A 250190-nucleotide genomic window follows, 5' to 3' on the forward strand; every position below is an offset into this window, starting at 1 on the left:
ATATCAATCTTCTGTTATGTACTGTCCTGGCCTCTTGTATATCATCTGCCTCATACAACATCAAGCTAGAGTGTAAAATTCCCCACATCGCTACTCCCCATGAGAACAAGCAACCAACATTGACAGTTAGGAATAAAGAAAGAACTTTATTCCATACTTGTTGAGCCAAGCGACAAGACCAAAGGACATGCATGCTTAGTAGTCTCCGGCGTTGCATAGCAAAATCCACATTGCCTAAGATTATGTGCTACATTCCCTTTTAATGTTTGGCCAACTGATAATGCTGCATGCACTAGTAGCCATCTAAAAAGAATAAATTTAGAGGGCCCCTTGAAAGACCAGATCCATCTCCAATATGTTTTCAACTGCAACGTTGAAACACCCCAGTTAGTCCAATGTTTTTGTGCTACTGGCGCCATTACATTCATAGACCTGAGTAATGACCTTCCTAGCTTTACTGAATACTGAAAGAATGCAAAACTATCTGATGTTGTCAAGTTTAGGAAGTTAATGCTTCAAAGTACCATGAAAAGTAGCCCCATGTACCCAAACAAGGGGTTTGTGTCATATTTAAGATTTTGATAATATTTCTAAAGTATCATGGAAGGACACGAACCATATGAGCGCCACACCTTGAAGGGACATCATGCAACATTTATGTACCATAATGCCTTTGTGAGCAATACTTCATTAAATCCATGTGATCCAAAGTATATACACATTATATTGCACCTTGCATGGAAGCAAATTAATGCATTCTGCATTAGTAGTGCATAGGGCATTCTAGTGGGGGCAACAAAGGATGAATGCATTATCGAAGTATTTCTTCATGGGATGATGGATCCATCAAAATGTTGGCTTGAAAATAGAAATTTGAGGTGTGGGAGTCAAAATACTCATGTCTCTTTTCTTTTCTCAAGACAACATGAAATGAGTCTGCTTGTGAAATAATGACCATATGAGAGAGATGGCAAACAATGGTATTGGTATTGCAACAAGTTAGGGGTCACCATGCATTTTAATCTCCAAAAAGTGATATACAGATTTGGTTTATGTACGTGAAAGTTGTGAAAGTTACGAGCAATATTTTAGTGCCTCCTCCTCCACCACCATTGAGCACACGTCTCTTCTTCTTCTTGTTTCTGCTCATAGAAAAGAGCATGCATGCATGCACATACATCACATACACTACACACACACACACACACACACACACACACACACATACATACATACATACATACATACACATACAAGGGGGTGTTTTGAGAAATTCATGAAAACAAAGACGAGCATTTTTGATAGATTTATACACGCACACACGCACAAACACACCCCTATCCACCCGCACCAATATAAGGGGGTGTTTAGTGAAATTCATGAAAACAGAGGCGGCGTTTTTGGTAGGTTTCCGACATGATACATACATACATACATACATACATACATACATACATACATACATAATGATAAGTCTGTATGTATGTATCTATCATTATTATGGATGCACACGTGCTTCTAGTGGATATATATATGGATGGATATGCATATGCACACACACACACACACGTGATTGGAATGGGACAAAAGGGGATGAACAACTTTGAAACAGTCCTCCTTCTCTTCTTCTTGTTTTTATGGGACAGGAATTGGAGAGAGTGCATCCGCTTCTCTAAAAGCGCATGCAATAACACATTCATTCATTCATTCATTCATTTCAATACATACATATTGAAATTTGAGGAGATATAATGTATGTAGCTAAAAAAACGAGCAATCTGTGTGTGTATGTGTGTTTGGTGTGATATAATTTTACTCCAGCTTTCCATTACTCTGTTCCTTCACTCTCTCCCTACTTTCCTTTTTACTCTTCAGTTGACGAGTCTCTTGTGGGTCCAATCTCTCTCTCTCTCTCTCTCTCTCTCTGTGTGTCTGTCTTAAGTGCATCCCATCTGCTACCCCTACGCATATCATCCTCTTCATCCCCTTGCTTGCTTACTTCCTCCTTTGTATGCTCTGTCTCTCCCCTGTTTCTTTCTCCTTCTCCTCCTTCTGATCTGTCCTTATTTCTTCTTCTTCTTCTTCTTCTTCTTTTTTGTTCTATTTCCTGCTGCTCTGCTGCTCACAAACACCAACTCTTCCCTCTCCTTTTCAAGATTGAGGTAATCTTGTGCACAATATTTCATTTTTGGTTTGTGTGGGAGTGATAAAATCGTTCATTCTATTTGTTTGAGAGGCAGCGAAAGTTTTGTTTCAGTGAGAGCCAGAGAGAAGACTCTACTTAGGATACTGTTATTTGAGAGAGTGAGTGAGAATATTCTATTCAGGACACAAATATTGAAGAGCGTGTGTGTGTGAGAGAGATTCCTGTTTAGAATGCTAATGCTTGCTTGTTAGATCAATGGCGATTGCAACTTTAGATTATTAAAAAGAAAAGGTAAGTTTTTAACCTACTTATAACTTAGTTCAATTATGCCTTAGGATACTGGTCTCTATCTAAAAAATAGCATGGAGATCTTGATCCATTCCAACAGATCCATTAATTATTATACATAAAACAGCTCAATCCATGGTTGAGTTATCCACTTCTCACAATATTCAATCATTTGCATGATATTGAGATATAATTTATCCATCATCAATGGATATATATTTCCATTGATAATTCTGCATCTATTTAACTGAGCTAATTCTGCATCAAGGATGTTTATGCTTAGTCCTGGCTAACTTTTTTAATGAGCGTCTCTTTTCCTTCTCTGAATGTGAAAATTTGATTATCAGTGTAGATACTCTATATGATATAGAAAAGTAATTATCCCTATTAATGGATATAGATGAAATTCAATTTCATTGTTCTCCTTGGCCTAGACACATATGTCTATAGCCATTGAAATAATCAAATTGAGAATGAGGCATTTTTGGTAGGAATGTCTGTTTTAAAAGAAAGTTTGCCATAACTTATTTTAAATGCCATCATAAAAGATAAGTTTGCTATAGAAGCATCTAATTTCACATACTGGTAAAGGACAAGTTGGCATACTGGCGTATCTATTTCTACATGCTACCATAAGAAACAGTATTTGTATGATGATGATGATGGTGTTATGTGACTGACTAGATCCACGTGTGCAGTATCATATCTTGTGAATTGTGTATCTGTAGAGTTCTACACATCTTGTTTGGGTTGTTGATTGATCTATATCCCTGAAAATCTCTCTGCTATGCTTTGGTGCAGGTTGCATAAAAGCCGTGCAATATGGCAAGCACATTTGGGGAGTCTTGGCAAGTCAATGGAGCTTTGAATGACAAGCCACTCTTAAAGAACGGGGCCAACATATCACAAATTGAAGAGTTTTGCAAAGCTCTTGGTGGAAACAATCCGATTAACAGTATTCTCATTGCAAACAATGGCATGGCGGCAGTTAAGTTTATGCGTAGCATCCGATCATGGGCTTATGAGACGTTTGGAACTGAAAGAGCTATTCTGTTAGTTGCTATGGCCACACCAGAGGATATGCGTATCAATGCTGAACACATCCGCATTGCTGACCAGTTTGTTGAAGTTCCCGGGGGTACCAACAACAACAATTATGCAAATGTGCAACTTATCACTGAAGTATGCAAGCGTATCCCTCTCCAATGTGTATCAGTATGACATTGCTAACACAATATTTCTGGGCTTAAATGGTCTCTTTACTTGATATGTGATGAATAGGTTGCCGAAACCACAGGTGTTTCAGCTGTCTGGCCAGGATGGGGTCATGCTTCTGAGAACCCTGAGCTTCCTGATGCTCTAGAAGCTCGTGGGATAGCTTTCTTGGGCCCCCCTGCAGCTCCCATGGCTGCTCTTGGAGATAAAATTGGTTCCTCATTGATTGCTCAGGCTGCCGGTGTGCCCACACTTCCATGGAGTGGTTCTGATGTGAGCTTTATAAAATTTGATATTTCTTTCTCAATATTTATGCAAATGTGTATGTGTATATGTGTGTGTACATGTATCTTCTTTCATGTATGCGTGTGTGGGATTAGTGTGAACTGACAAGGCCTGCCATGTCATGCTCCTCAGGTAAAAGTCCCATTTGAGGTCTGCAAGGATTCTATTCCTGATGACCTTTATAAATCAGCATGCATCTTTAGCACAGAAGAAGCTATCAAGTCTTGTCAGGCAGTTGGATATCCTGTCATGATTAAAGCATCATGGGGAGGTGGTGGTAAAGGAATTAGAAAGGTGAGCCATTGTGCGCTTGATTTCTGAAGTTGTTTTCTTCTGTTTATGGGTGAATACTTTACATTTGACATGCTCTGGAACAGGTTCATAATGATGATGAAGTTAGAGCGTTATTTAAGCAAGTCCAGGGTGAAGTCCCTGGTTCACCAATATTCACTATGAAAGTTGCTTCTCAGGTATAATATCTTGGTCATTCCACCTCCTCCGAAAGACAAAAACAGAAACAAAAGCAAAGACTCACTATCATGTTTTGTATATAATCTCTCTGTAAATACTACTATTGAGGTTAATGCAAAAGTTTGATGCATAGTTTAACCCCGTCGATACCATTGCAAAGTTTAAGCCACTAATGAAGATTACATGGCACACATACATAAAAAATTCTATCACAAATGAGCATTGCCATGATATATCAATGAGGGAAGAGTAGGCCATTAAGATTCTCTATAATAAAACACGGGTTTCTGCTTTACTCATATGTTGGTTTATCTTATGTATTCATGATTCAACTTCATTTGCTGATGTTCCTATGTCTGTAAACTTAAAGTGACTAAATTCTCGAAGTTGATGCAAATTTTAAAGCCTTAACAAGTGTAAAAAAGCATTGTATATCTTGACAGTGAAACTACTTACAGAGAATATGCTGTCTGCAACCATCTTTTTCATAATATATTTTTGTTATTTGGGCAGAGTCGGCATTTGGAAGTTCAGCTTCTCTGTGATAAATATGGGAATGTTGCTGCGTTGCATAGTCGTGACTGTAGTATTCAAAGGCGGCATCAAAAGGTATTTCATACAAGGTCTTAAATACCTGGTTTTCTCAATCTATTTTGGCTTTCCTCATGGTGTCTTTGATGGGTGATGTAAATAGATCATCGAGGAAGGACCTATAACCATTGCATCTCCAGAGACTGTACACCAGCTGGAACAAGGGGCTCGTCGCCTAGCAAAGTGTGTTAATTATGTAGGAGCTGCAACAGTAGAGTATCTATACAGCATGGACACAGGAGAGTTCTATTTCCTGGAGCTCAACCCTCGTTTGCAGGTGGTTTCAAGTCTTTTGTGACATCAGAAAATAAAATGAAGGTTCCCCTTTTGAAGATTACTGGTCTGAAATTAAATTTTCTTTTGATCTTATTAGGTTGAGCATCCTGTCACAGAATGGATTGCTGAAGTGAACTTGCCAGCTGCACAATTATGTGTTGCCATGGGTATTCCCCTATGGAAAATCCCAGGTATTCTATGAACGTGCTGAGAATACGTTCTCTCAGATAATAAACAGACTACTGCAATTATGCAAGGCAAAAACACAATTATGCAAGAATCATATAACACACAAGTACTAGTTATCAGAAATAAATATAACTTTTGATATAATACATGTTTATGTGTTTATAATGGACCAGCTTTTCAGAATAAGATCTATCATCATCAGTTATGTATGCTAGTAGCAAGTAAAACCTTGGGATAATATTCTTATGGAAAATGGTTTACTAGAAAGTAACACATGATTCTTTAAACCATTCAGAGATACGCCGCTTTTATGGTAAGGATGCTGGAGGAAGCTATGATACATGGGCTACAAATGCTGTTAAAGCAACAGAATTTGACTTTGATGAAGCAGTGTCTGTAAAGCCCAAAGGACACTGTGTGGCTGTGCGTGTCACCAGTGAAGACCCTGATGATGGTTTTAAACCAACTAGTGGCAAAGTTCAAGTAGGATTTCTCTTCAACTTGTCATGATTCACAATTTTATGATTGTATGGCTGAAATTTTTTAATCTACACTGTTTTATTTCAGGAACTTAGCTTTAGGGGCAAGCCTAATGTTTGGGCATATTTCTCAGTGAAGGTAATGTAGATATGGTCATCTTTGAAGAGAGAGAGTAAAGAGTAAAAGGTAAAGATGTAATAATCTGAATTTCTGTATTTTATTGCAGTCTGGTGGCGGTATTCATGAATTCTCCGATTCACAATTTGGTGAGAGTGCATCTATTCTCACAACTTGCCATATATATTTATTTCTGGAAAACTTTAAACATTCTGTTACATTGAGGAAATCAGGTGCTAAATAGCAACATCTGCTGACTGTTTGCAGGACATGTGTTTGCGTTTGGAGAGAACAGAGGTCTTGCCATTGCCAACATGGTGCTTGGTTTGAAGGAGCTTCAAATTCGTGGTGAAATCCGGACAAATGTGGACTACACAGTTGATTTACTTCATGTAATTCGCTATTTGAATGATCCCTAACCAACATGATATTTGACTGATCTATCGGAAGTGGTTCATCTGAGTATAATCTTTGTCTCTTGGCAGGCACAAGAATATAGGGAAAACAAGATACACACTGGTTGGCTAGATAGCAGAATTGCGATGCGAATTCGGGCGGAAAGGCCTCCTTGGTATCTTTCTGTAATTGGAGGGGCTCTTTATGTAAGAAGGCACCTCTTTGTTTTCAGTTTCTCTGCAATTCTACTTTGTTTATTTGGGTAATTGACTGGAATGGATGGAATTTTCAGAAAGCTACAATGCTCGCATCAGGAAGAGTATCAGAATATGTAAGCTATCTTGAGAAGGGACAGATTCCTCCAAAGGTACGTGCTCTTTTATCAGATGCATTAATAACTCACTGTCATTGCCCTTTGAGATAGGATGAAGAAACAATCAGATATAGTCATTTTTGTTACTGCGTCTATGCTTAATAGTCTCGATTCAATTCATTGCAGAATCTCTCTTTGGTTACCATCCAAATAGCTTTGAACATCGAGGGAAGCAAGTATACTGTAGGTTCCATGACTTCTGAAGCTCTTCCATGTTTCTTTCGGTTCACCTATAACTATTGTTATAACTATTACCATTTCCATTGTGCTGTTGATATAGGTTGACATGGTTAGAGGTGGCCCTGGTAGTTATAAACTCAAGTTAAACAACTCAGTTGTTGAGGCTGACACTTTCATTCTCAGAGATGGAGGACTCTTAATCCAGGTTAGCCTTCTTTCTATTTCTTTAGAACAAAGTCTATGTTATTGCCTCTCAGTATTTATGAGGCTTCTTTGTGCAGTTGAATGGCAATAGCCATGTGGTTTATGCAGAAGAGGAAGCAGCTGGGACACGGCTTTTAATTAATGGACAGACATGCTTGCTTCAGGTTCTCTTTGGCATTTAAAACTCTTTTATTCTTCAGCATGACATCTTGGGAGGAAAGAAATAGTGATGCTCAATGTTTCATCAATATTGCTGATATGATTTGCAGCTGATGAATATTGGTAAACTTTTTCCCGCAGAATGATCATGATCCATCACGTCTTATAGCTGAAACTCCGTGCAAGCTACTCAGGTTCTTAGTATCAGATGGTAGTCATGTTGATGCAGATGCACCATATGCTGAAGTGGAAGTGATGAAGATGTGCATGCCATTGCTTTGCCCTGCATCTGGAAAGATAAATTTTAGAATGTCAGAGGGTCAAACAATGCTTGTATGTATCTTATGCAGATAGGTTGTAATGGTCTTATAGCGAGTTAGCTTCATAAGATTCTAATCTTTTTCAAAATTATCAAACAGGCTGGAGATTTGATCGCAGGTCTTGATTTGGATGATCCTTCAGCTGTACGGAAAGCTGTCCCATATGAAGGTGGGTTTCCTCCCCTTGGTCCACCAACTCCAGTAGCAGGGAAGGTGCATCAGCGATGTGCCTTCAGTATACAAGCTGCTCAAATGGTGCTTGCTGGCTATGCCCATGACATTGATGATGTGAGAATAGAAACTGTTCATATCCATAGTAGCGTATTTATTAACAAAGAAAATTATCAAGCATCATTTTGCTTTGATCTGTTTTGCATAGGTTGTAAAGACTCTATTGGGCTGCTTGGATGATCCACAGCTTCCTTTGCTCCAATGGCAAGAGTGCATGTCTGTTCTCGCAACACGTCTCCCAAAGGATCTCAAAGCTCAGGTTTGTTCCCATGAGATAGTTGGCTTGTTTAGCATCGGTAACTTGTCTCTATTATAGGTTCAATAATCATAAACAGATTTCTCAGTCCGGGCACTAAACATGCTTTGCATAACCAAACATGTTTACATAATACTAGAGCCATTGCTTGTGAAGCCTAATATAACACGTGCTTCCAGTTACTCATTGGAAAATTACTTCCCTCTTTCAGCTTGATGGAAAGTTCAAAGAATATGAATCTTCTTTTTCTTCACCACTTGGAAGTGTAGATTTCCCTGCAAAGGCGTTGCGTACAACTATTGAGGTTTGTAGAGTAGAACACATGCTATTGTGATTCGTAGCGGAATGCTTTTATGATTGATTTTATGAGTTTTATATGTTATCAGGCCTATGTTGGATCGGTTCCTGAGAAGGAAAAACAGGCTATCGAAAGATTGATAGAGCCATTAGCAACTCTCGCAAATTCTTATGAAGGAGGAAGAGAGGGTCATGCTTGCAATGTTGTTAAATCCCTTTTCAAGACATATTTGGATGTTGAAGAACCTTTTAATGAGAATCAGGAGGTGTGTTTCATGCTTATTTATTTCGTAGATCCTATGGTATTTTTAAGGAAACAATCATATTCTTTCATTGGTTCCCAATACACCTCATTATTAATTCCACCTGTTACAGGCGGATGTTATTGAAGCTCTGCGGCTGAAGTATAAGAAAGATCTCCTGAAAGTAGTTGACATTGTGCTGTCTCACCAGGTACATTTGTAACCAATGGCATGGTTATACTTGCTTTGCATACATTTTTTATACATAATTCACTTTTTCAAACAGGGTGTGAAAATGAAAAACAAACTTATTTTGCGGTTGTTGGATGCTCTTGTCTATGCCAACCCTGCGGCATACCGAGAGGAATTAATCCGTTTTGCTGCACTCAATGACACAAAACTTGCAGAGGTATTATCGACATGTGATAATGGAAAATGCTTTCTAAGTCAGCGTCAAGTTTATAAATTTGGGGCTAATTTATTTATCTTACCAGTTAGCTTTGCGAGCTAGTATATTGCTTGAACATACAAAGCTTAGTGAGCTTCGAGCTGGTATAGCACGAAGCTTATCTGAGCTAGAGATGTTCACAGAAGAAGGTACTGATAGTGTCTACACTCCACGAAGAAGAAGTGCCATTGAGCAAAGAATAGAGGATGTAGTGAATTCTGGTGAAGCGGTTGAGGATGCTCTAGTTTCCCTGTTTGATCACAGTGATCACACTTTGCAACGACGAGTCGTAGAGACATATATAAGACGAATTTATCAGGTACCTTCTTGTTATTCGACTTATCATAATTTGGTCTAGAGGCTTGGTCAGAAACATGTCGGAAATACCTTATGCTTTTTTTCCACAGCCTCATCTCATCAAAGGATCAACGAAGATGCAATGGCATCGGTCAGGTCTTCTTGCTTCCTGGCAATACTGGCAGGACACTGCTGTAGCGGCATTGGGTAATTCTTCTACAGCTAACCATGGAACCACAGAGGCCAAACATTCAGGGTCCATGGTTATTATTTCAAGTCTAAATGTTCTTTCGAGTGCTGTTAGTGCTGTCCTGAAAGAAGCAACAAGTCTCTCTTTAGAACCATCAGGAAATGCTTTGCATGTTGCACTTGTTGGTATCAACAATCCTATGACAAACTTACAAGACAGGTGCTCTTTTTACACCTGCACATGTTGGCATATGCATGATATTATGCAGTTACAGTTATATATCAATCTAATGTGGTTGCAGTGGGGATGAGGATCAAGCTCAGGAAAGGATTGAAAAGCTCGTGAAGACACTCAAAGAAGAACCACTTTCTTCGCTGTTGAAGTCGTCTGGTGTAGTAGTTGTCAGCTGTATCATTCAACGTGATGAAGGCAGAGTGCCTATACGACATTGCTTTCACTGGTCTGAGGAGGGACAAAACTTTGTGGAGGAGCCAATACTCCGTCATGTGGAGCCCCCTGTGGCTAACCTTCTGGAACTGGTAATCGCATAACCAAAAACTTTGAATAAAAAATAGATTATGATTCACTGTCGACTTGATAAGAATTGCATGGTATTGATGGCTATCATAACATGTTTTCTTTTATATAGAACAAGCTGAAGGGATATGCCAACACTCGATATGCACCTTCAAGGGACCGCTTGTGGCACATATATTCTGTGGTTGACAAGCCAGCTATTCGTAGAATGTTTCTAAGAGCCCTCTTAAGACAGCCAAACCCCAGCAACTCACTTGGCAGTGATACAGAGTCGTATACTACAGAAAGTGTTATGGTTGCAATACAAGGTGCACTTGAAGAGCTAGAGCTATCAGCTTATGATCTTAATGGTAGACCAGATCATGCACATATATTTTTGAGCATTGTGCGGCATCAAGAAATAAGGGATTTATGTGATCATAAGTGAGTTATCATCATCAATATATCTTGTTTGAAAGGTTTCCATGTTAGTTTAGTTCTAGTCCTTACAGCAGTGTGGTGGTGGTGTGTGTTGCCTTCAGTACAATAAAGGCGATTCGGAGCACAGAGTTGGGAGAAAGCACGGTGATACAGCTTTTAGAGGACCTGGCACACAAGATTCATAACAGGCTTGGGTTGCGCATGCACCGTCTTGCTGTAGCATCGTGGGAAATCCGATTGAAAGTGGACTTACTGGGAAAGATTGATGGTTCCTGGCGAGTGGTTGTGACAAATCCAACTGGTCATACTTGCATTGTGCAGGTGACATATCCATCATTGTGGGATGATTTTACTTTTAAGCATTGATGTGTTGCATGTAGCTTACAGTTCAGCTATGTTATCTTGAAATAGGTTTATTCGGAGGGTGTAGATTCGGCTAGTAGAACACTTGTTTACTCATCTCCTGAAGGTTATCCTAAGGGTCCGCTACATGGTTTGCGTCTTGATTCCCCTCTTAAACCCTTGGATACGGTAGAGAGGAAGAGATTAATTGCGAGACGAAACAATACTAGCTACTGCTATGATTTCCCTCTGGTAAAAAACAGTTTTGAAATAGGCATTTATGTTTTATGTCAACTGGGAGGTTCCCCACTTGATTCAACTAAATACTTTGGTTTGGATTGTAATTGATATACAGCTTTTTGAGACGGCATTACGACAGATCTGGGGTGACACAAAGAAGGTTGTGCTCAAGAGTTCTGAATTAGTCTTTGCAGATACGCCAAGTTGGGATGGATCCTTAGTAGAATCTGATCGTGTTCCAGCGTCTAATGACGTGGGCATGATTGGATGGAACTTTGAATTATTTACACCCGAGTTTCCTGCTGGGCGGAAAATTATGGTAGTTTCAAATGATGCGACACATGGTGCTGGAGCTTTTGGTCCAAAGGAGGATTACTTCTTCAAGGCTATGGCTGATCTGGCATGTGAAAAGAAGCTGCCTTTAATATATTTGGCAGCCAACTCAGGTGCCAGGATAGGAGTTGCCGATGAGGTGAGGGCCCGCTTTAAAGTAGAGTGGTCTGATGGACTTTCTCCTGAAAGGGGTTTCCAGTACTTATATTTAACAGAGGAGGACTATGCAAGCATAGGGACCTCAGTCAATGCACATGAACTGAAGCTTGATTCAGGAGAAAAACGATGGGTTATTGATGACATAATAGGAATGGAAGATGGAATTGGTGCAGAAAATCTTTCAGGCAGTGGAGCCATTGCAGGTGCTTTCTCACGAGCCTATAGGGAAACCTTCACCTTGACATATGTCTCCGGTCGCACGGTCGGTATTGGTGCTTACCTAGCTCGCTTGGGTATTCGATGCATACAAAGAGCGGATCAGCCTATCATACTAACGGGTTACTCTGCATTAAACAAATTGCTTGGTAGGGAAGTCTATAGCTCTCAGATGCAGCTAGGAGGACCCAAAATTATGGGGGTAAATGGTGTGACCCATCTCATTGTGGGTGACGATTTGGAAGGTGTTTCAGCAATTCTGAAATGGCTTAGCTATGTTCCACCATATGTTGGGGGACCCCTCCCTTCAATTGACCCCATAGATCCTCCAGAAAGGGCGGTGGAGTATAATCCAGAGCTGTCATGTGACCCACGCGCAGCAATTTGTGGTATTGAGAGTAGTGGAAAATGGCTCTCAGGAATATTTGATAAAGATAGTTTCACAGAGACTTTGGAGGGCTGGGCAAAGACTGTTGTGACAGGTCGTGCGAGATTGGGGGGTATACCTGTTGCCATTATAGCTGTGGAAACACAAACAGTTATGCAAACAATTCCAGCAGATCCTGGTCAGCTTGATTCACACGAGAGAGTAGTACCACAAGCAGGCCAAGTTTGGTTCCCTGATTCAGCATCCAAGACGGCACAAGCATTGATGGATTTCAACAAGGAGGGTCTTCCTGTTTTCATTATGGCTAACTGGAGAGGGTTCTCCGGAGGCCAGAGAGACCTTTTTGAAGGAATTCTTCAAGCCGGATCAAACATTGTGGAAAACCTTCGAACCTATGAGCACCCAGTCTTTGTGTATTTACCGAAAACAGGGGAGCTCCGGGGTGGGGCATGGGTTGTGGTGGACAGCAAGATCAACCCTGATGAAGTAGAAATGTATGCTGAACGAACTGCCAAAGGTGGTGTATTGGAGCCAGAAGGTCTTATTGAAATCAAGTTCCGGACAAAGGAGCTCCTTGAGTGCATGCATCGTCTCGACCCTCAGCTTATTGAGTTGAAGAAAGCGGTGCAAGCTGCTGCTGCTGAATCAGTAAATACCATCCAGAAGAAGATACAAGCTCGGGAAAAGCAGCTCCTTCCGACATACAAGCAAATTGCAATTCGTTTTGCTGAGCTTCATGACACATCGACAAGGCTCGAAGCGAAGGGTATCATTAAGAAGGTGGTTGATTGGGCGGATTCACGAGGATATTTTTACAAGCGTTTGAAAAGAAGAGTTGCAGAAGAACATCTCATAAAAGACGCAAGGGTTGCCGCAGGTGGGTTTCTAACACGACCTGCTGCTTCTGAGCTTGTTAAACAGTGGTTTTTGTCATCCAAACATCCTTCATCAGAGGAAGACAAGGAGGCTCTCTGGAAGGATGACAATTCGTTCTATGCTTGGTTGAATGATGTCAAAAACCTAGATGTACATTTTGAGAAATTAAAGTCAGATCGTGTCACAAAACAAATCCTGTCCTTCAGCACCTCAGTGGATCTCGAAGTATTGCCGCAAGCCTTTGAAACCTTGCTACAAAAAGTAAGCTTTGTTATTTATATATGCATGCATATTTTTTGACCTTGCTAGTTGTACAAGCATACATAAATTTTTTTTGTCTTCATAATGTTCTGTGCGTCTATGTTTAATTGTTATAATTTTGTTTGTCTTTTGTTTCAACAGGTTGATCCATCTCAGAAGAGCAAACTGGTCAAAGATCTTCTTGCAGTCTTACACAACTGTAATCCAGCTGTATAGATCGATATCCATGTAGAGGGGGAATGCAAATGCTAGACAAACATGTCTGGAAAGCTCTCTTTGAACACCGTCCACCCATGTATTCCCAAGTGTATTATCACGGCATTTATACAGTTACTATCTCTTTTGTAAAACACAGGTTCTTGTATCTGAATAAGCATAGACGAATGATGGCGGCATATGTACGGAAGTTTTATGCCCATTTCTTTGTCTTTTTCTGAAGCTGAGAGTAGGAATAATGTCCAGCTATATTTATAATGACTCGTTTTTTTCCTTGTTCTGAAATAACACAATCATTTTCATGATTTTGTTCTGTGTTGCCATTTTGTATTTGTGTGCTCAGGTATGTAGTGAATCCATGGAAATAAATGTGCACTAGTAAGTTAGTTTGAAGTATAGAGGTAGAGGCTAACTACTTCAGAGTAACGATAACATTTACAAATTTAGCATAAACCAATTAAGTACACACTTTTTGAGACGATTGTTCGCATACAACGATTGCATCTTCAAAACCTTCATTTAGCGTAAACCAATTAAGTACACACTTTTTGACACTTTTTGTTGTGTGAAATGTGAGTGACAATGTGCTAAAGGTTCTCCCCACTTCCATTAAAAAGTAGTAGTTCTGTAAGTTACTTGACTTGATAAACTCAATGTCAAGTAGGGCTCCTGTTGAAGCATAAAATATGCACACGAGGTACATTACCATAGAGAATATTGGCGTCTTGTTGTTATCTATGCCAATCTTGCATCCCTTATAAACGCTGAATACTGCTGTGCCTCATATGGCATTTCAACTATGGCAATAGATTTTGTCAAGGAAGATCACTACGCCCTTGTGAGTATTTATGCATTCAGAAGTGTTTTATGGGAGCTTAAATGACTTCCCCTAAGTAGGAACCATTTGTGTCTCACATTCTTTCTTAAATGATGCCACAAACATTTTTAGTTGGAGGTGAGGAATATTAAGCAAAGTATCATTTAAATTTGCAAAGCGTAAGCCAAGTACCACAACAGTAGGAGGGACCAAAGATAGTAAAGTAATGAGAAAAAGGAGTGTGTTTAAGAACTTAATATAGAACACAACCGAAAGAAGTTGTCCAATAATTGTATGAGAGAAAATAATAGAAATTTTCTTGCCCTCCTCCCCCCATTTTAATAATGTTAAGTTTGATTTCTAATGTCTAGGAATAAACAAAACAAGTTAATTAGTCAATCTTTGATTCTTTCTACTTAGTTCCTTAAAATTTCGGGTTTTTTCATAGTCTTCATAGTTATTTCCGTCAATCTAGTGAGAACAATAATATTTTGTCAAAGTATCTAGAACTTTGAAATGTTAAAACAATTCAATGTATACCTTAACTCTAGAACCATTAGTCAACAAATATAAATGTGAATCAGTTGTGACCATATCACTAGTTTAGAAAAATATTAGGAGCCAATAATTGGGAGGTTGGTTAGGGGTCATATACTTCTCGTGGTGGATTGAATTTTATACTGTGCTCACATTTTCTACATTGTAAAACTTAAGAAGTTAGTTCGTAAAGGTTTGCGTAAGAAAACATTAACTATTTGAAATCATCACCTTCGAGTAAGATTATTGTTTGAACCCCAACCCTTCAGTTGGGGAAAGTAATTTGTAAAGCCAAAATTTTAGGATCTAACTATCATCGCATATGGCCCAATTTGCAAATAACGAACTCCATTACTTTACAACATTACAAAACAAAAGCACGCCACAACACGATCATGCTTATATATAATGGCAATAAAAAATCGAAATACACAAAAAAAATTAGTTGGTAGGGATGTTTATGGCCTCCTATTGCAAACTTGCAATATCTTTCATAGGGTTGTGTAGTTATTAAAAGTAAATATTAAAAACGTTATTAAACTGCTAGTTTGGTGGGACAATTGAAGACGTTATTGCATACCACCCTATGTACAAATTGTTATGAATACAATTAGGTGAATGGGTGTGTTTTGTATTTATTACTTTACTAGTGTTTACCACCATGTAATTTTCAAGTTATTGTGTTCTTACTTTAGAATGACTAGTTTGCAATTTCATCTTGGGACACACAAAGTTGCAGTCTCATTTACGACCCCGTTTTGAAAATATCATTATTTGTATGTTGCAATTTCCACATTGACAAGGTTCAAAGTAGGAGTACACTTGGATTAGGGTATACTTCATCTATTTCGATGTTTTTCCATTAAAATTACAATGTAGCTTCTAATTTACCATGGTCATACTTTATGGAACATGTCATGTCATGTCATGTCATGTCATTTCATCTAGGGACAAGCATGAAATATATCATTGAGATATGGTTCATTTACATTCACTTACTATTGCATCTTGCATCTTGTGTGGTATTGGTAACAAATATCTCCATCAAAAATTTATAGCTAGCAATCTTCGACATATTGCTACATAATATTGAACATGAAGTGTGCATCCTCTCCAACACTTTAAATGTCATCTAAGGCAACAAAGCTACCAAACATGTCAATGTCGATAGACAACTCTCCCTCCAAACATATGCCATTATGTCTTGAAAGTACCGACTTGCCCTCCCCTATTGAATTCCCTATGAAAAGAGTGTGCAATTAGGGGGGGGGGGGGGGGGAATAAAGACCAAAGTTGATTGGGCAATAGAAACATAATACAATCAAAAAAATAATGAAAATTTACTATGATAAACCTTGGTAAGAAGGCGAAAATCAGTTTAAGAATAGTCTTCTCTCCCCATAAAGCTCCTCAACTTGCATGTGCAACTGGAATCGAGGTCAATAGATTAATTGGCTATGAATGTGATGCTAAACCAACCATCGAGGAATCATGATAATACTCATAAACGGTTAACCGAATATAATAGAAAATTAAAGAAGATTATATTATTTGATCAACATTATAGGCAATTTGTGCCTCATTAAGAATGGAGGCTTGAGAGATAAGTGCCCTTTTGGGAAACGAGACTGGGGTGGTATCCTCCCTAAAAATGAAGGAGGTAAGTGTCCTTTCAGGAGAAGTATATAATCTAGGAATCAAAACAACAACGATACATGATAATCCTAAGTGCTCCCTAAGGAGGAGGGAAAGTGTCATCGAATAATGAGAATCGACGTACAAAGGAAGGATAAGATTGCCTCCTATTGGCAAGGTGTGTTCTTTTATTTCGAGGCAAGTTGTTCGACCAACCTTAGAACATGATGGGAAAGTCTACTACATACGCAGGATTGTATCAATCGATAAGGGTGGGGTGTGTGTGTGTGAATAGGAACACGTAGTAGACGTGAGGCCCTCCCTCGATAATAACAGGCACGAGTACGAAAGATTCAATTTGGGGGGGGCGGGGAGGCTAGAAAGATACGAAAAGCGTAACGATCCGAGACAGTGACAATGGGCGGAGGGGTCTCTGAGGAGACACGGGAGGTGTGAGTAAAGCAAAGGGACATGGATGTGTAAAGTGCCCCGTCGGAGGTAATGACGAGGATTGGTTTGGGGGGGGAGCACATCACATGGAATATGAATGGCATGCTTTAATAAATAATGTGTGCCTGCCCCTGTTTCTATGTGGAAAGTATATATACATACATACATATATATATATATATATATGAAACCTCCTTTTAAAAGTCACAAAACAAAACAAAACAATTGAAATCTATCATATTTTTTTAAAACAAACAGAAAAAAACAAAAATATCAAGAAAAAGAAGTGAGAGAAAAACCAAGGGGGCCTACACGTGGTGTGTTTTTATTTTATTTGGGGGTGGGGCGGTTTTCTATTTTTCTCTCTCTTCGGCTGGCTTTTTTTTTGTTTTTTAATTTAAAAAAAGCCAAAATTATCTATCCAGGAAATTGGGAGGAAACTTCCTTTCCGTTGTGTTTGCTTTGTTTCTCCTTTTGTTCTGTTTCTCACCATCATCATCCATCCTCCATCATCCATCCATCATCATGGATCTCTTTTTCTTCTATATTTATCATTTCCCTCCCTCCATCTCCATTCCATTCATATGCAATTTCTCCTCCTCCTTTCTTCCCATATCCCAATCTTTCTTTGTTTCTTTTCTATCACATATATCTCTGAATCTCCTTCTTCTTCTTCTTCTTCTTCTAAATTCTCCATATCCTTCCCCATCTTTTGTTCTTTCAAACCATAAGCCCAAAACCTAAACTCCTCCCCCCCAACATGAAGCTCCGATTGAAGCTCTCCTCAAACCCTACCTCCCCGACCCGATCCCATCCTTCGGATTCCGAATCGTCCCCCTCCTCGAGAGAGCAATCCCCCATCTCCAAGAAGCTTCCCAACCCTACATCTCGATGCTTCCTCCACTTGCCGTCGTTGTCGCGGAATCGAAGCTCCAAACAAGGATCGGCAAGCACCTCCCCCAACACAACCACCAATTCCTTGGGCTCACCCCAAATTCCGAAGCCGAGCCCGGGATCTTCTCCTCCTCCTCCTCCTCCTAGGGCCTGGCACGGCCCCATGGCGGCCACATCTAGCCAAGCCTCGATCCAAGAGTACAAGCAAATCTTCGACCAATTCGATGCGAACCGAGACGGGAAGATCTCGGCTGAGGAGGTGAAGGCCATCCTCCAGTCGCTCGGGGACGAGAACATGACTCTCGAGGCGGCCGAGCGCATGGTCGAGGAGGCCGACTCGGACGGAGACGGCTTCATCGATCTCCAGGAGTTCATCGATCTTAACCGTCGGTGGGATGCCGAAGTCATGAGCACCGAGGAGCTCACCGATGTCTTCCACATCTTCGACCTCGACCGCAATGGCCACATCACGGCCGACGAGCTCCACACCGTCCTCACCAGGCTCGGCGACCATCGCACCACGTTCGAAGATTGCCGGAGAATGATCACTCGCGTCGACCATAAGGGCCTTGGCCATGTTGATTTCGATGACTTTAAGCTAATGATGAGGTTCTAGACACTAAAGTGTGTCCCCATTTTAACATGTTACCAACCCCCAAGGAGACTCAACCAAATTCTTTGTTGACCCACACATGACACCCTAACCGTACCGACGACGCGAAACTCGTATCACTATATTATCGTACATGTATATTCCATCAATCATTTGTAACATGACTTGACTTGAGGCTGGTAGAATTCCTTGGTAATGCTTATAAATTTATAGACCCGTCCCAAATGACTTAGGCTTAGGAATGCTTCAAATGAGTATAAAATATATATACATCATGGATGGATTCCTTCCCCCACTACGACGATGACTATTGTTTTCGCCAAATAGATGGATGGGCACAGCTTGTAGCTACAATTCTATTTTGTAAGTAATCTAAATTTGTGTTTCACCTTTGATGCTAGGTTTGAATGCCTTGCTTTGGAGGACCTTTGGTCCTATTCTATAGCTGTGTCTCAATGCCAAAAGGGTGGATGACACTAGTACAGCCCCTAATAAACAGAATCCCTTATTTTCATTCAATATCATTGTCAAATGACAAATTTTATGTTTCCCATGCATTCACACAGCTTCAAAAGTCTAGTTTCTCATGCATTCACACCTTTGAAAGTGACAAATCAATGAAGTTTTGTAGTTTCTCATGACAATCTTCACACTATGTAGGGCCTAGGCCTCCTGGTCTTTCCAAATATTATTATAAAATCCTTTAAATACCCTTTATCATAGTTATGCTCAAGTCTCAATCTACATAAGATTTCTAATTGATATATTAGATTGTCGAATTAAAACTATATAATATGTACATCTAGGATCATTACATTTACACATACATAATATGTACATCTAGGATCATTACAATTTCCATGTGATGTACGGTGCTTTTCATTGTGAATGCATTGTCTCGTGAGAATCGAGGGAATCCAAATAATTGATGCATCACTTTCTAATAACAAGCTTTTTAAAGTCCTCCAAAACAATCAAGTTAATAATATGGTACATATACGGCCAATGTGCTCCTATAATAAGATGATATACACGTAATTTCAATTGCAAAAGCAACGTCTAATTATAGCCTAGCTCCTTCTTAGCTGATGACATGGTTCAAGGATCCATCGATAAAATATTTCCAAAAGCTAACCAACAAAGGAGGATGTATAGGTACACTCAAGTGCGACTGGAATTTGCAAAGTTGAATACAAAGAACTATTTCATGATTAATGGTTTCAAACAAACTAAATGACTTGATAAATCTTTGTAAGTTCATGAAAAGGGAATTGTAAATCTTGGATAAACCCCTCTGGCCCCAATATAGCTCTACCTTAACCCAAACCAAAGGGAAATGTGTCGTACCCAAGTCGTGTGTCACCCTAAATATTTGAGTCTAGTGGAACCAACTAACCAAAATCTAAAAGTTCCATGGGAGTCCACACAATCACTAAATACTATAAATTAGCTTTTTATTAATCAAAGTACTCATGAGGACTAATGGATGTTGTTGACATATTTGGCCTAGCACAAAGTTCCTTCATAATATAAGATAGGGAAAAGTACCAGGATACCCCTTGAAGTTCATCTATTTACCAGAATGCCCTTGGAAGTTCCAAATTTACCAAACTACCCCTATGTCCAAAAAATTACACTTTATAAAGTAATTATACACTCAAATCGTTGGTAAATAGGGCTAGTTCGGGTCCATTTCTTCCATCTTTGGTAAATGGGGCTTGTAGATTTGAGTGTCTAATTACTCTATAAAGTGTAATTTTTTGGACATAGGGGTAGTTTGGTAAATTTGGAACTTCAAGGGGCATTCTGGTAAATAGACGAATTTCCAAGGGTATCCTGGTACTTTTCCCTATAAGATATCCTCTAACCTATACATGCATAAATATTTGATTAGATGGATACAACGTGATTGCCACTCTTGAAGTAGTCTTGCCCCAAGCGAAAATTTGCTTATACAATCACAAGGCATGTGTGGATTGTATTAGATTGCAAAATAGTAATAATGCACATCAACTATCCAAATTGCTTTAAGCTCAATGGTAGAAAAAGTAGTTCAGCTAAGACATTCACGTGAAAGGAAAATGTAATTTTGAAATATTTTTTATTTAAATATGAATATTCAGTTGATCCCACTAGGTCTTTTCCACTCCGTAGTTAGTGCGCTCAAGTATAAAACCAAGGATAAGCTTCATTGGAATATTGTTGGATGAAAATGACAAACCCATTTGGATAAGAGGGAATTTTCAAATAAGCAATGAAAGAGGTTATCCGATTGATAGTTGTTTTATTCAAATAAAGATAGATAGATGCTTTTTGTTAAGAAGATAAAAAGAAGTTATAATGACAAAGAGGTCATTTGGAGGGTATTAGAAAATCTGAGTCTGGATTACATCTTTCATTGTTTTGGAACACACTAAAAACAACTTATACATATTGTCATGTTCACAAGATTTTGCATATAAGCTTTATATTTGCTTTCATTTATGCCATGAGGTATGGAAATTCATTTTAGACATATGGATAACCAACTATGGTGGTGTTGATTATCATAACGATGGCTACAATATTTATTTATAGATGTTGTGGATTCATAACTCCTCTTCATGTTCAAGAGGCATGGTTTTAACCTGAAACGAAAATGGCAAATAATTTTACCAAAGAGAGTTAGTCATCTAAGAAAATAATTTGTTTTTTTTCATTTGTACTAAAAAACATCAGATTTCTGCATCCGAGCAGCCATTACAAAATCATTTCAAGATCAACAAGAGAGATTTCAAAAAACCTCCATTATCATTTCATTACTACTTTTTTTTTTTGGATAATGTTACTTTATTGATATTAGCGTAAAGAAGATTCCATTAGAAAGAAATAAAGAAAACAAACATGAAGAGCCATAAAAGAGTTGCAAAATGCCCTTTACCAAATCTTTATACTTCAATATGTAAAACATCTCGATGTATCGTCTGCTCTCTCGCCTTCCGAGCTTCGACACATACTTCCAAAATCCATAAACCCTAGATAACGTCATCAACCTTTTTGCATAGATCTGCCATGTATATCTGTGTTTTGATAATGTTAGTTAATTCAGTTTACTGGTGGGAAATCTTAATGTGAGGTAAAAACACACCAAATGTAGGCAGAAACTAACCAAAACAGGATATTCAACAAGAATTCAAGAAAACGGCATTTATATGCTCTTTGATATCATATGAAACATATGAAAGCATGCAAAGAATGTCTGAATGCACATAAATTAGAAGTTCTAAACTTACGAGAAGGGTAACCTATAAAAGTCCATGAGGTTGAACAAATTAGAAGAAGTTAAAACAAAAATAAATTGCAAAGAGCTTGATAAACTAACTTTTCATAGATTCGCTTTAGCCCTGCATTGGAGACTTGGACCCATCGGTCCGGATCCGCTTTGCATTGCTCAAAGAAGCTGATGAGCTTTTCAGTAGTTTCATCCCCTGTGTATGGATCTATGTGGAAACCCGACACACCGTCAACTATGATCTCTGCGGGTCCACCATTACATGTTGCAAAGGTAGGCAGCCCACAAGTCATAGCTTCAACTACAGTAAGACCAAATGCTTCGTACAAGGCCGGCTGCAAAGTATAATAATTCTTTCAGGAAAATCTACTTATGCCAGTTTTCATGTGCAGCATACATTCAATAAATGAATGTACTATCATGTCCACATAATGATATATATTAATGTCCACTATCATGTTAAAAGCATAGATCTATCCCCTGTTGTGTAAGATGCTCTGTAAGATCATAGAGACGAAATCTGTCCACAAGCTAACAGCCCTAGCTCTGCCTCATTGATTTGATTACTGTATGATTGCATGCATGTGCATAACAACTAACCTGAACAAATGCACCTTTTGTGTCAGCAATGTATCGATAAAGCTCCCCATTTCTGACCCTGTTCTTTTGTGCACGTATCCATCGGAATTGACCACTAAGCTTGTAATCCACAATGAGCTTATGCATTGTCTCGATCTCGGCGATCTCTTCCCTATCTTGAGATTTCTCCACACTGAAATCCCCTGCTACTACAACAAGGTTAACAAGCTCTCTTAGCTTTGGACTTTTTGCAAACCACTCGACCAGGCCAGTGATGTTTTTGACTCGATCCAAGCGTGCCATAGAGAAGATGATTGGCTTCTTTTTGTCTTCCAAATACCCTCTGCATAAAATAGAATTCAGGCCCAGTGGGGGTTAAACATATGCATAATAAATATTTAATTCAAGTGCCATGGTTTCAAATATTCATTCATTAAAACCAGTTTCTTAGCCCTTACGTGTGGTCTTCTGTGTCGTTGGGGTTGAAAAGTAGCTCCTCGATAGACCCATGAAGGGAGGTCAAACGCTTGGAGGCATCAGTGTATGGGAAGTAAATGCTCATATCTGCTCCAGGTGATACAATGTTGAACTTGGGATCAAAAACATCAATGCCATTAACAACTCGGTAGAGTCCTGGCATAGTGAAGGCAGCATGGCTTTCATACTGACCAACAGTTTGTAGACTGCAAAAAAAAAAAGCACAGGTAAAAAATGAATAATAAAAGAAGAAACGCCAACATGGTAAAGAGGAATAAAAGAACTTGTATTGAAACAAACCTGCCAGCTATCTCCTGGTAGGTACTAGTAACAATGAAATCGGCATGGTTCATCGCAATAAGATCTGCGGTGAATTGACATGAGAAATGGTATTTCTCCTCAAATTGTTTCCAATATATATCTGAACATGGATACTTCGTCTTCTCCAGGGCATGTGCTATGTTGCACTGATAACAAGGCCAAAATGAGAACAATTCTGACGAAGGAGATGCTTGCAATTAGATTAGAGGAATAAAAACAATGAGTGTATACCTGGGTTATTCCAAGCTTGTGAGAAATCAAAGATGCTACAAGATTTCCATCGCTGTAGTTACCTATGATTAGATCAGGTGGGCCTTGTAATTCTGCACAAATCTCATTTCCGACATCCTACCATCATGGGATTACCATTTAGAACAGCAAGATAACATCAAAAGTATTCTAACAAACGTCCAAGTTATACTATGACTACCACGAGATCATACCTCTGCAAAAACCTCCAGGTAAGGCCATACATCAAATCGGGAGATCCATTGTTGGAGAATTCCCTTTTCTGTTTTGAATGGAACTCTCAGAATTTTCGAGTGGAGTGTTCCACCTATCTTTTCAATACGCTGATTGCATGTTGTCCCTTTTGAATCTGGTATCAATCGAGTAACCTTCCATTGGACAAATATAAATCAGTTAGTCGTGATAAAAAACTACGAAACAAAGTTACAAAAACCAAAGCAGTCTGTACATGAATGAACCCATACATAACCTCCATCTCAACTCCTGTTTAAGGTTATGTGTATGCACATACCCAAACCATAGATTGATTGAGGTCTGCAAATATAGTGATGAGAACCTACCACGATGATTTGAGGAATGATTTGTAGCCCTTGATTGTTGATGTTCTCAATCATTTCCTTTTCTAAAGCCCTGACTTGATCAAGAATGTAGACAATCTGCACATAATTAATGTCCCCAGGTTTAAGCCCCTGAATCTGGTGTCCATCAAAGCAGCGCGGCAATGGCAGAGTAGTTTGAAAAGATTGTTATATAACGGAAAGTTCATACCTGACCACCTGTATCAGGCAATCCTAGAACATTGGCCTGGCCGAAATACCCATGTGGTGACATAATAACAATACTGAAAACCATTGGTATTCTTCCCAGAAACTTCTCTAAAGTGTCTGGGTCAGGGGCTTGTAAGATATCCAAAAGAAGATGTATCATTTCCAAGCTAAGCTCTGCATTATTACCCCATCCTTTCTCTAGACCTATTTCTTGGAGTCTGCATGAATATACTAGAAATGTTAGCAAACGGATTCACAAGAGGTGCGAAATAAGATATAAAATAAGATGAATATACTAACCTGATGGCAAATTCCTCATATGGAGTAGTGGATGGAAGTTTATGCAAATACTCTTCCGCTTTTAAAAGAGCACTGCGAAGCTTCTGAATATTTGGGATTCTATCGTTGAGCATAAGGGTCTGCCAGAAATATATACCGTCAGTTCAGAAGACATTATTAGGGATTTCCACCAAAATATTAACTTCGGGTTCTGCCATGACCCCTATTAAGAGCTTATCTAAATCTTTCAAAACTTACCTGACCCTGATACTTGTGCACCCTGAGAAAATCGAAGAGAGGCTGCATGCTGTCGGCATCTTGGAAAAGCTTTGACGACAAATGCCGATTAAGGAACTGAACTCCATTCCCAATAGAGGATGGCATGGAAAGGCGTGGAAAAGATGCATTGAATGGTTCAAAATCAAGCTCCAGAACAAAGGGGTCTGCCTTGCTCCTGTCATGTATGCACTTAATTAGGAAGGAAAAAAACTGAACCATAAACCCACACAATAACAATTTCCCCATATACAGTTCTGCATGCTTCCCATATATTGTTCAACATTAGCAGCTTTAGCATGCGAGGAGGAGCATACCCAGCTAAATCCCTGATGTTTCCCATCCCTTTCGGATGTAAGCAAGAAGCCTATTTTCCCCCTTATGTTTACATTGATCAGCATTCTGAGCTTTTGCATAAGAGGCGAAGCATAAGAGGTGGAAGAGGGTTTTTACCCATGGCCATCATGTTTTCTATTAGGGTAAATATCCCAGTTTCTATCATGTTCCCTATGTTAGAAAGACCCCACTTTTATTTCATGTTTGCCTGTGCCTTACGTCGTTTAACATTATCATTTTCTGTAGGAGACTCATTGGATGATGCCTGGCTATGCTCCACCTCGCATAACAGAAAGCCCATAATGTTGGTCCAATTCCAGAGATATATGGCTCACAATAAAACCCCCACCTAAAAACCTCTTCTTCTGAGCTTATTGCACCATCATCCTACTGTGTTTAGCTTAATCTTACTTGATAGCATCCTCGAGAGCAAGACGTTCCTTGAGTTCAAGATATTCGGCTGTCGAGAGATGCTCGATCAAGAGCTCATCCACATTGATCCGGACATATTCCCACAGGCCAGGCTTCGGCCGAACCGCAAAAGCGACCCAAGGGTTCACCACAATGGCTTCCTGATATTAACAAACAAAACGTTTGTGCAAAGATCAACACAAGATTAATACAAGAAAAAATTGAGTAACTTAATATAAGATTGTGTATAATTTCTAGGGAGAAACTCTCAATCCCTCTGCACTTTAAAGATATCTACCAGCATACCCCTAGGTTTTTGAAAAACAAAACTACTGCTGAGGGGTATTCTGGTGGATACCCAACCAAGTGGTGCTATAAAGAGGAGGAAATAAATCTTTGAATTACTTGAGTCCCTTGCAGTATGAGCTCAAATCCACTGTGTTGCAATGATTCCTTCTCCTCCACCAAATGATCAAATTCCGCTTTCAAATCATGTGGTTGAAGGATCTTCTTTCCAAGCCCAACAAATCTGCATCATCCAGTTCAAGAGAGGCAACCCATCTTTGATATTAGTAATATTGCAGCTGAAAGAAGACATTAATTGATCAAAGGGAAAAGCACAGTAGTATGATACAGCAGGGTGTCTCTGACGGTTATGTTAGTTAGTTTATGTACCGGGAGAGCAAGGAAAGAATGGAGTTGCGATGGCATTGGAGGGTTTCCTTGAGGCTATCCCCGACGCTCGAAGTAGTTCTGGTGAGCATTGCATTGGAGGCCATGGCGAAGAGAAAGTAAGGACACAAAACAAAGAAACAATGGAAAACTCCAAAAAATCGAAGAAGAGCGGAAACAGACACAGAGAAAGAGAGTGAGAGAGAGAGAGAGGGTTTTACAGTGCTTTTGAGGAGAAGCTCAAAAACATGAAGAAAATGAAGCAGAAAAAGAAGAAGAAGAAGAAGTGATGATGATGATGATGATGATGATGATTACGAACACGGCTTGTCTTCTCACAGGCCTCTGCCCCAATCACCTCTCGCCACGTAAGCGCCCCGATGCCAGCTCGGCCGAGGTACGACTTTATTTTGAAGGCGACACGTGTCCAGCCAACGGTAGCGTGCCACGTCACACGTCGCCGGAGGCGTTATGCCCGAAATGGGGGCTTGAGCATGTCAACCAATCACCACATGCCACGTCCGCAGCAAGCCAAAAATAAATAAAAGTAAAAAATGCCCATAAATAAATAAACCAAAAAAATGTGTCGACCAATCAGGATATGCCACGTGCAAGCCATTTCTCAAAGACTCTTTTGGAGTGTTTTTTGTTTTTTGTTTTTCAGGGAGGTCATACTTTGCAATGTGCATACTACTACATATTCTCTTCAGCTCCATAAGAAGAAGAAGAAGAAGAAGAAGACGCGCTAATAACCAACGATCTCATGGTACATGTTCGGTCTTCGGGCGCCAAAATCCAGTTGAAATCGGAAACATAAGATATTCTCGGCCTCTTTCTTCCGGGTCTTCCATTTTCTTTCCTTCCAAGCATTCCCAACTAATCACGTAACTAAACTCCCCCGTGATTCTCGCCATATGTGTTTGTGTGTGTGTGTCGGTTAATTCTTGTTGTAAACGAAGAACAAGGACAAGAATCAGCCCCTCCCACATGCGCGCACACTTCTCTCTTTTGGGAATTTGCCTCTCCCTTTTGAGTTCTGACAATGGCTACCAAAAGACATAGTCTTTGTGGGCCAAACCTCATAGAATGTCGAGGAGCGTGTGCATTGTCCAATGTTGTGATCTCTCCTAGTGTCGTGCTTTGTGAAAGAATGTCTATTTTATTTGGTTTTCCAAACTATAGATGATTTGATTAAGATAGCTTTTGACCTTTTGGCATAACATTTTGGACGGTTGAGTGCCTTGCCTTGAAAGTTTGGAACTGAAACTTTGAAACGAAAACTAAACCATTTTTATGTTGTCAATATTGTACATAAAAACTTTTTCTAAATACAAATCCCCACGCAGTTATTCACTTTGATTTAATGCCAATAGGACCTCACAAACCCCTTTTATTTAAGAAAAGCTAGTGGGTGCTTGTGTGTGTGTCTCTCAGTATGAGCATGTGGCAAGTCAAGTCTACAAACCTAAAAAGGATCATGCACTTTATCGAATTCAAGTAGCGCCCATTGTACACGTTGTACGAATTTCACACATATGTTGATAATGATTCGATTATACATACATTTTTCGTGTTTCCAATATGTATGTACTCGACCCCAGGTTTTTCCTTGATGCCCCATAAGCATGGTTTTACTGTATTGGTATACATTGTGCAACAAAACCCCTAGAATTCTAAAAAGTTGTAAATACATCATGAAAAAGAGATTTTGTTGTACGTTAACTCTCTTTTATAGACCTATTCTTTTTTATTGGTTGTCTCAAGCATATTTCTTTCGGTGAAGTTGACTAAGATAAACCTCCACTTCAACAAAAGGCTTCCATTATATTCAATATTTCATTTCTTATCATCTTGATCGAACACATCCTTACATCAATTTCAACATTGAATAATGAGATGTCTTCATTTCATGACACGACATTGTAACTTGTTGTTATCGAATGACCATTTGTCAGCATTCTTGAAACACCCCACTACTTGCATACTCCCATGAGTTTATTGGTGTACACTTAAAAAAGCTTTGCGTATTCTAGTTTGAGAAGTTATTGCCAAATCTATATTTCAATAGGACGCCTAGCTCTAAACAATATTACAAAGTTTATATTTCAAAGGAATCCTATATTTATTGGCTAGCCAATTTTGAAAAAATATTTTATAAATTCTAAAATTTTTCACAAGCCTAGTTTGAAACAATATTATAAACTTTATATTTCAAAGGAACCCTGTATTTTTTCGCTATCCCAAATTTGAGAAGTTATAGTAAATTCTATATTTCATATGTAAATTCTAAAGTTTTGCACAAGCCTAGTTTGAAACAATACATATTATAAAGTTTATATATCAAAGGAAGCCTATATTTTTTTGGGCTAGCCAAATTTGAAAAGTTATTGAAAATTCTATATTTCATTAATTTGTATAACTATTCATACTTTTTTTGTGCTAAATGATAACGGAGGTTCATAAATAATAATTTTCATTAGGCCTAAATGATAACCTGAGGTTTCTTCTTTGTCTTTGTAAATTTAAATTCCATGGCTAACAATGAAGTTTGGATCCCTCTATCAATCCACACTACCTACACTAACTTCTAACGAAGTTTGGATTTGTGTGGGTCCACATACTAAGAACTCACTCCTAGCATACAAATTGATTCAATGTTGAACATGATGACCTCGCACCTTACATACTTGTAGTTATTTGTGTGATAGAATCCTTAACAAACCCTTTTAACCTTGGAATGTATTTCTTGACCCCAACTTGTGAATCAAAAGCAAGGGCATTTCTCATACTACAATTGTTGCATGGCCCCCAATATGTTAATTCCTCCAAAATAACTTGGAAGTGGGGCACCACATATGCAAAACCCAAACGAATGGGGATTTCACTAATCTAATTGGAGACGTTCACATTGAATTAGTTACCTTCCAATCCCATTCATCTTGTTTTTGGACAAGAAACAAAACAATGTCTACTATTTTCCTCGTTGATTGTGCAAAAAAAAAACACATTCCATTAGCATTTCTTCTTATGCTTAAGGCGGCTCCACAAGGTAATCATAAATCCTCAAAATGAATACCTTAGGTGTCAACATTGGTGGAGATTGCCTACCCACGTAATCACATGATGCCACCAAGAGATAATGTTTGGAATCCCTACAACTTTGTTACTCTTTCCTCCATCTACATATGCCTCCCAATTATCTCATAATGAATACCATTTGTTGATATTTTGGCAAGAGTCCTCTTCTCAACAAATGTCCATGCAAGGTCTTGTGCTCCATTTAAATGTATTATTGGACCCTGTGATATCCGGAAACCTTGCAACTATTCCAAATAAACCTACACCCTCTCAGAATACCAAATGTGAACCTTGTTGTCCTAAACAACTTTCAATCATTTTTCTACGACCAAGCATGAACTTTTGTGTTGTAATCAACCTAAAGGAGCCATTTGGATTAATTTTGTTTTCCTTTTGATTACATGGTTGAGTAACAATACTTAATTTATATGGTCACACAATAGTTTGATCAACATGTCCAAAAACTTTGATAGTTAAATCATTTAGCGGCAACTTGGCAAAGTATGTTGACTTTTAAGAGTGACATCCTCTTAAAGAGAGGATGTGTGGTAATTGTTTAAATGGGGTTTTGGAAACATAGTTTGAGGTTTCTCTAGAAATATTTGAGTTTTTCATTAACATTGTGTTACCCCATTTTCCAAAATTTTGTGATTCCAAATATCTAAGAGCAACTTCTTTGAATGGTGAAAGAAAAAGATAGATAGCAAAACTAAAAGGGAACTTCAATTATCAATGTATGTATGTCATGTCCCTCTACTAATGATTTATTCTATTGGAAATTTCCTGTTAGTAATATATGCATTGGTAAAAGCAAATATCTCTTTTGAGTTTCTTTCCACAATTGTTTCATAATTTTGGTGCAAACTTTTGAGATAAGTACATTCTTAGTAATAATTGAAAATTTCACAGGTTTTGCATTCATTAGTATATTAAAAAGACTACATAAAATATAACATTTTGTCAAGATTTGCAATTATAAGATTTGGATTCATGTTAGGAGACTTGGACTCTTCTAAAGGTAAATGGCAAAACAAACAACCATACCTATTATGCATAATAATAGCTCTTTCGATTGAATCTAAACCATATCCAAAGACTTAGACCATGGGAAATGTTAATTGATAAGATGAAAGTTATAGGCATGGCATAGACCAAACCATTTACACTGTTAATTGATAAGATTTGAGCACTAAAGATACTTTAAATTGCAACTAAAGAAAACCCATGTGTAGTTAATAGTGAAAATTGTTAAAACATGTATGCCACAAGATGACCTTTGGTAGGTAGTTAGTAGTACGTATGTCACACAAGCATGGCGTTTTTTAAGGTGTTCACCAGAAATATAAGACTCAACATTGGCAAATATTTTTAACATGTTCAAGTATCATAACTTCAAACACAAGGCTATGGTATTCTGATAGGATTAGGAAAAAAACCTTCTATGTATGCATTATCGTTTTTGTAAATAGATCACATTCATTATAGGAGATTAAACAAGCACTTTGTAAGATTTCATGATTGATACATTCAACATATTATGACTGTTTTTATCTTATACGCATGGAGGAATAAAGAAAGATATATTAGAGTCTACAAGAGGAGAAAACCAGCATATGAGACAAATGTTAGTGCCTTTTGACACAGATAGAGAGAGAGTGAGAGAGAGATCACTCTTATCGATGTACAATCTTTCATACATAGTAGACTTTCCATCATGATTTAAGATCAGAGGAACAACTTGTCTCAGCAAAACAAAATCTTAACATTAGGAGGAAATCTAGCTCATAGTTCGCACATCAATTCTCTATTCGATGACACTTTCCCTGCTCAGAGATTCTCTTTTCAATGACACTTTCCCTGCTCAGACATTCCCTATTTGATGACACTTTCTCTCCCTCATTGAGAGAGAAAGAGAGAATAAATGCAATTAGAGATTTCTTATTACCCTTTACAATCGTGTGGCGGTAACATTATAATCATTCCATACTGCAACTAATACAATATCTTTTACACAAGTAGAAGGAAAAAGGTCACTGTGAAGGAAAAGTATTTCTCATTCTTTTGTTCGGAACAGTTTTTCCCTCACGAATGAATGATCAAGAATCACCACTATCTTGCAGTTTTAAGACTACACGAAGATTCTTAATATGATATGTACCTTAAATTAGTCAATCTCCGACTCCTTTGAAATATTGACTACATGAAGATTCATAATATGTTATGTACCTTAAATTAGTCAACCTTCAAGCCCTCTGACATATTTAGTCTATAAGCACATTACATATGGTATCCAATTGTCAAACTGGTTTCCTTGTGACTATGCCAGACTTTTGTGACATGGTGCATTCTTGAAACGGCACAGCTATGCTGAGTTCCTTAAATAGTTGATAAATCATCAACTTCGGAATGGAATATAAAGCTTGGGAAAGTAGTCGTGATATCCCTGTAATACAAGATAACACATTTACCCAGATAGCCTTCAGCAGTAAAATATATTAGACCACCACCCCTCTTCTTTTAAATCACCAAATCACCCCTCTAGTTTTACTGAGCTTAGTAAGTAAATAATTTGATTATAATGAGGAATTACTTTAGAGGGTAAGTTTGCCCATAATTTGCACTTAGTAGGCTGATAAATATTATTTATGTTACTGAATAGAACTAATCACACGATATTACAATCACTAATTAGGGGCACACATATTGATCATTAACTAAAACTATATAGTTCCCTAAACTATGTTTAAGTAAGCGCTGAAGAACCCCAACTTTTCCGAATATTTCTATTATCTTTACAGTTGAATAAAAAATTGACCAACTTAAAGTTTTTGAGCTATAGTATGGTTCTATCAACTTTCATGAATTAATGTTTTTCGATACCTGAGGTAAGGTAATGTCATCATCTTTATGAGGGCAGGATTGCAGGAAACGAATCTTCCCCACTCTTCTCTATCGATCTTGCCATCCTTGTTTAAATCTGCATCTGCAAAAGTCTAAAAAAATAGAGTTTCTACAGCAAAACTGATATTTACTATGACTTGTTCCTCTTATAAATGGCACAAACTAAATGCATACATATAATGTCCCCAAACACAAGTGCAAAGACAGTTGTGACATAATCACAAATTCCTTCACTATATATTACTTTTCTTAGACAACATCAAAAATCTCATCCACCCCCTCATATTTAAATATATTTGAATCGTTGCCCTTAGGAATAGCAAATGCATGCAGAGCAAAGGCATTAAGTCTGACGCCCAAGGTAAGGTTCCATATAAAACTTAGCATTCAATGACAAAGTTTCAAATTTGAGCATGGACCCTCAGACGTACTGCTAACTCTAAATTGATTAACATTGGGCATTCCTTTGAGTTTTATTTCTGCAATCTTTCATCAATTTTAGGTGCACCTTCAAGTTCAAAATTGACATCATAATGCAATATAGGCTTTGCAGCTGGGAGGTGATTTCTTATAGTTGTTCTAAACGAGTGCACAGATTTTCTCATGTGATATGTACTGCTTGAAGTTCAAAGGACGCTAGCAAATCAAGAGAAAAAAGGGCTGTGCTTGTATTCTGTCAAATACCTTGTCTAAGATTGTGGCAATCACATCATCAGACAGCTCCATATCAGACTCTGCCATCAGTGCAACCAACATCAATTTGACCTATATATTTATACATCAAGCATATGCATCAGTATCACAAATTACAGCCATCGATTGGAAACAAAATAAAGAATCAATAATCGTTTGTCTAAAGGATCACCTCTTCTCGTCCAATGTGCCCATTTTGCCTAAAGTCATATAGCTTGAATGCAACTGTTCCAACAAACCGAAGTGTTTGTCAAAAGTATAGCTTCATCATATAATAATGAACTGAATATCTAGAAAGTCAAAAAGACCTACATTCAATCTTTTCCCCATCAGTAGCATTTGGATGAAATACGCTGAGACCCATCACAAATTCCTTAAATTCCAGCAAACCCTTCCCTTCGACATCAAAAACATCAAACACCTGAAGATTCATAAGAGTCTGTTAGTGAATGCCCAGGCATTTCAATAAGCTCTAATCTTTTAACGTAGTATTTAATTGCTTCACAATTTCACCATAATTTCTAGCAGCATTTTGAATCAGCAAGGCAATAGCTTCATGTTAAGACATCTAACCACAGCAATACGCTCTTTTTATTAAACAAAATATTACAGAGAACGGCATGATAGTAAACATCAGGGCTTTATTCACATTGAATGTTTCTGATAATTGTATTTAGGATCTTTTCATAGATACTCAAATAGGGTTCTCACCATTTTCATGTTTGGCTCCTTAAATATGTAAAAGACAGATATTTCTATTTTGGTCTTTTCCCAGAGACCTCTTAATAGTATTTCCTCATGGAAAATAATCTTATGCTAAAAAGTGGGTCATTCTAATGGAAAGATCTAAAGTTGATCTGAAGAAAGATTTAAAAACAGAGAGCATACAATAAGTTTTAGGGTAAAATTACAAACTTTTATGGATATATTATACAATACTACACATATTTGAACGCTAGTTTAATAAAATAACACCTATTTTCATGAAGATAAATAATCAGCGTATGTATGACGGCTAGAGACAAGTCAATAAAATCATAATACATATGAATAAGTAGCTAAGCCATTGAGAAACAAATAATCAGGATATTCAATTGCAAATTTAAGAAACTCGGAAGGAACTAAAAGGTCAAATCCGCATCAGTTTATGCTCATCTTGCAGAAAAAATCAAATGATGATTAATCTCTGTATAAATATTCTAATTTAGCATTAAAAAGATCTGGCTGCAGTCATACAGGAAAATTGAATACTTAAAACAACATTCACAGCATAAGAAGTTTACTGAGAAGCATACCCTATCTGCAAAAAAATTCTCTTTCTTTTTGTTTTGGAACAAAGCTAGTCGAAATTCTTCCTGCATTGTGTCAAAGACTTCTTTAACTATCATAACTCGAAGAAAATAGGAAAAACTGCATTGAATGGAAGATTAATATAAACCTGAATTTGTACCTTGTGTATGACACCATCATCTATCAGAGTACTGCTTATCTGTTTGTAAAGTTCATATAAAGCCTCCACTTCACTAATACTAACTGCATGCTCAAATTAAAAAACACAATTATAATCTTCTGAATAATATTAAAGTTCTATCAGCATAGTCCAAATATTTTGAGCTCGAAATTTCCTTACATGATGTCCGCATTGAAAGTGTGAGAGGGTTCTCATGTCCTGAGACCTGCTTTAGAGGTTTTGACTGGAAACAGCCCATATGGTACAATAACCTGCTTCACCGTACATCTACTATTTTACAGCAGATACTTTGTGCACCCTCTCTAGATCCTGAGAGTCTGGAATAAAATAAAATAACTCAAATGTTAGAATAGAGTTATTTTACTCTACCAGTTGTTTTCCAATTATGTCAGCTCACATTATCTATTTTATAGCAGACATTGTCACACTCTCTCTTTGTTATATCCAGATTCCGAGAGTCTAGATAGAATACAAACCCAATTTGTTCTTACATTGCATGGCCTCCGTCCATAGTACACTTAAATAATAACCTGCTGTAAGAGTATTCAACGACAACTTTTCTATGTACTGGAATTTGGTCTCTTATTTATGAAGAGCACAAAGTCACTTTATTCCAGGCTCATGCTGGCAATAATGGGACTAATCCATCAGCCTATTCATAGAATCCCTCATATCATAATACTCTGTTGTAGTTCATAGACCAAGGCCTTGATCATGCATAGAGCACTTACATTTGTTATATTTATAAAGAGAACTACATTAATATGATTACAGAATAGTGACTGACATTTAAATACTCCACGGATTACTTTCATTTTTGTTAGATGGCCAGCACAATTGCACTCTTGACAGCTATCTTTTAGACATTTAAATAACTCTCTGCAGCTAGACAAGTATTCCCTGCAGCTTCATGAATTTGAAACTTAATTGTCCAAGAGTGGAGACTGAGTGTTAGAATGAAGTTTAACTTCAGAATCATTTTATTTATGTCATGCAGAGATATATTGTTAATTGCATTCTCTCACAGGGAATATAAAGTATGTCTTTGAGAGATGAATAAGCGCATTTTGGTCCTCTTTGAAACTAAGACGAGGAATTGGCTAATCACTTCCCAGCTAGAGCACTTAAATTACTATCACGATTCACTACAACGTATATACCTCCAACCCTTAAAAGAGTACTGGTCATATGATAGTCACATCAGGCGAGCATGAATATATAATAATATTGAGAAGGTAAAGGAGATACATGTCGTGTCAGCTAAGCAGATGGAACTATACCATGCTCAATCTGGAGATTAATCTTCCCACTTCAACCCGTTTAATATATCTTATGAGTAGACTCAAATATACATTCTATCAACAGCAATTTTTTCATATTTATTTGTTTGGACATGGATAAATACTGAGATAGGGATATAAAATGGTATTCAGAACAACAATAAGCCATCAATATGACCTTGAGTTTTATGTGAAAACAGGACATCTCAGACACTTCATGCAGTTATCTTCTTTTTTCTAATAATTCTCTCTTCTAATTCCATCATATTCATTATCATAGAGTTCATGACACTTGAGCAGAAATTAGAGGTAGAATGTATGACCCGCTGATCTATATCAAGCTCTCTCTCTCTCTCTATGGAGTACCAACTTATAATAACCATTTCTCATACCCCAATTGTAGCATAGACCGCAATAGCCAAGACAGTCATGCACTACCTTACATGATGGGGAGGGTAAAGCTTTGGCTTCCTGGCCGAGAACACAGAAAAAGGGTGATGACAACATTATCCCAGTTAACGATGCCCAAAGTTGCAATAAGATGACCCAAATGGATTTTGTAATTGGGAAGGAATCTGTGTCTGAAATCCTCCTCAATAACGGTACAGAAAAAGCATGTTCTATCTTAAACGTGTTAGAATTCTAAAGCTACCAAAGCAAACCTGCCCATCACTCCTCGCAAAAGATATACTTTCACATTAAATGGAAGATGAAATTGTCTTCTACCACATTTGGTAACATGTCATGTATGCAACATCTTGACCACTAAACAAGCTTTATATTCAATCAACTTATGCTAGATGACATTGGTGTGCACCACGAGTATTGATCTGTTGCTGTCAAAAAAATCTTTCCACAGATCATCTGGCACCAATTCTTGAACAGCCATGTAGTGACTGCTGAGCTTGCTGCTGATAACTTCATGAGTGCCACATCCGAGAGCAATATGCTTTCAATCAATGAATCAAAGGGTTCCCCTTCGTGTGGGACAATATCTTAGGAGACAATGTTGATAAAACATTTTATGTACTAAATGAAATCCCAGTCAGTATCCCTCGATACATCTCATACAGAGTCAGTTACAAGTGTGATTTGCAACATTTTGGCAGCACACTTCCTATCAATTGCAGACATGTTATTAAAATTCAACTTGTATGTGTGTATCTTGTAACGAATATAGATGTCTCAACGTCTATATTACACGTACAACATGTGTGTTAACTTTTACGAGACTGTGTCAAGTTATTATACATCAAAAATATATATGGTCTCATGACTTGCTAGAGAGGAGGGATGAGAGAGACTAGTATAAGAGTGACGTGGAGGAGATCTTTGCAAGGAGTGTGAGAGTGGGATCCAGAATGAAAGAAAGAAATTGGCACTCTTTATGCAATTGCTTCTGTAACAGGTAAATAAAAAAGCTAGTGTGACAAATTTTTAATTTGTTTGTTGGGAGGTTACAAGCATCTGTTTGCAACAAGTTGCAAACTCACACCAGTCACAAGATGATATACATCGCAGCTGGCCAAAATCAATCATTTCTCTTGACACCCAAGCAGATAAACTCAAGTTTTAATGTCAATTTCACTTTACATGAGATAAAAAGCAATTGGTTGCAGAGGGGTGAACATCAAGAATACGCATTCAGTACATGAAGAGGGGCAAATTCTGAACCTCCATGGAGGTTGAGCAATCTAGTTTGGATCTCCTAAACCATCAATCACCCCTCAGGATATCACCATCCCATGGTTTTTGTGCTCCTACTTAACTTCTGACAGTAGAAACATGCTTCCTGCATATTTTATAGCAACACCGACATTTTATAGCCTCCTTTGGGCTCCATGTGTGGTCGTTTGTTCGATGAGTCATATTGGTCCCCCAGGACAATATTAAAGTTTAACTATCTCTAGTGTTGTACTGTACTGGTAAGTCATGTTTTTATTATCCCATCAAATTGGATACAAATCTCAATAATTCGCTAAATCATCGCGGAGAATGTAGGAGTTGAAAGCATGAACCTTCTAGTCTGAAGCTGACAGAATTACTAACAGAGCTAGATCTGTTCCCTATCTCTCTACCTTGCGTAGAAATATCCAAACCACACATCTTAATGGTTTAATACATTGACATACATGAACGCTCTCTCTCTCTCTCTCTCTCTCTCTCTCACACACACACACAAAGAGACACACATACACACGTATATGAAGATCCAAGTTCACATTTTTCGTTATAATGTGGATTTACATGATTATTCTCGATGTCTCTCAGACATATATGAAGATTCAATATCACATATATGAAGATTCAATATCACATATCTTCATATGAAGTTGATCTACATAAGCTCTTTGTCTCTCTCTCTCTCTCTCTCTGACAATAACACGGGCGCGCACACACACACACACAGAAATCTTACAGAGAGGAGTTAAAAGCATGCCTGTAGTGGGACCTCGGCCATGGTTGAGATCCAGGAGACTCTGTTTTGGTGAAGATGCAGATGAGTGTGCGGGAAGGAGGGAGGCAATCAAAGGGAGAAAGAGAGTAGGGACAGAGACAGAGATGAATGAGTGGTTCTGACGATATATGTACATATATAAATATTTACTGATTGAAAAAATAAAGTGTAAAGGGGAAAAGAGGTTGAAACAGAGTCATCAATGAATGGCGTGCCAATGTGGGCACAAATAAAAGCACACTCAAAATGTGGGCACACCACACCACCATGATTAATGATGATTAACGATGATTAACGATGATTAATCGTACGTTATGTTGTCATAGATGGTGTAGTTTACATACGTCTCTTTCTTCTATTTCCTCAAGGTCACTCTTTTGTGCACACATGTGTTCATGACTCATGAGAGAGAGAAACAGAGAGAATAGATGTTTTATTGTCCATGAAGAGGCCAAATTTGACCTATGGGAGAAGGAAAGAGAGAGAGAGAGAGAGAGAGAGAGAGAGAACTCAAATGATTGTAGCTCTTTTGGTAAAGTTGTTTGATTGGAACTATATTGCTGTACATTGAACCCCCTACATTCCATATTGGCATCTACTAAAGTACTAAGTAGTGCATATAGTGAGTTTGAATTGGGTTTCGTAAAAACATGGCTTAATGCTAGTGTATATGTATATCTCTAATCCTAAACACAAAAAAAGGTTGGCGAATGATGTTACTACCATAAACTATCATTTATTTGATGTTATTGCCATAAACTATCATTCGAGTTTCATAACAAGAGATATGTGTGCGTAGAGAGGGGTGGGCGGATGTAGATTAAGTTCTTATTGTTGATTGGGGAGCCGATAAAGATTTCATTGAATTTGGTTCCCCAATAGGGATCGTGTTTGTATGGTTTAGACCTTAAAATGGCATTATCAATGAACAATTTCATGCATAACCTTTTGCAATCCTTTTAGGGACCCATGCATAATCTTTTAGTTCACTTTGTTTGCTCACTTAGCATTGAGACAATAATGATTGAAAACTACCAAGCCAAATTAGTACATTAGCTTCAATATTAGAGCTATGAAATTCTACATTTGGGGCACTACCACTATGGAGTCCAAGTTTGAGACTAACACTAAGCCAAACCGAATAATGATTGATAGCTACTTTTCCCCAAACCGAATAAGCACATTGGCATGTTTTGCGTATGTTAAATATGTATGTAAGTCCATATGCTCATAAGAAATAAGTATCTTGAAATAGAAACCAAATATCCTTCAAATAGGGTAAAAGAAAATTTTAATGTCGTACTATTAAGTGTTACACTCAACCTTGCAAAAATTATGGATAAAACATCTACTTGTCCATCTCTTACATCAAAAGGAGGCTCGTCTCATTAACATATGTTTATCAAATTGTTGCCAAATCTTCTCAGCACAAACCAAATTATTTATTAAACAAAACATACTTTTTCTTTTGAATATACACTTATAAGAGCCACAAAATATCCTTTATTCACTCCGTATATTGTTTTTTGGATGCCGAATACTTTTAGCATATTTTTCAGATACGTTTAGCTTAATTATTATCTTACCAACTCTTAATAGATAATCAAGGGTCCTATATAGCATTCTAAACATGTCTTCATGTTTTGACTTACTACTTTTTTTTATCGATTGCATGGGTGTGTGGGAGATCATCTATCAGGGTAACCCGCAAACAAGGGTTGAAAGGTATAGTTAGGGAGTTGAATGAGACATATCACATGCTAGTGCACGATGCAAAAGCATTGCCTTTATACATTGTAAAAGTGGATTTAGATGCTCCTACTTATTCAATGTATCAAATAATAATTGCATTTGTATTTACATGTGGTAGTTTCACCACCACTTAAAGTGGTATAAATAGATATTCCCAGATACAAAACATTAATCGACCTATATATATAAACTATTCAATGTAATCTATCAACACATGATTATTGCTTCTTGTTTCTTAAATGAACCCGGGTTTATACCTTTTGAAAAAGGAAGTGAACTTGACATACAACTTTACAAGGATTGAAGTGGGGTTAGCCCGATGAATGTGAATTATTCAAAATCATTATAACCAATATCAAAATAAATAACAATGCAAGTCCAATCACATGAGCACTCTAATCAAAATTGTCTCCCTCGATTTCAAAGTTGGATCATTTTGATATCCAAAGTTGACTTCTTCCACTTGGTTCTAAAGATGACACTCCTGTTCAATAGATGTCAATCAATCTCTCTTGTTCACTAGAGTGCTCAAACTCATTCTTATAAAAAACCTTGGTGAATTTTAAATAATTTATTTTCTTTGTTTTATGACATTTTTCTCTTGTTTTTGCAAAGGCATGTAGCATGTTGTGGCAAGGTAAAGGAACATTAATAGAGGAAGGAAAAGGAAAAGGATACAGAGGAGAATATAACCTAAATGGCAACCATCAAACATGTAGGCAAAATGATGTATCAACATCACTAAACGTGCAATGAAACCAACGATAAATTACAATCGAAAATGATAACTTTTGAGCATATTCATGGTAGGATGGTCAAAGAAGGAGAATTCTTGGAAGCAAGGAAAGTGTGTGCATGGTTTCAGCCGTCCTTGATATTCAAATAACAAGCTCAACTACAACTCTTTGGGGCATGTATGTGCATTAAACTCCACCATTGACTTTATAAACGGGAGATGCCTTTACATTGAATGAAGCAGATACTAGATTGTTCTTAGCTTCTAAGTGTACTTCTATAGAAATGCTTATTATAATTTATTTACCTTTGGTATCCAACGTAGTTTCATTTTTCATTGTGGTTGATCAATATAAATTATGTTATTTGGTGCATCATTGTAAAATACTTAGAATTCATGTTATAAAGATGAATATGTAGAATTCATTAAATGCTTATAATATTTGCATTGCATCTAAGATTTGTTTTACTAAATTTGGATGATTTAATCTCTCAAATGCATACAAGTATTGCACAAAAAACTTAATGTGATGAAAGAATTGTGCGTGCCAAGAACTTTGGTCAACAAAGAAATCGTTTCATCTCAATGAAATTAGTAGGCAAAATTATTATTATTATCATTATTTGGAGACGTAAGATACTTGACATTAAATATGCATAACATTTGGATAATGACAATTCTAAAATATAGAATAACTTAGGTAATTCAAAGTATTCTTGGATGTGATCAAGCCTGATTTGGTTGATGGGCTAAAAGAGGCATGGGGTGTTGGGTGCTTACTTGCACAATTTCAAGAGGGGATGATATTTCGAATTCCTAAGATACAAGGTGTAATAATTGATGCAAGGCAATGGAGACCGATCACGCTGCTCAACACAATATATAAGGTTTTGCCAATATACTGGCCAAAGAGGGTAAAACCCTACCTCCATGAACTAATCTATGTTGGACAAACAGGGTTCATGGAAAACAGATGCATAATTGATAATGTGTTGACATTTTGGGAGGAGATTGCCTTGGCAAAGGAAACAAATAAGCACATTGCTTGACTTTGAGAAGGCATATGACAGAGTTCAGTGGCCTTTTATAGATAAAGTCATGGAAAGGTTGGGATTACCTTTAAAATGGAGATTGGTTGCGCAAGCCCTTTACAAAGGAAGTTAGAGTAGGGTGTTAGTGACAAGGCATCGTGGCCCATCGATTCCATTACACAAGTTTGGTAGACAGGGGTGCCCGCTAGCCCCCTACATGTATTTATTTATTATAGAGGCATTCTCTTTCTTTTTGAACAGATTGAATGCAGGAATAAGGGGTTTAATTATTCCACAGGCAAGCAAGGATCTACTGGACTCCGAGTATGGAGATGACACTATGCTTTACTTGCAAGGCAACGATGCAAGAAGGTTGAAGGACGGATTGAGTTGTTTTGCAAAGCGTCAAGGGGGGAAATTAACTGGAACAAAAGTAGAGGATTTTGGGTAAGTTCAAACCCATGACCGTTATGGTGTCCTAACCTTGATTTTCAATGGGTCCCCATTGGCATGGCTGTTAAGTATTTGGGCTTTTTGGTGGGAGTTGAGACACCTAAACTCGGCAGCTTGAGTAGGTGAAAGACAAAATTAGAAAAAAGCTTTGGTTGTGGGCATCAATAAAGCTTCCCCTTGCTAGTAGGGTGGTTGTGGTACACCATATTTTGTTGGCCACCATGTGGCATGTTGGATGTTAGACTAAGCTTGCATAAAAAATATTAAGGCAATGGTGAGAGGTTTCCTGTGGTCGAGTAGAGACAATGAGATGGTGTCAACTAAAGTGGCTGTTAGGAATCGACCAACCACAATTGGTTACACGTTCGTATTCGGGTGCAGAAAACAAAAGAGCTAGTACACGAACAAGAAAACGTGAAGACAAGAAAACAAGTACAGAGAGACACTAGATGCTTAACGTGGAAACCCAAACTGGGAAAACCATGTGGAGTCCACAAACTCTAAAACAAATCACTATGGTAGGGAAGAAGTACAATGAGGAACTCGGAGGCAACGACCTCGAGTTCTCCTTCGTTTGATAGACAGCTATAGAGTTACACTCTCACACTCTCACTCGTCCTCTCACAGGCACAGAGGCAACTACCTCCACTGACTCTATAACAACTAATCATCAACATCTCTATAAAGTTTCGCCCTAGTTGTTTTTATACCAAAACAACTTTCAGGTTATTTACAAGTAAGGCCCACAAGGGCATTTTAGACTATTTACAATTATAGTCTTCCGAATCGTTTTCGGTTCTCAATTTTGATCTCGGCCTCGGCCGAGTTACTCACCAACTTGGTTCTTCTCTTCCCATTCGGAGGGACTTGTTTCCCAATAATGGCGTGGGGTTGTTTCATTAAGGTGAAGAATCAGGGAGGACTTGGACAGGTGGATCCGGTTCACCAAAGTAAGGCTCTACTTGGTAAGCTTCTGGTGCAAAATCTGCAACCCGGACCAGAATTGTGGAAGGTGCTCCTTAGGAACAGAGTTGACCTTTGGTGTCCAAGGAATGGTGGTCCTTGGCAGGCAAATACATGGTGGTTGTTCAGTCTAGCTGTAAAGTTGAAAGAACCGGCTAGCACAGAGGATAGGGTGGTTCGCGCCATAATGAAGGCATGGTCAAGTTTAAGAGAAGGGTTGGTCTTAATGCAACCAAAAACATTGGATGAATGGCTACGACAACCACCGTTTTGGAACCTTAGGATTAGAAGTGAAGATGGTATGATGCTTGGACAACAAAAGTACTTGCCTTGGGGGAGGATGTTAGGGTACCAGATTAGGTCGGTATACGATTGAGAGGTCTTCAACATGAAGAGGCAGGAGGGTCAGGTTGTTAGTTGTAGGTTTACTGGAAGACTAGAGAAGGTGACCCAACTGATAGATGAAGTTGTTGATGGATAAGGTAAGTTGAACGTGGAAGAGGCAATTTGGTTAGGCTAGTTTGTAGGTGAGGATGATGCACAACTTATTCGTGGTAGGTGCTCAACTAACAAGGATCATTTGTGGGGTAACCTAAGTTCGTTGACAGATGATGGTAGGTGGTTGGTAGTGTTGGAGGGTAGGAGGTGGCAATTGAACCTAGACCCTAAGACACTTGATCATGATTGTAAATATGGCTTTTCGATAACAAACCCCTATTTGATTTGGAGTGGGATCCATTGAAGGTATGGTGGCAGACACCGGGAACAAACAACTTGAAAAAGTTTTTTGAGTACAATACCAAGCTAGGAAGACAAATCATTGGATCTAAAACAGTGGGTGTTGTAATGATTCGCAATAGCTAGAAGGATAAAGGCATTTCAGACGACGATCTGAAGTCGTATTAGAGGAGACTATGGGCATTGGATATGCCACAAAAAATTAAGGCTTGGTTGTGGCTTCTTAGCCACAAGACGGTACCGGTAAGCGAGTGGTTAAGTTCCCGTGGTGGCGAGTTTGGCAGTAAGTTATGTGGACATGCTTTGGAATCAATCTCTCATTGTTTTTGGAATTGTATAGAGGCGATTACCATTTGAAATAAAAGCCTTCGAATCATGGCAGCCTGTGGTGTGAAAGGGAACATTGTGTGGGGCTCCATACAAGGACTGTCTCTAAAAGGGGAAAGTTGGGGTGAACAAACCCACAAGGACATGGATTTATAGTGCAAGGTGGTAGCGTGTTCCAATGTGATGGGGTGTGACCTGACACAAATTTTGAATTTTTTAAGGAGATTTGGCTTATGGTGGGGTGTTTAACGGTTTGACACATCTTGATCAGGCACAATAAGTTTGTTTTTAAGCAGCAAAACATGCGGGGAGGTGATGTTAAATATCTTGTTTGAGCTTGTGGCTTGGTTGCGGGGTCTGTATGATTCGATTCAGGGGGAATCGAAAGAAGCAGAAAGGGCCAGGTCAAAGTTCTTGCTGAAATGGAGTGGTTCTCCCATGATAGTCAAATCTTCGGCGAGGCCTAAGTGAAATTACCAGGCGCCTAGGTGGTTGTTTCCACCGATGGCTCCCAATATTGTACATGGATTGTAATTATGTATGTATAACTAAAGCAAAAGTGGGTTAGTATAGTCATGTTACCTGGATAATGTTGCTAGAAAATAGTTAGTTGGGAGATGTAGAGTCGGGGTAAAATGGGGTTTATTTCAGTTTTGTTGGAGTTAAGGGTCGGGTGAGTTTTTGCTGTTTTTATTTGATAGTTTTGGAGTTGTTCCTCCAAGTTGTATATGTTGATCCCATTGTGGATTTGAGTAAACTCTATTGTATTCTATTTGCTAACTAATGCGAAGTAGCGTTTTTTTTTGGAGAAAAGTCAAAGTATTCTAAAATGGACTTAATACATAAAATATGTTGTTCTGATGTATAATTTTCGGTTTGTCTAAGTCACATGCACGCAAACACACACACACACACGCGCGCGCGCCCATGCACATACTACATATACATAACGCACATGTATCTCACTTAATCTGTTTCACCAAGTATATATACATGATCCTCGACAAAATTATATTATTTGGTTCTTTACTTTTGGATCGATGTTAGAATTTTGTAATGTACGCTAACCAATTGCACCAAGGATCCTTCGATCTCCAAGTCCCACAAACACAAATAATTACGAGACAATGATAGTTACTCTACTCGAGAGCGACCCATACATTTGCTTGTCATCTAGGAAGGAGGTCAATAGGAACTTGACCATAAAGCAAGGACTTGCTTACTATATGTGTAGTCCATAGTATGAACCATACGTACATTCGCATTCGCATTCGTGAATGTTTCAATAATTCGGGCAAGAAAAACACCCTCAAAGAATGATAAATACCATACTTATGGTCGATGGATTACCTATTTATTATTATGAGGTAAATAAGCCTAAAAATGGAAAAAAAACAAAAAAAAAACATTAAAAGAATGGGGGAAAAAAAACACAAGAATGTTTGAATAATATTCGCATTCGTTTTCCAACGTAGGAAAACGAATGTTATACTAGATATTGTTATTCACACAAACTGCTGCTCATGGATCTTCTCAAGGCTCTCTACATGGTGAGCGGTTTTTGGTGGAAGACTCTCTACATGGTGAGAGGTTTTGGGTGAGAGGTTTTTGACATAGACAGAGACAGAGACAGAGAGACAGAGAAGACAGAAAGAGAATAGAATGCTGCTTGCCCGAAGGCCATGGAGGGCGTTCCTCAGCAGCAGCCCCCCATCCCCATGCTTTCCACCATCACGTCAAGCAGAGGTCTCTGAGGTAACCTTTATCTTCCCCCTCCGTATCATCTCTTCCTTTTCCCCTGCTTCCGAAATTTACACAGAGCAGCCTCTGTTCATGATCGACCCCAAAGCCCTCACCCACAGACTCGAGACATCTCTTCAAGAAAATGACACAGATCAGATATGGCGCTCGCTGCAGCGGCTTCAAAGAGCAGGGGTCGATTTGTCCGCACAAAACCCCCATCTCATCACTCATTGTCTCTCCTTGTTCGCGTCCTCGGAGGATGAATTATGCCTTCTTCGAGCACATAAGGTGATATCTAGACTCAATAAAGAAGAAAGGATTGAGTGTGTTGACGGAAAGGTCCTTGCTTCTCTTTCCATGGCTTATGCTAAGATGGCCATGTTTGATTTATCTGCAAATGCATTTAGGCTAGTGTTGCAAAAGCATCACTACCCGTCATTGTCATTTTGGAAGTCTTTGCTTGAAATGTGGGCTCAGAATACTCGTGGTGCAATTTACACAATTAGGGTTTTTCTGGAAATTTGTCGGTATTGTAGTAATCATACTTCTAAATCATGTTTTTCAAAATCGAAGGAGGAGCAATCAGTTAAGCCCGAAAAGGTAGAGAAAATAGGTTACAAAATGGGAAATATTTTACCTGGGAAAGAAGAGAAGGTTGTAAATAAAATGGGCCGTCTTCCATCAGTTAAGAGTGATTCTGAAGCACTAGTTGCTTCATGTGCATATGATCCTACACTTAACAATTTGGAGAAAGTAGAGAAACTCATTGATGACCAAGTAGATCGTTTTTTATTGGTTAAGCCTGACACCGAGGCATTTGTTGTTGCTTTGAGAGCATGTGCCTCCCTTGATGATGCTGAAAAAGCTGAGGAAGTCATTGAGCAAATGCGCCACTTTTCTCTTTCACCCAATAATGCTTGTTTCTGTGCGTTAATGAAAGCCTATGAAAAGGGCGGCCGGGTTGATAATCTTTGCAAAGTGTTGGTTCGAATGAAGCAAGCACAGAAAGTTCCAGACCGAGCCACACTCAATTGCTTGCTCTCATCTTGCATTAACATCGGGCAGTTAGACATAGCTGCAGAGGTTGTCCTTTCATGGACAGGGAAAACCAAAGAATATGTTGATACTGTAAGACAGGATGACAATGGTAGAGGAAATACTCCAAAGAGAGAAGAAATTTGCAATGAGATACATGACTCTATCCGAGAATGGAAAGCATTTTTGGAGCCTCCATGTGCTGAGACATATACCCTTTTATTAAAGGGCTTCTTACTGAAGAACAAGGTTGTCAATGCTGCAAAGTTTGTTGCACAACTTTATCGAACTGGAAACTCCAAATATATTTCTTGTGGTTTGGCCATAGAGGGTTCCCTCAAACTTGGACTCAGAGATCAGATTAAGTGTATGTTAGAAGCAATGGCTATTGAGAATACACCGGCCGATAGTATGTGCTATGGCATGCTTGTAAAGGCATATTGTAAGCTACCTCAGCCCGTGAAGGCTGAGGCTGTATTGCAAGATGCATGTCAGGTTGGGCATTTGCTTGATATTGGATCCTATGTTTCAATAATCGATGCATATAACCTCATACAAGATTATGATTCAACTCAACGCATTTTCAGGAAAATGAAATGCCGGGGTGTTACCCCTCTACAACCAATCTTGGATAAGCTTTTGGCATTTTTTGAAAAGCACGATCAGCCATACATGATGCTCAAACTACTTAATACTTCTGCTCGTGACCCTCCCCTCAAGACGGAACGTCATCATTGGAATCGAACAATTCAAGTATTTTGTAAAGGAAAACATGTGTCTGATGCAAAGGCAATCGTGAAAACAATGAAGCAATTGGGGATTGATGTTGATGCTAATACCTATGTATTCTTGCTAAGTGGATATATTCTCATGGGCAATAAAACAAATGAAATAGTCTTGCTTTGGGTGGAAATCAAAGACAAGCTTTCTCCCATTGATGGGGCCAGGCCAATGCAACTCACTGAGGAATTGCTCAATGGATTTCTTGCTATTTTCGTTAAATATGGTTACTTCAAGAATGCAATGGACGTTATCTCTAAATTGGAGGAGAGAAGTATGTGGGTTGACAAGGAGAAATATAAGGACATGTATGGGAACTTACACAAGACATTATATACGAGTAAACATCGTTCACAACAAAGGGGTGGCATGTCACAAGAACGGAGAGCGCATGTTAATGCATTCAAGGCTTGGGTTGGGCTACCAATATGAGTTGCTTTGATATGCTATAAGCTGTGCTATTCATTTTTACAAGAACCATTTAAATGCAGTGCAACAATTTGTAAATATCAACGTCTTTAATGGGATTGGAAATTTGACGAAGTAAAAACTTATATATGATCAAGGTACACCACACCCTAATCTAAACTTCTTTAAGGTAAACCCATGAGCAAGGAACCCTAGCCTTGACAAGCTCGTAGGTTTACGCCTGTGCAGTTAGAGTATCTAGACTTTTCTAAACAGGTATTGTAAGTCATCAGAGCATTGTTAACCCCCATCAACTGAGCCAGAATACTTTTGAAAGTGTTCAAATTTGGAAGTAAATATTGTAAAGTATGTTACTAATGTTATTCAAAACAGACTTATAACATATAACCATTCATTAGGGAACAATAAAAACTTGTCTTAATGTAAGTCTTTGTATAACAGATGAAAGATCAATTGCTTGATATCACTAGTGTATGCAATGAAAGTAACAAACAACCACCCACCATCAATGGTGAAGCAAAATAAATTACTACATTCTCAATCTTCCATCTTCTTAATAGTTTTGGCAACATGCAGCCAAAGCATTTTCATTTGTTGTGTAAGCCCTTGCAGCCAACACCTTATATTTTTTGTATCCAAATTAAAAATGTTACAAAGAGCCTTTGCATTTTGGAAATTGCTCCAAATTGTGACATGGAAATGTATCTCAATATAAATACAGGGCCAAGTGCTTTTTCCACAGTATCATCCAGTTCTAACATCATATGTTTAAAAGACAGAACCGTCAAGAATGGTATGGTTACACTGACGAACTTCATAGGACCATCAACTCTGAAGCAAAGGCTAAATATACCCGAGTGAGTGAAAATTGCCAACACGTAAGAGATAAATCAGACGAGCTGTTCTCTAGGATGCCTCCAATCTTTTAATACACTTCTCTCAGACTGCAAACGTGTGTAGGAAGCCACAAATCGAGCCTGTAAATATATGAAAGGTGGGGTTAGGTCATCGTCCATTGTATGTAAATGCATTATGAAGACAGGTCAAATTAGGACACCACACCAGTGGTTTTCCTTAATAGAATAGAGATGTAAACATACTGTTTGGAAGCCAGCCAAAGTCCACCAAAACCCAATAAGTCCAAAACCCATGTTCTTTAATGTCTACAAACAAAGGGTGTATTTGGTTACAACATGATTCAAACCTATACACAAAATGAGCTTTAAGTTCATTCATTCACTTACTATTAGCAATGCAGAACCAGCTATGAAGCAAGATGCCATACTTACACTTAGAAATGCCAAGTCTCGACCTGCCTAAAAAACAACAATAGCACAATTAAGCATTAATTTAAGGTCAAGAAGAATGGTGAGGTTCCCTGCTACGCATCATAGTGTCACAGTTGCTATGCTTTAAGATTCAAGGCTAGCACCATTTTTTTAAAGCACATCTTTGAGTAAAAACGTCCTTATTATCAGAATCAAGAATAAGAAAATCATAAGTTTACCAGAAGTGTCCCCTCGAGAGCCAACAAAGGTGGCGTTATGACAAGAGCAAATATAAAGGGTACAGTGACTGCTCGCATCTGAAAGATATCAATTCACCATATCAACTATATGCTCTTGGAATTTAAAGACTGAAATCTTCAGGCATTTGTGCCAATGCACCTCTAAAACTTGCTAGTGTTAGATTAAACTTTGCAAACCTGACTAATGATTGCAATATCACTGGTGAAAACTTGAGGAAAAACCCAAGGGAAACAAATTGCAAAGCAGCCCAGAGTAACTCCACACACAGCACCAATCAAAAGAAGTGACTTCAGCAACATTTTTGCCTGCAAATCATTGGATAAAGTAGCATTACTTATCCAATTGGAATCAGTACAAAACTATCAATAAGTATTTATCCATGTACATTTAACCTCACCTTTTCCATGTTGGGATTTACCCCTTGGATTAGCCCAGGCATGAAGGATTGAGCAGTTTGACATAATGGTTCCCCAGAAACAGTACACGTTGAATATATTCCAATCATTACCTGTAGCATAATTAATTTGAAGCACGAACTCTGAACAGATTCCATACTTAAAAACCGATTAGTGTAGAAGGTTATGATGGTGGAAAATGTACCTGATGAGCACCTAGAGTAACTGCTCCTAAGGACGTGGAAAGGAATGTTATAAATGCATAGAAAGATACCTGCAGCATCAGAGTTTTTTCTGGGTTATGGAATATAGCAAGAATGTAAGACAATCAAACTGATGAAGGATGATTCACCTTTGAAAGCATTGTCAAAAGAACTGGAGCAGCTATTTCAATCATATGGAATAGCTCTTTTGCAGATGGAATACAAAGATTAAGACTGTATCCTTTTTTTGCAAGTGACTTGAGCATTAAAAAACCACCAATATACTGCAACTCAACATTGTTCAGCAATTCTTCATTGGAGTTGCTTGTGAAATAAATAGCGAGGAATCGGGATGTTTATTAATACCTGAGAAGCCATGGTTGCCCAGGCAGCACCAGCAATACCATATCCCAAAATGCTGCAAAGAACAATATCACCAAACAAATTCGCAAAGCTTGCCACAGCCAAAACTTTTAATGGATTCCACGAGTCCTGCATGCCAAGGCTGTTGGGATGTGGGTACATGTGCAATGGAGGACCATATATACATACATACATACATACATATATATATACACACACACACACACATAAGTATTATACTCGAAGTATAGAACCATATAAGAATAACTGACAATCAGCTTTTCTTCAACTTACTATAACCACATTCACAGATCAGATTATTTTTCAAACTAATGTTAAAAACTTTTGATGGTGCTTGTAATTTTGAATGATTCCTCGAGAGCTTGCAATTTTATAGTTAACTAGACACCTAAGGTGCACCTAATTTTGGGAGGGACTAGAATCTTACTTACAATACTTTCTACACACTATTCATCAAATTGGGAGAAACGGATTCAGAGGAGCACTCATAGGTCAGGTCATTTTCTCTTAATGAGGTGCGAAACTTGAACTCCAGACCACATTATTACTGGTCAACAATCCAAACCACTGAACCAACCACCAGCTCTTCAAATTATTACGTTGCTTTAGCATAATATTTTAAAACAAAATATCGTCAATTTTGGTGAAACAGTCATAATATTTACAATAGACTGGTAATATACCTTGCACTCTGCGCAACCATGCCAACTAGGACAGCAGGCCATGCCAAGCCCCTAATCTGTAAAAAATATCAATACATATTAAAAGACCCCATTTCTGTATTATGTAACTGAAATAAATATTTTTTCAGTTCTAATATCCAAACTTCAGCAATGCAGCAGTGTGAGGTAAAGTTGGAAACATAAATTACAGTCTGGGGATTACAATTTCTCAATTTAACATGTTGGAGTCTATACTGAAGTAATCAAAATCTCTGGAAATGGATTTGTAGAGGGAGATGCTGCTCAGAAAATTCATGAGAAGAACATGTGGAAGAACTGAATACATCAACATTCTAGTGATTTGGCTGTTACATCTGCTATTCAACTACGGAGAAAAATTACTTGGCATGATGAGGGAAACATAAGCTACAAGGGAAATATGCTTCATTCCAACAAGCCAAGAGTCCAGCATAAATATTCAAAAGGACGTCATTTGTTTATTACAATGTACTGGAAGTTAGACAAACTTTGTATGAAATTAATGATCTGACCTTCGGAGTCTTCTCTCTGGGACATTTGCTTACCTATTCAGAAATGCTTGCTCTTTGTATTCTCACTTTAAGCACTTATATCTCTATTTGGAAACCTACTTGCTTCAAAAAGCCAAAAGTCCATTTACCTAGCTATCAGAAAACTGGCATCCTTATTTGTTTATTTTCTTTATAAACCAGAAACTAAAAGCTCTTTCAGATGGGAAGATTTGGGGTGCCATGTAGTCAAAATGCAACCTCGTCTCATCCTCTGTGTGGAGTCTGAACTATACTTGTATATCCACATAGTACACTAAGGCCAAAGATGTCCTGACAGCCATTAACTAATAAAATCTGATGCACTAAACCTTAAACCTGGATAAACTAACTATTAGGAAGAAAAACACAAACAAATAAAGAGGTCATGCATCTTTCAATTTGAAATGTCAAGGGTCAGGTATGTCACCCAATGATATCCAAGACATATATCTCCTCCTGTTTCAACAGGATCGATTACATACCTTGACATAGGCACAAGCTGATGGAGTTAACGCCACGTTTTCAGGTCCCACAAACCCTGCACATGAATGGACCAAAATATTAGAGGGCTGTCAAGCTACATCAGATCCACAATCAAATTTGAAGGTTTCTTGCCCCACACTCCTTTCTATCAAGACCACACTATCTAGATCAAGGCAATGAATTTCAAGTCATTTACTATTTTCTTCAGATAATCATTAAAAGCTACTTCAAGAAATGTTTCCTTGTTGATGGTCTATATATACCCTTTGGGCAGGCCAAAAAATAATATTTAAATTACCTTTTAGAAGAGGTTGGGCAAATGACAATGTAGAGACAAACATTATGGTTCCACAGGCCAAAGCAACAAAAAGGAGCTGAGACAAATGCCGAGCCGCTCTCTTCTCATCCTAAGAAAACAATGAAGAGTCATTATACCATCAATGAGATCCTAAGAGAGCACCATCTTAAAAGTCTACTGTGTCCAAAAGGAGCAACAAAGACCTTGGTTTTACTCCCTCCCCAGGGGAATTGTACAATAAGAACAGAGCAATTGCATTACTATGTAGGATGAAACCTGCAATATACAACTCTTAAGATATGCTAACGAAACAATGGAGCTTTTCAAAACTACTTATTTGCATCCGGTGTCATCATCATGAGTTCAAAATTGTACAGCAAAAAGCTCAAAATTACTGCTGCAGGCATCAGCATCATGATTTCTAAGAATAAAGAAAAGTTAACCATGAATCATGCATTATACTGTTGCAAACATAGCTAGGATACTATTTATTTTTATGAGCACAAAACTATCTTTAAGGATACCTTTTTAGCAAGGGAAGTAGCAATCAAATTAGAAGTTGCAACCGAAAGAAACATGAACACATAGCCCAACTGATCACAGAAGACTGTCCCTGGACCTGTGAGGTTACACAATATAGACATACCCCAAAAAAGTCGAGAAGATCAGTAATAATTAAGATATAGCCAGAATATAAAAGATGCCTTCAACTGCCCAAAATGCAGATTAGAACCTAACATTATGAGTTCCCATAGGGAAGACAGAGCATACAGCGCCTAACCAACTTTCTCATGTGGGGAACAAGAGGGGAAACTTTTGCGACTGCAAAAACTTTATGTTCATTAATGTTGGTTAAACACCTCACAAACCTCCTGTTAAGTGGTGCAAATTTAAAGCTGTTTACATAACTACTTATGTGAATCCAAGCAAGTTAAAGTGCTGCTTTTTACATTGTTTCTTGTGAAATAATGCACGTTAATAGCAACGAAAAGATCATCTGAACTACTGCCAAGTTCAAAGCTGCTAAACCTTCTTATGCAGTAATGCCTAATTAAAATACATTTAAACTTCTTCTGAACTAATGCAAGGTAAAAGCTCGCACCAAACTTCTTCTGATGTAATGCAAGTTAAAAGACTACTCCAGAGATCAAGCTTCATATGAACCACGTTAAACGCTACTAAGATTGTATTGTGAAATATTTAAAGTGAGAGAGTTAAAATCCTTTTCCATAACTTCATATAAGTCAACGCAAGTAAAAGCTTTTTTGCAAAACTACTTAAGAAGTAATAATGTAAGTTCAAAGAAATCAAAGAAAATTAAAACGCTTTTACATAACTACTCATGAATCAAAGCAAATTAAAAAATTAACTTTATTAGTAGCTACTTATGAATAAAACCAAGTTTTTAAAAATGGAGCTTTTTACACAACTACTTACGAAACAAAACAAATGAACATCTCTGCACATATAACTACTTATGAATAGGACGAGGATAAGAAAAGAAACTGTTTTCAAATCACTACTGATGAAACAAAGCTTTTTACATACCTAGAGCTGCAAGCTCCAAAGAGCTACTATTTCCCACAACGGCAGTATCAATTAAGCTCATCAGGGGTCCAGACAACCATATGCCAAGGGCGGGTCCTGCGAACTTAACTATATCAATCATTTGTTGAAGAATGTTTTTCTCTTCATCACCTTCCAAGAAATCCAATCTCTCATTTATTTGTTCGCATTCCACTCTGCCTTCCTTAAGAAGAAGATCTTGATCCAACGAGGACGAAGAAGATGATGACAACGCTTCTTCTACAAGATCTCCAACTTCTTCTGATACCACAACTTCTTGCTCAATAATGCTATTTATCAACATATCACTGTCCGTTCTTTTGATCGATTTCACCACATTAACATCAGTTGAAGAATGAGAGGAGGGGGGAGGAGGAAGAGAGGAAGAAGCACATGACCTCCATTGAAGATGAAGCTTGAGATGCTTTCGCTGAGGGTTTCTGTTTCTGTTTCTGTTTATTACAGCAATGGACGATCTGAGAGGTGATGAAGGTAAGAAGCCAAGATAACGGCGGTGGAGCGTAGAACGCCTTGTGCACGACAGGGGATGAGGTGGAATCGTGGAGCCATATTCTTCTGCGACGAGAGAGTGTCTGAAGACGAAGGTTTCCATGACAGACAGGCAAGAGGAGGAGGAGGAGGGGGGGGAGGGAAGTAATTTGGAAGCTAAAACAAAGCTATGGCTGCAATTCAGAACAAAGAGAGGCATCAGAACAGAAGATTGGGCGGGCCCAGATTCGAACTCGGGACTCCAAAACAAAAACTTGGATTGGAAATTGGTGGGACATGCATGGCTGGCTGCTACTATGTATGTATTTGGGGGGGGTCTTCCTTTTTGGAAGGAAGATTCAAGACCCCAAATAGTACGTGTCCGCATTTTCATTCATACATCTCTCCTTCTTTTCGCTGTCTTCAATTCATTCATCCCTCGAGGGCGAGTTGTTGTTGTTGTAGTAGCAGTAGTATGTAGTAATAGTTGTCTTCAATTCATTCCATTCATTCATCCCTCGGTGAGTTGTTGTTGTTGTTGTTGTTGTAGCATTAGTATGTAGTATGTGGTATGTAGTAATAGTAGTCACAGCAATAGTGGTGGTGGTGGTGGTGTTAGTTGTTGTTGTAGTGAGAGAGTCGAGGGACAACGCTAATGTTTGCTTTCCCCCATTCCCAGTTCTCAACACTTCCTTTTCTACGAACAATGCTTGATCGACATGTGTGTGTGTGTGTGTGTGTCACGTGTGTTGTCTAATCGTCAATGTCGTGGTTGCGGTTTTGCATTAGGTTTAAGAAACTTACTCGCGAAGCCAAAAACAAAAACAATTAAATGAAGAAAGCATGGTTATTATGGATGGGGGGGCCTTTCAAAAGAGTGAGCTATCCTCACCATCGGGGGAGGGCTCTCCCCATCAAGACATTTCACCAGTGCGCAATTTATGAATTGGCGTATCGTATTAAATTATTGTTACCCGACGACATGTAGACGAAATCATAAGCATCGATGTTACGGTTTAGGAGGTTAACATCATATTGTTATATTATTAGTTTGTTCCTTGCGTTTTAAAGTGGCTCAAAAGTGAGCACGGAACCATAGGATCATGTTCGCAAAAGGATAGGGACTTTTTCTTAATAATGCAAAAAGCAATGTCATTGTTATTAAAAGTTTTCATCATCTCTACTTACCCGATTCTCTTATCATTACATGTTAGTAGACAAAGTATTATGTCGTTTCTCGTTGATTCCTTCTAAGTATTCCAAACATGTCACATCCATCTCCCTCACAAACTCTACATACACACACACACACACACACATATCTAACAATCATCCACTCATAAGTTATGTCTTTATATTTCACTTGCTTGATCATGAAAATATAGTAAATATATCAATGATGACTTATTACTATGTATTTTTGTGAGCTATAAGATATGCCTACCTCATAGCAAAACCAATGCATTTTTCTTTTAGTAACCAAAACGAGGAAGATGTGGCGACAATAGAGAGAGAAAGATGCGATAATGCCATTATTGAGATGATTACATCAATGTTTAGAGACCATCATGGGCTCATTAGTTCGATATTTCAATGTCATATGGCCATTAGGAGAATGGATATATATAGATTGATTTATTGATTGAAGTATGGAAGCGAGAATTTGAACCAATGACCTTGGTGTTGATAACCTACTTGTTTGAGTAAGACCATTTCAAGAAACATAAAAAACGAGAGTTTTGGAGAATTGACTGAGCAATATATCATTCCTTTGTCCTACCATCCCCTCTTGGTCATGTAATATGCACAATCAAACCCATTTCATTCTACCTTTCTCAACCATGATCCATACATTAAATTAGGTCAACCATCAAACATGAACCTCACATCTATAATACTTCAATTCGCTAGGTTTTATAATATTCATGGTCAATACAAATATTATACTCATTAAACAATCAATGAATCCAAGCAATTCACTAGAGATAAACTGAAAGTATTCCTAATAATTGGTAATAAATACTAGTGATATTGAAACATTGTCATTATGCATTCCATATACGATTGAACAAACGAAATGGGTTTAGGGTTTAATGTTTCAAAATCCTTGATCTTGACATCCAATCCACAATTCGCATCTTTAAGCAATTCAAAATTTCCTTAATGGATGCCCTCTTGGTCATGTAATATGCACAATCAAACCCATTTCATTCTACCTTTCTCAACCATGATCCATACATTAAATTAGGTCAACCATCAAACATGAACCTCACATCTATAATACTTCAATTCGCTAGGTTTTATAATATTCATGGTCAATACAAATATTATACTCATTAAACAATCAATGAATCCAAGCAATTCACTAGAGATAAACTGAAAGTATTCCTAATAATTGGTAATAAATACTAGTGATATTGAAACATTGTCATTATGCATTCCATATACGATTGAACAAACGAAATGGGTTTAGGGTTTAATGTTTCAAAATCCTTGATCTTGACATCCAATCCACAATTCGCATCTTTAAGCAATTCAAAATTTCCTTAATGGATGCCCTCTTGGTCATGTAATATGCACAATCAAACCCATTTCATTCTACCTTTCTCAACCATGATCCATACATTAAATTAGGTCAACCATCAAACATGAACCTCACATCTATAATACTTCAATTCGCTAGGTTTTATAATATTCATGGTCAATACAAATATTATACTCATTAAACAATCAATGAATCCAAGCAATTCACTAGAGATAAACTGAAAGTATTCCTAATAATTGGTAATAAATACTAGTGATATTGAAACATTGTCATTATGCATTCCATATACGATTGAACAAACGAAATGGGTTTAGGGTTTAATGTTTCAAAATCCTTGATCTTGACATCCAATCCACAATTCGCATCTTTAAGCAATTCAAAATTTCCTTAATGGATGCCCAAATTCCAACTTTGATGCTTCCACAAATACGACTTATCCCACTATTGTTCATCTCGTCTACAAGAATGAACCATTACACCAACAATGAGAGAAAGTTTTGAACCACACATTAGAGATGCAAAAAATGTTAATACCAATGAATGTTAATCAAGGACTCAAAAGTGTGACCCTATCATGCACTAAAAACCACCTTTGTCAACTACAAACCCAAATGCTCGTGGAAGATATCTAATGCTACAATAAGACCCTTGGTGTAGCCTTACATGCGCATCCCAACCCCCTCCTCACCACCTTGTGCACATACCCATGGCCCAACTAACTCACCCTCTCAAACCATGTTTATCCATGGTTGTCCCCAACACCCCAATTTCCACATCCTCGATTCTATTCCTATGCCTAAGACATATGCCTCACCCTCTCTCCCATCATTTCTCCCTCCAAGCGTCGTTTCTTGACCTTATCTAACATACTCCAAATCATATCCCAATATGTGATGCAAATAATGAGCGTTTGCATGCTACGTCAACAATATGTTAAGTACTTGCAATATTTTTTGATTCCCACACCTTACTAACAACATTCTCATTGAAACATAAACCCGAAGACATAATGTGATGAAATAAAGATCAACAGTTAGAACTAGAATAAAAGAGACTTATGGCTATATCAGTATGAAAGAGGCTTAAGAATAGTATAGAAGACATTTAATTTATTTTTCTCACTTCTTCGTCATGTTTACATACTTCAGGCTAAAGCTTTGCTTTGTATTTCTCATAAGATTAGTGCTAAATGCTTTATTTGAAGCGTCATGCTAGTCCTCTTGTATTATAATGATGAATCATTCATTTCATTGAAGCTTGGTTATTTGTTGTGTATTTTATTGTCTCTTAACTTGTCTAAGTGTCTTTCTCAAGTTTTTATGTAAATGAGTGAGCTCTTTAATTGAGTAAAACTTAGTGAAAGAGTGATTTATGGTTCACATGAGTAATTAGTACCTTTGTTAGTAGCTTAGGAGTGATTGACAATTCCTACTCATGTTGTTGACTAGAAGGTAAATGAGGGCAAGAAATTGAACATTGACCAAGACAAAGACATGAGCTCATAGTAAAACACCCAAAGAACAGAATCCCAAATATATTAAAGGATATAAAATAACTTAATCGATATTAAAACAGTGCAAACCTAGTTAGACATAAGAAAACACATATTTGTAGCAGTATGAGAATATTTTCCTTTTGTATTGTCTTTGACCATTTTTCAATTTAGAAAGTAATATAAAAGATTCATCTTCTTGAGGGTTAATGACATGTGAGCCTGTAATAAGTTAAGATACCTTCCATGACATTATTTCTCATTTATCTTGGGGGGTAAATGGTGAACAATATAGACTATCAATGTGGGGGAGAAAGGATGCATCCTTACTTTGCACAACTACACATCATGATTCATATTCTATAGACATATATGCGTTAGAGTTGTGAAGTGTGCACACTAACAAAAAGTTGAATAAAGTTAAGAACACATTTCTATTAACATATCGATATAATTTTTTAGAAGCTATTTGTAAAATCGTTTAATAAAACCTATTAGAATTCTAGCTAAGGTACATAAGATTTGGCTCCTTGACCTTGATCCTAATGTTGTTCATCGATGGTGGGATTCATAGATTGACATATTCGCATTCTATAGACATAAGTGAAGTGTCCACACTAACAAAAAGTTGAATAAAGTTAAGAACACATTTCTATTAACATATCGATATAATTTTTTAGAAGCTATTTGTAAAATCGTTTAATAAAACCTATTAGAATTCTAGCTAAGGTACATAAGATTTGGATCCTTGACCTTGATCCTAATGTTGTTCATCTATGGTGGGATTCATAGATTGACATATTTGCATTCGTGGAGGTTACCAAACGAATGCATGAAAAATATTCGTTAAAAAGAAGAAGAAGAAGAGAGTTCATAAAGTCCCTACTTTTTAGTTTCTTAGATATATCATATATCATATAACAATGAGGACTTTGACAATAAAAAGGGGATATTTTACTTCACATTAAAAAGTAGACTTAGACTAATAATATTTTGATAATTTGGAAAAAACTTAAAAGTATTTGTTTTATTTTTAATAAATAAAAGGTTCATTAATTTTCCACTTTTTACTCTCTCACAAAATTTGATATTTTTATCTATCATTAAAAAGGGGACCTCACACAAACAATATTTTTATAATAGATATAAAACTTAAAAGTATTTATTTTATTTTTTCATAAAACAATAAAACAATAAATAAATAATAAAAGGTTCATTGATTTCCCACTTTTTATTCTCCTACAAAATTTTGATATTTTTATCTGACATTAAAAATTGGACCTCACACTAATAATATTTTTATAATTGATGTAAAACCTAAAAATATTTGTTTTATTTTCAATAAAATAAAAAAGGTTCATTAATCCCCCACTTTTTACTCTCTCACAAAATTTGATATTTTTATCTTACATTAAAAAAGGGACCTCACACTAATATTCTTTAAATAAATAAAAAAGATTCACCTTGGTATTAATGGAAAGATGCCCAAAGGCTACAACGAATTCATACAATAGATTATAACCCTCAAATCCACATCAACCAACATGTGAAGTATCAAAAGCCCTCATGTAGGGTCATTCCAAGACGGGGGGCGGGAAAAGCCATCTTGGTGGATTCACCTTGGTATTAATGGAAAGATGCCCGATGGCTACAACAAATTCAATATATTATAACCCTCATACCCACATTAACCAACATGTCAAGTATCAAAAGCTCTCCTGTAGGATCGTTCCAAGACGGGGGGTGGAAAAAGCCATCTTGGTGGAGCATACCTCCACTTTATTCTCTCTCCAAAACAGGTGAAGACCTCTACCTATTTCCAAATCTCTCGAAATTGTTGTTGTTTACGAATCACAACCTCAGGCTCACTAGTTATTGCCTCATATTGACCTCTTAGAGTATGTAAGAGCATTAACCATATCTCCTTGACTAACTCAACCACATTCTATTTAACTTTCTGAAATACACATTTACTAGTCTTCCACAATACCCAAACTACTAAAGAAGATATCGTAGACCAGACCTTGGCCTCTTCCAAACAACGAATTGTTGTAGTATAAGAGACCTCCAATAGATGTCTTCCATCGGAGAGAAGAAGAAAATCAACATACTCCTTTTTATAATTATGTATTTCTTTAGCCAATCTTCCCCCTCTCACAAAACCTCATGTGTACACCCGTTTACCATAAATAGGATACAACATTCTCAACATTCTTTTCCAAACTTCTCTACCAATAGGACATATCCATAAAACATGGTAACCCGATTCAATGGGAGAACTACAACTATCACATTTTAAATCATGGCAATGCCCCCTCATCCATGACTTCACAAGAATGCCATAATGTATCAACAACCATCTAAATAACACAACTTTTTTAGGAATTTGCATGGCCCATAGCCAATGCATTCAACCAAGAATCTGTTACATTACCAGATCTCCAAAATTTATAAGTTATCGGCGTAACAACCACACCCCTCCCTAGCAATTCTCTACCCATTCTTATTGAATACTGAAAAAATGGGATTTGTTTACCTAACATTCATTGTGTTGTAAGGATGAAAACATTGTCGAATACAAATGTATAATGGACGTATTCACACTATCCTCTTAGAGAGCCCAAGTTCGGGCTATTTCTGTAAATAACATAAAGGGCAGTTGCCCTAAGTGAGTCACTATATAAAGTGGCTTTGTAACCTTTTGTAAAGGTTGGTTGTTCATTGTTGTAACGGTTGCCCCTTTATGAATATAGATATATTCTTTGTCTCTCTCTCTCTCTCTCTCTCTCTCTCTGTGTACGTATTTTGTTCTTGCCTCTCTCATACGCAGGTATTTCTTCCTCACAGATTCATACTGTGTGATCTCTTCCGCACTGACGGCCTTGTTCATTCCCTACAAAAATACCATACCACAATAGAGTAGTTTGAGATGGCTGAAAGGAAGACATCGTAAAGACTCTACCCATTTTTACATACATAATGTTCCCTCCCCAAATTGTTCTACAAACATGGGTTTTGTTTTCCATCGCCGAAGAAGAAAAAGTCAGCCAATTCCCCATTGACTCAGCTTCACCTTTGTCAAAGTCAGCCCAATTCAACCAGGTTCTCTTCCCTAACATTACACCCTCCTTTGATGTAAATAGTGGGTTCAGTATGAGGGGTTGGCACAACCATTCCTCTGTACATGATGGTAGAGAGTGGACTAAGTTATGTTTCAAATCCCACCATGCCTTCATGATACCCCTAAAAAACTTATCATGACGAAAATTATCAATGGAATGGTTAAAATCTCTTAAAAACCACCATCTAATACTATCTTTCCAATTGTCACATGTAGAAGGCATAACTTTAACCATTCTCTGTCTTAAGATTTTTTTCCAAGGCTCCCCACCAAGCAACAAACCTTTTATAATAAATTTTCGCAAAAAAGCCTTACATTGTAAAAGAGGATCAATCAATCCAAGACCACCCTCGTCCTTTGGAGTTGTAATAACTTTCCAACATACCTTGGCTCTCACATATGAACAATCTTTAGATCCCCAAAGGAAATTCCTAATAAGCCTTTATACTTGTGATAAAGCAGAACGTGAGCACAACCCAAGTCGATAAAATGTACCACATGGAAGTCAACAATACTTGATTGGCAACAACCCCCCTACCTACCAATGACAATTTAGCAGTGTTCCAATATAATAATTTCTTCCTTATAGCAAGCAATAGAGGAGCAACCTGATCTTCCGACAAAAGATTAATTCCTACATGACATCGCAAGTATCTTATAGGTTTACCATGTGGAATCCATTGAAACCCTTCCTGTGGACACCACAAAGGGTTTACTGTGGTACCTACCCAGAACCCCACCAACTCATTCCAATTAATAACAATTCCAGAAGTATGACAAAATGTACCAATAGCTCGTTGTACTCTAGAAAGATTATTGTGAGAACCTTGCAAATACAAGGTTGTGTCATCAACAAATTGACAATCCACAATTTGTTCCTCTAACCATGGCCATTGCAACCTTTTTATATTCACAACATTACTTCTCGCTTAATACTCAATATCTTAGTTTTGAGTTGACACCATTCCTCCTTTGGTTTACTACAAAACCAATTACTAACATTGTCGATTGCATCCGCAACTCTATCACACACCATCAATTGCGATACACATGTATCCTTCCGAATTGCTAAAACATCTCGCTCTAAGGGCAACATCAACATACAAAGAGGAAGGTATAGGTGTCCTAAAGGACTTCCCTTTTTCCACTTTTTTCAAAGTACCAATAAGAGGTGAGTGATCTGAGAAAGTTGTCCCAACTATTATATGTAATGATCCTCCTAACACTATAAAGTAGTCATCAACGTAGATTCTGACTAATTGAGCTAGATTAGTACCTAACAACAATCTATCTGATCTAGAGAATTGCAAAGATTCAACACGTTTGCTAAAGGATGGAGAGCACCAAGTATCCTGAACACCATACTTAAAGCACAACCACTCCTAGAAGCTCAATTCTGAACCATATAAAATAGCTTGGCTATCCCCACTTCTATCCAACTTATCCTCAATCATATTAAAATCTCTGACCATACACCAATAATCCACATGGGGCAAAGTATCACATAGATAATACCACAACCTCCTATTTGTTGACGCATTGTGAGCATATACATTTATAAAACCCAATTGTAGATTTTGGATTTCTAAAACAATAACTTGCACTCTTCCTTCCACTAAAATCCTATAGTCAATCACATGAGAAGACCATTTTTGGGCCAATGCTATATAAACACAACTTTATTGTGGGATTCGCCAATTGCAGGACTCTAGAAATGTGCCCAGGAACCACTAAATAAGGATCCATACGAATCTACCCTTGTTGGACTCATATGATGTTCTTGTAAAAAACCATATTTACAGATGTCATCAAGCTTTTATGTAAATTTTGCCTAAGTCTAGCCTTAAATTTCTATGCTTGTGCACCACCCAACCCTTGAACATTCCATGAAACAATACGAAAATTATTCATAGGCTAACAAAAGTTGTTTACCTTTCACCCTTTTCTCCCCCATCGTTGCTTTCTTAGGCTTAGTAATTTGCCTAGCAATCTTGAATCCTTTCCAAGATTTCCTAGCCACAACTTCTGCGTAAGTATCCTTCTTTATTGAGGAAGAGAGTGTGCTCTTTCCATCTACCATCACACCTCCATTTATAACCATAGTATATGATTGCACCCGACCGAATTTCAAGCATGAATCCTCGTGCATTCTTACCATGACTTGTTAAGGCCTTTGTTTTGGCCCGAGTTAACCTTCCAGAATATTGCAACCCGTTCATATGACCCTCCTCCAAAGATATCACAAATGTGCTTCCTCCATTCTTTTCTACCATAGCTAACTCCATATGAGCATCACCTTGTAATGAGGAAGGCTCGAAAGCTATCAGATGCTCAGGATCATTGGCCCCTCCCTTCATGGGCTTCTCCTTCCGAGAATTTACAATATCATTGTCAATTACAATATCATAATCCTCCTCTCTACTAAGTTGTACATCATTAGTATTAAAAGGAATTATTTGTAAATTTGACTTGTTAACTTGTGGACTGTCATGAATTGCATTTGATGTCTTTATAGATGTTACCCCTATAACATTACATGTCATCACCGAGGATTTCTTACCATGTTTCCTCCTACCTTCCATCCAACCTTCATCATTAGTGTTGCTAAAAGAACATTTTTGTACAGTTTGTTCATCTTGAACAGGACAATCCTTGACCACATGGCCAATACAATTGCAAGTAAACATTGATTAAGAAGTCTAGAATATTTAACTTTTTGGACCCTCGGTGGGGCCTGAAACATAGCGGGCAACCTAACATATGTAGGTAATGTCATGCCTTTATGGCCAATTAATCGTATATATGGTATGTTGAAATTCCCAACCACATAACGCACTACATCAGATTCTTCATCCATTAATTGAGCAATCGATTAGGCCATATATGGCATCAATCGTCTCCATTCTTTTGGTAAAGCCGGAAACATGACAAAAAAGATGAAGTAATTAGATAAATGTTCACTAACCGCATTCAGGTCAAACTTAGGCTCCCATTGCAAGAAATGCATCAGAATTCCATTAATCCTTGTAGATCCCATCCAGAGCAGCTTCATCACCATCTCTGCAGCCGGAAACTCGACATGATAGCATCCTTTCCCTAGGAATTGAATATCCACAATCCGAGGGAGATCTACTTGGAATCGTGCTTGCAACAAGTGACAAAACTCCCCATGACTAGGACGACCACCAATTACATGTACCACCACCGACAGTTGACGCAGTCGATCTATTTCTGCGTGCACCTATTGTTGCACCTCTGTTGACGACCATATCTGCGATGGGATGAATAACGAAGGGGAGTTCACCGGAATCCCTTCTTGACGTTGTCGCCACCGTCGTCTGTGTTTTTTCTGAAACAAAGGATATTACCCTACTCTCACACTAATAATATTTTAATAATAGATGTAAAAATATTTGTTTTTTTTAAATAATAAATAATAAAACGAATAGTTCTATAATATTCTTGGTGTCATTTTGTATTCTCAAATATTATGAATATTACTGATGGATGATACCACGAATATCACGCATGGATCAATCTATGGTGGGATCTATGGGTAGTCGGGAAAAAACCATTATGTGAATTGGAATTGGGAAGGGAGATCTTACGACATAGGATATCTCATTGGCCAATAGTAGCTACAACATGGTTGAGTTATAATGTTGATCCTACTCACATGACAACATTTTGGAAATGGCTATGGGCTATGCAAATTCCAAAGAAGATTATTCTATTTAGATGGTTCATTGTTCAATATGCGGTTCCTATTAGGGTGATGGATGTGCTATAAGGATATGGATAAGTCTTCTATCTTGCTTATTAAATAAACAGTCTTCTATCATCTCCAAATGAGCATTTTTTAGCATCATAGTACCTTACTCTACAGGCACCACCTTCGAAAAATGCTCAGCATAAAATCAGCGATATAATCATTACAATCACAAGTAAAAATAGGTTTGTTTCCTCTTGTTTCAAGCAAGACAGTTTATCTAATAAACACAATAAAGAATGGAAAGGAGAACCAAAAGGTGTCTGAAACTTGTGCTACATACATTTTTAAATTAAAAATATTTGCAGTCCATCAAAAACAGGTTTCCTATGTCGACGGCCTAATACTCAGGAGCCTAGATTTTATTTTTGTCATTCTAGCAAAAATCCTAAGAACCCTAAAAACTTCATAATTCAATGTATCATCATTCGTTAGTCACTTTAAAATACGAATGCTTTTTTACAACAAATGCAAGCTCATATCAATGTCAATCAAAATTTCATGGAGGAAAAACCTAAAAGCCGCAGAAACTTGCTTACTCAATGTAAGATACAAGAGCTGATGCATCAGCCAATTTCTTCGAGGAAATTGTTATTTAAAACCATTGCTACAAAAACATGTAAAAATACGAATGCTTTTTACAATTCGATAATACTGAGGCAGTGGCAGCCAAAGTTTCTTTCGGGGAAAGCCTAAAAACCCTTGGAAACATCTTCACTCAATGTAAGATATAATAACCGTTGCATCATCCAATTTCCCACCTGACTGATCTATATAACCAACTGCTCGAGCTCCATCAGTGAAAGGGGTCCTTCCCTCAGATTTAAGCCCTACTTGATGAGCCAGTTTGACAAGCTGTGTTGCCAATATCTGTATATAATGCATTTCGAAACAATATAAAAGGAAATTTGTTAGTAAATGAGTCATGATTGAACCTGAAAGCTTACAAGAAAAAAAAAACTTACACTAGGTTCACTTCCTTTCTTCTGTCCAGAAACAACAAGATCCACAATTTCCCTTTCATACAGATTATCATAAACCCCATCTGTGGCCAATACTAACACATCTCCAGATGCAACTGGAACTTCATATGTCTGCATTCATAAAAGATATCTGAGTTTGGTGACAAAACTTTAGTGCATGCATTCAGGAAAATAAAGAAAAAGCCAGGGATATTTCAGACTTTCTCCAAATTAATTACATAACAAAAAAATTGGCCTAATTCTGAAGTTCAGAACTACAAAAACTCCTATGGTTGCAGAATGATACCAGATCACCTGAAAGTAAAACCTTATAAAGAAATTAGCAGCTAGAAAACGTGAAATCAAAAAAACTATAACAAATCTAGAACTGAGAAGAGATGCAACTACTCTCCTGGTACAATTTCCACTTCTCTCTTGAGATGCACTTATTTTCTTTTGAACTGACTCAGTTGCACGAATACTCACCTCCGCAATTGAAGGATTGTCACTGTCTGTGCCTATCTGGTAAGGAAAATTGAATTCTCTCTGCATTGGGGTGGACTTAGCCACAACATCACCATTACGCACAAGAGTAAAGCCAGAATCCCCTATATTTGCAACATAAAGAGTCTGCAGAAATAAATTCAATGCAGATCGTTGAATCCAATGCAGAAATAAATTCAATGCATCATTAGAAGACTTCAAAAGACAGCATGTACAGCTGTGCATGAAAACATAAAACAGTTCCGAGCAATAATAAAATAAATATATATTAATCACATAATGCATTATACACGCTAGTATCAAATTTCTTTTCTTGCTTTCTCTGTCTCTTGTAATTAACAATTAATAAGTTTCAAAATCATTCACTACTTATTTCTGAAATCCAGCATTTAATTAGTTTCTGTAACTGTCAAATCACTGAAAGTTTTTTACAAGTTCAAGTTCATAACTCGTTTATGGATATAATGTTTCTTTGGAGGCCATTTTTACCTTAAACAAGGCCCTAATACGATAGAGATTAGAGTTGTTTTACCACCACTAAATATTATAATTATTCACAATGCATGAAAATAATAACCTGGTTATGTAAGGCAGCAAGTACAGCTGTGCATGAGCCTATAACTTTTGTTTCTGCAACACTCTTGATGATTATAGACTTCGGATTCGGAACTCCCTTCTGAAGCCTTGCAAAATGTCCACAGTTTGCCATCAGTTCTCGTGAGTACCGGCCAGAATCAACACCTGGATATCATTTATTTCTCAGAGTTATAAGGATAGCATGTATTCCAAGTATGAAACTATATGTGAATGTACACATTAAATCAACCAACATATTAAGATTTGTTTCATTATTCTAGCATGGTATCCCTTCTACCACTTCAACAAAATCGATAGACGACACTAATTGCACATCTGATTATGATATTCACTAGTTACAAGATTTCCTGTTCACATGATTATTCATCGCAGTTCGCACTTAACTAGGCATTCTTCCTTCCAGCCCTAGCAATGTACACTAAATTAAACATGAAATCCTAAAAAGTAGTACAATTAAACAAACCAAAGCAATACTCATCTTCTCTTAATATATAATTTGTTTATAATTCTTCGTTATGAACATTCAGCCCATTATGGAGAAAATGGAGAACTAAAAACTACATTAGTACATCTACAATCAATGAGCAAACAAAGGAATTACGAAAATAAATTGCAATCGGTGTGAAAATAAACCAATGCCAAACTGACCTACTTCAGCCCAGCCTCCGACACCATCTGCTACTCCTGCCCACATTCCTTCAATTACGTATGCATCCTCGCCACCAGTGGCTGCCTAAATATCCACCAAGTTTGATCAAATATTGGACATGAGACAGGTACTTGCTTTTCTATGAGACTAGTACGTATCGAAGTCGTATACATAGCTTTCTCTTTATTTACCTAAATGTCCTTTGTTAGCCCCCAAAAGGGTTCATGCTCTTTTTCGCGATTCAGGGGGTTCACCAACGGTGTTTGGATGAACCATAACTTAGGGTCATTTAGGGAAAAAAATGAAAAAATGAGGTAACCCTTATAATATACTATGTAACTCCAATTCTGGACCAGAAATCGAATTGATTCCATGGACAAAAAACCATATACCTTTTTCGGATGCGGCAGCATTGCTGCACCAGAATGTAGCTTTAACGTTCCATCTGGTTTCTCAACAGAACTGTCTTTTTCGATGTGAAATTTATGCCAAAAAAGTAAATTTTATACTTAGAATTCTCTCGCAAGTTGGCTGGCAAAGAAACTTGTAAGAAAACCATACTCTATTCCAAAAAACTGAGGTTTCCCTCCAGAACACAAACAATAAATACAACATAAAACAAATTCCTCATTAGCAACTGATGGAAATTGCTTTCCTTTATTGAGAGTGCAACGAAAAACTGGATCCTGTCCTAAGCCAATCTTTGAGCTAAAACATAGATAGCTTCATCTTGTGTGTGTGTGTATATATGTATCAATTTCAGCAGATGATTGCATGTAAGATGGGTAGTTTCAAATGATTCTGAATCAGTATTGATACAAGAAAACTGAGAAAGAAGGTGTTGGAAAAACTGCAACTTTTTAGAAAAACTTTGAAATGCATGTGACCTTCCATTCTTTTAAAAATTTCCATACAGTCTGGAACGGCGAGGATAAGACTAAAGGAGCACCATACCTTTAACTTTGGGAGAAATAGAAGAATCATTATCCTTTTTTCGAGAAGAAGAAGAAGAAATACTGCATTTCACAGAAAATCCGAATAGATATCGCGAATGGAGAGGTGTGGAAGAAGATAGGTTGGAATCCCTGATGATAAGCGCGGTGTTTGGATAGTTGACACGGCCTGGAAGAAGGAAGCGCCTGTGCGTGTATCTGCTGAAGGAGGAGGAGGAGGAGGAAGAAGAAGAGGAGGCGCTGTGAAAGCTCAGAAACCCTAGAGCACGCGTGCAGGCCATGAACATTTAGAAGTTTAAAGCAGACAGAGAAGAAGATGAAGTGGTGAGGAAAAGCAGAGGAATTAATTGTATATGATATTATTTGTTCGTGTTAAACTCTATTAAAATTACGAATATGTCCCTCTGCAAGAAGAGTTCTTAGAGGAGATTTCTCACTCTTTTCTGGAATTACCCAAAATACCCTTCTTAAAGTTACCCCCCAAGGTACCCTTGGCTGCCTAGCTACATATATATAATTGGCACTCCAACTTACCGTTGCATTTGTGATAAACCTAAAACATGGGGGTCATTAAACGAACCCAAAACACGGTGGGGAAAAGAAAGAATAAGAAAAAGAGAGGTTTCATTAACATAACTTAAGCAATATTATTAACAAAGTAGCTTATTACAAGCTCATTAGAGCTAACTAGGATTAAGGAGTGAGAGAGGGAGAAGTGTCTAAAACTTAAGAACAAGGGAATGACTCAAAATGAAGAGGAAGTCCTCCATATATATGCCAAGGGTGGTTGTTGGGCTCCCTTCACGTTTGGCCAAGAGATGATGATTGAGCTCCCTTATGACTGGTCGTTGCTACTGGGACGTTGCCGCCTTTGTAGCAAGGTCTAGGACTGGGTATTTCCCAAGTCCCAACCCAAGAGTGGAACCCCTTCTTTGGGATTGGGATTGGTATTGGGTCTTAGCACTGCAATTGGGAGCAACCCAACTCAAAATCCTCTTGCCAACTTGGATCATGACTCCTTGTCCCAACTCGTTTTGGGGCTTCTTGAGTCCGTCGTGACTCATTTCGGGATTGCGTACTCTTTAAGGGCACCACAATATTGTTTCTAGTAGATTCTCAGCCTCCAAGTCGCTATAACTTGCCCACTTCTACACACAGAGAGCAAAGTGGCTAGCTACCTAACCGTAGAGACTAAGCGCACGCAACTCGGTTTGTACTTAAACTTGCCTTTGATGCTTCAGGTAGTTTTGCTTTTCTTCTTGAATCCATTGGTTGCTCATCACATGATGCTTCTATTGAGACTAACTACTTCATTTGGCTTCAACGTTCTCAAATGTGCAATTGAATCTTATTTATATTTAACTAGTGAGGCCAACCACTTCATTGGCTTTTGAATGATTAATTAGTAACTATATTGAAAAGAAGACAAATTTCCATGTACCCTAAAGAAAGTGGGAGAAAACATACCTTGTATTAAATATATATGGATCCCACAATCATGAGTTAAATTTTGCACTAGACGTGAGCACAACACAAAAATACATCATATACAATGGTAGCCAATACACTACATTAAATGCGTCGCTTGGGTTTAAATGATAAACACAGAAAGGGTTGCTATCCATCTTGATGAAACATGGTTATCAAATTTAGTTCTACAAATTTTCCCCATCATAATACTTCAAATGAATGACAGACACGAATGAGGCTTTATTATGATGGTACAACAACAAACTTGACGTTGTATTTGTCATAATAAGTACAATATTCAGAGTCCTCACTAAATACATGGATGGCTTTATAATATTCACTTTGGATGGCAAAGGACAAGTTAGTTTTTTTGGGTGGGGGTTGAAAGCGATGTGAGTGGCAATGCTAGCCCTCGAAAAATAATCATCACATGTCATTAAAAACCAAACGAGTGTTGGCCTAGCGCCAAATGGCGAGACAAGACAAAGCTAAGGGGAGTTCAATATGAAGCATGGATCAAAGCTTACTAGAGGCGGGTATGGTACGACGAGTTAGGGGGGGGGGGGGGAGAAGCACAATACTAAGAGATGCAGCACGGAAGAAAGAGTATGTGTGCATGTGTGGAGTGGACACGGAGGCGAGATAGGTAGAGTATGAGTGAAGCCTTAGTTAGCGGGAATGGATCGAATGGCCGGACATGAGATTGGGCGGGCAAAAGTGAGGAGGAGGACAAAACTATGTATGACCAACAATCAACAACCAAAATTCGTGGATGTATAGAATGATACAACCAACAAATATCAAAGAGAGGAAGACCTTAATTAAGTCGACCACCACCAAATCTCCTCCTATTTGGCCTTTTTTTCTCTTAGTTTGGGGGCCCCTTCTTCTATTATAAGTTATAACTAAAATCATAACAAAAAGCAATAGTTTCCCATATTTATATTTCTAGCCCCCCCTGCCCCCAAAACATGTCCTACCACGAATCGTAGGGTTTTTGTGTGTCCTCCATCCCCCTGCAATTCTTCTTCTTCTTCTGCTTCTTCTTCATCTTCTTTCTTCTTCATCTTCTCAGGATCCATGGCTATGGCGCTCCATCATCATCAGTTTCGTTTCTCTTCTCCTTCTTCCCCTGCTCTGTACCTTTCGCATCCTTCTTGCCACAGAGATGGATCTCATCTTCCTTCTCTCTGCCTCCCGAGCTTCTCATCCAGCAACACCTCGTCATCACCATCCTCCTCCTCAGCTGCTCGTCTCGGCTCATCCTTTCCGCTGCGTGTATCGTCTTCTTCTTCTTCTTCTCCGACAGCCAGAGAAGACCTCATAAACACGCCACCACTGAGTGAGAACGGAGGTAACGGAGGCTTCGGAGATGGGAACGGAAACAGGGACGGACGCGGAGGAGGGAACGGGGATGGAAATGGAGACGAAGAAGGAAATGGAGGTGGCACATCTGTCGGGAAAGCTGGCCTTTTTAGCGCGTTTCTGAGAGGCTGGAACGACAGGTTGAGTGCAGATCCACAGTTCCCTTTTAAAGTCCTCATGGAAGAGGTCGTCGGTGTGGGAGCTTGTGTGATCGGAGACATGGCTTCTCGGCCAAACTTTGGCCTCAACGAGCTTGACTTCGTCTTCTCTACAATCGTGGTCGGCTCTATACTCAACTTCTCCCTTATGTATATGTTAGCGCCCACATCGTTATCACCTCTGGCTTCATCGAGATTGCCTTTCATCTTTGCGAATTGCCCCCCTGGCTACATGTTCGAGCAAGGATCCTATACCTTAGCTCAACGGTTAGGTACATTTGTGTACAAAGGAGTAGTTTTTGCCAGTGTAGGGTTTTTCGCTGGATTGCTGGGAACAAATTTATCGAATCTATTGATTGGAATGAGGAAGAAAATGGATCCCTCTTTCAAGGCTCAGAATAAGTCGCCCCCTACAATTCTTAATGCAGCCACTTGGGCCATCCATATGGGATTCAGTAGTAATTTAAGGTATCAAGCTATCAATGGAATGGAGTTCGGAATGGCCAAGATGTTGTCTCCTAACGTATTTAAACTCTCTGTTTTCTTCACTCGAGCAATCAATAATGTACTAGGAGGTATGTCTTTTGTTGCATTGGCTAGATTAACAGGATCTCAGATATCTGAGAAAAAAATTCCGGATGATAAAGCATCAGCCATTTCTTCTATTGAATTGCAAGCCTTGCCTGTAATTTCATCCGACAAGTATTCATCTGGGCAACAAAATCAAGAAGAAGATAAGGCTAGAGATGCGGTGGCATCAGAAGATTCAAAGCAAGACTAGATATCATGCAGGATAAATGTAGTCGTAAACAAAAAATTAAATAAAGGTAATATTGCGCTAGAAAATGGCTTTTAAAAATCCACTTGTTCTGTTTTTCGTATATACACATATAATTTGAGTTTGTTGACTGGAGCTAATGTTTTCGTGCATCTCAGTGCGAAGAAATGAAAACAGTTTTTTTATTAGTTACTACTAAAAGGATCACAAGAAAGAAATGTAGCAAATTCTGGGAAGCTAGAGAAATATTACACTTACAGAGTGGATAAGAAAGATGGTTATATCTTTGTTAACTGTAATGCCACTTTCTTCAAGGGCCCAATTGTAGTTGTACCTACTTCTTGAATTCATACTTCAAATTCGTGTATATTGAGAGTTTCATTAGTAATAGGAGTTATGTTGCTCCTGGAGTTATATTCTTTCTTGTTTGAGGATTTCTTTGTGCTCATATTTCAGTAAGTGAGCATGCAGATTTGGGATTTTGATTGTCAGTGTAAGTTATAATGTTTTAACTCTGTATAACTTTTATAGGGTAACAAAATTCTTGGTGAGGTGTGAGGCTGTGAGAACTAATGTCTGTTCTCTCTGTATGCGATCGCGTGCATGCACACACACACACACGCACATACACACACACAATCTGCAGACCTGCATAAACCCTAAACCCCTACACCACACCCTATTTGTTCCATTGCCGTCCTTGTGATCCAACACCAGCCATGTATGGAAGTTTTGGTGTTTTTATTAACATTCACCAAAACTGAATACATGGTTTCACTTTTGAAGCCTGAATAGCCGCAAGGTAATGAAAGCTTCGGTGCAGCTTGCTCAAAGCACATCACTATGCCAATTGTTATCAAGGTAGTATATTCTGCCTCCAAAATTTGAGAGAAGTTTAAGGAAATTTGAACAATTAGACCCCTGTTTGTTGGAGAGCTGGATTTCTTTGTAGAATAATAACCATTGAAGTGGAATGAAGAAGCTCAAAGGATGAGAATGACGTGTGAAGGGTTGAAATGGCAAGGTAATGAAAGCTTCAGTGCAGCTTGCTCAAAGCACATCACTATGCCAATTGTTATCAAGGTAGTATATTCTGCCTCCAAAATTTGAGGGAAGTTTAAGGAAATTTGAACAATTAGACCCCTGTTTGTTGGAGAGCTGGCTTTCTTTGTAGAATAATAACCATTGAAGTGGAATGAAGAAGCTCAAAGGATGAGAATGACGTGTGAAGGGTTGAAATGGCAAGGTAATGAAAGCTTCAGTGCAGCTTGCTCAAAGCACATCACTATGCCAATTGTTATCAAGGTAGTATATTCTGCCTCCAAAATTTGAGGGAAGTTTAAGGAAATTTGAACAATTAGACCCCTGTTTGTTGGAGAGCTGGCTTTCTTTGTAGAATAATAACCATTGAAGTGGAATGAAGAAGCTCAAAGGATGAGAATGACGTGTGAAGGGTTGAAATGGAAGAACGAGAGTGAGCTTTGAAACAGTTGATTTATGAGCTTGTAAATATTTTGATGAGGAGTCGGGTGAGGACAATTGCGTTAATGTTTGAAAGTAAATTGTAATTAAGCAAGGCCAAGGTGTTTAGTGGTTTGTGCCAATAGTGAAGTGCTGAACAACATCACTATTTAATCATGTAAACTATATGAAAAGCTCTAGTGTGAGGACAATGGTACTAATGTTTGGTACAGTCATGGAAAGCCATGGGGTTTCATGGTAAGTACATTACCAAAGGGGTGAATGTGTATAGCCTACATGAGCTGTAAAGCAATAAACTAAAAAGGACATTAAAGAAAACCACATGTATACATGAGTTTCAATATTGTATGTTTGCTTGGTCATTGTGTGACTACTTTATTACTACCATTTGTAACCTATGGCAATTTTCAGGTTTGTTTAAGCGCATGCCTTGCAGGGCCAATGTGGCTCTACCATTGCCATGTTTTGCAACTTTGAGGAACTAAATGGAACCCAGTACACCAACTTGTCATGCTCAAAGTAGAGGCTAAAGAAACGGTGCACAACTACATTTGACATACTAAAAGCTTGACCACCTATGATTTGCATTATGGATCCATAAAAGATATCTCACTTTCAACCAAGACTACGCTTTCACTCAGTGAGCATGTGAGAAATGGCAAGTCCTGAAATTCAAGTTATTGTATTTCCATCATTCTATCAAACATAGTTCACATACACAATGTTCTATTATTGCACCAAAAGTTTGACATTTACCTCGACAAATGGCAAAGCTCTAGGTCAAGTTGGTGTGCTCCAAATTCCAATCATTCTAACAATGTGGCTCATACATAATGCTTAGTTATTGCACCATGTTTTTCAAGTTTACCTCGATGATGCAAATGTGATAGTACTCTTGATTAACTTTCAATGCCTCCAAGCCACACCAAGAGTCTCTCTTGTAGACAAAAATACCATCCCACCCAAACCCACATCCACATCCACATCCACATCCATATGTAATCACCACTCCTGGATCATAAGACATGACAAGCAAAACTCATTCAGGACTTAGAATTTTCTATACAAATCATAAAGGATCCATGAGCAACTTCGAAGAAAGTACCTCGATGATCGTTGATTTGGAAACTTTTGGGTTAGAGCTAAATTTGGAACAAATGCTATTGGCATCAACAATTAAAGTTACTTTTGTGCTTTTTTTACATAAGATTAGTGAAATTGATTTACTCTAAAACTTCTGCTAATCCTCTTGTATTAGATTCGTTAACCATTGATTAATTGAAGTGCAGGTATTCATTGTGTATTTTCTTGTCACAAAAGTTCTTTAAGTTCTTGATGAAGTCTTTAATTTAAGTTAGTGAGCTTCTTAGTCAAGTTAAGCTTAGTGAGAGAGTGAAATGAAGTTGACCTAAGTAATTATACAACCATTAGTAGCTTAGGAGTGTTTGACAACCACTTATATCCATGCCTTCTAGAGGGCAAACAACAATTTAGTTAGAATTACGGCCTCAATAAGGAGATAGAATTCCAACTAAGAGAATATGTGAGATCAGTGTAATGCACTTAGAGCACAAATACATTTTATCTTCAATTGGTCATGAAGATATTATCTATCTTTTCAATTGTTCATGAAGACATTTTTCTCATTAGAAAAAAAAACTCATTGAACATTCTACATAGTGTGAAATATTCTAGATTTGTTTTCTAAAAACGAGATTGAAAACATGTTGGTAGTTTTTTAAATGCTATATGTACCAATAATATGTATGTTACAATTGAAAACATGTTGGTAATTTTTTAAATGCTATATGTACCAATAATATGTATGTTACAACCTTAAAGTAGTTTACAATTGTCCCTAAATGCATATTAGAGTTGTTCATGATATTCTATGCGGATGCTTGTATGCATAACACCTATTGCTTTGTCTTATTTTTAGCTCCTTCCTTTCATAGTCTACCTCTTTCTCACTCTTTTTATACATTTGGAATGATGAGCCAATGTCATCTCATCATGGTCAACCAACATTGTCCCCAATTTTTGATAGTTTTTATGAAACCCTATAGTACAAGCTACAAGAGAAGAGGGTGGTAAATCACAAAGTGAAAACATCATCTTTATAGACAATGAACAGGTTCCACGTTTTTCTTATGTCTATGGTTTGGATACATGTAATGTTGTAATGGTAGTGTGTGTGCTTGGTGAGTTAAGATCATAGTTTTGATGTCAAGGGATAGGTTTGAACTAGTATTTATTATGGAAACTCTACTATCAATGAGCATGGTATTTTTTCTCTACACAAGATGATATTAAAAAATACATGGGCACAACATAGGCCTTCATAAGGGAATTTTAACAAAATACATGGATATCACAAGACTTATTGAGAGAAGGTATTGTTTTTGAAACGCAACCAAAGTTGACGATAATATACTATAACTTTTGAACTAGTTTCACGCAATATGAAGAATACCGTATTCAGTCGAAATACAAGACTTGGCTAACATAGCCATGATTATCCTACAATTCAATGGATGGGCCATTCTTCGTATACAAACAAAAATAAACAAGGGAAAAGCACTTTAAATTAATAAAGAGAAATTAAAAACTGTAATTGTACATCCGCTTAGACATTATCATTATGTAGGGATGTATACCAAAAAGTGGTCCATATGCTTGTCCCATTGGGGGTCAATATTTAATGGTAATTCTTGTGTCAAGATACCTTAACTACATCTTGGTTTCTTAAATTTCGGGTGCCTTACCTCAGGACCATTCCATGGTGCGATGTGCTTCCAAGTGATAATTAACGAACTTGGATGTTTGTGGCAAAACCATGGATAAAGGTTAGCTTGGAAGCTCAATTTAAAGAAATCTAGCAATATTTCTAAACCATGAATTATTCAACAACTCCAAAGTTTATGTAAAAAATTGAGAGAAAAAATAGGCATTGTCAACATTCATATGCTACATTCATTTTAAGATGCCATAAATAATTCCAGTACATCCACTTTATGAACACCTGCTTTTTTATTTGGAACACCGTGAACATGAACAATGGTGGTAATAATCAAAGGACTATAAGTGCAAATATTTGAACAAAAGGCTTGGTGTAGGATATGATGTCAATTTTGTATGAATTTGTTGATAGTTTGTTTTTTGTCATGGTTGAGTAACTTTATGCACCTTGCCAGATATGATAGCAAAGGAGTAGTAACCTAAGACACCTTTTCGAATCTCAACACATAAACTTTGTAAAGCATTTTCCTTTTCTTTTGGGCAATTGGTCCATTCCAAAGGGATGAATGATTCTTCACACAACAATGAAGTGAGGTTGTGTTCAAAGCAAAATGGAAATTTGCTTTGGCGAGGATGGGGGGTGGGAGACACTGCCATCATGCTTTTCAACCCCACTTGTAACAAACACTTCAAAGTCAATCATTTCTTCAAAACGTGGATTCTTTATTTGAACATACAATATTCAATGTTCCCCCCTCTTGAAATGGTTGTGCAAATGTACCACGTTGTCACTATTTGTATTTGTAAGGAACTTTTTATGTTTCTAAATGTAAAGAATTATGCAATCACTGAACTTATGAAAACAATTTCCATTATCTTACTATATTGGTGTTTTACCATGTTATCACTTGATGTCTACTACATCAATCTCCATGCGTGCCACCCATGGTGTTTTGACCTTATATGAATAGAAGTTCTTAACTTGATATCAAAGCACAAGGTCTTTGCAAATTCAATGTTCATAAAATGGGCTCATTCCATCTTGTAATTTCTGAAGGTCCATAAGTTGTTTTCCATATTAGAAAGAACATGTTTTTTTTAATGATATTTATGCAATGAGTTATAAATGACAACCACCCTCAATTATACTCGAGGGTTGATTTGCGACCATTTCAAAAAGACCATCACTACATTGCTTGAAACTTTTAAAACAATTATAGACGGAAGTGCCTTTGAAGCTTGAAATTGGAGATAATCACATAGGATGCCAACTTTGTAAATTTGTCCTTTGCAACAAGTTTTTTCTTCAATGAAGAGTTTTTCATGCTAATTATTAGCAAAAGTGTCACTTCAAAATGTCAATACATACGACTATTGTGGCATATCCCCACACGTTTTTCATACTACTTCATAGAAACCGAAGGTTGAAAAGCAATTCAAGATGCAGAATCTTCAAATACATTATAATCTAGTTCTAAGAATAGAGAAATTTTCATTGTTGATAAGCCATCAAACTTTTGCTACCGATATCATGAGAAAATCATAATGGACTATCAATTCCTTAGGGTTATCTATTTGGACAAAGAGATCAAATAATGTGAAGCGAAAGAAAATTCCGCCAATTAAACAAAAACAACCTTATGTCTTGCTCTCAATAGTGCCCATCCCACCACTTCACATGCAAAAGTAGACTCTCAAACCAATATAATGTCAAAAACCAAGCACACATGATCCTTTAATAATAATCAACGTAATCTATTATTTCGGCTTGACTTGAATTAAAAATGTGCGACACCCACGCCCCCACCCACACATAGTTCATATCAGACTTTGTGACAATAACTCTCAGATTTCCATACTTTCATTAAGTGATTGCATGTTTATGATATTGACAATGTTCACTTGCCTCTTATTGGCTAATTGTTATTGTGTTTATGTAAACACGCATACTTCTAATTGTCCTCTTAATCACAATTTGTTACACTTTTCACAAAAACAAACATTACACATACCAATGATTCTCTTTCTGTAGGGCCCCCTTTGCAAGTCGCAATTGTTGGTTAACATGCCATTCATTTCATTTGTATATATTGCCCACTAACTATCCCACTTATATATATGTACACAATTGGAAACATGTTCCCGCTTCATAATATATATATATACTTGGTGCCAATGGACCCCCACTAAGATGAGTTTGGCTTGTCGTGGGGGACTGAAACCATACTTAAATTACTAATTACTTCAAAGCTTTGGTCAAATTTAGTGTGTGCATTTCCAGGAGGAGATGAAGGTCAAAAAAATAAACCAGAAATAGGAAGCATGAAGTTTAGACAAATACATTACTTCTTGGGGGTCACCCATCCAATATGTACTTTCTTTGGAACCCAAGTTGGCTATGGTGTTACGGACCTCCTATAGAGCCAAGCTGAATAAGCCTAACAACTTGTCACCAACTTGCAACATCTTTCCCGGGTGCCAATTTTGTTCTCTTAGACAAAGGGTGCAAGATGCTCAGGGCACGCGTTGAATAACCTTAAGCTTTGGTAGATTCTCTTATGTAATTCATTGCACGAGTTCTATGGGGTGCTACATACTTGTACACACAGATACACATGGACACAAACTTTTACATACATATGGATACGTGAAAAATGTTTCCCAATGCAGCTCAACATTGCGTAACATGATGGGAAATGTATTATTTTTATTCACACATGCATATATCAAAAACCTCTTTATGGGGGTTCAATAACACTTCCCTAATTCTTTAAAATTGTGAGACTATTGAGGTTGAAATGAATAATGATGAATAACAATATGAAGTGGGGAAAGTGGAGATGACAAATGATGTTTGGTTATGTCCAATAGCCAATAGCACCTACATGATTATGCAAGGTGTGGGCATGTTAGTTAATGTTTGAGAGAATCCACAAACCATGTTGTTGATGAAAACAATGAACGAGTGGGCAATGTGAGGATCAACAATTATGTTATAAGTTTTTGAAGCTCTGGGCCATAAAATGGTGTCTCAAGGAACATAACTTGTAAGTTGTAACAATGGAACCAGTTCCCAATCAAATTATGTGTGATTGTGGGTGAGCAATCACACATAATTTGAAAACTTATAAAAAAGGATTGACATCAGAAAACAGAATGGCAAGCTCAAGTTTTAAAAATGAAATAAGAACAAAATAAAACCATGGAAAATTTTAAGGATGTGGATAACCAATGTTTTGTGAATCTACAAGAAGCAAAGAAAGGATTTTGAAAGACTAATAATACAGTCCAGCCTATGATGGTTGTTGGTTCGGTGTGGGAGGAGAATCTAGATCACTACCAAAACAATAAAACAAAGCAATTTGAACTAAGAACACAAAATCCAATTCCTCTGGAAAAAGCTGCCAAAAAAGGAAGCCTTCCCCAGAAAAGCAAATAGCAGCAGTAGTTAGTAGTAGTACCCTCTCTGTTGTGAAGGAAGGGAACATTTAATTCTTGATCTGCCTTCAAGACAACAGGTTATAAAGAGCAGCTAAGCTTAGCCCCAGCCTTTGCCCCCTTCCCAATGATTCCTCCTATCCTAGTCTAAGTACATATTATTACTCTACTCTAATCTCCATCCAATTCTGGTTCCTCACATTATACATACATATCACCATTCACACACTCCCACACAATCAATCAATCATCATAAAAACTACTCTCCATTTTTGTATCTTCCGTTATCATATAATAACCAGTGAAAAGAAAACAAAGATTATCATCATGTCCTTCCTCCTTCTATATGTGTGTTTGTTTGTGTGTGAGTAAAAGAATTTGATAGAGCTTATATGCTTCTGTTGCTTTTCGACTTCCATTCTCGGTGACTTGAGTTTAGATGATTAACATCCACGTTTGCTTTTCCGAATTAAGCTTCGGATTTTGCCAACCAAGAGCAAGCTCATTTAGTAACGAAATATCTTAGTTACCAAAAAAATAATGCTCTTCCCATCGATAAGTCACGGATAGAAATGATAATATTGATGGTAATCTTAATACTCATTCATGTGTATATATAGATCAATTTGTCCAACCATAAATGTTTGTTTTTATGTGTGAGTGGACCAATACATATTTTCAAAGAGATTGTTGTCATATATATAATATAACACACTAATTCTCTTGGGCTATTGATTCCATAGAGAGAGAGTGTATGTGTATGTGGGGGGGGGGGGGGGGCGGAGTCGGGACCCCATTGCTCATAAAAGTCATGTTTTTCATAGTTAGAAGTCTTGTTTTTCCTGGTATGAATTCATAAATGAATGTAGAAAGATAACATATTTTACACAAATGCATGCAATGACACAGCTAGCTATACCCATTCACCCAAAACCAAACCATGTATGATTGATTCTCTTTCTTTCCCTTAACGAGCTCGAATACGTTTCAAATGTCAAGGCTTTCCTTCACATCATAAATATCCAACAATCCATCTTTTCCCCGTACCGAAGTGGCATATCTTCTTTCGTCAATCTCGCAACATAAAAGAAAGCAAATGAAAAAGCAAACCAAAACACACAGTCTCTTTCCCAGACTGAAAATATTAAGGGGGCCTATCGGTGTACCCTAGGTCAAGGGTTCGAATTTCGATCATGCGCATCTTTGAGTGTCAAAGATGAACTCAATTCGAAACATTTGTCACCATCTTTCATAACTTCGCATCAACAGTGTGGCAACAATTCAAATCTAATCCAAGCAAATTAAGAGAATTCACATTTATCTAGGCAAAAAGTTATGCTAGTGAAACACAAAAATGATTTTGTTTAATACACACATGCAGATGTATGCATTTAGTAGAGTGATGGTAGCCACCACAATTATTGTTTATCTTGCTCTTCTAGCAGACCTTGATCGATCTTCATATACCACCACAATTATTGCTTATCTCGCTCTTCTAGCAGACCTTGATCAGTCTTCATATACAAACTAGGAACACAGTTTTGAGGCTAACTCAAGTCAGCTACTTGCAGTCACAAAAGTTTACAGCCAAGTGCTCGCAATTGGAATGTTCCAAATCCATACCTTATAACCTTTACTACCATATCCAGCCTTCAACACAAGTTATACCTCACTTAACTTAGCAGTAGCTCGCAATGAACTGTTTTCCGAAGCTGCACCGGAAGATCATAACCTTCCATATCCATGATTATTAACAGTATCCACCGTTTTGCATCCTTAGCCCATTTCAAACAAAAATATGAACATCACATTTCGAATACTCTAGAGTACACAATATAGATAGCCCAAATCAATATTACACGGGATACTAGATTTGCAAAACACTAAACATTCTAAATTTACACTGTTTTCCAACCTTTTCTGACACTTTTTTTCCTTTTAATGGTGGGCTAAATACTTACTACTAACACTGTTTTTCTTCTGAATCTGATTGAACAGAAACTTTTTCAACAAAAGTTGTCAAATTACAAGAGAACCCACACACATCACCTGTGTGAGTGAGATAGAGGAAGAGAGTGAGTGAAAACAAGTGTTTTTATCTAAAAACATATCCCTAAATTTTACTGAACACTGCCCTGATACTGAGATATAATTATCCTAAAAACCTTTTCAAAGATGGATTCATCTGTATTAATTCTTTTTGCATTTTACTGCTCTAGAACTAACCCTAATTCTTCAATTTCTTCATCTTCATCTTAATCTAAGTGGAAAGTAATACAAAACTCGACACTATGTAGAGAAAGAAGCTGTAGAAAGGCCGCCTTAATAGTCAAGCCAAACAAGCTAAATACAGAATCTTTACAGGTGATTTTCTGCAGAGAGAGAAAGACTCCAATTTTAGTACTGTAGATCAGTTTTTACTTTCTCTTTCCCAATACCATTTTCGGGTATAGTAACATTTAAGGTTCTCTGCAAAATTCGTAGCCAAGCGTGTTCAGACGCTGCTAACACTCTCTTGAATGCTTTCTTCTGCTTCTAAAGTACTATCTTCGTCTTCTTTTCTCATGCTATTTGATGGCGTAGCAATAAGGCGTTTCTTGCAGCTTCCATGACGACCCCTGTAGGATATAATATCCTTGTTAATGGAATATACATGCTTACGATCTTCAACAGAATTCCCTTCACAGAAACTCGAAGTGCAAGGTTCTGCTTCTAAAGACTCTTTGTAAGAGTCCGTAATCTGAGAGCGACAATCATCTCTTTCTTCTCCACCGTCAATTTCTTCTTCATTGTCGTCTTCATCAACGTCTTCTTCGTCTTCCTTAATCTGTTCCTCAACCTCCTTCATACGCCTCATTTCAAGAATCCTCTTGTGAGAATTTGAATGAACTTCGCTCACAAAAGTAGGGCTACCTGCAGGTCTATACTCAGGAACTAGCCTTCCAGATTTATACCGTACTCCACAAGCATTACACAGTGTCTTCGGTCCGTTTGGCCCAGCCCTCCATTGAGGTGTCTTCTGGACAAGACAGTGAGAGCACCTCCGGGGAGGAGCTTCCGCTATGGCAATGGCAGAGACAGTCTTGTAAAGCCTGGCAGAAGCAGAAGAAGGTGAGGAAGAAGATAAAGAGGGAGGGGAGCTTTTCTTTGATTTCTTCATAGGATAAGTAGAAGGAGAAGGAATAAATGAAGGCCGGTGCCGATGATCAGAGAGAGAAACAGACGAAGAAGAAGACGATGACGATGATGAGGACGAAAAAGAATGGTTTTGACGATGAAAGAATGGACAATCCTGTAAGACAGTGTTCTCGACCAAAGTAGGAATGAGAGTGTCTACAGACCATATCCTACCACCGCTTCGAGATCTTTTGCTTCGAGCTCTGCTAGGGACATGGTGAGCTCCATTAGATAGATACGAAAGCCCCCCTCCTAACTCTAACACAGAGATGGGGCTAGGGCTTTGAAACCTGTCTTGAGCAGACGCAACAGTTCTGCGGTTCTCTTCTTCGTCTTCTTCTTCTTCTTTGGAGCTCCTTAAGCTTCCTGAGCTTACAAGGGATGCGAGCTTCCTGTCTCCCGAGTAGGAACTGTCTTCATTGAAAGCCGACAGCCACTCAAGCTGGTTGGCTAGCTCGTCAGACTGCTCAGAAATTTGTGTAGAATTCATGAGCAAAGAACCAAGACATGGAACAAAGAAGCATAGACAAGCGTATGTACATGTGTAAGTGGAGCCATACGGAGAATATCTATATATGTATATGTATATACAAACATATATACAGCTTGGTCAGACATTCATGGTAAATTTCCTGAGCAAAGAAGAAGAAGAAACAATGGAGAGGGGTCTCTGTGAAGCCTTTTTGAGAGGATGAGAGGGCTGAATTCTGCCAATTAAAGAAAGAAGAGACAGGAGGAATCGAAGAGCTTACCGGCACACAGAGCCCATCGTGGGAAGCTTCTTGAGGGAAGGAATTGGCTGTTATCTGAGAAGCAGCAATGGCTTCTTTCTTTGAGGATGTGGTGGGAGACGAGGGTTGCGGGACCTCGACCTGCGAGGCAGTACTGCAGTTGGTTTCCTCTTCTTCTTCTTCTTCTTCTTCTTCTTCGTATTCTTCGAATCCACACACCGATTCATTGGAAAAGTCGAGGAGATCGTCGATTCTAAAATTGGACTCGGGAGGGGGGGCCAGCCATGGCGTCTCTTCTGCTTCCGGGAGCTTGTGGAAGCGTCTGAGGGAGTCGTAGTAGGATTGTGCGCCAAGCGAGATAGGAGAGAGCAGAGGCGTTATCTCCATGAAAAAGCTTTGGAGGAGACAAGTGCAGGGATGGGGCAGGAAAGACCAGAGAGCAGCGGAGGGGGTGGGTAAGCAGAGAAAGGAGTGAAAAGCTATAAAGCAAAGAGAGAAGAAGCTGAAGCTGAAGCTGAAGGAAGGAAGGAAGGAAGGACGGAAGGAAGGATTTCTCAAGAAGGAGGGAGGCCTGCAGAGAAGAAGAAGAAGATGATGATGATGAAGAAGAAGAAGAAGAAGAAGAAACTGTCAAAGGTAATACACAGAAGCTAAAGAAAAAGTAGACGAGAGGGTTGAAAAGGGAGGTGTAATGGGGGGGGAAACTATGGGGAAGCTTCACTAAGCAGTTGAGAGAGAGAGAGAGAGAGAGAGAGAGAGAGAAAGAGAGAGAAAGAGGCTATGGCGGAGCTACACAACTGTTGGAGGGAGAAAAAAGACTTGATTTTGGTTGGGGTGATTTGATGGAAGAAGATGAAGGAAGAAGAAGAAGAAGAAGAAGAAGTGTAAGAGAAGTGAAGAGAGAGGAAAAGGCAGCACAGAGAGAGAGAGAGAGAGAGAGAGAGAGAGAGAGAAGGGACACACAAAGCTTGTGACAAGAAAACAAAAAAACGCGGAGAAAAAAGAAGAGAGAGAAGAGGGGGGTGTTTGGTTTTGAGTGCTGGCGCGCGCCTCTAACCCCCCCCCCCCGCTAAATCAAACAGAAGTCAAGACGGCGCTATAATAAAAAAAAACCCTTCCTTCTTCTTTTTCTAGTCAAGCAAGCAAACCGCTAATACTCGCGTTCGTTCCGCCGTTAGTTCTAGCGGCTCTCCTCTGAACGGAGCTGAGCCCAGTCAAGCAAGAAATCGTGACCGCTTATCGTCTGGCTCACGGCACCCCCCCCTAGATTTAGCGACGCCTCCCCCGCTAATTGTAGCCACCCCCAGAAGCGAACGAATCTAATTCAATCCCATTCAATAGTTAATAGTAGTAACAATAATACTAATAATAATAATACTAACAGTGAGCGTATCTTTTCTGGCACAATCCTTTATTTTTATTTTTATTTTTATTTTTCCTTCTTCTTCTTCTTCTTCTTCTCCTTTTTTTTTAATTACCTTTTTCTTTTTTTTACCTGTTTAAAGAATAAATTAAAAAAACTGGTTCAAAAAAAACCCCTTTCCCTCCTTCCTTCCGGTTTTCTTGGATTATAATTTCTTTTTTACTCTCTCTTTAAAATATTAACGCCCCCCCCCCCCCCCCCATCCCCTGATTTAGAGACATCTCAAAAATTGAATTTGTTCACGTTGATTCCTCTTCTTTCTTTCTTTTCAAAATTTCCAAAACTCTCTCTCTCTCTCTCTGCTTTGGAATTCAAAAAAAAAATCTCCTCTTTTTTTTTAAAACAGAATGTATTATATGATGAACTCGCTTTTATTTGCTTTTTTGCTTTTCCCCTTTCCTTTAATATCGACAGGGGAGGGAGGAAGCGCTGAAATAGCCCCCCCCCCCCCCAAAAAAACAAAAAAGCTTAATTTGCTAGGAAAATGGAGGAATTCCATTGTAGAATTTTTCTTTTAGATATATATACATATATATATATATATATAAGAAAATAAAAATGGGCTTCATCCGTGGTAACATCACTCGGCGATTCAGAAAAGGACACGTGGCAAGAAAACGTATAAAGACCTCATGCTTTTCTTATGTTATGTATTGAAAAACTCAAAAACAAAAGTAAAAAGCCAAAGAATAAATAAAAAAAGAAATAAATGTTTTACCGGCAATAATAATAATAATAATAATAGGTTTGAGATATACATACACATACATACCATGTATTCATGATTATATTTGTTTTCCACTCAAACAAGGGAGCGTCCACACGCCTCTTCGTTTTTGTTTTGTTTTAAATTATCTTTCTTTTTCGGAGATGTTCTTGGCGAGTTTGTGGGCCACCGTCCGGACGCGTGTGAAACGCATGCCCACACCACCACCATCCCACTATTTGTTATATCAAATTTTTATGTAACTTTTTCCCTTTTTTCTCTTCTCTATCGTTCCATCTTTTCTTATTGTGCTTGAGACTCTAGAGCCAAGTTTTTGTTGGCCCACTCAAGAATCCCACACACCTATTCTCACATTTGTAATATAAATATACATTCTCCTGGCATGAGCTTCTGGCATCTGCATCTGCTTTGCACCCAGGAAAATTGAAATAAAAATGAATTGATTGTGTGCCCCGTGCTTGGCACATAATAGTATAGTACTTGACGATAGTACTCAAAGATTGTTGCTGACTCAAAATTTTCGCAAGCAACATCAAACAATCGTTACATGAATTGCCTATGTGAACACTCATTTTAAGACATTGTTAATACTTCGGGGATCTTAAAGCAATAGATAGTATCATCCTCCATCTTGGTTTCTAGAAAGAACTCCAAGTCCTTCCAAATGTTACTATACATTGAACCGTATGAATGAATATATTTTCATCAACTCAATGAAGGTATCACATGTCTCTACGGGTGCATGTACATTCATGCCCCCATATAAACATGTGTTGTAAACATTTTGCACAATATGAGTTGTACATTTATAGTTCTCCAATATTTTTACAAAGATGCTATTGTGTTGGATGATGTTTGTGGGATACAAATTGTGAGGTGTTCAATCAAGCTTATTCTTATTTAACAGGATGCTTCTTAACCGAGTAGCTAGGCACGTGACTTGTCGATATGGAGATAATAAACTCATTCCCAATTGTAACAAGAGGACACTAGGGATGCAATGTTTGGTGGAAACGAAAAGCTAAAAAGTAGCCATTGTTTTTATCATTACTTGCAGAAGTTTTTCATGTCACTCTTGCTCCTTATTGTCAATTGTTTGCGCCTATACACATTTATAAATTGGTTTGATTGGGAAAATAAGTTTTTTAATGTACGAATAACACAGCCACACATACAAAGCCACTAAATAAAAAAAACACCATTTATGTGTTGAGCAAGGTTTAATAAGTAAAGCAAGCAACTTATTTCCACTACTAATTAGTCTAAAATGAAAGAAAGAGTTATTATGTTTTTTTAACTTGGTATGGAACATAAGTGAATGGGTGAAAATACTCTCCATAAGTATAATTTAACTTTAAGATGTGATCATGGATGCCCTCCCCTCCCCCCCCCCCCCCCCAAGTAATCAAAAAAACAATAGAGTGATTGTGGACTTCTCAAGCGGTTTTGATCCTGTGAAGTATGTTTTTTACGTTGAAATTGCATACATGTTATCAATATTACAAATTAACTATAGAATGTTTATGTGAGGTTGGAATGGATATTGTCGCACTCTCAAACTATGATGAACCCCATTGAAAGTTGCTTGGATTTTAGAATGGCTCATAACCTTGTAATTTTAAACAAACAAAATATTACTTGATATGAACATTTTGGGTCTTATAGTGGAAGTATTCTTCTTGTTGTTTTAAAGTTTCAAATTTCAAAACATTTTGATTGTTCTTTTGAGAGTGTGGATAAGTTATTTCAGACACATACAACTTGTCATTAAAAGCACCCACGAGCTTTACACACGCTACAATATTGGGCGTCTTTCACATATAGAATGGGGTTGGTAGGTGTATCTAAATTCATTCTTTACCTAAACAACGAGGGTTGTTCCATGTGCAGCATGGCCTTTCTTTTTTCGTAACTTCCAAACATGTGCAACTCATAATGCTTAACTTTTCAATACTTTTACTTTGCGCTATACGCCAATATACATCTCTTTCTCATTGAGTTAGAGCTCTTGGTCTACACGCTTCATTCGTCACGGCGAGTGTCCCTTTGGGCACTTTTATCCACAACATTTCAAAAAAACCAATGCCTTATCCACAATGGGAGAACTTATTGTTGTTGAACTCAAAAAACTATTGCTTCAATTATTGACGCATACGAAAATATCAACATGACTATTCATACCTTTGGTTTGAGCGATTTGTTTATTTGATTCTTGCTTTGGCGTGTGTAAGTTGAGAATTTGTTTAAAATATGAAATATGTAAACATGCAAAGGGTTGCCTACTTTGAGGTTAAGTTAGAAAAGCATAAATAAAGGTTTTCATGTACGCATGTTGTTTCATGCATACATCATTCGTTTATCCCTTGATTTATTGTTGATGGTGTATTGTAATAGTCATTAATCACGACAATGTATTTGTCACTTATATGTATAAGATATAAATTTTTGAGATACATCTTTGTCTCTAAGTTCATTGTTTATGGATTGATATGAGTATGTTTACCTCAACACGTCCCTTGCACATGTGTGCTTCAATAAAAGAGCCTACGAAATATGAAATCACCTTTAAATCAATGACCTATTATTTGCATCACATTAATTGTCAAACAACTGAATGGAAGAAATGGTTGATTTTAGCATAATTCAATAATACAACCCGACACTTGCAAATACATCCAATTTACATTACATTACATATGTAAGAGCTACAATGAAATGTGATGTCTATTGTTTATGTATTTGTGTTTGTGGACTTGGAGTAGGATATAAACACCATTATGCATCCACACATACCATGACATTATATTATTCTTATGCAGACATTTAGTGGATAAGACAATGTATGTAGTCCAATTCTTCTCCATTATTAGCTTCTCATCTTATTGTAATTGCCCCTCATGACCATGACCCCGTGTCATGCCTCCCTCTGGGTGATGGAGGGTGGGTGGGCGTTGGAAGGTTAATGAATGTGAACATGATTTCACGTTTCAAGCTCATCAAGAACTGACGTGATCTTCGTCACGCTTTAGACACGATTCACATTCTCATAACGACTTTTGTGTATGTTATAGAATAAGTGTCGATGATGATATTATTATTTTCCGCAACTTCAATACACGTGGTTATGGTTTAATGGTGTCCACACAATCAACAAAAGTAAAATAGTCATAGCATAACCATAATGGGGGGTTATCAAAGTTAGTGATTAGAATATTATTCATTTCCTTCCATGTATGTGTATATGCATATATTATCTAGATAGTACAATTCGGTTTTGGCATGACATGATTATGCTCGTCTCTCTAGCATGCGTGCTCCTTCTTTTATTAGAGGCATGTGTTGTCTCGGCCATTGTGTTTATTTCATCTATACATATGCTCATGCTCTTTGGGATTTTGCACATGAAAGGTGCTCCATGTTGGCATTGATGAATGTGATCCTTCCAACATCTCCCTACCAACATGGTCGAACTCACTCAAGTGCCATATTCATCTCCTTGTAGCATTCATTTACCACCATGAATTTGGAGCCATGCCATTTAATGCCATAACCATGCTAACCACCTTTAGCATAACAACTAAATCAAAATATTTTCCCGAAATCAAGAGGTTGCCATCTACTCTCTCCTTTTATTTTATTTTCAAAAACCACGAGGGGGGAGCACCTACTTTGATGGCAATATGGAAGTTTTATTTTGATATGTTTACTATTTATGAAATTAGAAAAATAGATCATGATATTTCTCTTGATGGTATTATGCCTCGTTGAGCCTTTTTTTTGTGCTAGTAGATTCCACTAGCTTTGCACTATGCAATCCATTCAAGCCGACAACATGAAAAACATTGAGTTGATAATTGTTGTGAGTCATGCAATGCCCCACAAACATTCAATTTAAACTTTGGCCCCAATCCCATGGCGTCCTCCACTATAGTTGATTTGAGCATGATGTGAATGAATGGGCTTGTTATTTGATTCTACCTTTCTATTCGTAGTCAATTATACATTATTTTGAAGATGTGACAAACTTGAATAATGCTTCGCTTTATGGTGTATTGTTCTAAAAATTTCAACAAAATCAACACTCCCTTTTTGAATAGGTTTAACGTAAGCACGTGTCACATTCGATCGTTTGACTGGCTCGATGTAGTTGGATGATAGCTGGCATTATATCATGTTACTTTGCATAATCATAGATCTCATGCCAATAATAACCAATACATATTTGATTGTGATTACTTGCAATTCGATTGTCAATTCATTCACGTGCAACTTATGCCAAACAATGCCTTGGCTATAAAGGCGTGCCATGGCCATCATCAAAGGTCTACATTCACGTGGAATGGGATGGCTATGATGTAGGTTATGTGTCCAATAAGAGGCAAGCAAAATATACACCAAGGGGGCTCATTAACATGCTTTTGTAGGGGGAGTTTACACTACCTACCTTTCAAGGGCATGAACATAGGGGGAGTCACAAAGGCATTCAAATGTATTATCGTACTTAGTCTTTGCACAGTGCTCCAAAAGCAAACACCCCATCTTGTTAGACAACAATGATCGCATTTTCTATAATGATGCTTCAATAATATCAAACTAAAACCATGAAGTGCATCTCGTTGCATAATGTGTTTTTTTTTACAACCTTTTTGTGACGATTCCCGTCGTGTGACACATGAAAATGCACTCCGCATCGCAAATGTCCGATGTTGGGATATTGAGGTGTCGCACATATTGATACATATACATAAAAGGCTTGTAAAATGATCCTTAAAGATACACGAGATAAACGATCATTCCAGGAAAAGGCAGTCAAATGCATGGGTGAATCGAAAGGGGGGGGGGGGGGGGGGGGTGTTATCAGTAGTTTGTAATACATACATATGTACATAGCAAAAACCCGTCCGGAAATAGACGTACGCACGCGCTATAATTAGATACATATGTACATAAACGGAAGCGATGAAGCCACCAAATGTGGAATGAATATGAGAAGAGCTATCCATTTCTCTAATGCCAATCCCAAAGTTCAAACTAAATGAATGAATGAACGAATTAGTAAGTAGTAGTAGTAAAATATTTAACGTTTTCCTTTCACACAAGCTCTCAGAATTTACGCAGAAGCGAATAAAAAAGACAATCGTGCTCAGGAGACAGCAGCAGCAGCAGCAGCAGCTAACAAACAACAGAAAAGAAGGAGAAGAAGAAGGAGAAGAAGAAGAAGAAGAAGCCCGATTAATTTAATTTTTCTGTCAGACGCGACGGCGATGGTGGAGAAGATAGATCACTAGTGGCCTGCTTTTTGGGAGATCGGCGATGGTCATGCTCCCCACGATTCATGTTTCCTCCCCTCTTTCTCCCCTCTTTCTCCGAGATGCCACATACTTCTCACTCATCTCATTCGTCTCCGCAAAGGATCCATCGGATCTTCTTTCGCCTCCTGAACCTCCGCTTCCCCAATGACCAAGCCTGCAGAAGAAACCGAAGCTGAAGCCGCCGCAGTAGAATCCGAATCCGAATCCGAATCCGAATCCGAATCAGAAGCAGAAGAAGATGAAGGAGGAGGAGGAGAAAGAAGAGGAATGCGCCTCCCTCCTGAAAGCATTCCACTATCTATCGCCCTGCGGGTTGGCTCCCTTTCTCCATACCAACAAATGACGTCTTTAATTTTTTCTCTTCGATTTTGCCCTCTTCTTCTTCATCATGATCATTTCCGTCCACGAATTGAAAAACGGTATCTAGAATTTAGTTATTCATCATTCCTCAATGATTTCATTAATCTTATTCTTCCGTAATCGAGAAATGAGTTCTGGATTTTAGTTTCATCACTTCCCTATGATTTCGTTAATCTTCTTCTTCACCATCATTTCTTTACACGAATAAACGAGGATTTTGTTATTCTGTTAGTGTGGCATTTGTTTTCATGCAAATTTAGCCTAGTCTTTTTTGTCAGCTTTCCTTCCCAAATTCCAAAATAGATATTTATAATTCCGTTTCCATTTTATTTGAGCTTATTTTTCATCCATTTGTGTGATATTTGTATTGTTTATGTTTGTTGCATGCAATTCATTGCAAATTTACCTGCTTCTTCATCACCATAAAATCCTCTTTGAATGTTTCCTACCCTTCACAGATTCCAAAAATTCCGTGCTTTGGCAGATTAGTTATTCGTCCAATTCAAAATGATTTTGTTAATTTTTGCATACCAATTTTTATTGTGTGGTCTAACGTTCTCCAGCACAATGCTATCAATCCTTTTGGATTTCTTTTTACTTTCTTTTTCAGATAATGGACACCCTTTTGAAAACATTCAATTTGTCCCTGGTATTGCAGAATTACCTTTCTTTCAGGTCAAAATTAAGGGTCATGTTTTTATTTCTAGTTTTTCATCTGTTCCCTTCAGATTTCAGGTTCTGCATCAGTTTTTATGTGTAATTTCAGATGCTTCAATCCACATTTGTCTGTTTTTAGCTTCTTCATGCGATTTCACTGTGTTGGTTTTTATCACACTACAATCCTTTTGCATGTTTTCTCTCTTTTGATTCTTATTTAATATTTCATTGAACTTGCTAACGTTAATTCTCAGAATTCATAATAATTTTCTTTGCAGGAACTGAAGAGTATAAAGTCTCATCTTCACTCCGCAGCTGAGTTTTGTGAAATGACATATCTATTGAATGATAAAAAGAAAGCGTAATCTCACATTTCCTTTTGTTAAAGAGAGATTATTTACGGTTTCTATTGCTCGTTTGTTAGTCAAGATGATTGAGCTAATGCAAACTATTTAACTTAATTTGATAGACAGTGTCTATGACAATCTGAAGGATTACTCAGTTAAGGCCCTTGTGAATGCAGTAGATCATGTTGGTACAGCTGCGTTCAAGCTCAACGAAACATTATCTCGATGCATAAAGGACATATCGATTTTGCAAGTTAATACTTCTTCTATGGCACAGGTATGAGTTTCTTTCACTAAGATCGAAACCCTTTGTCTTTGTTGAATACTTCCACTGAAGGAAGGATTGTGCTTTGTATAGAGACTCAAAGTATCTCACGAAATAGCTAATTATGAAGGATTGATGCACTATCGATGTTCTAGAAGAAGGGCAGTATATGATAGGCATTATGTCCTTGCAGGTTAGAACTTTGTTAGTCTATGAGATGTTCTCACCATTAATTTATCTCTTCCATGAGTTGCTCAACTTGATTTTTCACAATGCTAAAATCAGAGAATGGAAGCAAAGATGCTCAAAATGAGGAAGAAAAGCAAAATAAAAAAATGTATGAACTACAACAATCATCACCATATAGCAAGGATGCTCATAATGAGGAAAGAAAGCAAAATAAATTTTTTTATGAACTGCAACAATCATCACCATATAGCAAGGATGCTCATAATGAGGAAAGAAAGCAAAATAAAAAAATGTATGAACTGCAACAATCATCACCATACAAAAACATCGAATCGTCTCCAGATAGTCTTGAATCAGGTAGACATTAGTAATATTGGAATTAATTCTCAAATCACATGTTAGTCTTGAATGTTAAAAGGTCACTCACATATTCACCGATTCTTAAATATCATATGAATGACCACGGGGAATGAGTAGATTTCATGGGATCGTATAGAAGATTGGGTACAACGCGCCACGTATCATTATTTATGTTTTTCTCTTTGTTTTCAAGGAATTCTATGTTTATGTAGTACCAAGATATAGCCATTTGCTACAACTCAATATCTAGGCCTTGTTTGGAAGATGGACATTATCATTATGGTTTGTGTTAATACTGTGTCTCTGTCTTTTGAAAGTGGCTAAGAAGTGGCTCATATCTCTCAAATTTACCGACACAACCTCAGAAACCTTTAGTAAACAGTTTCATCAGGTCTAGTTCTAGTTTCACGGGATTTAACTCCTCACAAAACATGACAATTGGCCTCACTAAATTTTCCATTGTTGAAAAACTGATAACAAACAAGAGAATTCAACCTCACTAATTTTTCCATTGTTGAAAGAAAGGATTCAGCAATTGCAACATTAGGGAACTCTAAGAATGTCAGTGATAGGGAGCAAAAAAGAGTTCTAAGATGTACAGTATACAAGATTATTTTAGTTGAAACGTTAAAATCTTGGAGGATCCATTACCTGTTTCATATTTGAATCCTTCTATTCTGGTTTAGGGTCTTTCTCTCAATCACTAGCGAGTGGACTGTTCTCTGGTGTCAGTGGACCAAGCATCGGACAGGAGCAGGTAATTATCTTATTTGCATAATTCATTATTATTTTTCCAAGTATATTCTGATGGAAATCCATTTAAATTTTATGAAATTGTAACAATATACCCATGGTCTATGTCCTTGTTTAAAGATTCTTTCTAGTATGTAAGATACATATACGTATGTGGAAATAAACATCAAATTGATCACATCAGAATTAGACTATCAAGATGCTTAATGTGCAGTATAGTGTTGCTTCATTAGGATAGGTAGTGTCAACACGAGCTCTTAATGTTTGAATTCTATAAGAAAATGGATACTGATGTTATCACTGTAGGACATTGTTCACTTATTTTTAGTTGTTTTGTCTCTATAGGTAGCAGAAGCAATCTTCTGTATATTCCCAATCAGATGTTTTATTATGTAACCAACCCCTCAGAAAGAAATATGTTTTTCCAGTTCTACCACTGAAAGTTTCCAAGTATTGCTTTGGGTTTCATCTCTCTATGGATATCAATAATCATGTAACCTTTTAGTGACATGTTTTTCAGGTTCGATCATCGAGAGTTCCCAGGTCATTATCATTATTACTTTCACGGAATGTAATTCGACATCATGACAAAACGAGCTTGCATTCATCTCTGCTCAAGAGTAGGAGCTCCAAACCAAAAAGGTTGGGCAATGTGACTTCTTTTAACAAGTGATATACAATGGCATGCATGAATGGATGATCACCATTCCTAAAAAGCAGGCATTGCATGTGATCTGCATCTCATCTTCAACATTTGAGTGGTTTTAATATAATGAACCTTTATCTTCAATCCAGTTGAAGATAAAGGTTATCGTTTAATATAATGAACCTTATCCAGTGTACATTCTTGTTTTTTGACAAATGGAGAGTTGACAGCTTTGCAGAGTGCTTCCCCAGGAAGGCAAATGGAGATGGAGATTTCATCTAATCTAATTTACGGGTGGATGTCGTGGGGTTTCATCATGTTTTCCAAAATAATGATATTAAAAAGTTGGCATGGAATTTACTGTCTCCTATTCATGTTTTTCAAAATAATGATATTAAAAAAGTTGGTATGGAATTTACTGTCTCCTATTGTCTTACAGAATGTGAGTGCTTGTAGTTGTGGGTTATCTACTGCCCTAGCTTTTAAGCTGATGCGCTGAAAGAACTAAAATATCATGAGAAATTTGTAGGCTAAACACTGATGGGCTACATAAACCATACAGAAAATGACAATATGGTTTTACAGAATTTGCGTTTATCCACATGTACTATACATGGTTTTGTAGACTGGATTAGAAAGGTGAGATAGTACATTCAAAATATTCGCATTTGTAGCCACTAATATGGTTTATCACAATATTAGTGGTCAACAAGTTTACAAGCCTAAATTTATGGTTCCCCATAGCACCATTCAAATAGGATGACTATGCAACCAATAATGGATAAAAGCATATAGGGTTCACTTGCAATGTTATATATTAAATACACTTGAACGCATGGATAAAGATGGAAAAGGCAACACGCTCAAACACATGGACAAAGAACTCACAGTGATACCCTTCAGTTTATATTAACCATCTTATTATGGACTTCACTATCAACTATAATGGCCCTGATTTTTATCTTGGGGATAACAAAATCTACAATAGCAAAAATGATAATGTTTCAACAACAATTTATCTTGATCAATCAAAAACCAATTGCCCTTGTTTCATATTTCCCCAATTTCCATAAATAATTCACAATGCAAGTGAATTAGGAAAAATTAGTCACCAATTGCTGAAATAGCCTTATCAAACTGCCACAGATTTGAAAATGAATACCACATAAAATGACGTTCCAAGATCAGAGTGATTTCATGCATTCTGATCACATTTCTAAACACAAATGAAGCCACATCCACTAGACCTGTAATGGCAGCATATGGAGTAAGGAGGGATATACTCCCAAGGTCTCTTTATCATTGATATGTGGATAATACCTACAGAATATTTATAAATAAAGCCCTAAAGTTGATTGTCTTCAGTCTATACAGAATAATAAACTTCACTGTTGCTTCATGGGGTACAATACAAAACGATAGGGTTTTCATGTAAAATTATCAAAGCTGAAACAAGCATCCATAGTCACTCTTGTTATTATTATGTTTTTCAAATACTAATAGAAAGATTTATTGTTATTATTGTTTCAAATTTATATGCTGCAACTTCATCAGCAGTAGTAAACAAAAAAGACAACACTTTCAAATTTATATGCTGCAATCACACTATTAAGATTCTCAAAAACTAAAGCAGAGATTAATCAGATAGATGACTAGAAAGTTCATCCCAACACAGAATAACAAATTTGCAGGTTGCAATTTCATGTGAGGTAGAACACAAGATTAGGCTTTCAAGTAAATAACAAATACTAAGTCAGACACCCTCAGTTTTAATTCTCGGTTTCAAATATTAATGCAAAGAGATTAATTATCACAATTGAGTCTTATACATAGAAAGTCAGACAATGATGGATAATGCTAAGGATGTAATAATCAACTTGGCCATATGTCCCCAAATAGAGCAAAGTAAACAGCCCAGACATGTCTCCATATAGAGCGTAGTAAATACACACACACAGAATAACAAATATGTATGTTGTGATTTCATGGGTGCTAGCTAGGACAAGAAAAGACAAGGCTTTCAAGTAAATCATAAAGCTGAAACAAGCATCCACAATGAGACTTCTATTAAGTTTTAAAATACTAGCAAAGAGATTTATTGTTACCATTGTTTCTTATACATAGGAAATGCAGTTTGAACCAGAAATCTGCTAGTTCCATAATAAAAAATCCAGTAGCTTATTCCGAGGCTTGATTGAGAATCCAGTACAGAAAAAAATATAGATGTTATGTCAATATCTATGTGAAAGCTTTTCTTTCTCCTTGAAATCTTCACAATACCTGCACAAAATCTCTCTCTCTCTCTCTCTCTCTCATTCATATATTACACCACATATCACTCCTAAACTACATTACATATCAATATATAAAACTTTAAAACCTTACATAATCTTCATTCACCTATGTCTCTAGCAATGCAGGCGTATCCAAAGGTTGAATCAATAAGAGGAAAATCTATCTCTTCTTTTTACTGATAGATTATCATTATTCCACCTGATCCCCCTGTACAGTTTATCTATTCCCTAAATACCCTCACACACCCTCTGTCTCTTTCTTTTTGGTAAAAGCACGCAATTATCTTAATTATATGTAAAACCCACTGTTACAACTTTGTGGCCTAATTCTCTACCTATGTAGCTAGAGGGACATCCTCTAAGGCCCATCAGTCCTACAAACAGAGTTCCTCAAATGGTAATAATCCTGATTGTAGTGAGAGAGGTATGCTATGACATAGCATATCTACAATAGTTCTCAATCTTGTTGCTGCACACGTGCAGACAAAGAGCTGCCTATTCTCAATGGCAAGTTAACCTGTCTGTTCTTGATAGAGCTGCCTCTAGCAGGAGAAATATGCGCACAACAATATTTCCAGCCTGGCTAATATGCATACTCACTTGATAAGCATCTTAGATCATTCAATCAACTAAATGAATCTTAGAATGGAAAAATGCAAAATTAGTGACACACAGCAGAACCAATATGGGCACTAACTAATTTCACAATATGGAGAAAATTTCCTTGAAGAGCAAAAGGAATGCCAAAACTGATCCATTATTCAACTAACTTCCAGAATTTCAATCAGTAACTTCAAAGAGGAAAATCAATTACCTAATCAATGGTATAAAAAAGGCCACTTTACACTGCCACAGAGAAATACTATGATTTGTTACAGAAACTCACACGTGGATATTGGACTCAAATGAACTTCCAAATTTCTCACAATGTAAGGGTTTAATCAACCCCTTTCTCCAGAAATTAAGCTTGTCTTTGACACAACTACTCTTTATCTATCACTCCCTGCTTTATTATTCAAGAGGTTAAATAGAAACCTACAGACTACTTATCAAATAGAAATCTGCAGCAGCGGAATTAACTGGTGTAGAAAATAATATCCCCTGGATTGGAAATATTTAACGTGGAAATATTTAACGAGTGATCAAAATCGAACTGCAGTTCTAACCAAATAGAATATTTTTTGACAACATATGCTAAACAAAACCCCGATGTCATTAACTATTTGACAACATATGCTAAACAAAACCCCGATGTCATTAACTATAGATGAAAACAGAAAATCTGCGCAAATAAAACGACTAACTCTGGATTCTTTATTTCCACGAAAAATAGAATTGTGAAACTGAAAAAAGATATTTTACCTATATATCCATCGCTCTAACAAATATACTTTTCATCAAAAACTACATCTTCATATACTCATTTTTATAGATAAGGGTGACTATAAAGGTTGGAGGATATTTCTCAACGCTGCATACTGTTCATTATAAAATTTGACTGAAAAACTTTAAATGGTATTTACTAAAACTACATTTTTATATAGCTGTTTCTGCCAGATTCAGGTGAATGGAACATCATTTTTGAACTACTACTTCACCTCCCTATTTACATAATGAAAACGTTGAGAATTCCTTCAGAAAAGAGGGACAAAGGATGTAAAAATCTCGTTTAAACTGCATCTTTAGATCCCTATATACATAATGAAAACGTTGAGACTTACGATCAGAAAATGATGCAAGAGAAGGGAACGACCTTGTCGAAACTGTACCTTTACATTCCTATTAATATGATAAATAACAAGTAGAAAAAGGACCGCAAATTCGTTTCCAAAACTACATCTTTCTATGTCCATTTTCTATACTAATCAGAAAAACAGATAAACGAAGAATCGTTTTTTTTTTTCTAAACAACGTCTTCTTAAATTAATAACTCCATGAAGACAAACGATCTCTCTGTGTGTAGATAGATGTGGAATACTAACCAGTAAGTTCCTACAAGAGGACCTAGCAAGAAGATGGAGTTAAGCCAGCTGCCAGAGATCTTCTCGCTGATCTTGTGAGGGATGTCTTTGAAGAGGCCACCCATGACATGAACCTGGTTAGGGGAGAGTGTGTAGACGACCTCTTTCAAACGCACAGGAACCTTCCCCATCGCTTCCAATCTGTCTGTGTGTGTGTGTGCCCGAGTCTGTGGCTGCAGAAATTAGGGTTTGCTGTCTCACGTCTTCCTTAAACAGGTTTCCTTAATCTATATAGCATGCATATTACAGTTTTAGGGCAATTTACCAAACTATCCCCGGTCGTCTAGGTTTCCAAAATTCCCAAAGTGCCCCTGGTTTTTCAAAATACATCAATTGTGATCCGGGAAGCGTCTCAATTCTGGAACTTGTGACCCGTAACACTCATCGATGTGAAGTCTATGCTCCCCTCGGTCTATCGCTTCGATTTGTGGTACATGTTCATTAAGTCAAGGATGAGCATGTTTCAGAAGGTAGGCTATATTACCTTTTGCCCCTGACTGGACAAAAACGCAAGTTTTTAAGTTGTTGTCGAGAGAGAGCTTGGCATAAGTAGATTATAGGTCCAAAAGGAAAGTGGGCATTGTGCTTTCCAGTCAATTTGTGTATTCCCAATGGAAAGTTACAAGGGTTTCCCAAGGGGATATAATGATATCCCCCTGACTAAATGGCAATGGAAATCCTTTATTGAGATTTTCAAGTACAAGATAACGGTCACTCGAGTGGAGTCGAACCCAAAAATGAGGAAGGATTGAGAGGATAAGGATTATTTGTTAGTGAGTATGAACCAATTTTAGTAGCTGGTAGTGGGATTTATGTACTACTTTGACATAACTCACATTTGTGGTAGTGGTAATGTATTGGTATGCTAGTTGATTTAAGAAGTATCATTAGAATAAGGGCTTCCGAGCTTTGAGAATTCAAATTCAGGTGACGATGTGGATGTATACAGTCCCAAGTTTACCAACCCACCACTAACTAATAGGATGCAAATTGTTCTCTTCAACCCAAACAAAAACAACTAATAATTTCATTGTGAAGGGCATAAGAGTTCTCCATACTTCTTCAATCCAACTAATGTATGGTTTCTATATAATTATTCAGCTAGATTGAGTTCCTTTTCAAAATGGAAAGAAAGGAAAGTGTGCATAATGTCTCCCTCATGCACATATTCGAGCACAATTATATAGGGAATACGTGCACGAGGGAGCTATCTTGTGTTTAGGGATCTATCTCGTGAGTTATCTACCTCCAAAGCGATGAATATATCTAAAATGCATCCTGGCTTACTATGATTTGAAGTCAGAACCTCATGGATTGATATTACTTTATTACAATATATTCAGATCCCAGCAAATGCACTTTATTTTAGTGCTATACTAGTGAACCGATGCTTTTATTGTGGTTTTTAACCTAGTCCCAGTAATCCTTTCCCCAGCATATAACATTTTTGTGCAATGGAAATATTGTCTCATTCATCCTTGGATCACATCTATCATATTACTTTCGGATGCTATACACATGTATTCATTGCAATTCCACATCCATTGATGGAGCTTAAGCCACTTAAGAAGCACTCTTTCTCAACATAAGGTTCATGGATATTCATATTGTGATAAAACACAAGACCGTCTGGGCAGGCACAGGGTTTGGGGTTTAGGAAGGCTAGAACTTGCCAACGCCATATCAAGTAGACAAATTGATGAGCTCAACATAACCTTATCATGCTCATCAAGACAAATACTTGCATGGTATAAAATATAGCGTGTGACACCTTCTCTTGCTACCCTTCAAAGTTAATCACCACCACCCTCAACCAAATTAAAAAGAGAGGGAGGTAAAAGAAATGCAACATTTTTTGCAAAATCCCATAAGAATTCTGTACTGGCCTCCCAGGGACATGAATATAACATAGCGATGAATAATCCATATGTCACAAAGTCAAAACCTGTAACCTTCCATAGTAGGATGCCATTGGTTGTGCTTTGCTAGCCTCCCAAATACACTAGATAATCATTGTCGTCAACCCCTTTGAAATGTGAAGGAGCGTTCATTCTCAATGGTTCCATGAACAGGACTTTCTTGTACATGAATCTTCTCTTAAATTTGTAGACAGCAAGAAGTTTCAATTGCTTGAAAGCGATATAGTTCCAGAGTGTTCTAGACCAAGCAGCCCTATTAATTCTGAGTGCCCAGATGCACGAACCTCAACCATGATGTAACTTCCTTCCATTGAAATGGGTTAGACTACAACACTTTAAGATAACCTTATAGCCAATGTCACAATTTTTGTGCTGAACTTTCTTTTGCTCCAATCAAAGAAGAAATGTTGGAGAGCATAATAGAGGCAGCTGTATCGCTCGGTTCCAAAGAAAGGATATTTTCCACTGCCCATTTTGCTAGCTTGACATCGCCATGGATCTTACATGCACCAAGCAAGGCCCTCCACAAATTGAGGCTAGGTTTACATGGCATGTTTTGAATGAGGCATTTTCCCTGTCTTAAGAGCCCTGCCCTACCAAGGAGATCGACCATACATGCATAGTGCTCTTCTGAAGGCTTTATTGCATGGTCTCGCTCCATTGAGCAGAGAACATAATACCCCACATCTATCAGGCCAGAATGACTACAAGCAGTAAGCTTGTTGACAAATGCAATATGATCCATCTTAAATCCATTCAAATTCATTTGATCAATCAACGAAATGGCTTCCATACCAGAGCCATGCTGGGCATAAGCTGCTGCCATCACACTCCATGAAGCAATATTATATCTGCCAGAATTTCGAAACATGTAAAATGCAACATTGATGCACCCACATTTTGCATACATATTCATGATGGTATTAGTAATCTCAATTTCCAAGTCAAATCCTAACTTCAATATCTCGATATGCAGCTTCTTACCCAATTCCAGGGCTGCAAGTGACCCACATGCCAGCAGGATACCTAGATATGTCACTTGGTCTGGCATGATGTTCACGTTTTTCATGTCATTGTAAAGTTTGACTGCCTCTTCTTCAGGCCCATGTTGGGCATAGCCAGCAACTATAGCATTCCAAGAGACCACATCATGCAATGCCATTTTCCTGAATACAATGTGTGCCTCCTTCATATTTCCAAATTTAACATACATGCTTATGAGAGCATTAAAGACCTCAATGATCGTTAGTTTCCCATTGTTCAGGATAAGGGTATGTAATCTCTTCCCTTGTTCTGATAATTCCAACCGGGTGCAAGCTACAAGCATACCCAAGAAAGTGACCTCATTCGGCTTTACCCCTTCAAGCTGCATTTGATGGTAAAGCTTTATAGCTTCTTTAGGATATCCAAACCGTGCATATCCTGCAATCATGGCACTCCATGAAACCACATTCGGGTCATTGAGTCTATCAAATACTTGCCATGCATCTTCCACACATCCACACTTTGCATACATGGCAACGAGAGTGTTTCCAATGAAGATATTAGGTACGGTCAAAATTTGCACCACATAGCCATGGAAAAGCCTGCCTTTCTCAAGGTTTCCAGAGTTTCCAAATGCCTGTATAATGCTCAAAAACGTGACTTTACCTGGTATCTTCCGGTTACCACATTCAAGTTTCAATGCAGCCATTCATCGGCAAATGCCACAAATCATCCACTCCATGAAAACCACATTCCAGGAGTGGTCTCTTGTATAAAACAGTGTTTACAACATTCATGTGGTAGTTAATGACACAAATAATTTATACCTCATGGGCCCATGTTTCGATCACATATGTATGCAATTCGTTACATTGCATGGCCCTAAATTCCTGTATGGTTTGGGAGATGGTGAAATTGAAAAGAGAGCGTGTAACGTTGTTTGCAGTCTGCAGATTAGAATTTTGGCACTAGGCAATGAGATCCAATTGTTATTCATATTATATGACAGCCATGTAGCATCCATCATATACCCCCCCTCCTCCTTCCTTCTTCTAGGGATTTTCTGGCATTGCCCATGAAATCCTAAACCTCGGACGTATGTTCTGAGTCCTCATGCCCATAATTCATCGCTCAACTTCTGTTAATGCGAAGTGTAGACTAGGTGACTGATCTATTCCTTCGACAGTTCATTCCAAGGGGCCAAAGCGAGGAAGGGAGTTTGCAATGGAGTGCCACATCAAACAGGAGGTTTGGTCATAACTAGAGCCTTAAGGCGCCCAATGGACATAATATCCTACAACATTTCGTACCAATCGTTCCGTTGTCTCGCATCCATCCATCCATTCATCCTTCGTAGGGTTAACCCGAAAGAGGTCTCCCAAGTTTGAATTGGTTGGGACGATTGTTTTTGCAACAGGTGTTTGAGTATCAGGTATCCATCCTTCGTATGATTAACTCGAAAGAACTTTCCCAATTTCAATTTGTTGGGAAGATTGGTTTTGCAACAAAGTATTTGAGGTATCAGGCATCCATTCGATTTGTAGGCTTGTATAGGCTATGAGCAATACAACATTTTGATTTGAGCATGATACAAGTGTGCATCATGCCCAATTAATTGAGTTTATCACCTTTTTAACAACTTCCTATCGAGGATGTTCACTCTAGATTGTATCCTAATCAAAGCACATTTTAGATCGTGTATAACATTGAGAGAGAGATGTGGGCAATGATGTACCATGCTCGCACCATCTAAGCACCCAACACATCCAATAGGAAACTTGCCACAAAAGAGTTCTTTTTGGAGGCTTCACACACATTCAAATGGGTTGGGAAAAGGACATGTGCTGCATATTAGCTTATGAGAAGGCATTTTTAGAGTGACTTATTGACATTATTTGAGACACAAAGGAGAAACGGGCTTCCTTCTTAGCACAATCATGTTGTTTATAAATGTCTAGATGATTAACTACACTATATCTGAGAATAAAATGTGTATAGTTTCTTGGTTTGACATGGGACATAATGCATACATACAACTCTATTTTACAAACACTATTGGCAATTATGAATATTAGCCCTAGAATATGGAGTAAAATCGTGTTTTTATGAGGTTGTGGTAAAAAATGAAATGTGCCACTGACCACAATATAGAATCTCCCTATGACAAAGACATTTACTCATATTATAGGAGAAAAAAGAACAAATCTTCGAAAAAAAAATCAAAATATTCTCCCAATCTACACGTACAAATATAATTTCATTGCTTTTGGAAGATGTAGCACATATAATGGATACACTAATGAAATGAGGCACACACTCAAGATCTATGGCAACTCAACACAATACATCTTAACCCTTTCTATAACTAGAATCCAACAATCTTCTCACCTATTGGATTTCATGGGGCAGTTGTCCAAAGTGGTGTCCAAATTCCATGTTAGTATGCTTTTCACTCCCTAGTCTCCCCAAATATTGGCACTTTTAGTATAAGCTTTTTCTTCATGTTACTCAGAAACAAAATAATTTCTTGAGAATCTTGCAACACATTTGAATGATGATGGCAAATGACTCAAATATTGGTGCACAAAAAAGACAAGATATTTACGTACAATAAATGCTCCAAACATTAGATTACAAAAAAAACTATATTTGTAGCCAAGTATCGCAATACATTTGAAGTGTTATCAAATTTTACTCACCCCTCACCAATCCGGAGACACTTTGACACTTTAGTTCAGTCTACTCAATGGACGCATGATTTTAAGGGTTTTAAGGTTTTGTTAAATGCTTCTACTAAACAAGCTTTACCTCACAAACCACACAACAACATTACTATGTGTCCATTGTCTATGTCAAAATTGCAACCTAGTGACAACTTTGCCTTGTCAAGCCAGTACAGCAACATACAGTTTTTTGACAACTTCATTAATAAGAGAACAAAAGTGATGCACTTAACTAGTGCAAGAAATACCGCATCCTTAGCTTTTGGCTCTATGATTGAGTGGCCTAGTGTGGCCATTCATTACTCTTAACAATCAATTTTGTACCTGCACGACATTTTCCCTTGATCAACTGAAAATTGTATAGCATCCATGTCCATCTATGTCAAACATGGAGTCTCTCTATAATATACAAGTTATACCATTAATCACGAGCTATGAGACTAATGTGAATCAAGAGATAAGAAGCAATGGAAATCCTCTGATAATCACACAACATCAATGGAAGTGGCCATTACTTGTAATTGGATAATGTTGCAGCAATTTCAACCACCATTTTCTACCTATACTATGGAGAACTTTCTAGCTCCTCTGGTTTGAGGGGCAGCTCAACTCCATCAAAACATCAACATAATTTGCCATCAGTTCTCATTACTGAAGATATTTGTGATTGGAGACATTAATTCAACCAAAAATGCCTGATAATATTGAAATCAAACTTGGCAGCTGCGGATTGATCCAATTGACTCTCCCAAAACAGCCAGAAGTGATTCTCACATATACCCACACTTTCAAGCCATTTGCATTATCCACAATACAAAAATAAGAGGAAAAGAGCAGTGAAAATCTAGATCTGAATTAGACATTACATAGATCTTTCCACAACGAATATCCGAATCCAAAAAGAATGCACAGACAACTCTCGCAGCCGCTGCAGATGACCCAATGGAAAATGAGAAGAAGATATACACTACTTTTCAAATCCTTCTTTCCGTGTTCTTATAAATTATAAGCCATTTATAGGGAGAGGCTCAATTCTCATCGGAATGGACCATCTTCTTCTTCTTCAAGCTCCCTAATGCCGACGAGAACTCGCGCGCGATGTGCTTCTGGGCTTCTAGAACCATCTCAGTGCGGCGTAGCTCCATATCGGCTCGAAAAAGCTCAGTTTCTCTCTGCATTTGAACCTTCATTTGCTCCATACGAAGAAAGCCTTCTCCCAAATACCTAATAACCGCTGCCATTTCTGATGAAGAAGAGCCAATTGGAGGGCCAGGATTGCTGGTTCCACCACCACCACCACTACTGGTAGATTTTTCTACGAAATACCTTGGGTGGTTCCTATAATCGTCTTGTTGTTTGAAGGCACTAATGGGCGGTTCTCGCGGCAGCTTCTTCCTGGGGTCTGGAGGTGCAGGTGAATAGGACCCATCAAGATCATGATCTTGACGATAGTTATGACCGAAATGGTCGACAGGTCGGTGCCTTTTCCGGCTTGGGAAACTCCTCAGAGGGGGTTGATCCGAATCTTCCTCCTCTTCCTCCTCAGCTTGCTCTTCTTCTTCTTCCTCCTCTTCTTCTTCTTCTTCTTCATCTTCTTCTTCCTCCTCCTCTTCGTAGCTTGGCCGCGGGTTATGACCTCTTCCGGATGTGAATCGCTTACTATTCGAGCGTTCTAGATCTACGAGGGGAGAAGCCAAAGAAGAAGCGGAAGGAGGGAGAATTACCTTAGGAACAGAGGAGGAGGAAGGGGCACGAGCAAGAGAAGGCTCTTTGACAAGAGAGGAGGCTCCTCTTTCCATGAGATCCATAGCTTCATAGAAAGGCCATCGAGAGGAAGCATGGCCTTTGCGAAGGACGATCTGCCGCTCGGCTCTGTAGCGGCGGCGGAGCTTCTCGAGCTTGTGGCGGCACTGGACAGAGGATTTGTGGGCGGTGATTTCAGGGTAAGGGGAGCAGAGGTGCGCAAGGGACTGAGCGACCTGCTCCCAGTGAGAGGTCCGGAGCTGGCCACGTTTGAGGGAGTACCAGATCTCTCGGTAGGATTCAATGAGGTGGGCGGTCTCGATGGGGGTCCACGTGCCTGGCGGAGGCTTCTTCTTCTTCTGCTGCTGCTGCTGCGATACTGCTGAGGGCGGCGGCGGAGGAGGCGGAGGCAGAGGCGGAGGAGGAGGCGTCTGGTGGTGATGGTGGTGGGCGGGCTGTTGAAATTCATGATGATGGCTTGGATGATCTAACTCTACAGGCTTCTGCTGCTGGCGATGGCGATGGCTTGCCTCTGCTGCTGCTGCTCCATCGTCAGACGCCATAGCCACGCAGGGAAGGGAAGAAGAAGGAGAAGGAGAAGGAGAAGAGGGAGAAGAGGGAGAAGGAGAAGAAGGGGAGGGGAGGGGAGAGAATGTCGTCGCCTTCGCCAGCCATTGGCCTCAACGCCCATCTCTAGAGAGGGGCTGCTGGCCTCTTCCTCCTTTGCGTTTGTGAGTGGTGAGAGAAGAGAGAGAGAGAGAGAGAGAGAGAGAAGAGAGAGAGAGAGAGTGTGTGTGTGTGTGTGCTAGAGAGGGGCTGGCCTCTTCTTCCTTTGCGTTTGTGTGTGTGTGTGTGTGTGTGTGAGGGAGTGAGTGTGAGTGTGAGTGTGTGAAAGAAGAAGAATAGATAGATAGCCATATATAGAGAAAGTGCTAACTAAATAGAGAGAGAGAGAGAGAGAGAGAGAGAGAGAGAGAGAGAGAGAGAGAGAGAGAGGAAGATGAGTGTGTTTGGTGTAGGCGTGCGTCCGTGTTTTGACGTAATGCCCCCCTCGGGAGTCGTACATACGTACCCGACCCCGTTCCTCCTCCTCTCGCGTGCGTGTCGACTCAATTGGGTCTCCTGCCTACCACCCACCGCATCGGGGGGCGCGACTCCCCCGAGGCCAAGCCAGAGGGGAGACGGTCCGACCACGGCAAACACACACTGACAACCCATGGTTCCACACTAACACCCATGGCTTTCTCCTTCCATGGCTCGTTGTTTTCTCCATGTCGATTGTAAGGAGGAAACCTCGTTCCATTGATTTGCCGTCACTTGGACATTAGCATCTAATTTCATATACATTTGATGCGAACCCACGTTCGATCCTTGCCCATGGGCCAGGGGGAAATTCCTTGATATCCATGAGACAACTTTCAGCATCGTAAGTCTCAAAAGGCCATAAAAATTGGATTAACTAAGGAAAATAATCACAAGGAGTGTGAGTATAAGGTTCTCGTTGCTTCAAAGACATAAATTGTTTGCTCCTCCTAATGTAATATGTCTCCAATAACAAGAGGATATATAGAAATTATTTTGTTGGTAGCTTATATATCCATATACATAATCGACAAGTGATGTAGAATAGGGGGTAAACTATATATTTGTATGCACTGGTGGTCTAGTGGTAGAATAGTACCCTACCACGGTACAGACCTGGGTTTGATTCCCGGCCAATGCAATTGTTAAAATGTGTGACTTAGTCTCCCATGGATGTCAATACGATATCCTATCAATCTGAAGTCCCCAACCTATTGCACTAACAACTTTGTGATTGCTCTTTTGTTGAGGATCATCGCAGGGCTACTTGAAGTCATTGAATGAGACTCAATAACTTATGTTTGCTTGTACATGCTTCTATGTTGAATACATTATGTACATGCTTCAACCAAAATGCTACTCATTGTTATTAGGAAGGAATGAGGTAGCGTCATTCGTATGTTGTTTTCATCTTTGGTGATGATTTATTGATAAAGATTGATGCATTCTATAATTTGTTTCCTTCAATCTTATCAAACATTGTTCTTTGCTCAACACTCTCATCTTTGTGACCACTTGCAAGGAGATCCTTCACAAAATACTTATCATTTGGAGCTAACATTCTACAGCTACTAAATAATCCATGTCAAGGTTCTTTACTGGAACTGGCAAATAGATTGTATCAAGGGAAAAGCTATTTGAGTGTATTGTTAAGGTCGTACATTTATTGCCATTTCCCATGGTGAAGGCCGATTGTTCATGTTTTCCAAGACCATTTACCCCATATTTTTTATGTTCTCTTCAAAAATGCACTCCTATGCTCATTGATCCATGATCACGTTTTCTCGAACCAATCCCCATTAGAGTGACGTCATAGAGCAATGCTATGTAGCACATCAATGATGCAAGTTCTAACAAAGTTTGTACCTTGAGATTGGTCAAGAATTGTGACATTGGTTATTAATGATTTGGTCAATGTTGTGGCAATGGTAGCATGCAAGGGGTGGATGACTTGGTTTAAATTCTTTGAATGACTCTTGAACACTTCACAAGGGCAAGGTAGACACGCAATCCATAATCAACTCTTCTTAGTTTAATTATCACCGGAAACAAGACAACTTTAATTATTGTTAGAGTGATCTACATGCTCATTTGTACAACCTATCCCATCGAATGACCAACATGAGTATCAATCAAAAGGTAATAAGAGTTGTTGAGCTTTATGAACACAACAAAGGTGCCCCAATAATTCAATTAAAGGTGGCCTAGCAAGAACTTGCTCATATTAGTTTAGAAAGTGGGGCAACGAGTACCCAAAGTCTTTTGTATGAGGATGACAGAGTGGTCTCCTCTAGAATTGGTTCACACCACAGTCTATATGCACATTGTTTGGTTTGTAGTTCCAATATAGATGTACTATTCAACAATTATATTCCAAGAATACTAGCCATATATATAGAAATTTGGGTTCAAACCCACCACTTTTTGAAGTCTCTTTGTTGTCATCTTGTTCTACGCACTCCCAAGAATAATAAAAGTTTGCTATTTCAAAATAAAAATCCCACAAGGTATTTGCACCAATTTTCTTGGCATATGCAATATATAAATTACTGTGCACCCTTCATAAAGGTCTTTTCAATGAAGATAAACAAGTTTTGCGCCCCTTCATCTATAGCATGTTCTTGCTCAATGCTAGTGAGATTGGTAGATGGATAAACGTGAAGCAAAATGAGAAGATAACATTAACAAAAGGTTTGCGTGGTTTTAAAACATATAATCCAAGATTGTTTGAATATGGCAGATAATAACAAGATTGAATATCTTTAATTGAAAATTAGAGCTTGTCACATCATTTTATAGCTTGATATCTTCAAGAGAAATTTCATTGATCTCCTCATCTTCCATCCTTTGTAGTGCAGCTTTTTCTTCTTCTTTATCTCTAAGAGCTTCTTCTAATGCTTTCTTCTTATTATACGCCTATGAAACAACAAAGTGCATAATATTCATGCTCCCCATTATGGGACGGAACAAAACACTAAAGGGCATGATGATATTCAAACTAAAATTATGAAGAGCTTTATTTTCATTATAATCCAATGAAAAATTATATAGGCCATATATATTATGTGGGAGCAGCGCTTTCATAACAGAATTTCTTGTTTATTTTTGGTTTTGTGTTCGTTTGTTCAATTGTGCTCTAGAATCATGTGTTTAATTTAGAATTCCGTAAGCATCACATGTTTAATTTAGACTTCTGTAAGCCACCACATAAGATGGCTATCCCACCATCACTTTATGATTTAGGGTTCAATTTGAAATGACATGGGATAATATGGATTGATATGGGCGAGTAATGGGGCAACAAATGAGAATGTCCATGGGGTCTATCTAATCTATGCTAGCAACAGCATTTGCTGAATTTAAGTGAGATTGAGAATCTAATTCTTTTTTTTTGTACTAGGCATAATAATCCTAGTTTAAGAGACATGAAAAAGGTCACATGTTATTATGATGATGAGAATAACTAATTTCAAATTATCACAATTAGTGATGATTTGATTTGATCAGGGGAACTCATCTAAGTGCAGAGATAGTACCGCCATGTTTCGTTGATGGTCTGCAAAAGCTTTGTTCCGAAGGAAGCGCTCCTGCTCCTCATTTTGGGCCTCCATCTTGCACCTTGACACGCACTCTGAAGACCTCTCTACCTCACATCTTTCCTCTGCTGCATCCCTCATCATTTGCTCGTGCTTCCACTTTAACTATTAAATGGTCACCACACATGCAATTACACCAACCAAAACAAATGTGACCATCAATATACAATCAAATGCCACCACATTCTCTTCTAGCTAATTCATAACTAGTAATTAATCTTAGTTACAAACAAGTGCAGTATTGGAGCGTATCGAACCTGCATTTTTCGAGATTTGTCACATGTTTCCAAGCTTTCCTTACTCCGTTGGATTCTCATGGCTTCTTTCTTGTCATATTCATCTTTCTTTTGATTTTGATCACGTGCTAAAGACCTCTCCGTATCAACTTTTGATGCTAGTAATTGCTAGGGAAAACATTAAAAGATATTGCGGCCATCACAATAGGAAATTTTGAAACTAACACAAATACAAACATTACGACATAATTTACGAGTACAAAGCACAATGTATAAATTGCCATTCACTTGCAAACAAATACATAAGCATATACACATTAGATACTAAACACACTTTGTATAACTTCTCACTAATGGCCTCCCTTTGCTTTGACTTTGCTAAGAGCTTCAAGGCTTCTTGTTTCTTCTTCTCATCCATCATCTTTTCTTTTCTTTCAGCATATGCTTCATTATCTTTATCTAATTTCTTCAACCGCAATTCTTCTTCTCGCCTTCTAGCCTACCATCATAGCACTCATTAATGTATAAATACATGTATATATATCGAGCAATTTTTTAACTAAAATAATTGAGACTTTTAACAAATGTCATGACAGATATACTTTGGCACTGGAAACATGATCACAATAGATGATCCCTCATCGACAAACTTGCCAACTAGATTTGAGCTTACAGTCTGCGTCTGTGAGCACCTATTCAATTGCACTTTGTATGTATGTATGTATGTATATACGTATGTACCTTCTGTGCATTGTTCGCTTTCACCATTTCTTCATTCATCTCCTTGATCCTTTGCTGTTTCAATTTGTCCTTTTCTTCATAGAAAACTCGATCCTCTTCTTGTAATTGTTTCAAATGCTTCCGCTCATCTTCCTTCTTCCTTTTTTTCTCCTGGATTCTCTCTTCATGCTCTTTCAACTACATAAATATTTAACAAAAGTATATTTGCCACGATGACATATGCACTAGTGATGTTTAATTGTTTGTTAGTCACTAAACAAACAAGCAGCAACAACAATCTGAATTCTACCTGACTTTTTTATAATGACATTCTATGATCCCTTTTACCTGTAAATCTAATTAGAATAACATTAAGTAGATCATACAAATTAATCATTATGATGCAACCGGCAATTGTACGTTTATTTGATGCTTTTTATTCTTCTAAATACTAATGTTTTTATTGCAAATATTGTTTTTCAATGGAACTTTATGTTCTAGCTCTATGTATCATCGAAAATAATTGGTTAGTTTTACATTAGGATCTGAAGAACAAGACCCACTTGCATGAGCCTATCAAGGGCCAAAGCCTTCACCGACTCCCTTCTCTTTTCAGCTTGAATTTTCTCTAATTTGTCCAACTTCTCCATCTCTTCCTGTTGTGACTGGAGCCATTTTCTCTCTTGCCTGTCCCAACCCTCTTTGATACTTTGCTTGTATACTATTTGGGCTTCGCGCTCCTTAATCAACAAGAAAACTACTCATGATTTGTATGATCAAAGTTGGTTTCGCCCACACACACACACACACAGTACTTACGACTTGTGATGACCATTATGACAAATATGATCCAATTAATATACACAAAAAATAAAAGAGAACATGAAATGAATTAAATCTACTATGTAAGTATATGGTTTAAACATGAATGATGGAAAAAGAATACGTACTTCTGCAACGTTCTTCGTCTGCCTATTCAAAAGAACATTTGTTATATGCGGAAGCATCAACATCATGTTTGCCCTCTTGATCTGAAAGTCTTAACCAACCAACCATATATCAATTCTCAAGTTCTTATATCGATATTATCCTCTCAATGTAGATATTCAAAAGAGCATCTTAGAATATAAATTTGCCCCAAAATATTCCGGAAAACTTAAGATCGACTCAACTGCACTTTACACTTAGCAGAATTAGTAGCGCGAAGAAGAGAACGTGGCACTCTAGAAATGAGATGATGACATGGATGGCTTTTTCCATTACTCACCAGAGAAGAAGAGCAAAGAAATATCTCAGTCCTTTAGTAATGCCAATATTCCTGACACTGATGTCATTATGCTGAAAATATCAACATTTACTTAAATACTGATATTTATGATATATTTCTAAAATGGCTAGTTTTTGGGTTTCCAAGAATTTATATCAACATTCTATCTAAATCTTAGTATATTTCTTGGCAGGTGTGCCAAAAGATGGATATTCATCTATTGCAGTGATAGTAATTGGTACTTATCAAGGCTATATTATGTTGTCAAGGTGTCTATATTCTAATAAGTTCTTCTTGTCTATAAAACAAGTATACGGAATTTGTACTAATATTGGTTCTCTAAGGCTCAACCACATCAATCAATCTCTAATAATTTGATATGAATTGTCCACCCTTTAGTCAGTGATGTTTAGTATGAACGATTAATTCTTTCTTGAACACCACATCTATGACTATCAATCTCACATGAATGTCCTTAGTCCATACACTACTAAGAACAAACAAAAAACATGTGGTCCCAGTGATTTGTTTTATGTTCTCTAAGGATAATCTCTCTCTAATAGTTTGTTCACCCTGATAAAAACACAAACCACGCAGCCAAGCTAGAATATGTCCCAAAAAGTTCTAAAACATGTTATTGTCTATAAATTGTTTGACACTACATTCATGCTATCTTGATTAACACTAGAATACTCTTGAAGTAAATTTAGGGTTTAGGATTTAGGGACATATTTAATATTTAATGAAAGAAAATGATGTCAAGCGTCCCCACCAATGAAGAGGTATCATGTATTGTATTCTTTCTAGGTTTTCTTATTTATTTCAACATATTGTATCTTATCTTTTCTGAAAATGCTACTCTTGGACAAGAGGAGTTTGATAAGGTTTCCATGTCGCAACAAAAGAGTTAGTAGTGGGGATGGCCCAACCCCACGTAATTTATCGAGCTACACTTATATGTAAATAATTTGTCGAAAAGTATAAGAACCCTACACCCAAATTAAAATGCCTTGTTTTATTTGTGTTAAGGATTTCATCATCCTTAAAGAAAAATGCAAGTTATTATAAATGTTCACTATATTGTGCATAATCCATATGGGTGTAGAATGTTGAGCATTGAAGGAGAGAGAGAGAGAGAGAGAGAGAGAGAGAGAGTGTGTGTGTGTGTAAGAGGTATATATACATTACCATCTCGTTTCGTTTCTCAGCTTTATAGGCCGCTTCAAGTGCATCTACCTTCAATCTTTCACGCTATTGCAAGGGAAGTAAATGCTTAATTATGTTGGTAAAGATCTTATCCATTATAACATGATAATGAAAAGCATACTAAAACCTTCAATAACTTACATGTCTATTTAGAATCAAAACTATGATATTGTCCATATTTAATCATATACTTTATTCTCTTTATTACATAATCTTGTTGGGGCTTAGAATCTTGGAATAAAGGGTTGATTCCACCGTGTCCATATATGATAAGTGGTAATCTTTAAAATCTTCATGATTTGCAGTAGTCATAAACATGAGGACTCGCTGAGTCATTCTATATCATATGCCAATAACTACACATTGTATCAAAGAAAGCTCTCATCATGGTATTTCAAATGAGAAAGAAGTAGACAAAACAAAATGTAGCTTTGTTGATAAGGTTGCTCTGTGAAAACCATAAGGTCAACAAAGGGAAATGTGTTTAAGGATATGCCAAGGTTGAAAATGTAAGGAAAGCAAACTCAAATGTGATAGAAGACTGAGCATTGAAGTAGAGAGATACTCAAAACTTGCGAAATGGTTTGGGAAAATTATGCATAATCGATGTGTCTCCTTGTTGGTGTTACTCCCTCCTGGAGAACACCTTCAATTACTCCTTCTGAGTAATCGGGTCAAGGAATCGTGGTGCGTAGGCAACTAGTGGTCCGAGGGTGGTCGGATCACTACGACCATTGAGATTAATACTCAACAAATCGGCTACAACCGATTGATAGTTAATGTCTTACAGACCGGACATATATAAATAGCGATCGATTACACTTAGACAGACACAGAGATGACCCACAAGTATATATGTATTCGATTATAATTGCATACACTACAATACCATACAGCACCGAGTAGAATCTGTAACACTCACTCACTCTGTCCTAATCTATACCTAGGCTTAGTCTGCTCTGAGGGTTCCTATTCAATATCAGCTCGGATTTCAATCCCTCCTATTACGATCCCCCTTCTGCGTTCGCCCCTTCTCGATTATATAGCTATCTCCTAGCTCGGTATATTCTCTCCCGATAATCAGCTTCTACCTTCGGCTGTTAGTGTTTGGCTCCTTTTGGTCTTTTCACATTCCTCCTACGCATCCCTTTCACACTTTGTCCTTCACGGTCCTTTTCACACTTTGTTCCTGCTGTACCACGGATAACAGTTGGAGCCCCAATCGAAAAGAAACCAAGAGCCTCAATTGGTAACGTTATCCAACAAATATCAGGTCACTCGTTCAACCTCTACATTGAAGAGAGCCGTCTAGTAAATTAGTGCATATAGTCAGATTTGAGTCCTTGGGAAGGGGGTTGGAAAAAAATTGTTTTTGGCTTCTGATGGATCATCCACTACTTTCATTTCAATAATCATCACCAATTCATGGAGTTGAACTTCTACAAAAGTTATTCATTGGCTCTGTAAATTTACTATCAACTTATAGGAGACTTAACTCTACACTCAGACTTCTCAACTATCATATAAGATTTCCTGAGGAATTCTTTTATTATTATATAAAAATAAAGGATAATAAACCTCCAAATTCACTTCTTTGTCTTTTTTATCTTGTATACGTTTTGCATGCAATGCTTTGATTGTATTTGGCCATCTCTTTGCCCTTTCGTCTGATAACGCTTTCAATTCCAACTTCTGTAGGATTATAAATTATAATTATATAAATGTCCATTTGTAGGGAATGTAGAATAGGGTGTTGCTAAATAAACACGCTCATAATAGAAAGATATTTACTGCATATATGGTAAACCAAAAAAAGCCTGTATGAAAGTAAAGCCTGAATATAACTCAATGCATGTTTGTGAATTTCATGTAAATGCATCCAGAGTAGCTTACAAATGAACACGCATGTGTAGCCTAAACTGCCATAGCTGAAAAGTTTGTAAAATTAATTAGCACATCATGAAAGGCTTCATAGCCACAAATATACAACGACGCAATTAAGCTCCTCTTGAGCGATATGGAGCTTCATCATGTTATGCTATTTTTGGAACCAATTCATTTTCCGGGCTCGGAAAGGAATGAGAACAAACCGTGAACCCTTTCGGGACAACATAAGGACAAATGACAGATTTATATGTGACTATAGGTGCCCAAATTTCAAGTTCAGCCCACCTAATATATTTTATTGTTGGTTTATAAATGATAAAATGTGATCTTTCATGAATGTAAATATGCATGAATAGCACAAAAAGAAGGTATGCACAAATCATAGAATTTCAATGCATGTATTGGGTTACCTCTTTCATAAATTTTGAATGATGATCCCTTCGTGGGCTTCCTCTCATGCGTTGAAGATCATCTTTGGTGATTTCAATCACATTACGCTCTTTAAGTGTGATCATTTTTGTACACTAGACCATGTAAACGATAAAAAATTTAAAAATCCTAAATAACATGAAAACAGTTAGCACAACCAATATTTTAAAAAATTCAGTGCACAGAAGTAGCACAATGCAATGTCACACGAGAATAGGCCCCAAATTGAGAGATTCAAGAGGAAAAGACCGATCTTTCCTAGAAGAGCCAGTAGAAGCATCCTCCCTATTTCACTAAGTATGTCAAGTGTTTGTAGAGTATGCTGCCACAACACATGCAATCTCCTGTGAGACTGTCATAAGATTTGCCAACGCCTCACCTTGACTTTTGTGCGACAATTTGACCATCATACCCGTAAGTGTAACGAATGTTAACATGGGAATGAAAGATTTTGTGTTGGTTTGACATTAGATGGCTGACTCTATGAATGGGGATATTCTCCATTGAACAGAGCAAAACAAGGATGCAGTGATCGATAATCGATGAAATCCATTCAAAAAAACAAATTTTTGGGTTCCAATAATGATATATATATGAAAAGATGCACAGAGAAAGAAAAGGAAGAGATTTTCCATACCTTTAGGGGTTTCGGAGTGGGATGATCAACATTGGAGAAGAAGAAGAGACATTATGCATGGACAGTGTGTGTACGTAGAAGATCATCGCAACGGCCAAAGGCGACATAATGTTTGAGGCTCCATTTTTCTTCTGTTATGATTCGAAAGGTTTTTTCTACACGCAGACATGCTTCAAAATTACTGGGCGGATTATATGATACATATGTATATGAAGAGTAAGGGGGCAAAAAAGGAAGGAAAGAGGAGGGGAGGGTTACATACAAACACCATTGGTTCTTCTATTATTACTCGTAGCCACTCCAATGCTCTCCTTCGGTTTCGGGTTTCATAGCTCGGCCGGACCGGACATAGCCAATCCCTGACCATCCCGAATGCAAGGCTTCATGACTAGGTTAGTTATCCCTCGGGCTTTCGAACATCGTGATATATCTCTGCTCGAATTACTTCGAATGGTTGGTATAACTCAATTAGAATTTGGACCCTAATGTAATCAACGCGCCAGTAAGGTCCCGAACATCTTCGCCTTCCTTTCTTTTGTTCCACCAGTTCCGAAAGGGCTGCTACTTTTCGCACCGAGTTTAATTGTAGGTTTTGCCCTTGCGTCACGTTCGAAATCGCTTTGGTGACAATGACCTCTCTCTTTTGATCAAGTCTATGTTTTGAATTGTTGTTAGAATTCATTCCAAGTTAGTTATGAGTTGTTGACCTACTTCTAGTTCACATTTTGGGGAGATCTGGTCTACTAGATTCAAACCAATGACCTAACCACGAATTGTTGATCTGCCTTTAAATAGCAAAATCTAAGTTGCCATGGAATCATAAGTCACATCTCAAGGCATGCCTCTTCACAATATATCAAAATGATTGATTACATGCTCACTTTGATTTCAATATCAATGCGTGCAAAAAAAAACACGGTTGAATACTTGGCCTTAGCTCAATTGGGAAAGAAAATGACTACTTGTTTCAATGGAATCATTGGAGGTGTTGGTCAAACAAAATTAATCCAAGCAAAGTATCCTATAGTTTAAAGCATAGAGTGATCTCAATTACAAGCTCACTTGTGTTTCTCTAAATCAAGTAAACGGTTGACCTTATACTAGTTGATGAAGTGGAGGATTTTAGTTGGATCGCCTTGTCCTTCACTTGTTTGAATCTCTTAGGTGTGATCTCACATATTAGCTCTAGGACGAGCCAATATTGATTTGATCTAGATGTGCCCCACAATTGTCCTAGTAATCAAAACCAACTACAATAAAGTCTAAATAGCTTCATGCTAGCTTATGTACGATTTTAGGCTTCAATGACAACATACACTCTTCAACATAACACAAGAACCCCCTCCAAAGGATTTGGGATATTTAACATACAAGACAAGTCTAAACTCCCAACCGTGGTCGGATTTGGATTAATAGCGATTGCTTCACCTTGTATATACAAAATATGCCCAAGAGGGAAGGGTCTTTAATATGAACCAAAATGTTAATGTGATGAAATGATTTTTTTAAGATTAACAAAATAATGGCTAAGGGTACTTTAAGAACACTAACGACCCCCGAGAAAAGGACTAGAGACACACATAAAGTACCATTGTTGATCCATACCACCAATATATTACCTTATGTCATCACTTGAAACTTGAAACTTGAGTTGGACAATCTCAAGATGCCCCAATGAAGAGTGTAGCTAGACCACTTTATATAGTCCAACTCCTTAGGCTCGCAAGCCACCTTGCGTCACATGTAGTTATGGGTTTGTCCCAAATCACATGATTATTGGTTTCCCACTTACTCTACCTTTAAACCATTTGAAACAAGCTTTAGATTGCTTATATCATATCTATCTCTTGTTCCTAGATCAATGCACTCCTTTGGCTCCTAGACAGTGAACATGCGCCCGTGTCATAGGCCTTTTTGGGGTTGTCTCAAGTCATGAGACAATTGGTTTCACACTTAATCTACCCTTAAACTATTGAAATTTGCTTAAGAATTAGGAGGTAAATTGTTTACCATATGGGTGTTTTGGGCTAGCATATATCTTGGCATTCTCTGGGTCTTCATGTCTACAATGATGTAATGTTAGCATTCAGAACTCTAGAGAAACGAATTACCTAATTTCTCACAATAAAGCTTCCTATCAGATTGTGTTCTTCTATCCTGAGGGGACCATCCATCACCCAATATTCTGATTGAGAGGATTATAATTGTAAATTTGTTTCATATGAAGGGAAGGGGGGGTGGGGGGGGTGAGGATTGACAAGTGGGCAGTGAGCTCCATATCCACATGCCCATTATCCACGGAGAATTGCCCTTATCAATGTGAACTATGCCCTTCTCACATACCAATCTCTGTTCTAGCAACTCATCATCATCATCTTGCTTCCTCTCCTCTGTTCTCAATGATCAAAATGAGGTGGGTAGAGCTTCTTCTTTAAGAACTGGCTTTACTTACTCTGTTTCAACAGAGAAGAAGAAAGTAGCTTGCTTGGTGAAAGAGCAATCTTCATATAACAATGAAAATGGCACGGATATGGGGATTCATCATTATCAAGAGGAAGAAAGGTTATCTACCGAGAAGAAGAAGAAGAAGGTGAATTTTTCTCAAGAAGAAGAAGAAGAAAGATTTAGCAAGAGTGTGCTCTTTCATGGGCTTCGGCGAGGATTTCAGAACCTAGAAGAAGGAAAGATTTTCCACTCCATTGTGATAAAATTAGGAATTGAACTCCAAAACTCGGAAGGAAACCTCCTTGCGCAAATGTATGGTGGATTTGGTGCCATGGAAGAGGCTTATTCTATGTTCCAATCAATGATCAATCATGATGATATAGCTTCATGGAACATCATAATGTCAATGTTCCTTCACCATAAAAACTATACTGATGAGGTTTTTCATCTATCCTCAAAAATGAAAGAAAGAGGAATTGAGCCTGATAGGATAAGTTTCAAGCTTCTTTTGCGTGCAGCTGCTGATCTTCAAAACCTTGAAGAAGGTCAATCCACCCATTGCTTTATCACCATCAAGGGTATGGAATTGGACCTAGGTATTTGTTCTGCCCTTTTGTATATGTATGGGAAGTGCGGAGCTTTCCAAGAGGCTCGGTTTGTGTTCAATAACATGCCCAAACGAGATGAATTCACATGGATCACTATGGTGACATCATACTCCAGGGAAGGATATAATGAGGATATTATTGAGCTTTATAGGGAAATGCTGGATGAGGGTCTAGTTCCAGGTAAAGTAATCTTGACTGCTGTTCTAAATGCTTGTGGAAAACTAGCTAATCTCGAACAAGGTGAACTCATACATAAAGATATCAATCAAATGAGCTTGTATGCATCCGATGTGGATCTGGCAAATAGTCTCATAACAATGTACGGAAGGTGTAGATGTCTACATCTTGCTCTTTCTGTGTTTGTAAATATGAGTGTGCGAACAGTTGGGACATATAATGTGATGATGGGGACATATTTAGGGCAGGAGCTCTATGAAAAGGTTTTTGAACTTTTCCGTAAGATGCTCGAGGATGGGATAAAGCCGGACGCAATCACATACTCGAGTGTATTGCAAGCATCTGCGTCAGCAACTTCCCTTGATATTGATGGAAAGATAATCCATGGTTGCATTGTCAAAGATGGTCTTGATACAAGCCCAATCCTAGAGACCGCACTCATTAATATGTATTGTAAATGCGGAGAAATCACTGAAGCATATTCACTATTTGATAAAATGAAAGAGAAAGCGAATGTGACTGCATGGAATGCTTTGATATCAGCATGTGCTCACCATGGCGATCCGTTGCGCTCTATCCAACTTTTCAATAGAATGCAAAGGGAAGGCATTTGTGTAGTCAACAACGCCACCTTTGCTGGTGTTCTACATGCATGTGCAAATGTAGAAGCTTTAGAAGATGGAAGGGCTATTCATTCTTTTCTGGTGAATCTCTCTGTAGATCGGGATGATGTAATGACTTCCTCTCTCATCAATATGTATGGAAAATGTGGCTCATTGGAAGATGCACGATATGTGTTTGATAATATACAAAATGGTAATGTGATTCACTGGACTTGTATGATTGCTGTTTATGTGCAAAGAGGCAGAGTGACGCAAGCACTTGAAATCTTTAGTAAGATGCATGAAAAGGGCTTGAACCCTAATAATGTTACTCTTGTTAATGTTTTAAGTGCGTGTTCAAGCTTGGAAGCCCTTGTCATGGGTCAATTTGTGCACAAATGCATTATAGAAAGTGAGCTTGAAACTGATCATAGCTTGTTGAATGCACTTTTTAATATGTACAGTAAATGTGGTGCTATGTTGGATGCACGGTGGGTGTTTGAGAATATCCACCCTAAAGGAGTGCTCACCTATAACATACTCATTGCTGCATATGCTCAAGAAGAATGTAATGATTCAGCACTAGAGGTGCTCGACGAAATGCAACATGAAAATATTGTTCCAGATGAAGGCAGCTTTGTTAATGTTCTCCGTGCATGTCGTTACCCCGAACTCCTAGAGAAAGGAAAGGTTATCCACACCAACATAGTGCAGAGAGGGTTTGACTCGGTACTTACTATCAATACTGCATTGATTGGCATGTATGGAAAATGTGGGGCCTTAGAAGAAGCTCATTGTGTTTTTGATGGAGTTGAGGAAAAGAATTTAGTCTCGTGGACAGCCATTATCACAGCATATACTCAGCAAGGATATGGTGAAGAAGCAATTCAACTCTTTAAGGAAATGCATCTTGAAGGTATTTCACCTGATACCATTACATTAGTGAGTATTCTAGCTGCATATGCCAACCTTGAAGCTGCTGCCGAGCATGAGGTAATTCAGGCCTGTTACAAACACAAATTTGAGTCTAACATCATACTTGGTAATGCTCTTATTACCATGTATGGTAGATGTGGCAAGGTTGATGATGCACGGTCAATCTTCGATCAAATGCATGAACGGGATGTGAGCAGCTGGAATGCAATGATATTTATATATGGCCATCATGCATACTGCCGAGAAGCACTTGAGTTACTGAGGAGAATGCACAAAGAGAAAACAAGTCCAAATGAGCTCACATGGATATATTGTCTGAGTAGCTGTGGCACATTAGGTGCATTAGGCCAAGGTAAAAAAATCCATAGTTGCATAATTGAGTGTGGATATGAGTCCAACACAGGGGTAGGGAATGCTCTGATAAACATGTATAGCAAGTGTGGGGCTTCAATGGAAGCATTCGCAGTCTTCAATGACATTAGGCAGGATGTGGTCTCCTGGAATGCGATGCTCTCTTGCTTTTCTCAGCTTGGTCATGGGAAGAGATCTATTGAACTCTTTGAACAAATGCAAGAAGAGGGCACGAAGCCAGATGAAGTGACCTTCCTTACTGTGTTAAGTGCGTGCAGCCATGCTGGGCTGGTTGAGGAAGGATCAAAATTCTTCAAATCAATGATTGAGGAACACCGCATTTTACCTGTGGTGGGTCATTATGGATGTATGGTAGACTTATTTGGAAAAAGTGGTGATCTCGATGTGGCTGAAGACCTTATTTATAGTATGCCAGTTCGTGCCTCAGCTCTTATATGGATGACTCTTCTTGGTGCATGTAGAAATCTAGGCGAGATCCAGCGAGGGGAAATGGCCTTAAATCACATCTCTCTCTTGGAACCCGATAATGGAGCTCCGTATATCTTGCTCTCAAATATCTATGCAACAAATGGGAGGTGGAATGATGTAAAAATGCTAAGAGAAATGATGGTCCAACGAGGAGTAAAGAAACGACCAGGATGCAGCATGATTGAGGTGAACGATGAAATTCATAGATTCTTTCCTCGTGATCAGTGGCATCCCGATTGCAAGGCTATATATGCAAAACTAGACACTCTGAATTCTCAGCTGAAAGAGCAAGGCTATGTTCCTGACACAAGACTAGTGCTCCATGATGTGGATGAAGAAAAGAAGAAATCTATACTTTGTTGTCATAGCGAGAGGCTAGCATTGTCATTCGGACTGATCAATACACCTTCTAAAACACCTCTCCTAATAGTAAAGAACCTTAGGATGTGTGCTGATTGTCATACTGTTTTCAAACTCCTAAGCATCATTCTCGATAGAACAATCAATTTAAAAGATGCAAACAGATTCCATTGCTTCCATAATGGGCAATGTTCATGTGAGGATTATTGGTAAAGGTGTAGTACTTTCCTTAAAGGTGGGGTTTAATGGTAACAGCTGCATATATATGCTCATCATGACAAACAAGGACAGGGGGTTCAGTATGTAATGGCTTGAACTCAGTTCTGTGTTTCATACCTCAGCAAGGAAAAAATAGAAGGTCAAGGATCTGTCAATGTTTTTGCTTGAATGAGGTGGTGGTTGATGCTAATCATGACATAGATGCCTCTCTACAAGAAGAGGTTTGTTAAATGCACTGAACTTGGTCTTTGTTGAGAACTGCATCATTCAAATGGGAGAAATGGATGTAGAGATAGATGCTCAAGAAGAATCTCTTAATAAAGATTGCGGATGGTGTACATCTCTGTCTAGCCAAGAGGTCTGAGTAAACTCTTGTATAACTCAGTTGCTAACATTGTCTAGCCAAGACGAGAAAATCATGTGTTCAACTCCTGAATTCATTCCACATGATCATCCAATAAAAATTAGTAGGATTTGAACCCAGCTCTATGAGCTAGTAAAGCTATAGCTTACCTCTACAACATGGGCTCAATATGGAAAAAAAGAAAAAGACAAAAATGTAAGATCCATGATGGCTTGGAGACATCAAGAAGTAACTTTTAAGCCAAGAAAGGCTATAAAGAAAGGTGGTCAAGGCCAAGCACAACCAAATGGGTTTCTATTTGAATGAATTGAATACTAAAGAATGGTTTTAAGGGGTGGTTAATCACACTCATTACCCCAAAGCGAAGGACAAGAGACAAACATAAGATATTGTTTGGTGTTCCTTGCCACTGAGTATTACCTTATTCTATACTTTGGATGTCCATACAAACAAATTGGAAAGAAGAGAGCTTTGTCTCATCAATAAAGTCTTGATGGGGTTACTAATCCCTTTTATATACCCCAACACGTAAGGCTCCTAGATCACCATGTTTGTCTTAAGTCTTAGGATAATTGATTTTACAATCTTACTCTTATTTAGAATTGGTCCTTATGGTTATGCCTAAAACAAATCCCATTAGTGCTTGAGAAAATTAGGAATTGCTAGTCATATGTGTATTGAATTTGGCGGTACAAACTTGTTCAAGGGGGACAAAATCTAATAAAATACACAATTGTTTTTACTTAATTCATATAAAGTAGGAGTATTTTTCTCAAAACAAAATATCAACTGATGAATGACAAGCCACGATGGGTTTTCTCAAATTTGTTGTAAAACTTTGTATGTGTTTTTCGCAAACACTATTTGAGAACAAGAAAAATCTCAAAAAAACCCTTATTTATTCATGGGGTGATGATATCAATATGTAGCTTCATCACATGGCTAAGAAAGTGCAATGCATCATCACTTTTAATTGATTAATTTAAACTTGTGTTTTAAGTTTATACTTTGTTTATTATAAGTTTTCATTATAAGTTTTCGTCGCTCCATTGTCGTCTAGTCCGGTTAGGATACCTGGCTTTCACCCAGGCGACCCGGGTTCAAATCCCGGCAATGGAATTTTTCATTCAGTACATAACATGACAAACTAAGTAACTTATTTTACAATTTCTCTTTTGAAGAACACGCAGTAGCTATTTTAATAAATGTATTCTGTTTCGGCACAATGTTGGGAAACTTGTTAGTGGTCGACAAATTAGAGGTTTAGGGTCACACAGAAGAACCATTGATTGATGTAAAGAAACAAAAATAAAGGCATGCAATAAATAATTAGGGCCCTGCATAGACCAACTCATGGTTTTCAAACTCATGTAGAGACATGGAATAAGATAATAAGTACGTATTCGTGATAATGTGACTCTTAATCTACTTTGGACTCCATTAAGCTCTCAAATATTTTATTTCCTCCCAATCCATCCATTGGATGATGCGTGCTTTTTTCCTCACTACGTGCAAGACCACTTTAAAGATGCCCCAACATCCCCCTGTAAGAGCTTCCTAATGATTGCACTGCTTTTCATAACTATGATCTTGCAAAGCAAGAATCCTTGTGGGCATGTTATAGTTACCATCCTGTCAGATCAACTTTTCAATTGGTGGGTGTGCATTATCCACAACACAAAAGCATTCTTACATGGTTTTCCCTCTATCCAATTGCTCATAGATTGGGCCCATCTATTGGAGGGAAAAGAGTAGAACTTCCAACACTAGTATTGTTTGGTCTACTTCCAGTACTACTACTGATTTCGTGTACATGCAAATTAGAATGTTGCAGCTAGAACACTCTAGGGCTCCATATCAATTTAGCATACAGTGCAATTTAGAACATGGAAGTTAAATGGGAGCACGATGAACATATTGACAGAAAAGAAATCAACAGCTGTGGCAAAATATGCACTCACATGATGCTTTTTTTTTATCAAACTTGAGACCCTCTAGTAATTCACTTTTCTTGGAGCAAAATAGATTGATAACAAAGCTTTCATGATCCGACGAGCCAAACCACTAAGAACAAATGACAAGGGAAAATGTACCAAGAAAGTAAATATTGCTCATTACCTCTTTGTATACAGACACTCTCACTCCTTTATTTGCCTACATGTAAAACCTCTATTCATTGATCACCCATTATATTACACCTTAGAAACTCTCACTCACTCTACAACACTTCCTCCAAACAGCCCTTGATGAACGCATTTACAAAGAAAGGTAAACGCGTGATCTTTCCAAGGGCTACTACAAATCCTCCTGATGTTACCTCTAGAGCTATGGACAATATAGCACCGATATGATCTTAGCCCAAGTAGAATAGATAGTAGACTACCATGGCGTTCCTTAATGGTATTTTTTTCTGGGTGCATTTTATACACCATTTTCTTCTATTCACCGTCCGCACAAGCCAAGAGAAGCTTCGGGATGGTAGTGAAGCATCTCGTTCCAGACCTTCTCCCTCAAGTCGTGTTCGCTGAGATCCTCATCCTCAAAATTGGAAGTAAAAGGCAATGGAGCAACAGGTTCGAGATTTTCATCATGAAGCATGGCGAGGTAAGGGTGTTCCAGGGCCTCAGAAACACTAATTCTTTTCCTTGGATTAAACACAAGCATCTTGTCGATAAGATCGATAGCAAGAGGGTTTGCACTTGGGTAAACCATCCGGAGAGACACACGTGGAGCAAAGGGCTGAGAGTGAATGAAGTTCCTGGCCGTCTCATTAGGGATAAAATGTAGATCATCCTCGGACGGGGTCCCAATTGTAGATAATATAAGCTTTAATTGGTGAAGATAATCTTTCCCCGGGAAGATGGGCTTACGGCCCAACATCTCAGCAAAGATGCAACCAACTGACCATACATCAATGGCACTATCGTATTCATCACAAGAGAGTAGAAGCTCTGGAGCTCTATACCATCGGGTCACAACATATTCAGTCATAAATTGTCCCTTCTCAGGGCCTGTTCGTGCCAGCCCAAAATCGCATATCTTGAGATCACAGTTGGCATTTAGGAGGAGATTGCTAGGCTTTAAATCCCTATGTAGAACATTCGCAGAGTGCAAGTATTTCAACCCTCGAAGCAACTGCACAGAGATTCAAGAAACAACCACCATTTACATAATTAATATTATGCAGAGCAGGGACATAAACACAGACCACATGCATTTAGGGTCAGATGTAGATATATAGTAACAAAGAAAAACTCACAATTCCTTCCAGTACCAATGGTGATGAATATATTAGGATTATGAAGGAAATTGAAACTAATTGCACAGGTAAAGCCATTTTTCCTTCAGATTTTACCTGATAAATAAGGTATTGGTAATGGTCATCATTGAGGAGCTGAGAGGAGCGGATGATCTGGTGCAAATCCGTATCCATGAGTTCATAGACAACATAGAGATCTTTGAAGGCTGACTTGGATGTGGGCAGCATGATGTCTTTCACCGAGACGATGTTCTCGTGGAAGAGGTGGCGGAGGAGGTTGATCTCTCGCAATGTCCGGCGGGCATCGGTCGTGTTCTCGAATACGTTGGTGATGCGTTTGATGGCCACCTTGGTGCCGGCCAGGAGGTCTCGGGCAGAGCAGACGATGCCATAAGCACCCTTCCCAATGGGCTTGATTGGAAGGTAGCGTGTGTCCACCTCGAACACTGTCCGCCACATCACGAACCGGTGCTTCCCGGCAGGCGGTGGCGGAGCCTCAATCTTCGTCGCAGCCATCTCTCTCTCTTCTTCCCTCTCTCTCTCTCTCTCTCTGCTTAGTGTAACTTCTATTTATTTCTTCTGTTTCTTTCCTTCTTCTCCTTGCTTCTCCACTCTCTTTCTCTCTCTGTCCCTCTTCTCCCCCTCCCTCCCTCTGCCTCTTCTTCTCCTTCTTCCTCTTCCTTTTCCTCTTCCTCTTCCTCTTCCTCCTCTCTCGTTCTTCTTCCCTCTTCCAATTGAACTCTTCTCCTTCCTTCTCGCTCTTTATCACTTCTTCCTCCACTACTCTAGTTTCTTCTCTCCTCCGTTTTTGGAGATCGCTACTATTCCCACTCTGCTGAATGCACCGAGGATTCAGAGCGACAGAGAGAGAGAGAGAGAGAGAGAGAGAGAGAGAGAGTGTGTGTGTGTGTGTGTGTGTGTACCCGCGCGTTTTGTTTGTGTCTGTCTCTGTTCTTCTTCTCCTTCTTCTTCTCCACACAACTTGCACCCCCAAATTGCTCTATGAAATTGCCTCACACTCTAATATACATTATATTTGCTAATCAATTATACATACATGCATACATACATACATACATACATACATACATACATACATACATACAACTTTACTAGGAGCTATGGTTACAACTTACAACTTACCCACTCTTCTTTTCCATTTAGCCTTCAATGACCAATCCTCCTCTCCTATTTCACATTACTAAACAAACACTCTCGCCATTCCGGTTGGTGAGCTACATCTATTGTTGCTCCGTCCGCATGTGATGTGACCACTTATGACCATCTCCAATGTCTCTCTTCACACGAATCTTCGTCACATCTACTTGCTCGCTCCCCCCCACACACACTCAACACACACACATAATTGTGTGAGTGAACCCTACTAATTGGCAAATGAGACGCTCCTTGCGTTGGCTCACATGCATCTATCTGCCTTTTCGTAGTGGGCAGATCATCTATCTCCAAAGTAGATACGTTTGTGTTTTGAAATTATGTGTGGGTTGATGTTCCATTCGTTTTGACTTGTATCCATCCATAGGAAGAACATTGTCTATTTTATTTGACTTTGATCAACATGCATGTGGGACATGGTCCATCAGTTTTCAAAATTGTCTCATGGGGGTAGGATATTTGGCTTCAACTTCGATCTCGTGTAAGTGGGCTATGGTTATGTTCATTCAACTTTAATTTTGTCAAACGTAAAGATGATCGATATGGTACATTTTTGTGTCAAATCTATTAGATGCAAGTGGAATATGGTTTGGAATATTTTTTGTTGCAAGTGGAATATGTTGCATTCATCTTGTATTTGTAATCGGGATATGTTTCACTTGCTTTTGAGTGGGTTGTGCTCCATTCCATCTCATTTTTTCTATTGCAAGTACAATGTGGTTCCATAGGTTTGAATTCAGCGTAGAGGAAATGGGATAAGTATTTGAGTTGTGGGCATAATCACATCAAAACCATACATGTTTATTAGTGTGCATTGAATCTATTCCAATAGGGTTTTAAGTTTTTGTGTATGCTTTTCCATACTTTTTGGTGTATCCATTGGATATGTGTGTGTCTCTTTACTAACTACCAATAATAATCGTTGGACATATGCGTGTTTGGTTTTTTGAACATCTGATTATAAACATTACATGTTTCCGCAAATTGGATGTGTTTGTACTATTACCTTGTCTTTGTGCGTCCTTTATCTCGTACTATACCGTGGAGACTTCCAACAATACTTGTCCAAATGTTTTCTCGATAAGAGTCATTATAAGCATGTAAAAGGTGGATGTGTTTGTACTACTACGATTTTGTCCTTTATCCTCAATTGTTCAGTGGACTTTCTGACAATAAGTGTATTTTTCTTTGCTTTTCTTGGTTCAATGTATCGTGTTGTTGAAATACGTTTATGGGTAGAAAAGGTACATTAGAACCCATAAAAAAGCCACATGACATCATCACATGCACTTTGGTAGTGATATTGCTCATCGACTTAAAAAGACATATTTTTTTAAATCGTTGTTATTTGACACCAATACTACCCATGCCATGTTCCAATAATGTAATCACGATTTGCATGCATGGTCTCCATCCTCGTGACATCCCTCTTTGGCATTGCATTGTGATTATATCAATATCCATGGCAATAGTGGGCAACAAAGTGCATATATACATTAGTATAAAAACCACCCCTTACATTGAAATAAGGTAGTCAAAGCTAAATATCTATTTGTAGCATTTAGGTAAACCAAACAGTTTATTAAAATATGAGGGGTGGGTTTTATAGCGTGTATATGTGCACCCTAGTGTCATTGAGTCATGTGAGTGCGCATGGATGTTGGGCTCCTTCCATGGGAGATAAGAATAACTGTTGCAAGAGAGGGAAATAATATTTAGCTATTTTTTATATATTCCTGTAGCTTTGAAAAGTTTACAAAAGTGTGTAATAAATTGAAGTTCCTCAAAAGATCATACCTTTATATGCAAGATACAAGACTATTGAATCAAGTTTCTTTAACAAGGTTCAACATATCTTCCTAATGTGGCCAATATGAGGATTTGGGATCATCATCGATTGCATTATACTTCAACATATTAAGCATTTACCCCTTGATTCTATGCAATTGTTAATGCCTCAAAGTTTCTTAACGTAAACCTAAACCAACGTTAATGCACGCCTAATCACTACACAAATTACAAATAAGTTTGTCTTAATTAAGTAGATATTTATTAGATAAGAAATATGTAAGGTGTCTCAATAAACTAGATAGTTGTTAACTAAAAATATGTAAATCTCTATTAATTAGTGTAGAAAACTACATGGAGGAAAGCGATTCTTAGTGGATGCAAAAGGGAGAGAATGAGAACCAAAAGGTGGCTCCAAAGTTGGGGCACCCAAAGGTCCTTTTTACCTGAGAACTCTTGTCGTTTTATACAAGTTGACAACCCTAAAGGGTTCCTTTCATATTAATTCTTATTAGGTATTAACCGTCGCCAACTAATAAAGGGTGTCCCCACAAATTACAATATAACCATGTTTCTTATGGCCTATGACCAATATTCTAGATTGGCCACACACATTTGTTAACAACTATTTTTTTGCATTGTTTATATTAATAACTATAGATGCAGGTTAAGTGGTGATAATGCAATGATGAGAAAGGATGAAAAGTAGGTTTAACTACAGGAAATACTTGGCAATAACACATTTTTAATTGGAGGATGTGTTTGTATGCAACAATATAGAATTGTGTGTGTGTCTAATATGGAAGGTATCCACTTCCTTCCATGTAAAGGTGTCTTCTATTATGTAAGTAAATGCCACAATTTAAGAGTGTGCCTCAAGGAGGTGTTTGTTATTGAGCTTGTTATCATAACATGGGCATTGACAAGATGGCCAAAACAAGCTTTTTTGAGGGTGTGAGGTGGGAAAGGAGGACGAGGGCAAGTTGGGTGATTAACCTCAAGTTTGACATGTAGAAATCCAATCAAGGAGGGTGAGGATTGGGTTGGGCATGGGAGTATGGCATAACAATGCATTGAGGGTAGTGCACAATTTTGGATATTCAAACGAGGCAAAGAAATAGCTAAAATGAAGTAGGTAGTATGAATTATTGTTATGAGGTGACCTATAATATTGAAGTGTGAAGTGGATACAATATTACATCCAATAGAATATTCCCGCCTCCATCGAAGTACTCGTTCATCTGCTTACGTGATCAAGGAGTGTACAACATTCCCACCTTACCTCATCAAATGTTTGGGAATGTCACTCACCGCTTACCCCTCATTACATTCACACAACCTTCATTGCATCATCGTCTCGGCCCTTCAGAACCCACCTCACCTCAACCACACTTCAATTGCCCGCATTGCCTGCCACCCCTCACTAGCGCATGATTGCACGAGGCTCACTTCTCTACCCTCGAAAGGTGATGGGGCCCAACTCATTAACGTCCTCTCCACGAAGCCATTTCATATCGTATGCACACACACACAACGCAACACAAACTCTTCATCCCCATCATAGTTGGACATCGTCAATAGCAAGGTAGTATGCTTGCTTCAAATTGACCAAATTATAACAAGTTTTTGTGGACCTATTTAGAGCATAAGATGTTTTAGATGAAGCAACGAGTAGGATTGGGCGTGGTGGGTGGCACTTGGTAATCACCTAGATAACCATTGTGTGCCCGCCATCCCATGGCAACTCAACCTTAACAACACACTCCTCCAAGTCCTAGAATGCCTCATTGGGTACTACCCACAAATTGGGGCTTAATATTATATTGACATCCTTCTCTAAACCCAAGTTGATGTCGATAAACTTCATGCATGGTCCAAATCTAAGATGAGCCCCTCTTGATGACGGCATCAAGAAGTCTCATACTAAATCGTGGAACCAATCAATGCCTTTGTGGTGACTTACCTTGCTTTGATTAACTTGATTATTGACATGCATCACCGCACACCCCTTGTCACTTCACGCCAAACCCACCTTCATCATGTCCTCCAACTCTTATAGATCCTCCTTAGTGACCGCTACCTTAAAGGTACTCATCATAAAATGTGATCATTCTTGTTGGGCATGATCTTTGACCTTAGTATGAACCCATACAATATTAAATTGCAACCCTCTTGTTTCATGCTCAAATCCCCCCCATCGATATATCTGCATGACTCAAAAATCATCCTTAATAGTGGCTACGTATGTCCTTATGATTATTTTGGGTGACATCCATTGTCGCTCACCTCCTACATTGCTACTTATCAATTGTAGGTCAACAATGCCTTAGATTTCTTATGGTGAATCACGTTTTTATAGAAGGAATTAATATTCCCTCTTCGTTGATCTCCATGCCCATCCACTCCACTTCTTAGAACTTCATCTTCGTGTGAATATCCTTATCATATTCCTTGCTCCTCTAGTCGCCTTGCCCCAAAACCTCCCTTATGGGAAGCCTACCAACGACATGGACTACCTCATTTTCCCTTGGTGTAGTGTAGCCAAGAGTGTGCATTCCTCAGGTCGTGGGGATGTTAAATAATGGTTTTACATGTATTCCCATACTCTCAAATGACATGGCTCTTGACATTGGAACCCAAACAATTGTGACACAAGAGAAGGTGGACAAGAGAGTATAGGAGAAAGAAACCTCGAGAAGTAGTCAAGATGCTAAAAAAAGAACATTAATTATGAGATTTTGACATTTTCTTCTTTCCTTTCGCTTTTAGAGATAGGGATTTTTGTTCCTCTTTGTCATCAAGCTTTGATCTTGTAATGCAACCTAGTGCTCAAGAACAATAAATTTAATGGCTTAAGCTCTACCTTATTGCAACAACATGGTCAACCTAACCAAATGTGTTTGGCAATAGAGTAGTATACTTGCATGAAATATCGTGATAATGCTAGTTAAGCGATTAGTAGCATGCACTATGTATGTTGACTCATTATTTAAGTCTCATTTATTTATTGAGGGCGAAGAGTTAAGGCGGGTTTAGGATTAGACTTTGCCTAGTGAGCAATCTACTCCATCAGTGCACTCGAGGGCGATTGTCACTCCCGTTTGTCAGATTCTTCATCGAGAGGGTATTAAATCCACAGAAAACTCGACATAAATGATCGAGGGTAACATTCCAATTGTTAGTCAAGCCCTAAACAACGAACTTATTTTCGTAACAAGAAAGGAACCAAAATCCGGATTGACAATGATGGATTCAAATTCCCATATGTGCACTTACCCCATGTAATAGACGCCTATCCTAGAGCCAATTCAAATAATGTCTACAAAAAACAAGTCATGGAATGGAACATATCAATAAAAACTCTTCTAATCCCCCCCACCCCTCTTTCATTTTTCGGAAAATCTTTGCCTTCTGCTCTCGAAGAAGATGAAAGAAGACAGCGTGAGATCGTGGCGTCTCTCCTTCTCGTCTCTGCGCCGAGCTTCTGTTTCTGTGTCTTCTTCTCCTTCTTCAGCGATCGAAGATCTTCTCTCGCAGAGCAAAACTCTTGTGATGGCTTCATCTCATGTCCCTCCTGAAGAGGTATTGGGAACATGAACTCACAATTTCTCATTAGAGAAAATGCAGGAATATCAGATCAACAAGTTTTTGTCGCATGTGCAGTGATGTATGAAGGAACCTTTCCAAAATATTTCATTTTGATTGCAATATTATAAAGAGGACAGAAATCAAGAAAGAAAGATATGCATTAACATCTCGAAAAGACGTAGAAAACCTGATACAGATTAAAAATGTTGATGTTAACATGCCAATTCCATTATCAAAGAAATATCAAATCTTTTAAAAGGAGAAGTTTTGAATTTTGTGAAGAAAAAGTTAGAAAATTGAGAAAGAAAAGCTTGAATTCTGCTCATAAAGAGGTTGAATTTTGTGAAGCCGTTGAGAGGATATATGGTAGAAGATTTATACTCAATCAGGAATGAAGCGCTTGAATTTTGTAATGCCTTTCAGAGGAAAGAAGAGTTCGAATTTTGTAATGGAAGTTTCGTACTCAGGGAAGAAGAGTTTTGTAAAATGCCCTTTGAGAGGATCACAAGTTTGTAAATTTTGTTCAGCTGGAAGAGAAGAGTTTGAATTTGAATATTGTATAACCATTTAAGTGACGCTCTTGTTATTTCTTCAAGCTTCTTGTGAGGTTTTGTTCAAGATTAGCCACTGCATTGCCAAATCCAGTCAAAGTTTTCAGTTCTAGAAGGGAGAAATCAGATTAACGGTAGTCTTGTCTGTTGGAAAGATCAATAAAAGGACTGCACAACTAGCCGCTATCAATGGGAACACTTATTTTTCTTTTTGGGTTCCAGTTCCAAGAAACAATTGCCAATGTGTTTCCAGCATTCACAACAAGAGATATTTGGCTTATTTTCTAATCCCGTTCCCTTATATCCAGACATCTTTCCAATTTCCATGCAATGATACGTGGATAGGGATTTCTAAGCTGTAAATCCCTATTATGTGACAGGAGAGGCTAGCATGATCACTTTACTGTTTAATGTTCATTAGGGTTGGTATAATCTTAGCTTGCATGCTGGAAAAATCTTACCATAGCAAACACATGTACTCAACTTAACTTAAGACCATCGCAAAAATAATCTGTTTTTTGAACAGGTTGCAGCTGATATAATATTCCTTATGCAATTAGCTTCTTCACATCCAGATTCATCTAGTGATAGCAACAATATGAAATCAAGTTGCGATAAAATCTGCTGCTTGGTAAGTTATGCGTTTCTATATCTGGAAAAAAGTTTTGTAAAATTAACAATCAAAAGATGTATGCATGCACATTGCACCAGCATGCAAAGTGTATGTTTCCATTTAAATTTTTCCGGAACCAGATATGATGATATATGTTACCAGTAACTTGCATATAAATTGTTCTGAGATCAAAACAGTTTAGTGTTCCATTTGCAGCAAACTTGATTTGATTCTAGGATTACCCTTAATATAAAGGATGATCCACTTGAATGTTACCTCTCCAGATTATTTAATTATGCAATTGTACAGGCTACCTTTGGTCAAGAATTGGTCATTATGGAGAGTCAAGAGTTTGTCATTGTTGCCTTTAGAAGACATTTAGACATCATTATTATTTTTTTTTTTTAACGATTGGTCGTGATGGCCTTGTGCTTTAGTACAAGAGGCTGTCCCCCCTTTTGGAACTTGTATGGAGAGGTGGATGGCTCATAGATGGGTCAGAAGAAAGAAAAAAAGAACAGAATATGTGTCTTTTAAGAAGGTCAAAATGACCTATCAGACTGAACAAGAGATTACATGTTCAAATGTTGACTTGTCTTTGTGAACAACGAACCAAAACAAATATAACCAAGTGTAGGGTACTGAAGAATCTAGCTAGCTGCAATTAAGATTCCGAACTTAGATAAACTGAAACTTTTGCCTTTGAAAGATCTCCAACAAAGGTCACCCAAAACAAGGAAAGCACCGTCAGTGATGGGTGATAAGGGCCTGAGTCCAAGGTTCAGATGCCCGTGGCCTACATGCAAGCATTTTATTTTCATCACATCCTGTTTTAAGTATGACCAGCGACTCATGGTTGCAACTTTCAAGTTCTATGTTCATTTTTGACAATTAGAAGTAGAGGCAGCCCTCCTATGGACTCATTTTTCTCAGAATGAATCATTTGAGGTAAAACACACACTTGAAACAGGATATGTGAAGGTGTTGCACCCAATGGGCATTGCAATTCATGGGTAGTGGTTTGTATATTGATCCTTAATTTATATACATTTTATTGTGATATTTTTCTACTGTATTGTTTCACACGCATAGGGGTCTATGTGTGTACTCCGAGAATTTATAGAGGATTTACATTGGGCATTTCATTTGATTTTTGTTGTATCAATTTTCACCATTATTGCTTTTTGCTAGACCTTCCCTTCCAGGATCAAAGATGGTTGACATTTTTGTGATTTTATCTCATTTCTCTGCTTCATATAAAGAGAGGTGTAAAAGGTTTTATCAGTTGTTATCAAGAACTATGTTAAGAATATATAATTTTCGTGTCGCAGATTATGGATATTAGCTCTACTACGGATTTGCGTTCTGTACCAGCATATGGACCATCAGTTTTGCATTTCATTGAGATGCTTGTTCAAACTCATTTCGTCAAAGAAATGAATAAAGTAGCGCCACAGGCTTCTTATGGCACTAAAGTGCAAAAACCTTCCTGGGATGCACTACAAGCTTTAGGGTAAAGGCTAAATAAGATGCCTTTTTTTTTATTCAACTCAATTAAGGTTTATAATACCAACATTCATCCGTTCTTTCTTTGCAGGCAGATTATCCATAATTTTGGAGATCAGCTGCCCTGGCATGATGTTGTAAGGACATCTACTCTCCTACTGAGCTTGATCAATGAAACAAAGTTTTGCAAAGCACATGGCCCAAATTTGAGCAACGATATTGGTGCCAGTTTGATTAATTACGATTTGGAAACACAAAGACTTATCTTTGTTGCACTAGCAAATCTACTGAATCAATCTGGAACCACATTTTCCAGTTCAACCTTTGTTGAAATACTTAAGGTGACCTATTCTTTCCAGTTCTTCAGATCTTTCCTTCCAACTGACATATTTTTATTTCTAACTTGTAATTGGAATTAACTTCTGTTCGTTCATGTGGGTGGGTATTTATAGTCATGGTAGATATCCAAGGTTGGATGGATAATTTGAATTACTGGTCTGTATGGCCTTAAACTTCACTGAGGTCTTCCAAATACTAGAAACAAAGTACTTCTGAAGTATAACATAACTCATAAAGATAGTTAACTAACTCAACAGGCACTGGTTGTCCCTACTCAATTCTCAGAGTCTCATGATAACATTAGGGGAAATGGTCAACTACAACTAGAGTGCAGTTGGGGGAGAAGATTCAGTCTGTTGGTTACAATTTAATGACCAGCAGTCACGTCTGTCATAAGACTTTTTGAGTCATAGCAAGCATATAAAGATTGCATGAATGAAAGCTTGAATGAGCACAACACATTTAGCTGCAAGATATCCATACTGTCCACAAGGTTCAACAAAGGCATACCAAATTATGGAAGCATTTTAACATTCACAAATGCAAATGAACAATGTGCATTGGGAATGCACTACGGACATGTGGTGTCTCTAATTGAATACTGTAAATGCCTAATGTCTAATTGATTCGGAGGCTGCTCGAGTGACAAAATGTCTCTCCTGATGAATAGGGCTTTCTCTTGTGGAATGTAAGCAATATCTCTCACCATTATTGTTTCTTGGTGGTATTTCAGACACTAAAAGATTATTTGGAGCTAATTACAACCAGAGGTAGACTTGTAGAGGATTCAAAATCATCAAGGTATGTGCGACATCTTAACTTCATTTATTTATTACTGGCCTAATTTTTAATGCTTGTTGGTCTTCACCTTTCATTGCATTTCCTTTTGTTTCAGGTTTTATGCCGAAGTGTTGCGGTGTCTCCAGCTTGTTCTCTTAAATATAAGTGGTCCAATCGGAGAATATGTATGATTCATTCATTGTGTTTCAGTTCGATCTTATGTTGTTAAAGATGTTTAAATAATTCTATCTAGGAATTTGATTTATTAGAAATGGAATGTCACATAGGAGATTGACTGATTGGATTCCATGGATGTGTGCACTTTAGGGTTTTAATTTACACTTGTAATCAGGAAATTTGTATTTGTTCGAAGATCTATCCTACATTTGACTGCTTGATTATTTATTATTTTGGGGTCATCTTGCGTCATTTTTCTTTTGTAAGCTTGAACTTTTAGTTTTGTTTTATTTTATAATTTTCTGGTATTTTTGTTTATTTCTTATTTGTCTCCCAGGTTGGGCCACTAGTTACATGTTTCCTCCCCTTCTGTGGTTATGGTTTGAATGTAACTGTACTTACAGCTTACAATACACAAACAAGTGAAATATCTGGTGAAGTTGAGAGTAAAGAAGTATCCACTATGAAATCTGTATATAGACCACCTCATCTACGGAAAACACTGAACAAAATGTCAACTTGCAAGCTGCAAAATGGCGAAGGAACCAGACGAATTATCCAATCAGATTCAGAACAGAGTGACAGTGATGGCTCCCCTGGAGATGGAGATAGGTTCAAGTGCTCAAAGGTTCGGGCATTGGCAGTCCTATGTATTCAAGTAAGGGAGTTTCTTCAGGTCTTATAGATTTTAAGATCTAGTGATGTACCATTGTGGTAAATTTGAAGGATTTATCATGTTAATGACTTAATTCTCAAACCATTTTGGTTTGTACTTTGAAGGCACTTGCTCGTTCAGATCCCAAATCTCTCCATGCATATTGGACAATTCTGTTTCCAACCAATGATATTCTAAGTAATAGGTATTGATCTCTGGTGATGATTGTATGTCATAAAAAGATAAGTATTGTTGGTTTTACCTTGAGCATTATTACTGTCAGGCGCTCACAAAATTCTCTCCTAAAGACCTTGATATTTGATCCCATTTTGAAGGTATTTACATTCTTTCATATGATCATCATTGGAGCATAGTAAACATGCAATTTTTTAGCTCTTTATTTTTTGGAGTTCAGGTTCGCATAGCTGCTGCAGCCACTATGTCTTTAATGCTGGAGGGCCCTTCCCGAGCTTTTATGCAGATTGCAGAATATAGAGACTCTAGAAAGTTTGGCTCTTTTATGACTCTGTCTTATTCTTTGGGTCAAGTTTTGTTGCAAATTCAAAGAGGTAATTGCTGAGACTATGTCAATTAATATGTGGAGGAAGTTTTTTCTGTCTCTCTCAAGCAGTTGTTGTTTTCCCCAGGACTTACTCACCTGACATTAAATGAATCTAACATGGGGCTTCTTGTGGCCATCTTGAAAGGCTTTTCTCTATTTATAGGAGCTGCACCGTATGTTCCATTTTCCATATTTGTGCTCATAACTATTTAGAATAAAATACAACAAGATTCTGAAGTTTATTTTCTATAAATTAATTAGGTTCTCACGCCTTCCATCTTGTATGCTTCCTGACATAATTCAAGCTCTTCAGAAAAGGTTGAAGGGTCTGCTTTCTTCTACAGGAGATCAAGCAAGTGCTGCTGTAAGTAGTGTGGATTTTCTAGATGGACAAATTAAGCGATTAAATTAAATATATGGTGTCAAAATTTTCATATTGCTGCAGTGCATGGCTCTTAACTGTATAGGATGTACATTAAGCACTGTTCCCCCATCAGAGCAAGTCATGGCACTGCTTGTAAAGGATATAGCAGGTGAGGTGTATGATCACTGCTCAATCACCAGTGATGGAAACTTTATTACTCAAAATTTGGTGTACTTATGATTAAATTAATATGAGCTTAAATTGTTTTGTCATTTTGATATAGGAGATGGGAGCCTTTTATTACAAAATCTTTTGAACTGTACAAAATCCTTTCTGCCATCATCAATTCGTATTGAAGCTTTACAGGTAAGTGTTGTGGTGATTTGTTGGAATGCTAGTTTTCAAACAATGAAGAACAACTTTCCACCATCACTATCAAGATTTCTATCTTGCATGCTCAAAAACCTTCGTGGTGAGCAGTTGATTTACATATGAATGAAAGGACTTGTGAAAGAAAATGGTTTGGCAAAGTCTGTGAATCCTGCCGTATGCTAGAAGATCATGTAAATTTGCATGACATCTTCTCAACATGCAGGCTACGTGATGTTATTACTATTGTGTTTATTCAACAAAGCACCTATCATAGTTTGAATTTTAAGACAACCAAACTATGCTGGTTGAAGGACACGAAGATTAGTAGTGCTCAAACTATAGAAAATATATTGAGGTAAGAGATGACAGGAATCTAGAACAATAGAATGAAAAATGTACGAATTGACTTGCCAAGGAGAAGAGAAAAAACACTCCCATGATCACTAATGTTGGGGAATTATTCAGTTAAAAGCATACAATTTCATTTGAATTCCCACAGAATATTTGTTTGTACCTGTCCTCACTTGTGACTCAACTTGATGAAACACTTCTCTTGTTTTGTGACATGAACTTTCATGTGTCTAGACATTTCTTGCTTAGAACAAGGCATATGCCAAATAAATTTGTGATTTGAATTTCAATTGCAAATTACCAACTCTTGTAATTCATGATATGCTTTAAAGTTTTGTCTCCACAGTACAATTTGTATTATTATAATGATTCTTGTTTCTTGCAGGCTCTTAAACTTGCTGTGCATAATTACCCAGCAGTAATGACCCAGTATTGGATTCCTATGGCACCCTTGAGGACAGGAATTCTTAAAACTAAGATCGGACAAGAGTTAAAGATTGATCAGCATGTGGGACAGTCTCATAACGCCGAGGAGAAAGTAGTGTACACAGCTGTGAAGGCAAGGAAATGGCTCAAAGTTTCGGGGTTTTACAGATATACTTCGATTAAATCTAAACATGGAATTTTATTGCAGTTACTGAATGAGTTTCTTCGAGCTGCATCTGGCTCCAGTTTGACCGATGATGCACAGGATGAACCTCTTCTCCAGTCATCACATACATCACTGCAATCATTAATTAATGTAGTAGGAGCCAATGAAAATATTCCAAATAATGAAATGAATGACACTACAGAGTTCAGCTCCTGGAGTGAATCATTACAAGAATACTTACCTTTCCTTGTAGTACACTCTTCTGCCCTGGTAATATTGGGAGTTGATTAGATATCTTCCAGTTTCATGATGAGTTGTGTATTGATAAATCACTTGTTTTAGGCAGGTTCGTGCAGAGGCTGTTACATGTTTTGCAGGCTTAACGAATGCTGTATTTTGCTCTCTGCCAGAAAATGAGAAAGAATTTGTCACTTCAGTAGTGGTAAGTTGCTTTCAATGTTTCTTCTGCTTGCATAGAACAAGTCTGTTCTCTTTCAGAAGGTTTTTACATGAGAGAGCATATTGGTTTTTCCACTATAGCAGGCATAACTTTGGTAACCAGCTAAAGTTCGCTACTATGTCTACTTTTGGACGCCCTTCTCAAAGTACGGAATTGTACAGAAGGATGATTAAAATCAGAATACCTTTAGACTTCTCAGGGAGACAAAATGCGAGTCAATTCAAATGATGATTTCATATCAATGCATATATTTATCCACCTAGGTGGAATTGAACATATATTTGCGAGATCTTAAAATAGACTATACTAGACTGTCTTTTCCATCTATAGCAGGCATATCTTCCGTCTACACATCAAATTGGTTTCTACATCTAGAATTGTGTGAGGACATACTGTTCTCTTCTACTTTAGTATGCATATATTTTGTCTACACATAAACTTAGCTAACATATCTAACTTTGGGCGACCTTCTCAAAATAAGGAATCACATGGAGGGATGACTCATGACTCAAGGAGACAACAATGCAAGTAATTAATTCAATGAACGTATATTTGATAGTTCCTAAATTAGATTACTAGAAGTAACTTTTGTAGTAAGGTTTCACTTAGAGTTTATGTATAGTGTATGGGGCCTATCTCTATGCAACTTATTTTTTGTTTTAAGACAGAATAGCTATGCTTGTTATCACCATCATAGAATTTCTTTAATCGATATTTCTTAGAATGCTGTCTTCCTATGAACATTCTGGTTCCAGTAACACTTATTTGCATTGAAGCCTACATTTCAGAAAAATACTTACATTTTCTCATTTATATAGCTGGACTTGGCTATGAGGGACGAAAGCCCAAGCGTGCGCTCAGCAGCATGTAGAGCAATTGGTGTCATTATCAGTTTTCCAACGCTAATTGCAAGGTTGGAATGCATGACCTAAGCTTTTAGTCATACATTGAAATTGGGAGAAACGATATTTCAATAGGAATATTTAACTATGATGATGCAGGACTGACATCCTAATATCGGCATTGGACATTATTGTACATTCTACTAGGGATACTTCTATCGCTGTATGTAGTTCTTATTCCATAATATCTGAAAACTTGATGGCATTATTATTTATATAAATATAATCAATTGGTTGAAGAATTATGTAACTGCTCTCTGTTCATTTGTTTGTGTTATTGTGATCAATTTATGTCTCAAAAGCTTACAGGTCCGGATTACTGCTTCTTGGGCATTGGCAAACCTTTGTGATGCATTATGGACTCTATCTGAGAAGGAACGACGTAAGAACAAATTTGTGATTGTATGCATTCTTGAAATTATTCATAAGAAAAACAGATGACTATGTAGATGTCCGATTATTTGATTGCAGTGGATAGTAATGCATCCTTTCTATTGAGAGAGCTTGCAGAATGTGCGATGAGACTTGCTAAAGACAATGACAAGGTTGGCTTTTCTGAGAGCTGAAATTTCTATATCAGAAATTATTAGTATATTTTATTTCACAATAAGTTATTATTAGCATAAATTAATTTCTGCATCCACTATCTAGGGTTCATGGGGGCTCTGATGTTTTCATATGAAAGTTAGGAATAAACAGATGTGCTTTATGTGGTGAAAAAATAAAAGCAGAAGCTGCAGATGTGTGCATTTCAAGTCATAACTGAAGTTTGAACTTTGATTGAATCTTTTCACTTGCTTTGAATTGTATTGTACTTTGATAGAAAGTTAAATGGCACAATAAAAGCTTTTTATTTTTTTCAGGTTCGAGCTAATGCTGTTAGAGCTCTTGGCAACCTTGCCAGGTTCATCGAGTTTGATGGGGGGAACAATGATGCTACAAGGTTGAGTCTGTATGATGTGGGGTCACTTAACAAGCAAGGAGAAGAGCTGAAAGGGATTCCTGATATGTATCCCTGGCTTGAAAGGGTAGTACAGACGCTTGTGTCATGTGTGACAACTGGAAATGTTAAGGTTTCTTTTCTAAACCATGATCAGATTCTTCAGTTAACCTCATTGCACAGTTTATTGATGATGATGCTGTATTTGTTTTGCAAAAAGGTCCAATGGAATGTTTGCCATGCTTTGGGGAATCTCTTTCTCAACAAATCAATTAAGCTCTCTGAGATGTCATGGTATAACTGTTGTCCTTAACTTTGTTACTATGTTTATATTTTACATTCTTCATAATATTTGATTATTTCCTAATATGCAGGGTGGCATCTGTGTTTAGTATTTTACTTCTGCTGCTCCGGGACTCCAAAAACTTCAAGATCCGGATACAAGCAGCACTAGCATTAGCTGTGCCAGAAACTCGTAATGGTGAGGCCAAAATACTGTGAAGAAAATATTCAAAGCAGCTTTTGTGTTTCTTTATTTTTTGTTTTGAACTCACCCTTTAGTTTGATTAGTATACCCCTGTTTTCATAATTTGATTATGTTTTCTTTTTAGACTATGGAGGATCATATTATGACGTGGTTCAAGCTTTGATCCTCGCTTTGGATAGTTTGGATTCAAATGAAGAACTTGCTTCTCCGGTTTTCAAATATGTGAATGCTTTGAGAGACCAGGTAATGACAGTATGTTCTCTCCTCTTGGCACTTTATGAGTTCACAACTTACGAGTTTCTTTCTCGCAGCTCACAAACACCTGTCTCCATGTGCTTGCAATGGCATCCATTGAAGACTGTCAAACCTTACAAGACTTTTTGCTGAAGGTTAGTCCCAGGGACACTAATTTGCAAAAACATCTCACAATGTTTCATTCAAATGTCTCACAATGTTATTTCTCCAACAGCGTGTATCTTTCCTGGAGGGATGGTTAAAATCAACCTATGCTGCCATTGCTGCTGCTGATGATGCTGTCTGCCAATCCCTGGAAAATGGAAATACTGAGAGAACTTGTAAGACTAATTTGAGAATAAGCAAGGTTTACAATGAAAAACCTCCTAGAGAAAGGACATGGTATGCTTTTAGTGATAAAGATCCTCTTGTTTGTAAAGAAGAGAGTTCAATGAAGAGAAAAGAAGATATGAAATGTGTGGCTGGAAGTTTCATAAATGTGTATAAAGATGGAAGCATCCTATTATTTTTGGAACAGATTTTAATAAAATTCTCTTCTTGATAACTTCTAGGATACATGTAAAGCTTTTCATTTTCCTTTTCACCATGGTGTTGATCTTCATGTGTTGTAGCCTCTAATTAAGGGACAATCTTCCTTGACCACTCTGATTTATTTTTATGAAAGGGGCTTGGTGACAATATTTCTTGACCACATCAATTTATCTTTTTGTAAAGAGGATTGGTAATAGTAAGTTTTATTTTGACGAGGACCATGTATTGAATGTTCATAGAAAGAGTGGCAAAATCTATGGGCAATCTCTATTTTCTGTAAGTGTGTGCTTGTGGTCAAGAGTATCATAGCATTACTTTGTAAAATATTTGCAACCTTTCAATGCCTTCATGATGATGTCCATTAGTTTCCAAATGGTCTACCATTTCCTACCAAGGTGCTTTGTCATACTTTGGCTCTGCTTTTCAAATCAGTCAGTGCTCATCGGAATGTCTTTTGTGTTCAACTTGAAAGTTGTACCCATAGCTACCTAGGTTCTTCTAGCAATGGTTACAATAAATCCTCTGAAAATTTGCACTTTCCATGTCATTGGCTAGAACTCACTAAATTCTACAATAACTTATTTTGTAGGACACTATTAGCTCATGTTAGTCTTCTTATTTTACCCCTTGTTTTCTTCTTGCTTCTTATGCTATTTTATTCTTTTGTCTTCTTGATTCTTCCATCATGTTGGTCACTATCTTAGTGTCTCAAGCACCATAAATGTAGTCATTAGCGCAATTACCCTTGCTATTATTCATCTCACTCGTCGAGCAATTATGTGCCATCATCACATTGCCATTTGGTTCATAGTCCATTGTATAGGTCGTGGGCAGGATCACTCTGTGGTCACTTACTTAGTGTTTTCGTAAAAAACTTGATGATAGGTTTTAATTAGGAAACTTGATGATGAAATTATGTTCAAGACAACACATCATAAGAATATTCTACTCTAAAAACAATTTCGGTTATGACTTCATGAGAGTAATTGTATCCCTTAATTATCCCCTTTGAAAGTATACGAATGGACCCATAGCTTTCATGTTCTACTCAATTGGTTACCTTCTATGTCAAAAAATATGAAGTCTTTGACACTTTAATAGGAGGAGAACTAGAGAGAAAAACCTTTTAAAAGGTATGTTATTGACAAACATGTTAAGTATACATTAAATTGGGGATTAAGCACATAGTCAAGTCAATTTATGAAATCAATATGCTTGAAAAATGAATGGGGGAACCATGTTTTACAAGGGGGGAAACCCAAACTTGGCTTATTCTTGTCAATGTAATGTGTCTAGAAGATATTGCCACACATAAAGAAGCTACAAATATGGGCATCTTGAGTTACAACCATGATTCTAGTGATGCAAGGCCTTTTTATGGCAAAAAGTGGAGCGACTTTGGGGGAACACGAGGTGGGATACTCCCACATGTTTACGTACACTAAGGTCACATGAACAAATTATTGTGCCGCGATTAAGGTCACGACCTAGAGCATTGACAAATTAGTGATGGACATGGGAAACCATTAGCTTGTGAGAACCCCGACAAAGAAGAAGAAGAAGAAGAAGAATTCCCCATCACCCCAAAAACTATTGCTGACAATACCCCCCCAACAAACGTAAGTGTGGATTTCTTTGGGATGGGGGGCCATTGACGGTAATTTGAGAAGAATTATTTATGTACTGATAGTGAAGAGAAAAAGGAAGTTCATGCTCTCCTTCTCTGTCACCTAAAGACGAACTAGAAGAGGATGACGAAGGGGAGCTTCTTACCCTGACGATTTCTGCAGTAAATAAAACCATGCAAAGTGAAATGATCGGGAAGCTAGCAAACGCTCTCAGGTTTTTATCCTGTGTGTCGATGTGTCTATAGATGCATTTGTAGGCGTCTTGTAATGAGAGTTTGCAGGGTTACTTTTCGGGATAAGGGTTAGATGTTAGATGTTTAGGGTTTAGGGTTTAGGGTTTAGGGTTTAGAGTTAGATGTTAGAGTTTAGGGTCATGTTAAAGGAATTAGTTCTAATTTTGGAATTTTAGGTCCAGGCTTAGGGTTATAAGAGCTAGTTCTTATCACTTGAAAAGTACAATTATGATATCTTCATGTTTAGGATGTGCATCTTTCTCACCTTCAGAATCTTTACGAATATTTCATGTAGATGAAACTGTGTTATGCTGTCAAATAATCTCCTTTAGAGATCAGTCTAGTGTGTTTCGCTGTAGGTATCATTCTCATATATATTGCATACATAATGTGGTTAAGTTCACACGTGTGAAAACTTATAAGATATGTGGTATTCTTAAGGATTTTGAATCAACAATCAACAATTTTGTATTCATGTCTTTATAATAGTATATGTTTATGTACGTATGATGATTATCTGCATGCATCTGTATGATCTGGTATAGTTTTCAGATTTCTCAATCTTTGTTTATTTGTTTTCAGGATAAAACCGAATGGGCGTAAAATAGGGGGTTTCTTCCTCCTTGCAGCTACGGCGGGCATTGCAGGCAGCGCGTTGGATGATGTTCTAGTATTTCAACAGTGCAGCAAGTAAGTAAAAAAACATGGGAAAACCAATCTGCAAAGTTTTCACAAAAAAGATCGAAACATAACCCCTTATAATAACGACAATGTCAAAATTATTGTTAATATTCAGAAATCGCAAGTCTAGTTCTGGTAAAATAAAAGAATTTCTGTAATTAATGTAGTTTATTTAATGTCAACATGGTTAACCATTTCTCGCCTTCTCTCTTATGAAAGTATCCAAAAGCACTTCCTTATTAAGATTCTTCTTCAATTCTAAATGCCATGCATTCTCCTATTTCTTGAGATTGTATCACTTCCCATTGAGACCATCACCATGGAAAGGGTTTCCAAGTATGTTCTTATGTTCAAAAAAACCTGCACATTGTTTTACTAGGATCACATAGGAGGCACGTAAAATTTAGGGTTCTAGATGGATGCAAAATATGAAATGGTTGAATTGGTAATAATACTTTGACCGCTGAGGGTGATAATAAAATCTATTTATCTATCTCTCTGGCTGTGGGCTTTGTAGTTTACACCATGGCATCAAAGTCCTAATTTTTAGAGAACCCAAGTTTGATCCTCACCATGGAACCATCCCACAGATCGTAATCAATCCCCCATGCATGTCAAAATGATACCTATCTATATATCTCATTCAATTTTGGATCTTGTGAACCATTATAGATAATCATCATCATCATCTTTAGGTGTCACATCCAAATATTGGTTATGCTAGTTCTCTATATGGATGATGTGGTTCTCTTCTCATGGGATGTCTACAGTCTTCAATGCTTTCTTCGCATTGTTGTGGATTTTTGTACACAGACTGGCCTATCAATAGATGTAGTATGGAAATATGTATCCGTCAAAATTAAGCAGCTAGACGTTTACTCGTAGCTCACTTAAAAATTTGAGGCTATTGAATCTGTGAGCTCTTTCAAACACATGAATTGATGTCTCCACCAACCATATTTGAGGTGCATGCACTTCCTAGATGGCAGACAAATGTCAAATATAATGCATCATTAATTTAAGCCCTCATTTTCATGATCTTGTAATTGAGAATGGAGCAAGCAGAGGCCTTGCTAGAGCAGACCACTTTTTACACTATGGTTCAATCAGGAGATTGAGGATAATAAGGAGCACACCACTTTGATGTGAAGATTTTACAATCGTCAGGCAAGTTTTTTGACCATCAATCACCCAATGCACAAATCTCTCCAAGTTGGACACTCCCACTCTCACTTCCAGAATATATTTATGCTCTTTAAATACAGGAGCTAGCGTAAGAAAGATATGGGTTAATTTTGCTTCCATACGACTCCAGACTTGTGAATTACAAGTTCTTGAATACCATAATTCAAGGGCTTTCTTAATCTCACAACCTAAGCCTTCATGCAGGTCAATTGACAATAAGGGAAACGCACAATCAGTCTTCGCTCTATGGATGATAGAGATTTTTTGAATAACATAAAAGGAATGGTTTCTCATGATTATAGTCACTTTACTGAATGTGCTAGGAGCATTCTAACTTGTATTTTATGAGATCATTAACAACTACTTGCGTATGCTAGAGTTGGTGAACTTATGCACAATTTTTCAGTTTATCTTATAAATAAAAGAAATCCGGTTCCTAATTGCTAGGAAATCATCTCAATGGATATGGATTGGAATTGAACTCATAGTTAATGAGATAGTTATCTACTATGATAGTAAAGTGGAATATGGCAATCGTTCTACCTCAGTAGAGGTTCTTTTACGGACCTTTTTCTTCTGTTATAGTTTTTTGGGGGTTTTCACCTTATATTGTGATTTCTCACCCAAAATAAAGAGGAACATCTTAACCATTTTGCAGAGAAGCCGTAGAGAAGGCTGCAGCAGATCAAAGAATAAAAGAAATATTGGGTCCAATCAAACGAGGCTGGTGGAATGAAGCAACTATTGGTTTCTCTCAGCAAGGCCATTCAGTATCCTGCAGCTTTCCTGTATATGGGAAAAAAGGGTCTGCAGAAATCCGGCTCAAAGCAATCAGACAAAAAGGCAAGCACTGAAAGAGCCATTTTTTGCCAAAACAAATCATGAAAGAAAGAAAAAACGAAAATGTTAAGAATGCGTTCTAGGGTTGGCTATTTGTCAGAAAAATAGGTGCAAAAACAGTTAGCATGATCTGAACTTGGAATCTAAAGATGTGCTTATGCTGTTAGATGTTGATGATATTATAATTCTTATATTGATAATACAATAGTTCTTTACGTTAATGGATGTGTAAAGATGTGCTTATGCTAATTCTTTATGTTATTGGTATATTTTCTTCTTAGCCTTTCTTGTGATATTACTAGTAATCATATTGAGACTTGTTATGTTACAGGTAATCATATTTGGACATACCTATGTAAGTCTGGCCATTGGGAACTCCTTTCCGTTGAAGCATATGTTTATCAACTTGAAAATGGATCAAGAAGTTTACAGTGCATTACCCTCACCTAGGTAAAGTATTGATTGATGTGTAGATTAATGGATCAAATTTTTTTGTTTAGAATATAGCTCGAGGGAAATTGGTTTTTAAACCTGTGACACAGGATGCCTGTATTTATGTAGTAAATGCAAACATTTTAATTTTTTAAGACATGGAACTTGGACATCATATTCTGGATGAAACGGATGAAGAGAAATGCAACACAACATTCCTGTACCAATTTATCAGTGATCAATAAGGTATTCGCTGAATGGAAGCGATGTTATCATCACTATACATGCGGCAGGGTTTTCCTAAACGATCATCTTTTTGCAGTCGTTGGTACCAGGAGCATCTTTCGATATGGATTCAGATTGTTCGCATATACTTTGGCAACTCCCAGAAGTTTTGAACCCACTAACTAAGCATATTCATGTATTCTCATGTCTACCACATACTCGTCTTATCAAGATATGCTTGGTAAAGAATAAAAACTTTTCCAATATTTAATGCTTTTATGGTATTTCATAACTTAATGGGAAATTTACCAAATACTCCTCTCCATTTTTTGATATGTTCTCTCTAAAAATTATATTGTGTACGAATTCTACGACCATTACAAAACCTAGCTATGATATATTATGTACATCAGAACCCTAAAAGAGTTACACGTTTACTTAAACCTTAAACCAATTACGATGTATAGTCAAAACTCTATTGTTCAATCTAATTTGCGACAAACTTTTAGTATTAATCATGTCTATTGTTTGATTTCTTGGTGGTCATACTTAAGTTAACTTTTCTCTCTTCAATGCTCCCCCTCCCATGAGAGTCAACCTAAGATGTTTAGGCATGCATCTGTATAGTCAAAACTCTATTGTTCAATCTAATTTGTGACAAACTTTTAGTATTAATCATGTCTATTGTTTGATTTCTTGGTGGTCAATACTTCAGTTAACTTTTCTCTCTTCAATGCTCCCCCTCCCATGAGAGTCAAGCTAAGATGTTTAGGCATGCATCTAAGGCTGGGCTCATAGTGATGGAACTATGTGCTCTAATGTAGATGTGACAGTATGTTATTGGTGGTTGCTGGATGTGCCAAGCGAGATTCGAATCTGTCCCACACCCAATTCAAAGGCTGTCTTTTCCTACATACCCTTGGACCTATTGGTTCTTCTGAGAATAATATCTTTTGTACCTTCAGAAGCTTTGATTTTGTGATCAAAGTGATATAAAGATCGTATAATGGCATATAACCTTCTATTCAAGTTCATATCAATATTCCACTTAGCTTGTTCCTATGATATCACCCAATGTTTTATTCAAGTTAGTTTAGTAGTTCGAAATCTATATTGTTGGTGTGCTGAAATTCAACAATTCAATCATGCAATAAGTAACAGAATAAAAGCTATGAGCTCGTCTCTATAAAATGATGCATGTTGTTCATCTCTCATTAACAAACTTTGCACACATGATGCAGAGAATCTATTGAAGTATACTGCAAATAAGTGAACTAGCACCAACTAACAACCTTCATTAGTAATACATTAAACCCTACACTTTCAAAACGTCACTATTTTTCTTTTAGTTTCTATCAAATGCATTTTTGCTTATTAATATGATATTGCAATGAATCCATGGCTCGTTATGGACAATATGGATGTTAAAAGCAACCAAAAAATTTTAATGATATAATTAATGGTCATGTAACCTTAGACAATCAATCGTACCTATGCCCCAAAGAACATGGTTTTTTGGCATTATCTTGTAAGATTTAAGCCGAAAACCTAAAATTGCAATGAATTGTTTTCAACAATCCAATCACAATAGCATTAATAACTTGTTTTGAAGTTTGAAATTTGCATATGATAAAACATAAAAAGACAATTCTTCCATGATGCAGCACAAACTGATGTCTTCTACCTCAATCGATATTGCAATATGAGCAACATAAAATTATATATGTTAACCTATAAGCATGTGCTATATTTATTTCACTTCTCTTTTGACCATATCCTCTCTCATTTGCAATCGTAGTACATCAACATAAGAGCTATAGCTACCTTTTTACCAACCATGTACTTGAAATAATACCTCCTTAATATAAAATATTAGATAACCTTCTTCTGTGAACCCCCCCTTCTTTCCTGTTTGGACATATGGAATATATATTAGATGCCCTAAACTTTCTAAACTTCTCTGAAATATGAGTTTGAACTTTGTTCACATTTTAAAAGTCCAATAAACCCGTAGAGACTTTTCCTATTTGGCTTGACACCATTGTTACCGAAACATATATTGGGGTCGTTCTTGAAAACCTCTTTGCAACAAATGATGCCTAATCTCCTTTCCACCGACTATTCACATTAGTCACACACGCCCGTATGCCCATGGGTAGTCATTTAACCTCACTCCAACTAAGGATGCATTCATCTCGTGCTTCTACAACCTCCTCATACATGAATTTCATACAATCTCATACCTTACAATGTTAGTTGTCGAAACCCTAGCTCCAAGAATGGGTACATTTACACCAAGGATTGTCGATTTCTTGCTACAAGCCTTTCACATTAGGAAAGGTTCAAGAAGCACCCAAATGATGATCTCTTGCTACCATGGGCTTTTTTCATTTTAACCACGAGAGAGAGAGAGAGAGAGAGAGAGAGAGAGAGAGAGAGAGAGAGAGAGAGAGAGAGAGAGAGCCCTGTTTGTGGCTTTTGCACTCTGTGGATAGACTGACGTAGAAAGAAGCCATGTTTTGTTGCACTTCATCATCTCCGCCATTGTCTTCTTCTTTCGTGTCTCCTAGGCAATGCCTGCTTCATCCCTTGACAGCCTATGAACAGAGAACTCTGCCATCCACTAGCTATGGCCATGATATTGCCTTTGATCTGAATGTCTCAAGAAGAGACAATCTAAGCATCAGAGCAAGAAGCAGGCGCGTAATCACACCCATCTATGCAAATAGCTTAGGACCCACTTGTGAAGAAGATGAATGGATCCAGAAGCTTCCCGAGAAGAAGAAACCTCTCTACTCTCACAGCTTGCCCTGCATTGAGGCATGGCTAAAAACCCTTGGTTTCATTCAGACCAAAGAGGATCGTGCCACCTGGACAATCGAACGGTCAGATTGGCACGCCCGCCTCTCACTTGACGTCACCGATTTGTTCATCAGGTTAGTATGTCAAATCTCTAGATAAATTTACTTTTAATCAGTTCGGGTTTGGTTTTAGTTGGTTCGTTTCTCTAAGATATGATTTTGGCTACTTATTTTGTACTAAATTCTCAGCTATTTGTCATGTATTTATAATTTATGTTACACTATTTCTATATATGTATGATTACTGTTCTGATGCATATATGGTTTAATGTTACGTCATTGCCTATGTATGTGTGATGTCACTGTATGTATGCTTGATGAATGTGATTTGAGAATGTGCCTAGCCCTTCAACATTTTTTCTATTGGTTTGGATTCAGTTTTCATTGATTTGTTATGATAATATGGCATGCTATTGGTTATTATATGTGGTTAAATTCTACGAATGAGATTACATGCTATGCAATTCCCTATGTATGTATGATTAAGTGCAACTCTGAAAATTTTCATACATGAAAGATCTGTAAATCAAAGGAAGAGATATAAAGATATTGAAGACACATCAATAAAGAGAGAAATCAAGTAAGGCTATGCATGAGTGGAGTTGGAAGAGACTGGTGTCTGCAGCTTTGGTCAATGCAAGCAAGTGATGGAAAAATGATAGAGGCTGCATTGGAGTCATTTATCAGCATGTAGTCCTAGAAATGGTTAGATGATCTGTATAGAATGCAAGGTTGGAAAAGTGGATACATTATGTTTTACCTCTTCGATAAAATGCAAGGTTAGGAAGTGATACATCAAGCTTTACCTCTGCATATCTGACATTCATCAAGTGCACTACCCCATGCCAATTTGACCGTGCTGCCAAAACAGTGCTGGAAATCCAAGTGTGATTGCACAAACATGAATGTATAAAGCCTCTGATGTGAGGCACGTCATGGAAAGTACTGTGCCAAGTCAATGCCTTTCTTCCTCCAACAATCTCAAATGTTGTAAACATCTATCAAAATTCCATTCCTCCAACAATAGGAACAGGCTGTCTTAGGTGTATGGGGCTGGTGTTGGGTAATGGTTCCGAATCATGTCAAGGTGATTTTAAAGGGGTATGAGTTTGAAGGTGTACTCTCAAGGTTCACATATTTATGTTGAAAACATTACATAATTAAAATAGCTGAATGAACAATATCTTTTTGACCCTCCACACCACAGTATCCTTCTTCTCTTTTAGGCTGTTGTTTTAAAACATATTTCAGGCTGCTGTTTTCTTCTCTTTTTAGACAATTCCCTGTATAGCAGCACTTGAAATCAAATCTCTTGGGTATTCATTCTCTCTTCTTTGTTAGAACTTATCCCAAGAAAAGAAGTTTCCTATCTGTGCACTCCTGTACATACTTATAGTTCTACTTCCCTAGCTTCATGTACATACCAAAGAAAAGAGTTTCCTTGTCCAGCACTCTTGTACGTACTTGTCACACTACTTCCCTGGAGGTATGTACAATTTACTATTATTAATTACGAAACTTGTGCATACCAAACGACACATATATTAATCAATTGAGCGATAGATAGAGATTATTTGTGCTAGCAATTTTTACTGCTCACAACTTGTTTTTTGTAACATTATATTATTTTTCCAGGTACTTGAAAAGTGGGCCTGGTAATCTCGATAGGGATGTGGAACGGAAATTCAGTTATGCTCTTAGTCGGGAAGATCTAGAGAATGCTATTCTAGGTGGACCTTGACCCTGAAATGTATGACAAAAACATGTGCTTGGATACCAAGGTCAAGACTTGCAAGGAAATTTGTGTTCCATCAATTCTAAATATAATCACAATACCACATGTCTAGAGTGAATAGACTTCAAGTTTTTCTCACATCTTCTCTATCCCCATAGGTTGTTTGTGGGCATTAAAACTTGTATTTGGATGGAAGCTAACATGTACTTCATTCAATTTATTGTACAGAATATTATCTTATAATGTATCGAAACTATTTATTTTATTATAGGAAAGGTTATCTCGCTCTCTCCTTAAGGAATGCCTTCAATATAAACCAGTCATTTATCGAAACTTGTGATAAAATGAGTTGGTGTAATGTTGTGATGTTATGTTTGTGTATATGGAATATTGTATTTATGAGTACCAAAAGTTGTATGTACCTTTGACCATGCCCATACAAATTCTGAAGGGTTTATACATCTTAACAGGGTTTCTGAGATCTATAATTGCTTTTGTACTCTATAATTGCACAAACTGAAATCTAGGTTTTAAATGATTTTGTATTCGCCGCATTTTCTTGTGTTGTGAGATACATGTAGATGTTAAAATTTTCAGGTGTGGTCACAATCTTGACTCCACAAAGACTTCTATTTGCACACAGATCCATGAATGGTATTTCTTCAGATCAACTACTATATTGAAACAGTCCTCACGTCATATTGTTCACAATAAGCATGGCAATATATGAAGGAAATATAGATTCAACCTCCAAAATGAATTAATAATTCATCCTCTTACAAATATACATCAGGAACCAAATGACTGGTTGCCCCAAAAAATATTATTACCCTAACAAGGAACTGTTACACATCTATAATTGAAAACCTTAACATGCACTACACATTGGCTCTAAATCATGTGCTATGATGTGCGCAATGATTGATGAACATATCCTGGTACATCAAATCAAAGGTCGTGTAATAACCATCATATACCTGTTACACCCAATCAAATCCTCCAGAGATCTAATTGAAAATTTTGTAGGATTAGCGCGTCATTTTAGACTGTAGACATGCTTGCAGATGCTGCAAGTTCATCTAACAATTCTTTCTGCTCCAGAGAAGCACAGGCCTGCAACATAGACATAGTGTCATGGTTTTTTTTTATTTGTAAATTGTTGCAAAGAAACAGGGCTTATATTACATTACAAGTTTCCATCAGAATTTTGTGGCCTGATTCTATGGTATCATGTTTCTGTGTATTGTATGATTATATTGTAAGAAATACTGGATGTATATGTCTCATAATGTCATCATGGTTTGTTTGCTTTCTTTGGTTGTTGCAAAAGAGATGGTTTGTTCGTCTTCTTTTCTTATTGCAAAAGATAGTTTGTGAGATCAATCCATCAGGACAACAGTGTGATCTATTCGATGTTTCTATGTTGTTATGGTATGGTTGTAAAAGATGCACAGGAAAAATGCCATAAAACTGTTGTCATGTTTTGTTTTTCTTTCTTTTTATTGCAAAGGACAGGGCTTATTGAACCTGTATAAACAAAAGTCATCAGAAATCCAAGGTAGCCTAATTCTACTCTCTGTGTGTGTGTGTGGTGTGATTGAACATGTATCTATTCTAGTCAACAAACAAATATCGTGAGCTACTGGTCACTTTTCGTTGTAAATAGCAATGGGCACGGTTTTGGCTCAAACCAAACCGAACCATTAAGCCATGGTTTAACAGTTTATTGGTTCCAAAAATATATAATGGTTTGGTTCTAAAACTCGGATTTATAGGTTTATAGGTTTAAATTGTTTGCTTTAAATGTTTATAGTTGGTTAACATTTTTTTGTACCTTAAAAGTTTATTAATTTAATGGTTTTTTATCGGTTTAATTAATTTAACTTGAATGTTTATTTTATTTAATGGTTCAATTAAAGTTTTTTAATTGATTTAATATATTTAACTTAAATGCTTATTTAATTTAATGTATTTTTGTTTATTTAGATATTTAATTAGTTTGACTTAAATGGTTAGGTTTAAATTTTTTATTAAATGGTTCGGTTGGTTTCAACTTGTCCCTAAACGGTTTAGGTTTAAATGGTTTGCTTTGCTTTTTCTTAAATGGTTTGGTTTAAATACTTGAGAGTTCATAAACTGTTTGGTTTGGTTTTTGTTTTATATAAACGGTTCGGTTTCAGTTTGGTTTGATTTGTTTGCCTGGAAACCGAACCGAACCGTGCTCATCGCTAGTTGTAAATAGGGTCTGGTAAAATCACATTCCAAGAAAGATTCTATTATATGTGTATCAACTCACCTGAACTGCTCCATCCATGTCACCATTCAGAAAGGAACCAAGATCAAAATTTTGTTTTGTGCGATGATCTGATACCCGATTATCCTACAATCCCCATTCCAAAATTGTCTCATAAATGTTTTGACATGATGAATTTAAAATACAACATGATCCACTGATCAGGGCCTTACTTTATAATTATAAGTTCGTATTTTCTCTGATCTTGCACCTGTCCCTACCTGGCACATGTCATCAACACATCAAATTAGAAAGAAGACATAAAAAACGAACTCATAAGTATTTGTAACTTGAGCATTAGCAATGTTATCGCTTATAATCGAAACAGCCCCCAAAACTTCTTGTTCAAAAAAAACCATATTCCCACTCCAAAATATATGAGATTGTATCAGCTTTACTATATTAAAGATATAAATTACAGTTCTTTTAAATTAGTTGTAGCACCAAGGTCTGAAAAAAAATGCACCTGCGATTTCCTCATTGAGCTTATTGATTCTTGTTGCTCTCTCATTTTTATTTCAAAGCTGAAAAACAAAGAAACTACACCATAAGCTTTTCACAAGGATGAGTAGGAAACTAAATGTCTATGAATTAAATCAATTTGCTACTCAGTAACAATATATCAAATAGCATTGAGCTTTCTATCTTTTGTGACTTTTCAACCATTATGAACAAGTGAGTTTATTTTTGAGGAATGTATTTATGACAAACATGTATCTTGAACTCTTACACACAAAATCATCTATTGCAACATACAGTTGACAAATAAAAAACCCTGAAATAAGGCTCATAAGCCAAAAAATGTAGGTTCACCAAAAAATGTAGCACCTTAAAGGCATTGCCATGACTATTGGCACTTCACCAGCATTTATACACGTATGCAATAACCCAACTTCTTATGAAATAGATAAATAATATATTAGCATCTGAAAGAACATAAAATGGCACTTGCCAGCTACAAAATATAAATTTGACTTCATGCAGAAACAAAGTTTACACAGGAGGTAAGGCAAAAATTATAATAAATAATTTATGCAATATTGATGTTAAAGGAAACTTCACTGACACTCAAAGCATTAAAAAGTTTCTAAATTCAAACATTGATTATAGAAATACTTGCATTGAATAAGACTTTTCTATACACAAGAACTTGGAACATTATATCGCCAGCCAGCAGCTGAATTCATAAATAGTACATCAGTAACTCACAACCAAGGAAGGAAACCCTACAGTTTTGCTCGGAGAAGCTGAAAAGCTCTTGTTTTGTTCTTCAATTGACTACGTTCTTCCGTACAAAAAATCCTAATGCCGCTGGGCTTATGGAAAAGATCAACTGCAGTTTCAACCTTGTTCACATTCTGACCTGTCAAGAATTTTTTACATCAACACAGCTCATAATAATTTGATTTGATGTCATAATGTTTTCTCACACAGAAGTAAGAGATGTGTCAGATGATATATATACTCAGTTAGTCAAACACTAAATAAACACATTATAATTTACAATTCCCCATTCAGCTCATCAAATGATGCCCTACTTAAAACCATAATCCAGGTCAATCTACCATAGCAAGTGCACTATTGTGTTTCATTATATATGGCAATGCATATGAATATATGGCTGATTTAAGAAGTTCATATCCTACCTCAAAACGAAACTAGCATTTTACCATATAAGAATACAATATATATGCTTGTGCATAGACATATGCATTCCTATACTATAACAAACTCCATTCGTTTAAATATGAATACAGAACCACATGCTCTCAAAATAAAGGTGATAAAGTTTAACAAAAACTTTTACCAAACATGACTATAGTGCTCTAACAGCCATCAAAACTCCGATAATAGAAGTAAGCTTCAATTAATGATTTATTAGAATTTCATCAATGAACAGAAATGAGGAGCACATGCATAACGATCAAACCAAACATGGAGCTCCTTTACAACAAGAAGATATGAAACCATACCTCCAGCACCTCCAGATCTTGCTGTTGAGAGTTCTATGTCCTTAGGATCAATGACTACCTCAACTTCATCTACCTATTAAAGATTGATGCAGAATGTCAGCTTGAATTTACATTTCACAAAGATTTGTAACATGGTAACATAAAACTATTTTCCCAAATGTTATAAGGCTTCTTCAATTGCATAAAGTACTTGCTTGATAGAGTTTATGATATGCCGTGTGAAATTGTGTTCAATCATTTTACAGTACAACACATCAGCATGGATTTATATTTCAAGAGTTCCCCATCCCATAATCAAAACGTACTATTTTCCAAAATCCAATGAAGTTTCTTGACTTTGAAAAACTAAGGCTTGATTGAGTTTGCAACACACAATATATATTACGAGTTACATAATTATATTGAAGTATCTTATTGAGATTATTTATCTTTGACAGTCGGATATTATTCTTTTATTCAATGCTTATGTTTTCCAAAATCCTATAAAGTTCTTTACTTTGCAAAAACTAATGGCTTGATTGAGTTTGCAGTATGCAATATATGTTTTGAGTTACGAATATCCATTGAGATATCTTATTGAGATTATTTATCTTTGACAGCAGGATATTGTTCTTTTTTGGATTTGTGGTAATGAAAGAGAAGACGAGCATTCCGGAACAATATAAAACTGAATTTCTGAATCATTTGGTTGGAGAAGACTTTTGCTACACAATTGAATGTTTTCCTTTCAAAGTGGAAGAGGTTTTGGAAAGTCACCGTATGCATTTTTAAGAATTATTGCTTGGTTCACCAATTATATTAGTGAAACATGAGTAGGCAGAGAAACTTCAATACCTCAGGCATAATAGCTACAGTTGCAGTAGATGTATGGACACGTCCTTGTGTTTCTGTTGCTGGTACTCGCTGAACTCGATGAACCCCTGCTTCATACTTTAGTTTACTATATACACGTTCACCAGTGATCTCCATGACATACTCTTTGTATCCCCCCTTCTCTGCCTTCATCATCAACATTGCTCCATTAATTCTTAGAACCATCAAATTTCTTACAGACATATAATAACTAGGTTACCATTTCCCTTTTTCTTGATCCTATTAATATTACAAAGTGGTTAGGTATTTCAATGTCATTGAGTCCATGGTCGTTGATATCTGATACTTTTGAAACTCAAGACAATATATACTGGTGATTTTTCCCTTCATTCATCACATCGTAAATTCGTAACATAGACAATCACTACCCTTAATTCTTTCGTGCAGCACCAAACCTTTGGTTTTAGGGAGAAAGTTAATAGGCATTGACTCTAGTGTAATAGTTTGTTTATCTTCCTTCAATCCATGGATTTTCATTGAAGTGGATTCATGTTTTATGTGTATTTCGATTAATGTTATTCCTACTTTGTTCATCTACACACTCCCTAAAAAATAGTGCATGCAGTATAAAGAACCATTTTTTAAACAACCAAAGATTCTTATCAAGGGACATAAACTAAACTCCTGCACAGATAACTGACCTCTGCTGCTGATAAACCAGAACATTTCCAAGAGTTCCGTTCTGCATACTTCTGATACATCTTTACCTGCATCCAAACATTATATAAATACTTTCAGACGTATGAGTATAGAAATGTACCAGTCTTCCAAAGATTTGATGTACATTGAAACATTTTCCTAAGCTATGGAATTCTTAAACAGCATTAAAAGAAATGTGATTGTGCGTACAATATCTCCAGCCCAAATCCCAGCTTCATCACCACCAGTTCCAGCTCTTACTGTATCAGAAATACCACATATACAATTGTGTTACTGAAGTCTGATGCAATGTATATTCTACAAATTTTACACAACTTAAAGAAGAGAATCATTGGTGTTTATTCAAGGAAAAAGCTGGGATTAACACCTTCCAACATAATATTTCGGGAATCTAAAGGATCGCTGGGCAGCAGCATAACCTGAAAAGCAGAGACTTTACCATCTTTTGGCAGTGATCAGAAAATTTGGTATTTATAGTGTTGTATGATACAATACAGTACAGTGCACGTAGCAAAAAAAGAAATGAAGTCACATATCATCGGCTAAAAGGCCAAAACCATCTGTAAGGCCAATGCAACCTCCATAATCTGATTATTGATATGATATTGATGTCAGTTTGACAGATAAAGAAATAAAAACTAGTAAAAATCCTAGAGCTAGAGGAAAATATTTGAGTACAAATTATAAGCATAGTGGTTCAAGTTAGAATGCTGAAGGAGATGGGTGTGTTACTGTTCTTTGAGGCCAAATGTGACCTATGGAACCAGAAGAAACATTTTCATGTGAGGAAGTGATTAGTGATTGTTGATGCTCAAGAATTTTACTGGTGAGTGATGTGATTGAGGATCACAGGAAGCCGTGTCAAGATATTGTATCGCTAAAAATGTAGGGATGGAAAACTTTAATGTGATTGAAGTAGAGTGCAAGATTCAGATTTTTGGACTTGCACGAGTCACGATATACATTGTCAATCAGACCCTTGCTAGTACTCTAGGCTGCATGCAGGAGACCTCCAGAAAGTGACAACTTTTAAGAAATGTATAGTGCTTCCCAGTTTTAAAAACACAGAAACACTAATCGTAAAACAAGCTAGTTCTAATTTTGATCTGAAGACAGAATCAGTAAGGTCTGCTTTTCCATAATCAAAGATTCTTGAAATAAGTACTATAAATTCATTGAATTTAGTTCTGTGAAAGAAATTTCATCCACACTCTGAATAATGAGATTTTCTGGATCCATTCAAGGTGGATTAACTTTCAATTAAATAAACTGACTATGTGGTCAATACAATCTGGAGGGTTGTAATATGGACATAGAGCTAGGTTATCAGGATCATCGGTTACGGAGAGAACCAACTACCCTCTATGACCTCTCTTTCTCTACCTTCTTGGTCTCACCTCCAGATAGTTGACCTTTCCCTTCCATTCAATAAACTATTTTGCTAATATATTGTTAATTGCACAGACCAAAAGTTCTTCAATCTTGACATCATCATTAAAATTGATACCTGTAATATTTCAAACATTAACATTATGCATTGATCAACGGTGGCATTGCACTATCATAAAATACCATCAGTTGTTGTTCTAGTTCTGCTAATCTTTTCTGGTGCAATATCACCTCCTCTGCTGCCAACTCAGCTAGCTCCTTATCACCGCAATCCTTCAACTCTAACCAGCAGCATAAGTGTAAAGAAAGCAATGAACTATTCCTCCCAAAGCACAGAGTTTTGATTTCATATGAGTATACCTTTGCTTTCTTGCAATTGGATTTGGGTATCCTTAAATTCTCGATAAGTTGCAACAACCTAAATCCGAGAGATTAGTCAATAGGCAGTATTTGATTTGCCCAAGTAGAGAGAAATGCATACTGAAAAACCTAGCCCTCTTTTTTCTAAGAAGAAAATGCTGCATACCTATAAAGTATAGACAAGACACTGTAGAAAACACTAACCTGCTCAAGCTCAGAGACCGACTTTGCTAGCCTTTGATATTCAGTATGATTTCCAGCTACTTCAGGATCAGCAAGCCTTGTCTGGGTTATATAGAAATTAACATTGAAGATTTGCCTATCCAAGCATCATGGTAACGATAACAAATATAAAGGGGCAAAACTTTAGCTCACCGACAATTCATTGTATGTTCGCTCCGCGGAGTCTAGTTTTGTTATAAGGAAGGGTTCCTTCAATAAACAAGAAAACAATACACGTAAATCACAACATATAGAATTACTTTGCAAAGTGGACAACAAATCACCCGAAACATAAAACTCTACCTACACACCCATACAAGTTTTCAAGCATAGACTTTGCAGGGTAAAGGGCAAGAAGAGAACATACTGCCATGCATGTGAAGGTCCCCCTCCTTCTGTTGCTGCAGAATCCATAGCCGAGACTTCTTAGCGGACGTCTGCTGAGACTGAGCCCCCATGGTGAAGAGAAAGAAGAAGATAGAGAGCGTGTTGAAGGTAAGGATTGGAAACAGAGTATGCTGCCTAACGCCCAAGCCATTGAATGTATGAGGAAGCTTATCTATGGGAGCATGCTTAGCACTTACACACGCACACATTTCTGTTGGAACTTGGCTTGGTCATTGATTGATGGCTTCAAAGTCTCTGGCTCGGGCTCGCGCTCATCTTAATAATTCCCATGTTCTTCGCTCGGTCGCAATTATCATTTCATTATCCCTCCTACTTTATCAGATCGGTTTCTTAGATGATTTTTTGTGTTCCATGACGTAATGTAAGTGCTCAGGATGCGTTTGATTTCTTGCTCGGATTCGGCTCCCCGCCCAATGTAATGAGTTTACCTCTTTAAAAACAATCACGAGTCGTGTTGATCACCTCAAATTCGCTGCTACTCGGGGCATTTCCCTCGTGTTGATTGTCGTTCTTGTTTCCCCTAATCAACCTCAGATCTATTGCCAAGCTTATTTCATCGAAAAAAGGTAAGCCTGCTTCGAGGTGAAGCATAAAGCATAGGAAACATTGGGAGTCATTTACAAAAAAGACGTGATGATAAAAAAGACACATGCATTTAGTCAATTTGTTAAAAGCGAGATTAGGATTACTTTGGTCGAAAAGTGTGAAATACAATCGAGTTATTCTTTGTGTCTTTGAATGCATGTACGTGTTTGTTATTTTTTAGAAAAATATCCCAAATGAACTCTGGAAATAGAGAGGAAGGCAATTCATTGACCATATATATAATTACTAAAAAGAGCACATATATTTATTTAAAGAGAAAGGAAATTGGGCATGGTAGAACATAGAGGGCATTTGGAGTGCTAATGAGACCAAACATTCAAAAATTCACATATGGAGTTCAAAACACGATCAGTGTGTTTCACGTCATGCAGAATAAAATGCTTGATTAACAAAAGAAAGAGTGATAGTAGTGAAAGCAACGACGGATGCTAAACAACATGGGAGGGGCATTTGGGGAATTTAAGAAACCTTGAGGGGCATTCATTCGACCATATTGCTAAAGAGAGTTTCATTTCTATGTGCACTGCCCCTCTATATTTGGGGGAAATAAAGAAACCCAATCGAGGGGCATGTAGCCGATGTTGTTTAGAGGGAGTTTATTCTGTACATGCACTACCATGAATGTTCATTGTATACCAATGCAAACTCAAAGTCGAGACTTGAGGGAGAAAAACGATTTATTGTTCATTTCCTTAATGGCAATTTTTTTTATTGGGGCTATTGTTGGATAGTAAGAACATGATAAGGATCCAAAACGCCTTTTGAAGATGCTATCGAGATTGCAATTCGATACATGTATGTATGAGTAAGTCAAAGAAGGATCACAAGCAATAGACATGGATCAATTGAACTAAATAAAGCCCATACCTATATCATTCAATCGAGTCAATGCGAATAAAACCCACCAATGGCGATGATCATCTTCTTTAAGCCCATACATATACATACACATATGAATCTATGATATATCATTCAATTTTCAATGAATTCAATGAGAAAATGTGGAAACCACCGAAGGTGATGTTCATCGTAGTCCTCCACAAGAAAAATAGAAGAAAAATGATATACAAAATAGAAAACGTTTTGACATTTGACACTTGATTTGTAAAAAACTCGCTTCTTCTTCTTCTTCTTCTTCTTCTTCTTCTTCTTTCTATGAAACCCTGTGCCACGGTTTGCAAAACCTCGCATTTCTCAGCCACGAATCATCATCATCATCATCTTCAAGTTTTTTTACAAGATTGTAAGCAAATAAAAGGCCTAAAAGAAGGAAGAGAACTCCATCTAAGAGCAATTTTCCATGGATTCAGTCATGTTTCTCTATTGGGAGATCATCTTGTCCGCATGTTTGCGTCATGTGGCTCCTTATATGAAGCCTCGTTGTCATTCCATCAAGTTGAAGAAACCTCTATATATACATGGCATGCCTTCGTATCTGCCCATGTCTTGCTTAATGAAGATCACATGGCTTTACATATCTATCAGGAGATGTTGCTTCATCATTATCATCGAGAAGGAGGAGGAGGAGGAGGAGGAGGAGAAGTTTCTCCTGGTAGAGTTACTTTTCTTTGCATACTGAAAGCGTGTGGTAATGTTTTGGATGCATTTCAAGGCATGTTGGTTCATCATCAAATAATATACAGTGGGTTTGAATCTGATAAAGCAATCGAAAGCTGCCTTATCGATATGTACATGAAATGTCAGAATGTGGACAATGCCTATAATGTACTTACCAGTGCTGAAACGCCGAATGTGGCATCATATAATGCGTTTATGGGTGGTTGTATAGAAAATCGACTGTTTTTTCTGGCCATCCAATGCTTCTGGAAAATGCCCACTAAGCCGAATATCATCACATATTGTTCTATTTTGAAAGCATGTAATGAGATTCAAGATTTATGCCAAGGGAGATGTGTACACAGTAACATTGTAGATAATGGGTTTGACACAGATTCTAATTTTGCTGGATCACTTGTTCGAATGTATTCAAATTTTGGGAGGATAGAGGAAGCAATCCATGTATTCCAGCATGCATCCGAGAGGAAAATATGCTTGTGGAATGCATTGATGACTGCATATGTGCATAATGATGCTGGAATGTTTGCAATTTCACTATACAAACAAATGCAGAGTGAGTGCATACGGCCTGATAATGTCACGTTCTCAAGCATAACCAAAGCTTGTGGCATGGCTAACCAATTGCATATAGGAATGTCTATACATGACCAGATTGTCAAATCAAGACTAGAACAAGATTCAGGAGTGGCCAACATGCTTATATATATGTATATGAGATGTGGTATTCTTGATGAAGCTATGAAAGTATTTGATGGACTATCGGATAGAGATGCTGTATCATGGGGTGCCATAATCTCAGGGTACATTCAACATGGATGTGGCGCACTTGCTTTGGAAATGTTTGAGAGAATGATACAAGGGAATGGTTTGCACCCGGACAAATCCTTGATTTTATCAGTGTTGAAAACTTGTGGCATGACAGGAGATTTGGGAAAAGCAAAGTTATTGCATAAGTATATTATTCAAAAAAACTTCGAAATCGATCTCATGATTGGAAGTGCCCTTATGGACATGTATGCCAAGTGTGGAACTCTTGAAAATGTTTGTATGGTTTTTGCTGAAATGAAGGAGCCTGATGTCGTGCTTTATAACTCATTAATTGCAGCATATATCCAAGAGGGTGATCACTGTTCCGTCATTGAGGGTCTGGCGAATATGTATCTTGCGGGAATCAAACCCGACAAGACTACATTCTCATGTGTACTGAAAGGTTGTGGGAATAGTGGAGCTATAGAACAAGGCAAATTGCTGCACCATAACCTAGCTTGGAGCCACATATCATCTGATACCATTCTCGGAAACACTCTTATTGACATGTATGCAAAGTGTGGGGCACTGGAAGATGCAAGGAATATTCTAGATTCTTTGCCTGACCAAAATGTGGGATCTTGGGGAGCTATGATTGCAGGATATGCACAATATGGAAAACATATCCTTGCAAAACAATGCTTTATTGACATGCAAAGTTGTCGAGATATAGAACCTGATGATAAGATGCTCACTAGTATACTGTCCTCTTGTGCCCACGCTAACCAGATAGAAGAAGGTCTTGGATATTTTGAGTGCATGGAGACTAGATATGGTTTCAAACCGAGAAATGAGCATTACAATTGCATGATTGATCTCTTTGCTAGTGGCGGGCGGTTGAAAGAGGCTGGAAAACTTCTCGAAGAGATGCCATTTGAGCCAGATATAACTGGGTGGATGTCTTTGCTAGCCGCATGTCGAAGGTATGGGAATATTTCACATGGAAGATGGTGCTTCGATCAGATATTTCGTCGAGATTCCTCTGTCTCGGCTGCATATATCATAATGTCAAATATATTTTCTGATGCCAACCTCTTGGATGATTTCAAGAAGATAGAAGAACTTAGGAACAAAGAAGGGACATTGAAGAAGCCTGGAAAGGCGTGGATTGAGGTCAACAATAAAATGTTTGGGTTTGTAGTTGGAGATAAATGTCATCATGACCAAGTTTATATGAGTGAAAAAATTAAAAGGCTCAAAGGGCTCAGTATGAAATATCAAGGATACTTGCCACATCTGGATTTATTCTTTGAGCATGCTATTCAAACAGCAGGTATTGAAACGTAAAGTTCTTCCAAGGTGAGCAATAACTATAGTCACATTTGGCCATATCGATCTTCTATGTGTTCTCCAAGACCTGTTGAAAGCATCCTATTTGATAAATGATCCCCTATGTACCATATTGTCATGGTGTAAATTGTGTTTGATTCAATTGAAATTTGTCCTCGGTTCCATGTTTTGGATGACGTTAATTATGTTTTATGGAATTGGGGCCTTGCAATGGAGATTCCAAATTATTAGAGAGATTGTTCAATCTCTATATGATCATTCATGTATAGAAAACATGAGATGAATATTCAAAGGAGTTACAAATATTTGCTTTTATTATAAAAGGTGACATGGCAATATGAAAGCATCAAAATACCTATAGATATACATTGTGATCCTACAATGAGTTGCATGATAGTAAATGGTGTTTATATGAAGGGAGTATAAAACATTCTAGCAAAATTTACTAATATACTCTATGATTAGGATCACCATTCCTTTTTTATTGAGTTAATTAATACAAAATAACATAATAAATGCCCCATAATTATGGTGGTACCAAATTAGCATAAAGAAGGTTGCCATAAGATTTAAAATTTATGTCAATGTGGAGTCTAATGTATAAAAGACCATATGATTCACCTCTCTACTCCATTTGATTGACCTATATATAATATAATCTTGGGTTTTATGTTGTTCAAAAAGTCAAGATACAATTCAAAGGTAGTGGCAAAAGTGTTGCATTATTCCCAATAAACAATGACAAGTATTGGAGTGGCAAGAAACACTATCAAAAGCTTTTTAGAGTTATACAGATTGGTCAATTTGTTTAACCCACACATGATATATTGTGGACCTTTTCTCCCTTTATGTAATTTTAGGTTTCCAAGTTGCAAAATCTTACAAAGTGCATAACTTAAAGCATAAACCTTAGAAGGTGCTTCGCCACTTTCCCAAATGTTGCATGTGGTCTTCTCTTCTCTAACTACTCTTCTAAATTACTTGAACTAAAAGTTTAGATCATTGCAAACTCATTTATCTTCTATAACACCACAAAAATTTGAAAGAATAGTAATGGGAAGTAGGTCAACATATTTGTAGAATAATTGTTGAAGCTATCCACACCCTTGCAATCCCATGATTGCATGATCATCTGTATTCTTGTAGTAGATTGCAAAGACAATGGAAGTTTGTATGCAATTGTACATGTGGATAGGGTTCATGTTAGCATCTATGATTAAGAATGTATTGGCACTTGTTTGTTCAATGGAGCCCTACATTTGATTAGGGACCAAGGCATCATCATGTCATAAGTTAACATGTCTAGGTGGGTGCAAGCTATATATTGGATGGTTGGGAAGAGGAAACACACCATATCCCCCCTCTCTAACATGTAAAATAAGAAAGCCCATGTGTACATGGGCATAGAGTGCATTGTATTGACAATGGCATTATTTACCTTACAAGCATAATACATCACTCAAATTTATAGTGGGCTTCATAAACGGTGTGGTTGACTTTAAGGTTGTTTAATCAAGTTTCACATTAAAGCCTCACCATCTATTCTACAAGTGCATCATGTAAGTTGTGATTTGGGCATCCACGAGCATCTCCAGATTAAAACATTAATGTTGCAAGCCATGTTATGAGTCTCAAAGCCTTGGTTACTTCTCTTATCATCTTGACCAAACCATGAAAGAATGGGACCCATACACTTGATGTGGCATAAACTCAGATGCATCATATAAACCAATGGCAACAAAAACAAGGTTTCCGAGCATGCTAGAATTATAAATAAGTCAGCAAATACATTATCCTCATCTTGAGAACTTTGAACCTAGCATGCTACCGAAAGGTCGATAGTCCTACATCAACCCAAACCTTGGTGTCGCATCTAGTCCAAAACCACATACATGATCACTGTGAGCATCTCCATGGTTACTTCTCTTATCATCTTGACCAAACCATGAAAGAATGGGACCCATACACTTGATGTGGCATAAACTCAGATGCATCATATAAACCAATGGCAACAAAAACAAGGTTTCCGAGCATGCTAGAATTATAAATAAGTCAGCAAATACATTATCCTCATCTTGAGAACTTTGAACCTAGCATGCTACCGAAAGGTCGATAGTCCTACATCAACCCAAACCTTGGTGTCGCATCTAGTCCAAAACCACATACATGATCACTGTGAGCATCTCCATGGTTACTTCTCTTATCATCTTGACCAAACCATGAAAGAATAGGACCCATACACTTGATGTGGCATAAACTCAAATGCATCATATAAACCAATGGCAACAAAAACAAGGTTTCCGAGCATGCTAGAATTATAAATAAGTCAGCAAATACATTATCCTCATCTTGAGAACTTTGAACCTAGCATGCTACCGAAAGGTCGACAGTCCTACATCAACCCAAACCTTGGTGTCGCATCTAGTCCAAAACCACATACATGATCACCGCATCATTTGTACATAACCCATGTATCTTATAATAGCATCATGACCCATGATCATTGTTGTCAATATCGTTACCATTGACAGAGAGGTTCACTACATACAACCCTTGCTTCATCCATCCAACTCGGTTGCTGAAAAACGTATGTTAGTGTTATGTGTCTGTTTGTCTGTATGTATGTAGGAACATATGTACATGACATTGTGTGTGTGTGTTTATGTATGTATGTATTTATGTATGTATGTATTTCTACACTCTAAACCTCTAAAACCCTCAATGCCACAAACACACGCAAATACAAGATACATACATAGACTTCTCTCTCTGTATTTCTTTAGTCTGGTCGTCTGTCTCTGTTTCTTGTTCACTCCCCTCCACTGAAGCTCACTGAATCTAGAGCAGCGGGAGGGAAAAATGGGCCTTCTCCTCCTCCTCCTCCACACTCCTTTCACATCCCTCCTTCGCTTTCGCTTTCGCTCCCTCCCCTCCTCTACTGCTCAGGTAAGATCCATATCCTCTCTTGGTCTTTCTTCAAACCCTAGTCCTGGTGGTAGTAGTGAAGCAGGGAAAGAGTGGGAAACAGAAGCTTATGAGCAACCGAATTCACCTGGTGGATTAGGGTTTCAGGGTGCAGCTTCACCTTCCTCAGGTAGAGGTGCATCTACCGGATTAGGATTAACGGGGTCAACTTCATCACCATCACCATCACCATCACCATCACCATCCCCTTCGTCGCCGCCTCCACCACCGCAATCACCATCAGGAGCAGGGTTTCCACAGCAACAGCAGAGAACTACTCTTCGTCCCAGACCCATGTCTGAAATGGAACATGCTTGTCGCCAGATCCTCTCTCGGCGGAATCCCTCAGAGCCCATAGAAACCACCCTTAGCAAGGCACAATTCCCTCTAACTACACAAAATCTTGCTTTAGTCTTATCTCACCTACGCAGTCCCCGAGATGCCCTCCGCCTATTCCTATGTTTCATTCGAGAAAACCCTAATTTCGTCCCTGAAAAAGCACTCCTGGATGCTCTTTCGCGTTTCTGGCGACATGAAAAAGATCGTTTTTCCGTGTTTCTTTCAATTCTTCATGATATGAGAAGTCCCAATGTGTCGATGACCCCTAGAAGGTTAACTTCGCTCATCCGTGGATATGGCTGGGCTGGACTGGTAGAAGATGTGCTTCATTTCTTTACCTCGTGTAAAGTTACCTACGGATTCAATCCTGATTTCATCCACTATAGTTGTGCCCTCCATACTTGTGTCCAAGAGAAGCGTCTCGATATTGCCCTTCAGATCTTTGAGCAAATGAAGAAAGATGGAAAACCGCCCACTTACGATACTTTCCAATCACTTATAACTGGTTTGTTGGATGCTTATAAGCCACGCGATGCTGCAATGCTTTTCGAACAAATGTTAGCGAGCAATCTCGTGAAACCAAGTGAGCTTCCCTCAAGAGTGGTTAGCTATGTAACGATAGTGAATGAGCTTTTGTCCTCAGAAGACTTTGAAGGAGTTCACACCTTTGTTATGATGCTGAATGAGAATGGTTTCAATGCTGATTATATCACTTGTGCCAACATCCTCAAGGCATTGTCTCGTAAGGGTCAAGTGCAAGCTCTTGATGATGTGTTTGATGAGATGAAGTCCAAAGGTCTATTACCTGATGTGGTTAAACTCAAAGAGCTAGTTAATCATCATTGCAAAGGGCTCGTAACTGCTGAGTCTCAAAAACTACTAACTGCATTGATTAGTACAATTGATTCTATTGCATACTTCAAGACATCAGAAGGTGAAAAAAGTGTTGAAGGGATGCCTTCTGCTGAATTCACAGAATCTGAGGCCCCTTCATTATCAGGCATGGAGCTCAACACTGGTCCCGACTTTGTGCTTTTTGATCAAATCATTCGGAGTCTTTGTGTATATGAGAAACCTGAAGATGCCTATCAGCTCATGCTCAAAATGAATGAATATGGAGAAAGCCTTTCAGCTACCACTAGTATGATTCTATTTGATGCAGTTTGCTGGGCTAGCAAGTGGGAAGAGGCAGAATTTGCCTTGAGAAAGATGATGCAGAAGGGCCATTTGCCTGACCTTAAGGTCTATAATTCTTGGATTCAAGGATCTTGTAAAGCTGATAGGCTTGAGAATGTCACCAATTTCTTGGATGAATTCGGACATGGGGATCTAGTTTTGGATGCTCTCTCTTATAATGTGGCCGTTGAGAAGCTATGTATGGCAGGAAAGCTGGACGAGGCTAAGAAGATAACTAATGAGACAAAAAGAAACTTAGGAACTCCTGATGTGGTTATCTATAGTAGAATGATTCAAAGCTTTGCAAAAGCAGGGGATTTTGAAGTGCCTCGCAAACTCTTAGAGGAGATGATTGAGCTTGGAATCACGCCTTTTGCGCTTCCTTTCACACCTCTAGTGCAAAAACTATGCATTTCTGGGAAAATGGATGAGGCCGTGGCCCTTGTAGATGAAATCGAGGCCAAAGGGTGTAAACCACTCTCCAGTCTTTATACAATTATTGTCAGTGCCTATTGCAAAGCCCAAAGGTTGAATGATGCATTTAACTTGACGGATATAATGAAAGCTAAGGGGATCACTCCTGAAACACAAATACACAAAGAATTGTTTGGAAGCTGTATGGGCACCCGAACATTGAAGCCGGCAGTCAAAGTTCAATAAGGCTTTTGGAAAGACAATGTACATAGATTATTTTTATACAAAGTGCAAACAGAGTTTTTCCTCTTGGTTATTATGAGAGCTTGATATAAGTGATTTGTTACCAATAACATCATTAATCGATTATCAAGCCAGTTTTACCCCATACTCTAAAGCCTAAACCATAAACCCCAAGTGTGTGGATCATCTTGTGGATTGGCACCACATGTGATCTGAAGAGCTTCCTTGTGTGGTTATGCTCAAAAAATATGCTTACTTTTTATATAACCATTGTGCCATGATTTTGTAGTATCACAGCTTATTGTGCAACTGATACCCTGCTCTTTTGATGCATGAAAGAAGCCAGGAATTGGGATGTAACCACTTGATTTTGTCTCACGTGCTGTGTTTTTCACTTGGGTTATTTTTGTATCCTTGCTTGCAGTATGTTTTTATGCTAGCAAAACTTTTAAAATTAGGAGGTAAGAAAAATCTCAACGTGCTATATATCTGTACGTCCTAATGATGACTGCTAAGATCAGAATGTAGCTGCTGGAAATGGTCAGTTTTATGATGGATTTAAAGTTTAGGCATGAAATTCATTTTAATTGAGGTGTCTTTCTTGCTGCACCAGTGATTATTAAAGAAGGGAAGGGATACTGGCACCATGCTCTACAAATTTGGCTTCATGATTCCCTCCCTATCTTTGATTGTAAATTTTCGTAATTGATGTTGTAATTGTAACATTTGTACTGCAATCTCAATCATGAGATGTACCTAATATTTAATTCACTAAAATTTTGGATTGAAGTTGTAAACAGTATTTTGAGTTGATACATTAGCCATACATAAACTGTATTCTTAAATTTGCGTTTGAAGATAATTGTTCTGATATGTGTTTAGGTTCAGTTTTCTTATTCTTCTTTAATTTTGAATTCACAGTTCGTAACAGTGTTCAATATTTATTAAAAAGGTTTCCAACCTTCTCTTGTTTATTTATATCTTAAATATTTATGGCTAAAAGGTGATCATGATTATAAAAAGCTATTAAATGAATTAATTAGCTGGTAATACAGTAAGGCCTCAACTCTTGTAATGATTAGGCATTCTTTAATATTCAGTTGCATGGTTTGGTGATGCTTACACATTCTGAGCTGCTGAGTGTGTGCATGTCTCTAAAGTAAAGACAACTATCTACATCATGACCCAAGCTTTGAAGATGAGTTACTTATTTTTGGTATTGACATGTACATATTTGAATATGTTATTTCCTTGATGAGATGCTGATTCTTCATTATATCAGTGCTAAATGTACAGTAACAGTGGCATAATAATATATATTTCAAGAAACAGAGCCTTGTGCATAATCCAAGTAACAATACAACCAGAGATTATGGTTCTTAGTACATCTGATGACATTTTGAGAACAAACAGCATGTTTCCCCTCATTTTTGAAAAGTAGACAGAAATTGCTTTTTTCAACATTAGGTTGCATGGTTACATATATTTGTAGAAACAAAATAGGATGTGAGTACTGTGCTTGTGTCTGTGGCCTATACAAAGAGTTCTGAAATGTACAAAAAGAATGTGAACATGAAGACTTTCTACCAGGCCCGCAGAGGAAATGAGCCAATATGTGCAGGGGTGGAACTCGACTGTGGTGATGAGATTTATTCCATGGGTTCCTCCAGCAATACAACAATGTACGTTTTCAAAAGAGAGATATATGAACGATCAATAAATTTATATTATAAATTTTGCATTTTTTCTTGACATGTGACTAACAAGAATCATATTGATTTATTCACTATTTGATTGGATCAATTGGTTTAAAGCATCACCCTCAGAGGGGTTTTCGTCATCAAGATCAGATTTGTTATCGGTAGTAAATGCACACCATGTCACTCCCCTTCCATCTTCACCTGGGTCAATATCTTGCAATTCTGATAATAAAGAAATGTCTTCGTAACTTTTAAAATTCATCTGCTGATGCCAGGGCACCTTTGCTTTGTCACCAGAGGTAGATTCTAGTGTTTCAATCTCAAGTTTTGAAGAGGAATTTTGATTTTTTTTCTCCTCTTTAGACTTTGTTTCGAGCTCAGAAGATACATCAATCGGTGTCATGGTAGTTACCATTGATGTAATGGTTGTTCCCTCCAAGTCTACTTCTGTCTTTACAGCTGTGGCAACAGGAACCTTCTCTCGTGAGTTGCTGATCTCAAGAGTCTTTCTTTTGTTCTGTTTCGCCATTCGGGCATCCCATGTTTGCCTCACCTTAACCTATCAGAATAGCATGCACTATATGTCAAAAATTATTGAAGCATACAATACAAATCCATATTTCCGTATTTAACCCCTCCTAGTGTAACCTGAAAGGGTTTCACCCAATCTTCTTCTTTATCTTCCTGTTTTTCAAGTGCCACACGTGCACGCAGCTCTATTGATTCCCGCATTATCCGTGTCAAAAAGCTCACATCATCAGACAATGCACCAAGTCCTCGTAGTAAAACTGAACCAAGCTGCAAGCTTGTCTGAAATCAACAACACAAACTCTGATCAATATAAAGTTTAAAATAGAGCTCCAGAATGATAACGTTCAAAACCATCTACTTAGAAACAAGCACTCATGATTCTTCGATTTTGTTGTATATTCTATGCCACGTTTACTTTCCCTATATGATAATTTGATGCACTTTATGTATACTTCCATAAGTTTTTTGTTTTTTATTTTGAAAAAACAACATTCAAGAACTAAATGTCACCTCTGTATTCTCAAGAATGGCATCAGTAGCTCCGGCATTCTTCAGGTCCACCAAATGAGTAAGGTCCTGTGCACGAGCATATATGGGAACCTGACACCCCAAGAAAACAAAAGATATAAAAAGGTTCTCTATTCACACTCAGTAATAGGGCACATATTTCTCCATACTCAGCAATTTACTTCATCTTTCTCCATGCATAATGGCACACGAAGATCTATATTTACTGTACCGCTGGGAATGCCAACCGCAGTCTCTCCACTGCTTCCACTGACTTTTGTCGGGAAGTGTACATGACCATAACCGCCTTTGGCATATTGATGCCTGCTGTTTGCAGTACAGCAGGTCGAGATCCATCTCCATATAATACTGGGAATCCTAATTTCCGAGCAGCCTGATTGGTAAATAACTATATATTAGATCCAAATTATCCTCCAATATTGTGCAAGAAGACATGCAAAGCACATTTTAGTACCATAAACCTCCAACCTAAACATTGTACTATTGCAAAATGTGAACTTTTCAGCACATTACATGCAGATCTGTTCAAAGCAAATATGCTGGACATACAGAAAGGTATTATCATCCAATTATGTTGTGGAAGTTTTAATATTTCTGCACACTGGCTTCATACCCAGGCTATGGATAAGAAGGTTATGCAACGCGTAGAGATGACTATCAATGGCTCAGAACAAAAATGTTGCATTTAACTGATGTGTGCATATACATCTAAGACGAAAATGAATATTGAGGGACTGTAAATATGAAAGAGAACTGTGAAGGTGAATACACTGTAAAGTGCATCAATGACTGTTAATTATCATACATATAGGCATGGAATTCAATCATTATCAGTCAATCAATGCATTATTAAGGATCCTAGCTGATCAAATTTTCATTACATACAGCATACCATCACTCTAGTGGGATCCATGTCAAAAGCTATGAAGCTCCATCCAGCAGAATCACCTCCAAGCCCACTTGCCAATGGAGTAGACAAGAAGTTGGCTAGCACCTAAATGCAAGGATCTCAGTCAAAATTGATCAGAAGAAAATATTACGAGTGGCTTTCAAGATGCAATTAAACAAATCACCTGACCCATTTGACCAAAGCCTATAATGACAACAGGTTCATTCACCTCAAATGTCTCTGTAATTGAAACCTGCTTTACATTAACCAAACCATGCCAAATGAAATCCCAATTCAGATGGTACCCTTTTTTAAGTAATATTATCTGGAAGATGAGATGTGTACATTTGTCTGTGGTATATCAAACCGTGTTTCAATAAATCCTGCCAATTTTTGACCCACTTCATTCAAAAATGGTGTCAATGACATTGACAGAACAACGACAATGATCAATAATCTGTTCAGCTCCAAAGGCAAGACTCCTAACCTGAAGGAAGATATTGTAATTATTCTCTTTGAATGAATCAAAATTTCACCCTCATAGAAGTCAAATTATAAATGAAGAAATGACGAACCTGTTGGCAAGAGAAAACACAACAAATGCAAACTCTCCACCTTGAGAGAGTAGAAGCCCTATTCGTACACTTTCTGGTAGTGTGAGGCCAACAAAGGGTCCAACAGTCGTGATGATTGCGGTCTTTATTGCTATTAACCCCCCAAGAAGTGTCAACACATTTGGCCACTCCCGTATTAACAGCTGGTTTACAAAGTTTATACTGGTTAAGTTTTTATTCCTGATCATTCAAATTACTTAGTTGTTAAAATTTCAAAACCTCAATATCAATGGAAGTGCCAGTTGTGACAAAAAATAACCCAAGGAGTAAGCCCCTGAAAGGCCGAATTTCTGCTTCAATTTGGGTTCGATAATTAGTTTCTGCTAGAAGTGCACCAGCAAGAAAAGCTCCAAGCTGTTTCAATGCATAAATGATTCAAAAATTAGATGCAGGATGCTCCACATCTACAGTTTTCCTTATTTTTTGTGATATACATATAGACCATTGGGACTTGGATTGTAGCCTACTGTTGGAAGCGAAAACAAAATGACAAAGATGCTAATAACTACACTAAAAAGTACCTGACACACGGTCTGTATTAAAACTGCAACAAAACTTAACCAGAAGACATACTCACCGTATCACTAAATCCAAGCTTCTGAGTAATTAGTGATGTACCAGTTACAGTCAAGAGACATAGAGCATTGAAAGCTTCTGAGCTCCTGGATTCAGCCACAACCTATAGATATTCCATTAACCACAACCTATTTAGAAACTTAAATTTGGATTGTATAACAGAGGAATATTCTGGTAAATTTGGAAAACTCAAATGTGGTGTTGTAAATAGCCAACAAATTAGGGGGTATTTTGGTGTTTTGCCCTATTCTTTAGTACAGTTTGTGCATCTATTCAGGCTAAATGACACCCCCGAAATGTCACCTCAAATATACGGCGCAGAAATACTTGACCACCAAAAGAAAGAATTCCCAGCCCACCAAGAGCTTTGAGGCTCTCAGCAGCAAGTAGTGGCCATACACTTTCCTTTCCAAGTGTCTGAATCAACATCAACAGAAGAAAATGTCAGATAACAAAGAACTTCCATGACAATTGAGAGAAACATATGCAGGAGAAGCATTGTCATATACCCCACTTTCGAGTATTGGTAAAATGACCAACAATGGAACTACAGCAATATCCTGCGGGTTAAATCAAAGTATAGCATGAATTCCTATAGCTTATCAGCAGTATCACAAGTTCTATATTAAGAGAATAATACGAAGTGGACCTGAAAAAGAAGTATTCCCAGTGTTGCTGAACCAAAACGGGTAGGGAGTTCTCCTTTTTCTGCAAGAAGCTGAAGCATTCAAAATAGACAAGTTAGCAAGTCCCAAACAAGCAAACCCCCTGACGCAGCAAAAATATTCTTGCTTTACACATTCAATTTTACAAGAAAGTTAGCACCAATAAATTTCCATCATCATTAGATTGTCCCACTATACAATATTTGGTCTATAACCCAACTTTACATGACTTTGGACTTTCCCTTTTCATCATTCAATTTGTCTTCACTGGTTTTCTTTCATTACAAGATACATCTGAACCACCCAGTGCATCCTCCAAGAGGGATGATCATTTCCAATCCTATCATGTTAACTCATTATCAATAATGGGTTCTTCCTATTCATTTTTAGTGAACACATTTCTGAAGACAATCTTGTGCTAATCTAAGTAAAACAGACACGCCAACTGCTAAAATGTAACATGGTTCCTTTTATTGCAAAGAATTGGGGAGATCATGCTGCCTGCAACCCATGATATGATGAGCCATCAATGTTTATACCACTTTCAGGGGAATTGAAACATCCACTGGGTGAATGAATTCGTTGCATATCCACACATTAATTACAGGGCTAGTTGTAATACTGACGCAGCTTAACACCAATTTTATGATATCATAAAAATGAAAGGAGGTTCATTTTAATAGGAATCCAGTAACTCAGTGTAGAAACGTCATCAATGTTATCCTGTCAATCCAACAATAAGAACTTGGCTTCTTCCTAACTATCTGTTTGTAAAGGAGTCAAGGAACTCAACAGGATACACAAATGTTAGTCACATGACTACTGCATGATTCTCCATGGATCTCACACAAACAAGAAACAAGGCAAATGTTGTAATGTAATGTCAACTTTCAAGACATTCTCTTGGGCTAATCTCAAGTCAACCAGTCACTCCAACCCATAGAATGCAACAAGGTTTATTTTATTGCATTCTGACACTATTCTACGAACACGGCAACTTGATTGACATTACATATTTATATGTCTTGACAAGTTGGAACATACATGGCATTTGTAAAACTTATATGCAGAATCAGAGTTCTATCAAAGTATTGTGGTCTGCAAAGCATGTTGACTAGATTCCAATATATGACTCCCTTCTCCACATGCCGCAAGCTTCTGATAATAGAATAGATGGCATTATAAATTGTGGTAAATGGAATGAGCGCATCCAACTTCTGGATTCCAAACTCTGAACAGGAGGAGAATATGCAGCATCTTAATCATGTGTATTCTCGCAGGGAGACTTTGAGCATATCTAACATGTGGCTGCAAACAAGAGACTGCCACTCAATGTGTAAATCAAAAGTATGTGAATGAAGAAACGAGATATCAGATAGGAGCCTAGGTGAAAAAGAACATGAAAGATCTCGTCAAAGAACTTTGCTGGCTAGGTAGAAATGGGTCACAATCGCCATAGAAGCACATGGCACTCTAAACTAAAACAATTCTCCTAGCCCATATTTGGGAAGAGCCTTAAGGTAAAGATCTTGTGGAGAACATCTCAGTCTGCATCACAGGTTCTATAGCCTCCAAGCCCCACTGTGCTTAGGAAGAACCAATGTGCCCAACCACTCGTACCCTGGCCCAATCCATCAAAGCCAGGGTTAGTCTCTATGTAGCATCCAGGGTTGAATCTGAGAGGTTGGTCTCTATTTAGCATCCAGTAAGATGTAGTATACCATGCATATAAAGTAATACCTGGTTAGGAACAAACTATCGACCAACAAGTGAGAAATGTATAGAGGACTATATGAAATATCCACAGATAGTAATCATGATGGATGCCGGGTGTGAAGTTCCAATACACAAAGTCTTCTTGAAATCCACAAGTAAAATAGTCATTGGCTGGCCTGGATCTTTAACATGTGCAATAGCTTCGTACAAACAAAATGCAGTATCCAAAATACAACAATCTTGGGGATAAAACTTGTCTCATCATATGGAACTTGCTACTTCATTCGATGGAGACAGAGAATATTTCCCATCACTGTGCCAACCTTAAAAATGAGGGCCGTTACTAATTAAATGTTTGCAACCCAACCTATATTGCCTTACTGATTTTCCCACGATTTCTGGAGATGCAAGCACAGTACCATTATCATTCACCACATCACTCACTGTGATGATATGGAATAACAGATACTTTGTATACAACATATATGCCTAGGATTGTACCTGTCTTTAGTTTCTCTTATAGAGCATACACAACATTATTTAGCCCATTTATTTCATTATACATACAATCATTCTTCGTGTGACAAACCTGCAAAACAAAGGCTGAAGATGACATTGAGAGTGCAGCTCCAATAACTACTGCTTCATCTATTGTCCGAATATTTACCTGGATACCATTTTGCCAGTTAGTTGAGTATATAGTAATTCCAATTTCCATCATTCTACTATTTAGCTAATTTATACAGAATGAGTATAAATCATTGAGAGACCACTCAATATCTAAAATTTGAGTATTCAAGAAAGAAACGGCCTGCCTTCTTGAGAGGGGAGTTATACCAAATCGGGTCTCGAATGAAATAGAAACTCTAGAATTTTTGTCCCAATAGCACCATTTGGTGGAAGCTCAAATGCCGTAAATGCTAAAGTAGAAAGCAAAACCTGGTAAAATCATAAAACAAGTAGCAATTCTGATATTCCAAAACAGTTAGATAATGATCCTCCAATATGGAAATATCCTTTTAAACTTCCAATATTCCTACAGAATGAACACTGTTAAAAAATTGAATGAAAACAAACCTGTGCTAGGCCCATACCAAAAGCAAACTTTGCAAGTGCTTTTAACCGTGCTAATGATAACTCCAAGCCCATCTCAAACAACTGGAAAGATCCAATTTTTGGTAAACAGAATCAGAATTCTTCTTGATGTTGATATTATAACTTCTTAATTCTAATTAATTAATTAAAAAGTTTTTAATATTGTTATCAAGAACAAATAAAAGTTTACTTATTGCAAAATGACCATGATAAAGATACTAATAACCATCAGATCTTTACCTTACTAGCTGAATGAGCCAGCAACCTTTGATAGTGTAAAAATGTACACTTTGTTTTAAGCTAAGTCAGGCACACATTGTGCAACCCATGAGCCATGGAACATAAACCTTAAATTGGCTGCAGAATGTTAATTCCTAGAGCTGAAATTACTGCACTTATTTGGTCTCTAATTCCAGCACTTTTTGTAGCCATGTCACTCCCAACCAGAGTCAGCCATACATAATATAAGCCCCTGATACCATATTATCCCATGGACATCGTGTGGCCACTGTAACCTACATCCTTGGATTTCTCAGCTAAGGTCACCTTACATAGCCAAGTTCAAGATAGAACCTTTACCTCTCCATGCCTTCATTCCATTATGAGCATGAGGCAAAAGGTTCTTTACTGGAACACTTTTGTCGTCTCAGTTATTAGGTTTGTGGTAACTAACCCAATCCTTGCAGCCCTGCCTTGCATTGACTGAGTTAAAACATTGCTCTGGCTTCACAACTGCATTTCTAATACTTATAGAAAGACAGTAGGATATCCTATGTTTGATGAAGGTAGCCGTTCCTGGAAAATTGCAAAAACAGATGCTATCACAGAAACGATTCTCGGTGTTTCTGTCTGTCAAAGATTTATGATTGTACTAGATATAGTGTGTTTTCTTTATTGTTTTCAAAATTTTAATGGATTAGTACAAATTGGAACTGCTCCCAAATTATGCACTTCTTGTAAGCCGACAAGTGCACAACATTTTAGCTTTCCTTATTCTCATTTTACTCCAAAAGACAACCCGTTAAAGGCTTACAAAGTAATCAGTTCCAACTAGATTGCTCATAGCGTATTACTTTACAAAACATGATTGTTTTGAGCGGAGAGAAATCTCAAGTTATCAAGTATCTACTCAACCTGTACAATGAAGAGCCCATGATTTTTAAGAAGTACACCAATATCCTTGAACTCTCAAAATATTTCCAGCATGCAGTTACTCTATAATTTTAACACATTGCAATCACATACTCACAAGAAAAAGAATGCCTAATTCGGATAAGGCTTTGACATCAACAATGTTTCGAATCAAGCCCAGCTGGTTGAGAACAACACCAGTCAAAAAGAAACCCAAGATCTGCCAAAAGAAAGATATGTTTGGTGCTTGAGTAATGCATGAATCATATATAACATCAATATCACGAGTGGTGCAAAATACAAATAATAGGTCAGCATACCGGGCTGGCTTTAATAGCCTTGAATGTTGGTACAACAAAAACTGTTGCTGCTAAAAATGTTAGAGTATCTAGACCCAAATCATTAATAACATCCAATCCTGCTGCTATGCTTACTTCAGCTCTCGGGATTAAGGGTAATCTCTGATCTGATATGAACAAATTGCATTTTTTTGCTCTGTACTTGTACATCCACGCTTGTAATCTGGGGTCTGCAGTTCCGTGTTTGAAATCCATAAATCGACTTTGTTCAAAACACGTTGACTTTTTGTGTTTGATACGGAAGTGGCATTGCGGTCTTGAGTGTAAACAAGTAGAAATCAAGGATTTATGTGGCCTTCCATTATAAGCCTGAAATAAATACAAAGAAGACTAAGTTTAAAGACCAAGACAATCAGATAGCAAGGAATTTTTAAGTCAGATCCAGACCTCAATGTTAAGTACTATCAGTAATCTAGAAAACAGTAAGTGTAATGACTCATTGAATGGATTTTCATAAAGATACAAATTATCTTACAGAATTTGCAGGGTGACCCTTTTTTTCAAAATTCAGGTGAGCTATATAACTGTAAATCGTCAGTTCTGCATATGACACTAAAAATAATAGCACAATGAATTTATGTACTAAAGTTAATCAATGCTTGAAGCGTATATAGGTCGATATCCTCTATTGAAATCTTTTTATGGAAGTTCACCAAGACTGATGTTTATATTTTTCGTAAGTTTTTCCTTTCTAGGAAGCATCTCAGGATTACCTCATTAGGTGAGTTCCAAATGAAAACCTATGATTGTGAGAATTTGGGGTTTATGAATAAAGGAATAGAGGTGCATTTGTAAGCCAGGACGTGAGCTTTCTTGCTGTATATAAATCACAGGCATAAAAGACAAGGATCAGAACAATTATGGCTGTTTGTTTGCATTCTCTTTAGAGAAAGATACATATATATTACTGTAAAAGGTATACATCAAACCACTAGATGCAAAGTGTGTCAAGGCCTTGTCTCTATGACCTGTGTATAGAGCTGTGTATCAAACAGTTGTCTATATAAGAGAAGTTTGAGATGTGCCTGTGAAGCATCCTATAGATTGGAAAGAGAGTAAAACAACTCCATCCAGATTGACAGTAAGGACTCTCAGATGGAAAATACCTCTCCACAAATAATATTCTGCAGGCAGTGAGACTTATATATGCACCAACTGTTAAGAATACAGTGGAAAACAGATATCGTCCCAACGGTATCACTGCTGGTGTGAATTATACAAAGGTAGCATAAATAAGACTCTGGTTGTATATTACAGCCACAACCATGGACTGATATATTTGTAGAGTGCAATGTTTGCAGATTATCAACAGTTTGCATCACAGACCGAAACATTACAGCAGTGAAGTCAAACATATCCTTCTTCGAGAGGATGCTACTACCATTCTGGAAAATTTGAAAGAGAAAAGGGACCTTCCTTAATAATATGATAATTGCAATTTTTGGCCTTGGAGAAGTGATTTGTTATAGTGTGAGGTAAAAGAAGTCCATAACTTCTTCGTGTGATCTTCAAATTGAGAGTCTAGCGATTCTGCAATCGTCTCATCGAGATCTTTCAAATAAATGTCATGTTAAAACATTCTAATTACCATTTTCTCAATCTAAAACTAAAGATATCATCATTGACTTTTGTTACACAGCTCCTTTTACTCCCATAATTGACCCTATTAAATATATAAGGTAGGTATACCAAAAAACATATTTCACTAATGGAGCTCATAATGTTCATCGAAGTATTACAAAGAGAACATTAAAAATGAGGGTGCAAGAGATGACTACCAGGAGTATATTGCCATTGGGGGATGTGAAACCGGATGCTTCTAGTGATGAGGAAGCTCTTGAATTTCCTACCATAGCTATCAAAATATGGTCACAACGAGCTCACAGCAATAAATATACCATACAGCACAGTCCAAACTAAGAACTTTCTTCCTCTGCTCAGTGATTAATAAACAAATCTCCACCTAAGCTGCAAGAAATGAGTGATTGGTTATCCTCTAAAAACTCTTTTGTTGATGGGTCTTCAGAAAGCTCTTTCTTAATGACGGATTCTCTACATCACATGCCCTTCCAATAACGGGTTCTTTGCAATACATATTGCTCCATTGACGGTTCAAACAGTTCTGTTATGTACGCAACACATACTTTTCCATTGATGGATCCTCTGCAATACATGATCTTCTTCCATTGATGGAATCCATGTAAAACATGCTATTGTCGATGATGGGTTACCTTCCAGAAGCGTCTTTATAGAACTGATGGGTCGTCTTCAAGGAGCTCTATAATACTGTGTCTCGACACGTGATCTTTCAATCTCTGCTTGAAACCTATAGCTCTTGTTTTGAGCTAATACCAGGGAAGACACATGGGTTTCAATCGTTCATCTGGATTCTTTTTCTTCTCGCGTTTTCTTCCTCGTTATCCAAAATCTGCACAAGGGACGCTTTTCTGAGCTGACTGGGCAGATCAATGGGCGAGTTAGTGGTGCATCCATTCTCCACGTTTGCAAAGTCGCGTGTGGTCTGTTTCTCATCCCCTGTTTCTGCTGGATATACATACATTATACATACATTATACATACATACATACATACATACATACATACATTATACATATTTTATACATACATACATACATTATACATACATTATACATACATACATACATACATACATACATACATTATACATACATTATACATACATACATACATACATACATATATCATCATATTGTGAAATGCTCTCAAGAATAGCCCCCCTTTTCATTATGTCTCAAGTTACATTTTATAGACTCTCTCTTAGCGTGGAGGGTGTTCTCCCGCTCCAATTAGCTCTACTAATTATGGGGCTTGGTGGGGGCCTAGTTTGGGTGTGGTGCATGAGGCTTGGTAGGGGCCTAATTTGGGTGTGGTCTATGTGTGGTGCATGGGGCTTGGTAGGGGCCTAATCTAGGTGTGGTCCATGTGACCACCACAATTCCCCCTTGTAAAAAAAAAAGTTACTGTGCAGTCGAAGCGCGACAAGGCGTGGACGACGGTTCCAGACGGGGGGATGACACGGGCGTGGGCGTAGGCATGAGTGTGGGCGGGGGCGGTGGTAGTTGATGGAAGGGCTTCATGCGAGACTGGTGAGCAAAGGTAGAGCGGTTGTTGGAGGCGCGGCGGAGCAGGTATGTAGTGTCACGTATCTGCTTTTGAACTTCGAAGGGACCGATCCATCGGTGCATGAGCGATTCGCTGAGACCGCGACGACGGATGGGGAAGTAGACGAGGACTTTGTCACCGACGTGGTATTGATGATCGACACGGCCTATATCGTGTTGTCGTTTTTGGCGTAGTTGTGCCTGGTGCAGGTTGCTCGTGATGGCTTTGCGGAGGAGGGGCTGGAGTTGTTGTAGGTGGGACCACCAAGACACTGCGTCAGCGTGGAGTCGTGTGGTTGGTTGCGGGACTGCCACTTCTGGGGGTAAGCGCGGGTCCCTTCCGTAAAGGGCCCGAAATGGGCTAATGCGGGTAGAGGCTTGCACAGTTGTGTTGTAGGCATGCGTAACGAAGGGCAAGATTCGGTCCCAGGTTGAGTGCAGCGGATCGATGTAGGCTGAGATTTGTTGTTTTAAGGTTCGATTGAGGCGCTCCGTCAACCCATTCGTTTGCGGATGGTAGGGTGACGTGAATAACTGGGGTGAAACGAGGCGTAGGAGCTCACCGTTGAACTGGGGTCCTCAATCGGACAAGATTTGGAGTGGGCAACCGTGGGGGAAGATGATTTTCTCCAATAGTTTGGAGGCGATGGTCATAGCCTTTGCATCTGGGATAGCGGCCGTCTCAGCCCAACGCGTCAAGTACTCGGTGATGACGAGGATGAATTCGTTCCCTCCTTGTGACTCGGGAAAGGGGCCCATAATGTCCCATCCGACGATTTCAAATGGAGCTTGAACTTGTATCGGATGTAAGAGGCCTTGAGCCACTTGAGGTGATTTGATGGCCTGACATAAGTTGCATGCTTTGATGTAGGAGGCGACCTCGTGGCGTAGCCCAGGCCAATAGAATTTGCGACGAATTTTGTCGAGCACCTTATGAAAACCCAAGTGGCCGGACAACGGGTGATTGTGGAAGAAACGAAGGTAAGACTGGCGTAGTTGCTCAAGCACGTAGACTCGGGGTTCTTTGCCTACTTGACAAAAAAGTAGGACATTATCCTGGATCATGAATTGCTTGGTGAGTGATGATGTTGGTTCAACTCGTAGGCGGTGGCAGATATCTTGGATTTGTTTGTCGTGTTGTTGCATGTTGGCCATTTGGGACGAGGATATGGGGAAATCGATTGTGTTGGAGGTGATCTGGTTCGCCTGAAAGGATATGCGGGATAATCCATCGGCGACGATGTTTTGTGGACCATGGCGATAGCGCAGAGTGAATGTGTAATCCTGTAGCGCCAAAACCCAACGAAGTAAGCGGCCGGGTGGATGAGCCTTCTTTATGAGGGAGAGCAATGGTTGATGGTCTGTTTCGACTGATGTATTTGATCCGTGAAGGTATGGGTGGAAACGATGGAATGCCCAGACGATGGCGAGGAACTCTTTTTCAGTTGTCGAGTAATTTTGTTCGGCTTTGGTAAGTGACCGACTGATGTAGGCAATCGGGCGGAGTTGGTCGTTGTCGTCGGATTGGAGCAGGACCGCACCAAGGCCGACATTGGAGGCATCCGTCTGCAGATGGAAAGGCTTTGTGAAATCAGGGTGGGCCAGGAGGTCAGAGGCTTGGAGTGTTCTCTTGAGCTGCAGGAAGCTGGATTCGCAGGCTTCGGTCCACAGGAAGGGTGCGTCTTTTTGTAGGAGCGCGCGTAGTGGGGCTGACAGGTCGGCTAGCCATGGGATGAAACGAAGAGAGAACGTGAGGAGGCCGAGGAAGTGTTGAAGCTGCTTGACTGTGGTGGGGCGTGGGAATTTTTGGACTGCTTCTGTCTTCTCCGGGTCCATTTGTATTCCGTCGAAGGAGATGACGTACCCAAGGAAGCGGAGGCACGTACTACCCCATCGGCACTTCTTCCATTGCAGCTGCAATCGATAGCGTTGAACACAAGTTAGGACCTCCCGAAGGACTTGAAGGTGTTCTGCCCAAGTGCTTGTATGTACCAGAATATCGTCTAGATAGACGATAACGACACGGCGGGTGATGAGATCATCGAAGATGGCATTAGCCATTCGTTGGAATGTGCTCCCCGCATCAGATAGGCCAAAGGGCATCCGTGTGAACTGAAAAATGCCTTTCCTAGTGCGGAATGCAGTTTTGTGGGCATCGTGAGGATTCATCGGGATCTGCCAATATCCCGAGGCTAGATCGAGGGAGGTGAAGTACTTTGATTTGCCAAGCTGGTCGAGGAGGTCATCGATACGAGGGAGATGGTATCGGTCATGGGTGGTGACATGGTTCAATTGTCGGAAGTCGACACAAAAGCGGTAAGAACCATCCCCTTTCTTTACCATGTGTGGCTCCGAGATCCACTCGCTCTTGGAAGGTGTGATAATCCCTTGTTGGAGCATAGTTTTGACGGCGTTGTCGATGCGCTCGTGGTCGAGAGGCGAGCGACGTCGGGGAGCTGCGTTGATGGGGCGGGCGTTGCCTGTAGGAATCGTGTGGTGAATCGGAAAACGGACTGAGGGAGGTTTTACAGGCGGTGTAGACAACGAGGGAAAGGTGGCGAGGAGCCGTCTGATGTCGTTGATGCGCTCCGCCGGTGATATCAGGTACTGTGTGTTGCTGATGTGGGTGGTATCCCGCGGAGTAGTGAAGAGCGCGATCGGAATGTGATTTGGGAGGATGAGTTGTTGTGCGGAGAAATCGAGACAGGCTCGACTATGGAGGAACCAATCACATCCCAAGGTGATTGGGAACAACTGGCGCGGGAGGACGTAGAAATGATGGTGGATCTGGGCGGAACTAATGGTGAGCATGCACCTGACTTGCATATGTGAGTGGTACACCCGTTGTTGGTCGCCGAAGAGGATTTTAATGGGCGGTGCGTGGCTCGTGGGAAGTTGTAATTGGGTGACTAAATCTGCGCTGATGGAAGAGATGCTGCTACCGGAGTCGAGGAGAACTTCTTGGGTCGTGTGCTGGAGGCGGGCGATTGTGGTACAAACGGGCGAAGTTGATGAAGTGGAGGCGTGGACGTGCGGGGGCGGCTCTCCCTGCGGCACCCCGCGCATTAGTTTTCCGGGAGCTCAGAGAGGGAGGCAGCGTCAGCTAATTGGACGTTCTGCTTCTGTTGGTGATTCTGCCACTTTCGGCAGTGACGCCGAATGTGGCCATAGTTGTTGCAGTAGAAACATTTGGGGCGTCCCTGGCTGTCTCGTTCGGGCAATGCACGCTTGGCACGTAATTGCGCGTTCTGGATGTCGATGTCCATGGGAGTGACGGCTGGTATAGTGTTTGTATGATCATGACTGAGATTACCTGGTGTGTGCATGTCGTGCGCGTCTGCAGCTTCGATGTGTTGGGCAGTGAGGATGGCTTCGTGTAGTGTCGTCGGGCCTTGATCGCGTACACGGCGGTGGAGGTCATGTCGTATACGCGGCCAGAAAAAAAACAACTTCATGTCCTCCGACATGTTGGCGTCAGCCCGACGTAGGATCTGCACAAAACGAACCGCGAACTGGGTGATGGGTTCGCGTGGTTGTTGGGTAATTGACTCAAGTTGTTGTAGGGCCGTCTGGCGGGAGTCTTGATGAGCAAAATTCCGAATCATGGCTGCCCGTAATAGATCCCAGTCATTGCGTGTCTCTTCGGGTTGTTGTACAAGCCATGTTGCCGCGATATTCTCGAGGAGTGTCTTCATCTCCATTGCCTTCCGAGGGTGTGGCCACTGGTGGTAACTGGCCACCATTTCGAAATGATCCAGCCAAGAGAGGACGTCTTCCGATGGTAGGCCGGAGAACGGTTTTGGGCGAACTCGAGAGTCCGGGAGATTTTGTTGTGGCTCGGATCGTGCTGAAAGAAAGGACAACATGGCTTGGTTAGTATGGTTAACTTGTAAAATGATGTTGGACAGAGCTTGAACCAGTTGGTCGATTGGCGATGTGGGCTGGTGTCCTTGATTGTGTTGTAGGAATTCCGGATTCATCGAGTTTGCGTTGCCGTCGTTGTTGTCGTGTTGCATCGTGGCGGGCGTTGTTGGGGTCGTGAGTTGGGGTGGCTTGGCCCGTCTTCTCCACCAAGATGTGAAATGCTCAAGATGTGAAATGCTCTCAAGAATAGCCCCCCTTTTCATTATGTCTCAAGTTACATTTTATAGACTCTCTCTTAGCGTGGAGGGTGTTCTCCTGCTCCAATTAGCTCTACTAATTATGGGGCTTGGTGGGGGCCTAGTTTGGGTGTGGTGCATGAGGCTTGGTAGGGGCCTAATTTGGGTGTGGTCTATGTGTGGTGCATGGGGCTTGGTAGGGGCCTAATCTAGGTGTGGTCCATGTGAGCACCACAATATCGCCCACATACCCAAACACAATAATACACAATATGTACATACAACCAAAAATGGCCAAATTTACAGAATTAGCCCCTCCCCCCTAGGCCTCACTCTTTGATGGCATTATGCATAGCTCCCCAATGCCTCATTCTCCATGCATAGCATCACACACAAGCCAGATCTCACGATAATCGCGACCATTATGCTCATTCCCTCGTGAAAGCAGCGCGCTAATATATCCATGGGTTTTGCTCGTTATATTCCTGTCGTTGCGGCGATTTGAAGGATCATAACTCTCGTTTCGTAGGTACAAACAAATTAGATCATTGACTCGGCGATCTCGTTGTCGCAACATGAATGAAAAACAATCCTACGGTACACTTACTGAAATATGTCCCATGTTTTTGGTAAGCTCCAACATTTGCAAGACAAAGATGATTCAAGAGGTTTGGATTAACTCCCCCAAAAAAGAGGGGGCAAATTTGAGGAAATGGTTTAGATTTGAGATATATCTAAGTGGAATTCGTTACATGTAAAATTTACATGATCAATAATGCCTCCCACATTGACGTCTTCCTCTAGCTTGTGCAATGGAGTTGGGTTGAGCTTAAATAGTGAGCCAGAACATATATTAAGGATTTGGAAAGAAAGAAATAACATCATTGTTATTTAATTAAATGCATGAAGGTATCATTTGCTTATGAGAGATATGTAGATTTTTGCATCAAGACAATCAATCGAGAACTTGAGCATATATATAGAAGAGTTTTAGTAGATCCTGATACGATCAAAGTACTGCCCGATTGGCATATGTGTACTCATGAAAACACATGGCTACGTAAGGTCAGTTGGGACCCTTTGCAATGGACATGGTGTGATCCCTACGCGGGGCAAGGAAGCAAACCCATCCCTTTCTTCCAATTCACAATTAGATTGGGTCATCACATTCTAGCTGCTCAAGCCGCCTGAGAACCGGTTGTTGCGAAGGTTTGGCACACATTTCAAGTTCCCTCCGCAATAATCACCAAGTTTTGGCAGAAAATTTGGAAACAACAACACGCGAGGCAAATTACCAATTTCCAAGTCCCTACTGGTGGGAGCATGCCAATGTGAGAACCTTAGCTCTCCTAATTGTGTAGAGTGCCCACATGCAGTAGAATCATATACAACACGCTCTGTGGGACTGCCCAACGTCCCATCGAATATGGCGGGGGGTTGGCCGCTTGTTGCAATTATGCCAGGTGCAAGGTTCAATCAAGTGGGGAAATATATGTTTGCTATCATGGCAAGTTGCAATTGGCCGATACGAGCATCAGGAGGAGGGGATGACTTTGGTGATAAAAGCATAAGGGGTCCTTCTCTCCTCCAGCGACAATGTCCACTCTATTCCTCTTAATGACAAATCTCAAGAGGTGTTGGAATTGGTCAACCCAATAACCCTTTGGATTCTATGGAAACAACGATGTAGGTGAGTCTTCTCCAACCAAACCGCCCATCCAACAAGGTTACTACAAGAGATATGGAGTGAAATTGTAGCCACTTTGAAGAGCCAATATGATGGCCTTAAGGGCAGCTCCGAGGGAGTTGAAAGACAATGCATAGTCTTCATCCAACAATGGTCGTCCTCTCCCTTTCTTGAGTCAATGGGCATCCACATAAGATGGAACAATCGCATCCCTTTTAGGGATTTGTACATAATCGTCTCATTTGTAAAATTTTATAACTAATGGAAGGAGTTTTTTTTTGGATATATATATATATATATAAGAGTTTTGAGGTGTACATGCATCACATATTTCTCCAACAAAGATCTATGTAAGTTTCACTGCTTTCATACAGTTCTCATTGAAATCACTATGGACCATTCTAGTGCATATAGCTGGCAAATTAGAATCATTGTCGTAAATCACATGTCAACTTGGCATTAAAGTCATTACCCTCCATTTCAACTGTCAAATCACTTAACCTAACATTCAATTTCCAACGTTAGTTTCTTTCTATCCTCAAGAAGCCAATTTAACGTGAAAAGAGAAATCATAACTTCAATCTTAGTTGTATATGACCATGGAAATAAAGATGTGAGGATTGATATAATGAATGCAATATCAAACACGTTGATAGAGATATAATTAATAACAAACTTAAGTTACTAAGCACAAAACTTACGACTACATGTCTGTACTAGCATAAACTTGAATTGATCGATTTGTAAGATAAAATTGATTGATAACACTTACTGTTCCATTTCAACATTATCTACTTTTTCAACTCTTTCTCCATAACGTGCTTTCAACAACATAAGCAACATTTCTCATTCAAGCTAGTAGGTGCATTCTAATGTGTTATGTGTATAGTGTATCGGAGGTGAATGGTGTTGTAGCCGTTTGTTAGTTAAATATCTTTCATTGAGATATAAAGCACATTTTTTATCACATAATGTCTTATATTATTGATGATGATATATACAATACAAGGGAAAGTTTCTAGAAGTATGCCTATAATAATAGCTTAATTAATGAGAAATTGTATGCCTAAAATAATGTCATGCATGTCCATTGTTATTTTTTCTTGAATTAGGATGTGAGACTCATTGCATTTTAGAAAAGGATGCATGTGCAATTGTTTAAAAATTTCGGAGACTATCTTTAGAAGATATATGTTTGCATTGTGCTTTCACCATAATGTCTTGTTGTTAATCATGCCAAATCATCAAAGGATAGTCAGATTTGATTGTTTAGAAAAGTGTACACTTGCAAGTGTTTATGGGGGGGGGATTGTATTGCAAACATGTGCTATAAGTGCTTGTCATTTTAGTTCTTAAATGTTGATAGACTTTTTCAGAAAGCTCTTCGCACATTCTCACCCAAACTTTAAAGACAACTTTCTATTTATTATATGAAAGCAAGGTCTCTATATCAACAACATATTACAATTTATGACCCAAACTTCATAGTATTAAAAAAACCAACTTTCTATTGCTTATATGAAAGTAAGGTGTCTATATAAACTAATATCACAAAACTGGGGTCTTCATGCTCGAAGTGTGCATTGGTTTGTGATAATGGAAATCAACTTACTAAGACAACTTTGGATTATGGATTTCAATATTATATTTTCTTTGAAATATAGGTCATATATCATCTAACAACAATCTACTATTACTATGTGCTTAATTTGTATGTTGATTGTTATTTGCATACCTTTTTTGGGAATACCACATTATCCCTTCTTAGTTATGGTAGGTAACAAAACTAGCCATTGTATGTTTGGATGAACACTAACAATCGACAACGGTTCGGTTCGGTTTGAGAGGGTCCAAACCGAACCAAACCACAAAACCGTTATTTTTTTTTTTTCCAAACCGTTAAACATGGTTTCAGTTTTCAACATAGGTGAAAATTTTAATTTTTTAAAATTTATAAAATTTCATTATTTTAAATTTTTAAGATGTTCTTAAAATGTGAGAATAAGGTCTAAAAATAAAAAGATTGTTTAAAAACAATTTTTACAATTTTTTATAAATTTTATAAATTTTTTTAAACTTTAAAAATAAAAAATAAAAATAGAAACCATTAAACTGTTTTTACCGCGGTTTATGGCTGTTAAAACCGAACCGTTAAACTGTTAAGCTGCGGTTTCGCAATTCGGTTCTGTTCAAACCGAACCACTGCCTATTGTTAATGGACACTAGTTCACAATAATGTGGTGCCAGTTTTTATTTGCACTAACATCCTAGTAAGCTGGACTTTAATGCAACATTTGAGTGGTTATTGCATTTGGATTGCTCCTTTGAAGCTTAACTACATCACAAAATATTCTACCCAAGTAACAATTTGCACTAACATCCTAGTAAGCTGGACTTTAATGCAACATTTGAGTGGTTATTGCATTTGGATTGCTCCTTTGAAGCTTAACTACATCACAAAATATTCTACCCAAGTAACAATTACTACATGATCATGTCAACATTCATTGTGATTGATAAAACACATCATGGAAAGGGGTTTTGAAGTCTCAAAGGGTATGTATTTCAAGGGTAGTGAAACATATATGTATAAACCACATGCTAGAAAATCACAATATACAATGTCCTTATAAGAAACTACTTGGGATTTGCTGAGAGAATGTTTTACAAATTTATGAAGACATGCATGGGTATCTTACTCACCTCCTATCCTATGAAGCTTCTATCAATGTCACTCATGTGTGAACGTTCACATGCTTATGTTTTGAGCACAAACAACAATGTGTGCTCCTATGGAATTAGCGTGACCCAAATTATCATGAACCCATGCCTCTATTATGACGAAATTTCATGTCCAAAAGTAATATCATCTTCAATTCTTGTTTATTGCCAAGATACTTAGGGGTTATTGGTAGCAATATTGACGCGGACATTCGCACAACACAACATTGGATTCACCATATACCCTATCGAAGGAAGGGATACGTACCTCAAATGTTCTTAAACAAGTATGTCCGTCGTTCCAAGGTTTTAAAGCCTTAAGACATTTTCATCTTTGGTTGTAATTTAATATTAACACTCTTCCGCTCCCACCTCATAGGCCATGTCCATGCAACCTCACTTCCCAAAGTAGAATATAATCTCTTTTTGGTCCCATAAATGTCCAAGAAATTCTATGGATTCCAATATGGTTGTCTTCTTATTTTCCCTCTGTCAAAGTGTGCTTTCTACACCAAAAAAAAACCAAGAACATAATGCATCCATTTGAAATATTTACATTTCCACAATGGCACGCCCTAGTATTTCCCCTTTCTCCAATGCTTCATAGCATTGATTTGCCTCTTCTAAGGTTCGTTTTTCCGTAACCGTGGATAAAAGGTCTAGTGATCCCATCTCAACAAGTCCGAGAATATTTGGGAGGTCTTGTCGAGCTCTAGCTCCATATGATCCAATAATCCGCACCTTATCACAGTGTCAAAGACAACATTATAAGATAACACACTCCCAACTATAACAAGGCAAGCCACTCTAGGCTCAAAAAAGATTAATTGCATATTATATTCAGTTAATAAAATAGAGCCAAGGACCACAATTGTCTTACCTGTCTCCTCACAAGTCTAGTCATGTCCACGTGTGCTGTCACACCGAACGGTGCGAGCCCAATGATCACGGCTCTACCCCCATCTCGTATTGCTAAAGTAGCCTGAACAAATGTTTGGGGAAGACCCAACGCTTCAATGGCAATATCTACACCTCTGCCTTCAGTGATCTCCTGAATTACCAATACATAAGCAATCGACCAAGTCATTCACTTGGATTAATGACCCTTTGTGTGAAGACAAATTCAACATTTTCGATTCTTGGGTAGAAAAATCTATTCTAGCTTTGGTGGTACTAGCCATTGACCTATCAGCTATAGTTTGATAGATTGTCAACTTCCTACCCTGTCTCAATTGCCACAAGTTGCAATCAACCCCCCCAACAACAAAAAATAATGATGATGATGGTGGGTAATCATTGACCTTTATCCTCTCAGGAACATTTTCCTTTAACCCGTTCACCGTATGAGTTGCCCCTAGTTCTTTTGCCTTCTCTAGCTTTTTGTCACTGATATCAACTGCAATCACTTTCCTTCCGCCAAAGGCTCGAGCAATCTGTAAGCAACTAGAATTGTGAAAAAAGACAGTATAAGAACCATTTTCTTGAAGGAATTGTTATTCCGCTCGGCTATATTGGCATAACTTCAAAAGAACCTCTAATAAAATTCTACCATTCAAACCTAAGAAATTCACATCTATCAAGAACACACGCCATACACCTACAAAAGCAAATTCACACCTTCACTACCACTCAACTACTACAATCACAGATGACTTAGCAACTATCCCCAATTCGCCTAATTAAAACATGAACACCTATCACTAACTTAAACAAAATCAATTAGAGCTAGTTCAGATGAGCACAATCACAGATACAGCTGAACCCAATCAGCAAATTTATGTTGAATATACACAGCCCTATCATCGATACCTATCTCTGTTTTTGTATAATACTAGAACTCTTTAGCTTAAGTTTTATTTTATTTTATTTTATTTTATTTTATTTTATTTTTACTTTCGATGAATGGGTAAATACCCCATTTTGTTGTAAACCAATTGTCTCATGGGCCAATTTTGGTTTTAGAAGATATTAATATATCTTTCTTTCTTTATTTCTTTCTATCACATACACAAGTATTAACATTAGTTCTATGAGCACAAACATTGAAAAAAACAGTGACCCGCTGCACCTGTAATTGTTTACCACACCTATCACGACAATTCATGTAAACGTATTAAAACTAGTTCACATAGGTACAAACAACTGGATAAACTCATTAACCAACCACACTAAGATTCAATTGGCACATTCACACCTATCATTATCACACAAAAACCCATCAGGACTGGTTTGCATGAGCTCAAATACCTGCACATTCACATCTATCACTACTGCACAAATCTATTAGAACTAGTTCACTTAAGCACAAATACACTGTACATTCACATGTATCCCTATAACACACACAAACATATTAGAAATTATTTATATGGGCACAAACACAGATAAACATGTAATTATCTGCACCTGGACCCAACGCCACCAGTGCCAATGACAGCAACAGTCTCTCCAGCCCGCATGTCCGCTGCATTCTTTATTGCACCATAGGCCGTGAAAACGGCACACCCAAGGATAGCAGACTCTGAGAAGGGTGCTACCTCGGGAATAACTGCAAGCCCATTGGAGGGAACAATACAGTACTCTGCAAGGCCTCCCATACTATACATATGTATCGGTTTTCCTATAAAGATTATAAGCCATTAAAATTTTAGTTGATTTGGGAATGGATTTTGCTGATACTGTTCCTAGCATATCTTCAGGGATGAACTCAAGTTTTGTCTTCCTCAAAAACTTATCCTTGACAATGTGAAAGGTTTTCATAGAACTAAAGGTGGTCTCCAGGGTCTTTCTCAATAAAGCTTTTGAAATCACAGGTAAGGTTTTCAAAAGCCTGAAGAAGCCTTCAGGAGAGTATAGAGATATAAACTTTTCATGATACCATCCTACCAGTCTTATGAAGAAAAAGTCGTGTTTCTCCATCGTACAGTGTGCCTTTTCCTCGGCTATAATGAAAGAATGTTTCGCACAAATCTTCCTGACCCTGGACATCCACAAATACTTTTAGGGTAGCGAGGAAACAGGAGCTTCCAAATAACCATAGAGCCATTAAGAGAGCAGAAAAGAAACATGATCTTACTTTTATACAATAAAAGCAGCCACCACATGGCATTATAAATGCTCCGACAACACGTGACCCAATTGGAAGCCTACACAATAACGACATTTTGTATTAGCCAAGATCAGATCCTTTGAATGCACTTATCAGCTTTTATCACACTTTGTTATCACCTTTTCACAGTGGCAGCATCTGTCAGAGGCCCATGTTCCACAACCTCGCCTGTTACTTCATGGCCTAAAACAGCCGGCATCGGAAATGGCTGATCCTTCTTTATTATATGAAGATCTGAGTGACAGACTCCACATGCTGTACACATTAGAATTACATTGTTATGGGCAGTACTTTTGTGTTCTCACAATTTCCAGATTATTTTACAAAAAACATAGAAAGGTAATGTACATGAAAAGCAAAGACATACATTCTGGTACATGAGTTAGTCTCAATCACCAAATTTGGTCACTTGAAATAATTCTATTAGCCTGATAAAACCAAATCAGCAAAAGCAAACTGGAGGTATACAGCATCCATATTCGATCAACGAATCCATCAAGAAAAAAAAGGCACCATGATATATACAGAAAAAATTACATGTTTCATCAGTGAATCCATTCAAAAAACCAGCACAAAGAAGGTAGGATAAAACAACTCCATTAGCCTGTCAACTCTGGATCAGCGGAAAAAAAATGTATACAGCATACAGATTCAATTGATGAATCCATCGAGAAAGAAATGCACAATGATTTAACAAAATAATAAGTCTGGATCAGAGAAAATAAAGATGTGTACAGGAAATAAAAATATCTGATCAATGATTCAATCGAGAAAAATCTCACGATGATTCAACATATCAATCAATGAATAGCTCAAAACACATATATTCAGCCCATCAACTAATGAATCAAACAAATAAAAAAGAATATTCCATTTACTTCAAATTTTCATAAGAATTTATCCCAATCAAAATAAAAAAAAGACACATAATCATTCGATCAGCCCCCGTTCAAAGAATGAGAAAAGGGAAAATCACAGATTTTGCCTATTGATGAATCCATCCAATGAACAGTAGAAAGATTCGACCATCCAATGGGATGGAAAGAGATTTCAATCATCCAAACAATTCAAATAAATAAATCATATAAATTTATTCGATCAATGAAACAAACAAAAAAATATATTTTTTAATGGCAGTAGGGTCCATCAAAAAAATTTGCACAATGATTTCATAAATCAAATGAGAAAACAAAAATAGATTGAATTCAGTCAAACCCATCAATGAATTAAACATACAAAAAGAAAAACCACAGGCTTAGAATCAGGCCCATCAAACGAAAAAACATACAAAACTTAGAATCAAACCCATCAATGAATCAAACAAAAGAAAAACAATCAAAATCAAACCCACTAATGAATCAAATCAAATACAAACAAATATCAAATTATTTTAAGAAAATATAAAATTGGATACTAGAAACTAACATACCTCTCGTTTTGATGAGAACTTCACCTACTTTCGGGCGAGGCATCTGAAGTTCTTCAATAGACATGGGTCTCCCAGGCTCCCAGAAGACAGCAGCTTTCATGGTGGAAGGAAGACTGCCCATCAGATAATCCTTTGCACCTATATGGTCATCTTTGGAGGCAGAGCTAATATTGGAGCTAACTTTAGAGACCACCCCATCACTACTACTCTGTGTATCACCATTGCCAGTAGTAGTACTGCAAAGGGATCTAGTGAATGCATTGAAGTTCTTCGAAAAAAGAAACTTCTTCCTAATGATACGATCTGTTCCAATCACTCTAGCAGTCGCCATGGACACAAAGGAGCTCCCTCTCTCTCTCTCTCTCTCTCTCTCTCTCTCTCTCTCTCTCTCTCTCTCTCACTGTCTCTTTCGTTCTCTCTCAACTCTGATGTTTCTCTGTGAGTGATATTGTTGTGTGGATCTACCGAGCAGCCATGAATGTAGCACAAGCCATGGCTATTTATAAAAGTGTGTGCTTTTCTGAAAGAAACAGAGACATAATAAGGATAGAGACAAAGGATCTTGTGCATACGTGTTATGTATATATAATATACATATACGTAATACAATACATACATTCATTCATTCAAATTCGTACATGGAAATCTCCCAAAATGCCCCTGCGTTTGCGTTTGCGTTTTTGTCACGAGCCAAGAAGACACACAATTAATTCTCTTCCATTAAAAAGTAGTTTCAGAAAATTCTCAAAAATACCCACGTCCATAATCCCATGCCCCATTTCTAATGTGGCCATCATATATAAGTGAAGTGGCCTAATGCATATGAGCGGGGCCCACACTTCATCGAGTCAAACTGCAAGGGGTTATTTTATGCACCTCCTTAATTTATAGATCATGACGAACGTTAGACATCACAATGCCTTTATTCTATAAACATAAGAAATCATGTATCGCAAGAGATTGCGGAAAACCTCGAGATAGATTATATAGATAGTCGTATTGAAATTCGTCAAACGATAAGAGTATGTGGGGTGGGATGGATTAATGAACTAGTGTGGAATTCATTGTCAACTTTGACATTTAGAATGATATCGACAATGCTAGAAATTAGCAATGAACGAATAGAGACTTTGAAAAAACGAGCGATGAGTTGAACTAGTTGTTTTGCGAGGGAATTAATGATTCCTATATGGGTTTTGTGTGAGTGGATGTGATAATACAATGGGGGAGATTTAGTTTTGCATGCCATGCTTCATGGAGAAATCATCTGCTCCATCCATTCTAGAATTGAAATCAGCTAGCCAACAATACGTGATGAGTTTGTTAACAAACAACAAAGTTCTTTGAACTTTGAACTTCCCTACCACACTTGGTTTGATCTTCATGTTTGCTATAGAGAAAGAGTGAGTGAAATGCCTTTGTACCTAACATGATTGAGTGAACACAAAAATTCACTCATAACTAGGTTGGTTGTCTTCTCAATTAGCATCATCAACAATATCATAAACTAGAACGCAATAACCGTAATGCAACCATTTCATAATGTTACATATATATGGTAAGGGAGAGAGAAAATTGCGAGATTTGCATTTTGAAAGCATTAGCATATAATCACAACAAGTTCGAATATTAACACACCACAACAAGTTTGATATATTAACACACCCAATATTGCATATATATAAATGAATTTGCAAGAACTTTATTGTTTACGGGGGATTTGGATTGCCTCGATCACACTTTGAAACGGGGTTTGGAGTTCTTGATGTACAAAATAAAAAAAGCCCTAATATTTAGGGCTCTAAAGAAGAGGCATTAGTTAAAACGGTAGATGTAAGTTCAGGGAATCTTGGTGTTGCTAATCGACAGAGATGTTATGGAGCGGAGGAGATGCAAATATGTATGTGCATTTGGTGGAGGCATAATGTCCATCATTTTCTCGGGGCATTATGCCCCCTCACCAAGGACATTCCAAATGCCTCTCTGGGCCGGGCCATCTCCTGGTATCCCTCCTCCTTTCATTATGTATACTACTACCACAACACACACACACACACACACACACACAAACACATGTCATGTATGTACATATGTTCCTACATATGCCCTTTATGAAAGTGGGTCTATGGACACATACATACATACACACACATATCATGTATGTGACATACATATGTTTCTATATACATATGCCCCCTATGAAAGTGGGTCTATGTACACACACATACACACACACACAAGTGATGTATGTACATATGTTCCTACATATGCTCCCTATGAAAGTGGGTCTATGTACACATACATACATACATACATACATACATACATATAGAGTTTGGTGGCTTTTTCACAGGAAATCGGAAGTCCAGAGAGAGAGAGAGAGAGAATTTATTCTGTGTGCAGGATTCCCCGGATCCACACACACACAGAAGAAAAAGAAGAAGAAGAAGAAGAAGGAGAAGGAGAAGGAGAAGGAGAAGGAGAAGGAGAAGAATAAGCCCTTATCTTTCTCTGATACAGGAATTTAAGAAAGCAATGGCACCTCAAATCACCTCCAAGACAAGCACAATGACAAGCACAATCACCACAATTAATGGCAATGCTTCAAATGCCCCCGTCCTCACCAGCGCGTTGTATGTGTGGGGCTACAATGACAGAGGACAGACGGCATCCAGCCCACACGTGCGCAAGTGCCTCCGGATCCCAAAGCCTGTTTCTCCCTCCCTCTTCCGCTCACATCAAAATCAAAATCAAAATCAACACCAACACCAACCTAAATCTGAATATGTCACTTCTGCGAACAACTACACCAACAATATCAGAATGCTTGACATTGCTTGTGGTCTCCAACATACTGCCACGGTCACCTCCGATGGCTCCTTGTTCACATGGGGTAGGCAAAACTTACTCTTTTCTCTTTTTCTGAAGGGAGAAAACCCCAGATACCCCTCTCCCCCCTCAAATAAACTGATTTTTTCTTATTGCCTTGTATGCACTTACGTTTTGGTATTTCCTCAATCGCTCCCTATGCCCCTTTGTCAACTTCTAAAAGAGAAAAATAAGAGAATTAATTAACCTCACATTTAATTTCTCAAAATACCTCATATAATTGAGGGAAAGGGAATTAATTGACCAAATTCTAGGAAAATTGTCAACGGTATTTGGGTGAAGGACGAAAATAAAGGGGCATCTGGGGAAATAAAGAAAGCTAGGAGGTATCTGGGAGTTTCCCTTTTCTCTAATCCTCTTTTTTTGTTTGATGCTTTTTCGTTTCCCTTTTCATACCCAAATATGTTTTTTTCCTCCTATATTGATTGTCGTGGTGGTGGTGTGTATTTTATTTTTGTATTTATTTCTAGGTGAATTTTAGGGTGATTAAGTAATGGAATGCATTTCTCAAACAATTTGAATATGTCATGACATAGATTCTGCAATATTTTTGAATCTGATATGGATCATCTGATCCAGAAGGCTATTTCTGCAATGCAGAATTGGGAATGACCATATGGGATTTGTATGTGTGGATTTTGAATAGTTGTTATCCATAAAATCCACTAGAAGTTTCTTTTGTTGGATATGATGGGTTTTCGCAAGACACACTTTGCATGCAGAAAAGTACCACTATCAAAGGGATATATGCACACAAATTGTATAAGAAAATGATGTTATTTTTTTCATGAAAAATCCACAGGTAATGTTTCTGATATAGGCCATGAATAGATGTGGTACAAAGTTTTTATAGTATTGGTACATAATGAACTATTATTCAAGATTTTGAAGGAGACCTATTGTTTTAATAATTGGTTCTTGAGTGTTTTTGCCGTTCAAAGAGTTGGCACATTCTTATTTTATACACTTTGTTTTTGGGCATTGTTAACTTTAGGCCACAAAGCCTATTTCTGCATGATCAATCTTTCAACCTCGGAATCTGAAAACTTTTTCCTTAGTATTCACTAAATTTAGGAACTTTATCAGAGATTGAATACAGCATTAATAATTCATCTGATATGTAAGGAAAGACATGGACCAAATAGGGTTTTGAACGATTAAGCACACCAGAAATATTTTTCTTGGACTGTCGATTAAATATAACTGCCTGCAAATTAGAGGGTGTTTTACTGTCTATTTGTCCACATCTTCACACTTAACTTGGAATGGTGTAGAGGGTTATCTTCAGCAATGCTCATTTGGAAGGCAACGTTGGAATTGATGCTGCAGTAGCAATATATTCTAAATTGGTATGCCGACTACAAAATTTTGTTGTCATCATAATCTTTATTTTTCTTGCAACTGATTAGAGCTTAAGGGGGTAATCTTATAGCAATGAGAAATGTAATAAGACATGAAAAAAAATACTGAGAATTCAGTATGGATGGTACACCCTTTGAGTTGCGCATCATTGTTTATGCAAAAACTTCCAGCCATGACATCTATATTTTTGCAATTGTTATTGATTAGGCAATGGTTCATTCTAGTCATTCTATTGACTAAGCTATAGTCCATAGTTGATTTTGCCATTTCCGGAATATTAATGAACTGCATCCTGTTACTTTAGTGTGCATTTGTGAAGATCGTTTGGGTAGTCTTAAATTATGCAGTCATTTAGTTTGCTCAACACGTGGTTAATCATGATGGTTTAATAGCTGGCAAAGTGGAGTCTCCAGATGTGACAACCCTACCTGTAGTCCAAGTCTCAAGTAGTTATGAAGCCCATCAAGGTCTTGTGCCTTGTGAGTTCCCTTTATGTATTGTATTAAAAGAGAACCAAATATATATTAATATAGAGGTCAAAATGGACTGCAAGTCCAAAACAGAGATTACATCTTAAAATTTTGTTCTCACCTTTGAGAACAAACCCTATTATTATCTCTTAAGAGGCCAAAATGGTCTAGGAGACCATAAGAGAGATTATATCTCAAAATTTTGTTGCGGATTGGAGAACAACAATCCTTAATATCATCTCAGAGAATTAGATAAGTAAACACAAGGCCCTAGGAGCTCTGACAAGAATTAGAGATAAAAGCAAAAATGATTGACTTTTGGAAAAGGAGATGATGAAGCTTTCATACTTTTGAAATTAAGATAAGCCAGCATATATTTAAACCCTTTGAGTAAGATTTCCATGGCTGGTAAAATGATCACTTGGGTGTTACAATGTCCTGCAGCTGATCCTATTTCGATGACATTCAATCATTAGGGGGGAATTATCATTGTGACCTAATTCTCCCCTTGTTTTTATATTTCGAAGCACTTGTGTAAAACATAACATGAATGCATTTTGACTGGGTAAACCAGCCTGTTACAATGCTCCCTTCTGAAGAAGAATGGATCACAAAGTAGTCTAAAAGGGCTATGTAGTCACTATCTTTAACTTCTCGATACTACCAGTCTGATTTTTTTATTGGGAGGAGTGGTGGCTGCTGTATTAATTAACTGAGGTTATCGATTTTTTTTTTGTTTCTCCTGTATAGTATATATGCTTCCCGAAGGTAAATATAATGTCTGAATTTTCCAGATGCAAGAAATCATGTGTGTCTGATCAAATGCTTCTACAGGTTCAAATGAATTTGGTCAGCTTGGTGATGGAACTGAGGATGGTTGTGTTGAACCAAAGAGAGTTGAAGCATTAGATCAGGAGTTTGTAAAGTCTGTTGCATGTGGCGCGAATTGCACTGCAGCCATTGCTCGACCTCGAAAGGTGTCTCAAGGTGATTCTCCGACTACAAGACTTTGGGTTTGGGGTCAAAATCAGGTAACAAATATTCTCTGTAACTGGTCTCTCCAGAGACCAGAATTTGTTTCGTAATAGGGTTTGTGCCTTGTAGATGGAGGGGAAGTGCATAATGTTTTCTATTTAATTTTTTTCAGGGATCAAACTATCCTCAAGTCTTTTACGGTGCTTTTCCTCAAACCTTGGTATGTGAAATAACGTTCAGCTTCGAATAGATGTCATACTGCTGCTACACATTTCGTTACATGTGGTATCTTTGGCGTGAATAAATGACATGTTGCTTGTATTTTATTGGTAATGTAAAACATGCTGTCGTTGAATGAAACATATTCAAACTAGTACTGTATCAATTTACGACTCTTTTTCATGTTATGCACAGACGAGCAAACATTGTAAGAATCTCTTTTTTGGCCTCTTAAAAGACGTTAATATAATTTTCTTTCTTTCTATGAAAACAACATCATATACTTTTATGTTTGATGACTTTCTAGATTGGAATATCTCTTCATTGAGCATTTCATTTTCAATTAGACCCCTTATTAGATACCAACCTCTTTCAACAAGTAATCACTTGTCCTTTGAGTTTTATATCCTACTCTTAAAATTCACGAGAAGTTTCTCATTTCTCTTGCAGTTGAGTATTACCTCGCTTGGTAGGAGAGTCTATGCCTAATTATTTTATTGCCATAGTGCGCTCTCCACACATGATCTTTCAGAAAATGAACACACATAAGGTCAGAACAAACCACGGAAAAGTATAAAAATATAATTTTTTTCAAAATTAAACAATTTCCGTAGTTCCAATGTGTCAAAGAGTGAATGCTGAATTAAGACAGGCATAATACCAACCATAGGTTTATGGAGCTAGACACCAAAATCATGCAACTTCATAGACTCTTGCTATCATTCATATGTTAATTCATGGAAATTTCTCACAGTTAATTTGTTAGGTGGTGCAATTCATGTTGAATGTGCGTGACCAAGTGTCAGTGCGAAAACTACAAAATTATTGCCATTCTCATTTCAGAGTCCAATCTCAGTTTTTTGTCTTCTTGGTTGCTCCTCTTGTCTCTCACATAGTATCACTGCTCTTTCGTGGTATTTATTAAAGTTCCTATTGGAAAGCGCTTGAAGCTGTTATTATAACCAGTGTGTTATTGTCTTGTTCTCACTTACAAAGATTGAATTCTATCATTAGAAGTTTGAGCACATGCCCGACTACTTAAAATTTGAATTTTTAACTGCTTATTGTGGTTAAACAGGCAGTGATTCAGGTAGCTTGTGGAGCATCGCATGTTGCAGCACTCTCTGAGCTGGGAACAATGCAATGCTGGGGTAATATGACTGATTATAGCACTTGTATACACATGCAAATATATCAACCTATGAAAATATGAATTTTATTATGTTAATATTTCAAGTTTCTCAAACTATTGATCAGATTGCTTTTTAATGTGTTTTTTCGTAGGTTATAATGAGTATGGTCAATTGGGTAGAGGTTTCAGCTGTGAAGGACGTCAAGAAGCTCGTATTGTTAACAAATTTGTTAAGTTTCTAGATGAGCCTCCAGAAGATGTTCAAATAAGTCAAATAGCATGTGGAGATAATCATACAGCTGCAGTTTCTTTATCGGGGGATGTGTAAGTTAATATTGTCAAGATTTATATGCAAAACTTTGATCAGTTTCCAGCAGGCAGTTTAATAATGCATTGCTGGAATGGGATATGTAAATATCATTTTATTTGCTGCAATCAATTATCGTTAAATCCATGAAATTACATCTAATTTTCTTGAGTTCTGTTACCACTTCTGTTGCTTTACGCACATCAAAATCTTTGCAGCAGAAACTTCTAGAAAGAAGAACTGTCCACCGTTTCTTATTGTGGTTATTTGGAGGCTACATTGAATATTCAGAATATTCCTCCCATATAATAATTATTTCTTAGAAATTGTAGTGAGTGTAATGATCTCGGGTGTTTTGTCTTTTTTTAGGTTGTGACTATTTTTTTTATGTGCTGAGTATTTGATTTTTTTTTGCAAGATTTCTAAAGTTCTGTTCACATTACAATTGCAATTTTTAAATTAATTTGCAATTTACAGACATCTTATGTATGTTCATAAATGTTTGAGTTTCCTATGGTTGGTTTGAAATTGTTGTATTTTTTAGGCATAGCAAAAGAGGATAGTGCTATTATGTGATGCAAATTTTGCTAAGAATTTAATTTGTCCTTGAATCACCATGCAGTGACTCTACCATGTAATGATTTTTGATGATTTGTCTTCTTTCTCCTACCGTCCCACATATTAACGTCTATCCTTACTTATTGTCTCTTTTGTCTCCTACTAATCATTAGGGCTGGCTTTACATCTTGTTGGTAATGTTAATCAGCGATATGCATTCTTATTCCCCTCTTTGTTTCGCAATAATTGAAGCATTCATTCCTTTTGCTCTGTACAGGTACACATGGGGTTTAGGTCACATGGGGCAGCTCGGACATCGCACCTTGCAATCTCCTCAGAAAGAAGTTCTACCAAGAAGAGTAGTTGGTCTTGAAGGTGTGAAAATCAGGGACATTGCATGTGGAGGCGTCCATACATGTGCATTGTCAGAATCTGGAGCTCTATATATGTGGGGTGGTGGTCAAGCTGGACAGTTAGGGATAGGCCCACAATCCGACTCATTCTCTTGCTATTCAAATGATCTAAGCTTATTTTCACGTCACCTCCCTACGCTTCTTGTTCCACGTGGTGTTCAACTAGTGACCTGTGGGCAATGTCACACTCTGGCTGCAATGAGCGATGGACGTGTGCTTGGATGGGGCTATAATAGTTGTGGTCAGGCGGCCACTGGAAAGTCTCCATATGCATGGTACCCGTCCCCTATAGATTGGTAAGTGCCATTGCATAGCATCAATGATATACGAATATATATTATGTAATGGAGAAAAACTCCAACATACCTCACATTTGCCACATTTACGAGAGCCCTAGGCTCTTAAAATTTACCAGAATGCACCTCCCTTGGCTTTTAAAAGTTGTTCAAAATGCCCCTCCAATTTCGTTATAGACAATTTGCAGTGGTTAATTGGACACACAAAATTCAAATTTACCCATCTAAGCAAATTAAATAACGGAGAAACACCAGCATACCCTGTCATTTTGCACATTTACTAGCATAGCCCGAGGCACTTGAAATTTACTGGAATGCACCTCCCATGTCTCCAATTTCGTTATAACTAGTTTACTAGGTAGGAAAAAGTGTTTGTTTGGGGTATATTGGTATTTTTCTTCTGTATAATAAAAGGTTAAACCAGACAAGAAGAACCCTAACTTCGTTGGGTATATTTACCGTAATACCTCCAAGTTTTAGAAAATGACTAGAATGTGCCTCTGCACAACCAATATGACTACAACAGACAGCTATTCTGGTATCATCTGTAAACATAGGGGTATTCTTGTTGGTAAATATTCAACAAGTTCTGGGGAGTTCTTGGTGTTTTGGCCCTATACTGAAACCTTGATGATGAAGAGGGACGGGGTGCGTTTCCAGCATAAACGCCAAGGTATCACAAGATCAATGTTGATGACAGGTGTGTAGGAGAAGTGCGGCGACTGGCAGCAGGAGGTGGCCATTCAGCTGTTCTGACACAAGCTTGTTCATTGAAAGAACTTTGTGAGCTTAAGCTTGCTGAAACAGTGACTCCTGAGAATTGTTTGAAAATCGAAGAAATTGCCGCACGAAATCATGCTGACACTCTGGTGCGATTCTGCGAACAAGTCAGGTTTGGTTTTTAAAATCCTTTTTCTTTTTCCTTTTGTTAGTTAACAAGGTTTTATTTTTTTATCTGTATTTCTGCTCATTTTGTTTTATGCCAGGTCTTATGCACTAGTGGGAGGGGATGAATATGATTGATGCTCCTCCTTTATTCTTATATGTTGTACTCTTTGTAGAAAAACTTACCATATTTGGGTAGAAATTTGAAACTACACTTAAGCATGATTTGGTTTATCGATAATTTGCACATTGCAATGTATATAGAAAGGAAAAAGAAAAACATTTTTCACATGGACCTTGGTGAACATAAAATTAAAAAAAAGGCTCCTGATGTACTACTTTAACAAAGCTAATTTTGTTTGGATTTTGTTGTGCATTTCAATTTGCACTATAAGCTTTTCACGCTATTTACTTGAGAATAATAACATTTAATGTCTCAGTAGGCAGGATTTCTTCTGTATAGTTGGTGTATCAAAAGTTATTTTTGGTTCTGCCCAAGTTCGCTCCTATGGGAAAAATATTACTTAATGAAGTTAATACTATTCTTTCTCAACACCTTTGCAACAACTCTTCTTAGATAATGTTCTTTTACTATAATTTTTATGTTGACAATGTAAAGTTGTACAAGAAGTATAAGAAACATTTTGACACAGATAAATCTCATGACTATCTTGTGTTTCTTGTTACTGTTGCTTGCCCACCATCATCATATGAAGGAAAATATTTAGTCATCATGGTTATATGTTGTGTAGTTATTCTTCATGTGTGGTGCCCTAATTATCTATTGCCTTATGGAGCATTATGATCTTTTGAATAAATTAAGAAACAATGAACATAACAATGGCAGATTAAGAAACACATCTTCATCAATTTAACTGATCACCTTACTTATCATCCATGTACACAACAGTGACACAATAAGAAACAGAGCCTTAATCCACGTACAAATTAGAACATTAAGAAGTTGGATATAACAAATTTAACATAACTTAGTGACATAAAGAAGTATTGCTTAAATCCATGTACAAACCATGCACTAATAAAAAGGAAAGTTCATGTAACAGACTAGAAATTAGATGTTGGGCAACATAATTTGACTTGATTTAACCACAACAGACTGTACATATTTTCATCAGTCACCATAACCAATTTGAGGTCAGACTATGGCTAAGGTGACTGACAACCCCTAACTTTAAAAACCGATTTATCATTGGCTTCTGGCTAATGTGACTTAAACCACTCCCAACTAGTGGCGTACCTAAGTTAGTTATGCATTTTCTTTTTGTATTTTTGTTGCATCTTTGGGAACTAAAAGGATGAAAAATTACATGAAAACAAAGTGATGAAAATTCTTCTATACAGTGCTAGATATATGTGCAGACGAAACTGAAAAGGAGTCTAGAAAGTAGCCAAGAGAGGCGAAAATGTCTATGTCAAAGTATCAACAACAGGTTTTCATCGAGGTTGATGAATTGTTTTGCTGCACAGTGCAGATTTCTGTGGCCGGAGTATAGGTTTTGGAGGAGGTAAAGGTTTCGAATACATCTCTTCTTGTTTCTTCTTCTTCTTCGGCTTCAAATGGCTCAGCACCATGTCTATTTTCTCTGTACCTGCTCACAAGTAAACACGTAAGTTAGTTACAGGTTGGATCTAAAAAAACGAAACAAACCGAAAGAATACCACATACTGAAAGATAACTATAAGCCCAGAGTTCTTGTTTATTTCCATACACATCGTTGAGGTTCCATTGTTACCCTACAGGATTGATCCTGACCCTGACCATCTAATTGAAATAGAGTTAGATCGGCTCACGCTGACCATCTAATTGTTCTGTAGGTGGATTGATCACTAGCATTTGGGGACGTAACCACAAAATAGGGATATTTGGGGCAAAAAAAAAGTTTTTCAAGGGGGAGAGAAATCGCATGTGCAAGAGATACAGAAAAACCTAGTTCTCGAATGATTGAAAAATCAGGATTTGCGAGAGAAAGATTCTAAATTTCAGCGAAACCCTATATTATAGGGCAGATGTGCTGATAAAAATACCAGATCTAACCTCATATATCCTAAAACGAACACGAAACTGGAAGCGTAAAGCAAACTATGTCGACGTTTTCAACACAACCTAATTTAGGAGGTACAAGAGAAAGCTTACATATCTCATTAAGAGACTAAACCCTGATTCACCGAATAGACCGATGTGGGAAGGTGCAGAAAACGCAGCTAAACCAAATTCAGAAAATGAACATAGAAAACTGTATATTATACTCACTTGAGAAAGGAGGCATATTTTCTGAGTCCAGCTGAAACTTATTAAATTCCATAGCTAAATCGACATCGACCACGACTTCGACCTCAGCAGATCCATGATCAAATCCGTCGTTTTCACTTTTCTTCGTCATTGGATGATGCTGAAGAAGAAATTGGTCAGGATCGGTTAAGCAATACTCGTGAAGCCAATACTCACGGAAGGCGGGACAGGTGTGAACGAGGCACCACCACTCAGGTGAGAAATCCTCGGCAGCAAGGAAGGCGGCAGGGACGAAGAGAGGTGCATTAGGGTTGAGGGTTAGGGTTTCTCTTTTCATGGACGCAGGAATGGACGTAGCCAGAGCAGCCATAGCCACCGTGTAGGTTTTTGTAGGATGGGATGGAGGGAGTCTAGGGTAAAGGGTTATGGGTTGTCTTCAGGAAGAGGGTGTGCAGTGTGAAAGAAAGAAGAAGAGGTGGGGTTATGGAAGAGGGGGGGGGGGGGGGGGGGAAAGAGAGAAATAGAAGAAGGAAAATTAGGGTTTAGTTATCTGTGAGGAAGGAGGGAAAGGAAGAGGTGTGGAGAAGTAGCAGAGTAAACAAGGAAACTACATATATATATATCAAAGAACAAGAAGAAGAAGAAGAAGAAGAAGAAGAAGTACATAAAGACTACTACTAGTACTAGGCACACACACGAAAAGCTGATGGCCACCGCCCATCGGCCTTATTTGTCCTCCCCTCTCGTCCGATCCGCCCATTTGCCCCTCTCATCAATGAATGAATGCCCTTCCTTGCGCGGCCATATAAAATGCCGATCTATATATGCTACTTTCGTTCCTATGTTGTGTTCCAGATAGACCCCTGAATCTCTTGTCACGATACATTGTTGCTGTAAATCAAACAAACGGCCTCGCCTGCCTACCTGCCTGAGTGTGGTCCGGTGTCGTCTTGTCCACATGGGGCTTGCCAGCCTGAGAGCCGTGTGATTAAGACTCATCAAAAGCTCCTTTTTTGTGGGCCATATGAATGAAAAGCGGATGAGCATTAGTGGGGAAAAGGAAGGTGAAATGATGTGGCAAACAAATATCTTGGCGTTGGTATTGAGGCACTTTGCAAGATCATGTTCCAACTTTAATATTTTTTACACAACGGGGGCTTGAGCATATGACCTATTGAATCATCTCTTTTATTCTTGAGTGTGGCCGGACATGTGGGCATTAGAGTGGGTGTAAACAATGGGCAACATAAATCCTTATGTTTTCATAATAGCAACTTGCAACCTTCATGCTACCGAGATGGTGTGCACATGTTCCAATTGTAGGCACGGGTTCAAGTACTTGCTACAAGGCTCGTTGTGAGGGCATCCTTTGGAGTCTCTCGAGATTTTTTTCATTGCTTGTGAAAATAGAACTAGCTAGGTTTAGACTTTGTTTTGTTAGCGATGTATTAGGACAAATGGCATTTTTTTGAAGGTCTTTGTTGTAGATCCTTGAAATCTCTTGTATTTAGTATGTATTGTAATTAACTGCTAAGTTAATTTGGTCTTCATGTATAGAAAAAAGGATTATAAAGAAGTTATTGGTCTTTTAATCCTCCGATCTTTGCATCGGATATTTCATGTATAGAAAAAGAATGAGGAAGTTTTTTGTTATCCATGTACTCAATTGTTTCTCTTGAAAAAGCATACAATTTTCATTAAAGCAAACAAACATGTGGCTTTATCTTAAATATCTAACACCATGAGCAACACCGCCATTGAAAAGTACATGTAGTAAGTCTTGGTTGTCCTATAAACGTGCCAATAGTCGAGACATCAATACAAATAAGGGGCAAGAACTAAAGCGCGTGGGAAACAAACCACCACCTCTGAAGACCCAAAATTTCACATCAGTGAATTCAACAAGTGAGTGTAACCCATATTTAAACCCTTACAAGCATCTCTTTTACATTTTGCTCCACGGAAGTGAGTGCCATTTTGGTGATCAGTGATGTTTAAAGTGACACAATATAATTTCCTATTCCTTGGTACCCTTTTTATGCTAGTCATACATTTATGAGGATAACGATTGCTCCCCCCCCCCCCCCCCCCCCTTCCTATAACTTAAGCTATGATAATACCGCCCCTAACTTTCTTGAAGTTGCATAAACTAAAGCAACTTTTCAAAACCATTGTTTACAATTATCCATCATCAACAACAACATTCTTCCTAAGACTATGTTAATAGTAGGGCATTCATGATCTTCACAATGATTTACCATGGAGAATGTGGCGTGGACACATTTTTGAGACCTAAGGGGTTCTGGGTGGACAAAAGTGCCTATGATAATGTATCTTGATAATTGTCTCTCTTTTTGTGGTTGTTGCCTTGGTGGTTTACACCATAGCATCAAAGTCATAAAATTGAGAGAACCCAGGTTTCATCTTTGCCATGGGCGAGGCCCCCTCATAGATTGCAATTTGTCTCCGGTGGATGTTCATCTCTCTCTCTCTCTCTCTCTCTCTCTCTCTCTCTCTCTCTCTCTCTCTCTCAACTCAATATGCTCTTATTTAGAACAGATCCAATTATGGTTTTCTATTTTTTTGGTTAATATTACTAGAGGGCAACGTTAATGCGAGATGAAAAGAGTAAATTTCAAGGCAATCAAATGAACCACCAATCCAATATTTCTATTCTTCTCTAGTGAGTTGAACTTGCAATATTGAATAAAGCATACTATCACTTCATCTATTGAATATCCTTTGCATTTTTAATGAGAGATGGCATCTATAGCTAAGCACCTTATGGCCATCACCCTTGACTTCATCTAAAACTTGCAATATTGAATAAAGCATACTATCATTTCATCTATTGAATATCCTTTGCATTTTAATGGGAGATGGCATGTATAACTAAGCACCTTATGGCCATCACCCTTGACTTGATCTAAAAATGAAAGACAAAGAGTTTAAAACATTGTCCTACTTCACATGGCCTTGTACAACCAACAAATGAAGGACCTCACATGGCCTTGTGCAACATTGACTTTGTGCTTGTCTCAGTTTTTAGAGTTCTACTTACAATATTCATGTTGGTAATCGCCTTTATCTTCTTAGATGTTATTTTAATTCCACTGTTTTACAACTAGCCAAGGATCCTTGAGGTATCATTCATTTCTTTGGAAAAATCAGGCACAAACAAGAATGTTAATCATGATCATCATAACACAGTCATTGGCAAGAATGTTAATCATGATCATTATAACACAGACATCTGAGGAACTATCGCCCCTTGTGTAGATCTTCTGATGAGGCAACAGATCTTGAGAAGTAGTCAAGAGAAGTAGGAAATGTTCTTGAAGAGTCGATAGAAAATGAGGCATTTACATCGAAAGTAGCTAGTGTAGACGACTCTTCACCACCACTCCGAGAAATGTTGATTAAATGCCTATCACTCTTGGAAGTAAAAGAGGGTCTCTCGTCATTTATCGAGTACTCTCCAATTCGTTGTATGGTTTTCAACGACTGTACAACCTCCCCCATAGTTGGCCTTCGATCTACTTCAGGAGCAACACAAGACATTGCTATTGATGCCACTAGAGCAAAATCTTCGATTGGATATTGATTTGCAAGCCTAGGGTCGACAAGCTCACTCAATCTTTCACTATCTCCAAGGATAGGTAGAGCCTGCCAAATTTAACACACAAATGTGGGCAGTGTTATACGATGAAAGGAAATTCACCAAAATAAACCACCATCATATTTCATGAACCCAAAACACCCCTAGATTTATTCAAAGTATCCCTCTCCATAATTTTTCTTCCACCTTGGGTAAATTTGAGAAATTACATTAGAAAGAAAATTATTTGGGAGACAATGTCATTCCTACGAGCATTTTGGGAATTTCATGAAAAATGAGCAGTACTTGTGGTCATCCATAAAATACAAAGAGCAAACAGTTATGCAATATAGGAATATACCCATGTAACAAGGTTTTCTTGGCCAAAGGGTTGTGACATATCAACAGATTTTCTTCCAGAAAGAAGTTCAAGCAATACAACTCCATAGCTATATACATCACTTTTGACCAGCAAATGTCCAGTCATGGCATATTCCGGAGCTACATACCTACATATCCAAGAGTTAACACTCAAATTTGTTTTTGGAAATATAAATTCAATGGGTCAAACACCAACATACCCCAAAAGCTTCCACAATTTACCAGAATACCTCTTTGTAGTACTAGCATTTTTTAATTACATTGGGGCCTTTAGGCAAATAAAGATAAAAATATCAAGGAGATATCAGAGTTTTTTTCAGCATACATTTACGAGAATATTCTTTGTAGTACTAGTATTTTTATTATTACAGAGGAGTATTTGGGAAAATAAAGTTTAAAACCTCAAGGGAATGTTGGAGTTTTTTTCACAATAATAAAAGGACAACCATAGTGTTAAGGATGCATACTATCTCTAAAACAATGATGATAGTAGTATCCACAGGGGGAACATGACATGTGTGTTAAGTAAGATGCAAATAAAAAAGACTAACCCAAAGGTTCCCATGACTTGAGTGGAAACATAAGTTTGTTGACCCTCGGGAGCTTGCTTTGCCAAGCCAAAATCCGAAACTTTCGCATTGAACTCATCATCCAACAATATGTTGGATGCTTTAAAATCGCGATGAATCACAGGAGGTTGTGAATCCTCGTGGAGGTATGCAAGGCCCCGTGCAGCATCCAATGCAATCTTCATTCTCACATCCCAACTCAAGGGTTCATGCAAACCTCGGGAACCTGTCATGAATGAAAATTTTATTTACACAACTGTTTCATTCATTACTGGATGCGACTAACAAATTGTCATGGATGAAACTTGTACACCAAGAAACTATGTTCAGATATTTTAGGGTTTTTTTAAGACACACTTCACAATTTATTCCTCCAATCAACTCAGTATTCACCTGAAGCCCAAGAAGATGCACATTTTCCATTTCACAGAAGACTCATCTCTCCTACAAACTTTAAATATGAGAGAAAATTAATTGAAGCACTCACCATGAAGCCATGATTCAAGATTTCCATTAGGAATCAGCTCATAACAGAGTAATTGTTGATGTGAGTCGGGGCTTGTGAAATAGCCAATCAACTTCACAAGGTTACGATGATGGAGTCGACTGAGCATTTCAACTTCAACCATGAATTCATGGCCGCCACCTTGACTTCCAGCATTGAGCTTCTTGATAGCAACTGGAGTTCCATCTTTAAGGACACCTTGATACACACGACCAAAACCACCTTCACCTAGTACACTTTTTAGTTCGAAATTATTTGTCCCATCTCGCAATTCATCGAAAGTGAAGACACGAGTGGCAAATGATCTAACTTCAAATGGACGCGTAACAGCTTCTTTGGAAATGTCCACATGCATCGAAACTTCGAAAAAGGAACAAAAAGAGGGAAAAAGAAGAAGGGATTATTTAGATGTGTTGCTCACATAAACCACAAAAAACAATAGTAAATCACATAAAAATGCAGGCCAGGAACGAATGGATCTATTACTGGAGTGGCATGGTTCAAGAGTTCCACTCGTGTGCCCATTTGCTCAAGGGATGAATGCCAAAACATGGCCTTTACATTCATCAAAATAATGGCTACAATAAGCACAAAACTAGGACTATTTTAGAGAGCCTTGACAATTCCATTCCTTTCTAAGAGAGAACTACAAGATAATCTGTCATGTGTTATTCATAACCTAACTGAAGTAGTTAATCATTATGTTTTCATATTAGACGTGCTACATACCATTTTTTCTTCTCTTCTCAGCTTTATAATGTGAAAAAAATCTACAAAGCAGGATGGCGACTGCTGCAACTGCAATAACTGCAGCAATACCAGCTATCATTAAAATATACCATGAGTGGTGGCGTTTACTCATAAAATGCTTGTTGTCAACTTGAGGAAGTATCTGCGGTAGGGGTAAGCTTGGTATCACTATACTTGGGGGTTGAACAGCTGACAAATCAACAAACAAAATAGCAATAAGTCAGTTGCTAAGGAGATGCAACACAAATTGAATAATGGCATTTAATATTCTAAAAGAAGTGGAAACACATACCAAACGGTAAGGGAAGCCCATCATATTGGAATTGCACAAGCGTATAGTTTCCAAACAACGTGCTATTGAATCTGATTTTGCCTTGTTCTAGATTGATTTTCACAGTTTCAGCTTGCTGCATTGAGAATCTAACAGTGTTCAGGGGTCCAATAATAATTCTCAAAGAAAGGTTTGACCCATTAAACTCAAATGCTGTGATCTCAATTTGAATGGTATTAAAACCCAGCTGCGATGCCAATTCTTGTTGGAACAATCCAGTCCAGTTCAGAAAGCTTGGGGAAGCATAATCTATATGTAGCTCCAATTTTATCGGATATACACAATCACAGCTATCATATGAAAACCCAGGTCTTGGCACCATATTTTTTGCACAACAGCCTATGCAAAATAAACGAGAACAGTTAAATACAAGAGCTTACTATTTGATAGAAAAGTAAGAGATGGGGAGGTTTGTGAAAAAGAGGAGAGGAACTGCAAAGTACTGGTAATTGCATCGAAAATAAACTGCAAAAAGTGTGAAAATTATTCTTTCCAAATTAATTTGTTCTGGATTCCTATTTCAGATGCAATAATATATACATCATTAATGTGTTCAATTAACTTTCCATATATGTGCTAGAAACCTTTATAATGGGAAATCTGAGGATTTTCAAATTCACATCTAATGGCCAACAATTTAGCTGGTCTCCAAAACTCATACATAGCGGTTAGTTTAATAGCATCATATGCCAGTCTGCTTTCTAATATCGAGAGTCTATGAGGCTAGGCTTCCCAAACTACATGCTGAAAATTTGCTTCAATGTGTGTTTCTATGACTATGTAAAGCTTCCCAACACTTCAAAGTACTAGCCATTACTGTCCTTGAATGCAGCCTCAATACTTATTGCATATCCTTTGACCCAGAATACTTGAGTTCTCAAGTGTGATGAGAAAATATTGCAGACTCTCTTTCTCATATGATTATTATTCCGACCAAGCGCAGGCATCCAGATGAAAGATCATTTAGTTCAAGAACTAAAATTGAAGTGAACATTTACCAACCAGATGCCGATTATATAAGATAGAAAGGAAAAGGGAATTCATACTACCTGAGGATTTTGTCATCACTGGAGCATCTAAAGATGTCCAAGTGCTATTTGATGCAGAAGTAGTGACAGAAGGAAGTGGTGTTGTTCTCGACTCTAAAGGCACTTGTGGTGGTAATGAATGTTTTGTAGAGGGAGGTTCTTCTGCTTCGAATATCCGGACTGATGAAAACGAAGACTTAAAAGAACTATCTTCTAATAGAGACCTATACAAACGGATCCGTGGAAGAAATCTTCTCACATTCAATTGCTTAGTTCTTGTGATTTCTTGCTTGACAGTAATCACTGATTTTTCAGAACTTCCTGGGGGAAAACTCTTGCTGAGATGTTTTGGCGACGATGATGAATCTAGCATCTCTGCATATGTGGAAGATGCAACCAGCATTACAGAATGAGGTTTTTGCTGTCCATTACTAAGTTTAAAGTAAGCCGGAGCACATATACAAAGCAGAAGTCCAAGGACATTGACACACTCGAGAAATCCTTTGAATTTCCTCCACATTGTCCTTTTATCCTACGATTATAATAGTCGCAAGTGTAAGGTTCATACTTGTAATGTGTAACAAATCAGCCAGTCATTGACACCAATACACTTCAGAAATCAGTTAGAAATCATCCGCACACTCTTTATGCTCAACTATAGCTCAGCTGGATACATTATCTATAGCATTTTGATCAGTTAAGGTGGTTATAATATATCATCGAGAGTAATCTATGAATATATACTGTAATCTAGAGCAGTCAAACACTCCCTTTGATAGATCTATGGCCGTTCCCACAGTGTTTTACTGTGTCAGTCTGCATTTTTGTACCACTTCATGTTTCCATCTTGAGGAATAACAGACATCTCTCTATCTGCAGTCTCAATACTTTGGATCATGAGAGGATTGACAAACTTCACACAACCTTCTACAACCTCTTACACAAGCATTGAAAGTTCGTTCATCCATTAGCCCTTCAATAGCCCTTATCAAAGCTTTGGGAATTTCAACCATTCAGCTGTCTCTAGCTGCTAACATACTTTGTAAAGCCATTCATTCATCCTTCTACAACCTCTAATAAAGCTTGACAAAACAGCTCACTAGAGGGAAAAGAGGCCAAAAACAGATGAACAAAGGGCCATTGTAAACATAGATAGCAAAACAGGAAGTTTCTCTTGGGAGAAACAAAAGGAAGAAAAAGAAAAACAGCTCTGCTTCTATATTCTCGCTGTAAAAACAGCTCAAAATTAAAGCTGCTAAACCAGTGGAGAGAAATTTTATTGATAAGTTTTTTTAAACCTTTAATTTCACTGTTTCATCAATTATCATCATCTCCGATACGTTTTATTTCTGTTTATTTCTGCTTTCCTAACATAAAAGGAAACCAAAAAGAGAGAAATTGAAGGTACACAGTTAAAACACTAAAAGTAGTTGTCTTTCATGATCTATATTTCTTTACCATCATCTCTCATCATCACATCATCTCTCTCATAGTCATCCTCTTTAGGCCCTTTCTGTCTCTCATCATCATCATCATCATCATTGTGATCATCTCTCTCATCATAATTATGTGTCTTTGCCACAGAGGGCAGGACAATGTCTGTTTCCACTGCCCTTGCAGAGCGCCCCATTTCTGTCTCTCTATATCTACATATCTGTCTCTAGAATCTATAGAGACCCCATCTTCGGATCTCCCTCTTCGTCTCTCTCTCTAGAATCAACAGAAAACCCATCCCTCTCTCTCTCTCTCTCTCTCTCTTTGGAATTTACAGAAAGCCTGTCCCTCTCTCACGAGTCTCCATCTCTCTGTGGAGTGGAATCTACAGAGAACCCATCTCTCTCTTCCTCTGTTTCATGTGAGTGTGTGTATTGCTTACACCTGCTTTTGCTTTTTGCTTTTTGCTTTTATAAGTATAGAAGTGGGGGGTAATCTCATTTGACAATCAGAAATCTCAAACAAAGCCAAGGGGAAGATGGGCTATTTGTTGGCGACCGGGAAGCCACGGGAAGAATTGTTGGATCGATGAACGAACCCCCCTGATGCCCATTTGTTGCTCCGTTGCCGAGAAGGATGCTCTTCCTGGGACAATTTCCTCCCTGCCCAGACCCTGACCCTGACCTAGGACCCTGAAGAGCCTCATAGCATGTTGAGAAAAGAGACCTATCCATATATGGGAATAAGGGCTTAGGACTCGATGGTTTTTTAGTAAAAGAAAAGTGGGTTGACGATTTAAGGAATGTGTTTGTTTGATGTGCCACAAAATTATTGGCTAGAATACAAAAATACTCATACCAAACAATTGTTATTCTATCGAGGCCCGAGATTACACCAAGTATGATGGAAACGTACAATTTTGTTTGGCTATTCTATCGTTGAGGTGAAACACGACAAAACGATAGTAATGTATGAAATGCCCTATACTTGTGTCATGATGATCGAGGTATTCATGAAGCCTTGTCTAGTTGAAGGTCGTGTAGTGGGATGGGTTTACAAATATTTTCAAGTAATTTCTTGAATAAAAATGAAGGTTTGGGAGGTTTTTGCTCATCAAAGTGGAAGCAAAATGTGGTTATGAGCAGACAAGTAAGATGGCATGTCTACAAACTATAGAAGGGAAAATAAAGGTGGTTAGCCTAACAAGCTATAAGGTTGGGAATAAAGTGGAAAGGCCTAAATAATGTTGAGAAAGCGCATGCAAGGTCGGGAATAAAGTGAACAAGTTTGGATCCCATTGGTAATATAAAGACACTAGTGTAGTAACACTCGTAATGCGGGGAAGTATTGTTGTCCCTTCAATAATGATTGAAATCCATGTGTTGCATGATGATGGATTTATCCTTTTGGCCACAACTAATGTTATGGGTTATCAAAATGCTTCATTTTAGCACTACACAACATTTGGCAAGGTGTGTATGATATAAATGGCAGTGTTCAAATCGTGTTTGAAACACTTTGGATACTCTTGTATACACTATAGTAGCATGGATGTGATTTTTTTTTATCTTTACAAGAAAGCGAAAGAAGTCAAGATAAAGGGTACAAGTTTGGATGTCTACATGCACGTTTAGGGTTGGTGCTATTTTCACCCATGTATCCACTTTCATACAGTCAATGGTCATTTGCATCCGTGTCAAGCATGCGATTTTTTTGGAAAGATGCCAGTTGCCCTGTCACTCCACGTCTGGATGCCAACCTATCCCCAGTGTACTTATGCCATATAGAAAGAAAGTCATATCCTCGATTTCCTTTTGCATCTAGTGAATCATATTGTTTTCTCTTGGCTCTCAACATGTGACAAGATGTCGTATCATCTTCACATTGTTGCACATGTTTCTATTGGTATCATGTGAACCCAAGATTAGAGTATGTATACTCTCTTATGGAAAATATGAGAGAGAGAGAGAGAGAGAGAGAGAGAGAGAGAGAGAGAGAGATTCTTATGAAAAAAAAGGAGAGAAATATAAAAAGAAATTTGTTGGCATCTTTGCATCATTGAGACATAAACAACTTTAATTTATTCATGAATGTGCATGAGCTAGAGACAATAGAGAGAGGGGGGAGGGAGTCAATGATTAATGCCTCACTGATTCATCAACCTCGTTTAAATAGTCTATAGAATAAAATGTTGTTACATTGCACAATGTAAGATGAGAATTATTGGCAAACCTAGAGGTGCCTAGTAACAACAAAGGAGAAGTGAGCATTGCTATCTAATGTATCTATAAACAAATGGTAATAAAATGTTTCACCACTTCATGTGTAAATAAGATATGAATTTCGCATCATACAATATGCCATTGCATTGCTATTGTGGTGTGATCCAGTTTAAGTGTAGAATTTTACAAATGCACAATAGTACAAAGCTTAGACTGTTATTGCATAAAGGTCTTATGCATTGATGTTTACTATTTCCAATGGTCATATTTCTCAAGTTTAGTGGCTATTGCCATTTGATTGACACTCACACCCTAAAAAATATGCTTACAAAAACATTGCTTTTGCATAAAGCTCTCCATGAATTTTCAGTTTGATGCTTACTGATAAAAATAAACATGCTAAATAGTTTGAATTAATCAATCTAAATACGCATAAGACTCATGACCCTAAAAAATTCCTAATCTATATGAGTCCCAATCATATTTAGTAATATTAAGAATAATACGCTAATTAGCTACGGATATTGATAATCATATACTTCAAAATATAGCATTTACCTTATTTGTATCATTACATGAATTAAGGTATTATCATCAACATATTTTTGAAAATCTCCCTCATTAATACAGAAAAACATGTATCATGCTAGCATAAATTGCGTCGAAACCTCATAAAGGAAACATTACATCAATTTCTAGCTTTCGACTTACAAGAGGAAGATGAACCAATTGGTTTGAAGCATGTACTACCTTTTTGAGTTAATACACCTCTTGGATGGCATAATAAGTGCTAGATGTTTTTTTCCCGTTGGGTTTTTACTCTTTAGTACGGGTTTGCTTCGTACCAATTCATGTTTTTTTCACTATGTACTTTTGTTTCGTGAATTTTATGGCTGGCCATGGTTATCATTATTTCTAGGAGTACTTGACATTGATTAGAATTGCATTTTAGAAAGGAGCCTTCCATGTTTTCGGTTTTTTGTAAGCATTGCATTTTAAAGGACCTTGTATTATTTTTCACTCCCGTGTTGTGGAAAAAGAGTTGTAAAAGGGAGAGGAAAGGTTCTTCGGTACGTTGGAAAATAAAGACATGTATGCGTGCATACGCTAAACTTGTCACATGACCTACGCCATTAAAACTTTGCACCAAAAAAGTACCTAATCTACTCATCCAATAAAGGATGTTATTTATTTTATATCTAATCAAGAGATGCATATTGTAGACAATATATAATTACATCCTCCATGTCACAATCTTGGCAATTGTAATCCTCTCCAAATAGCTTTGTCCATTTCCCATTCTCTATCTTCAACAGTGTGAGGCCATGTGCAAAGGCCGATGGGAGCAATCAACGTATCCACGTGTTAAGTTACCCTTGGCTAAAATACTGCAATCCAAATAACTCTTTGAGTTAACTTTCTTTGCTCGAAATAATTCTCATCCCTACAAAGTATCAACAAGGATATTTTATATTTGGTATCCCAATGTTTTATTACAAAGTGTCACATAGTGCTTGCTAAGGTTATATATCTACTTCTCCATTTCTCTCACTCTCACGATCATAAGCATAACACAACACAAAATGTCATTCCGTTAGAGACTGTTTAGCTTAAAATAGTGCTCTTACCAACAAGTACACATGTCACATGAGCATATTAACATCATGCATTATGGAGCTTGAAGAATATGACACCTCCATATATGCTAATCCTTTATCTCACTCTCACGATCATAAGCATAACACAACACAAAACGTCATTCCATTAGACTCCTTAGCTTAAAATAGTACTCTAACAACAAGTAAGCAACTAAGTAACAAGTACGTACTAGAGAAGCCCCTCTCATGAAAAAAGCAGGCCATGTATATACACCCTCTTTCAATGCTACATTGAAAATAGTACGTACTCCATAAGGATAGTAAGCCATATTTTCTAATTCCAAATGACAATTAATACATTCATAGGGAATCTCAATCTTGACCATCAGTAGTGCGTTCTACTATAATGTTTTTGAGTTATTGATACTCCCTTGGCACGCAATCAGAAGTTTCGGAAAATCTATAAATTATTTCCTAAAAGCATCCAATTAATTAACAAACATTTTAAAGAGAGCTCGTGAGAGTGGACGCCCTTGCTTATGATTTACATATAACAAAGATATGACAAATGCCTGAAAATTTACAAGTAAATAAATATTTACTATTCACTTGGTGTTTGGAGTGATTTCATGTCTTCAAAGATGAGGTGCTCACGTGGCACGAAATCAGATGGTTGGTTCAAGGAATCTTGTACTTCACATTTGAAACAACTTCCTTCCATTACAACTTGAAGAGTGACTGGTTGATCAATGGTGCTACAATGTTTTTCCAAAACCTGCTTGTTCATATGCCCTCTTTCTTCTCCATTTGAACCCATAGGCATTCAAATAGCATTGCCACAAGACAGCTGACTATGATTATCCTATTGTTCAGATTATTGTATAGATATTTTTTTGTGATGTGTATATATGAGAGCTAATACACTTTATTCTCATTTGCACGTACAACCCATCAACCAAGTATACAAAATTACAAATCATATACTGAATGATACAAACCTTTTTACAAGCCAAAAAGTATGTATGCACCACCACAATCACATTAAGCAATAAAGAAGTGTCATTTGCCGTTGCTACATCAACACCTTTGATAACTTTTCCTCAGTTGTTGGACCAAGTATTTCATTTGCTCTCTTCAATGGTACATGGAAATACCGTCCAACAGAATCCTAAAAATTAATAATAAGAATGGTTGTGCTACACTGACCAAAAACATAACAATAAATCATATTTTAAGTTCTGTATATGAAAGCTTGGATTACCCTCATGACAAGTCCAAGTTTTTGCATTTTTTGAATAGCATCCTCAACTTCAAAATCGCATTTTTCTCCGAATTCCTCCATCATCAGCTGCTCACATCGAATGTCGAGATCCTATATGTATAGAACAAAAAGATAAAAAGGAATGAATATGTCAACAACGATAAATAAAAGCTATTTTGCAAAAACACAACTCATTGTTTCCACAGTGCACTATTTTCAAAATATACCTCTGTTTTCATGAAAATCCCAAAACACTCATATGTCATGGGAGCTCTCTCATAGAACTGCCAAGCTGGTTCTAGTATCGTTTACAGAGTTTGCACCTGAAGGATATTCTACTTCATGTTGGTATGTGCAAATGATATCTACATCCTTTTCTATGCGAACAAACTACGACACATCTCCTTAAGACAGCCATTAGAAAAGTGAATTTCCACACTATTTGGTATACTTCCAGGTTCTGAGCCACAAACACTTCCAGAACCACCCTAATCATCCTAACGCTGATTCCTCAAAATTTGTTCCTTTCTTCTGTACATACCCTTTCATATGGATCCATCTGACTTAGTCTTTCAGACCCACTTTGTCCTATTGACGTTCTTGCCTGGTCTATCAAGTAAATCCCAACATTGTTTAATGGAAATATTCTTCAAGTCAGACTCCACAGCCTTTATACATTTAGGATCTTCCATTGCCTCTACCATGCTTGCTCCTCTCTTCTCCTTGACCTTCTCAAACCTGCTACCTGATCTTCAATCAACATGCCCAATCCATCGTTGTGGAGCCAATACTTCCAGTCAAGCCATGGCCTTCCATCTTGAGCCGAATCCAATTTCTTAGGGCTCATCACATCCTCAAGATGATCTTCATCTCAAGTTTGGATCTTTGATTCCCTCTTCACCAAACTCAGCTCATTTACTTCTTAAATAATAACTGCCATGAATGTGAGATCGACATATTGATCCACTGCATACTTCTCTGTGCTTACTCTTCTATTCTCCTTGACCTTCTTAAACCTTTCATTTGATCTTAAATCAACAAGCCCAATCCATTGTTGTGGGGCCAATCCTCCACTCAAGATACGATCTTCCATTTTGAGCCAAATCAGATTCCTCAGGGCTCACTGAATTCTCAATACGATCTTCATCTCCAGTTATAATGCTTGCACGTGTTTCTCCAGTTCATGGTGTATCGTCCTTTTAAAGTCGCCAATCTCCTATCCAAGGTATGTGGATAATCAAATTCCACATCTCAACTGAGTATCATCCTCCTCCTAGCTGGATTATAGAATTTGTAGGCCTCGAACCTTAGATCCAGAGCCATCTCTTTTCACTCACTGTTATAAAGAAATTGGGGTGCATGAATCCTCATCGCTCGACTATTAGCATCTTCTAGTGGACTTTGCCTTACATCCAACAAATTGTATGTGCAGTGCACAAGAATTCCTTTTTGCTGCTTCTTCCAATGCAGTGGTCATTACAGAAATCTTATCTATTGGTCCCTTTTTTACTTTCTAGCTACCCCTATCCAAGTTGCATTTTCTTTCATTTATTCCAGACATCCTCAACGTGAGCTTTTGCACCTCTAGCTACATCTGCCCATGTTTTATATTTCCTTCACTACCTTGTCTTTTACAATGGAGGTGCATTACCTCCTGACAATTCTTTAGATCAAGATTAGTTCATTGCGACTTTAATTATATGTCTGCATTCAGAGATTTTGTTATGTTCTTATGTAATTCTTTCTTCAAAAGAGCATATAGTTCTGTTTTTTTCTTTTCCCACACTTGTAGCATCATGTCTTCCATTTCTTCATTCAAGAAAATTTCTGTATTAGACCTTATACAATTGATCTCCTCACTAATCAATTGTCTCAATACATCAACTGTATCCTTGTTTGCATTTTACAGTACATACATTTTTATATCATGAATCCATAGAACACTTCTCAAGGGTAGCCTCGTCCACATTGGTTAACTCAATTAGTAAGGCATAGCACTATTAGTTGGTTCACTTTGTTCTCTAGGTCATTGGTTCCAACCTGGCATGACCAAAAATCATCCCCATGGATATTAATGCATCATGATTATAGATCTACCTCTCTTTACAAGTCTCTAGATCCTAACCTTCATTAGTTGTCCAAATCAAATTCTCTGGGATTTAGACATTTTCTTGTGGATAACAAGAAATTTAATACCATACAGATTAACCCAATACAGCAAAGAGTATTGTATGCCAACTGCAGTTGGATCTTCCCAATATTAAGGCTATACAGATTAACTATGATGAGGATATAAAGAGATTTGATATGATAACAATTAACCTAGTGGAATAAAAATGAACTCTGCTGAGCACAATTAGGCCTTAACATGTATCAGGCTGCAGAGAGGAATGCATCAAAGACATCACCTCAGAGGAAAAAGCGGGAATAATCTCAGCAAACAAACAAAATTAATGTAGCAAAAGCAGCACAAATATTAATGCAGTAGATATTAAGGCAAAGCATTAACCCAGCAGATACATTAACAGATTGATACAAGAAAGAGATGGGTATTGCAGATATTTTGTGAAAAATAACAGGTATTTCAGGTCTTTGTCCTACAAGCCACAGGTGAACAGTTCAACACCTGCCCCTTCCTCCACTTCAACAAGTCACAACCATTTTTTAATAAGTGACTTTACTGTATTTACTACATACATAATCAAGATCCCACATACCTCCTTTGTGGCTTTTCCTTGAGATATGAGCACAAAATAAGCGAGTATTACTTCTTTAACCTACACACCAAAAAACAATTCAGTTCATTGGTTTGAATAAAAAAAGTAGTTACACAATTTGATATCAATCCTTAGCACACAATAAATCCAGAGCTCTACAATCTCCGCAAAAAAGGAAGAAACATGCAATTTCTATTCCAACTTCCAAGGTAGCATGAGGCAGTAAGCACCTCTTGTTGTATCACATCATCACACATATGAAGAAGTGTTCCCCTCCCAGTATCAAGCTGCTTGTCATACATGGATCGCGTTATTAGATTTTGATACTCGATGAAGTTTTGCTGAAAACTGTCAAATATTTTTGGTTGAAATTTATCAAAGTGCCCCCATAATAAGTAATACATACAAGACTGCCAACCCAACAAACATTTTTTGTAGTAAGGATGGAATTTTACTTACGATAAAAAGATCTTCACACAATAACCAATTATAGCTCCAAGTATTGCAATAACTACCCAAAAGTCGGCCTTTGGCATTTCCAGAGAAGTCAAAAGCGTAACCTATTCATCATAGTATGTTGTGCACTAATATAAGCACAAAGATTGCATAAAGGATATTAAATTTCAAGAGTCACTTACCAGTCCAATGCCTGCTGATACCATTAGCTTTGTCCAATCCATTGGTGTTAATCCAGGATTTTTTTTCTCTGGCTGTCATAGCACAACTATAGATTTGTTATCCATAATGATGACAGCTTCACCTTTAGTTTGACCACTACAGTGATTAAACTGTACTAACCAGCACAAGCTCCATGTCAGCCATTGGAATGTGCCGGAACTGCTTAATATGAATTGCTCTATCGCCATATTTAGATATATCATTACGAGGTGTAGCTCGCCTTGAATATAATGCAGCATACTTAGAACTATTGTTAACATGAACGTAGTCCAAATGATAAGAAACCAAGAAAATGCACTTATCTTAGTACCTATACACAAGAATCATTCTCTCAAAGGTAGGTTCTTGGACAGTAGTTTTACTCATGAAATTCTTCAAACTACGAGGAAAAAGAAAAGGTAAGCATCAGACAACACAATTTATATACATCAGTGTCAAATAACATTCATAATTTTCCCAACTTTTTTAGTTTTCCAATATAACTTTTTATATTGGTGCCAATTATCATGTTGTACACAATAATAATATTGAGACACAAAAAAAGACATAGATATAAAGTACCCTTAACATTTGCAAGTAAAATATCTAAAGCCACCTTAATTCCAGGTTTTGAATCCGTATACGCTCAACATATAAATCCTTTTCTTTGTCAGTTACACTTTCATCTGGAATTGAATCAAGTATTCTTTTCATTGTAGTGCTATGAAGGGTTGATTCTTTCTTGGAAATAAACTTTCGCAACCTGAGTACCATGATCAATTGAAGAAATAAGATTACAAAGCACCCTAGACTTAGGACACTCATAAATAGGAGAGAACACACACTTGAATATTCACCCCACCTTCCCTTCGATAGAAAGAAGTCCCACAAGCGCCCAATCAAAGAATCAATCTTCTCAGCAAAGAAGAATCCCGTTGTCTGGTCAAAACCAATACCTTGACGAAAAAGAGCATACTGCAGAACATAGAACATCTCATAAAGAACATTGACATTTGTTTAATACAGAATTCCCCAAAAGTGCAGAAACAACTTACTCTCAATATTAAACAGCTAGTAACGACCATATTTCAAAACATTCAACTCTTGATAGTAAAGTTCATAGTATCTCCCGATGGAAAGATCCCCAACTTGGGCTCATTTCAAGATGGAGAGGTCTCCAAATCAACTCTTGTGCTGGGCGATATTGGCATCAATTCATGATAACAAGTGTGGCAGGGCCATGGCCTACATGCACGACAAATTGCCATCATAACTTGTTTCAGATGTTGCACCTACCTATTTCGCCTTTGATTGAATTGTATGAGGAGGTTCTGATAGTTTCTTGCTAACACAGTGTTGCGGCCATAGTGTTCTCCTTTGCAACATCCTCTCTATGCTAGCAAGAACAGTACCAAACATCAATGGTCTTCGTATTCTAATACCTTGTAAAATGGACCAAATCTTTGTTCAAAGAGGCAATGGTATATCCAATTATTTCATAAAAATTAGCATTGATAAATACACGTGCTCCTCTAGTTTCTCTAGTCATGCTATCCCTAACCACATGGCCCTTGACCAACTAAGTGCACATAAGGAATTTGCATCTGGACTTGTAGTTGAACCACCTGCGTCCATTCCTTCTCTATGTCTTCGCATCATTTTGGAGAGGCTTGGGTATGATATAAGTAGCAATCGGCAGCGGTTCCAAACTGTGAAACCGCGGCTTAATGGCTTAACAGTTTAAACAGTTCAGGTTCAGGTTCAGGTTTTTGTAAGCGTATCGGCTCGGTTTGGGGGTTAACAGCTCAGTTTGAGCCTTTATCAGCTTAATGCTTTCCAGTTTAACAGTTTGAAACCGTGGTTTAAACGGTTTGACAGTTTAGGATCGAGGCTTTTAATCCCAATTTTGAATTTTAAGAAAAATCTTTAAATTTTAAAAATCTTAAATTTTAAAATTAAAATGTGAAATTTTGAATTTTGACCTAACTTGAAAACTGGAACCAAACCGTGAAACCGCAGTTTTAATGGTTTAAAGGTTTGAAAATATCTAAAACCATTTGGTTTGAGCTTGAAGTTTCTGTAATAGTTCAGTTTAAATGGTTTCGTGGTTCAGCTCGGTTTAAGTTTCAATTTTTTTAAATGGTTTGGCTTTAAACAGTTTGCGTTTGACATTGAACTGAACCGAACCATTGCTGATTGTTAGATACAAATTACAAAGATAACCTATTGTGTGACATGGTTCAAGTACTCCCAAAAGCCTAAAACTCAGTTTCAGATTATATTGGTTGGGCTTCAGAGGGTGCTCAAGAAAATGTGCAAGAAATCATTAAAACATTTAGTATTAACCATCCATGCACTCACACATAATAATCGATAACAATTCGGTTTTGTTTAGTTCGATTTGGGGGAGCCTCAAACTAAAACCATTTCAAACGGAACTGCTTAAAGATTTTGAAACTTAGACTGAACAAAACCAAACCGTTAAAACTTTAAACCAATATTGTTTAAAGCAAGTGGTTTGAGGGATTTTCAAACTCAAACCAAACGGTTAGAAAGAAAGATATATTAACGTCTTCTAAGCGCCCAAAATGGCCTATAAGACCAAACAAGAGATTACATCGTAAGTGTTGTCTCGTCTTTGAGAGCAACAAATCAAAATAAAATAAAAATAAATATTACTCAGTAAATATAAAAGTAAATAAGATATACAACCCATTAAGCCACAACTTTGCGGTTCAGTTTCCGCTCAAACCAAAATTTGAAAAGGATTATTCTTTTTAAAACTTTAAAGAAATATTAGGGTTCAAAGTTAAAACTTCATAATGCATCTTACATATTATATCATTTATAAAGTTGATATATGTATATATAATCATATTTCAAAGACATTCTTCAAAATAGTTAAGACGTTTAACCATGCTTTGAGGCTGGATAAACCACAAACCATTGAGCTGATAGAGGCTCAAATAAAAGTGACCAGTTAAGCCACAATTTCGTGGTTCAGTGTTGCTCAAACTGAACCGTTACCAATTCCTACTCACACATCTTCATAGCAAAGGGCGGATTTTGGGAGTGAATAGTTAAGTGTTTACTATGAATCATAATGTAGTTTTTTATTTTGATTAACCCGACACTTTTTTAAAATTTATCATTACAATTATGACTTATCTCTCTTCTACCATTACTATACCATCATAAACCCTCCAGGTTAACATATGACAAATTTGTGTCCCATAGAACGACCTCTATGACTAATTCAAGAAATATTTGGCCATGGTGAATCACCTTCAGATGGAGAAAGGCTGAACACATCTTTCATGTATATAGGTACGTAGGTATTTCATACATGCTAGCACATGTATGGAAAACCTACATACCTATATACATGAAATTGTCTATGCAATTGAGAAAATATGTTACATGATCACACACTTTAGTTTATCTATATATGCATATTGCCTTAATATATAGTAAAGGCAAGAAATAGTAATCTTGAAAAAAGTTAATTAGAAAAAATGCCTGTAACATCCGATCAGCAAGGAATATGAAACAATTTACCTGATTCGCGAACTCCGGAAGACACTCCATATTATTTTCAGCAAAGAATTTGGAGAAAAGTTTGTTATCCAGCTGCAATTCTAAACACAATTATATGACGTTGTGATCGGCAAATTATAGCTATGATGTATGGCAAAACAATTACCTTCGTAGTATCCACTGCAATTGGTAAATTTAGCAGGTATTGTCCCGAGTTTGCTATCGCCACTTCATCATCGCTCAAAATCTTGTAGTTACTTTTTTTCATAATCTTATACCAAACCACATCATTAATTGCTCAGAATTTTTTGGTTATTCTCCTCAGCACTTGATAAAGAGAAACACATTATGCCTCCAAAAAAACCAAAGGGGACATGGAGAACTATCGATGGACCATGCATGAAAGCTAAGGGACATTTTTCCTTGGTTGAAATATTGATATATGTGGAGCAATTATCCATGAAGACAAGAACCATGAGCAACATGTTTCTTTTAGTGCACACAGACACTTCTAAGTATAAGCCCGTAATGAAACACGTAAAAATAAACTTCAAAATGGAAAGGCTGTATATACACTTCACCTATGCTAGAAACACTAATATTGACAGGACCAGTGGCAAAAGAAAGAATACGTAGGTAAGGTGTTTCTTGCGACTGGCAAGATAACTGGATCAGGCCACAATGCAAAAGAGGGAATAGTATCAGCTAGTCAAATGTCACACAACTATGAAGTATTACAGAACATCGACTCAGTCATGGGCTGAACAACAGATAAGAGATTTGTGGGATAAGCACAGACTCGAATTCAGCACTACTGATCATCTTGTTTGTCTGTGGTTCATAAGTGTATGGTTGTTGTTCAGAAGAATTCAAAAAGTCTTTCAACATAATCCCAAGGCCATATTACCAATAAAATACAGGCAATTGGCCAATCGTCTTTTTGGCCTGTTTCAAGAGCATCAGACTATAACGGCCAACAACGCCTAAGATTAATCTTGCTAGAGAATTGGGATGCAGTGGCATAAGGAGATTAATACAAGACATGAGAACATTTACTAATCCACCCCAAACGACTCTCACACGGCGTCTTCAGCCTACAGCATAGTTAGGAATCCGAACACAATAATCCAAACTATTTACATTAGACCAGCCAACAGCACTTTTCTGAAACGAAGACACATCAATTGCTTCATTCATTATTTTCTCAGTCTACTATAACTTTTAGCACTGATAAGAATCTAACGCATAGGTGTCTCTTAATACTGCTTCATGTTTTCAACGTCTGTTTCTTTAATGATTCCTCAATCATACAGTCTAAATAATCAACAAAAAAACTCATATCTAAGAACTCACAAATTTACATGCACACACAGATTTTATTGTGTTACAACTCATTCAAACACATCACAACAGAACATCCGTTGTTTCACTTTTAATGCACTATAATAGCAGCACATGGTGCTAACTAACCTTGAAAAGATGCATAAGAAACTTCTGCTCCAAGGTATCTACCCGTTCAGGTGAGAGTTTTTGTTGTTCCAATTTCTGGGCACCCGATATGGGATCGAATAGAGAATACAGTTGCTGAATCAAAATACAATTGAACGCTTCCTTTTAGGATTTTAACAAACCCAAAAAATCATTCATTAAAACAAACTATAACACATCATACCATTAGCTCTTCAAATTCTGGATGGTACCAGGCACGGATTGTTGCATCGATGCGCTTGCAGAGCATTAAAAATTCTTCTCTATCAGAATCGAGCTCTGAATGAACATACATACAGGAAAAGCATATGGATTCAAAACATGGAGAAGTACAATAAACCCAAGGTAAATATATTAATTATTATCAGAGTTAAGAACGAAAAACAGAAGAGACTGCATTGAAGCAAGCATACAATATCATCAGCTACAACCAGGGCTTCACGCATACAATAAAGGATGAAATGCAAGGACTTAAAACAGGAGGAACTACATTGAATGCTACAAAACATACCCATTATCATTGGTAGAAGTGCTGAAAAACAGGTGAAAATACAATGCATAACAATGTACAGCGATATAACTATTGGGAAGCATCAATAATCATCGGCTAAACTAAAAAAACGAAATTGGGATGCATGCAAACATTGAAAACAGGGCAGCAAATACAAATAAAACATAGCCAATGATTGACGTTTAGCTAGAATTGATTGAGAAAAATACATTCAAGAATGTGTAAAAGAATACGTAAAGTGGAAGGGCTGAAAACATGGGGGCAACAGAAACTAATCTTTATATACCAATTACCATCAGAGTAATTATTAAAAGAAGCCTAGTATAAAAAAATTAGCAAAATATGCATAATAATCTCATTAGATTTATATTAATAATCAATGATTCATACAACAATGCATTAGAAATGCAAGGATACCAAGCTACATATACTAAAATCATCGACGTAAGGATATATGAAGAAGGAGAAATTTTTACAGAAAAAGAAATCGGCAGATTACGGGACTGGAATTACAACTAAAAAATACCAGTTATCATGAATGTAAAAAACTGAAAAATAGCGGAAATCGAACACTTTACCAATATCATCAGCTAAACCCATGATCAATTTGGGTTTCATGGTCATTATTACGGACTCTCTCTCGATCCTCATTATCTCCTTCTTCTTCTTCTCTTTATTTCTCCCAGCCATTGCTCTGCAATACCTAAATGCAGAAACACAGAGAAAGAGAGAAATAGAAAGAAAGAAAGAAAGAGATCTATCTGTATTTTACAGAGTTGTTCAGAGCTTCTGCTACGAAAAGAAAAGAAGGTCAACAAGAAGAAGCAAAAACCACAAAGATTCTTTTCTTCACATTTTCCATGGATTGGGAGTGCAGCTTAACTAAAGTGTAACCATGGTCAAGTTTGGAATATGATTGCTTTGGCCTTTCCTCACATCCTTCATTGTTTTGGATTGCAGTTAGTTTAACTTAACCATGGTTAAGTGTAAGGTGGTTTATTCTTCACCATTTCCCGGCCTGGAGTTTAAACCCCCCCCTTGCTCAATTGTGCATCTACACCGTTCATCGATCACATTGTACAGTTCGTTCCACTTAACCACGGCTAATTCTAGGATGTTTGAATCATGATCTAAAGTGTTGTTCATATCCAGAGAGACAGATTGGTATGATCTATTGACACCAATTTATCAAGATGTGACTCCAGTTTAGTACACTTTTTCCTTGATGCCACTCAACTTTCCCACAATTTACCCATGTATCCATATGTGGTTTATGTGCTTACTTTTTCCTTTCTTGTGTTTTTAATTTCTACTCATCTGTGTTTTTGAAATGTTTATTTGCTATTTGACAAAGACCCCCAACCAAACCATGTGATTTAGAGAAGACAAGTTTTTGACCAAGATTGGTGGTGATCTTTTAGAAGTGCTCTTTTCCTTATCCATGACCCATCCGTTACACCTAGTACCTACCTCTAGGAGCACGAATGGCCTATGCATGCATGACATTTGTTAGAGCTAGCTACTCATGTAAGCATATATGATAAGGATATAATATAGAAATAGATGAGAGAGGAGAGAGAAAAAGAAGGGTGTTGATCCACCCGACCACACCCCCAAGCGAAGGGATTGAGATGGACTTGAGCCTCGATCGGCATCCCATACCACCACCGTGGCGTCGAGTCGTACTTGGTACTGGTGCGCTTGCTACAAGAGTTGATCCACCACGACGACATAGTCTCAACGTAGTCGATAATCTCTCAAATGAGGGTAGCTAGGCCTCATATTTATAGCTAGACCTAAGGCCCCCAAGCAAGTTCACACTTGGCCTTAATGGGTTGTCTCAATCCCAAGTATTAAAAGTAACCCCTCTCTTCTTTACACGCATGTTTAACCCTCACACTTTATCCACGTATATAGAATACTATGGTACAATCTTACCACAGGATATTATATGGTCATGCTCGTAACAACATTAATCTTCATGCCATACTCCATACTAATTGTATGTCCTAGTGAATGAATACTCATATTAAATAGCACAATCAAACTACACAATAGAACTACTCATAATATTAGTTAATTGTTAATTAATGTGTAGGCTGATATGCAAGTTGCCTTGTTGCTTTTCCTTAATCATTCATTGATTGATTTTGTCGGTACAAGAGTTATTTGTCAATACTACATAACAATTGGGATATTTGATATTTGGAAAAAAACTTTGAAATGTCCCTTTCTAGGTTTTCAAATATCTCCATGAATGTTCATTTCCTAGTCAACCCCCAAAAGAGAGAAAAGGGGGATGAAGATGGAAATTCTAAAGTTTTGGCCATGTTAATATTTGTTTTTTTTTTCTCTATAAAAAATACCCTCCATTGGTATTAAAATTAAAGTGGCCAAAGGCAATATACAAATAATCTATAATATTTTCCATCTCAACAAGTATAGATCATCAAAGAAAGAACCAAGGGTAAGTGTTGTCATTTGGCAAGATACCTTATTGCCTCATTTGATCAAAGCATTTTAGTGCCTCGTCATGAACATCGTGTTCTATAAAGACCAAAGTGTTACCAACAAGAGGTTCTATACGAAGACCTTTTAGCATTACTTCACTATGTATTGGCCTTTTGCCACCATACATGAGAACCCACATGCTTTTAAGACACAAACCATAGTTATAGAATCTAGAGATGCACCTTCTTCTTGCATTTGATCAAAAAATTCAATGGCCTCTTCACTATGTTCACATTCAGCATATGCTGCTATGATTGTGCCACCAATTATGCCAACAGAGCGCAAGTTTGAGTTCGCTAAAACATATTTGATTGTTGAACATATATATGTATTCATCTATCTTGCTCCTTGTTGATCATTCTCATTCACTCCCAATGTCTCAATACTTAGCTACATACATGTTCATGTTTCCATTTCCTCATCAACTATTTGCGTCCCCTGGGTTTGCATTCTTATCTCACCCAACATTCATATATGTGTCCTCTTGATGCCAAATTATGTTCATTTGGGTGGGTTTTTTTTTCCAAATAACATTTGGGTGGTTTTGACAACATGCATAGTTGAGAATAGGCATTGATTGTGCCCAATGTAGATGGCAAGCTCATTCCCACTCAATGATGTCTTGTCCATCATTTGATACATGCCACAACACATTTTGATTCACGTTTTGATTCATTGTATATAATTAGTTTCATAATTAACAACAAAGGCATGGGAATTGAGGTGAGAATGAATCAAAATGTCTTACTATCTTATTGGTTACTAGACTTTATCAACGTATTCCCAAATCAAGATGGTAGTGCCTTCATTGATTTTCAAGCCTTGGATCAAGGATAAGTTGGGTAGTGTTAAGAGGTTGTGTGACATGGAAACAAGAGAAGGAGAACACACAACTATTCTATATTCTTGTGTATTTTGAGCGGTTTAATAGTATTTTAAGTTGCAGTCATTAAACATGTTCATATGTATATAAAAATATGTAGTATGGAAAATATATTAGGCCCACACTTACATTCAATGAACATGCTATGCATGACACAATTTATAACAAAAAAAGGCATGTATATCATAACTAAGTTAGACATGTATTCTCCAACTGACTTTGCTAGGTCGGCAAAGCAAATGATGAAAGTTGTTAAAACGCGTGAGGATTCTCAAAATTATCTCCTTCATTATGCTCATTTGAATGTGTTTTGTATTTTGTTTGTGTAATTAGCGCTATTTCTTACACACCCTCTTTTATATTTTGTCAAGGTGTTAGTTTGATGATTTGTCTTGCACCTTGTGCATACGAGTACACGTATATCATCAAGTGGCATTTGATTCTCGTTCAAGATGAAACGTGTTAATTTTTTTCCTCGAAAGAGATACGCTTTAGTATTATAAAATAAGAAATATAAAAGTTGTGTTGGATAAAGGAGTATACCAACCGACTCCATTGTGCTTTTCAACACAAATAGTTGAGTAAATCTTTGAAGAAGTTTAAGGCAATTCCATACCTTGGTATTGTTGTCCCATGTACATTGTGAATGCTATTATGAAAATGGGAATAATTTGTATGTGCATTGGCCTCTCGCAATCCTACACAAAATCCACATGATTAGATGTCATCAAAATTGTCGATTGAGAAAGTCGACTTGTGTCATTTGGACCATTGATTTTAGCATGCGACAATGACAATTTAGGTTATTGGACTCGAGCAAAAATGTTGTTGGTTCATCAGGTAAGTAATCAAATTTCGTATCTATAGATTACATTAGGGGTAATGCTACTTCAATTCCTCATCTTTAAAACCCTTCTACATATACTTTTTCAAACTTACAAGCTTCTCCACCCCTTAGTATACTTCATATACCATTATTTCTAAGGGCTTCCAAACTTCTTTGCTTTTTAGATACAAAATGATTGGTTGCTCACTAACCTATTCGACCCTATTCACGTTGATACAATGGAGGAATTTAATATTGGGATCAATCCAAGTCCTTTGGATATTTTCTCACAACCCATTCATTGGTCACTTGATGGCATGGATAGGTTGTACTTGAGAAAATGCACTCCTCAACAAAATATGTCAAAAGCACTTGATAAGGATTTGGGGTGACAACATGGATGAATAGAGTTGTGCTATGTCAGAAGGATTTCACAAACCCTCTCTAAAGAAAATTCAACCGGTTGATAACTCCCAACTATTTATTATATGATACATGTATATTTTTGATCGGTAGAGTTGGAGTCAATGCCTATAATTGGATTGGTGGAATACACACAATGTCCAATTTTATCAAAGAGAAAGAAGACTAGTGTACACATTGTACTAAACCTAAATTCACTCTCTTTTAAGAAAATTTATTGTGCCTTAGATTACCTTAGTGTCATAAACTACCATATAATATATTGATATTATTAATTGTTTTATGGTTTGACTTATTATTTTATTGGACCAAATACCAAAGGAAAAGGCTCTCAGTTGGGCCAACGTTGACACCTGGAAGAGACAATAACTAGTGTAGTTGTGAATGGGATTAGATACAACAAGATTCCAATTGTAACACATTTGACAAATCCAAAAGGTGTTTAGATGATCCAGTGAAACTTATTTGCTCATCGCACAAAAAACCTCTCAATGGGAAATGTAGGTTGGGGTGACGAGGATTCAAAGTTGCATCTCACTTTAAGAAGTGGGAGGTTGGGAACAATGCAAGTCCACAGAAAAGCATGCATATGTTCCTACCACATCATTCCCCCTAGAGTTTAAGTAGACTACTAGTTGTTCGTATGCACCCTAGATCATTTGGTGTATGTTCAATAGTGAGCAATGTGTTAAATAAGAAAGCAAAGATATTAGAATAGTTATTGGACAAATATATTCCCAATTATTATAGTATGCTTTGCTAGTAGCCTCTATTTATCAAATGCTTACAAAGCATATATTTTCATACTAACTAATGTGTGGGCGATGATTCTATGAAGCCTCTACATATAAAAATGGCATGCTAACAATGGTCCATGGCCAAATATAGGGACCATGTAAAGTAAGTGTTGGATCACAAAAATATTCAATGAATGAAGTTAGCATCCACCCTTGCAAACTAGTTCCTAACATTGTGCGCCATGCTTGTAATCACATGCCACCTTGGGCATTTTCAATCTCACTTACAAGGCAAAGATGCATTGATTCGTAGATTCATCTAGAATATCCCTAGAAGACTATCACAATGTATATGATGACTTAGATATAGATTGCTTCAAGTGTTTGTAGGAGGTTCCACCAAAGTACTTAAATGTTTTTAAAAGATGGAGTCATACCAAGGTACATTGGTTATGATGACTTTGATATACATATTCAACTAGTGGAATAGGCATATAATGTATAATAGTCTCAATACACGAATTATTGGTATCATCGTCACAAACTTGTGAGGACATGTATACACCCATTTCATGGGATGCATCGTACTCCCAAAAAACTTTCTTGCAAATCATTGGGATCTTAGTTTCTTTCTTAGACAACGAACTGTTTTCTGCTAATTGGTGTGAATTTAATGCAATGTAATATTCTTGACATTGAAATCTCTACTTACATTTAAAGACGAAGAATATTTGTGCATGTATTATTAGTAATCTTAAATTTGGTGTATATCACAAAAATATTCTTGATGTTGATATCTCGATCTAGGGGTTCATCAAGGTAGATAATATTTATTTTTGTGTAGAATTTGCAATGTAAATATCTGACCTTTACATATCAAGATGTATAAATGTTAAGACTTGTATGCTTTGACAACATGAACACTGGCATAGGCAAGAGAACAATACAATTGGAGGATGGAGAGATAGATAGTGAGAGAGAGTTATAGCGCATATCATTTGGAAGTGCTTGTAAGATATTTGGAAGTACATGAACCATTGTTATTTGAGGCCTCAACAATGGGTTTTTTCTTAATATGTTCAAAATGGTCTAAATGACGAGCTAGAGACATTGTTCCAATTTTTTATGATATTGGGGTTGCAACACAATTGAATATATGTGTAATGTTTCCATGTTTGATAGTAGACAAGGGGTGAAAGCATATATGAGGAAGTTGAATCACATTTTTTATGTGGAATTTCTAGATGTTAGAGCATGTGGGGATCATCTCCTCAAGTGCATAATATTCAAGGTTGCTAATGGTTTTACAAGATGTCCATCTCCCTACCTACGTAGAGAGAGGAGACTAATAAGTTGCAACAAGTGGATGTTACATATAACCAATATAATTGAGTGCTTTTACGAGAGAGAGTAGCTCAGTTGGTAAGGTTGTGGTCATGGGTTCAACCCCTACATTCCACGGTGGTATCTAGTGAATTAAGAGATATATAAGAAGTATATAATAACGAGGTAAGGAAGTTAGGTTTCAAACCCACAACACAATGCTTGTAGTGCTAACAACTTACCAGTAGGGTAAGGTAATTACAATAAATAAATAAATGAGAGAGAGAGAGAGAGCGAGCGAGCTTAGCAAGTTGGGGTGAGAAAATATGTTGTAAAGTTAAAGAACTTCTTTTGTTGACATTGCCAGAGAAGTAACGAAATATAAACCATGAAGAGAGAGAACTTTGCAAGGACACATATAATCATACTCGAGATTTGAATAGGTGTAGAGGGTGGGATTAAGTTCGTAGTCGTAGTAGTATTTAGATCCGTAGAAGAGTTCTATATCTTGTTGTAAGTTAGTAGGCATGGTGGTGTTTTTTTTCTTTCATACGGAAGCCAAACAAGCTAGAAGGTAATGATCCTTGTATACTTACTACATGTAAATGATTGGGGGAATTCAATCGGTTATGAACAACAAAAATATAGAAATTTTGGGCCAATCTTTAAAAAATTCCCAATATTTGGCTAATTTTTTGCATATAATGCATTTACTTCTATAAAATTATTTAAAACCTTAGTCATGGAGCACCTAAACAAGTCCAAACCCTTAAGTAATTGCCATTGTTTTTTGATCCACTTGTTCCTCAATATTATTATTCACCATGTACTCAGCCTTTAAATGTTTTGAATATTGGCCATTGCACAAAATGGTATAAAATGCATTGATTATCAATGAATAGTAATAACTTTTCATTATTCTAAAATTAAACATTATGATGACACAACTCTCAAGGATTTAAGCCTTTGGTCCCAAACTCTACTTATACAATCCTATGTGATTTAACTTGGCTTGTTTTCACATTCTACAATGCTTTGGTATTTGGTTTGGTTTGTTTATATTTCTTATGCAATCTTATACAACATGTCTTGTCTCCATCATGTAAGACATGCAAATTTCTTCTAAATCAAAGCAAGCTCTATTTATTTCGCTCGCAACATAACTACCCTAGAAAGCCAAATGCATGTCAAAGTTGTTAGGTATTAATCACTAACCCACATTCTTGGGTTCAATCGTTTATACCATCACAGACGCCTTTTCACAAGCAACATACCACATTGTGTTCGAAATGCATGAAAATGAAGACCGCATATGTAAGTTCCACGTAACCAATGCGAACTATATGATGCAAATATGGTCGCCCCTAATATAAGTTGAGTCTTATCTCTTGACCAACAATGCGAGTAGCTCCAAGCAAAGAATATCACTTGTACTTTGGCCTTGACGCTCACAATCTCAAGTGTGCATGTGAGTGGGAGCATGTTTGGTTGGTGCTTTTTTTCGAGCTGCCTACTCTTCTTTGGCAAGTCTGGCCAAGAGAGCGGAGAAGAGCGCATCTCTCTGCTGAGCTCTGGCCTCCTCCCTCGCACGCCTCTGCTCCTCGCGCTCTCGCCACGACCGTTCGTTGCCGATGCGCTCCATCTCAAGCTTCACCATAGTGTCGCGCCATTCCTGCTCCGCGCGGTGCCGCTCCTCGTCCCGGCGATGCAAGGCCTCCATCCACTCCACCTCCAGCCTCTGTTGCTGGTGGAAGAATTCCTCGAGCACCTCTTGCATGTTGCTCGAAGGTCCGGAGCCGCCCGAATTGCCGGCCCTCGCATGGTGGGCGTGCTTAGGATGATGAGCATTGGTGGTGTTGGTGTTGGTGTTGGTATTGGTATTGGTATTGGTATTGATATTGGTATTGTCCCCACTTGTATAGGTCCTGTTATGGTGGCCTAGGCCAATGCCCATTGGCCTTACGCTGTCCCTAAGATTTGGTTTCACACGAGGCTTCTTGTTGGGGGGCCTCCTGACCAATGATTTGGTGTCCTCTTCACTGATCTCCTCCATGTCTTCTTCCTCCTCCTCCTCTGCCTCTTCTACCTCTTCCCCATCATTCTCATCCTCATCCACCTCCTCCTCAGGGATCTCCTCCTCCTGATTCGTATCATCACTGGAGAGCTGAGGGACATACTCTTCCGACTGATTATTATTGCTGGCCCCTCCTGCTGCTAATGGCCTCTTCATTCCCCCCCCTGATGATGACACCTTGCTGAAGGCCCTGTTACTGTTACTGTTAGCTTGGACCTTGTGATGATCACTGCTAATGCTGCCTCTCATTATGTGGGGATCTGAGGAGAAGACAGCATTTAACTCCTCAAAATAAGGGCAGGAAGCAGCAGCCGCATTCATGGTGTAGTCATTGGAGCCACTAGAGACAGCCTGCAACGTTTTAAATGGACAGGAAGGGCGTTAACATGGAAAGCTTTGCATGAATTAAGTGACTAACTGACTGTTGGAACTTGGACTAAATGACCTATACTTAATTAATGTTAATGGGTGTTTAGGTGTTAATTCACTACTATAGAGAAGCAGGAGGGTGAATGTGGTAAGTATTGTGGCTTAAAACCGATGTTCTAGTTTCTTTGGGTTTCCGTCTGATCTTCATTCCATCCCTTCCAGGAACAAAAAATTTATTTCCCTCATCGATGCCTCGAGCTCAGTTTTTTAACCTTATTTCTGAGAGGGGTTTTCGATTCTTCACCAAGTCACATGAGTTGGGTTAATTTAATGGGTCTTTTATGAGTCATTCACAGCGCATCGACAGAGGGTTTTTTATTTTTAGGCTCATTCCCAAGATGGGCTTTCTGATTTTCTTTTGCCCCAAAGTCATGGAGCTGTGCCTCTTCAGACTAGATTACTTTGGAGTAATTAATTAAAATGGGTCTTTTAACACATTTAGAGGACTTAAGTGAATAAATTCACAGCAACAATTTGGTGGAATAGTTAACCAAAAAATGAAACCCAAGAATAAATAAATACAATTTAATGGAGTGATTAGCGCTCATCCATGGAGAATTTAGAGGGGACATAAAATGAATCAATTTGGTGGAATAGTTAAACCCAAAAAAATGAAACCCAGAAAACTAAATAAAAATTAATGTCCTGATTAGCGGTCATTCATGGAGAGTTTAGAGGACTTCAAATGAATCAATTCACAGCAACAATTTGGTGGAATAGTTTTAAAAATAAAATAAAAATGAAACCCAAATAAAATGAAATTCACCTTGCTATAACGGTTGCACAAATTCTTCCACTTGAGCTTGCATTGCTCTGCACTCTTGGTGTGCCCTTTCTCTTCCTTCATGCGGGACGAGACGACATCCCAGAGTGGCTTGTTGCGCTTGGTGTGCGAGAAGTCGGGCTCGAGGGCGGCACGGATCGTGATGAGATCCTTGATCTCTTGTGGGGTCCACTGTGCCTGGGCGGCCGCCGCCACATTCGCCTGCCCCCCAGCCGATGGCCGTGAATCCACCTCCAATTTAAGCATGTGCATTCCGGCCGAAGGCCCCATAAATTCTGACCTAGCAGTGCCAGATCCCAATGCCTGTGATGATGCTGCTGCTGCCCCCGAAGGGCCCGATGCAAGTAAGCTCGACATTGCCGAGCCCGCCAATATAGATGACATGAATGCGGGCGAGCCTCCCATCGGCCTCAGGCCGACCGAAGCTCCTCCTCCTCCCCCAGGATTGGAAGAATTGTCGGCCCCACCTCTGCTTAGGGCATTGTGGGTTTCTGTGTGCTGCTGCAAATGATGAGGAGGGTGATGATGGAGATGAGCTCCTCCCCTTGTAAAGGAGGAGTAATTGTTGGTCTCCATAGACCAAATGAATGAAATTGAGGAGGAAGAAATCTAGAGAAAGAAACTTGGAGGAAGAAGGAAGAAGAATGATAAATGATGATGATGATGATGATGAATGAAGTGGAATAGACCAAGAGCGAGTGTGGTGTGTGGTAGATGTACATATCTTTTGATGAATGGGGGTTGTATGTATGTATGTATGTATGTATGGAAAAAGTGGGCAAGTGGGCAAGTGTGAATACATCTTTTGGTTGGGCAATAATGGCGAACAAAAGTCAAAAGACACTCTGCAAACTTTGCTTTGTGTGTGTGTGTGTGTGTGTGTGTGTATGTGGGGTGGGAGGGCAAGATGTGAGGGGCCAAGAATCTAGGTGTGTTGTAACGTGGACTCCTCTCAACTCGCTATTGAGAGAGGATTGGTCGGTTCAGAGACCATGGGCAACTTTGAGAGTGCATAAGCGTGATGTTTGTTCCCGACCATTCGACCCACTAGTGTGAACATTCCTTATCAACCAACTCGAAGATCAAAACTTTAAGGTCGGAGGGGTTTGTGAGGGGGCTCAGTCTCCAAGCAAGTCGTGTGAGAAAAACATGGAGTCCTCTCTCTATGAAATATGGGTTTGCTTTGTTGAGAAATTGGAGGCAAACTCTTGCAATCTCTAACTAAGTGTAATGCTCCCAACCATTGCAGAGTCCACTCGTGTGAAGGTTCCTTATCAACTGCCTCAAAGGTCAAAAGCTAAAGTGCACACATGTGAGGGACTAAGAAGAAGAATACGTGGAAGTCGAATAGAGTCACTTTGAAGTTTCTTTGTTTTTGAATCTTTTGATGCTTGGTTTATGATGAAGGTGCATAATTTGAATGCATACTAGAGTGTGAATTTGTCACATAAAGATCCCCCAAAGTCAAAAGTTAGCGTGCAAACGTGTAAAAACCTCCTTCTCATGGTGATGCACGAATATGTTTGACAAATTCAGAGCCTTTCCCCACAAAGCAAATACACGTTCTTCTTCTACAAAGGGGTTATCTAGAGAATTGCTCATCGATATGAGAGTGCACCAAAGTTAACCCTTATCACCACAATTCTTTGATGTCTCACAATACACTTTCTCGCATGTGCAAAGATGATGTGTAAAACTTGACAATCTAACAAAAAATGGTTTTATGATGTATATACGTAAGAGTAGGCATTTGGTTGATGTAACCAAACAAAAGTTTTAGAACCACAAATTATGTGTTATGTATGGTACTGAGGATATTTCATAGGACTTCAAAAAATGGTGAAAAGCAATATAAGAGATCTTCATAGTATCAAGATCAAAATGCTAAAATAAACGAGAAAGGAAATATATGCATGGATATGCGACATGTTTAATTGTGCAATGCAACATGGCATGCATTACACTTGGAAGAAAAATCAGATCAAACTTTTACATAAGCAGGGTGACATAAATCACATAAACAACTATAGGACAAATACCATCAATTTTCGTATCTAAAGTTATTTGGGTTGTATATTTCACAGAACTTGAGTCAAGGGCATGGACCGAAAAGAATGGCATGAGAGCTAATAAATGTTGTTTTCTAACATTATAGCCCCTTCGATCACTTTGTCATTCTTCAACTGTTGTTGGAGGCAAATCATTTTTTTTATTTTTTTCATGAAAAAATATCCTCCATTGGTATTAAAATTAAAGTGGCCAGAGGTAATATACAAAATAGTCCAATATTACATACAACCGTAGCCAATCTTTCTAGGTAAAGATAAGTAAGAAAAAAAACTAGCCAAACTTTATAGGCAAAGAAAGTACAATGAAGCCATATCATTCTCCAAATCGGCAAGATGAATAGTCCAATATTACATACAACCGTAGCCAATCTTTCTAGGTAAAGATAAGTAAGAAAAAAAACTAGCCAAACTTTATAGGCAAAGAAAGTACAATGAAGCCATATCATTCTCCAAATCGGCAAGATGAATAGTCCAACCTCTAGAAAAAAGGTCGCAAAGGAGACCCTATATACGTGAAGCATTGAACCATATCAAGGTCATTTTCGTATTTTTTCCTTCTTCGACATCATATATGTTAGGTAACAACACATACGCAATTTCTTTTTGTGGCTCCAACTTGATGATAAATTCAATTGCTTATTTTGCCACATCAACATTCTCAGTCAGCAAGCACTTAAAATAACCATCCATGATGATAAAGAAGGCTCATGATAGAGGCAAATCATTAGGTAGAAAAATGATTGTTATTATTTTTTTCAAAAATGAAGCTACTTTCCCATTAGTTAGGAATGATTATTACAAAGAGACTGTACAAGGAGGCTTAAACATAGATCGGGGAATCTCCCTCCGATCAAGTTCAAGAAAATGAGACTAGTTACATCGCCTTTCGGACTGACTACTTAATGTAAGTACCTACAGCTAAAACGGTGCCCTTCAGTGATGGCTAGTACGATGACAACTCTTGGGGTCGACAACTAAGGGAGGGTGGTAAGTGAACAGGAAACAACCAACGTGGGGACTGGTAGTTCCTCCTTGTGTCACCATAGGCATGTTCTGCCATTTCTGCCAAAAGCGCAAACGGGCAGTGCCCACGTCAGTGGAATGGCTGCAAACCTCGTCCAATTTCCCTCGTAGGCAGCTAATAAGCGCAAACCATATGTCCATGATCACTTTTTATTACTACAAAGACTTTTTATATAGTGTCTTAAGAGCTTATTTGCATATCCAATGAAGAAAGCATGGTGTCATTGAATATATTATTGCAATTTCCCAAGAATACTAGAAAGTAATATGTCATGTGCTTATGGGTTATGGGACTTCAACTTGTTTCACTTAGCACTATTAACGTTAGGCAATGATGTAGACTCTCACAAACTCTCTACGGTTTACATATTGACAAAATGTTCCACATATATATTAAACGATGGTCAAAAGCTTATGAACATATTGGAAAACTTTTGTATGGATAGCAGATGAGTGTTAATAGCTCCACAACAAAATTTATGCTCATGAAGACTCAAAGCAAGGATAAACCATACATTGTATACAATAATGACCCTTCACTTAGAAGAAAGAAAGACACATTATTATGTATTTGAGAACATATGCAATGGTGAAGAAATAAAATATTGGGTCTCAAGAAATATCTCTTCAATACATACACTAGTGTTTCTCTAAGGTGTCAAAGTACATGTAGGGGCAATAATATCTCTAGGTTCACTTGAGAAGTGTTGTATACAACAATGACCCTACATAAGCATTAGAGAATACATGCAATGGGGGAGAATGAAATGTTGAGTTCATAAGAAATATACCTTCAATACTTTGGTAAGATTAGTGTTTCTTGTTTCTCTACGATTTTGAAGTATAGGGGTAGTATTTTTGGGAAAAAAAAAAGAAAAAAGAAGAAGTATAGGGGTAGTAAAATCTCTAGTCAAGTCCCAATTTCTTGAGATTGAATCACCAATGGAAATCATGGCCATGGAAAGAGTTACGAAGTACATGCTTGATGTTAAGAGAATTCCCTTTAAACAACCAAACTTTGAAGACACATAAAACTAAATATTTTGTTTTGAATTAATGCAACATATGAAGAAATTGGTTGGAAAATGGGATGCATTACATTTGCTTTGTGATTCACATTAGTAGATCCTTAAGGAATGAAGTTTTTTTGCACCGGTAATATGTATATATTTGCTCAGGTTTCATTCTATTATATATATATTGCACCAAACTACAAAACCATACTCTTCTTTAAATCGGGAAACCACACTCACCAATACATTCATGACTACAACATTATTGAGTAAAATTCTTGAAATCAAGATTCTTTATTACTCAATTCCACAAGTACCATGTGGAAATGCTTCATGTTTGGTTCCGTAGGTCATATTTGAGCTTAGAGGACGACAATAAAATCTATCTGGCTCAACTGAGAGTCATGTAATTTAAAAGAAAAACAATATGGTAAAATAGCATAATATAGCCTTAATTCAAGTAAGCTATCGAATAATATGAAACTTGTAAAAAAATTGTGGCTCGTTTATAATTGTGAAGGAACAGTAAATGAAGAGTGTCCAAACAATTATAGTTATGGAAGGTCAATAAAAGAGAATTCTATCACAAATGACGTAGATACTAAACATAATTTGTACAAAATTGACACCATGCATATTTACAAGTTCATTGTCATTATTTCACTATAAACATCTTAAGGCTTGTCTACCACTCATTGTGGCAATAATACAACTTCCATCATTCTAGACATATCAACCACATCAAAAATATTCGGTGCTTTATGGCACATAATATTTGAAAATAATCTCATTATAATATGCATGAATATAAATAACATGCTGGATTTATTGTTTTATCTACATTGAATTGTAGTGTGGTTATTGATCTCGCTATCATTTTTTGAGCTATTAAACCATAGTATTATGAGGTTTCTCAAAAACACTCAACAAACTAACTAAAATGTATTGTTGTAAGAAGGGAGCAAGGCTTTATCATTGGCATGCGTTATTGCAACACTTTCCCAACCATCACATCTTTTTTGTAAGATTTCAATGCATATTTGGACTATCATCTCACCAGGCATTTCAATTCCTCTAAAGCAATATGTACCCTTTGTTATTCAATGAGTTGCATTTGGGAGAGTTTACACTAAAATAGGTTGAGAGTTATTTGTTTTTTTATTTTTATTTTAAAGAAAGATGCACCTTAGTATATTACTTGAGAACTGTACATAGAGAAAACAAAAGGAGACATTTCATCTCACATCTATTGTGATACAAAGGCTAGTATAAGCATCTAGCCAAACATGATGTCATATATGCAATCTTTTGATTTTCACCACTTTTGTATTGGAGATATTAACATGCCCTATAATGATGGGTTACCTACAAATACACAAACAATAACTATGAGCTATGCAACAGAAAAGAAGGTATGGTATAATTCCACCTCAGACCAGAAGTTGTATCCGAAAATAAGTGAAGCCCTTGCCATCGTTTCTTAAAGGCCACTTGACATCGCCATAGAACATCAGTCGAACCCTATAGATCATCATATTGACAATGTATTGTGGGACAAATAACATCCATAATTCAATAAGCATGGTGCGGCGATTTACGTGAGCATTGTTAAAAGCAACATCACATCTTGCGTTCCATATTATCCAAAGAGCCAATGACGTAATAGTACGCTAAATAACCATATTTTCAATTCTAGACCGTCGAATAGAAGATGGAAATGAGGTGAGATAGAGGCGTCCATGGGAAAAGTGAACGAAGCATGCGTGCTTTCATACCTCATCACATCTTTAGAAAGGACACCCCATAATACTGCACCCCAAGAGAAAATACAACAAGAAAAATGTTGTCTCAACAAGAAAAACAACTTACTCCAAAATTACTTGATCCTGGGACATAACTAAAACACATGCAAAATAGATTCCATAAGTGCACCACAATGCATTCCACAAGCATATTGCTAATTTTGCCTCAACCAATCACCAATAGGAAGGGCATAATGAAAACAAATAACTTTTTCCGGCAATTGCATACTCCACAACCATTTCCATAAATTTGGCAAGTTGCAATGCATGCACATTATTCACAATCCAATGCTTCATTGCAGCAAGGCATTTATACTTTGATTGCAACAACAAATTTCTACCTAGCTTAACCAAATATTGGAAAAACTCCAAAGGTTTACCATTTCCACCAACACTTGGCTTTTTCCATTGGTAACCAGTCGGATCCCAATCCAAAATTGTGAAGAGGCTTTTTTTGGAAAACCCATAATGAGCAAAACAACAAGCATTCTTGAAAGGGTGGATCCAAAAACCATTTTTCCCGGATCGTGCAACTACTCGAATAGCCGAAACATTGGCGGACATCCACACATCCGATGCAGACAATACATGCCACAAACTACCATTATTATCCACATTTAAATATATAGCATCACCCGTAATGTTAGCTACTTTAGCTCCTAAATTAACTTTTAAAGGAGAGAAATAACTAAACCAAATCTGATTACTAGAGGGGAACCATGAAGCCATAAATGATCTCAATGCCACTTGCATATCATTGCACATAATAGCACGTCCTCGAATTGAATGCATCGACAAAGATTGTAACGGGTGATTCATAACATAGCATCCCCATGATAGAACATTACCTGTAACTAATGCATCCAAAGAAAACCAATTCAGCCTAGGATGGCTACCAAGCAAAAATAAGATGCTTTTATTTTATTGCCCTCCACCAACAATAAGACATTATTCTATTAAAGACATCTACCAACAATCACAAGTTTTGCATATGGCGATTAAAGACCTTGTTTCCCCTATTTGTATCTTATGCTTGAGTCATAACATCTAGTTACCCTTTATTTATTTCACTCTCTCGCTTTCAACAATTGTGTGCCAAAAATTATATTTGAAAAAAAGAAATGAAAACATTCCCTAAAAACAAATTGTTTTGTTCCCAATAAACCAATTTCTTACTCCATTTTTTCTTTGTATGTTTGAGGGGAGATTTAAGCAATCTCTTTTCTTATTCCTTTCCCCTTCCCTATTACCTTGAAAGGTTAAGATCTCCTTAAATATTTACTCTTTCCGTAATTCTACTACACTCAACCAAGGGTGTTAGGTACGTTAGATACGGTATGGATACCATACGTATATAACATATTAATACTCGTATAGTACCTCCCAATTTAAAAATACGTTAAATACGTTTTTTAATATGTTAAATACTTATAAAATGTGTACTATACGTAAAATACGTATTTTACGTATAGTACGTTAAATACTTCTAGAATTTGAAAATTATTTACCTTTTAAAAAAATATCTGTAATATTATAAAAAACATCTATGTTTACACAATTTTGTGATGCACAATATAGTTCTACATCCTAAAATGCATATAAGACATTCAAACATTTCACATCCTAAAATACTTGAAATCATAGTATGAACCATACGTGCATTCACATTCGTGAATGTTTCAATCATTTGAGTATGGTAAACACCCTCAAAGAATGATAAATATCATACTTTTGGATTTACTATTTATTATGAGGTAAATAAGCCTAAAAAAAGGAAGAAAAACTAAAAAAATATTTAAAAAATGGGAAAAAAACAAAAAAAACCACAAGAATGTTTGAATAACATTTGCATTCGTTTTCCAA

General features: G+C 37.7%; 28 protein-coding genes, 1 long non-coding RNA gene and 1 pseudogene across 38 annotated transcripts; 12 read left to right on the forward strand and 18 right to left on the reverse strand.

Moving 5' to 3' along the window:
* Window positions 1-3235: 3235 nt before the first annotated feature.
* Window positions 3236-13861, forward strand: LOC147868480 (acetyl-CoA carboxylase 1-like). Its single transcript, XM_087319728.1, has 31 exons — window positions 3236-3616; window positions 3716-3922; window positions 4067-4228; window positions 4312-4404; window positions 4919-5014; window positions 5100-5273; window positions 5370-5463; window positions 5757-5944; window positions 6029-6079; window positions 6168-6207; window positions 6326-6450; window positions 6544-6660; window positions 6747-6821; window positions 6954-7010; window positions 7108-7212; window positions 7289-7375; window positions 7512-7703; window positions 7790-7978; window positions 8070-8180; window positions 8389-8481; window positions 8564-8740; window positions 8850-8927; window positions 9003-9125; window positions 9211-9483; window positions 9572-9870; window positions 9953-10190; window positions 10301-10611; window positions 10710-10929; window positions 11020-11202; window positions 11306-13423; window positions 13565-13861. The coding sequence occupies exons 1-31, from the start codon at window positions 3257-3259 to the stop codon at window positions 13637-13639; spliced, it is 6711 nt and encodes a 2236-aa protein (XP_087175854.1). The 5' UTR covers window positions 3236-3256; the 3' UTR covers window positions 13640-13861.
* A 7055-nt stretch (window positions 13862-20916) lies between these two features.
* LOC147868481 (sucrose synthase 4-like) lies at window positions 20917-26390 on the reverse strand. Its single transcript, XM_087319730.1, has 15 exons — window positions 26227-26390; window positions 25957-26080; window positions 25552-25712; window positions 24787-24982; window positions 24550-24668; window positions 24251-24467; window positions 24043-24138; window positions 23677-23850; window positions 23465-23581; window positions 23213-23379; window positions 22894-23118; window positions 22457-22778; window positions 21947-22191; window positions 21506-21644; window positions 20917-21212 (listed from the first exon to the last, which is right to left on the reverse strand). Exons 1-15 carry the CDS (start codon window positions 26328-26330, stop codon window positions 21174-21176), a joined length of 2445 nt encoding a protein of 814 aa, XP_087175856.1. The 5' UTR covers window positions 26331-26390; the 3' UTR covers window positions 20917-21173.
* A 4829-nt stretch (window positions 26391-31219) lies between these two features.
* On the reverse strand, window positions 31220-38218 carry LOC147868482 (calcineurin B-like protein 1). 2 transcript variants are annotated; one of them, XR_015529807.1, is made up of 9 exons: window positions 38087-38218; window positions 34526-34683; window positions 34346-34428; window positions 34191-34250; window positions 33208-33316; window positions 33068-33120; window positions 32887-32967; window positions 32182-32284; window positions 31220-31744 (listed from the first exon to the last, which is right to left on the reverse strand). XR_015529807.1 is itself a non-coding variant. In XM_087319736.1 (9 exons), the coding sequence occupies exons 2-9, from the start codon at window positions 34602-34604 to the stop codon at window positions 31678-31680; spliced, it is 645 nt and encodes a 214-aa protein (XP_087175862.1). In that variant the 5' UTR covers window positions 34605-34683; window positions 38087-38218; the 3' UTR covers window positions 31220-31677. The 2 variants fall into 2 exon arrangements, 1 of the variants encoding a protein (XP_087175862.1); XM_087319736.1 differs by having other exon boundaries at window positions 32182-32294.
* Window positions 38219-45736: 7518 nt separating this feature from the next.
* Window positions 45737-48300, forward strand: LOC147868483 (pentatricopeptide repeat-containing protein At3g09650, chloroplastic-like). Its single transcript, XM_087319741.1, has 2 exons — window positions 45737-48176; window positions 48287-48300. The coding sequence occupies exon 1, from the start codon at window positions 45767-45769 to the stop codon at window positions 48092-48094; it is 2328 nt and encodes a 775-aa protein (XP_087175867.1). The 5' UTR covers window positions 45737-45766; the 3' UTR covers window positions 48095-48176; window positions 48287-48300.
* A 281-nt stretch (window positions 48301-48581) lies between these two features.
* LOC147868484 (protein DETOXIFICATION 46, chloroplastic-like) lies at window positions 48582-54823 on the reverse strand. The gene is made up of 14 exons (XM_087319748.1): window positions 54163-54823; window positions 53139-53233; window positions 52615-52723; window positions 52316-52371; window positions 51286-51341; window positions 50585-50723; window positions 50368-50502; window positions 50221-50289; window positions 50018-50128; window positions 49797-49925; window positions 49599-49676; window positions 49336-49407; window positions 49192-49254; window positions 48582-49068 (listed from the first exon to the last, which is right to left on the reverse strand). The coding sequence occupies exons 1-14, from the start codon at window positions 54791-54793 to the stop codon at window positions 48982-48984; spliced, it is 1830 nt and encodes a 609-aa protein (XP_087175874.1). The 5' UTR covers window positions 54794-54823; the 3' UTR covers window positions 48582-48981.
* An 11254-nt stretch (window positions 54824-66077) lies between these two features.
* On the reverse strand, window positions 66078-69575 carry LOC147868485 (putative protein phosphatase 2C 71). Its single transcript, XM_087319754.1, has 7 exons — window positions 69263-69575; window positions 68701-68774; window positions 68308-68392; window positions 67640-67803; window positions 67045-67188; window positions 66562-66690; window positions 66078-66466 (listed from the first exon to the last, which is right to left on the reverse strand). Exons 1-7 carry the CDS (start codon window positions 69546-69548, stop codon window positions 66311-66313), a joined length of 1038 nt encoding a protein of 345 aa, XP_087175880.1. The 5' UTR covers window positions 69549-69575; the 3' UTR covers window positions 66078-66310.
* Window positions 69576-71765: 2190 nt separating this feature from the next.
* On the forward strand, window positions 71766-73399 carry LOC147868486 (protein RETICULATA-RELATED 3, chloroplastic-like). Its single transcript, XM_087319760.1, has one exon. It carries the CDS (start codon window positions 71812-71814, stop codon window positions 73033-73035), a length of 1224 nt encoding a protein of 407 aa, XP_087175886.1. The 5' UTR covers window positions 71766-71811; the 3' UTR covers window positions 73036-73399.
* A 9279-nt stretch (window positions 73400-82678) lies between these two features.
* Window positions 82679-85169, reverse strand: LOC147868487 (GATA transcription factor 9-like). Its single transcript, XM_087319764.1, has 2 exons — window positions 84621-85169; window positions 82679-84331 (listed from the first exon to the last, which is right to left on the reverse strand). The coding sequence occupies exons 1-2, from the start codon at window positions 84984-84986 to the stop codon at window positions 83186-83188; spliced, it is 1512 nt and encodes a 503-aa protein (XP_087175890.1). The 5' UTR covers window positions 84987-85169; the 3' UTR covers window positions 82679-83185.
* A 6751-nt stretch (window positions 85170-91920) lies between these two features.
* LOC147868488 (uncharacterized) lies at window positions 91921-96028 on the forward strand. 3 transcript variants are annotated; one of them, XM_087319784.1, is made up of 9 exons: window positions 91922-92373; window positions 93357-93439; window positions 93552-93702; window positions 93784-93883; window positions 93976-94026; window positions 94099-94236; window positions 94926-94996; window positions 95513-95634; window positions 95869-96028. In XM_087319784.1, the coding sequence occupies exons 1-9, from the start codon at window positions 92206-92208 to the stop codon at window positions 95918-95920; spliced, it is 936 nt and encodes a 311-aa protein (XP_087175910.1). In that variant the 5' UTR covers window positions 91922-92205; the 3' UTR covers window positions 95921-96028. The 3 variants fall into 3 exon arrangements, with proteins under 3 accessions (XP_087175918.1, XP_087175910.1, XP_087175901.1); XM_087319775.1 differs by having other exon boundaries at window positions 91923-92373; window positions 93976-94236; XM_087319792.1 differs by lacking the exons at window positions 93976-94026; window positions 94099-94236 and having other exon boundaries at window positions 91921-92373.
* Window positions 96029-97663: 1635 nt separating this feature from the next.
* On the reverse strand, window positions 97664-100176 carry LOC147868489 (cytochrome b-c1 complex subunit 8-1, mitochondrial-like). Its single transcript, XM_087319814.1, has 2 exons — window positions 99915-100176; window positions 97664-97918 (listed from the first exon to the last, which is right to left on the reverse strand). Exons 1-2 carry the CDS (start codon window positions 100082-100084, stop codon window positions 97870-97872), a joined length of 219 nt encoding a protein of 72 aa, XP_087175940.1. The 5' UTR covers window positions 100085-100176; the 3' UTR covers window positions 97664-97869.
* A 452-nt stretch (window positions 100177-100628) lies between these two features.
* LOC147868490 (pentatricopeptide repeat-containing protein At2g13600-like) lies at window positions 100629-103781 on the reverse strand. Its single transcript, XM_087319804.1, has 2 exons — window positions 101978-103781; window positions 100629-101933 (listed from the first exon to the last, which is right to left on the reverse strand). The coding sequence occupies exon 1, from the start codon at window positions 103563-103565 to the stop codon at window positions 102231-102233; it is 1335 nt and encodes a 444-aa protein (XP_087175930.1). The 5' UTR covers window positions 103566-103781; the 3' UTR covers window positions 100629-101933; window positions 101978-102230.
* A 2415-nt stretch (window positions 103782-106196) lies between these two features.
* Window positions 106197-108022, reverse strand: LOC147868491 (uncharacterized). Its single transcript, XM_087319826.1, has one exon. The coding sequence runs from the start codon at window positions 107883-107885 to the stop codon at window positions 106608-106610; it is 1278 nt and encodes a 425-aa protein (XP_087175952.1). The 5' UTR covers window positions 107886-108022; the 3' UTR covers window positions 106197-106607.
* A 2552-nt stretch (window positions 108023-110574) lies between these two features.
* LOC147868492 (uncharacterized) lies at window positions 110575-118071 on the reverse strand. Of its 6 annotated transcripts, XM_087319836.1 has the most exons (11): window positions 117883-118071; window positions 117227-117340; window positions 116508-116621; window positions 114912-114974; window positions 113407-113487; window positions 113020-113196; window positions 112478-112654; window positions 112071-112235; window positions 111758-111904; window positions 111441-111605; window positions 110575-110820 (listed from the first exon to the last, which is right to left on the reverse strand). In XM_087319836.1, exons 2-11 carry the CDS (start codon window positions 117329-117331, stop codon window positions 110698-110700), a joined length of 1317 nt encoding a protein of 438 aa, XP_087175962.1. In that variant the 5' UTR covers window positions 117332-117340; window positions 117883-118071; the 3' UTR covers window positions 110575-110697. The 6 variants fall into 6 exon arrangements, with proteins under 6 accessions (XP_087175962.1, XP_087175978.1, XP_087175970.1 ...); XM_087319852.1 differs by lacking the exon at window positions 116508-116621; XM_087319844.1 differs by lacking the exon at window positions 114912-114974 and having other exon boundaries at window positions 117883-118069.
* Window positions 118072-120107: 2036 nt separating this feature from the next.
* Window positions 120108-125175, forward strand: LOC147868493 (putative pentatricopeptide repeat-containing protein At3g08820 pseudogene; annotated as a pseudogene).
* Window positions 125176-126521: 1346 nt separating this feature from the next.
* Window positions 126522-128346, reverse strand: LOC147868494 (mitogen-activated protein kinase 4-like). Its single transcript, XM_087319893.1, has 2 exons — window positions 127789-128346; window positions 126522-127568 (listed from the first exon to the last, which is right to left on the reverse strand). Exons 1-2 carry the CDS (start codon window positions 128206-128208, stop codon window positions 126876-126878), a joined length of 1113 nt encoding a protein of 370 aa, XP_087176019.1. The 5' UTR covers window positions 128209-128346; the 3' UTR covers window positions 126522-126875.
* Window positions 128347-134043: 5697 nt separating this feature from the next.
* LOC147868495 (ARM repeat superfamily protein) lies at window positions 134044-144691 on the forward strand. Its single transcript, XM_087319906.1, has 27 exons — window positions 134044-134235; window positions 135319-135423; window positions 136737-136918; window positions 137003-137252; window positions 137984-138051; window positions 138146-138215; window positions 138545-138865; window positions 138988-139067; window positions 139146-139197; window positions 139278-139431; window positions 139510-139597; window positions 139686-139788; window positions 139870-139957; window positions 140072-140154; window positions 140897-141070; window positions 141146-141373; window positions 141450-141545; window positions 142382-142476; window positions 142565-142628; window positions 142775-142847; window positions 142937-143010; window positions 143329-143538; window positions 143626-143699; window positions 143780-143886; window positions 144017-144135; window positions 144204-144281; window positions 144362-144691. The coding sequence occupies exons 1-27, from the start codon at window positions 134080-134082 to the stop codon at window positions 144686-144688; spliced, it is 3519 nt and encodes a 1172-aa protein (XP_087176032.1). The 5' UTR covers window positions 134044-134079; the 3' UTR covers window positions 144689-144691.
* Window positions 144692-146359: 1668 nt separating this feature from the next.
* On the forward strand, window positions 146360-150209 carry LOC147868496 (cytochrome oxidase complex assembly protein). The gene is made up of 5 exons (XM_087319916.1): window positions 146360-146520; window positions 147122-147229; window positions 149064-149248; window positions 149577-149695; window positions 149834-150209. The coding sequence occupies exons 1-4, from the start codon at window positions 146480-146482 to the stop codon at window positions 149693-149695; spliced, it is 453 nt and encodes a 150-aa protein (XP_087176042.1). The 5' UTR covers window positions 146360-146479; the 3' UTR covers window positions 149834-150209.
* A 2090-nt stretch (window positions 150210-152299) lies between these two features.
* Window positions 152300-154763, forward strand: LOC147868497 (tRNA dimethylallyltransferase). Its single transcript, XM_087319927.1, has 2 exons — window positions 152300-152838; window positions 154399-154763. The coding sequence occupies exons 1-2, from the start codon at window positions 152417-152419 to the stop codon at window positions 154502-154504; spliced, it is 528 nt and encodes a 175-aa protein (XP_087176053.1). The 5' UTR covers window positions 152300-152416; the 3' UTR covers window positions 154505-154763.
* On the forward strand, window positions 152853-153960 carry LOC147868498 (uncharacterized). The gene is made up of 2 exons (XR_015529826.1): window positions 152853-153808; window positions 153863-153960. It is a non-coding gene; the product is annotated as an uncharacterized LOC147868498 (long non-coding RNA).
* Window positions 154764-155225: 462 nt separating the features above from the next.
* On the reverse strand, window positions 155226-162879 carry APG3 (Peptide chain release factor 1). The gene is made up of 15 exons (XM_087319943.1): window positions 162636-162879; window positions 162422-162478; window positions 162251-162331; window positions 162047-162104; window positions 161870-161967; window positions 160665-160716; window positions 160487-160536; window positions 160279-160344; window positions 159599-159763; window positions 158765-158837; window positions 158022-158154; window positions 157258-157315; window positions 156965-157012; window positions 156795-156878; window positions 155226-155611 (listed from the first exon to the last, which is right to left on the reverse strand). The coding sequence occupies exons 1-15, from the start codon at window positions 162804-162806 to the stop codon at window positions 155540-155542; spliced, it is 1266 nt and encodes a 421-aa protein (XP_087176069.1). The 5' UTR covers window positions 162807-162879; the 3' UTR covers window positions 155226-155539.
* Window positions 162880-164383: 1504 nt separating this feature from the next.
* On the forward strand, window positions 164384-167172 carry LOC147868500 (pentatricopeptide repeat-containing protein At5g27110-like). The gene has a single exon (XM_087319955.1). The coding sequence runs from the start codon at window positions 164438-164440 to the stop codon at window positions 166952-166954; it is 2517 nt and encodes an 838-aa protein (XP_087176081.1). The 5' UTR covers window positions 164384-164437; the 3' UTR covers window positions 166955-167172.
* A 2600-nt stretch (window positions 167173-169772) lies between these two features.
* On the forward strand, window positions 169773-172506 carry LOC147868501 (uncharacterized). Its single transcript, XM_087319966.1, has one exon. The coding sequence runs from the start codon at window positions 169817-169819 to the stop codon at window positions 172094-172096; it is 2280 nt and encodes a 759-aa protein (XP_087176092.1). The 5' UTR covers window positions 169773-169816; the 3' UTR covers window positions 172097-172506.
* A 1014-nt stretch (window positions 172507-173520) lies between these two features.
* Window positions 173521-184191, reverse strand: KEA3 (K+ efflux antiporter 3). The gene is made up of 19 exons (XM_087320078.1): window positions 183676-184191; window positions 181859-182206; window positions 181657-181758; window positions 180390-180470; window positions 180150-180251; window positions 179902-179979; window positions 177581-177649; window positions 177441-177491; window positions 177235-177348; window positions 176933-177034; window positions 176575-176709; window positions 176317-176498; window positions 176087-176228; window positions 175926-175994; window positions 175745-175846; window positions 175064-175225; window positions 174835-174924; window positions 174442-174603; window positions 173521-174352 (listed from the first exon to the last, which is right to left on the reverse strand). Exons 1-19 carry the CDS (start codon window positions 183748-183750, stop codon window positions 173873-173875), a joined length of 2646 nt encoding a protein of 881 aa, XP_087176204.1. The 5' UTR covers window positions 183751-184191; the 3' UTR covers window positions 173521-173872.
* Window positions 184192-187885: 3694 nt separating this feature from the next.
* On the reverse strand, window positions 187886-189130 carry LOC147868503 (uncharacterized). The gene has a single exon (XM_087333423.1). The coding sequence runs from the start codon at window positions 189054-189056 to the stop codon at window positions 188106-188108; it is 951 nt and encodes a 316-aa protein (XP_087189549.1). The 5' UTR covers window positions 189057-189130; the 3' UTR covers window positions 187886-188105.
* A 4818-nt stretch (window positions 189131-193948) lies between these two features.
* LOC147868504 (GroES-like zinc-binding alcohol dehydrogenase family protein) lies at window positions 193949-198600 on the reverse strand. 2 transcript variants are annotated; one of them, XM_087319986.1, is made up of 9 exons: window positions 198511-198600; window positions 198087-198470; window positions 196777-196912; window positions 196625-196694; window positions 196435-196528; window positions 195955-196168; window positions 194850-194991; window positions 194429-194599; window positions 193949-194289 (listed from the first exon to the last, which is right to left on the reverse strand). In XM_087319986.1, exons 2-9 carry the CDS (start codon window positions 198415-198417, stop codon window positions 194101-194103), a joined length of 1347 nt encoding a protein of 448 aa, XP_087176112.1. In that variant the 5' UTR covers window positions 198418-198470; window positions 198511-198600; the 3' UTR covers window positions 193949-194100. The 2 variants fall into 2 exon arrangements, with proteins under 2 accessions (XP_087176112.1, XP_087176105.1); XM_087319979.1 differs by having other exon boundaries at window positions 198087-198476; window positions 198511-198556.
* Window positions 198601-200562: 1962 nt separating this feature from the next.
* Window positions 200563-207959, forward strand: LOC147868505 (Regulator of chromosome condensation (RCC1) family protein). The gene is made up of 8 exons (XM_087319995.1): window positions 200563-200979; window positions 203642-203838; window positions 203955-204002; window positions 205080-205152; window positions 205286-205457; window positions 206276-206707; window positions 207408-207599; window positions 207694-207959. The coding sequence occupies exons 1-8, from the start codon at window positions 200622-200624 to the stop codon at window positions 207728-207730; spliced, it is 1509 nt and encodes a 502-aa protein (XP_087176121.1). The 5' UTR covers window positions 200563-200621; the 3' UTR covers window positions 207731-207959.
* Window positions 207960-208671: 712 nt separating this feature from the next.
* Window positions 208672-210288, reverse strand: LOC147868506 (uncharacterized). Its single transcript, XM_087320007.1, has 2 exons — window positions 209865-210288; window positions 208672-209202 (listed from the first exon to the last, which is right to left on the reverse strand). Exons 1-2 carry the CDS (start codon window positions 210211-210213, stop codon window positions 209048-209050), a joined length of 504 nt encoding a protein of 167 aa, XP_087176133.1. The 5' UTR covers window positions 210214-210288; the 3' UTR covers window positions 208672-209047.
* A 2544-nt stretch (window positions 210289-212832) lies between these two features.
* On the reverse strand, window positions 212833-218309 carry LOC147868507 (receptor-like serine/threonine-protein kinase ALE2). Its single transcript, XM_087320019.1, has 7 exons — window positions 217027-218309; window positions 215939-216316; window positions 215626-215835; window positions 214879-215256; window positions 214374-214617; window positions 213803-213950; window positions 212833-213509 (listed from the first exon to the last, which is right to left on the reverse strand). The coding sequence occupies exons 1-7, from the start codon at window positions 217523-217525 to the stop codon at window positions 213105-213107; spliced, it is 2262 nt and encodes a 753-aa protein (XP_087176145.1). The 5' UTR covers window positions 217526-218309; the 3' UTR covers window positions 212833-213104.
* Window positions 218310-222774: 4465 nt separating this feature from the next.
* On the reverse strand, window positions 222775-233277 carry LOC147868508 (aminopeptidase (DUF3754)). The gene is made up of 15 exons (XM_087320030.1): window positions 233009-233277; window positions 232104-232198; window positions 231902-232015; window positions 230598-230702; window positions 230453-230524; window positions 227757-227869; window positions 227511-227657; window positions 227226-227294; window positions 227036-227135; window positions 226876-226947; window positions 226697-226797; window positions 226468-226585; window positions 226238-226297; window positions 223521-223631; window positions 222775-223427 (listed from the first exon to the last, which is right to left on the reverse strand). Exons 1-15 carry the CDS (start codon window positions 233118-233120, stop codon window positions 223332-223334), a joined length of 1485 nt encoding a protein of 494 aa, XP_087176156.1. The 5' UTR covers window positions 233121-233277; the 3' UTR covers window positions 222775-223331.
* A 6691-nt stretch (window positions 233278-239968) lies between these two features.
* LOC147868509 (uncharacterized) lies at window positions 239969-243089 on the reverse strand. The gene is made up of 2 exons (XM_087320041.1): window positions 242403-243089; window positions 239969-241558 (listed from the first exon to the last, which is right to left on the reverse strand). The coding sequence occupies exons 1-2, from the start codon at window positions 242994-242996 to the stop codon at window positions 240644-240646; spliced, it is 1509 nt and encodes a 502-aa protein (XP_087176167.1). The 5' UTR covers window positions 242997-243089; the 3' UTR covers window positions 239969-240643.
* Window positions 243090-250190: the final 7101 nt, after the last annotated feature.

The sequence above is a fragment of the Azolla caroliniana genome, unplaced genomic scaffold (genome assembly GCF_043228905.1).
Source record: "Azolla caroliniana isolate FFs.n. ecotype wild unplaced genomic scaffold, voAzoCaro1.0.p SCAF_1, whole genome shotgun sequence".
Lineage (NCBI taxonomy): Eukaryota > Viridiplantae > Streptophyta > Polypodiopsida > Salviniales > Salviniaceae > Azolla > Azolla caroliniana.

What these genes read in the sequence shown, in the direction of transcription:
- LOC147868480 (XM_087319728.1), top strand. Translation starts at nt 3,257, where the DNA reads ATGGCAAGCACATTTGGGGAGTCTTGGCAAGTCAATGGAGCTTTGAAT. An exon ending in CTATGAAAGTTGCTTCTCAG is followed by an intron (nt 4,405 to 4,918) that starts GTATAATATCTT and finishes TTATTTGGGCAG; the next exon opens with AGTCGGCATTTGGAAGTTCA. An exon ending in TTCAAAGGCGGCATCAAAAG is followed by an intron (nt 5,015 to 5,099) that starts GTATTTCATACA and finishes TGATGTAAATAG; the next exon opens with ATCATCGAGGAAGGACCTAT.
- LOC147868481 (XM_087319730.1), bottom strand. Translation starts at nt 26,330, where the DNA reads ATGGCCTCCAATGCAATGCTCACCAGAACTACTTCGAGCGTCGGGGAT. An exon ending in TGCCTGATACAGGTGGTCAG is followed by an intron (nt 24,139 to 24,250) that starts GTATGAACTTTC and finishes AATTATGTGCAG; the next exon opens with ATTGTCTACATTCTTGATCA. An exon ending in CTAAAGCGAATCTATGAAAA is followed by an intron (nt 21,645 to 21,946) that starts GTTAGTTTATCA and finishes ATCAAAACACAG; the next exon opens with ATATACATGGCAGATCTATG.
- LOC147868482 (XM_087319736.1), bottom strand. Translation starts at nt 34,604, where the DNA reads ATGGGCTGTTTCCAGTCAAAACCTCTAAAGCAGGTCTCAGGACATGAG. An exon ending in AGAATTTTTTTGCAGATAGG is followed by an intron (nt 33,317 to 34,190) that starts GTATGCTTCTCA and finishes ATGAATCTTCAG; the next exon opens with GTGTTTGATGTTTTTGATGT. An exon ending in TGATGGGGAAAAGATTGAAT is followed by an intron (nt 33,121 to 33,207) that starts GTAGGTCTTTTT and finishes TTGTTGGAACAG; the next exon opens with TTGCATTCAAGCTATATGAC.
- LOC147868483 (XM_087319741.1), top strand. Translation starts at nt 45,767, where the DNA reads ATGCTGCTTGCCCGAAGGCCATGGAGGGCGTTCCTCAGCAGCAGCCCC.
- LOC147868484 (XM_087319748.1), bottom strand. Translation starts at nt 54,793, where the DNA reads ATGGAAACCTTCGTCTTCAGACACTCTCTCGTCGCAGAAGAATATGGC. An exon ending in CTACTTCCCTTGCTAAAAAG is followed by an intron (nt 52,724 to 53,138) that starts GTATCCTTAAAG and finishes TTGTTTTCTTAG; the next exon opens with GATGAGAAGAGAGCGGCTCG. An exon ending in TGCCCAACCTCTTCTAAAAG is followed by an intron (nt 52,372 to 52,614) that starts GTAATTTAAATA and finishes ATTCATGTGCAG; the next exon opens with GGTTTGTGGGACCTGAAAAC.
- LOC147868485 (XM_087319754.1), bottom strand. Translation starts at nt 69,548, where the DNA reads ATGTTCATGGCCTGCACGCGTGCTCTAGGGTTTCTGAGCTTTCACAGC. An exon ending in CGGAGGCTGGGCTGAAGTAG is followed by an intron (nt 67,804 to 68,307) that starts GTCAGTTTGGCA and finishes AATGATATCCAG; the next exon opens with GTGTTGATTCTGGCCGGTAC. An exon ending in AGAAAGGAAGTGAACCTAGT is followed by an intron (nt 66,467 to 66,561) that starts GTAAGTTTTTTT and finishes CATTATATACAG; the next exon opens with ATATTGGCAACACAGCTTGT.
- LOC147868486 (XM_087319760.1), top strand. Translation starts at nt 71,812, where the DNA reads ATGGCTATGGCGCTCCATCATCATCAGTTTCGTTTCTCTTCTCCTTCT.
- LOC147868487 (XM_087319764.1), bottom strand. Translation starts at nt 84,986, where the DNA reads ATGGAGATAACGCCTCTGCTCTCTCCTATCTCGCTTGGCGCACAATCC. An exon ending in ACGATGGGCTCTGTGTGCCG is followed by an intron (nt 84,332 to 84,620) that starts GTAAGCTCTTCG and finishes ATTTCTGAGCAG; the next exon opens with TCTGACGAGCTAGCCAACCA.
- LOC147868488 (XM_087319775.1), top strand. Translation starts at nt 92,206, where the DNA reads ATGACCAAGCCTGCAGAAGAAACCGAAGCTGAAGCCGCCGCAGTAGAA. An exon ending in TCCAGATAGTCTTGAATCAG is followed by an intron (nt 94,237 to 94,925) that starts GTAGACATTAGT and finishes ATTCTGGTTTAG; the next exon opens with GGTCTTTCTCTCAATCACTA. An exon ending in AGGAGCTCCAAACCAAAAAG is followed by an intron (nt 95,635 to 95,868) that starts GTTGGGCAATGT and finishes GAGAGTTGACAG; the next exon opens with CTTTGCAGAGTGCTTCCCCA.
- LOC147868489 (XM_087319814.1), bottom strand. Translation starts at nt 100,084, where the DNA reads ATGGGGAAGGTTCCTGTGCGTTTGAAAGAGGTCGTCTACACACTCTCC. An exon ending in CCTCTTGTAGGAACTTACTG is followed by an intron (nt 97,919 to 99,914) that starts GTTAGTATTCCA and finishes GATTTTGTGCAG; the next exon opens with GTATTGTGAAGATTTCAAGG.
- LOC147868490 (XM_087319804.1), bottom strand. Translation starts at nt 103,565, where the DNA reads ATGGCTGCATTGAAACTTGAATGTGGTAACCGGAAGATACCAGGTAAA.
- LOC147868491 (XM_087319826.1), bottom strand. Translation starts at nt 107,885, where the DNA reads ATGGCGTCTGACGATGGAGCAGCAGCAGCAGAGGCAAGCCATCGCCAT.
- LOC147868492 (XM_087319836.1), bottom strand. Translation starts at nt 117,331, where the DNA reads ATGATCACACTTAAAGAGCGTAATGTGATTGAAATCACCAAAGATGAT. An exon ending in ATTCAAAATTTATGAAAGAG is followed by an intron (nt 116,622 to 117,226) that starts GTAACCCAATAC and finishes ATAATCCTACAG; the next exon opens with AAGTTGGAATTGAAAGCGTT. An exon ending in CTGAGAAACGAAACGAGATG is followed by an intron (nt 113,488 to 114,911) that starts GTAATGTATATA and finishes TAAGACTTTCAG; the next exon opens with ATCAAGAGGGCAAACATGAT.
- LOC147868494 (XM_087319893.1), bottom strand. Translation starts at nt 128,208, where the DNA reads ATGGCTGCGACGAAGATTGAGGCTCCGCCACCGCCTGCCGGGAAGCAC. An exon ending in ACCAATACCTTATTTATCAG is followed by an intron (nt 127,569 to 127,788) that starts GTAAAATCTGAA and finishes ATCTCTGTGCAG; the next exon opens with TTGCTTCGAGGGTTGAAATA.
- LOC147868495 (XM_087319906.1), top strand. Translation starts at nt 134,080, where the DNA reads ATGAAAGAAGACAGCGTGAGATCGTGGCGTCTCTCCTTCTCGTCTCTG. An exon ending in TGGCAGTCCTATGTATTCAA is followed by an intron (nt 138,866 to 138,987) that starts GTAAGGGAGTTT and finishes TGTACTTTGAAG; the next exon opens with GCACTTGCTCGTTCAGATCC. An exon ending in CTAGGGATACTTCTATCGCT is followed by an intron (nt 142,629 to 142,774) that starts GTATGTAGTTCT and finishes AAAAGCTTACAG; the next exon opens with GTCCGGATTACTGCTTCTTG.
- LOC147868496 (XM_087319916.1), top strand. Translation starts at nt 146,480, where the DNA reads ATGCAAAGTGAAATGATCGGGAAGCTAGCAAACGCTCTCAG. An exon ending in AAGCTAGCAAACGCTCTCAG is followed by an intron (nt 146,521 to 147,121) that starts GTTTTTATCCTG and finishes ATTTGTTTTCAG; the next exon opens with GATAAAACCGAATGGGCGTA. An exon ending in CAAAGCAATCAGACAAAAAG is followed by an intron (nt 149,249 to 149,576) that starts GCAAGCACTGAA and finishes GTTATGTTACAG; the next exon opens with GTAATCATATTTGGACATAC.
- LOC147868497 (XM_087319927.1), top strand. Translation starts at nt 152,417, where the DNA reads ATGTTTTGTTGCACTTCATCATCTCCGCCATTGTCTTCTTCTTTCGTG. An exon ending in GTCACCGATTTGTTCATCAG is followed by an intron (nt 152,839 to 154,398) that starts GTTAGTATGTCA and finishes TTATTTTTCCAG; the next exon opens with GTACTTGAAAAGTGGGCCTG.
- APG3 (XM_087319943.1), bottom strand. Translation starts at nt 162,806, where the DNA reads ATGGCTTGGGCGTTAGGCAGCATACTCTGTTTCCAATCCTTACCTTCA. An exon ending in GGATTTGGGCTGGAGATATT is followed by an intron (nt 160,345 to 160,486) that starts GTACGCACAATC and finishes GTTTGGATGCAG; the next exon opens with GTAAAGATGTATCAGAAGTA. An exon ending in AAGATCTGGAGGTGCTGGAG is followed by an intron (nt 158,155 to 158,764) that starts GTATGGTTTCAT and finishes AATTCTTGACAG; the next exon opens with GTCAGAATGTGAACAAGGTT.
- LOC147868500 (XM_087319955.1), top strand. Translation starts at nt 164,438, where the DNA reads ATGAAACCCTGTGCCACGGTTTGCAAAACCTCGCATTTCTCAGCCACG.
- LOC147868501 (XM_087319966.1), top strand. Translation starts at nt 169,817, where the DNA reads ATGGGCCTTCTCCTCCTCCTCCTCCACACTCCTTTCACATCCCTCCTT.
- KEA3 (XM_087320078.1), bottom strand. Translation starts at nt 183,750, where the DNA reads ATGGTAGGAAATTCAAGAGCTTCCTCATCACTAGAAGCATCCGGTTTC. An exon ending in TTCATTCGAGACCCGATTTG is followed by an intron (nt 179,980 to 180,149) that starts GTATAACTCCCC and finishes AATGGTATCCAG; the next exon opens with GTAAATATTCGGACAATAGA. An exon ending in TGGGAATACTTCTTTTTCAG is followed by an intron (nt 177,492 to 177,580) that starts GTCCACTTCGTA and finishes TTTAACCCGCAG; the next exon opens with GATATTGCTGTAGTTCCATT.
- LOC147868503 (XM_087333423.1), bottom strand. Translation starts at nt 189,056, where the DNA reads ATGCAACACGACAACAACGACGGCAACGCAAACTCGATGAATCCGGAA.
- LOC147868504 (XM_087319986.1), bottom strand. Translation starts at nt 198,417, where the DNA reads ATGGCGACTGCTAGAGTGATTGGAACAGATCGTATCATTAGGAAGAAG. An exon ending in GCTGCTTTTATTGTATAAAA is followed by an intron (nt 196,529 to 196,624) that starts GTAAGATCATGT and finishes GTGGATGTCCAG; the next exon opens with GGTCAGGAAGATTTGTGCGA. An exon ending in ACTTTTTCTTCATAAGACTG is followed by an intron (nt 196,169 to 196,434) that starts GTAGGATGGTAT and finishes TAATCTTTATAG; the next exon opens with GAAAACCGATACATATGTAT.
- LOC147868505 (XM_087319995.1), top strand. Translation starts at nt 200,622, where the DNA reads ATGGCACCTCAAATCACCTCCAAGACAAGCACAATGACAAGCACAATC. An exon ending in GGGTTTGGGGTCAAAATCAG is followed by an intron (nt 203,839 to 203,954) that starts GTAACAAATATT and finishes AATTTTTTTCAG; the next exon opens with GGATCAAACTATCCTCAAGT. An exon ending in TACCCGTCCCCTATAGATTG is followed by an intron (nt 206,708 to 207,407) that starts GTAAGTGCCATT and finishes TGTTGATGACAG; the next exon opens with GTGTGTAGGAGAAGTGCGGC.
- LOC147868506 (XM_087320007.1), bottom strand. Translation starts at nt 210,213, where the DNA reads ATGGCTGCTCTGGCTACGTCCATTCCTGCGTCCATGAAAAGAGAAACC. An exon ending in AAATATGCCTCCTTTCTCAA is followed by an intron (nt 209,203 to 209,864) that starts GTGAGTATAATA and finishes ACTTGTGAGCAG; the next exon opens with GTACAGAGAAAATAGACATG.
- LOC147868507 (XM_087320019.1), bottom strand. Translation starts at nt 217,525, where the DNA reads ATGTGGAGGAAATTCAAAGGATTTCTCGAGTGTGTCAATGTCCTTGGA. An exon ending in TGAGAAGAGAAGAAAAAATG is followed by an intron (nt 215,257 to 215,625) that starts GTATGTAGCACG and finishes CCTTTTTCGAAG; the next exon opens with TTTCGATGCATGTGGACATT. An exon ending in CAAGTCATGGGAACCTTTGG is followed by an intron (nt 213,951 to 214,373) that starts GTTAGTCTTTTT and finishes TTGGATATGTAG; the next exon opens with GTATGTAGCTCCGGAATATG.
- LOC147868508 (XM_087320030.1), bottom strand. Translation starts at nt 233,120, where the DNA reads ATGGCTGGGAGAAATAAAGAGAAGAAGAAGAAGGAGATAATGAGGATC. An exon ending in TTCCGGAGTTCGCGAATCAG is followed by an intron (nt 227,870 to 230,452) that starts GTAAATTGTTTC and finishes TATGTTCTGCAG; the next exon opens with TATGCTCTTTTTCGTCAAGG. An exon ending in AAGGAAAAGCCACAAAGGAG is followed by an intron (nt 223,632 to 226,237) that starts GTATGTGGGATC and finishes CTATACATATAG; the next exon opens with GATCTCGACATTCGATGTGA.
- LOC147868509 (XM_087320041.1), bottom strand. Translation starts at nt 242,996, where the DNA reads ATGGAGACCAACAATTACTCCTCCTTTACAAGGGGAGGAGCTCATCTC. An exon ending in TGTGCAACCGTTATAGCAAG is followed by an intron (nt 241,559 to 242,402) that starts GTGAATTTCATT and finishes AAAACGTTGCAG; the next exon opens with GCTGTCTCTAGTGGCTCCAA.